Source organism: Penicillium citrinum (genome assembly GCF_028827155.1).
Source record: "Penicillium citrinum strain IBT 23319 chromosome Unknown utg000004l:1.0-2404223.0:1.0-2405248.0, whole genome shotgun sequence".
Lineage (NCBI taxonomy): Eukaryota > Fungi > Ascomycota > Eurotiomycetes > Eurotiales > Aspergillaceae > Penicillium > Penicillium citrinum.
In genome coordinates this window covers 2,043,757-2,312,436 of record NW_026622689.1, presented here as the reverse complement: position 1 = coordinate 2,312,436, position 268,680 = coordinate 2,043,757, and the positions used below count along the sequence as shown (strand labels likewise).

Below are 268,680 nucleotides of genomic sequence, written 5' to 3'. Positions count from 1 at the left end.
GGCGCTGGCGGCCAACTGGAGTGCTACTTTTGTGGTAGCACAATTTTTCCCAGTGTTGAATGAGGCACTTGGTGGACGAGGCAAAGTGTACTGGGTATTTGCCTTGATGGCAGGAGTGTTTAGTATATTTATTTATCGTCGAATTCCGGAGACCAAGGACAAGGCCAATGCGGATGAGGTTTGGGGTCGGATAGACCGACGACAGGATTAGGCGAAGGGTAGTGAGTGATACGATACTACTTAGCAATGACAACCAATATGTGCATTGAATTGAATCCTAAGATGGCCCATACTTGAGGGATTGTAGACTGGCACGATCGTCTGCGATTTGCCGATGTCATCAAGGGATACCTGTGATATAGTATTGTGAGGTATAAACAGCACGCGGGGATTGCGGGGTACCTCCGAGATGATTCAACCGCTTCCACAAACAAATAACACTTACATACTATGTATATAGTACATATATTGAAGTAGATTAATATAGACTAGTATAGAGAAGGACAGGTTGATTGAGTAGGAGAAATAAACGGAAATGCTACTAATTAGTTATTATAGCTCGGTAGCTAGCTAGCCCGGAATCACTTAAATAAAATAATTAAAAGAGAAACATGACCCAGTCAAGGCATCCGGATTTCCATCAAGTGGAGTCTGACGTGAATCTTGCTTGTAAACTATTGGAGTGAATTTACTGACGGTCCTCCATAGTGAAGTATTTAGTCAGTTGGCGTCTCGTCTCGTCTCTTTTTTCTCCATTTTCATCCAACTTGGTCTGGTTCGCTCTCGGACCTTTTGACCTTCTCTTCTCTTCCCTTCCCCCTCTAAGGCAACCATCTCAAAAACTTTCCAATATCAATTCCAATATTAAATTATTCCTTGAATATCCCCTCTCTTCTTCCCACTCTCCATCATTACTCATCCACTTCCCCCTCCCCGCGGGACTTCCTTTGGTACTGTGGGTGGCACCAAGTCTTGGCTTTTAAACCTGGGATCGACCCGAGCAGATCACCGGGGAATACGGACAGAAGACAAAAGGCAGAAAAAAAAATACCACTAAGACAAGCCACCTTCACCGAGGATACGGTTCATCGTGATCTCAGGGGTCTGGAGTGATCAAGAGTGATCCCCTCGCCCCCAATCTCGCTTTGTTTGACTTTTGTGTGTGTGTGATTGATTGTTGTGGTTGAACACCTCCGCGCACCTCCGTTCTTCAATTGCTGTCCTTCTCATCCGTCATGGTCCGCTTGCCAATCCCGCAGCGTCTTAGCTCGCATCTCTCTGCGAGAAGTGCTAGTTCTACTCCCGGACAGAGTAGAAGCACGAGTCCCATGAGATCAGCTGGACCTGCAGAGTCAAAGCCTTTGTTTTTGAAAGTGAATGTCATTAAGGTATGTTCGTCATAGTACCGCAAAGAGGGAGGCCACATTACCCCTCCTCCTCCCCATCCCTCCTACAATACGCACGAGACCAACTATTCTGACACCATATAATTTGCGATTAGGGTCGAAATTTAGCCCCAAAGGATCGAGGTGGCACAAGTGATCCAGTCAGTACAAGACAATCACAGGCATTCCCTTCCTCTCCTGCCTCTCGTCCCTCATCGATTGCCACTCGCCTTTACTGACGCACATATACGTATACAGTACTTGATTGTGTCTTTAGGAGATGCCAGACAATCTACCCCCACAATATCCAAGACCCTGAACCCAGAATGGAACGTCTCATTTTCAATGCCCGTGCTGGGTGTGCCGCTCTTAGAATGCATTTGTTGGGATCATGATCGCTTTGGGAAGGATTATATGGGAGAGTTCGATATCGCGTTGGAGGATATCTTCCAGGATGGTCAAATTAACCAAGAGGTGGGCATCGAATCAATTGTCTGCGAAGAGAGACTCGCTAACGCCAATGGGACAGCCCAAATGGTACAATCTCAAATCGAAACGACTTTCCAGTCGCTCCAACCGGAAAAAGAAGAAGGATAGCACCGTGTCGGGTGAAATACTTTTACAATTTTCTCTTTCCGATTCGGCCGATCCCAGAGCCTCGCCCACGGACATATATCGCAAATTTAAGAGCTTGGTTTGCATCGGCGAAGACGATTACCAGCTCGACCAGATACCAGTCGAGCTCGATGAATTGGAGCAGGATGACCAAGATGAGGAGACATCGGATGAGACTGACGACCAGACCAAGCCGGAGGTGGTAGAGAAGCGCCGGAGGCGTCTTCGAATGGCGCGGCTACGCCGTAAATCCTTGGCTGCTCGTGCATATCAATTTTCGGGCTCGGGCTCTGGTGTGCAGGGTATTGTTTTCATGGAGATCGTTAAAGTGACAGATCTCCCCCCCAGAGAAAAATGGTATGATTGACCTAGCTTCTTCACCCTCGGTATGTCGATCAAAGCGACTCATCTGCTATGTTTCTTTCAGTTACACGCACTTCGTTTGATATGGATCCCTTTGTTGTGACCTCTCTCGGCAGAAAAACACTTAGAACCCCAGTCGTTCGCCATAACTTGAACCCCGTTTACCATGAAAAGATGGTATTCCAAGTCATGAAACATGAGCAAAATTACCTCATGAGTTTTACGGTAATTGATCGAGACAAGTTCTCGGGCAATGATTTTGTCGCCTCGGCAAGCTTCCCTTTGCAAACACTCATTCAGTGTGCCCCTGAAGCCGACCCCGAAACCGGACTGTATCATTTTGTAGAATTGGATGAGCCTAGTCCGGCGGCTAAGTACAGTCCTCGATTTGCCGTCAGTCCTTCACCATCGTCGCAGAATCTTTCCAGGATGGGTAGACCTCCGTTCAAGACTCAAAACTCTGCATCTTCCCTCACGACTCAATCTGTTAGTGATATGGCCAACAAAGTGATGTCTACTTCCGCTCCGGAGGAGGCACTCGCGGTGGACAGCAGTAGTTCGACCCTGCAAGTTCCAACCATAACGGCCGAAACGATGTCAGATCCGGTTCCTCCGGCAGACGAAGAGATGTTGAGAGAATACAAGATTCCTCTGATTCTTAAGAATCGCGAACGCTGGGAAGACAAGCATTCGCCCGAATTACATGTCAAAGCGAAATATTTACCGTACAGTGCTTTACGTCAACAGTTCTGGCTTCTTATGCTCCGACAATATGATGCGGATGATAGTGGTCGCATTGATAAAGTTGAGATGACGACAATGCTTGATACTCTGGGCTCTACATTAAAAGAGTCAACGATAGATAGCTTCTTCGAACGCTTCAGCGCTGAAAACGAGCCCAGCGAGACTGCAGATCTCACATTCGACCAAGCAGTAATATGCCTCGAAGACACTCTGCGAGCACTGCAGAGAAAGAACTCGGTATCCGCCGTGCCCCCAAGAAGCCGCCCAACACCGTCATCAGTTGGAAGCCAAGAAAGTGAGGAGCTATCTAGCAGCGATGAGCTCGCTTTGGAACCAAACGCCGCCGTTACATCAAACGCTAACCCCGATAAAATAGCCGTGCCAACCTTGAATACAGAAGATCAACCCAGTTCGAACGATGAGGAGCTTCACCCGGACGACCTAGCTGATGAGAGAGGCGAAGAACATGTGGTGGAAATTCGCGAATGTCCACTTTGTCACCAACCACGACTTGCGAAACGATCGGACGCGGATATCATCACGCATATTGCGACATGCGCCAGTCGTGATTGGCGTCAAGTCGACAATCTAGTTATGGGTGGCTTTGTCACTTCGAGCCAGGCACAGCGCAAATGGTACTCCAAGGTTATCACCAAAATCTCCTATGGAGGCTATCGCCTTGGTGCCAACTCTGCCAACATTCTGGTTCAGGATCGTATTACTGGTCAAATTAACGAGGAGCGTATGAGTGTCTATGTTCGACTTGGAATTCGACTGCTTTACAAGGGTCTCAAGAGCAAGGATATGGAGAAGAAACGAAGTAAGTCAATACAGCCTTGAACACATGAGACAAGAAACATGAACCCTAACAAAACTCTTTTAATTCCACAGTCCGTCGGGTTCTCCGTTCCCTCAGTGTCAAACAGGGCCGAAAGTACGATGACCCAGCCTCGGCTAGTCAAATCCAGGATTTCATCAATTTCCATCGCCTGGATATGTCGGAGGTCTTGCAACCCATTGAAAAATTCCGGAACTTCAACGAATTCTTCTACCGCGCACTAAAGCCCGAGGCACGCCCTTGCTCTGCCCCGAATGAGCCTAAGATTGTCGTGTCCCCAGCTGATTGTCGATCTGTGGTCTTCGATCGGATGGACGATGCAACCAGTATTTGGGTCAAAGGTCGAGAATTCTCCGTTGAAAGATTACTTGGAAATGCCTATCCCGAGGATGCAGCTCGGTACCGTAATGGTGCTGTGGGGGTTTTCCGCCTTGCACCTCAGGATTACCATCGTTTCCATATTCCTGTTGACGGAGTGATGGGTGAGCCAAAGACCATCGAAGGTGAATACTATACAGTCAACCCGATGGCTATTCGTTCGGCGCTCGATGTATATGGGGAGAATGTTCGCATTCTGGTGCCTATTGATTCCGTTGCCCATGGTCGTGTGATGGTTGTCTGCGTTGGAGCCATGATGGTCGGTAGTACGATCATCACGCGCAAGGCAGGCGAGAAAGTTTCTCGGGCAGAGGAGCTGGGATACTTCAAATTTGGTGGTTCTACTCTTCTTGTTCTATTTGAAGAGGGAATGATCAACTTCGATAAAGACCTGGTTGACAACTCCAAGGGTCCATTAGAGACATTGGTAAGAGCCTACCTACCTTAGTATTTTCGAGGTCCAAAACTAACAACTTTTCTCCCCTTTCATCTAGATCCGTGTTGGTATGTCGGTTGGTCACAGTCCTGATATACCTCAATTCGAACCAGATATGCCCAAAAATGCAGAGAATATCACAGCAGAAGACATGGAAGAAGCCAAGCGACGCATCGAAGGTAGCCAGTCGGCTGCTGCTGAACATGCGCCCATTGGTGCTACTGTCCACTAATTTTTTTTCTCTCTTCATCTGACTTGTGTTTTGCTTTCTTCGCATCTTCGCAATTTTTTTTAGCATCAAGGGACTGGGCTCAACTCCTAGATACCTTTCTTCCTCCATTGGACATATTCGGATATCTGTTATTCTTTTCATTCCTTTTTCTTGTGCAATATTTGGGCGTTTGAGGGTTTTGCACATAGCGTTAACTTAAACATCATATGCGCATGGTCGCTGGACACATGAATGAACATTGAACTATCTTCGTTCTGTAGTGCTTATAATTAATTAACAAAATACCAAAGTAATATGGATTATAACCATACATATAGTATAATCATTTTTATAGTTGGTTGATGACTTGTGAGGGGCTGCCCCAAAACAGACTAGCGCCCCACGCGCGACCAAAACAACCGCGTGAATCTTCCCCCCCAAACTCTCCTGCGCTTCCCTTGCCGCCCGCAGCAACAACCAACAACCAACTCAAACTTTTAACAACATCCTCTTCGTTGAATGGTCGAATGCGAATTCTGTTCCCCAGCAAGTTCTTTGTCGCTTTCATCCGATACGGTCCAACATATCACTTTAAGGCTCTGGATTCACCGGAAGCCCCTTCAGGCGACCAAATATCACTTATCAACGCGAAAAGTGGCACGACCTCGTGCTACTCTCATTCCATCCGAAAACCGAGTATTCTCTTAGAACGATAAGACGCGCAATTGAATACGCAGGGTGGTGGTGGTGTGAGGTCTCACACCGTCAGTCTATTGGAACCTCACTATTCCACCCTTTAATTAACATTTCGCGTGACTATCTCCTGGCATGACCATCGCGGTTCTGGCAACCACGACGACGAAAACAAAGCGCCGTGAACCGCTGGGGACGATTGGAATGGCGGCTTCTCAAGCGCAATCGCGTACGACCGCGTCAACTTCGACAGGTAGACCTCGAGGGGCGCGACGGAGTACGCGCAACAGCGCAAATCAACAAGGACTGGAGGAAATCACAAACAATGACAGCAAGCGAAAAGCGAGTGAGTGATCCAAGCGCAAGCGACGAATGCTCTAGAATAGAAGCATTGCTAATCTGCAATTTTAATCGTGTCCAGATTATGAAGATGACGAGGGGTTTCAATTTGCTCGGGTGCCGTCAAAGAAATCAAAACCAAGTTCGAAAATGGAATCTGTACCAGAGATCCCTCATTCAGATGTGGAAAATGCCGCGCCAGCACAATCAACACCGAGGAGAGGGCGACCGCCAAAGAAACGAGTTGGAGAAACTGCAGCTGTGGCGCCCGCGAAGGGGAAAACATCTGAGCTTCCGTCAAAGCGACCAGCGAAAAGTGCCGCGCAATCGGGAACTCCCGAACCACCAACTCGACACGAACAAACGGCACGTTCATCTCGACCCCGCGATTTCGAAGAGGAACAATCTCCACATAAGAGAAGGAAACCCGGACGGCCATCCAAGTCGCGAACTTCAGATATGAATGGGTTCAAATCACCGGAGCAGCCGACCAAGGTTGCGTTGCCGGTGGCCGATACACCGGTTATACAGCGCAATAAGGAATTGCGGGGAAGAAATCGGGCAAGGGACGGCGTCGAATCAGCTCTGAGATGCGAGGACGAAGAGCTAGCTCTTTGATTGATTCAGGAGCCTCTAATGGTGCGTGATATTGGGCATCATATTTCTGCCAGGACAAATGGAAATACTAATGATTTCTCTCTGGATTTAGCACTGCCACATCGGGAGGTTCGTACTGCTGATTTTTATAAACACATTGCCGACGAAGGGCTACCTGAGCCGCGCAGAATGCGGCAACTTTTGATATGGTGTGCAACGCGTGCACTGGGTGAAAAACCTTCAAGTTTCCATCAGGAGGACCAAAGTGCGCACCTTGCTGGTAAGTTCATCAGAAAATTGCGAAGAATTGTTCAGTACGTGGACTAACTCTATCTAGCCCGCGTTATACAAGAAGATCTACAGAAAGAGTTCTCATCCAACTCAGAACTATCGAATTGGTTTAGTCGCGAGGATGTGAACCCGCCAGCCGTTGTGGTCAAGAAACCGAATCCGAGAAATGTGCAGAACATAGAAAAGATCAAGGAGCTGGAGGAACAAATACACAAGTGAGCATCTTCATGAGACTGCTGATGAGCATACCCGCTAATTATGGCACCAACAGACTCCAAAAGGAGAGACATGCTTTGAACGCTCTTCATAAACAACCGCCAATCCCTCGCATCGACTCTACCACTCCCTCCGCAAACAACCCCCCCCGGCTCCCACAAACAAGCTCCCGAAGCAGTCGACACTTCTCTCCTTGATCCCTCCCAACAAGCTCTCTATAAATCTCTCTCCCTATCTAATCCCGCCGCAGAAGGTGAAAGCTCGACTTCAGAAAAGGCTTTACGGTCTATATCTCCCGCAGATGTCTCGGCCCGTCTTTCAAGAATCACCACAGATCTTGCCCCAACACTCGATTCCTTGGCAGCGGGACTCCACGATATCGAACTATACCGATCCACGGCGGATTCGTTCTCCTCGCGGGTACTACGCATTTGTGCTGAGCGTCTGGAAGAACGCGATGCTCAAAATCTCCAGCAACAACTCTCAATCGAGGGAGAGGATCACAACGAGAAGTCTTCACGTTTGCCCACGTCACGGCCGCGTCAAGATATAGGACTGATACTTGGGGCACTCAGTCGAGTGGAACGGCGGTAATGGTAGCCTTTGTGATCACGATCTACCTCTTTCACATCTTGATCGCAGTGCGATGGAAACACTGGTATGTTTCCAGGAGGTTTGAAGCAAGCGGGGCTTTCTTTCACTGGTATCTTCGGTCTTTTTCAGCGACACACCGTTTTTGTTTTTGTTTTCTCTTTCTATCATTCTGTTTTCTCACGTTCATCTCAAGACCATGGACTGATTTGATGATCTTGACGAATCCTCCTCTCAGAGGAGAGCTGAGCAATGGCGCAAAAGGGATTGGGCTGGGTTGCATCGCAATTATTCTGCAAGCAATGGAGTTCTGGGTATTGGGTGATGTCTAATATACCACGCGATGGATTCAATATGGGACTTTTCTTCCATTTCTTGAGCCTTAGGCTCTGCATAGTAGTTAACTTACCTTAGGCATGAACAATCAATACTATTGATTATACTATTAAGAGATATCGTCTGAGTTTCCAAATTTATAATGAGCTAGGTACCTAGTAATGCATTTTACTCAAGCATTTCCTTTTCCGTAACAATTGCATTATTTTCGATGCCTGAAAAATGCATTATGCAAGTGTCATTCGCGCTAACCCAACGTGCGCTGGTGCAACTGCGGCTCAACTGTATATCAGCCTCATTCTTGATTAAACCATGTTGACGATACATCAGCCCATTAAACATAACACCTTTTCGGATTGAGAACAGGTGAGGCATTTGAAGTACTGAGATTACTACACTAAGTACACCTAGGTATACTGAGTACGATATATTCCAATAAATTAACCTTAGCCTTAATATATCCATGGATATCTCAACGCTCTATCTAATACGAAAGCACTGCCTCGTGCCACTGAGCCCGCTTGTCCGCATATTTCTATATGTACTAGTCGATTAGTTAATTTGGTACACCTGAGTAGAGCTTGGATGCTGCTCGGGTCAATCAGAGATTTCACCCAAAAGATCGACGTATACAGTAAAGTGAACAAGTAATAGTTTGAGCTCGAAAATCAATACAAAAACAAACACTAATATCCCAATTGTTACCCTAATGCAAAATTCAATTCGCTTAGATACAGATAAAAACCCCATAAAGAATAACAATCTCTAGACAGCCAGCGCACGTATTCCTGCTGGTGCTAGGGTGAAGCCAAAAAAAAAAAATCCCCAAGGATCAAGTGAGTGACCAGATGAGATATCAAAAGAGTGAACGCAAAAGGGGGCCTCGATGATTTTGGTCGTGACTCGTAAGAATCGTATCTTATACATAGTATGTATATCCGAATCCAAATTCGGAATTGGTGAGTCGATATAGACTTTGTCGATGAGGGACGAAGGAGTGAAAAGGAAAAAGCGAGAGACGGTAGGAAAAAAAAAGATATATGACAACAAGCGCTCTCCAACTCCTCGCCTCGATCTTTCACATGAACTGCACCAGGATTTTCCATAATAAACAACACCATATGGGAAGTGAAAAACAGCAAACAAGCCCCCGCCTCGGTTGCTGAAAGAATGTGACCAAACCGGAGAATCATTGTAGAAATGCGATCCTCATGTAGGTTCAGTTGCAACAGATAAGAGACTGAAGAGGGACAAATAAAGATGAAATGGCAGTATTCACGCGATGAATGCAATACACGGACGTATATGTCCATAGTAGATGCCCGAGTATTATCATGACCCTGGCTAGAAGCTAAATAGACCACTGCGCTTCTTACCCAGAGGGTATACCACAAGCGCAGCCAAGAAAAGCCCTACAGTAGTGCCGATGGCCACTTGAACCATACCGTACCCAATATCAAAAACGACACCATAGCTTTGACTTCTCTGCTCATCTGCGGAGAAATTCTTTGCAGCATCGACAAACCCCTGCGTGCCATTTGCAACAACTGCATATGGGGACTTGGTCATTTCCTCCGCAGAAGTGATCCCTGAGATGAGCGAACCACTCGCAGCAAGACCGGAGGGCACAAGTACAAAGATCGCAGGCAACATGGATGCTGCGGCGAGTCCGTGGCGTAATCGACTGTGGAGGTTTCCAATCACACCGATCACAAAAGCACCCAAGGCATTAGATACCTGGGTGTTGGACGAGAAACGCTTAGAGCTGAAATAGCTGACCACATAGCCTGCCAAGGAGATCACCATCATCATAGGAATTTGTTTCCACTTTGCGTGATTGACGAGAGCCAGGCAGATGGTAAAGATCAAAACAAAAGGGAAGCGTTGGAGATATTCGTTGGTTATAGGGCTGGCAGGGCATGTATAGGCCGTCGTAGCTTGGGGATCCAGAAGTCCATAGACAGCCGTGCCGATAGTAATTCCAAACCCAAGGAAGAGGGAGTAAATAATGGCGTACACCATACGAACAGATCCTGCAACGATACTGCGTGACTGCAACTCCAGGCTCGCACATAGCACGGTGTAGCCAGGGAGAATCAATGCGATAGCTGCTTGTGCCAAGGCAGAAAAGCAAAAGAGCGGTTCTCCCTGAAAGTGTATACTTCCAAAGGCCCGCGCAAGAAAAGAAGTCAGCACGGCAGCTGATATTTCAAACACATTCGAATATAGGCTTGATTTAGGCGAGAGAATCAGCTGTAATACACCGAGGAGACAGCCCAGTAAGAAGGCAATAGGTATATCGATAGGTCGAGCGTTGAACGCAAAGGGTCCTACAGACGCGCTCGCGCAGCCGTGGGCGAAGATGAGGAAGAGAATGTGGAATTTGCTTGGTCTTTTCATGGTTTCTTCCAAACGTCCAATAGCTTCTTCCACCCCAATCACATCATGAATCACTTCTTTGTAGGTCTCGTGGACATCTGCCAACTTCCCAAGGTCGATTCCTTGACTGGACCGAACAACTTTCACCTCCGTTGTATGTGTTGAAGCGTCATCAAATGAAATGATCATACAGCCTGGGATATACAGGAATTGGCCGTCGATCTCAAGAACGCGAGCAGTCATACGCATATATTCCTCTAAGCGATGTGTCGGGGCGCCATATTTCATCAGGGCTCGACAGAGTCTGATCAAGTATTTCTGGCGTGAAAGCAGCTCAGCGATATGAACAGTGATGCGTATCTCATCTTCTAGAGCAGGCTTCATCCAACGTCGAGCTGCTCCACTCATAGAACTCCCTGAGACGGCGCCACTACTTCGTGAACGCTTGAGGAGACTGAGAGGCGATGTATTCTTGGAGTGCGAGCTGTTGAGAGAGGGGGTTGATGCATTGCCAGGTTTCTCGTACCACTTTTGGGGCCGGTGAGGTTTCCAAAGAGGATCTGGGGATATTCCTCGACCACTCCATTCGGAGGTGCTCCCTTGACGGGAGTGACCATACCGGCCCCGTCCATGATGGTCGTAATTATGATGACCGGCGTTCTGATGGTCATATAGTTTCAGCAAGGAAGAGAGGATTCCTCGCCGGTATTTTGCTGGCCGCTCAATGGATGTCTCAGAATCACGATCTTCAGAAGAACGATCCTCGGATAGAGAGTCTTGGCCAGAGAGTGGACTAGGCGAGGGAGCACGAAGGCGAGTTAAAAAGGAAAAATCTGGACGTGACATTTGTCGCACGAGATTGTGGACGTTGAAAGTGCGTGTTGGTATAGACTGTCCATCTAAGATGGGCCTGTCATCATCGGTTAAGTCGTTGAAGAGTTGTTGTTTCTCAGAGAAGCTGATCATAGGAATTTCATCTCCATCTTCGACAAACGCCACCTCAGTCGGAGTCGACGCGAGCGATGTCACTAACCTTGGACCAGAACTTGATCTCGGAGATTTTTGGGGACAAGTCGGAAGGGATACAGGCTGCTGGATGCTCCCGAGGACATAAGATGTCGATTGCCCCTGGTCATTAGTACTAAAATTGGTCTCATTTTCCCCAGGAGCTGGAGGGGAGCTTGTACTGGATGTGATCTTCAAGCCAGTGCCATCTGCTGACGCGCCAGAGCTTCGTTCCTCCACTGGAAATCCCGGCTTGAGATCAATGGAACTTTGGCCCTGGATATGTGGAATGCTGGCGGTTGGGAGTGGCCTCTGAAGCAACATGAACCCCCTGTCGTCCTTTCGGGACTCACCCATAGATCCACTGGGCTGCTGGTGTTTAGTCCCGTCAAATGTGGACGGCCTGCAATTGGCGCCTCTCAGAATGCTTGCATTCCATTGCCTGCCCTGTGCTCTGGTGTTCCGCGATCCCCGGTCTTGATACGTCTTTGGGTCTTGTGGTCCCTTATCTAGCTGGTAAGATGACGGATTTGATGATGTATTCGAATTAGAAGATGTTTTGCTTATTGCTTGTGTAGTATCAGAAGTGCCTGAGGGGCGAGTGACCTGGAGGTTGAAGTAACCTCCAGCCATTTAGCGACGAGATCGACTGAAATTGCCTTCTGTATGCGCTGGGACGATATTTTCTATTGAGATTGCTATAAGTAAATGCACTAATTCTCAATACTATTGTCGAAAATAGTATTAATGAGCACTCTGGGTGGTAGGCTGTTTCTCCTAGCAACACATGTCAGCTATGTGAGATCACATCACCAAAGAGCTCTTCTTGAATGGTATCCACATGAGCTTTGGGATTGGGCTCACTGGCTTATCTCCTGAATTTTGCAATAAATTTTAGTGGCAAATCAAAAGTCATGGAGGAACTCGGGAGCACGGTTGAATGAAAGCTCTGGCAGCAAGGAGAAGGAGATCGGTAAACAACCTGTCTGGAATGATAGTTATGTCACCGGTGCATTATTTATGATTTCAGGATAAAATCAAGTACTGTAAGCAGCACTCGAGAGTATTCAAAGATATCTTCGATTTGAACCTTCAAAGGGACAGATATATTAGTGTAATATCAAAAGCCCTAAGCTCTAGATGCAGGTGCTTCTCTATTTACACGGGTGGAGACAGGCTACAACGCGTTTTTGCCAAGATGAGAAACACACAGACCACATGAAAGCCATTTGCATCGATAGACGAACTTATTTTCCTTTTCTTTTTTTTCCCCTTTTTTTTTTTCCTTTTCTTGGACTTTCAATCCCCTAGTATCAAATGGGAGTTATGGATCATAGACGTGGAGGGTTCGAGCCGGTGTCGGCCAGCCAGATAGTGTACGTCAAAAGTCTTGGTTCTGGATTTTGACTGGCCACAATGATAAATCACCGATGATTATGTGCTCATGAAGTCGAAACAAAAGGTCACGAAGCAGTCTTCAACCGTCGGATTGGCCTATTGAATTGATTATCCCCGGTCACCCCTTTCTGTGGGGTGGAGTGGGTATGCACCGAGATGGAGACCCATCTTACTGGGTTTGCCCTACACGGATCGACGGCCTGGCTTGTAGCTTATCGAAGCTTTCCGGATCGGCATGGTGCCAGGGGTGTCGAAATATTATTTATAAAAATCAAAAATAACATTCTGATTTGGGTTTCGACATTCAAGCGCACGTCAGGAGGAAGGGGGAAGCATCTAAATTGATTGTGAAAGAAACCAGCATTCGATCCCGGTTCCACGAGTAGCATGAGGTACCACAAATCACAAGTCTGTATCAAGTTTTGCTAGAATGTAAAGGAGTAGTACTCATGCAATGGCAAAGGATGGAATGGGAAATGGAGACAGGAGGGGTAAGGAGAAAAGGCGCCAAGTTCAAGCTGGTGCTCCGTCTACAAGTAGTATATCCTCCACCACGCCCATTGGTAACTCTTTCGGCAATTGTATTTGTATATCCAATTCGCTGATTTTCGATCCACGTTGTATTAGTACTTAGTTTGTATCATAGGTATGATCTATCTATCCATCTCTCTGCTTGTCGTTTCTTAGGACAAGTGACTTTACGCGAGATCTGTTGTTCCTGATTAACGGCTGGCATGCGTCAATCTCTATGAGTATCTGTCATCTCTGCCATGCAGATTGATGCAGCAAAATTGATATACTAGTCCAACTGCCCAGATGTCTGGGTATTTCCGTAGTGTATCAGGTGCAAAGCAGGACTCCGGTCTATCACACCATCGAAGAGACCTTCTACCTAAAAAGTATAACAAGTTGCAAGTACTCTTCCCGTCACCAAACGGGCGTGAAAACGGCTAATGGATTCTGGAAATTTTGACAAGGCTCCCGCAACCTCTGATGCCTCAGACTTTGAATGTCTAGGTTGCACCAGCCGGGGCAGAAGTTTGTTTGCCTTCTGTATCCGAGCTACTCAGATGAGAATCTATAGACCTTCATATACTAAAGTCGTGCCTACTTCTGAATTTTTGTTTCTTGAATTGTACCTTTCATGATGTCAGCCGATGGACGGGGGACCTCCCTGCGGCATTATTGTATCACCCATCTCGCAGAAGGATAACTCGGTACCGGATTGAAAGTCCCGTAGGCTAACCAACAACTATATTGGATCTTAAGCTTTTTGCAGCCCCGAGCCCCTTTTGGGTGTACATAGAAATTGAGGGACAAGGCCTTATTATGAAGAAATATCCACATCGATCCATATTTGGCTACCATTCATGCTCACTGGTATGGATTTTCCAGATATCGCCCGGTCAAACCTCGAATTCAGGAAATTGAACAACATATTGCTATAACTATTGCCATGATAGCCTCTGTGAAATTAACTCAACCTGAATTACTATTAGTACTCTGCCAGGATATCTAATGCAGTCTCCCACTCACCCTGTCCTGCTGATGTGCTACCACACCAAGGACTGTTGCACCTTTACCCTTTTCAGTCACACAACCTCTCTCCAGGCTCGGTCTGCCGAGGATGGCGACCTGAGATGAATATATACGGTGTCCCTTTTATACTAGCAACTTTTCCCTGCAAATGTCGACTTGGCGAGCTCGTCATCGTGACACTCATGTCTCACGACTGTCTACAAATTCGGTGGCATTCACATTGATTCCTGCTCTGAGATAATTCTATGTGCCTAGATTGCATCATGCCTCTTGAGGTAAATTGGTAGTTTCTGACAACCCAATTCTAAGTTAAGTTTGACCTTATGTAGGTTGGGTTACAGTTGATTATAGATCACGGTTCATGGTCTTCCGCCGTGAAAACCATGGATACCTCAGGGCTGGGTCATTGACCCACTGATCTGACTCTAATAGCCATTTTCGAGTTGAAAGGCTTTGAGTTTGACGTAGTTTGAGTTGTTTTTGACTGGTTTTAAAATAAAAGTCAGAGAGAGTACTAGTCAGCAAGGCTCATAATGGATATCAATATCGCCATCAAAAATTATACTATAGCTAGCCATGAGCCTAAAGCCGCTAGTATTGTTATGAGGCCTCCATAAAGTCAGAAGTAAAGAGTTGCGGCATGTAAAGCCAGCCGATGCGAATGCCTAAATAGAGCTCGACTACTGGATCCTATACTAAAAGGCCAAGCCTCGAAATAAGTCTGAAGAGTAGAGAATCCAGAATTTTGCCATTTTTATAGATGGTCATGTTGGTTTATTTGGCGCTACCAACACCTGTTATCTATTGATGAGAATTGAATGACGTTCTCCCATCTGGTATCAGTAGACTAGTGTACTAGGTCTCTATAGTGAGATTCTTTGACTCGAACAAGCCCCTCGTGAGACTCCCCTACATTGAGACAGGCTACCCTATCATAGTTCCAGATCTTGCCCGAGATCCTATGTCTAAATAAGAATTGTCAGATAAGCTCAATCAACATCTATCCCAAGAGATTGAAATCTCCGGTCTTGAGATCACTCCTAATTTTCAATCTAATACCGGGAAATCCAAACATCAAAGCCATGACTTGATCGATCTCATCGGGTGAATCAAAGGTCGCAATACAAGGTAGAGAGTCCTTCCTATTCAGGCCATCCATGCCGGGGTAAAGGGTTCTATCATCCAATGCCTCAACCACCCAGCCCGAGATGCCGGGAAACAACGCTGACGAACCAAGCAATCTTGCATGACGCATGCCTGTCGTCCGACCAATTGATCTGATCTCATATCGGAGACAACATTGTGGTGACAGATCCATGGTTCGGTCAAGAGATATACCCCATGGGAATGGGAATTCTCCTGCTTTGTCTTTCCTATCCACGTGGGACAATCGTGGATGTAATTTGATCCTTATTATCCCCCTATTTTCCGGATCTGGGAGCCTTTCGAAGTCCGAAGGGAGGTGCTTATTTGAAGACTATGATGATGTGAGAGATACATTTAGCAATAGTATGGAATAAGATATAGACCTCTGCCATACAGTAGTGTGCTTAGCTAGTGGCCTAGAGCCCGGCGATGGGTATCGCTTGGAGCTTGATATCGAGTCTAAGAAACATAAGGCAGTCATCCTGTCAAGAACGACTCAATGGTACACAAGGATACATGAGGTTGAAGTCCTTTCGGAACATGCAAAGCTCAATTTGGTATATGCAAGCTAAAATAAAGGTCATGGTCACTTGCGACCTGCCATGAACCGAATCGAGAATGTAACTACACAAAGAAGTATCTATGTTTACTAGTGATTGCGGCAGAAAAAAGCTTGTCAAAAGATATGCATTGCACTAGGCCCTAAAAGAGGACAAGGGAGACTGCATGTACATAACCAGATGTACGTCAAAAGTCTCGAAGAAAAGAGCGAAAGTGGGATGGCCACTTTCAATACTATCCCGAAGCTCGAGATGCTTGACAATTGGGAATGATGAAAGTAATTTAGGATCAATTTCACAAGGTGAATTGAAGCGACAGAAACATGCAAGATCGGTGGAGAAAGAAGAAGCACAGAAGCTATAGAAAGGATTGGGGATCAGAAGGGAAAGAAGTCGTTGCAGACTGATCCAAGTCTCTCGTCACTCAAGACATGAAGAACTGGTAAGTGGCACCAGAGCATAAGAATGGAGAAAAGAAAAGGAGCGAATAGGTCAATGGACCTAGGGTGAAGGCGTCAAAATAAACAAAAAGAAGAAAGAGCCCACCCAAAGAAGAAAAAGAAAATGGTCATACGTCGCTGTCACATGATTTGTCGGCATTACATGATGGGAGTCTTGCGCTTCTCTGCGCTGGACAGCACAAGCATTGGCGTCTTGCGACGCTCAGGTCCCTGAGTAGACGAGCCCTGGCCTGCAACCACAGCTGCTACGGAAGGAGAGGAGGCCGCGCTAGATAGAGAGACATTGTCCGCACGAATTTCCGCAAGCTTGGATCCAAAGTAGCCATCTTCACTAGTGGGAGTTTCACTTTGGAACGGGCTATCTGGGGATTTGCGCTCACGGCCAGACTTCTCCTTACGCTCGGATCCGATGGCACCATTAGCAGCAGCGCGCAGACTACCTAGGCTGGGCTTGCTGGAAAGACTTCCGCCACTGCGAACGGTCACGTCATCACCGTCAGAGAAAGTGAATTCTTTCTCGCTCGCAGGTGTGTTGGTACCTCCACTGCTGTTGTATCCGATGCTACGGGAGTCACCCCGACGCTCGATACCAGCACGAACGAGATTGTGCACAGCACGGCGACGCTGACGGGTTGCAAAGTTTTTGCTCCCTTCGTGCTTGGAGGTCGGCTTGGCCACTAGATCTTCGAGCGAGGGTGGTCCACGGGGCTGACGGATTGGGTGCTCGCCAGCTCGTGCTTGTCCGGGGCCAAATGTTCCAGTTGCAGGAGTGGGAGGCAACGCGGCCGAGCGTGGACCAGGTCCGACATTGGCCTTAGTCGTATCGATCGTTGTCTTCACAGTAGGGTTGAACGAAGGGCTCTTACGATGGTTGCGGCGGAAGGTAGTGGACTCGGTAGGCGGAGAGGGAGTGCCACTAGGTGGCGAGATAGGCTGCGGGAAGTACGTTTGCGAAGGTGCGGATTCCGCAGGTGGAGAGATTTCTGCACGGAACTGGGGAACCTGATAGCCAGCTGAATAGCTGTCCGAGTGTGGCGAGCTAATCTCCTCAGCACTGTTGTCCATGATGTAGCTTTGCTGGCCAGTCAATGGGTTGTAAACCAAAAACAAGCCCGGTTGCCCAGGGACTGGCTGCACCATGGGCTGGACGCCCTGTTGCAGCTGTTGCTGGTAGAAGCCAACGCCAGGCATGGCGAGCGAAGGTGCTTGCTGTTGTTGAAAAGGCACCCCTCCCAGATTGAGACCTTGAGCTGCGGCAGTCACACTAATCAACTGCTGCTGCAAGCGCTGCTGCTGGGCGACCAGAAACAGGTTGGTCGCGTACATGTTCTCGTCCATGAAATTCTCGCCAGCCATTTCAAGCGTGGGGGGTGCAAGAACTTGCTCCGGAAGGGTATACATTGGACGCTCTCGCTGTCTAGTATTTCCCTGTGGATGTCCACCATGGCCACTCACACGCTGACCATTGGAGTAAGCGTTGTGCGGGAAACCAGCTCCCGTGGCCGTTTGAGGGACTCGATCAGAGCCTCGATTGGTATAACCATTGAAACTAGACTCTTCCATACCGGCGCGCTGCTGGTGCTGGTAAGGAATGGTCGCAGAGCGAGGAGCAGTGCGCAGACCAGCAAGGAGGTGCGAGCGACTTGTGCGCGGAGTAGACACCGATGGTTGGGACTCGTCAATTGTAGCTACCTGGGGAGGAACACTCAAGCGCTTGATATGAGAGCCCTTGCCCCGAGAAGCAAAGCCTGAGCTCGGCACGCCAAGAGAAGGGCCATTACTGAAGTTGTTGTTGTAAGTCATTTGAGCAAGACCGCCAGCGTCCATACTCATGGTCGTCGAGGTGAAGGCGGAAAACTAAAATATGCAAAGTCCTAGAGATAAGACTTCAGATCGCTTGCGTTGCGTAGTCTGTTCCTGGAAGTACGAAGCGTTTGGGATCAACCACAAAGCTTCGAGCTGTGCGAGAGGTGATTAAGTGATTATGCTGTCTATGACGAACGGAAAATCCGGTAGGAGATCGAGTTGATAGAGAATCCGGAGAGAAGCGAGTTTATGAAGGAAAGTGAGGTGAGGTTGGGAGTATTGATGAAATTGAGTGATCGTATAGGTGAAAACAACGATATCTGGTTGTCAGGCACCAGTCAGTTCAGAGCTCGATAACCAGGCAGTGAGAAAAAAGCGCGTACCAAAAGTAGATGTATGCAAGAGTATCGAATGAGAGGCTGATTGATGTAGACAGGCAAAGTAATATGCCGATATTATCCAGCTGTACAAAAAGGGAGTACTCCTCTTTTTTTTTGTTCTTTTTCAAAACTTTTTCTTTCCTTCTTCGACGGCGATGACAAGCAACCTGGGCAACGTCGAGGCGACGAAAAGCACCGAAAGTAATTAGGTAAAATACCGAGCCGAGTGGTCTTCTGAGAGGCCAAGAAGTGAAAAAAAAAATGGAGGGAGATGCGCTGCAAATCCCAACTGATGGTAGAAAGAGAAGACGTCGACGCGGGTTGTGCAGGGGAGAGGCAACAACCACGATCAGCAGCCAGTCAAGACCGAATAATTCGGGGCACAGGAGTATGGCAAGCGAGGGTCTTGATGAAAGATCGAGGGTATGGGTCGACGACTGGTTTTGAGTGGGAAAGGAAGATCGAAATCGAAATGGTCGGGACTCGGCCGTACGCGAGGTAACTCTTTTTCAGGGGCGGAACGAATCGGAAGAAACTATTTGCAGGATTTTTTTGAAGGAGGTTTTTATGAAATTTCCCAAAAAAAAACAAGGAGCTGCGGAGAATGAAAGAATGCAGAGAAGAAAAGAAAGAAGTGAAGATTAGGAGGAGGGAGATGGAGATGGGAAGAGACGAGGAAGTGTTATGTGGGGAATGGGCGAGGGTTGAGGCGACAAGGCACCAAGGCCATAAGGCCATAAGGCAGAAACTACGGAGTGGGTGACTAGACCCAATGAGGACTAGCGCAAGTGTAGACAGGTGACTTGGTTGGTTCGGCTTGCTTTCAATTGTACTCCTTGATTCTTCAGTCTCTATTCTCCCTTCAGATGGCTTAATCGAACAATGAAAGTGAATGGCTGGTTTTTATTGGAGCATGGTATCTAGAAGACGTGAATGGTGCGAGCTGAAGTGCCCGTCGATTGGTCCAGAACGACCACCAATGACGAGGTACACAGAGTATCTTGAGTGACAAGGCGAGATCTCCCGTCACATCGGCGGTTCATCGATTGGCTGGGGCGCTCCTGTGGCTCTGGGGCTGTTCGCAAATGCTGGCCCTCCGCGTCTCAGAATACTCCTACTACCGCCGCCAAGGCATACACCACATACATCACATACGCTATGAGACTCCATGTTAGCCGAGATTTTCAGACATCATCAACTATATTTTATTTTTCGTGTGGTTTTCTTCTCCCGCACTTCGTTCTCGCTCTGCAAAGGACGAGATGTTGTGCACATACCTCTCCGCTCTCTCCCAGTTCGCGACAAGCGACGTGGGGCTGATCGTGGGAAATCCAACGAGTAATCTGAGGAATCATTGGATTAGCGTGATTATGATCTACATCCATGCTGATCTAACGTGTCAGCTCAACTGAACAATTGGCTGTTCCCATACGAGACATGAATGGCCTGGCCACAATTGTGGAGATGACAATAGGTCTAATTGCCCTAACACATACAACAATAATTCTCATACATAATGTATATACATACAAGAAACCCCGCTGAGGGGTCATGCGGTGGCGTTCAAAGCTCATATCCACTCAGTACCGAAAACACAGAGCCTCACATCGACTAGCTCATTCATATAGGAATGGAAAAGTCAGGGACAAAAGGGAAGGAAGACAAGATGATGAAAATGATCTCAATATCACAGATCAAATAAATAAGGATAATGGGGTATCTGCTGCTCAAATTCTTCCCCGCCGAAAGAAAAGGGCTCGCCAAGAGGGAAAAAGGGTGCGCAATGAAAGTCGTTACGAATGCAAGTCAGGAGGAGGCCGCCGATGAGTGGGATAGGTAATAGCTGGGGCTACTCACGCATCCACGGCAACACCAGGTCCCGAGGGAAGAGTACCTGACTCGTTCTGTGAGGGTAAACGACGGTGCTCAGGCTCAGGTGTAGCTCCCTTGCCGTTAATCCGATCGAATTCGAGGGTTTCGGCGAGCTCAGCTGCCATTGGATCCAGCTCTTCTTCCTTGAGCCCAGTGGCGAGCGCCACGAGCTTACGATGAACGTCAAATTTGGTACTCACACCCGCGTCTGCCGTTTGTTGAGCGAGGTCCTTGACAGTGCCGCGGCGTGTTTTTTGAGCGGCACACAACTCACGCGCAAGCTGATACCGAGCCAGCAGCTCCTCTGTGCCGAGCGTGGAAGGATCCGGTTTCGGTACTTCTACAGGAGCACCGTTGGCCAATTGCTGGACCAGGCTAGCACCCTGTGTCTGCTCGAGAAGGCTTTCGTAGCTAGCCTTTAATCTTTCATAACGCCCTAATTGGTGGTCGCTTGGCTCATACTCCGCCTCCCTTGTAGCCACCGCAGCCATCTGCTTCTGGATCTTCTGGCGATCAGATTCAAGTTGCTCATAGAGAGCTTCCGGGTTGGCTATGTCAGTTGAATCTTGTTGGTTGATTTTAGAATTGCCGTATGTCACGGCAAGCTTTTTGTTCGCCTCGGCCATAATGGTGCTGATCTTGGTGAGTAGCTCAGATGTGACCCCAGAATCAACAGGGGGAGCAATAGTTTGAGTGTCTGAATTCAGGAGATCGGCCCCGGCGCCATCCATTTGGTCATTCATCATCGTCACTGACGACGGAGCCGGTGGAATGTCGTGCTCATTATGATGGGAGCGTTGCGAAATGCTGTTGGCTGTTTCTCCCTTCTTATTCATTAAATCGCCAGCCCGAGGGCAGTGTGTAAGAAGCATATTCACAAGGCGGAATGCACCATTGCGTGAGGCTACAAGAGCCGCTGTATCACCATTATCATCTTGACATGATAGCAGCAGATCAATTTCATCCTGTGAGCATGTTTTGCACAATTTATCAAGCAAAACTTCACAATAGTACCTCGAGCTCTTCCACTTGCCTTTGCTCCGGGTTGTTTCAGATATGTGATGAAAAAGAGTTGCCCCAAACCAGTCCCGGAAGGAGACTGTGTCGAGCAAGAAGTCCAACAACGCCGGGAATGTGCGCTTTTCATAATTATTTGTGAACAAAACCGCACGGACAAGTGGCGTCTCCTCGTGAATTGATAATGCCTTGATATCAGCACCCCGACGAAGTAGATCCTGCACAATATCAAGATCACCCATTGAACAAGCCCAGTGTAGCGCCGTATTTCCGGAGTCGTCAATGGCACGATCAACTTGGAAATTATCAGGAGGTTTCGGAGGATGTATTCTTGTTGCTTGGGGAGCATCGCCCACAGTCATAAAATAATCTAGGAGCTGGTCACCATAGATGATATGCTCCTGCTCACCAATGGACAAGACTGTTGCCTCGTCCATCCCACGCTTGCGCTTTCGTCCGCCATGTTGCGACATTTGAAGCATGTCCTCGTCCGCAATCATAGATGAAGACTCCATAGTCGCCTGTTCAATAGACTCGTTGTCATCGAATTGGGTATTTATATCGTATTGTTGGTGGTCATGGGGCAATGTCGGCGGGCCCATACTGCGATTTGGTTGAACAACATTGAATATTTCCGTAGCCGCAGAGCGATTAGTGGATTTACGAGGTGCCCTGGGTTTTGCGGGAGCCGAAGAGTGTTTTGGAGCTGGGGGTGGACTGTGATCCCCAGGGACGAAGTCAAAAATCGGGGCTATCTTCGCGAAGATATTATTGCGTTCCGCAAGCTGACGGCCCTCGGCCAGAGGTATCCATGTTCCTACGATACAAGATCAGATGAGCAAACGCTAGTCCCTGTCTGATGCTGTTATATAGGATCGTACATACCTTGGTATTTGCCATAACCACCCTGTACTTTTTCATGTACTCCCTTTTGAACTTCTCGTTCCAAAATTCGAGTTCGAGCAGGCTTATCAAACCCAGCAGCTTTCAAAATATGCGTCGCATTTACCCAATCATCCGACCTCCTTCTCATGACACTATCACTGTCAATCTTGAGTTCGAATACCGGTACCTATCGGGACTGGATTAGCCAATTTGAACGGTAGGAGATCCCAGACAATCCTCCCTAATGTCCATCTTAAGCCTTTGCTTATTCTCGATCCAGTGAGAAACATACACTACTATAAGTGGCCGAGTAGATCGAGTCCATTGTAGCCATGGTGTACTTCGTTGTCAAATGAACAAAATCAGATAGACACCCGAGTAGTTATGGTGGCAAAATGGCACACCAGTCAGAGCCCGCAACCTCCGAAGTCAACAGGGAAGTTGTCTCAAGAATGCTTTATCGTCTGACACATTGCACGCCCTCAAATTAGGATTGATAGCGTAGAGACTGCGGTGTGGAGCAAGGGAAAATCGCGCCGGCGCGTCGTCGACGCGGTGCGCCAGCAATGTTTGCTCTGTTTGCAACCTCATTTGCTGTATAAAGTCACATGACAGTCCCAATCGGGCATAATTGGCATTGTCAAATATCATTGTGATATATTGGTCATGAATTGTGGCGAAGCTTAACTAGGATACTTTCATAAAAGCCATATTCTGCTCTAGGTCATCCCAAGTTGCCCTCCGCTAGCCCTTCGCCTCAAATATGCGATGACAACCTAGCAGTATTGGGCTGCGCTAAACCCCATACGTGCTACTCACGTGATCTTTGTATGGTCGAGTCACATGACCGTCGGGAGCACAGGAACATAGCGAAAGGTCCAAATCGACTGTACCTCGACGTCCAAGCCCGATCCCCTCCACTCCTCCCCCTCTACAACCCTTCATATTGCCAAAATGACTGTTGTCGATTCAGTCAAGAACGCCATTGGCCTCGGCGAAACTTCCGGTACGATTGCTAAAGCCAATTGAGGCGGTTTGAAACCCCGAAACCCAGTGCCATGAAGCTGACCAACTGTAGCGACCCGCCAGGAAATGTCGGAGGCTCGTCTTCCCATGCAGTACCGTGACTCATGCGCGCACCTTCTTATTCCCCTCAACCGCTGCCGGCAAGCCGAATACTATCTTCCTTGGAAGTGCGAGGTACGACAAACTTCCCAAAGCTGGCTGAACAAATTCGGCCGGCGCGCCTTATCGATTCAACCATTTGACTAACCCCTTTTCTTTTCATTCTTTTTCTACAGGATGAGCGACACTCATACGAAAAGTGCCAATATGAAGAGTTCAAAAAGCGGGTGGCCAAGATGGACGAGCTCCGGGCCTCCAAAGACTCTGCCCGCAGCAACTGAGTTTTGCTGCTAAAGAGCTTCTGAAATGCGTTGTGTTTTGGGCGGCCGGGACTGCTGGTCAAGCAGCAGGTTATGTACATAGATGATATACCGAGACTGCTCATGAACTGCCTTTTTGGCGTTGGGACTCTTCCATTCTTCACGACCCCGGAGTGATATACCCCATTTGTGGACCACTTGACGGTCAGTATTCGTATGCAAGTCAGATGATAATCAGCGTTGTTCTTAGTTGAGCTCGACCATGATCGACCAGGTATTTAGAAAGAACCAATAACTGGATATGATGTTACTGTAAGCATGTCTTATGATCAACCTGGGGAAATTTCGAGATTGGTAATCCGTATTTGTCAGTGCCCGCATTGGTCGGCAATACATCGCACCAGTCTTCTTATCCCAGCATTCAACATACATAGTATACCTTTTTTTCTGAAGTAACAAATGTTCACAAATGGCGAAGCAGACCTTCAAACGTAATGGAACTGACTTGAGACCCCGATAGTCGGGGCAATTGGAGGTGGTTGCTCATGTTTGGCGCGCTATGCGCTCCTCTGCATGTCTGTCGTGATTTAGACCCAACATGTCAATTGGTTCCTGCACCTCTTATTTGTAGACCAACCTGATGATACCAGGTACTGTGTACATAATGGAAAATAAAACTCCTGTTTACTTCCATTTTCGATAGGAATTGCATACCATCTTAAGATTTCCACGATTGAATTGGCGTACAACCATATCAGGTGATTTCCCAAAGGAGGTTTGCTTAGAAATCCGCCGTTATCGCCGAGATGCCCCGCCGGCCTGCGTTGCGCCTGAAAATTTCCCAGGCGGGAATTGAAAAGAACCAGGCGGAACGCGGGGGCTATGCGCATTGATTCCTCTCCTGAATCTTCTTAAAGAGCCTTTTGGTATAAGGTCCCTTTGACCCTCGCTTCGTGCGCGCCTTCATCGGACAGCCTCCCTCCATATCTTGTGCTGTGGGGTGCGGAGAACTCCAGAATTTGATATATCGACAATATGGGTCTTTTGTAAGTCTCTGACATTGTCGTCTTTGGTTTTGCCCATATTTTATCTAATGGCTGCTGTTTCTAGAGCCCTTGGGACTGCCTTGGAATGGCCAGAGGCGAAGAAAAAGGCCGGCCAAGTTCGCCAGTGGGGCATTGAGGTATGTACGATGAGGGGTTGATAGGTTATCCAACATATATCGGAATTTGAATTGACAAGCCATACAGCAATTATTGGCCAACTGGAGGCGTGCCAGAGGCAAAGAAAGAGATGCTCTACTGTGGGGTGACGAGGTATGCGCATTCGATACTCTTCCCAACTGCTCTCATGCGAGTCGGTACTAATAGTCTCTACTTTCAATAATCTAGGTCGAATACCTTGTGGTAGCTCTCGATGATGGGAATAAAAAAGCACGTCTGTCTTTGGCACAGGCTGAGATCTTGAAATCTCTCGCCCGTGATGAGGCCCTGTGGAAAGCTGGTGGCAATGAACGAAATGTTGGCGGAGACCAGTAAGTTGAAGGCCACCAACCCGCCTCCAATGGTTGAGAGCTGGCTCTGACAGGTTCAGGGATGGAGAAGAGCCTCCACATTTTCATCCTGAGTTTGGGCGATTCATGTTAGAGGCTACCCCTGGCCGCCCCTGGGGTATTGGGTTCAAGGATCTCTTGAAGGTGGAATCCAATATGAAATGGAGGTAAGTCGTCGTTTTTACTCTCCTTTCTCTTTTGTTCCTTTCATATACTTACTCTTCTTCCAAGGCGCGAAGTTGCAAAAGCACATATGGCGCCGAATGAATCACCTATCACTCTAACCACCTTCCCGCGGCTTGGAACAAAGGACGACTATATTCAACCATACTACCCGCCATCGGGACCTGCCCTACGATCACAGTTTGTCCCTGATGAGATTGCCAATCCACACATCCGCTTTCCGACACTTGCAGCAAATATTCGGTCCCGACGAGGGCGCAAGGTGGAATTGAATGTACCGGTCTTCAAAGATACCAATACTCCTTCACCATTCAAAGACCCCACTGTCAACTACGATCTTCACCAATGGCCGGAAGATGCCGACGTGCGTAACGGTGCTGCTAAGGATGATCACGTTTATATGGACGCCATGGCTTTTGGGATGGGTAGCTGCTGCTTGCAAATCACCTTCCAGGCTAAGAATATTCCGGAGGGCCGAAAGCTATATGATCAATTGAGTCCTCTTGGTCCAATCCTTCTTGCCCTAACTGCGGCGACTCCAATCTACAAAGGATTCCTGGTAGATACCGATGTCCGGTGGAACCAGATTGGTAATGCCGTGGATGACAGAACCCCCGAAGAACTTGGTGAAACTGTAAGTTGCCCTGAAAAATAAGCCAAACCAACTCATTAGCTCACGTCCTGTAGCCTCTGAAAAATGATCGTTGGAAGATCCCCAAGTCTCGGTATGCCTCAAACTCAACTTATATTTCTCAAGATACCCGACTGCGGAAAGAATATCTCGACCCAGATCTGGTCGTTGATGAGGATATTAAGAAGCGACTCATTGAGGGTGGTATGGATGATCTGTTGGCCACCCACTTTGCACATCTCTTTATTCGGGATCCGTTGGTGATTTTCTCGGAGGATTTGGAAGAATTAGATCTGAATAAGGGAGATCACTTTGAAAATCTTCAATCTACCAACTGGCAGCACATGCGGTTCAAGCCTCCACCTTCTGATAAAGATGACATTGGTTGGCGTGTGGAGTTCCGATCTATGGAGATTCAAATTACGGATTTCGAAAATGCGGCCTTTAGCATATTCATTGTCCTTGTTACCCGTGCCATTCTGAGTTTCAACCTCAATTTCTATTTGCCTATTCCGCGAACAACCGAGAATATGGAGACCGCACATGCTCGAAATGCTGTTCTTGATCGGAAATTCTATTTCCGCAAAGACCCTTTCGCCGAGAGGGCCGTTAGGAACCACCAGCAGTCATCAAATGCCAGTCCCTTCTCCTCGACTACTTCCTCGGCGGTTAACACGCCGCCTCCATCTCCACCTCTGGGTCCCGTCGAGGACGAATATGAACTCATGACCATCTCTGAGATCATTAATGGCTGCTCAGACGGGGGATTCCCTGGCCTCATTCCGCTCGTGGAGTCATATCTCAACAGTGTCAATGTGGATGTCGAGACACGATGCTTCTTAGCAACATACCTTGACCTCATCCGCAAACGCGCCGATGGAACTCTATGGACGGGAGCCCGATGGATTCGTGAGTTTGTAAACAAGCACCCCAGCTACAAACATGACAGTGTCGTCTCCGAAGAGATTACCTATGACCTCGTCAAGGCGGTCGAAGAAATGACTGTGAAGGAGGGCAAGCATGGCTCCGTTGGATGGGAGCTACTCCGGGGGAAAAAGAACTGAATAGAAACATTATCCTTCTACCTTAAACAGATAGATATCCTGGGTACGAAGACCTATCAATTAGAACATGAATACTACATTTGCACATATTAGCATCATGGTCTTGGCCTCAAACAGTCATTAATGACTTCACTCGCACATCTTATACTGAAATCATCAAACACATTTGGGATATGGATATCGGGGAAGAGTCTAGAATCACGTTTCCAGGGCACGCCATTGGTGACATCGACCAAGTTTCCTTCAAGTCGGCAGCCGAAGCCCCTCGTGCCACGCAAACTGAGATCGCGGCACCTGCTGAGACGAAGATAAAGGTCATACAGAGCACAAGAGGCCGGGGCCCGCTGCAACGGTAGCAACACTCTGAATCAGCCAGATTGAGCCTGTAATGGGGGCAGTAGTGCTTGAAAAGGAGAGCCAGCCATTTTAATTACAATTCTTCAAAGAGCAGATGAGATACAAAATGAAATGAAGGATCATTCCTGCGAGCGAAGAATCGATGCCGCAGCCATGTTTCCACCGTCTCCCACAGGTTTGACAATGAGGTGCACTTTACTAACCTCGACCTCTCTCGCTTCTGATCCAGAGACAAAAGCCATCATCGCCGTCACTGAAGGCTTCCTCGCCGCGTTGAGTGCCAAGTCACGCGCTGACTTTGAAAAGCATTGTGTCCGCGCCGGAGGTATGACACTCTCACCTCCATCACCTACGACTCTTCGATTTTGCACAATCGGATCCTTTATCGAGTATATGACAACTCTGGAAGACGACATTGATGAGCGTATCTGGGACCCTGAGGTCAAGATTCACGAAGCTGGGAATCTCGCTGCGGTGTGGGCGCCATTCCGGGCAAAGGTCAATGGGGTTGTGGACCATGTCGGCGTCGAACTTTTCATTCTGCATAAGCTTCATGGTGAGTGGAAGGTTACTGGACTGGCAGATTCTTGTCGACGGCCGACTTTGGAAGAGATGGATATGGAGTAAAGGTGATACTTGGGGTTGTAGATGACTGGAGTTAGGGCAGGGTATTTTACTATACAGATCGTGACAAATTGATTTGGATAAATGCATAAGTTGGCATAGTTTGGTCAATAATACAGTTTCTCTTTTCTACTCAATTCAAAAAGAGTCATAATTTCACATATCATATAGACTTCTGCTCGAGTCAAACAACGTCAAAGGGGAAAGGCTGCCCTCGCTATGCTGGAGGGTTACCAGATTGCGCCCTGGCTTCCATCTCAGTCCTTGTATTGCTGGCGCTCATTTCAGCAGGGTTATAGTCCCCTGGAAGCTCTACTACGCGAGAGGGAACATTTGATGATCCTTGGATGGACGAAGTCGCTGCTGTCTCTTCCTGCTTTTTGGAATATTCAGCGACAATATCTTGTTCAAGATGACAAGGGGATCTGTATTTGTCGGGAGAGCCGTGTGTTGAAGGAGTACTAGTATATCCCATACTGGAAATGCGTGTTGGATCCGTCGAACGTGCTTGACGCCGCCGTCTAGCAATCAAGAATAAAATGAGAACGATCATCGCAACACCTGCCACCACCCCGATTACAATTCCTGCAATCGCTCCACCTGACAGTCTCGTTCCAGACGATGACGCAGATGATGGCATGTCTGGTGTTGCTGAAGTGCTCGCGGGTCGTGTTTGGGTAGAGATCGTTGTTGTTGTCAAAGTTGAATCGACTTTAAAAGAGTTTATCGCACTGGACGCATTCTTGCTGAGCAATTTGGATGCCCACCCGCTTGCTGTGCCAGAGCAATCGCCATTATTATATAAAGAGATCTCAAACGGACCGTCTTCTGAGTCATACTCGAATAGTTTTCCCTTTGCATTATCAATCTTTGTACAGGGCATGGAAGTTTTCGAATGTTCGACGAATGAGTTGTCTGATGCATTTCGCCAGACGAGCGTCCATGACTTTGCGAATGGTAGAAGAAAAAGTAAATTAAGTCCCAGTAAAGATACCGTCAGCTTCATTGTGGCCTCCTCTGGTAGAACTAGTAGATAATGACAGCCTGAAGATGTCTCGGGCAGAAATTTGAATAAACTTCACAGATTTTCAGCGTGGGGAGTCCATCAAAGCCTTTTATTTTCCTGTAACAATGTGCAAGGGGGACTTTTGGACAGTGAGTGAGCATAACCTCGTATTTTGTGTGGTTCGTGTTGATCACAGCTGAGTATTCTAGCATATAAGTGGATGAGTGAAATCCTTGGGTTCTCTGATCCCTACTGGTTAAGGTAAGGGATCTGCAGGAATGTGCAGGGCTCGAAAGCATATTCGATAAAGATTGAATTGTGTCTGCTTGTGGGCTATGAGTAGTGTGTTTTCATAGTCTATTGAGTGGCAACCGCTGAAAGGGTAGTTCTTCAATCTGTGAAGTGTATCAGAATGACTGGTCCTTTTCCCGTATCAGAAGAACCCGAACCATTTCGCTTCCCAAGAATGTTTTCATCAAAGCTTGGCTAAGCCACCTCAATTAAGCTACTGATGTAATACTCTAGGCATCTCTTCTGAGATATTGGGCCGCTCGTATACTGAAACTCCAGATTGGCTCATCATCATCGCGAAGGTTAATTCTGTTGATCCGCTTCAACCAATCAAGGATTGGTTGTAAACGACACCTACCTTTGATCTACTACAAGGCCGATATTGGAAATTTTATAGTTTCAATGCGGCTATTCAGGTCAAAAGAATGGGCGGAAAGAAATAAATTTTCAATTAAGGTTGAATATTGGCTATTTCAAGTCCAGATCTACTGTGCGTTGACTGGAAATGCCAGTCACATTTGTGATTTTGCTGTAAATTAATGTATGGGAGAAATTAGGATAACATAAACTGATGCTCAGTGGTATTCAAGTTTAATAACCCTCAAGTTATTGCAACCCTGGAAGTAATCTTATCCACCTCCAGTCTATTGAAGACTAGAGCATACTCTAAGGCTTGACCAGGGCTCTCGGGTTTAGCCTATCTTGCTTAGTTTGTACTGTTGATCTGTATGTGTCTATCTGTTTGGAAATGAAGGCTTGATACCCCAAAGGACTAGAACCCTACCCTACATTCGAGATATATTAGTGTAGTACTTGGGATGTCGCTTGGCTGTACTCTAATCATCTACTACACACTTTGGCTATTCGCTTTACTCTCCCCTAGGCTCACTGCCCAGGAGCCTCTAGTGTGGTTTGATGGTACTAACATTCAAAGAACCTTTTTCATGCTTCTGTCTCTCAACCGACACTGCAAGCAGGTGAAAGCGTGGCATATCAAGTCGACTCGAGACCATGAACAATATTGATCCACATTATACTATACTTTCATTATCCTAGCAGACATCATCACATCTCTGTGGCTACTGTCAGTATATGAACGTTACAACTCAGAACGAATCTGCCAATTTAGACGCAATGACATGCCGGTCCCAAACAAGGCAGTCTTGGTGCGCCTGGACCAATTAGGTCCTGTCAACAGTAATACTGTCTTACCCAAGGTCAAGGCTGGAAAAGCGACGATTTCATATCCAAAGCCAAATCCCGTGGGGTCCCTTCTGCGGGTAAACCTCGGCCTTAGTGAATGTCACCATCACCAATCTGGAAATAAATCCGTGAAGCTTTCTAGGCTAAATGAACTCGGCTTCGAATATGGACTTATTCCGCTTTTACATCATTAAAGAAAGACAAGCCATCGGTCCCCACATGAAGCACAGCCCTCTCCTTTGCGGGACACTGACCTGATTATCCCGGAATCCCCGGCCTCCGAAGACTCAATACCCCCGATGGCAATTACTCCGGCATTTTCTGCAGAAAGAGGGGCATATTAGGTCTGTTTCTCCGATGTTAACATCATGTCGGTGTCGATCATCGACGCTTTAGGCGTGGGGTTAGCATCATTCCCCGCATATGCACTATATCCCCGGTTTTGCTTCCAAGATTTCTAGTATATGAAGACGGAGAAGTCCCGGAAAATTGTGGAAATGGAATCTTCCCTCATCAGTGCATTCCTTTATTACCAATATGCGTGAACTAGCACTTGGCATGGTCGCCTTGTTGGTGACTGTACATGCTGCCCCAAGCACCAAATTTCCCACTGCCACGATTCGCAACGGAACGTATTCTGGAGTTCGCAGTGATACATACGACCAAGATTTCTTCCTAGGAATTCCATATGCCCAGCAGCCTGTCGGGGACCTGCGTTTTACAGTGCCTCAGTCTTTAAATGAGACCTGGAACGGATCTCGTGATGCGAAAGAGTATTCTGATATTTGTGTCGGATACGGGGTCGGCTATTCTCCAACCCTGTCTACTACGAGTCATGTTGCTTACTAGATTTCAGACGGACTCTATCTGGTATCCACAGTCAGAGGCTTGTCTTACCCTCAATGTGATCCGAGGTTCTTCCACAACGTCGAATTCCAAGCTCCCTGTTGGGGTTTGGATCCATGGTGGTGGGTTTTACATGGGTTCTGGAGCAGACCAGCGATATAATATGTCTGAAATCGTCGATAACTCGTACAACATTGGTATTACTCCATAATACTGAGATAATCTCTGTGAATGATATCTCAGGCTGACCATCAAATTTTGCCAGGGAAACCGTTCATTGCTGTCACGCTCAACTATAGGCTCTCTGCCTGGGGTTTTATCAGTTCAAGCCAAGTATCTGATACTGGTAATACAAACCTTGGGCTAAGGGACCAAAGGCTTGCACTCCAATGGATCCAGGAGAATATTGCAGCATTTGGTGGAGACCCTGATAAGGTCACCATTTGGGGTGAGTCGGCTGGTGGTATGTCTGTCGGCTTTCATCTTACAGCATATGGTGGGCGAGACGACAAACTGTTTAGAGCTGGTATTATGGAGTCCGGAGGGTCGATATATGCCAGTCCTCTAAACTACACAGCCTATCAATCGTCATACGATGCATTGGTCTCCCAGGTCAATTGTACTCACGCCAAGGATACACTTCAATGTTTGCGTGAACTGCCATTCGAGACCCTCAACTCTGCGTTGAATGGTACATATGGGTATCCTCGATATAGTTTCACCCCAGTGGTAGATGGCGATTTGGTCAAAAAGCCAGGAAGTTCTCAACTAGACAAACATGAGTTCGTCAAAGTTCCCATAATCGCTGGGACCAATACAGACGAGGGCACTGCTTTCGGGCCAACCGGTGTAAACACGACTAATCAATTCTACGAATACCTGACCGGTGAGAAAACAAAATCAGTATTTACTTTTCATATGATCTTCGCTCACCTTATCCTAGGCGGCTCGCTCAATATCAAAACACCACCAGATGTCGCAAGGAAGATTCTGAAGCTGTACCCAGACGACCCCTCACAGGGCGTTCCTGAGTTTCTAGGTAACAAGAGAGTCCCATCAAAAGGCTACCAATGGAGACGCACAAGTGCCTTCGCCGGCGATTTTATGATGCACGCCAATCGACGAAGACAATGCGAAGCATGGGCGGAAAGCTCCACGCCAGCATACTGCTATCGCTTCAATGTACGCTCAGCTGATGTTCCACTGCTGAGTGGAGCAACCCATTTTGAAGAAGTTGCCTTTGTATTCCGTAACTTCGCTGGACTGGGTTATCATTATGGAAAGCCCTTTGCAGGGACACCCCAGTCGTATTTTGATTTGAGCTCCATGATGACTAGCATGTGGGCTTCTTTCATTCATGACTTGGATCCTAATCCGGGTGTTGTCAATAAAAGCATTCACTGGGGGAGCTATAATAAGGCTAAACCATTGGACCTGTTTCTTGACGCTAATACAACTAGCCACATGGAACCTGACACCTGGCGCAAGGAAGGGATCGACTATATCAACTCAGTCGCTCAGGTATTCCAACGGTAGATAGCCCGTTCCAGCATGGACATTAGAGAATGAGACTCCATATCGTGCAAGTGTGACCTCCTAGAAATCGATTTTGTATGGCAAGATCTTCTCAAAAGCCACCATGAAGCCTGGTCTATACTAGGGTTCTCTTGATCCTTTGTGCCTGACTCTGGACATACTACTAATCATCCAATCCCTTCACTGAACGCTGGCTAGACTAATACTCTTCTTTTTCTCGCGTTCATAACTTGTAAGTTGGGGGGTTTCAGAATGCGATAATGCATGATAAGTGACGAGTTTCGTATTCCTATGCCGACTTTATCGGATATAAATCTATAACTATAGACTTTATATATGATGCTATGTAGTAAATGCTAATAGATGGCAGTCGTCAGGCTATGCGCTCAAATCAAACTCCGTGTTCATAAATCATCCATAGAGGGCATCGCATCCAAAAGGTTGCTTTCCGTTTCCAGTTCCTCAGAGGCGCATTTTTCGCACTGACAAAGGAATTTAAATGACTTTCGAAGATGTTGACGACGAGAGTCCAAGTCCACAAGTCGCGTCAAATCGAAATATGAGATGCAACACTCTTCGCCAGGAAGGATGTCGCGAGATGCTGTGAAAACCATTCGGCCTGTTTCATCCGGTTTGTGAATAATCTGCGACGGAATGAGTACTTTTCATCTAAAAGTGGAGAGGGAGATGATTTGGGAGATGGGTTTACATTCGGCATGCAGGAATGGTTGGCTATTGCTGCCGTGGGGTAGACAGCTGCAGCGAACTGCTCGCCTCGGTCTACAGGAGGATCCTCCAATGGCAGAATTCCCGTTTCTCGAGGATATAATCCGAACGAATTTGCTTCTTCCTGGCAAATGAGATGAAGAATCCGATCGGCACTCAACCCATGAGGTAAGTTTTGGTTATTTTGCAGATATTTCTTAACAATGAGTGTCCACGATCGGACCTGATCATGAGGCCATGTTTGAGTCGATCCACATAGTAAATCAATTGCTGACCATCCATTGTCCCATTGTTGGTGATTTGACGTGACAGTCCGGTCGATCCCCGAGGCGGGAGGTTTTCGCAACTCGGCATGCCGGGTGGCAAGAAGGCGAACAATCAACCACAACATACCGAATTCATATTCACCTCGTTTAGATCTGATCGGACCCGAATATCTTTTCAACCAGGTACATTCAAACTCGTGTCGATATTGGTCAGTGCTCTGACAAGCATTACTACACCATGCCACGTCGGAAACGCAGGCTTTAGGGCAGAGTACCCGCCCCAATTGGCGGGCAGTGCGACGATTACAAGCGGGATTGCTGCAAATAAGATCATCGTTGGACTCTGGTTCGTCCACAACTGGAATGACTGCGTATGGGCGATCGACAAGAAGACAAGTACCTTTCGGAACAAGACCCGACACTCGAAATTGGCGACCCTTGACCGGGTCTGCACTCTCAATTAAATGCGGGTGGATCCAGTCGGATGTTGGTTTAATCGCTTGAAGGCGAATTGGCGTCGACGGATCGATTGTTGTATATAGGACCTTGGACATGGTGTTTGGGGCTGCCGAGGCCTAGTCTAGGGCGCAAATGGGCTTGGGGTGCTTACAGAACGAAATTTGAGATGAGGGCAAACTTTTCTGCCCTTGTTTTGTGCTTATAAAGGGACCGCACTGCTGAGGGATCCGTTTGGCTCTTGTGGACGAGTGGGCCGCATTTTCGCCATTCCGGTCTCGATCCAGCCAATACAATTGCCATCCATGATCCCGATGTGAGGCTATTCCGAACGGCTGCAAATGATTGGCGGTTCTCCCCCATGCATCATTTTATGCATATATGTAATAGCCAATGAGACTTAAGCGAATTTAAGATCATATGTACATCTAACAGGAAGTGAAGAAACGGTGGTGATCTTTTTTTGTCTACCCTGTATTTTGTTGAAGTCGCAGGGTTTCCACGCTCGCAATGTGTATAGTCTGATTAAAAATGCAAGAGACACATATCATGCAATCCTCTGGGACAAGATTTAGTCTCAAATAAAAGGCGAAGCTTTTTACCTTCCTATTCGAAGTCGTAAACTGGAAGCTTTCTACTTAGGGTGCATTGAGTGTAAAATATTTTGGGGACCCACACAAGCATGATCGAGCCGTGCAAAATTTATGAGCTGCAGAACCCCAGAAACAAGCGCCCTGGCATTCTTCTTTTATGCAAGATATGGATTGGCTTAATACCAAACTGTCATGGATCACAAGAAAAGGACTGGAATTTGTCAAGTCAGATCTTCAAAGGTCTCAGCTCTCAGTGATGGGTGATGGTAGATTGGAGTATTTCTTGATTGATCAGAGCTACTCTCGTGACTAGTTCCGTATTGAGGTAATGAATCTGATCAATAGGCTCAAAAAATGGACGAGTAAGCAAAAAAATAAGCACTTGAGCAGCGAGAGACCGCATACACAGAAAATGAATAGTATGATTCCAAGGAAGGCCAGAACTGGCTTCTTAGTATTTGACATCGTGTATGAAATTTGTAAGCGTAATCAATGTCTTGATTTACACAGCCTTATGATGTTTCACTTCACTGTCCACTCAATGGGGAGAAATGGTTGAACTCAACTTGAGATCAAAGCGGGTGGGAATTTCGGGGAATGTCAGGTAGTAAATTCCAAGACTCCTATGGACTTATAATCTATAGTCTCGGGTACTAGCTATCCTTTTAACTTTCCTTCCATTTAGATTGGAGTGTTTGCATCTGGGAGATTTGACTGTTTGCTAAGTGGCAATGAGCTAGTCTAGACAGAAAGCAACATAGATTAATACGTCAATGTGGTCAAGTAATAGGAGGTCGCACGACGCAATGCTCACAAGCTACAAGCTAGTAGTAGCTTGAAGTCAAGGAGAGCAAAGGTTGTGGCAAGAAGGGCCCGGCATACTGTGATCTGCATCGGATCAAAGGATAAAGGATGTGACTATTGCATTGATGTTAGTGTTTCTTTTGAGGCTTTTTTTTATAAAGCCTTTGTCTTCGTGTTTCTGAATCATATTGTTAAAGCGCCTCTGTTCACCAAAGAATAACAATAAAACAAAAGCATTAAACATAGTTCTTTGCTTTGGATCAGGATCATGGTATTTGTAACTGAGGAATAAGGCTTAGGGCACAATATAAATACTTGTATCTGGACAGCACCACATCGCTCCTCCAACCCAAATAGTCACACACATGGTACTAGGTACTATCATTTCTTACTTCACTCAAGCCCCAACCATGGCTCACTCGAGTACAGATATTACTGATTCTTGGCCAACACCAACGACGAACACCGCAGAGCTGAGTTCAAGCTGGGAGGAGAGAGCCAAGTATTTTGCTAGAAGAAGAGATGATCTTGTCATGGGATACAATGATCTACAAGCAGAGGTAGGGAAAACATTGAAGGGTCTTTCTACAACAACCGACAAGAATTATATTAACCATCAACTTGAAAGTTTGACGGAATCTATTGACGATCTCTTCATAGAAACACTCGTGTTCTTACGCTTGACTATCAACTCGTATCTTGACGAGACGAAGGTAGGACTTTGTTTTCAACTAAAAGTGCAGATAATCCGATTTATCATTGAGGGTATCGTTCAGTCCCATTCAGTGCAGTATACCGATTACCATGGAATTCTCGACATCCTCAAGACACATATTGGGAGATTAACTCTGGACGCCTCGGTAGAGTGGGATGACTTTGCAGATAGGGTAGACATTGCCGCAGACGATGTATTTAACCGTTATGCGGAACTCGCTGCAATTTCTGCAGCCCATAAACGAAATTTGTCTGAAGAAGTTCTTCTGCGGGATATGAGATGGTTTCGCGACTGCTGGCATCAAGTCAACTGGTATCATCCACAATGCAGTTGTGTCCAATGTATCGACAGGGCTGAATCGTATCCTTTCCAAGAAGTGAAATGGGATGATGATAGGGTTGGACCTAGACGACATGGATTTCTATCAGGGGCCGAGCCCCTTGATCCTCTTCAGGTTTGGGGGGGTGTGAGATGAATGATCACCTAGGCGAGACTTATTGAGTATACTAATATGCTAGAAGCTGAAGTGTTACTAGTATTGCAAACTAACTAACGTCTCCTACTTGCGCCAAGATTTGTGCCATCAACATCTATTATTAGTCGTTCATTTTAATGTCTCAAACCAGAATAGACAGTTTCTTCTTATCTTGAGTTTGACTAATTAGTTGTATTTCACAAGGACTTCTGCGATGTAACCAAACTAGGAGCAGTAGATTAAGTCGCCCCGCAATAAGCGCCTATGCATGCGTTAGTGGTAGTATATCGACAATATTAAGCGATGCCGTAATGTCTTACTCTCACATGCTTGAAGCCACATTCCATAGAACATGAATATGAACATGATTATTCTACAAGTATACTAGGCCATACGTCATGCCGAATTAATCCAAGTAACCGGAGCTCCCGGAAAGCCGGACAAGTGGAGTCTCAAGCCATGTGGCCATCTCGATTGCTATCCATGGGGACCTCTACTAATCTAGATTAATTTCTTAATCACATCGGTCATGACGCCACCGGCGGTTCATAATGAACTGAAAAGGCTCTCAAGGGTTCGTCCGATGGTTCGGACCCGACGGCGCCGAATATATCCCAGATTAGTCAGGAAGTTAATTAGATTGCAATTGGAACCCGCCGGAGCTAAAGTAGAAATCACATTCAATAATTCAATCTCGAACAGACTAGTGTGGACGAGTACTATTCAAAGAGGCCCTGGAGTCAATCGAAGTTTGTACTAGATTTAAGTCCTTCCTAGGCCCATTTCCTGTACTATGCAACCCGCGGGCAAGGGAGCATACTGTGTCATCGACATATTATTTACATCATAAGAATACTTCGGAAAATCGCCTAAATTTTCCCGAAGTATAGTACTAATCTATATGTAGAAATCGTTTAGAGACTATTTAACTTAGTTGTAATAGTGCAAAGTAGAGTAATCCTCCGTGCCGGCTCGGGACGTGGAGAATGCCGATCGAGATCTCGCGTGGAGATCGCGCACGACTTGCCTTTGCCAGTTCTGGTATTCTTAACGCCCAAATCATCGATCGAGATGTCTTTTTTTTTTACTATACGAAGTGCGAATTACGGTCCCATTATTTATTGAAATTTTCCGACCCATCTCCGAGCCGCAGATACAGACAATGAGTGGGCCAAACGACGTGGCTACAAGTTGGCTGTTCGCCGGATCTCACTTCCAGCATGTTAAATCATACTGGATCGTTAGGGAGTGGACACGCGATGGGGATGGAATCGGAGTGCCACGGGGCCATTCCCGAATAAAAGAACTAGCGTAGTTTTGTTTCTCAGCGCCACGAAGCATATGTACATATATTACAGTAGGATTCAATTATGGAGTATTCGGGATCTGATGTGGTCCCCGCTAGATCTTGTTGTGCTTTCAAGTCTCATAAGATCTCCTGATCAGATCGAATGAAACTAGTGAAGTGGCCCGAAGCCACATCCATAAATGGGTTCCAAAGAAATTCTACTAGTGCCCAAAGAAGACGATTGAATACAACAGGGGAATGGGGCTAAAGTGACAAAATACCACATTATACATCGTATGTAATCAGATGTAACAAACCAGTTGAGTACATACAATAGATTACCCGCAACAAAAGTAGGCAGACAAAAAGAGACACAGATTTTGCGAGAGAAACAGAGAAAGAAAGAAAAAAAAAAAAAGGGCAAACAAAAGCAAAAACCACGTAAAAGCCCACCACCAGGCGACACATGCTGACGCGCGTGTGGGCAACCGATCTCAGATTCCACGTAAGTTCAGGGAGTACCCTAAATGAAGCAATGATCGCTCCGCGTACATGCAGTATGAAGATCGGATCCCGGTCGCGATGCCAATCAGCCACGATTTACTGCAGTACCACATGCGATACGGTTGGGAAAAGATCGTTTGTACGTCGGATACGATCTCGTAAATATGCATCACGCATGTCACAAAGAAGAGCGATGATCTTAAGTCGTAGAAGAAAAATAGTATGTAGATGAGATGGCGTCGATGCAGACGCTACATAGTAGATCTTATAACCCTCGCATATTATAGTACTGTGAGGATAGATAGAGTTGACCAGTCATCTCAGATGTGTTGACGGTTCTTCCAACTTGCTATGATCTACTTTCACGGTGTACATAAGCGAGAGCGAGCAAACAAATGATATCGACTGTATTTTGTAACTCCTGTACTCCTGTACACCGTATTACACTACATAGTATCAACCACTTGATCTACAAGATACCTTCAACACATCAGGCAACAAAAAAAACCCCTACTAATTTGGAGTAACTTTACTCCGTATAGTTTAGCAGTATACGGGACGATCAATCTCCGATTAACGTACTATATACTCCGTACTCCATATGTACTGCCTACTGCGTATCACGTATTCACCTCCCCTATTTCAGACCCAAAAATTCTCAATCAATAGCGGACCCGAGGGGTCGGTAGCTCGATGCGTTGCCCCGCTCATCGTCGCCGATAGACTTTTATCCTGAAATCCCAATCCTGCATTCCCGTCTTTGGGGATGCACGACCCATGGTCCTCAGCCGCCGCTAGTGAATCGCGTGTAGATGGACGAGTGAGCTTACAGGGAAAGAGGAGAACAACGTAGATGGTGCGCCCCGCGGACTTGTTGATCACGATCGGCTTGGAATCTTGAGAATTAAATTTGAACCAGTGAACCAGTAGGTCGGGTTGGTTTTTGGTTTGGGTTGAGCTACGGGTTGTGTATGGAGTACTGAGTATTCAAGAGTATGGAGGTTACTAGTATTCATGTACTGGTATCCCCTTACTCCGTCCACATTACTTTCTACCTAATCTCCGTACGGAATACTCCATACTGAGTATGAGACATCGTTTAGGTTTGTTAAAGAAGAAATAAATTAATACACCAACTTTGATTACCAATTCGGATAGATCCGGGGTGTTGGATTGGCTTGATTCAGACATACATACCGTAGTGGTCCATATCGTGGGCAGCAAACCCCGAGATCTGATCTCACAGGGGCGAGAAAAAAAAGCAAAAAAGGAAAAGGAAAAAGCAAAGAAAAAAAGACACCAGGAGGATCGAAGGTGAAAAGAACATTACAGAACAAAAGACGGACTCCACCAGGTGCCATCGCGGGCCCAGGACGGTTTGGTGCGGAAGGCCCGGGCACCCGGTAAAATATGGATCTGCTGAAGGTTAGACCCTGCAATTTTATTAATCTTTGTTCAGTGTATCAAGAGGTACCATGATTGAAAATGAATTACAAGTACGGAATAGACTTGAATGGGACGTGTGAAGAGAATGGTGCTAGAGAAATCAACGAATTGGTGCCACCGACAGACCGACATTTCGGGCAATCTCGTCCTAAGCCACCAATACGACCACCACCACCAACATCATCATCATACCTCCGAGATCTATCTTGTAGTCTTGTCCTGTTCCCCGGGTCAAGGAGAGCTGAATATTCAATCAGTGTGTACATACATATATACAATATCGAGCATACGTGTTTGATTCACTCTCTCAGTGCAGAAGTGTATACTGCGTACAATAAGCTGGCATTGGCACGATCGAACGTCAGACCGATAGACCCCTCTCGTTCTATTCCGTTCTAAGATAGGGTTTGTATTGGGTACGATCGCGAGGCTTGTGTGCCGCACGGCACAGACCAGAGGCGATCGATTTTGCAGGGGTGGGCCTGAAGAAAACCTGTTCAACTTCTTTACAGTTGTACTCAGTAAACACAGAGACTTACAGATATCAGTAGCTCTAAATCACATCTTAACCTAATAATAAGTGGTGTTTTGTGGTTATTGAATACTACTACTTGTACTACCTAAACTTGGAAATATCTCTTCTTTGGTTTCAGAATCCCAGTTCTTTCTATACTCTCATTCTAACTGATGTGCTGTACTATGTACACCTCGAGGATCCTAACCCTTAGGTGGGGATATCACTTCACTAGCAGTTCAACATCAACACGAAAAAGATAAAGAAAAGCACTAGCCCCTGACGACTAAAATGTATTGGGAAAATACACCCGGTCGTTTGAAGTGTTGAGATAGTTCCTTGCCGCTGCGTGGGGCTATCCACTCGCGCGTGTACAGTAGACAGTGGACTATGACTATACTCCGTACAGTAAACGGAGTTCGCCGTTCTTTCATTTCTTTCATTTCAATAGAGCCATTGTATTGGAACTACTATTCAACGACCATCATCTTCCAATCGACGAATCCTCTGCTGGCAGAAGTAAAAAAAAACCTACTGGCCATTTTCCTTCGATCTCGGCCGGTACCGAATCCCGGAAGCGGCAAAGAAAGAGGCGCAGGATCGTTCAACTACTGGTAGACGTGGTTCGACTTTTTTCTTTTCATTTTTTTTTTCACAATTAATTCGGCTGTAGCGGCATGGCAACGGAGATCATGGAAATGCATGTCACTGGGAGAAGTGCAGTGCAGTAGTTTGGTTCATCTGGTGGATTTGCAGCAGATAGTCGCGGTGGAGAATACCTTAGGGATCTACCAGAGATACTTCATTGACTAGACTAGTATAGTACAGTGGTTCATTCACATTTACTTATTTAGGCGAAAGAACCAAAAGAGGAATTTGAGGTTGCCTTGTACTACTAATACAAATGAAATACTTCGTACAAAATAAACTGAAATCTGTACTGTACACAGTACAGATTCATGATCTCCACAGGGATGTGTCAACTTGAACTGAACACGATCACAACCCAATCGGCATTGTTTATCGATGAGAAGACCGATTCAAGTGGAGATCTTCAACAACGATTCCAAATACCTCAACTGTCATCCTTCACCCCTGCTAGTTTTAGTCTTGGCCCAGAGCGTTGGGAAATCCTTCACTTCCACTTCCATCCAATCTAAATCCCGATCTCTCTCAAGTTTTGTAACTATACCAAGATGAATTTTTTCTTGAGTTTAAGCCAGCAGGGTCATCCAATCTGTCGGGTCCTCTCGGACAATCAGCTTTTCAGCTCAATGACAAATTACCCCGTCTTTCATACTCCATAGCTGTATTCCGTAAATGCTTCCAAATCGTGACACTGACCGCAGTCAATCATCCTCGTTGAACACGATTACGAAAACTCCAAGTCCTAAACAGACTTCTGCGAGGATAAGACTGACCAACTACTAGTAATACAGGTATCAGTAGGAATAATACCAAGGATGATCACAGTCGATCCCTCCATCTATGTACTCCGTGTCGAGGAAACCATCTCCATTATGGTGAGACCAGACCCACGAACTCCTCAGACGAACAGGCCTGTCAATCGTCAATCCGAATCGGAGACCCCTTCATACATAACAGTACCAGGACATTGGTAAAATAAATCCTCCGGCCCCTTCTCCGAATGCATCGAGTACGGTGTACATCGTAGCTGAGGCTTATTCATGACAAATCTTGAGACGCGCGACTTCGCCCCATCGAGTCGGATCGATGATTCGTGGGAATTCAAGCGGTCTGACATTTTCCATTCAGCTGGGGCCTCCAGGTGTATTTGATTTGGAATTGAAATTTCTGTTGAAAAGACCGTGTACTCCGTACGGAGTACATCCGTGTTAAATCAGGAAATATCTGTCATCAAAATTAATCTGATCGTGGGGTAAGCAGAAAGAGATAACCTTTTAGAGAACCCTGCACGATGAGCCGATCCTGGCGGCTGTCGGCTGTCGGTGGTTCGCAATATGCCGAACATTTTAATTCTATAGTTCTAGTATATTGTATTTGTCAATCACTATGCATGATCTGATTTAATTCAATTTGAATCGAAGTGGATTAATGGAGAATAATTGAATATTCTCAATCGTCACGATTTACAAAGTTTACTTTGCCACGATTGTGGCGCTACACTTCTACATCACGTCTACTTGACGTTCAACTATTGACCATAATGTATAGTTCATGGCTCACTCGTTAAACATTACTACATTGATATTTTTTTAATTGATTATTTGCCTCCATGTCATCATCATAATCATCATCGTCTACTCGATTCTCCATGAACTGACTAGAACAATCATAACAAACCTCAACCATGGAACGAACTTCGGCTTCGGCCGTGAACTTCATCGGCCGGGAGAGTCTCTGGTTCACATTACTCAGCCCAGCCCTGTGACGACTTCACATCTATATTATTGAAAGAACTACGTAGTTTCTACTTGGCATCATGTCATTTGCAGATTTTTTTTTCCGAGCTCTGCTTTTATTTCTTGCAAAAGGGAGAAAGACACACGGTAATTTGCCATCGAGTCTCAAATTGCCACCCGCAAAAAACTTCCAGTGTAAATCAATCATAAAGAGAACTGCTGGAAAGAGCAAACTTTCATCCATATAGGCCGTAGAGATGCTAGAGAACCAAGATCGTACACACATCACAGATAGGAAAACATACTTAGACACGCGCGTAAGACGATGGAGAAAAGGAATCAAAGGCGTAGAGATGCAGGGTATAAACCAATGAAAAAGTGGGAAAAATCAGGGGGAAAACAGTCTTGAAGGGTGAACAGACAGGAGGATAAGAAAAGACAAGACCTTGAGATCGTTTTTGCCAAGGAAAATCCAGAACAATAGAAAAAAAGGATGGTAAATCTATGCTTTGAAGCCGAGCTCCCAACGCTGCGAGGGTATTATATAAGGGCACCGATTAGGGAGGTCCACACACGCAGTAACAAGGACCAAAAACAAGAAAGATAAATCAAAGATGGTGGGTGAAGATGCTCATGAATAATAGCAAAGAATCCAAGAGAGGCGTAAGCGTAGACCGAGGTGGGTAAAAGAGCAAACATAATTCGCAAATCCCTGAAACTGAGCAGAAAAGCGACAAAGCAAGATTGGGTGAAAAAAGCATGGAGGAGGCAAGTCTGTTGGAGAAGCTCCAAAAGACAAGAAAGAACACAAGAATAATAATCAGAGAGAATAATCAAAGAGTATCAACGGCAATCAATCCCACAGAAAAACTCCATTTTTGCCCCTCCGTTTCTATTTCCCGCCCTTTTCCAACGCCACATAAGAAAAAGGAAGCTCAATGACTAGTAGGGGATGCGGAGTCAAGCACACTTTTCGGCTTCAGATTCGAACCCAGGGTCGCCGCCTTGTTGGCGCCCATCTTGCGAGTCAGCTTGGCGTAGTGCAGACCACATGCGTTACACAGCGTTCGGGCACCATCTGGACCCCGACGCCATTCTGGTGTTTCGGCTCGGTTACAGCTGTGGCAACGACCAGGAGGGGCCGCCTTCTGTGAAAAGAAACAAGGTGGATTGGTTAGCCATTGACAGCTCGGAATGAGGGGAGTGTGGGGGGGTCCGACAGCGTGTCAACCACGGTGTCCCAGAGGATAAATGGGTAATCAGGCGAGAATCAAGTCCCGCCTGAGAACCTGGAATAGGTAAAGGTAAAAAAGGGGATTGCGGTTCAAGGTAACTTACTCCACGTCGTTTCTTTGCATCAGCCCCGGCAAACCCACCCGTACCCTTAAAGTCCTCTTGGTACAGAGCCATGTGCTCGTCCTCGGGTTTGTAGGCCTTTCGCTGGGCCATCTGCTCCGCCAACGCCTGTTCCTGGTTCACAACCGCCGTCCGTATCCGGATCAACGCATCTTGGTTCCGACGCTGCATATGGAGCATGTCCTCCACCTCGTTCAACGATGGGAGAGACCCCAAGACCGGCCCAGACCGTTGCGTTTGGTGTGCTCGGGCAGCGTAGTGCCGTGAAAAATCCAATGTTCGTGTGCTCATGTCGGCGATCTATTCGGATAAGGGAAAACGTCAGCCCACTTCTTTCCCCATCAAGCAACCCAAGCAAGCCCGTTTCTGTTGTAGATCGCCATTTGACAATCTCCCAACCCGTTGATCGCGGGCCCGTTCATCGGGATTCTCAAAAAATAGAAACCATGTGCAGAACCATAATTTCGGGGACCAAAAAAGGTCAAAGCACCCAATACTACTGGCTTAAAAACAAAAAAAAAGAAACGGGCAAAAAAAAAGGAAATTTGAAGAGTTCATACCTCATTGAGGGACGTCTCCACATCGTATACATCCAGATGTCGCTTGACCGAATCGCTATGAGGTTGGCCTGATATGGGACGAGTCACGAATCCACCCTTAACTTCGTCCCCGCGTGGCGCAGCCATATATCGATTATCGTAAGGAGCTTGGTGGTATGACGGGCCAGCCGGTTGTGAGGGAGGAAAATTATAGTTGGGCGGGAAATGATTATAGCCATTAGGAGAGGCGACACTCCCGGCAGATGGAGGCGCACTGTAGTCGTAATGTGAAGAATTTTGGGATCCCGAGACCGAAGTAAGGGCCGTTTTCGCACTTTGGGTCGGGGATTTGCCTGTGCTGAGTGAATTCAAAGACGCGTTGCGTGATTCTTGTGTGTTGATGGAGGTCAAACTATTGCGCGAAGCCTCAGTTTGAAGCTGACTTTGATGAGGGTAGCCCGGCTCCCGCATCAACGAAGCAGCTGGAGGTCCATTGGTGGAGAAAGGATTCGGGGGTCCCGCTGGACCTTCTGCGCCAGGGCGCCCGATGAGATGAGATGGAGGAGCAGAGTGACCCGGTTGTGGTTGAGGAGCAGAGGTAGGGGCGGGGTATGGAAGTGAAGTCGGATCATTGCCTAGGGCCTCATGAATCGATGGAAGGGACTGTCGCGGAGTCGCTTTGTCTTTCTCATCATCCAAGGTCCGGCGCGACTCTGATGGCGAGACGTAGCCTGATTGTGTAGGAGTATTGGTCGTGTGTGGCGCATAACCGTAAGGTAATGATTGACCGGAGTACATATTGTTTGGACTCAGCAACGGCGTTGGCGATGAGGTGTGCTTGGGCGTATACCCCGAACCGTCCTTACCAAAGAAACCGATGGCGGGCAAAGGGTCTCTGTTTGTATTAAGAAAGAAGATAAGTTAGCGATCTTTGAGCTTCCGAAAGCTGTTGGTTGCGCACGCGCGCGCTGGACAAGGCAAACCCACCTGTGCCTAGATGCGGCTTCCAAAGACCCCATCACGTTCTAAGGGAACAACCGGAAGTGAGATTTGTCACGCAGGAAATGTCCACTTCATGAACGTCAAATTTGGGATGAGGGGAAGATATGAAGGAGGAGAGGAAGAGGAAGAATGAATAAGAAAGAATGGGAGAGAGGGAAGAGAGGAAAAAAGATGTGGAAGGGAGGAGGGGGAAGAAGTGGATGTTTGTAAGCCGATGGTGATGGAATAAAAAAAAGAGATAAAGTTGATCGGATCACGATGAGACCGTCAAATAAAAAAGAGATCTTGGGAGGGAAAAAAAGGATCTCGATCTGAGGGCGAAAGGGGACCAAGATAAAATAAAGCCAGGATCCGGCCGAATGAATGAACGTCGAACCTCGGGAAAGACGAGACTCATGCGACCAGGGAAAACAGGTGTTCCACCAGTTCGTGCCGGGCGAGAGAGAAGTGGCGGATAAATCGGAGATACTCAAAGAATCTCCAAGATTTATTGACGATTGGAGAAACAAAAAAAAAAAGAGTTTGATGGTGGCGTTGAGAATGGCGGATGCGAATTAAAGCCGGGGGAAGAGGTGGGAAGATGGGAGTTGAAGAAATGATATACCCAGATAAAAGTGTAGAGTAGAGTAGTGTGTAGAGTGTAGAGTGTGTGTAGAAGAGTAAGAGTGATGAGTATTATTCGATCGATCGGATGCAAGGGGGGGGTTAAGGCGCGTGGAGGAAAATGGAGAATGTCACGTCGATGAAATATGCACGAGGTGGGAGGAGGAAGAAAATGAAGCCAGTGTGGGAGAGAGAGAAGAAGAAGTAGAGATGGAAGAGAAGACGAGATGAGAGAGATGAGAAGATGAGATAGATGGAAGCACAAAAGGGGATCGAGGCTACTTCATTTCGGGCCTTAGATTGAATGAACCGGGGGGAGGGAGAACTTAAATTGGCAAATAATCAGAATAAAATAAAATAAAATAAATATATATATATATACACGGAGTACAGAATGTAAAATAAAAATAAAATAAAATAAATGGTAAAAAGGTGAAATGAATAATACTAAACTAAAATAAATAAAAATAATATTTAGTCCATCGGTGGATCGAGATGGATCGTACTTTGATTTAGCAGGGATCGTTGTATTTTACACATTTGTACACTGTACACACTAAGTGTAAGACCTTGTATTGTCATTACACGTTTGGAGGCAAATTACCAGCGAACTGCGGATCGCTGGGATTCACTAGTTGCTGCCCGGTGGATACAATATACATACATACTATGTACATATGGAGTAGTAGTATTAGTAGTATTTTCATATTATATGGTATATTATTTTGTACATTCCAATGTAAGGTTGTATGATGGTCATAATGATGAGCATGAATCATAAGTATAGATATATAGATATATATATACAGGACATATCAGATCCCGTCACACAGCTTGAAATCGCAACTGATCGGTACCTAGATGATCGGACTTGACTGCAAGTACACACAATGCTAGGCATAGTAGTACTAGCTACATGTCAACCATAAACACTGTGCCCCTATTCTTGCTGAGTACGATCAGGTCAGCACTATAACTATATTGTAGTATATTGTAGTGCATTAGTTATTTTAGTATTAACTTAGGAGCAGCAGCTGATGCTACTACTGCTGCTACTACAATAGTAGTGTACTATAAGAATAAACTGTATTCAATTTATCGTACTACATCTAATCTGGTGTTCTCCTTAATATATACAGTACGGACTATATAATATGTCCACTGCCATTCCGGCACCAAAGGCTACTAGTTATACTATATTATAATATAGTTACTATACTATTCCTACTACATACTAGCTCTAGTAGAGCCGGGGATGCTTCCCTCTTGAGCATCTCCGAACGGCACTGCAGTAAGCTTGGATCGAAGATCGGACCACTTGGCTCTTCATGTCCATTGGTGAAATCGTTACCCGTCGAGTCTGCAGTCTTTTCGTACTTTCGTATCGTGTAGGGGTGCTGCCAGGAACCACGATCCCATGACGTAGCCATCGTGATAGAATCGAGGCAATTTGATGGCGATGTCATATCCTAAGCTTAGCTGTTTACATTTTTCACAATATACACGAAGTATGTCCCAAGTATTACTACTATGATTGACTAGTAAAATACTGCATATATACTACTGTATACTGCTACTGTACTGTATATATACTACTATCGTCAGTTCAACGTGACCCGCCTAGCCGTTGGCTGTCAACTCCGCCCTGCTCTCCGCCAACCTCCAACTTCCTCCACCATTCACATGTTTTTGTTTTCTTCTCTTGTATTCTTCCCCCAAAAAGTATCACTAGTTAGTAATACTAATGTTATCTCACATTTCTCCAATACATACCTGAATATTCCCCTCCGAGCACATGGGACCCAGCCTCGCCCCATTTCCTTCATCCCCATTTGCCTGCGCACAGACTTCACTCCATCGTGCATGGCGCAACGGTCGTCCTCCTCGAAACAGCGCCAAAGGTAATCGGCTCAAGATCTTCGGAATCGCTCCAACCTCATCCCCTCCCCGTGGATCTCGATCTGGATCTCCAAAGGGCACAAGCCCTTGGCGGTCTCCGCCTTCACTACCCTGCGTGCTCTCAGCTGTCTTTCCATTCATACCGTATGATTGATTGAGACTACTCGCCCTAGCCCAGGATGGCCAGGATGCGGCCGGCATGTAAACTTTTTTTTTCTCCAGGCAGAATTTGGTCCTGACAATGCAGGACCATCGCTGTGTTGCAGATGCAGCCCTCGATCGGGCCTGGGTTCCCCTCCCGTGCTTGTGTTCCCTTTCTTCTGGTCTTGTCCTCCCCTCTCTTCAGATCGAACTCGCCCTGTTGCACAACCTGTATGCACAATCACCCTCGGACAAAGCAATTGTTGACGGGTCCGAGATCTAGCGATGCGAGGCATTGATCTACACTCCAGTCGCTGCATCGCGAGCCTAGCCCACCATCCGGGTCACTCGATTTCAGCCACTCTAAGATGGGCTCCGTGCACACCTGAGATTTAGTGTATGCACGGTAGGTCACTTCGTCTGTGACCGAACTCTATGCACCAAAATCCTGCCGCTTGCAGCTGCACCTTTCTCCACTTTGATGCACGATTCGTCAAACAGGGGAGTTTCTATGGAGTAGAGGGGGAAGAGAGAGCAAAGCCCGTGGGACTATCCACGATGGAAATGCATGGGGATGCGCAAAGAGTGGGATAGATAGTGGAATTCGCTCACCAGCAGACATCAACCCGCAACTGGAAATCATCTCGAGCCATTGGGTCACCGAATTGATAGACGAGACGGACTCGGCTATCTCCCGGTACTGGGATTGCGATCTAAACCATCGGAAGTATTGACCGGCAGCCCGGTCGCAGCTTGCTGAAGCTGAATTTCGTACGAAATCAGATTAGGACCGGTACGATTGGACGCATTGGCAATTTTGCTTGAGACGCCAATACTAATGCAAGCAACAAAAAGCAGAAAGAAAAAGAAAAGAGCAGAATTGAGAGCCGCCCTTTCACAGAACGAGGAACTGCCAAAAAAAGATCTCCGGTTGCCTCTTTCTGGCAACTGTGCGTTCGCAGGACGCAAAACTGCGACGAGCGCGACTGTGGAGAGGGTTCCGCTCAAAATACAAACTCCACCGTGAAGCGGGAACTGCTGCAAGAAAGAGGGCCAACCATCGAAGAAGAAAGAATGGGAAAATGAAAGAAGGTCCCGTATCATGTGAGTGGAAGTTATTGCGGATCAAACAGAACAGGTAGTAATGGCCCGCCTGGAGAAATGGTCGATGGGGATGATCAAAATGTACGATGAGCCCTAATCTTGGCACGGGAAGTGCAGCTAAAGGGAAGAGAAAGGTACGAAGTACGGAGTATACGGGTTACGATGTAGGAGTGCAAAGAATGATGGACGAACCGACAGATGAAAGATGAGAATTTGGTCGCCATGCTGAAGCAAATCTCTGACGATGCGCCAATAATGTAGGGCACTGAAGAGTTTGTCCAGGTCCACAAATGAAGCTCTGCCTCCAAGACAACTGATCCTTCAGCCTTTTACTAACACCCGACAAACTGGAACCCCCTGACAAGGAAGACGTAATGGAATTGCACATCTCTGTGAAATTTACAAGAGCTTACAGAGTATCAAGAACGAAGCTAGTGGACTGTCTCCAGCCCCCTTGGGACTTCTCTACTGAGCCGGAAAGAGAATGGGCAAAACAAAAACAAAAAGGCCATGGGTTGTTCAGGCAGATGAATGATCGACAGTGCGCGATGGAGAGCACCGTTGGGACCGTTTGGGGCCCGCTTCCAGTGTCAAACCTCTCCGTCACTTGATGACTCGAGCCTGACCAAGCAGGGCCAAAACGGCGCGAGCAGGCGTGTCACGCCTCGCCTTCTGAGTGTTAGGTGGAACCCCCTCCGATCGCTAAGAGGACGATCAGATAATCCTAACCGTAATGGAGAGTGACCGACAGCACTTATGCTCAAGATGGCAAGAGACTAAGATCTGATCCCAATTCGAGGTATCTCGTTCGGCTTTTTGCGCACATCGACTCCACGCATCTCTTCTACTCCAAAGAGGACCACTTCTCATTCCCCATAAAACTCCCCCCTCTAACGGATAATGCAACCGGAAATACTCCGAAGATATCTTCTAATTCGAGAGGTCTGTACTATGTACTATGTATGTACGGAGTAAGTGTCTCAACGAAAAAAAAAAAAATTCCGACGCTCTTTGTGCCATGCTTATCAGCGATCGCCATTGGGGGCCGATCTCCGTGGAATCCAAATTTCACATTCCCATCCTGCCAGGGCAAGACAAAACAGGGCAGGACAAAATGCATTGCACGCTCCTCGCGGCGATGATCTATCCAGCATTTGGATCTGTTATGACAGAACTCAAAAAGGAGGGGAATGGATCCAGGAGGCGTTTGAACAATCAGAACCTTGGGAATATACTCCACCCTTAAGCTTAGGGGCAATCGTACCCAAACTCAAGATGCTCACTTCCCAAAAGAGCCGTCTAGCCCATGTCAATCGCAATAGACAAAAGAGAAGCGAGGCTTGCACCGCCAAGTTGCCCGCGTGGGCTTCAGCCGCGCATCACCACTGGCATTGAGATTACGGTGTACACTCACTCCTTTCTCGTTCTCGTCTAACTCAGACCGTCCACTTAGTCCACTAGTCACCTAGGTAGTGGACAGTAGTGTCCGGGAATTCCACTACTTCACCGAGCTTTGATGCACTCAACGCCAGAGCATCGATATGAATTCTCCACCATTCGCAACGGGCGCCACCGGGGGACATATACAAAGAAAACTCAATGCACGGTTCACGCCCATACTCAGACAAATCTCCGTCCTGGGAGCGGACCGAGAACGCCACCACAACGACTGACAGGGATGAGGATGGGGAAAACCTTCAATTCGTCTTATTTTTTTTTTCCTGTCCGGTTTCCTTTCCGTCCCAAATTTCCTAATCTATTCCCTTCTCTAGTGGAAGATCGCGCCCCAATTTTCGACCTTCACCTCGTGGACTCTCCATAGTAACGCGTCGGTTGAGCGAAGAAAAGGGGGGCGTTGTTGGAACTCTCCGAAAGTGGAGACAATCGGGGTAAACTATCCGATCTCCAGACCCAAGAAGATATTGACAGCTGGGCTGGGTACGTTTGTTTTTGTCCACTATAATTCTAATTCTGACAGTATAATCATTTTTATTTCTTGTTTTGAGATGGAGGCAAATACTGATCTCAATTCTTATTCATTTGCTCACCTTTACTAGAACTTATCTCACACGGACGGCACAGAACTAGTACCCGTATGATCAAAAAAATGAGAAACTCTGAACGCACCAATCCACACCATGCAATCTTGCAGGTGGTAGTTACCTGGCTACATAGTATATATTCTTGCTTAAGACCAGGATCAGTGAGGAGTAACCAATGCAAAGAGGCCTGCAACATTACAGAAATGGACGAGGGACATGAATCATGTCCGAACTACAACGGGATGGACCGCATTTCCGGTCCATGTAGCAACCTCTTTTCGAAACGTTAAAAACGCAGACCATCTCGATAGGATGGCCCAGAAGGGTTAGGGACCACACTCCGAACTCCTCATCGGGGCCGGCCATGTGTCAGATCTGGGTACAATCGTGACCAGGGGGATATTGTCCCGTTTTACATCTTACTAGCTCGGACGGATGGAACCATTGCTAACGGTTTGGCTCTAGAGTTATTACTAGATGCTCCATGATATGATATAATTGCCGGCAAAACTTGGTAGATTCACGTGAATAGAGTGTGCGCCATTGGAAGATGCCAACACCATTTGGGTCCACCGGGCCCTGCGCCCTGTGCCCTGTTAACCAGAAAGAGCAAGAAAGAAAAATAAATGACCCAGGAAAAGAAAGAAAGGTAGAGAACCTGCGCCATCACTATCTCGGAAAGAAAGAATAATTATATCGAACTACATGCTCTGTATAGAAAGCAGGTTATCTCGTCGTGGCTTCAGGTGGCAAGTATAAGTGATCATACATGATCATACAAAGTACAGATCACCGTTGACCCGTCTCCCAATAACCCTAGACTAAGTTTGACGGAGGCGAGAATAATACATACTCCATAATACTAGTACATACAGTACACGAAGGAGTCAATCGCGCTAGATGTGATTGAAACGGACAGCTTCTGCACGTTCCAATCTCAAGTCCAAGTGTACACGGGAAGTTGAAAATTATTTCTTTCTCGGGTCTACTATTTTCTAAACTATTGCTCATGTACCACATCACAGACATCTGGAACGAAAGAATCACATTCATCTTAGACCTAACAGAGAAGAACTCCCGAAACAATGGATGTATAGCTCGTTCAGGATGAATCCCGTGTGGCACCATACTTGTTCCAACAGACCGGTTCTTACAGAGTACAGCCATTTGAGATAATTCGGATCTCCACGGTTCAGGTAAATGGTGAAGATTAGTTTTAATCAATCGATAAATACAATAACAATAACAACAAATAGAAAGTTGGGGAAAAAAATAAATAAATACATAGATAGATAGATAGACAGAAATCGGGCCACGATATTCAAACCGGACCGTTCCCAGACCCACTAGATAGACCATCCTCGATCAGCGGGGAGAAGGTCAAAAAGAGGATATTCGAGACTAGTGTCTTCCGCTTCATAACTGAATAAGGAAATGTTTTTTCTTTTTCAGTAAAGAATATAACAAATGAGGATGGGATAGGATGGCGGGAGATTGGGGCTATGGAGCTATGGATATACAATCCTCCATGGATGGAATCCCTTACGGTAACTAGAGCACGATACAACACGACAGATATGCGCCTTCAGGGCGATCCTGGCAAGATTGGCGCGTAAAGACCGTTGGATCCTTTTTTTTCTTTTTTTTTTGGTATAAATTAATTATTATTATTACGATTTACTTCTTTGAGTAACCCTATCATGCATATTTCATTCCTCCATTCTCATATTCCGTCTCGATAATGTCTTGGCTCCATTGCTTTCATTCCTCTCTTCTCTTCCCTCTTTCTTCTAAACAATCAACCCGGCAATAAACCCGAGATTTCAACAAATGCCAGTCTAGTCTCCTCGACCCACTTTCACTTCAGAAGAAGTGGATGATTGACGGTGCAAATCCCGACCGGAGAATTCTCAAAAGTTACCCACTTTGTTCAAGTATTAATTAAAAACTGACCCGACACCTTCCGCCAACTAATATAAAAATCCATCTTCTCGGGACGAGCTATAGACCATCTCGAACAATCATGGCCCGAATTTCCGGCGCCAGTAATGCATCGCTCCGTTATGAGTTACAAACTAATGCACTGTAGCAGATCGAGGGTCTACTCCGTACACCGACGCGCCGGCCCCCCCCTGAATACATTCCAGACTAAAAATCGAGATGATGGACGTTCAAGAGAATGACAACGTGCAAGATCCACTTCGTCGATGGACTAAACCGATGCAACTTACCATCTCACTAGTACATACTATGTACATTGTATACTCCGTAGTTGTAAGAGCTACACTAGTGTACTACTAGAATAGTACTTAGTAGGTTACCAACTCCAAGCTCGACACTACTATGTACTATGCCAATCCAATCTACCATCCACCTGTGAGATCGATCAAGCTCTCCGGAGATACAATACCCGGTCACCGAGGAGAGGCTCTTCACAAAATCCACGCGATGTGCAAGAATCTCAAATTGAGATCCGCTTCAGTGGGGATAGGTGGATGACACTATTGCTCCAGATTTTCCCTGAGCCGTTGTTCGCCAGAGAATTACTTACATTTAACGGTCTGGAGTTCACCGAGACGATCATCTGTTTCTTCAAAACATCTCACAGAAACTTCATACAATACTCCGTATGGAGTACGGAGTCTCGATACTCCTTGCACCTTTACAAAACCTCTACAGTATGTATCTGGTCTGTGCCGAACAACTAGTGGATGAAAGGACTCGCCGGTCCCAATGGTAATCGCTCAAATCCTGACGCTAGCATGCCGTCTCCTTCTATCCAGCCACTTGCACTGCCAAGTCATGATGGAGTCAGAGTGGATGCGGTATAGCGGTGGCGAGGAATCATTGAAAGATGACTTCGTCCTCACCATGCACGTCCTCTTTGGCGTCGGGGTTTTTGCTAAACTTGATTTCGGTGCCCAGGGTGAGGTGTGTAATGCAATATTCTCGATCCGTCTTGAAATTTATACGAATATAATGTCATTGATGGGTTGTTTTGTAGCAGTGTAGCTAGATACAGGTATAGGTACAAGCACAGATGCAGATACAGCCACAACAAGACTAATCTAGAAAGAAACCCAGAAAAGAAAACAAGTTATCTAAAATAAAATTAAATGAAAAAGTATGTGGCTATATGCACAAGTCTTGAGCCTGTAATATTAGTATTTTTGACTCTTCCTTCGGTAAATATCAGATGGAAAGAATTTCCTTCAAAAGGTGGTGAGAGACAAACCATTTTCATAATGAAGTGAGCTCTCTACTCTATGCTCCGTATTCGCACCAAAAAAAATATATCGAGTTATCTTCAACAAAAGAGAGAGCTTGTTCTCCGTACCTGTCACATCATCCCTAGCCCAAAAGCTAGTTGTAGGCCAGCCTCAATGGCCAGACCCCGAATATGACAGACGGGAAGGATCGTCATATGTAGCTTTTTACCGTCTGCATCCCCAGCCGAAGCATCACCAAATACTAGTAGCAGGATTGATTCTCTAGGCGCAAGATGTTCCATTTCGGCGTCGATTCCCTCCATCGGAAGGGATTCCGGTGGTCCTCCTTTCCTATTCCGCGATAGGAATCCCACATAGCCTTAGGCGTGTGTTCATGCATCGAGACTTCGATTTGAGAGAGGAGGATTCCGTGTGATCGACACTTTAGGTCAGCTGTACTGCAGTAGCTTCCCACCGTGGACGTGTTGTTGGTACTTCCAGGGATAAGAAAGTACTGAATCAAATCTTTGAGGATTCCCATCAGTGTTGTTGATGCATGGCTCTTACACGATCATGCTATTGTCTCTGTACTCCGTAATTCAGATTCAGATTAGCATGTGGGGCGAAAGCAAGTTAATATTGAAGTGGTAATCTTCATCGATATTGCCGTGCAGTCATTATACTATGTACATAGTACTGTAATACTGCAGTAAGCATTCGAGCTAAATTCGTATATAGACCAGTCCAGACATTCTTCATCTGTTCTTGCTTTTTGCATTATATACCACTTGACCGGGATGCATTCCAAATCTGGAATATCTCTTAGGTGTAATGGCTTTTTCTTTCGAGAATTCAGTGTTGTCGGATGTAGCCGGTCAAAGGATACGAAACGATACATCCAGAACTTTACCTTTACGCTTGTCTCATATATCAGGGCTAAACTTGAAGGATTTGGCCTCCCGGTCTAAGTCCGTGATGTTAAGAATGCCTATATGCAAGCTGCAGGTGCAAGTTCACGGATTGCTTGTGTGACAGCCGCTTGTGCATCAACCTTTGCATTAGCAACCCGCCCAGACCGCTTCTATGCCTAACGTTTGTCCCTATGGATTAAATTAAGTTATTGTGACAGCAGAGTTCCCTGCACCTCGGAATTGCATATTCCAAATCAGCAGGGAAAAAGTATTTGTCAAATGACAACTGGTTGCTGTAAAGGCATTGACAGGGATAGTGGAAGAGCGGGGGGGAAGAATTCATCTGCAATAGCCAATCAACGGTATATTGCAGGATTGAATAACCTGATTGAATGACTAAAGATGGTAGCGTGAACAATTACAAACGCCCTTGGGTTAGAGAAACCATTCTCCACCCCGATACTCCGTAAGAAGTGCCTGAACGGAGGAGTCTCCTCAATTTCTATCCGGATCCATGCATGAGCGTTGACTCCACGAGGGAAGAACCTAACCTGCTGGCCAACCAGAAGAGAAGAAAAGATGGAAAAAATATATATTCTTAAACATAAATGCACTTCATACAGGAACAAAGGGGCAAAGACACTGGTCTACTCCTCCTCTTTCAGCCTGAGCGTCAAAATTGACAGAATCCCCCTGGAGAAAACTGATAGCTCTCCATCAATCTCCTTCAGGACAACGCCATGTATGTACAACTCGCCCCCAACAGGAAGGAGATCAAACCAGTGAACAGCTACAAAATGAAGATAGATCCGTGCGATCGACGGCAAAAGAACAGCCGAAGGATCGGCAATCTTCAATCAAATCAACCACCGCGACTATCGGAGCACATGGGTTGGGCCCCGCTGATCCACTACAGTCGAAACTGTCAGTTCCTTCATGACAGCTTAACGGTTGACCCAGACCGGGCCCGACTCCACTTAACGACCAAAAATGAGTGGGAAAGAAAAGAAAACCACAGGGGATCCAACCACCCCTACCGGCCCCCCCCCCAAAAGCCAAAGGAGAAACAAACTCGGGCTCCACGCAATGGCGGAAATCACAGCCATCTCTCCACCGCTATGATGGAAATGAACCCCGTAATGATATCCCCGAAGGACAGAAAGAGATGGAAAGATATGAAGGTAAATCCGTGTTGAATTTTGCCTGAATGACAACCGCAGAGAAGAGCAGAAGGATGGAGAAGGTGGAGTCCTTGGCTGATTGAAGGCCCCCCCTCTCTCTCCTTTTAGTCTGCCCCCTTCGAAGGGGATCGAAAGTACCGAAAAGAGGTAAGATCCGACCTGTGGATGTACCTTTACCCATTTCGACATCTGTTAGGGCTATCATAGGTAGTGAACAGATACATTATTTCAACTGTGTACCTTTACGAAATATACTCTAAGATACGAGTTACAGAGTACACGATTACCCCTAGACTCTGTACTCCGTACGTGTACGCATGAACATCATTACAAAAGTACACGCCATCGATTGACATGCACCAAAGCACGGAGCACAGAAATGTCTGTTCCAGCCAGTTTTGCACCACTTTCCCTTCCTCCCCGAGCCAGCGGAGAAAATTCGCTCCCGGCAGCAGCAGTAAGGATTGTACTTCCGTGCTTCCGTACGGGAAGACATAGGAAGGACAATAGGGAGTAAGTAGGCTGTACTTTTGATCCATTTCGATGAGTCCATCTCCACCGTCGATGATTACCCGTTCTGCACAGCTTGTCAAGAACGAGCTCAAAATCCTTTTTTCATGTGTCCTTTTTGAGGTGTTCTTGTTTGGCCCTTATCGCTGAAAGGAAGGTGATGATGAGTCGCGCTAATAGAACCGGGGATATGTCTGGATTCATGTGTCACCGAGGATCTTACACAAGTGTTGGCTAGAACTCTACCAGAAAGGACCCCTTGAAGCAAGCGTAGGCCCCATCTTTAGCCAGCTCAACCGGAAAAGACTGCACAGAAACAACTACTGTATCGATCGAGTAGTTACGGAGAAATAGTACGAAAGTAAAAGTACATACAGACAAACCTAGCATTTCATCTTGGATAGGGCTAACTGTACAATACTCACGTACCCTGTGTGTTAGAAGGAGGGGACGTGAGCCACCAAATCCCGGCGCTGACTGACGGGGATTGCTCAGCGGCACGGATCCTATGGATTGGTTTCTCGTACTTTTGATGTAAAAACTCATTGGTCAGCTCTGCTTGATCGAGCGGAGGCCATCAAGGAACTCTAACGAAGTGGTGTTTCCCTTCGGGTCGTCTGCAGAGTGCATATGCAATGCACGTTTCCGTATGGAGTGCCGTGCGATCGAGTCCATCCGCAATATGACATCTCAGTCCGGCCCGCTATGATCTTGCGGGGAGGCGAGGCGAGACCAAGCAAGCGGGAAGCCAAGAAGGAGTCCAGGAGCCAGGAGACTGGGGATGTCTCGGGCGTGGACCGTTGGACCGTCGGACCCTCTTCTGCACAAATGGTATGATTGGATCCTTTTTAAGCTTTGAAGCTTTTCTTTACAGACTGGATCTGTTGGAAGGAGGGGGTGGGCAATGTTTCGACTTGATTCATTTTCTTTGTGTATAGTGCCAAACTAGGCAATCTGACTGGTGTGTTGGTCAAGGTCGGAATACAGCACAGTAATGCCTTCGAGGCGAGGCGAGGCGAGTTGAATCCGACGTGTGATGCAGGTTCTAGATGCAACATTTGACAGAATCGTCCTCTAGTAAACTTAGAGGCATAGCCTTAAAAGTACGAAGTTCCGATTTGGAATTCCTGCTTTGCCCTGAATGCGATTGGGGGCCTTCTGATACATCAAATGATGCCATGACAGCCCACTAGCTCCAAACTGGTGGTCAATGGGGCTCGATGAGTATAGTTTGTAACATGTTCAGCACGATGGCCCCTGCAGCACGGCCTGGGTCTCCAACTCATTTTGCATAATGTTGTTCTATCTGATTCTGAGATTTCATGAAGTTAAGAATGTCTCCTGCATCGTTGCCTTCTTTCTGCCTCGTCGCCTTCCAGAGAGGGCACCAGAGTCACGTGGTGTATGATGTCATCGGTAATCCTGGCCTGAGGCAGGAATAAGGAAACGGGGAATCCTCGATTGAAGATGATCAAAAATCAAATATATCCATCTGAACTTCTGTTTTCTATCATATTCTCTACAATGGCTACTCGCTCCCTACTGGTGGATCTTGCGAGTATTCCGACAGTGACACAACTCTATCGTACCAAGAAGCTGCCTACTGCCGGGTCAAACAGCTCCACCTTCCCTCCATCTCAATATCTAAATGATAGGATCTCACTGATTCGCAATGACATCACAAAATTAGAAGTCGATTGTATTGTCAACGCAGCAAACCGCTCGCTTCTGGGCGGAGGAGGTGTCGATGGAGCAATTCACCGAGCTGCAGGCCCACGTCTTTTGGAAGAGTGTTCCGGCCTAGGTGGATGTGACACCGGCGATGCCAAAATCACCAAAGCATACGATCTACCTTGCAAGAATGTCATTCACACAGTCGGGCCAATATACGATAGGGCTGGCGATCAAGACCCTGAGTACTCGCTCCGATCTTGCTACCGGACTAGTTTGGAGCTTGCAATGCAAAACGGTCTGAAAACTATCGCGTTCCCGGCAATTAGTACTGGTGTGTATGGATATCCGCATCATCTTGCAGCCCGTGCCGTGGTTCAAGAGATTCGACAGTTCCTAGAGCAGAGTGTAGGAGACCCTAATGCGCCGCAACGAGTTGTCTTCTGTAATTTCGAGCCTCGGGATGTGGAAGTGTATGCGCAAATGATTCTGTGGGTTTCTCGTCTCCTATCCAATGCTTTATATTCCTTATGAGCTTTTTAACATGCTAATATCCCTAATACATTGCAGTCAATATCTACCTCCAACTGCTGAAGACTTGAGTGGTGGCACCGGCTAAATTGTTTGTGTTGATACGGAACACATAAGACTGGGCCTCTTGATTCGCATACACATACCTTCCTCTTATTTAAGCTCTTACTACAAGACTCCTCTCTCTCTATCCTCGAGTATATTACAGCAGTTCATGACCGTTTTCTATGTTTGTTTTCATGTTCTATACGATTATACATGCCACGGATGGAACTGTTAGTTATATCAACTGCCCTTTGATGCGCTTCTAGTGCGGTTTTAATTTCAGCCAAATACCCAATACCAGTTTTCCGGCAACTATTCAAGACTTTGTAATCATCTAGTCAGTTACTACTGAGATATTTACTTAGGATTCTCTCCAGCCAAACAAACTTTCCCCCATAATAGATGTTCTAGAACAATGGTCTAATACACCACTCCCCTCCTTCATATTGTCCTTTCGAAGCCAACACGTTTTTTTTATGTAGTTGAATACCATCATTCATATCGAATAACAAGTCAATTTCTATTCAAACCGTGCTCATCGACACTCATCCTTTTTTATATCGACTGCTATCGATGCAAACAGTGCAAACATCAGAGCTCTCCAATTCTGCTTCAACTTCACGAACTGCGAAATCTCGCAACACGCCAATCAAACACTCCCACACCCTCATAAGATCATAATTATAATCTCTTAACCTCATTCAACTGCATACAATTCCTTTATCTCCTACAAGATCTCCTCTTTAACCCGCGGGGCTACCGAAAATGGCTAAACCACCCAAACAGCCTAGTTTCCGCATCCTGTCCCCGAACGCCGCGAAAAACCTTGCCAACAAGAACAAACCAGTCCCCGATGCAGTACAATCACAAACAACAGGTGCACCATTAACACCGCAACCGAATATAGAGGGCCCAAAGCTTAGCCCGAAACGCCCCTTCAGCGCTTTCTTCTCCAATCTTCGTCAACGTTATGCCGCACTCCCACAACCTATCCGACGGACATGTCGCGGCCTTCGAATCCTCGCAACTCTCGTCCCTATAAGCCTCTTCTTCTCGGAACATGTCATGCAATTGATGTGGGTAAAAGGACCGTCAATGACACCCTATCTCAATGAAGATTATCCCGAAAATCACACGAAGAGTGACATGGTGCTGGTCAGCATGATGCCGTCCCGGGTATGGCCATGGGAAAGACAACGACGTTTGGAAAGAGGCATGGTGGTGACATTCAGGTATTAAGATTCGTGGTCTGCTTCTAGTACCTGTGAATAAGCTAATTATATGAGCACAGGTCCCCGGCCAATTCTTCACATATCGCCATTAAACGTGTGGTCGGTCTCCCTGGTGATCGTGTCATTACCCGCAAGCCATGTCTCAAAGAGTCGCAAATCGTTCCTTTCAATCACGTCTGGTTAGAAGGAGATGCTGAGGACCCAGATCGGACGCTGGACAGCAATACCTACGGGCCTGTCAGTATCAGTCTCCTCACAGGACGTGTATTCGCTATCTTGGGTCCGCGCATGAGGTGGTTGGATTGGACCGATTGGGAGAATGGGAAATTGGAGGGTACTAGTCCAGATGGATCAAACTATAGACAAGGTACGCGGGACCGAGTCGTGAAGGAGGCTGTCAAGATGGAGATGCCGAACCTGGATTAAACAGTATATAAGCACGTATGTGATGAGTATACGTTGTGGTGGTGCTGGGCGCCATGTACATATTCGGAGTTCATTTGTACTAGTAGGATATCTTTATCATCATTGCATTACTATGGTTCATAGCATGATAATATATGCAACTATTGAACAGTGACAGAATATCAAATCCAAAGAAAACACCCAGTGCTATGCGTATTCTGCTGGGGATGGCTGTATAGTGCAGATAAACGAGTGTGAAGTCAGAAAAAAAATCAAGGAAGAGAGGTAGATCACTGAGAAACTATTCGGATGTCCTCCTGTTTCTCCTCTTGTAGTCGATCTATCTCAGACGAGATACTCATAACCCACTGGTCTTTCTCGACGCGGCTGCGTGCTTTGAAAACAATCGTTCGACCATGTTTTCCAAGAGTTGTCACCTGTCGTAGAGAACGTTTGACTTTACCTTGGTCACCAGTCTCTTCGGCGCGGAAGAGGCTTTTCTTTATGGGCTGCCAGAGCACGAATGTGATTGCCGTATCCTCATCACGACTTGTGAAAAGATCTGATGAAAGATATGCCCGTGGCAGCGCATGTAGACCCGGATTATTACTGTCGAATGTTTGATTGGCATAGAGTAAATCGTTCTCTGTGACAAGCCCGGAATAGATATAGCAATCACGTAGATCAATTGTTGTCTCGTGTTGCTGGTGTATATGTGGAATCACAACCCCATTGCCCTTGCGGAGCGTGCTGCGGAAAATAAGAAGCTTGCCATCTGTAAGAAGTACATGACACTTGGTGAAGGTCGTGTGACGTCGAGGTTTGCGGTATAATTGACCAGAAAACTAATCTCGAGGTTAGTCGATAATTTGAGACTTGAAATCTTGTATCGGGACGAACCTTAATGGACCGACAGCCTGACAGAGAACATAAATTATGCAAGTGCGGTGATGCCTCAGCCTTCTTCACTTCCCATTTCTTTGCAAATTGGCCAACGACGGACTCCATCTCCTCGTCAATCTCTAGGATCTTGAGGTTTCGCTGCCGCACAGCCCGAAGCTCGGCTGCATCATCGGCGCGGCGCATCCTCCAATATTTGACCAAAATGTCAAGTCGCTTAACCCATTCGTCACGAGTTACAGCATCATAGGCTTGCAGCCGAATAACAAGTCCATTGTCCAGCAACAATTCGAATGTCCTATCGTCATCAAACTCCTGTGTATCACCATCATCACGTCGGGAATCTGTAGGCTCGGTTTGAAAATCCACGGCCGGCCCTTCACCAATATTCGGATCGGCAGGACTGCTACCCCGGTGGACAAGGCGCACGTTTGTCACATTACACAGATCAATATATCCATCTGCTTGGCTCATATTGTGGATATTCCGCTGATGTTGGGCGTATGCTTCCTCATCATGCCGTTGAACGAACTCGTCGTTGCCACTTTTCAACCAAGTAATCTCACCATCACTCATGGGGTAAGGGTCTACATCCCATGAAATAGGCATTTCATTCAGAAGTTGACGAGAAGTTGGAATGTCCGATTCTTCTCCCAGACAAGCTGGAGCGAGTTTGGGTGGCGTTGGAGGCAAGGCCTTGGCGGGCCTGCAGAATAGCAAATAATGGTCTTGAGTGAAGAAATAGAGTCGCTTAAAGAACATTTTATTCCTCCTCTGGTGCATGCCTTTCTGTGAAGTAAGTCGAATCAAAAACCCTTCAACTGGTGCGGGCTCTTGCTCCTTATCCCCCTGGTGTTTGATCGCCGTCGAGTAGTGATGTTGTGGGCGTAGCTCAAGTTCATGAGACGATAGCATTGCAATTGATCCATACATGTTCGCTTCGTTGATACCGATGATCCATTCTAAGCGATCATATCGCTTCCATGCAAGTCCCATCTTCTCGCTCTTTGACCAAGCTCGCAACACCTCGGCCCATTCTGCACGACCCTCCAGCATGCTCATACAGCCTTTGATGATAGCTGCTGCTGCATTTCTACCTTCGGCTGTAGATTGATTCAGGATAGTGGTGTGTTGACAGTCATCATTTTGAGCCCCTATTTGATTCTCCAGCTGATCAAAAGGGTGTTTGAATACCAGAGATACCCCTAAATCAGGCACGTGAATGGGAAGTTTTGATGGGCGCCGCCAACCAAGGACCTGCCGAATAAACGTATACCATTCGGCAGCATGAGCAGTAGATTTGGGACGAATGATATATATTTTGGTTCCAATCCTTCGAGGGTGCCAGATTACGATTGTCTTGTCCAGAGAGGAGTAAAGATTGACGCTAGTATTCTGGCGATTCAAGCGTATTTCATAGTAAGGAGTCGTCTTGCTATTCGGCTTTGACATATCGGGAATCACGCGCGTTCGATACATCTGCAGAGCAAATGGCGTATGTTCTGTTGAAGTCTTTCTGCAGACAACCAGAAACTCTCTCCACTTGTCTATAGTTCGTGTTTCCATCCGAAGGCTGTCGTTCTCTGTGTAATCACCGGGCAGTTTTTCTTTTGGCGTTTCTTCCACAAGCACCAGCATTCTCTCGGCTTTGATCACCTCCCCATCCTGTATCTTGCGCCAACGAGGACGGTTCGCAGCAATTGTCCCTCCAGTTTTGGAAATTCGAGATCTTAACCTGTCTTGCTTATTCTTGACATTATCATTGATGTTGTATTTAGCCATTTGCTTCTTAAATCGTCGTGGCATGTATCCATTGCGTGGAATATCTTCGTGCTGTTCATCATCCTCGTTCTGAGGCTCCTGATGCTCCAGGGTGAAACGAGATAAGCCCGAGGGATTACTCTTCAACGTCTTTGGTCTTTGCTTTTTAGGCTTGCTTTTAAGTAAGTGAGTAGTTGAGTCGGCTTCGCTAGCTACTGCTGAAGCAGTCGATATCATTGGACTTTGCTGACTCGGTCCAGCAACGCTCAAATTCCGCGAGTCTGAAGATACAGAACGATGATTAAAATGTACGCCATGCGCTTGGATAGTAGATGTAGAGGTATTTGAGTCCGTTATACTGGAGGCATCTTCTCTGGCGGTAACAAAGGATGTTGAGGCATCGCCACTATCGTAAACATTATGCGAAGCATTTGATATACCACTCACTGATCTCGGATTGGGTCGTGGTGTCTCATCCGAGTCCGTTACATCATCATCATCATCCGAGTCTTCAGGTGAATGATTATTGTCGGTGTCGGATATTGCTTCAGCCTCTGCCGTTGGATGAGTTAGTGTACGAAGTTCACCGAATGACTCTTCATCCTGCTCCGACAATTGCTCTTCGCCTTCTTCTCGTTCTTCTTCGTCTTCCGTGGGATCGTCGTTGGTATTGGTGAACGTGAGTCCAACTTCCTGGCCCGCAGGGATCACCGAAGACTCCGCTTGGCCCGGGAGATGATCAGACTGTTGATCAAATCTCTGAGTATAGTGAGATGCTATCGGGTCCACAGAGAAAGACAGAGACTTTGATGTATAGTTTTTGAACTGCAATCGTGATTTATACCAGGATTTGCGATGACCGTGAATCCAACCATCCGGTATAGGCCCAATGAAAAAGCGGCGGCTGGTGATATGTAAATGATGAGCGGAGGCATGGTGCTGTTGATATATGGAATACAATCATTAGTGGATACCGATGGTGTGGTTCACAAGCATAACCCACCAGCTTCTGATCCGTGTAGGACCCTATTGGCAGGCCTTTGTAGCTCTCAGCGGAAGCATTGTGGAGAGCTTCTGCCGGTGCCGAGCCGGTCGTTTCCTCGGAATTGCTCATAGTCCAGGAGGAGAACCCGCCCCGAGGTTGAGCCTTGTACAAGTCGGGTGCGGCACATCAAGAGAGAAAGAGAGGTTCATGCGGGGGAGGGAAGATCATTCAGGCACCGCTTTTCGTCGGGGAGGAAAAACGCAAAGCGCGATCGATCGAAAATCGCGATGCAACGTGCAGAAGATGACGTCAAAGTAGGTGAAACCAGCAGTGTAAACAGTGCAAACCTCCCGAGGCCGATAAAGTCACGTGGGATATGGGCTGATCGACACCGTGTTTGGTTTGTTTGTTTCATTTGACTGTGCCCCGCGGAGTGGCTTGCGTGGCAGGAGGGCAGCGGTGAAGACCGTTTTGACAGCGGGACAGCTGGTATCTTTCTCCAATTTCCATATTTCTTTTTTCTGTACGACTGATCCTTACTTCCAATTGTCAATTCCGTTGCACACCTATCCCATTATGGCTACTTCCTGGCTCGAGTCAATTCAAGGCAAGTCCTTCCAGGACGTCACTATCGATGACAACCAGAACATCAACACCGAGGAGTTCATCCGAGCAGCTAAGTCCCTGGTCACTCTCTTTGGTAAGTACTTCTCGTATTCATGCCAACGATCATGTTGGGTCTTCTCCTCTAATCTGCTTGTTTTGCCATTCAGAGCGTATCGGAGGTATTGCCTTGAACCAGGTCAAGGATGACATGAACAACAACATCACGGTTTGTCTTCCCATATAAGTCACCCCTGGTTGATATTATAGCTCATTGTTGACCTCTTGGATAGAAAGTGGAGAAGCGCTTCAACGAAGCCCCCGCTGAATGCCAGACCCTGCAAGACCTTGTGAAGAATGACAAGTCAAAGAAGGCCGCCCAGGGTCTGTTCTGGCTGAAGCTGTAAGACCTCCGCCACCTCCGTATCTACTGTCTACCCACACATATCGTGAAGCAACCAATGCTCTTCGTCTTGCTTAACATATACTATGAGCATTTTGCTTACACGATTGACATACAGTGCCCTTGATCTCACCGCCACCGCTATTCGCCGCAACATCGATAACCCCGCCGACGAACTTAACACCTCCTTCACCTCCGCCTACAACGATGTCCTCAAGCAGCACCACAACTTCATCGCCAAGAAAGCATTTGGCCTTGCTATGAGCTCTGTTCCCTACCGCAAGGACTTCTACAGCAAGATCGGCGTCGCTCCATACGAGCTCAATGCTGAGCAGGAGCAGCTCTCCGCCGAGCAGCTTCACGCCATTCGGGACCAGCTCAGCAGCCCCTTGAACCCTGAAATTACAGCTCTGCAGAAGGTTGTTACCATCCTCAACAACTTCGATGATCTGACCAAGTGCAAATGATCTGGCAATCATTGAAAGTATCAGCGATGCAACTTGGACATGTATATATTGATTCTTTCTTCCCGGCGTGGTTCCCGCCGTTATAGCGAAATATAAGAACCGAATTGTTTGCGAAGAGAAGACTGTTCCCCCTTATGATCTCCACAGTATTATGTACCACCCTGGGTCATCATTTCTAGCAATCCATGTTTTGCGCCTATGGCATCGGATTAGAAATATACCCCCCCTCACGAAAGAATAAAAAATTGACCGATACATCGTTCTACATATAGACAGTTTAGATTACAATTCATTGATTGCTATTGAAAATAAGCTTAAGCCTCATTGAAGCAAGTATGTGGATTCCACAAGTCAGCGTAAGCTGCATGGAAATGCGTCTATCGGGCCGAGATTCGTCCATTCGGGCCGTGGCTTATTTCGGGCCATTGCCCAAGGGATGGCCGTGGAACTCTGGACTTTGATGATCCTTCCGTGTACTCCGTACAAAACACAGCTATCATTCACATAGATACATCTGTTTAGTACTCTTCGAAGTGTAGCGACCTCATCCTCATTTGTTGGGTGAGAAATGCTTGATCAATGATGGTCATTTATCGAATTTTTCAACTATCCCTAGAGCAGCAGAAGCGCCAACAAGGTTACGCTATTGATGAAGATCAAATAGGCTGTCAAGGTAGTGAAAGCCATAAAGATACTAGTGATGATATTTGTATACCCTGACTAACGCCTGGGATTCAGGGGCAACCTTCCGACATACATACATCTGGTACATGTACATGTCTTCGTACTCGGTACTTCCCGTGTGTACTCCGTTTCAGGTTGTAGACCATGATGTTGGACAGGATTATGGTCTACTATGTACAACTCGAAACGGAGTACGCCCGGTAGGTACCGAGAGAGCACCAAATTTAGCCTGAGCTCATAGAATCGTAATGCCGATCGAACTTTTAATTTTAAGGAGCTCCACTAAGTTCTACAATACAGAGTGGATTATGCTACACCTCAGGATGATCAATGTTCTCCCCGGCCTGGGGAGGATAATGCTGGCGTAGAATAAGACAAGTCCTATCCTTTTCCCGAGCAATCATGCTATTCAATGGCAACTTATGATACTGGCCATTAAGCCTTTGTTTATTAGTTATATTCTTGCTGCAATTCTAACCCTTAGTGTACTACATCTCAATAGCAGTAATAATCTTCCTGTTGTTCGGCTTCAAAATGTTAGTTTCCTCGTAACGTGTCAGAGTCTTGCACCCTAATGATCCACTTGTTCTAATGAGTGGAGACGACAGAATTGTCAGGTAATCTCCGACTGCAGATCATTCCAACTCCAAAGCGATGGAAGAGTCTTCTGCTTAGGATCGGCTAAGCAGGGCAGCCCTTCCCAGTAACCGTTGGTCTTAAACTGGGTCTTCGAGGGACCTTTCATCCCATCAACGAGATCTCGATTCATTATCGAGATAAGTTCTCGATCGATTGATCCCGCACGTACACGGTAAATCCTTAAATAACAACAGACCAATATCTCTACACAATGCTATTGTATCGGTACACCAACCCTTTCAGGTTCTTCGTCATCACTCGCACCTTAAATCTTCAAAGCCTCGGGTCGCAAGAAATTGCCGTCATTCAGCATTCCACTAGCCCTTTCTCTATGGAGGATATACTCGTACCAGGGAGCCGTTAATAGCCATCTAACAGCCGAAGAGGGGCAGTCTCTTCAACTGCCAAGAGGGCACGGAGTCGTGAATCCACCAAAAATCTCATTTGAACGCCCTGTTCGTCTTAGGGTGGCAACGGCCCCTTTTTGACACGACTTGAAGCGGTCGAACAGACAAGCTAGGCTCTGCTTGTGGAGGCAATGGAAGTATGACCCACTGTACGGCTGGGCTGCACACACCTCGTTGGTAGAATCCATGGAAAACATTTTTGCAAGCGAACTTGTTCGAGTCATGTCGCCGATGTTCCCGCGATGAAACCCACGAGGCGTTGGACCAGGGCCTGAGCGTGTGGTCGTGACATTGTAGAAACCGGAGTACATACTATGTATGTAGAAGGCTGGATTTAGGGAATATTAGCCCTGAAGTACCGTAGCCTTGTAGCCACGCGACAGGGGAGATTGACCCGTAGCAAAATCCAACCACCAAAGTGTAAATGGTATTGAATCCACTGTCATTTGTGTCAGGCTAGACACGGTTTCGCTTGGTCTATTCATGCATTGTCCATCCAGTAAAGAATAGCTTAGTTCTTTTGACTTTTACCTCCACAATGTATCCATGGGACGACATTCTAAATGTTTCTTGTCCACGCGACAACACCCTTTTGGGTAACTGAAAGTCAAGGATTCTCATGACAGCTGCGCGAGAATAGTAATATTGTTTTCTTGTTTTTTTGGGCTTTTACCTATTAGGTACTTCTCCGGGTTTCATCAAACAGAATTTGGTCAATAATTCAGGGCCCAGCCGAGTTCGACTCCACACAACCTTTCCCATGGTTCGCTTTTAGACTGCCGATGCGGGTCGTAGTTGTTTTGGGTCTTGTTGATCACTTTGATCGAGCGTAGCAGTTTGGACGAACTTTCTTGTGTGTCTTAGCCAGAGACTAGGAGCGGAGATGCACGCCAACACCGTAATGACCCGCTTAACACGGCGGCCACCCCCTTCTCGCCACTACCGAGCCAGGATGGCAATGCTTGGCTGAATGATTTTTGCTCCATTGCCTCTTGTAGTTCTCTTTTCTCTCTCCCCTTTGATGCAATTCGATATCAATCTCGAAAGAGTCGATTTAATTTAACGCCTGTGAAAGATCACTCGGGCAGACGATGAATCGCGATTGATACTCTCTCTGATCGGCCGCTACAATGTTACCTTTGGAGGGTCGCAGCTTATCAATCTTCATTGTGACAACCATATTCTTAGGCTTCTCTTTCATTGCCGTTTGTCTAAGATGTTTTGTTCGACTCAAAATCGTCAATGCCTTCGGGTGGGATGATGCGCTGATGGTGTTTGCGATGGTAATTTCCACCCATGCTCATTGCCTCGATCTTTCCTATACTGACCATTATCTGGTACAATAAATAGCTTTTGAACATTCTCTTTGCGCTATGTGGTATCACAGGTGCTCTTTACGGAATCGGACAGCGGTCGAATGTACTTGCGGAGCGAGGAACTATGGAGACCGCCATGTTTGTATGTTCAGTCCCAGATCAGTGCCTGCATGTGGCATGCATGGAAATTATAATCCTTGGAGGCTAATAATTAAATCCAGTGGTGGTGGCTTGGACAAACTAGCTACGTCTGGGTATGCGGTGTTTGCAAATGCTCAATCGCAGTCGCTCTTCTTCGTCTTACCGTTTCCCGTCTACATCGCGCGATTCTTTGGTGTGTTGTCGGCGTTACGACGATCGTTGGTCTCGTTTTCTGGTTCATGTTGACTCTGCAATGTCACCCCGTTTCGTACTTCTGGCAACGAGTCCGACCTACTGCCGACGGCCACTGTATGGATCTTGACAAGATTATCAACATTGCCTATGTTTACAGTGTCACCGCTACATGCTGCGACTTCACCCTCGGTCTGCTACCTGTTTTCCTAGTATGGAATTTACAGATGAATGCACGCACAAAGGTTGCGCTGGCTAGTATTCTGGGCATGGGCTGCGTCGCAAGCGCTGCTGTCATCATTCGCATTCCTTATCTGCATGACTACAAGGACGAAGACTTCTTATGTGAGTATTACCTCAAGCGTTCACGGACCATTTACTCTCGGAATCATGAGTATAAGAAGAAAAAAGGGGGGGGGGGAAGTAAAAGAAAGGGAAACAAAGGCTAACATGCATTTCTCATGACAGACGCAACCTCCAACATCTCTATCTGGTCTAATGTCGAAGCCAGCCTCGGAATCGCAGCAGGTAGCCTTGTCACTCTCCGTCCTCTGTTCCGCTGGTTTCGCGACCCCAGTTCAGCTGGAACTCGGTCCAAGCGAACTGGCAACAGTATCCCTCTATCAAGCGCGAACGCCGTGCGCTCGGATCCCTCCGGGCCCCAGTATTGGCGCCCGGACCTTGATCCAGAAGATTCACATGCTGTGATCACCACGATCCACACTTCAAATCAAGGGAGTCGCACTAGTAGCCAGGAAGATCTCAATCCAAAGCCGGGGCATGGGACTTTTTTTAGTGGTGTAAATGTGCAAAAGACATTCTTTGTTTCGGAGGATGAGACCTAATATCGTGGGGGTTGGAGGCTACGACCACATACTTGAAATATAAAAAAAAAAAATATTATATGAATTTAATTGAGTTATTGAACACGAGGTATCGGAATGTAATTTGCGTCCGATCGAACCCTGCTTTTGAACGGGAGCCGAGCTTGGCATCTCTAGGAATATCAGTCGTCTTTCAATCACAGTATACGTAGTACGACTAAATAGTTAGTCAAGGGTACTATGTACAGTATGCAGCATTTCCAGTAGTTTGTGGGGTAATTTTCAATAGCATTTCCCACATCTGCTGTTGCATTGTGAGGCTCAATACCACATGCTATGTACAGTAGAACTACTAGCCCATGATGTCTGACGGTCGAGTTCTTGGCCTGGACCACACAGACAAATCTTTGCATGTGCAATTTTCTCTCGCAGTGGTAAATTTGCTTTGGTACGTGCCTTTGGCATGCGATTGACTATGATATGAATACTACCTGGTATTTGATTCTAGCACCCTACCTAGGGTGCTAGAATCAACGCAGTCTTGTATACTGCTGCTGGTACCTGTTGGGCTAAGGAAAGGGGGTTTGAGCTGACAACAAATTTTGAATTTTTTTTTTTTTACTTTGATGGCATCGACTAGTTCAACTAGCATATTGGCAGTAGTACTACGCGGACGATCCAGGGTGCCTGGATATTTGGGTATCTACCAACTTGGTAGTTGGTGCATTACTTTGTGTAGTGCCAGCTCCAACTCATGGCAAGGATCTGGAGGTGCAGCTTCCCGACTCCAGGGATCCAGTTGCGAGTAATGTCACACCCTCGTCCTGTGACCCTTGAATTCCAACCTCATGGGGTATGGCGTTCAGTTTGGAAGTTGTTGGGTATCGACAGTGTCAATATTGACGCTGGTGGTTTGACTGTGGTGCCGGAAAGCACCTGGGTGATATTTTATATATCGAGGACCAATTATGCCTCACCAACTTTAGAACTACGAATCAATTCGAAACCGGGAGACACGCCAAGAAAGAATTTAATAGATAGAACTGATACAGTGATGAGGAAGCACGCCGGAATCTTGGTAAATTAAGCTCTCCTACTAGTAATCCATTGTTGAGAGATTTGTGGAATGCCAAGCCAGCCATGAATCCTTTGCGATATGCATAGCCGTGAAGCTGGGACAAGCTAAAGTAACCAGCTTCTCAAATTTGGTTTATATAGCCAAAAGCTGGTCCGCTCTTCAACAGCCCTTGCCGGGCTAGCTCAATCGGTAGAGCGTGAGACTCTTAATCTCAAGGTTGCGGGTTCGACCCCCGCGTTCGGCTATTCCTAAACATAACCACGAGATTTCTTTTTTTGCTGAATCCATTTTTTTACTCCCCACACCTCATAAACACCTACCACTGTACAATCCCAATCAAAAACGAGAGCCATTTGAGCCAAGACTCTCAACAATGCCCATGAGAGACATATCTGTTCTCGTGAATCTGATACTTGATGTAGCAACATCCTGCCTCGGCTATCCGAGGTATCATACACCATTACTAGCGAACCTCAAAGGATCCCAGTACCTAGAGGACCAAATGAGCAGTATATTCATTCTGAATCGGGATATTTATCTTCTATGTACTAGTTCCAAGTAGTAGTCCTACAGGAGATTTTTCGTGATGATCGAGACTGAAGATGATGTATCATCAACTCACCCCGGCTAAGCCCCGGGGAAACCAAATGAAGACGAGATTACATATACACGGCTAGATAATCTAGCCTTGATATCTACATCAATCTGAAGCAAGCCAAGAGACACCCGGATTATTGGACCTGGGTAATATCAACATCCACTAAGCCTGTTTCGAATTACTAGACATGATCGAGTAACCATCTTTCCAATATAAGGACTAGCACACTCTTACACCAGCATTTAGATACCATTATACATATTACAAAGCGATATAGCACTCTAGAATACAAAGAAGTAATACCCTTTCAATTTCAATGCCCATGTAAACATGTAAACTTGTAAACAAGAGTAAACCAAGATGGAAGATATACTACATACTGCCAAGACCAGACTAGTGCCTAAGGCCACAAGGATGCAAGGCTCCACCGCATCATCACCGCAGCATCCCCAGTCAACAACTCCAACTGTCCCGCGGACGTTCCAACTCTCTCTCAACAAGGAAGTTGGGCTGATAAGCTACCACTTCACCATATTCTCATGTCCTCGTAATTATGGCCCGGAGGACGCTGGGTGGAGGTCGTGTTTTAGGCACTCCGAGTGCGCTCTCAGCCCCGTCCCCGTCCCCGCAGCCGAAGAGGGTACTCTCACCTACTGCTAGCAGCGTCTCTCTAAGCTCGCAGACGTCCGCATCGCAGTTTTCTTCCGGCACACAAGACCTCACCTCACGTATATCATTAGAAAATGGCGATACCTCAATATCCGCGGCGCCCGTCGCCCCCGGAGCGCAGCTCTCATGTCCGATATGCAGTGAGGAGATGGTATGTATTTCCCCTAGCATTTCGATGTTAAAAGCCCCAGGAATTGCACACCGGTATACTGACTGCTACCAGTTGACTCTCCTCCAGCTCAATAGGTACCATACAACCCCATTCTACATTATAACCTCGACCGAGTCTCCCGATTAACACACCTGCAGACATCTAGACGATATCCACCACAACTTAGAGGATGGCACCCAGGACGAGGTCAAAGATTGGTTCAAGATTCAAATGGAAAAAGCAAAGAGATTCCAGCCGCTCGCTGTTTTGAATCAGAAACTGAAAGGCCTGGATGTGTTCGAATCCAACGAGAACCAAGCTGCCTCGGTCCCTAACCGCCCATTGGCATCTCATACGCTACCAACTACCGAAACCCCGAAACTACTCGACCCGGAGGATCTAATTACAAAGGAACATTGGCAAGCTGGTTGTATGTACGATGTGTGTTTGGAACCGTCGTGCGGACAACGTCTGAATGCCACCAATGGATGCGTCAATTGTCGGAAATGTGGTAAGCTCTTTTGCGAAGAGCATACAATGTATCAGATGAAGCTTTCGCGATCGGCCCACCATGAACCTGTCAGAGGTATCTGGGCTCGTGTTTGCGAGACCTGTTACAAGTCCAGGGAAGGTTACAATGATCATAATGGTGTGTTTCCCTGTTGTCTCCACGTCCGACTAAACCCATGTATATTAATATCTTCTCAGGTGCATCTCGGGATCAAACACTTGCATTTAAAAACATTCGCAAGCGAACGGTCGATAAGGACCTTCTCGAAGTTTCACGTCTTGAAAAGCGATTGACTCGATTAACGCAACTATTGGCCACTCTACCGCCAGATCAAATCCAGCCTAGTGCAACGAAACTTTTTCTCTATCGGATGGCAAAGTGATCAGCGGAAAGCGTTAGAGCAGACAATTGTCAGTTGGCAGGACGATGCCACTGTATCGCGATGTCCATTTTGTCAGCAGGACTTCTCAGGCTATTCCTTTCGAAGACATCACTGCAGAACGTGTGGTCGAGTTGTCTGTGGTGACCCCGGCACAGGTTGTTCCAGTGAAGTGGGGTTGAGCATCGCACCTCGTAAGTACCAAGTGAGCTATATTGTCAACTATTCCTAACAGCTATTAGTATCGAAATCCTCAGAAAAGGGCACAAACGGGAACCTGCTCAATGTTGACGTGCGACTTTGCAAAGAATGCAAAGCTACGCTATTCGATCGGCGCGACTTTGAAGCTGATATCACAAGCAAACCGCCAGAGGTCAGGTCATACGATAATCTGATCCAGTTCGAACGAGGAATTCGTTTACACATGCCTAAATTCCAAAAGCTCCTTTCCGCATTACAGTATGTTCATAATATGACGATGAGTCTTTCACCTGCTAAAAAATCGACAGAGATTCAAAGCGTCCGCCCTCATCAGCTCAAATATCAGAAGCATCCAAAGTTCGCAAGCGACTCATGGACTCTTTCGCAAAATACGATGTGGCTGCACGACGAATACGCGACTTGCCCACCAACTCCCCCACGCAATTGCGATTACAGAAAGCTATATATCAACAAGCCAGCAATTTCCTCCATCTTCATATGTTACCTCTGAAATCCCTCCCTAAGGTTTTGAAACACGCATCACCGGGAGGGGACCGCATACCCACTACTCGTACATCTTCTCCAGGCACTCCAGTAAACGGCCAGTCGACCCCTGGAGTTCGACCCCAAGATTCTGCGCTTGCATCAATCAAATATAATAACCACGCTAGCCGCGGAAGCACTAGCAGTCTAGTGAGCGATACTAGCAGTGCTGTTTCCGCACTAGAAGCGGAAGAAAAATCGCTGCGGGATCGACTTATCGTTTTGGAAGAACAGAAATTCTTCGTTTCTGAAATGATTGCAGACGCTAATCGTCGCCGCAAATTCGACGAAGTGAGCAGTCTTGCTGTCAATGTCGAAGACTTGAGTCGTGAAATCGATCGAGTCAATGGGATGCTTGCCGAGCTGGACTTTGAAGGCGTCTATACCGGAAACTTCCCAACCAGTGCTTAAATCAAAGGGCGCTGTTGGCCTTCATCTACTATCCTTTGCACAGGTGCTTGGCGCCATGTCATTTAGCCATATATATTTCCTTTTGTTTTTGCCCAGTCGCTGGTTTCTGATGGGCACCCACAACCCTTTTCGATGATATTTGCATAGCATCGGGCGTTCAAGCGATCGTTGAAATAGGTATATAATGAAACTACATTCTCATTAAAAATTAGACCATCGTATCTATCTACTAGTTTCTTTCGTTCGACTACCTCGTCTACGTAGTATACTCGTAGACAGACGGGAGGACTCGGGAGGCGATTAGTACGAAAGATCCTTCAAGCTCAACTTCAAAATGAACATGATATTGGACGCTATAGAAACTTGAACAAACCTAGATTGAACACATCGAAAACAATGTTTTTTAATCGATTTACCAGATTTCAACTTTTTTTGAGGGGGCCAATAGTATCCTTTCAGCCCCTGTAAAGCTTCAGTTTTTCCTTCGGCAATTAATCCATATAAAAGCCCATTTAATTATACCCCTCTATACATATACCCAGTAGATACCCGGGACAATCTGTATCCATGAATCCAAGATAAGAACCATCTTTCAACAGACACTGGCACCAGATTACAATCTACCGCTCGTAATCACGGTGGTAGCTGGTGCCAGTATTAGGGTTATCATACTCCCGATGAACATGAGTTGTACCATCGTCACGACGATCAACATCCCGATGTCTATAGATACCGCTGGGATTGAGACGCTCACGATGGTGTCGTCGAGAGTTATCGGTACGATAGTCAAGATGTTGATCGTAGGCACCGCTGCTTGGGTCGTAGGCTGTTGTGCCATAACCAGTGTCGTAAGTTGTACCGTACGAATCACCTATAGCATCGGTATTGTATGCGCTCGTTCCATAATTTCCGAAGCCGGTGCTATCGAAGGTTGTTCCATTTGTATCGTATGCTCTTCCAATCGTGTCGTATGTTGCTCCGGTAGTATCATAATCGAAGTCCTCCGAGTAGGTAGGATTGCCGTATCGGTCGGTCATGTTGGATATTATTTGGTTTAAGATCTCCAATGCTATGTGAGGATTGATAAGTTTGACAAGGAAGTTCTGGTCTTAGTTAAGCTAGGATTCAGGTCGAGTTTGACTCCTTATAAAGTCCGTCGTGGCGTTGAGCATTGCCGCATGACTTTGTCGTTACATCATTTAGCAAGATGCAGAACATTCGTTAAAATCGAGGCGATATCTATGACCGAAATTGACGGAACAGAAAGATATCACATCCCCAAGAAACAAGAATTGATTGGTTATAATTCCCAGGGTTTTATTTTCCAGAACGTTGCCTCAGAAGGCGCACGTTGAGGGTTGTGGATAACAACCCTAATGCGTTCTTTGCTGTTAGCTCATGCCCAGCTCTCATAGTTTGCTCTTAAAGGCACAACCAATTAAAATTCCTCAATGAATACCCACGATCCATGAGCTCATTTCACTACAGGTGGGAAGAAGTTGTGGCAACATAATGCCCCAAGTCATTACTGTAGCTTCTGTGTCTTTGCCACCACCACGCACTTGAGCATTATACCATTGACCGCTGGTACTTCGTGATAGTATCTCATTTTGTTCGGTGGAAATTGAGCTGATTTACACCCATGGATTAATTGATTTCGGAAATTACAAGGGGTGGTGCTAGGAACTTCTTCCCCTACAGTCCCGAGATCTCGCTATACTACGTTTTTAGGGCCACACATGGTGGAAAACTTGGAACGAAGTCGATGATAGTCGTACCTTGGGGTCATTTCTAAAGTTTCATTTGAATTGAGAATGCTTGGGACCAACCGTCAATTCATAGATGTAATAAGGTGCAAGGAAGGGGAGAATAGCATGAGCCGAAGAGGAATGAATGGGGTCAAGATTGGACAACAAGAGCCAATTGTAGATGGGATAGTCAAGTATCAGATGCTCAAATTATAGCTATATTTTACATCAATGATCTTCAGTGGCCCCCAGTCAATATCCGGGTCGGGAGTAAGTAGGGTATCCAATTTAGCATTCCCTGCCCAAAGGCACCAATGAATCAGACAAGAATTCGCTTGCATTCATCAAGTCAGTACTTCCGTAGACAACGCGGCGGCGAGAACCACCACCAGCAGTACCACCGCCACGATTGGCTGCTGTAGCACCGTCTGCTCCCTGTGGCCCGCTTGTTCGAGCCACCCAATCTTGCAAATTACCATATTCATCCATGCTTCCACCGCCCACTGTAAATACAATGGCCTCGTTAAAAGCCTGACGACGCTGGCCAAAGGTGGCACCAGTGCCCGGTCCTTGGTTCCCGATTCCACCAGGCATTTGCTGGTTACGGGATGCAGAAGCCGGGGGCATTGCTCCACGTGCGTTAGCACTCCGAGGATCAAAGTAGAGGTAGTTCTCAGTCTTGGCGATGGCTGAACTTGAAGCGGAGGTGGGGTCCATGATAGATTCTGTGATCTTCGTCACAGTGAGATCCTTGTTTGCAGGCAAGAAGTTCTTAACGCCAGAAAGAAGGGTGTCAAAGTTAGCGCCAAGGCCACTGGAAGTGATCCGGTCTGTGAGGCGATTAGAGAGCGATGAGAACCCGCGGAATAGGTCATTGGATTGCTGTTCTGGGGCAGCAGTGGTCATCATGGTCATGCGAGTGATCTCGCGGACCTGTCGGACATAGGCAATTGGTGTCACATCCGACACACCGGCCTTGGTTAAAGCCTCCTCAAACTCGGCCATATCGGCTCGGTTCAGCTCAGTCTCAGTGCTGAGGAACCAAATAATGAAGAGGCGCAACTTGTCCAAGGGGTTGGTCCCCTTAGCAGGATCATTGATCAGTTCGAGAAGTTGAGACTTGGATTGTTTCGTTATGTTTTCTTCCAACTCGAAGAATCCATCCAGTTGCCGGTCCTTAATCCCCTTCAACAGGGCAGTGGCAATATTCATGTGCATATCAAGAATAGCTTTGCGCTCTCGCAATTCGGGAAGCAGCGTAATAGCAGCCTTAAGGTGCTGTGCAGATGCGCTTGTATCATTTTGAAGATCTTCAAGCGAAGAAGCACCGGTCTTCTTCGTAATGTCGGTTGCATCCTCTTTGTACCGTGTTAATTCAGCGTCAATATTCTCGGCTACCTGAGGGAAAGGCGCGCCAGAGTTTCGTTGCCAGAAGAAGTCATTGCTATTGATATCATAGGATTTCTTTGTGACTTTGCCCGCTTCTTCATCGTCCAGTGTGATTCGGTTCAAACGCATTTGAAGAACATCCTGTACGAGAGATTGATACGTCCAAGAGTGTGATAGCATAGGAACCAGGTCAACATTTCGATCCATAATGATTAACACGGGCCGACTTGAGGGAACACCCGGCAGAGTTCGCTGGTTGCCGGAAAAGAGGTTATCCTTCGAATTGAGGATGTGATCTCGGAGTTTCCGATCAAGCTTAGTGGCAATCATCTCGGCCGCGCCGCCTTTGGGACACCGGATAATAGGAATAGAACCTGTGTTTTTATATGAGTTTCATTCGCAGAGGAAATGCCCCCATCGATATATGTATATGACTCACCCATTGTGACGCTCACGCTAAACAGGCCGCTCACTACCTTATCGATGACGGTATCCAGTTCCTCGTCACTGGTCTTGCCGCTGTTGATTTTATAATAGGCATCGTTTCCAAGTCCAAGGCTGAAGAGGTCCGGCTCCGCGACAATGAAGTTGAGATATTGGTCGAAGACCTGAGCGATGTTCTCTGATGCACCAGAGGAAGCTATTTGGGAAGCAAAGTCCTCGAGAAGTGGTCGCGGGACTGAGGAAAGGAAGTTGACATAGGCCGGGGAATAGAGACCAGCCGAAAGATCGCGAGTGATGGCCTGGGTGTTGGCCTCGTTTGGCTCGACTAAGTAAACCACTGGGACGTCGGGGATTGGATATCGTTGAGAGTTGATATTTCTATAGATCACATTTAGCATTAGCATGACAACGCAGAACAGAAGACATGGAATAAAATCAGATAGTGAGGCATACAAGTGAATGGTAATACCCCAAGTTCGAAGATCGTTGACTCGAAGAACGCTGCTGATAACATCTCGGCCCATGCTGTCGAAAACAAGGACCTTCCAGATTGGATCACCATCCTCGTTCAGAATGGGAGTGGATTGAGACACGAGACCAGCATGTCCTGATTGGTCATGAGAGTTATCATCGACCGGGCGTGTATCGTGATTGAGGTTAAGGAGTTTTTGAATTGAAGCTACATTGGTTTAGTTAGTCCAGGTACCGCAAGGCCACTATTGTAACATGTATGGTTCGCAAGACTGAATCGCATTACTTACCGACCTGTCGGTCTCGAAGGGACATTGGGTGTGCCATAACAAGGCAGCTGGTCGGACTTGGTAGAAACAAAATTGACCAGCTCACGACATGAAATCAACAACAGGGGAGAGCTGAGAGTGGGATGTTGCCCACTGTTGATTGACTTGCCGGCCGAAGGTGGCCTCCGGGGATGCTGACGTAAGTAATACAAACATGGCAAACTGCGGGATCACATGTTTCAGTGACGATCGACTCAGGGAGTTGAAATTACGGTACTTTACAACGGTATTGTCTTTTATATTGAATATAACCAATGAAATAGTGATGACTGCAGGAGAATGGAGCGTATTTTCGTAATTTCAGTGACAGTCACCACTAGACGACGACACTCATACAGCTTCGAACCCTGTTGCTAAACCTCACCTCTCTATCATCTACCACTCCCCTTCCCCTTACCCCTTACCCTCTTCCCCCTCCCTCCTTTCTTCGTAAAGTGAATGGCTATATTGCTAGAGAGGCTCTTTGTATAAGAGTATAGCTCCTCTCATTTCTAAGGATTGCCAAGGCAAAAACTTAAAAAGGCCGCAGAAAAAAAAAGGAGAGTGCCGGGCTCTACTGGGGAAAGGCACTTGAAACAGAATTCAGGCATCAGATACAGAGTGCAGGAGAGACCCTCTGCACAAAAAAACATAACAGACTACAAGGATCAAGTACAAGCATCAAGATATCACTGCAGCGATAATCTTAATAAGGGTCCACGAAGATCCTCCAGTGTATTCGCTTCCAAAGTTGCAAAAAAAGGGCATGGTTACCCATTTTCATATAAGGCGAATTTATCGTGGCAGTTTAAGGCAAACAACCTACCTCCACTTATCTTAAACCATCATACATCAGACCAGGTACGGGCGAACTCAAACGCTGCCCCCTTTTCTTTTCCCGTACATCGACTTTCGCACTTGTCACCCTCAATTTTCCTCTTCTCATACGTTCTCGTTTTCAGCCTTTTGATCGATTGGTCTACACGAACTGTGTACTGTGTCACATCGCCCAATCACAAATACTGTTTTCCCTCACCGCCGGTCAATTCCATTCCGTATTCCGAACCTAATTAGGAAAGCGGTAATCAATACACACCACTGGCAAGACACGTGATATCGTGATCGACAGTAGCAATAAACGGCGCGACGCAGAAGACCAAACTCGGCGTTGTGAACTGCGGAGCGGTTGTGCCCATAATGGAGCAGTCATCGGCCCCAAACCCCTTGACGGGGGGGGCCTCATGCTGCTCAGGATCAAGGATTGCCACATGCGTATTGGAATCAGTTAGATGCAATGTATTCCGACCCGCAGCTTCAAGCTCAGCAACAAGATGCTCCCTCACAGCAACCACCAACAGGCATTACTTGGGACCACCCTATTTTTGCTCAGTCGCAACCTCAGTCTCAGCCGCAACCGCAACCTCAACCACATCAGCGAAATCATCTTCCTCCCCAAACCGATGCGAGCCATGGAATGTACTCCTCTCTTCCTCAATCCTGGCAACCAAATCCCCTCCAGCAGCCATCCGGAGGCTATACGTTTTCGTCGCAACTCCCACCGCAGCAGCAAGTTCCACAATACCAACAAAGCCAAATATCGTTCGATTCGCGATCCTTGACACCCTCAGAGAGCTCTGCATTCCCATCCTATTCCTACCAGCAGAGCTTCTTCAACCCCCAGCAACTTTCGGTTCAAGACCCTTTCCCTGAGCGGACAGCGCAGCATCAGCAACAATCAGAGTTTCAGAATATTGCTCCTCGAGCCTCGATTCCACAGTTCCCTCTCAACCCTTCTTACCAGCCTGAAATCCCTACGATTGATCTTACAAACGATTTCCCCTCCGCCGAAACCATAAATCCTCAATTTCTAAACCCCAATCCTCAAACTCCCGGCCAGAATCAATCACATCAACAAATACCCAACAACTATCTTTATGGAGTGCAAGCGGAGTACCCCCAGTCAGATGGAAGGATGTTCGACTACTACCAGAACAATTTCTCAGTCCAACCCCCAGCGGTCCAGCAGGCTACGCGTATGCAGACACTAGGTAAGTCTCTGTTTTTGTTAATTGCATGACAGTTTCTGTGCTAACGTTTTTGATTATCCAGCACCGCGAGGGGCTAACGGACTGGCCGTTATAGTGCCACCTCCATCAGAAACCTCCAACAAAAAACCTCCAGCCAAGAAGAGGGGAAGACCCAAGAAAACAGCTTCAAAACCGAAACAGTCTCAGTCAGGATCGGACAGTGACAGCTCGGACTACGAGTCGGATTTGGAGATTGAACCACCAGATGAGCCATCTCCTATCCCGCCAGTACGGCCGAGTGATACTGTCGATGCGGCAAAGTACGATACGATGCAGGCTGTTTGGTCCCCACGAAACAAACGTGTACCAGCAGATAAAGTAAAGAGCGCACTCGTGACTTTCCCTAAGATTATCAAAACCCTGCGTGATGCCTGGAAGGACCAGGTTCAAGCAATGAAGCTGGCTGAAAATCAAGGAGATAATGACAAAGCTATGAAAATCAAGAAGGATGTCGCGTTACAGCGTCAAGTTATGGATGTTATCGTGAGGACTGCCCTGGATGTGGGTCATCCCATGATCGTCGAGAAGTATGACCTCCCCCAAAATTCCTTTTCGCCCCCATACCTTGCACGTGATCTATATACACCTAGAATTTCCAAAAAAGATGAGCTTATCGCCCACGTAAATTCTTTACTGTGGAGATTGATCAATTTAAAGTCTCAAATCAAATGGCTGCATTTAGTTGATATCCTCATGGTGGATTCTATGTCAATACGTGTCGATCGATCCGTGATATCAGCCAAGAACACGAGAAGCCTATTAATGGATGATAAACTGGATGCACTATGCGAATTTGATTCTGGAAGAATTCAACCTAAGCTTCTTTAATTTACCTCCACTGTCAGGTTCTGTCATGGGCGAATTGTCTGCGTGTTGTGCATCCTACACTTTGTCCCGTCATCATGTCCCGTCATCTTGTCCAATGTTCTTTCGAACTCGCAGATGCTAATGATGGATTTCTACTCTAGACTCGGAGAACATCCTATAGCGCTGGCCGCTATTTACTCTTTTCTGGCAGATCGTTTCCAGGCTACCGATTTTGAAGGATCGTTGACTGTTAATTTGCTCAAGGTAAACTTCTCTCATGCCTTTATCTATTGAATCATGGTTCTGACTTTTCATAGCTGCTCGAACGCTTCGTTACTGTAGACGAAGAGCTGTTACAAAAAACCAACCTTAGTAAAATTCTCCCAAGATTTCTCAAGAAAGGTGGTTCTTCTAGCAAGGAATTGGCCCAGAGAATCATGGATAATGCCTCCGCATCATCAAAGAGGAAGCAGAGCAATGCAAAGACAGGAAAGGAAGAATCGGCGGCTAAAGGCGACTCGTCGTCTGAGATTGCAGGCTCTAAAAGAGCCCGGGAAGGCGAGAATAATACGCACCCTGCCCCAAAGAAGATGGTTGTAACCTCGAACCCCAAGGATGCCAGCAAGTCTGCGCAACCGCCCAATATGACCCCTAAAGCCGGACTCAATGGCAAAGCTGCAGCGAACTCAGCAGCTCCTCGCCCGCGGCCAGCTGCAGCAGCACCCAAGCTCAGCAGTCTCTTTGGAAGCTTAAGCTCCGCATCAAAAAGGCCAGGTACTACGAACGCCGAACGTGCTGCGGCCGCGGCTGCGGCCGCAAAGACTGGGTATGTGTTTCACTGCGATATATTAGATCATGCCTATTATTTTATTAGCACGAGTGCCTTGCAAATATTCTACCCGTGCAACCAATCATTGTATTCGAAGATACTAACCAATTTAATAGGCAAACTGCAGACAAGAAAGAGAAGCAAGCACCCCCGCCTTCTAAACCTGCATTTTCTTTGAATGATATCATGGCGGATCTCAGCAAACCCAAGGAAGCACCTGTTGCTAAGCCTGCAGAAGAAAGACCGCCTGAAACTGAGGAGGAGCGTCAGAAGCGCATAAGGAAAGAATCACGGCGCAAGCTGCGCGTTACATGGAAGCCGGATGATTCACTCACCGAGGTTCGCTTATTTACTCATGACCCCGAGGAGGAACTTCGTCCGGGTGATAGCTCTCTGCGTGGCGTTGGGGATGTCAAAGGCGAGGGAAGTGTTCTCAAACTCCACAAAGATTTGGAGGATCTCGAGGAAGATGATCTGGGCGGTATCCGAGAGATAAGCCTCCAGGATTATACAGCTCTAACTGGTGAGTTTGCCACTTTCCCCTCTTCTAGTAGAGTTTCTGCTAACTCGATCAGCTATCGATCTTGATCTGGGTGATCTCAAGACTGCCAATTTCATTAAACGAGGCGGTGAACAGATACCAGAGAGTCCAGAAACTGAGGCGCAAGAGCACCGAGAAGCAACTACTCTTATGGCATTCTACACCTCACCCGCCGATGTTCCTCCATCCCCCAAGGAGCCCCCTGCTTCGGAGACCGATATAAATGATGAATCAGCCCCCGAGTTGGTTTCTTTTGGAGATGTTCCTGAGCACGTCAAAGTGAGTTACAAGAATTACGTGCAATTTTATAAGCACAAATATTAACATTATCTATAGGCTCGACAGGAGCGTTATTTTGCTCACGTCAATCCTCCAGTCACTGCACCTGCTGCCCAACCAGAGCCCGCCGCACCGGCAGCCGGTGGGTTCGATATATCCCACCTTCTCAAACTTATTGGTACCGGAAACCAACAACAGTCGACTCCTCCGCCTCAATCTCAACCCCCACCACCGCAGGCTCCTGTGGGAGATTCTGACTACTGGACGAACTTCTTACGACAGCAGCAAGGCCAACCGCTCGCACCACCAGCGCCGCCTATACCACCTGTCAGCCAGCCACAAGCAACGCAGGAAATTGATTTCCAGAAGATTTTCAATGTCATGCAGCAAATGAAACAGGGATCTGCATTTTCGCAGCCTCAATCACAGCCCGGAATGGTACCCAATATGGGCGCTATGATGGGCTCTCAATTTGGCGAGCAAAATAATTACTCTGATAATAGCTCTTACAGCCACGGCTACGAAGACCCCGAACGCAAACGCATGCGCGAAGTCGGTCAACATGACGAGTGGAGTCGACAGAAGCGTACGAAGGCTAGTGACCCCAAACCGTATAAAGTCGGACTGGTTCCTTGCAAATTCTGGGCCGAAGGAAAGTGCAGAAAGGGCGAAAATTGTACATTCCGCCACGACTCATAAGTCTGACGATACATCTCTTTTCGACTCAAGTTGCATTCGTCCTTCTGATTAATACCCTTCTCGCCCATCTGTTCTTCTATGTACATCTGCACATTCTGGCACCTCGCCCTTCTAACTCTTGTTTTCTGCTTTCTTCTAATACCTGTTCTGTGCTCATTCTATACTTCTCGACCCAAGCCAAGTTTCGAAACTTAGAGAAAAAAGAAGGAAAAATCTCTTGTGAACATTTCATAGGCGTTTCCGCGTGCTAGCGCACAGCTTGTGAGAATTGATGGTTTTGGTATTCCAGCGGCTTTGTTACTCTTGCGGCGTTCGATTTTTTTTTTAACACACATATCTGCATTTGGTCTCCCCTTACCACTGGGAGTCTCTTGGGCGTTCTTTGATATTTTCGATGCGATGATTCTTCATCGTTTGTTTGCCAATTTTCCAACTTCCAGACGCATTTCAACTGGGCTGGGCATACCTAAAGATCATTGTTATGACGCATGCATTTTGGGGGACTGGGGAAATGTACACTAAATTCTCTTACCTATTTTCTAGAATGGAGAATTGGTACTCAATAAAACACACATCTTTACCACAATTCATTTCTTTACAGCCATAGCGCAAGGGTATTATTGTGACAACCGTCATTATATCCATATAATTCCATGACCACTCCTATCATCCGTGGTTTCCACCCACGCTGCTTGCTTCATAAATGCATTATGTATACGCCATACCAGCACCAGTATATTAAATCGATCACATATCCGATCTCACCCCGGCCAACAAACAGGTACCTTGATACATCCTTTCCAACGTAATTCTCATTATATCCAGATCCCCTTGCTCCCCAGACCAAGCCTTCAAAGTGCGAATGGACATCCGTATTAAAGCAGGCCAATTATGTGGAGGAACGAGACACCATCCAGCACCACCATTCTGTAAGCGGCTCAACACAGCAGCGATGATCTGTATGGCAGCACCAAACGTGGACCGCATAATGTTCCAAATCCATTGATGGCGAAAGTGGTGCCAGAGGTTAGGTATGAGAATGGCATAGGTGTCGAGGGCTTTTTGAGCGTGGTCGAAGACTTGCTGAGAGACCGGATGGTTGTTTTGGACATGATATGGAAGGGTGTGGTAATGAACTGCTACATAGATAATAGGACGGTACATCTTTTCAAGACAAACAAGGTGTCGACCATAAACAAGGAATTCTAAGTCTTGATTCTCGGGGGTTGGTGGAGGGAGACTGTCTCGTGATATTTGATACCTAGACTCAATCAGCGAACAGGCCATTGCAAAGTGCTCTTCAATGAAGCACCAATAGAATAAAGTAGGTATGCTATACCATGAATTAGTGACATTGACGGCTTCGGTGGTCTTGTCAACGACATTTTTGACGTTACTGAGCCAGTGTTGCTCGCCACTGCGCCATAAGTCTATAAGCATGTCATTTGAAGTGCGGCGACTGACTATTGTCGATATATAAAATCTCCAGCCCTTTTGTTCTGCTGTACTAGTCGATCCAGACTGGGAGCGTGATCCATTGCTGTTGTCCTCATCCATTATATCCGCTGGAGATGTATCGGTGGACCGTGGAATCAACGGGAGTTGCGTGGTATACCCAAGGTTTTCGAGCCCACTACCCCACAAGGGAAGCTCGCTCTGCGACTCGCTTATTTTCATGAATTAGACCGAGAAAATAATAATGCAAGTGAAAAACATACCGTTCTGCTTGGATACATGACCAGTATAAGCGCGACTCCAAATTGTTATAGTCGACGTCCGCAATCCATTGCTCTCTGCACATAGACCGCAAGCGTACTTCTAACCTGCAGGAAGCTTGCTGGAAACAGAACCAACCCTGCAATGGTCGCATAAGATATCTGTGATAGGACCCCGCGAGAAGAAAGCACTGTATATCAGTTGGTGATGCCTGTAAAGATCCCAGTCTTTGTTTCGCTGCATGGAAATAAGCTTCAGCCAGTTCGATACTGGCATCTGTTGGGGGTGGCCCGGGCATACGATCCAAATCAGCAGGGATTTCACTCAAGGGTATAAAGATCGACGTGCAGCAAGCCAAGGCACAAGCTAGAAGCTGTAAAAATTTAGTCCAAACAAAGGGAACTAATTAGCTCTCGTGGACTGCGTGGCTTAAGGCTCCTCGAAACAACTCACCACTTGGCAAGATGGTGCATCCCAGCCTAAACCTTGAATCGTCACGTCTCGGGCATAGCGTTCAAGCTTGTCTGCATCAAGGATTGGATTTCGAGGGTGCACTAGCTGATTATACTTCCGGCAAAGGAATGGAATGTCATCAAGAGAAGAGCCGATGCCCAATTGTCGGGGTGGTGGAGTAGACTGCGATTGACTGTCTAGCGAATCGAGCAAGAAGGAACGCACATTCTTCTCTGCATCAGTCACAACCTTATTGTAAATTGGCCAGCGAAGCACGTACTCCGCAGAGTTAGCCGCATACAAGGTCAGGGGATCGTGGTCCCCGACTCGATCCTCAATACCGGTAGTGCTTCCCCGGTTATTTTGACTATGACTAGGGGATGGATCTGCTAACGGACTCGAGTTTTGAGTGTTGAATTCAAAAAAGGAGCCCCTTACTGAGCGGTTAGGGGAGGCGTTTGAACTGCCATCTTGTTTGGTATCCTCCAACAACGATGTAATATGGCCCAGTCGCTGAAGGATCTCATGATTAGAAGACTCGAAGCTCGTTCTAGACAAACATGGATATCAAATTAGTAAAAAATGACAAATTAATTAAGCAACACAATCTGAAACCCTAAAATCCAATCCGATCACCGACTTACTGGGTTGGATGTGGTGAAGTCTCAGGATAGATGCACTCGACCGCCTGACTCGCGCAATAACTACAGATGGGCCTGGCATTGTCACACCGAGTCTTCCGCAAACGACATGTCTGGCAGGCTGTCGGGGCACGTGTCCGATTCTCTCTTCTCTTGGATAGCTTCAAATCAAGATCCATGGCTTTGTCACAACGTTATCCCTTTGAGAATACGAGACGACAGATGCAACTCGGGGAGCATCGGGGACAGACCAGAAGAAGAGGACGGACACAAGTGCGGGTCGTGTGGATAGCCAAGGGGGGGGGGTTTAAGGGGAGAGCATCAAGGCTATACGCAGGGGCCGCTAGTGAGTAAGAGATGAGTTGAACAAAGAAAATGTGCTAATAACTTTTAGTCAACCAGTTCGTGGATGGATTGCCGGTTGTGGCGTGGCCAGGACAGGGTGGACTATTTCTAGACAAAGAAAAGATAGAGACGAGAAAGGAAAAAAAGGAGATGTGTAGGGCAGAGACTACTCCTCTCTTGCAAATCTATTTCTTGAGGAAGACCTCTCGAATCCTCTGATTGGGGAGGAATTCGCCGCTTGAGTTGGTCTCTTGATGATGATGATGATGATGATGATGATGATGATGCTTATGGTGCTCTTCCTCCTCCCCTCTCTCCCCACCAACAGTTTGCGGGGAGGTTCAAGCTGCATGGCTGCGCCTTGTCGTCCAGGGCCGACATTACTGGAGCCAATTGAGGCGCGAGGGTTATCTTTGCGTCACCTACACCACGCATTTGGCATCCTTGGACGAATGGGGATGAGTAGGTTTACTAGAGTAGGTACTCTAGCTGTAATACCTACTACACTGGAAAAAAAATCGACTCGGATGACAGCTTGAAGCTTCAAGAAAATGGTCTTAATATCGAGAATTGGGTCATATCAGCTATGGAAATCGAGTGTCACCTTGACAGATTCGTCCATTCAGATCGTAACTATCGCTAACGTTCGTTCAACGAAGAGCACCAAAAGGTGTCCTTGAAAAAGTACATATACAAAATTGGGTGCTTGACCTCTTGCACGCCCAGAAAAGAACTCATAATACCAACGCCAAGGGAAATGCTGAAGAAGCGAGCCGAAGCGTAGGGCACTTTTTATTGCCACTAGCGGACTCTCCTGAGGGGTTTCTTCGGGGCCATTTCGCCCAGTTCAGCCCAGGCATCTTCGAAAACTGTCTTCCTTGGGCCAATTTGTCCTTCATAGAAATTGAGCTTCCGCACGACTTCCATTGCACCTGTACCCAGTCCCATAGTCTTGCCCATAATGATACACTCGGAAACACCCTCGATAAGATCGGTACGACCGGCACCACCTGCATCGAACAGATGATCTGCGGTCTTCTCGAAAGAGGCCAGTTGAAGCACAGAGTCACGCATCTTGGCCAGACCGAAACGAGTGATACCCAGAACCTCGCCCTTATAAGTCATCACGTCAGCCAGAAGTTGCATATGACGAGGATCAATGTCCATGTCCTTCATGACCTCACTGATCTCAGTGATGATTGTACTTCTGGCAGCCTCAATACCGAGTACTTCACGTGCCTCCATGACGTTGTTGGTTGTGGTCCGAAGACCATCAACACCGACTGTTGTCATACACTCTCGTAGACCGTAGCCTTCAACCAACAAAGTATTGGTAGTAGATGTCTCATCCGTTCGGATAATGGCACGGTACGCACGTGGGTGGCCAAGAATTTGGATAGTGGGCAGGAGGCGCTTGAGATGCTTCAAGCGCAAGAAGGGATCGGCACTGGTAGCTGCAATCTCGGTCTTCGACAAGTTTGCCTTGCTTGCCGGATCCAAGTCAATGGTGACCTTGATAGAACGTCCAGTGTGGCTAAACTTGAGATCGTCGCCCTTGAATCGTTTGTGATTTTTGATCGCAGCAAGAATCTGCGGCATGCGAAGCTCAAGTTGCAGGTCATCAATTGTTTTGAAGTTGATCTTGGCCTTGATATAGGCCTCATTGCCATTCCAATTTTCGGTGATGGAATGGATGATATCACGGAGGTACGTCTTCTCAATTCGGCCCTTAACAATGCGGGCTGCCGCAATGCTGTCCTTAGTGACTAGCTCGCAAGCCACAACTGGAGTACTGATCTCCTTGGAAGCGTTGATAATTTCCTTAATACGCGGTACACCTTGTGTGATACTCATACCAGCGACACCAGCGAAATGGAAAGTCTTCAGAGTCATCTGCGTACCAGGTTCACCAATAGATTGGGCACCCACAGCACCAACGGCATGACCAGGCTCGACTTGCGCCTTCTTGTATTTAAGCAAGCAGGAAGTGATGAAAGCCCTGAGAGTGGTTTCCGTCAGCTTGCCAGTGTGATCTAAGCCCTTCCGACTTCTCGCATCTGATGGGTCAAAGTCACCACCACGGGAGATGAGCTTGTCAGCCTTGGTCTGGACATATTGTTCAATAGAATCAAGGAAGTCACGAGCACTCTCGAATTGATCGATTCCATTATCGCTGCGATCCATGTAACCCAATTGGTTGCCCATCAAATCCTTGCGAATGAGCTTAGCGCGTTCCTTTTCGAGCATCTCTGAGCAAACTTCCATGATTTCACGCGGCAGCAGACTTCGCTCGTCGTTATTATACGTAGTTGTCTCGGAGTGAATGAAAGTGCGGTCAAAGTGGACAGGCTTAGCTTTACCCTCCATATCCACAGGGTCCAGCTTATCATCACCATACTGGAATTGTACAATGGCGGAGGATGAGTTTCGAACTGTGTCATCGTACTGTGAAGAAAGATCTTCGAGAGACTTCATCAAACGACGAGACATGTAACCAGTCTCAGCAGTCTTGACAGCGGTATCGACCAGACCTTCACGGCCAGACATAGCGTGGAAAATGAACTCAGTGGGCTCAAGGCCAGAGAAGAAACTGTTGCGAACGAAACCCTTAGAGGGGGGGCTGACGAGCATTCTTTGGGAAGTGAGGCAGTGTTCGATCCTGAAAGCCATCAAGTACACGTTGTCCACCAATAATTTGTTGCCCAACAAGTGCAACCATTTGCGAGACGTTGATACTAGAACCTTTCGATCCAGAAGTGGCCATGATCAGGGGAGAATTGTATTTGCTGAGCTGCGCAATACACTCGTCACCGGCTTGCTGACGGACCTTACTCAGAATACCCGACAGTTGGTTTTCCATAGTCTGCAATTCGTCACAACCGGGGTACTTCTCCAAAGTGCCGGCCTTGTATTTGGCGATGACCTCGTCACAAGCAGCGTACGCAGTCTCAACTAGGTCATTCTTCGACTGCACCAGTCTCTCGCTGGGGTATACATCAGTGATGCCAATGGAGAACCCCATGTTGGTGAACCACCGAGCGGACAGTTTGGACAAGCGATTCATGCCTTCGGCAGCTGCAGGTGGACCATAATCACGAAGCATAATATAGAAGACGTTATCCTTCTTTCCTTCACCAATGGTGGACTTATCCATAACACCGCACATAACTTCCGAATTGCGAATCACCAACCACGCATCGTTGGGATCAAGATCCTTTGGTTGACCGTCTTTTGGTTGCTTAAACTGACGGCACGCGGCGTCGAGATTGACGAGCACAGGATCATCCTTGTTGGGACGCATCAAGATATTGAACACCTGCTTACCCGTCCAAAGCATCTGTGGCTTCAAAACTGATGGGGGAGGCAAGTCGAACCGGATTTGTGGGCCCAGCATGTAGAGACAGATTTGCGTAAACGATGCACGGTCAAAGAACCTGTCCTTGCTGCTCATGAGGAAAGCAGCACTGATGAAATCTTGAATGGCAGCAATGATAGGTTCGCCGTTCTTTGGAGTAGCCAAATTGTTTTTCACACCCATTAATTCCATAGCCTCTGCTCTGGCCTCCTCTGTTTGTGGCACATGCAAGTTCATCTCATCACCATCGAAATCGGCATTGTAAGGATTGCAAACACACTCGTTTAGCCGGAAAGTTCGATGCGGTCGAACTCGAGCAAAGTGGGAAAGGATACTCAATTTGTGCAAGGATGGCTGTCGGTTAAAGAGTACGATATCACCGTCCTCAATATGACGCTCGACCTTGTCACCTTCTTGGAGCTCACTGGCCATATGCTTGAGGCTACCGTACTTCAACATAGTTCTGAATGTGGAGCCTTTCTTGTAGAGATAGTTGGCACCGGGCCACTTGGTAGACCCATTACGGACTCTTTCTCGTAGTTTTTCAATATTGTAGCGTGTAACAACCTCAGGATATGTCATGTTCTTCGCGACCAATTCTGGGACGGCGACCTCATCGACTCGAAGATTAGGGTCAGGTGAAATGACCGTTCGACCAGAGAAATCGACACGCTTTCCAGACAGGTTACCACGGAATCGACCTTGCTTACCCTTGAGACGTTGAACGAAACCGCGAATAGGCTTTCCGAGATCAGCCTTGTTCAGACCAGGGACATCACTGTTGATATAGACCGCGATTTGAAGCTGCATATAGTCCCAGCATTCCATAATGGTCTGAACCGGCGCACCCTTGAGAAGAGAGTTTTTGAGGTTAATGTTGCTCTGAACAATGTCGCCAAGCTTGGCAGTCAAGTCATCCTCAGTGGACGCAGCATCTTGACCAACAGACGGTCGAATACAGACAGGGGGAGCAGGAATAAACTGCCAAAGGAACATCTCTGGTCGTGCTTCTTTCGGGTCAAGGCCAATGAGCTCACAGTCACTATCTGAGATCTTCTTGAAGAGCTTGAGCACGCGGAGGGCATTCAAGTCATCTTGCGCCTTCTTGAAGTGCTTCTCCACCTCGGCATTCGAGTGTCGCGCCTCAGAGAAAGAGTCATCAAAAACTTGCTTACTCAGAGGGGGCTGTTTTTTGACGGAAGTCGATGCGTTGAACGCGCGGAACTTATCGTGAGTGATCTTCAACGCACTTGATCCAACCTTCTTGACGACACCGTTGATCGCGCCACAATGTCCACACTCTCGAGTCTTCCTGCATCGTTCATTGATTCGTTTCGCGATCTGTGTTCGTCGCAAGTTGTCCAGCCCAGGTCGGCGCATTTCGCGCAAGAAGGAACGTCTTTCAGCCTCGGGAAGCAGAATGCGAGAGCATTCCTTACAAATTTCCTGAAGCACTCCAATGACACGCTTAAAATAGCCAACGTGAAATGCTGGTAGCACCAGCCTGACATGGCCAAAGTGACCATTACATTCCTTGAGGTGATAACCACATGTCTGGCAAATTGCAGTCTTATTGGAGATACCCATGCGCGCATCGAGAGGGCCATGAGCGACGACTGCACGGTCACGGTCGAGGTCGAAAAATTTTCTGTCGGAGACTTCGACGACAGCTTGTCCAACAATATCATCGTTTGTCCTGCAAAGAAGAGTGACCCTCAGTTAGTGACGGTTTAAGCACAAGCCAAAGCAGTTCAAGCTTGGCTTTCGGTTAGAAATTGGGATCTCCGTACAGTACGCCGAACTTCAACTCCTTGATCACTTTCGGGACACGGTCAATGACCTGGGCCTTGCCCAGGTCGATCTGTGCACCTTCTGAAGGCTGCATCGCGCCGTTGTCAACTGTAGGACATGGCAGGGTGACTCAAAGACAATGCGATCAGCACGCGGCTCTTGGCCACAATCAACAGCTTCGCGTGGCGACGGTTCCTGTAAAGTCTCAGTGTCCGGTCACACCCAAGAATATCATTCCAAAAGGAGCACAATACCCGACTGACGATGAGGAGCGAGGATTGTAACTGAGAGGAGAATTGGAGAGAAAGCAGCGAATGGCGGGGCCGTCCCACGAACTTTTTTTCTGCCGAGTCTGACCGCCCTTCCCATTCAGGAAACTAACTGTTGCTGTGTAACTATACAAAGCCAGACGGCATCATTTCGAGTTTTTGATGGTCTTTTTAAGATGTAATATGCTGAAAATTGGTCCTTATTTCATAATTCTAGCATTTGTTACTAGTTACCTACATAAGGAATAAGGAAAGATGAATGCAATCGCTTGATATAGGTATCCGTATTGTACAGGTGATGTTTTGGTAGTACATAGTCATGTATACAATTATTTTGAAAGGAAAGCTTGGAAGGCCTTGTGCTCAATGACCACATTTCCCACTGCTCGAAGCCTTTTACGGCCCTCTTTCTGCTTTTCTAATAATTTTCGGCGTCGGCTAACATCACTAGCATGAAGTTTGGCCAGAACGTCCTTGCGGTAAGGCTTGATAGTCTCACGCGCAATGATCTTCTTTCCAACGGCTGCCTGAATGACAATTTCGAACAACTGTCGGTCAACATGCTGTTTGAACTTGGTCACCCAGAGCCTGCCTTGCCGTGCGACTTGGCTCATATGCATGAGCCGCGATACGGCATCAACGGGAACCTTGTTGACTAGAAGTTGGAGCTTGACAATGTTGCCGGCTCTCCAAGCAGATTCTTCGTAGTCGAGGCTAGCATACCCTTTGGTAGATCCCTTAAGTTTTCCAAAGAAGTCATCGACTAGGTGCGCCAACGGCAGTTCATATTTGAGAATGACCTGGCTGGCGGTGAAATATTCGATACTCTGTTGCTCGCCACGGTTTGCTTCGCAAAGCTCGATGACCTTGCCCAAATATTCATCGGGGAATGTAATAGTGGCCAGTACATAGGGTTCCTGGACCTCGGCAACCTTCAAACGCACGCTATCATCGTCAGGGAACTTGGCTGGGTTGGTGATGATCTCTTCGGTGCCGTCCTTCCAAACAACCTTGACAGGTACGGATGGAGGTGTGATAATTATGCTTGCACCGTGCTCTTGTCGCAACCGATCTTCAAACACTGAGCAGTGCAGGGTGCCCAGGAATCCCATGCGGAACCCTGCACCCAACGCTTCAGAAGACTCTTTCTGGACCGTGATACTACGGTCGTTCAGGATGAGCTGGTTCACGCTATCTTCAAGGTGCTCGAAGAGATCCGCGTTCATGGGATAGACTGCAACAAATACCATTGACTTCGGCTCCTCAAAGCCGGGTAAAGGCTCGACGGCCTTTTCAGACCCAACTCTCGTGAAGGTGTCACCGATCTTAGCCTCTTGGCTTCGTTTCATGCCAGGATTAAAGTAGATGTATCCGACCTGGCCAGCCCGGAGAACAGTCTGAGCAGTCTCAGTGGGGTACATAATTCCAACCTCGCCGACGTAATACTTGAGACCGGTCACGAAGGAGACGAGCTGCTGACCGGCACGTACCTCTCCATCGAAAACACGGACTAGAAGAATCACGCCTTTGTAAGAATCATACCAGGAGTCAACAAGTAGCATTCGGAGAGGCTTTTTGGAATCGCCAACAGGTCTAACTGGAATGTTAGTAAAGATTAAAGTTAACATATTTCAAAGCGAGCAGACATACGCAGGTATTTTCTCAACGACAGTCGGAAGAATGGCCTCGACATTCAACCCAGTCTTGGCTGATACCATCACTGCATTGTCCGTATCCAACTCAAATGAGCTCTTCATTTGATCCAAAGCCCGCTCCGGATCTGCTGACGGAAGATCGACCTTGTTGATGACAGGTATTAATTCCAGTCCCTGTGCGAATGCCAGGTAAAAGTTGGCGACTGTTTGCGCTTGAACACCTTGACTAGCATCTACAAGAAGCAATGCGCCTCCGCAGCTGGCATAACTGCGCGAGACCTCAGCTCGGAAATCCACATGCCCAGGTGTATCCACCAGATGCAACAGATAGTCTTCACCATTATGATTGTAGATCATCGTACATGTCTGTGCCTTGACAGTGATACCACGCTCTCGTTCAACATCCAATTTATCAAGCACTTGTTTGTTCGTCCCAGGCTGGATCGTTCCCGTAAGTTCGAGCAATCGATCGGAAAGTGTGCTTTTGCCATGGTCGACGTGTGCAACGATACAAAAGTTGCGGTATCTATCAATGGGGATCTCGGCGATACGACGTTCGAGGTCGGTGTCTGGGGCGCTCGGAGCTGCCTTAGATCTCGCGTACCACGCCGCAGACGTTGCGAAGGACCGTAAGGGATTAGACCGGAGTGGAAAGCAAGCCGACGACCTGAGGCTCGCCGCTGGACATCTCGGCGCTGCGCTCAGCCATCGGGCTAACTGCAGACATCCTCGCATCTGGATTTTTGCAGTGGCATGGAAAGCGAAAGTTCGTCTTGGTTGAATTGACAAGGAGCGAACTTTCACGAGAGCGCGGTGATGTTCGTTCACCGATTATCAGTTCCAATCGGTTGCGGAGCGAAAAAAAGAGTCCCGCGGGCGGTCTGCAAGTCGGGATCGATCGCTGCGGCGACAATCGGACATAAACAAACCACCTCCAATATCTTTCCCTTCTTCATTGCTGCATTGCATAGTTTGCACACTGTCACCATGCCTGAGACAAAGGACAAGTCCAAGGTTCATAAGCTGTCTATCCGAGGTTTGTTCAATGATTTGTCTCTATGGCCCTGGAATCTCTTAAACTCACGAAACCGCAGGATCGGCGAAGCTTGTCTCCGAATTTGTGAGTTGCAGCTCTACCTTTCGATGATAGACGACGAGTACTGATGGGGGTTTAGTTTGAATATTCCATCAACTCCATACTGTGAGTTATATTGAAGTTGTCAGTGAATAAATGGAGCTTACAACCTCGATAGCTTCCAGCGAGGAGTATATCCCCCAGAAGATTTTACGACGTAAGTCGTGCCCCTCCTCTGCGTGGGCAGTCAAACAAAAGCTAAATATGTTATAGCGTCAAGAAATATGGCCTAAATATGCTCGGTTCGTATCTTCAGTGCCCCGTACCTTCGAATATCTTTTCGACTGGCCAAGGCTGATATGTAGCTTGCCAGTGTCCGCCGATGATCAGGTGAAGGCCTATATCAAGAAGATCATGTCGCAATTGAATAAGTGGATGTCGGGTGGAAAGATCTCTAAACTGGTTGTTGTCATCACCGACAAGGAAACCGGCGAACATGTCGAGCGATGGCAGTTTGACGTAGGTCTAAAAGAAGGTTTCATACTGTTGCGGCTTTGGTCTGATCAATTTCTCCACAGGTTGAGATTTTTGGCAGACACTCGAAGAGCTCAAGCTCACGGAAAACGGCCGATAAGGAAAATTCCGCTCCCGGGTAAGACCCTTACTCTCTCAATGTTCGTCTGATAATTGAACTAACACCATTTGCTTCCCAGGGACAAGGAAGCCTCACCCGCCGAGCCCGTTGAGAAGACCGAGAAGGAGATCCAAGAGGAAATTCAAGCTATTTTCCGACAAATTACAGCATCTGTTACATTCCTTCCCGTTTTAGACGGAGACTGCACCTTCAATGTGCTGGTTTACGCTGACGCGGACTCTGAAGTGCCCGTGGAGTGGGGAGATAGTGATGCTAAAGAGATCAAGAATGCCGAAAAGGTGCAACTGCGTAGCTTCAGCACCAACAACCATCGTGTTGGCACTCTCGTTAGCTACCGATTGGCGGATTAAGCCTTGGATGCTATTTTCATGACTCGATATGAGGATACTCTGTATTGGCGTTTGAAGGGGATCGGTCGATTTTGTATGTCTACTCAAGGATGGACGAGTCTTTAATGGATATTTCATTGATATAACATGGATCCCAAATTTTCATTGCTCCTTGTTACCATAAAACCAGGGAAGCTCATGGATGTGTGGGAATGCATACTTGCCTTCTCCGTTCCAACAAACGAGCTGCTCTACGGCATGCTCGAGTCCCTTATTCAGAAAGATATTCTCCTCCATACCCGGAATCCAGCCCCGCTTATTGCGCTTTCCTGCTAGTTCTTCGCCAACGCCGTAGGGGTCTTGTTTCCAAAGTCCAATGCCCATTGACATTTCTCCTTGTATTATGCTTTCGAGAGGGGTAACTTCTTCCGGCGGGTTGATACCAATCAAATTGACATTGGGGGAGCCTGTCTCACTATTGGTCGAAGGAGGAAGCAGGCCCAGTGCTGGAAAGTGATAATTCATAAATCTCCTTCTCTTGAATTCGTGGGTTACAACCGTGATTCGGCGTGGCCAGACGCCCACATGAAGGCGAAACTCGATGAGGGAGAACAGAATATTCTGATAGGAGTCTGTTGCGTGGATTTCTGTAATAACTTTGGACGTATCAATTGGATATCCGAAGAAGTCATTATCCTTGCAGAGATTCTGTGGTGGAGGTCAGCTTTATTTCTCTAGTTGTCTTGCAGCAGGATGAAGCATTAGTTACATGATAGGAACCCCCTTCGCTAACTTTCGTTCTAGGCTTCTTCGTTGGTCCTCTACAATGATTAGTACCTTGCCTATTATACAGATCATGGATGATCTTAGGTCGAAAGTGCACATACCCCGAAAAGATCAGTAAGCCCTTAGGGTCTTTCACCAATGCCTGAATACCCGCCTTTGCATGACTGATGAATGTGGGAGTTTCGCCTTTCTGGAATGGTTCTATGATCCTGTTCACAGATGAATATCAGTGAATAGTCTTTACTCGGGCTAGTAGGCACCAAAGACATCCATGTTCTTACTAGGAGCGATATGGATATCGCTCCTAGAATCCTCATGAACTGACCACTCATTTTCTGAAAACCCAGACTGCGAGCCCCCAGTATATATAGCATGACAGCAAACAACAATTAAGTGATCAGGTTGCATATTTATCCCTTGAGCTTGGCCCAATGTCGAGGAAGAAATATGACTATGTCCCTGGCACTAAGGTTGACGAGGAACGGCCACTGGCAGCTTAAGGTGGGCCGGCGGCACCGCCAAGACACCCTGGAAATGATCCGATGTATAGTTACCTTCATTTCTGTAGAAGCCTTCAAGTTCAGGTTCATTAAATTGCGAATCACATGTTCTGGCAATACATTATAGCATATTATAAATAGAAAACGGCCTCATCCTCATAATAGGCGATGAGAGAAAACAATATATCTAAGGTATAGCAATATGCTATTTACTGGTACTATAAACTAAGCAGCAGAACTTCTAACCATAGACTATATGGCTAGTACCACGTGGAAAATCACCCCATGTAGTATTGATGTGAACTTCGATTATTGAGATAACCTCGAAAATCCCCCCCTCAGACGGCTGGAGCCAATTCCTCTTGTCATATTCCCACCCATCAGCACCCTCAATAACATGAAAAGTATACGCATACCGACTCCGGGGACTCGTATTCTTCTCACTCTTATGCAGAACATTCCCATGAATCAAAACCAAAGATCCAGCCTTGATATCCAAAACCTCCAGCTCATCCTCCCTCGGTTCCTCAACCTTCTCCTCTTCCATACCCCTTGGCAATGAAGGTCCAGTATTCTCCACAAACTCCGTCCCCTTCCCATCAGCCTTTCTCACGAATCGTCGCGTAATATGCCCACCCTTCCTACCCTTATGAGATCCCTTCCACATCCCTAACGTAGCATTACCAGGCCGCGCATCCTGAAGCGCATACCACCACCCCACAGCAGAGGGCGGGTTCGTATACAGAAACTCCGAATCACGATGCGACGGAACCGCACCTCCAATCGAGGGTTGTTTGAGAATGACCATACTCTGCAATACGCGAGGGTCCTTGAAACCGAGAGCCTTGGCAACGGCTGCATTTCGCTCATTCAAAGAGACGGCCTTGAAAGGTGGAGAGAGGGTATGCAGTGAGTGACCGATTTTATTCACGGCGAGGTTCTTTGGTTTGAGGAGGGCGGGCCGACCAGTCAATGGATCCGGCTCGCTGCTAATTGCGTCTGGTTCGAAGAAAAAGCGGATCTTGTCGCCGGAATCGAGGAAATAATCATCGCCTACATGGTCCGACTTATCGTCGTCACCGGTCGTAAACTGCGTGAGTGGGTGGCTTTCTAGCGAGAAGTTGTCGAGTAGAGTATTTGTTTCGGCGAGTAGGGACTCGATCTCCGTAGGCTTGAGATAGTCTGGAATCACGAGGTAGCCGTTATCCTGGAATGAGACGACCTGGTCTGCTGTGAGGCCCGTCATAGTATCGGATTCACTAGCTAGAGTAGCTTGAGAGGTGAGAGTATTTCCTTGAAGGTTCCAGTTCAAGTCGGAGTGGGACAGCTTTTTGAAAGGCGGGGAAGCCGATAAGCGATAGGCCATGCCGTTCATGGACGTTGGATTACTTTGCAATGTTGGGGTTAGATAGTATAGACAGAGCAATGGAATAAGCACTGTTGAATAATATGAATAAATCACGCCTGAGGTAAAGTTATTACTACGGATGAGTCAATTTTTAGAGTTATCATTCATTCGTATTCCACAGAACCTATCAAGGTCATCATTTGAGTGTATACAGTCGAGAGACAAAAATGCAAAGAATTCCCAACGCCGCCAATGCAAGATATCCAAAAAAAAGGTAAAGACAATCGAATACACAATCTGAATCATGGTCACCTAGACCAGGGATATAAAACAGTCAATCGTGAAAAGTGAATAAGAAACGACTCAAAACATAGCAATACATCAGTCATAACATGCAATGAATTGAAGGGATGTAACATCTTTTTTCTTTGGCTTTTATGTTTTCAACTGGCATAGCCTATTGATGCCGACGCACGAGGGGGTGCATATTTTCGAACAGCCCGGCTTGGACTGCAGCCAACAGAGCCGATATCAATGGTCTTCAGTTCCCGACTAAGAGCATCCATTCCGGGGTTCCCGCTGCTAGGGTTACTAGACGTCACAGGGTAAGACGGTGCACCTGGAGAGATTGGTACCTTGGACGGAATAGGAGGGCCAGAGCTGTAATCGTACAGCGGAGAGCGAGAGCCCGGGGAAGGAGATACAGAGCCCCGTGAAGAGCGTGGCCGCTCTGCTGAGGTCGGGGTACTGTAACCCCGGCCGTGGCTATGACCGCTGTAGCTGTCTTGGCCACGCTCCATTCGCGGAGGGGGAGTTCGGTCCATCGAGCTGGAGCTGTGTACGTGGGTAGGAGTGTATCTCTTGGACGGACGATCAGCACCATAAGTAGTGACTTCCGGTCGGAATCCAACACGAGGTTGGCTTCCGCTGCGGGATGTGGTGTCGTTTCCTCGAGATGTTGGCCGGTCTCGAGGACTGTGTTTGAACCGAATGATAACTTCGGGCTTGCGGTTCTTCCGCTCTGGCTCAGGAGCCCAGGTATCAGTCGGTAAATGGTCAGTCGGATCTATTTCACGGCCATCATCACCGATTATGGGTTGGCTCAGGTCTCGCACAGGCTCAATCTCTGCTCGGACCGCGGCATCCCGAGCTTGGGAGGGTGAATCATATACTGGCACTGGATCACGGGCAGTGGCTGAGCGCGAGGCATTGGGATTGAAGTTGTTGTAAGAGTCAGGGGAAAATGGGATTGATGAACCCCCACGTGAGTCTGATGACGAAGGTCGGGGGCTGACTGACTTGCGAGTCACCATACGGGTCTCCGGATTGGCAAAATCCCGACTCGAGACACTAGCTCGATCGTCCAGTGGCTTAGGAGATGTTCTAAGAGGATAAATAGGGGCATCGTAGGGGGGAAGGTTCTCGCGTGCTGGATCGGAGCGATGCCGGCGATGGCTGCTGAGTGATCATCATCTCATCATCGACATGGTTACTCGGTCTCCGAACACGGTCTCCAATAAATTGTCGCTCGATAGTGTCCTCGCTTTCGTACCCGGCGACCAAGCTTGCCGGCATAGGCGAAGCATTAGGAGAGTGACTGGGGGTATAAGGCTTGTAAGGTGTCATAGGCTGGCTGACTGGTTGCTGAGGAGGAGGTATAGGCTGAGCCATGCGAGAACGATGAGCGGGCGGCGGCGGGGGAGGACCATCCTCATCCTCATCCTCCACACGAGGCTGCATTGTTGCATATTCCGGATGGTAATCATCACGACGACGCACGGGTTGCAAAGCCCTGGTGTTGTGAGTCATGTATCTAGGGTCATCTCCTGGACCCGAAGAAGAGCTAGGGCGAGAGTAATCAGAAGGCATGGGGTCATCCACATGAGCTTGATGGCGCGGATTGAACGTTGAAACTGGGCCAAATGTCATGGGGTTCGCTGCATACTGAGGTGATACCAGACTATACGCATCGTGCGGGTGTGCTGGCTCATCATATACTGGTCGTCCAGGAAGATCGGCCTCATATGGCGGCTCACTCGTGGATCGATAGTCTCGGGAGGGAGGTTGATCGTAATCAGATTGGCTGCGTGGTTGCAATGGTCGTGTATCATACGGTAAGTCTTGGTATGGAATTTCATGCGTGTTTCGTCTCATCATCCCGGCCGGAGGAAGGGCAGGAGCTGCAGGGGCCGGGGCTTCCCGTTCTCGTTGATATTTATCGTGAGTATCGTAGCCTCGACTATGCATGACAGGGGGCTGTGGATCGTAAGGTGCGGTGTCATAAACCGGTTCAGGTTGTCGTGGAGGAGCGTGTGAAAGTAGGCTGTCGACCTGGGCCATGGAATTGGCTTGTTCACGCACCGCTGGCCGAGACGGTACTGGTTGTTGCAGTGGAGGAGCCGGGGGAGCCGACTGAGGCTTCTCCACTGGCAAAGGCCGAGGTGTAGCACCTGAGGGATCAGTGGGCAATGGGCGCCGCTTGACTTGGTTCAGTTGCCGAGGGCCAGAAAGGCTGGAGCTCGAGGGCGTTGGAGCTTTGCCTTGAGCTCTCTCTGCGGCTTCTTTGCGCTTTCCAATCACAGCCTCATCTTGTTGCCGAGTATCATAATAGGTCATTTCGATACGAATATCCCCGGAGTACTTCCCACGGCATTGTAAGGAATGCCAATGATCATTCTGGCTACCTCCTGGAATAATCAAGTTCTGTAAGTCCACCCACGTCTCTCCGATCAAGTCTGTTTTCTTATCGTCGTTGAAGACAGAAACCTTCAGTTTGTAGTAGTCGGGAGATTCGTGTACTGTAAAACGCAATTCATGATCCCTATCCCATAAATGTTAGCCATATCCGAGTCTGCCATAGAGGGTGAAAGTGGTGATGATATATAACGTACCATCGAGGTGTTTGTCCGCCTCGTAGATCTGTTGGAGTCTTCTTCGCTTCTTTGCCGAGTCGTGCAGCACAATAAGGGTTTTGCTTTCCCATAGTCTTTCGGTTGGGAAGGTTCTTCGCTCGATCGATAATGGCAATCAGGGTGCCAATGGGGGGTCCATCGACAGACATGTCCGCGAAGATGCCCGCAGCATGGTTGACCTTGCTCATCTTAGACATGTTAGCTCACGTTTAATGCTTGTAACAGGACAAGCAGGAGCTCGAATAGTAGAAGGATAGCAACATCGAATGGTGTCTCAGGAGAAAGAAAATCGGGGGAGGAGGGGAAAGAAAAAAGAAAGATAAAGGCGCCCGCCTTATGGAATGTCAGATGCGGTAATGCAGTATTGGTGGTGGCTGGGGATGAGGTGAAGATCTGGAAGATGATTGGCTGCTTCCCCTGAATCTCCCTGAATCTGGAACCTCGGGTGGGGCATATTTACAAGACGTGACAGTACAGAGATCGGCGTCATCGATAAACACGCCTATCAAGCAAGTCTACTTTCTCGAATATCCCCTCCAATCTACGAAATTACTTCATTTTCTTAACCCCATTGCTACGAAGGGCCTCGTCAGATTCCTACAAATTATATCGCACTGGCTCCATTTCCTCTTGATATCAGCCAGCCGGGACAAGGCATTCAGAATGAGGTGGATCGGCAGCGTCAGCTCACATCAGGTCCCCAGCCACCTCGATCCACCGATCGATACATATCTGGCGCAGACAGGGGAGAGTCTGCCGAGAGGAAGGGCAATCATTGGCGACTGATTCAGACCACACGGAGTATACCGTACGGAATAACGCGATGAATCCGGTTTCTTAGTTTCAGAAGCGCCAGGCTTCACGTACAGGGCTGTCATCTCCACTCCATAATGCAAAGTTGGAACTATCCCGAACACGCTCTGCTGCCCCGCCAACATTGCCATAGCGACCATAAACTTACTGCTTTACTGTGCGTCAGTTATTGAACCCTCTGGTCGCCCTAACATCAACAATACTAAAAGAATTCAATAATTCCTTTTCCTCGGGTGAGACAGATTTCAAGATATTGACATCCCCTACGGAGACCTGTTCCCCTGCTTCGTACGTCAGACAATTGGCAGTTGCCTGCGTCACAGCCTCCGACACACCCGAGAATCTATCTGCACTCCAGATTGGGGGCGGGATCTATTAAAAGCGGTGCCCCACAGACAAGAATATGGAAGCCTGTATCTGATATTGCTGGTCTGATTTTGAAGAGACTTAGCTGATGACATTGTCGGGCAATACTCAACCGACTATTCGCTATTGATGAGAGCAATACTAGGCACATTATCTATATGGTCAGTAGAGTTGCACTTAACAGAGAGATAGCGTAAAAAAGACAAGACTCATATTTGAAGATAATTCCAACAATAGTATGGAAGGCTGAGAATACTGCGGATTAATACAGTTCGCAGTAATGGACTATTATTATCAAAATACGTGGGAGATTATCAGATAAAGTCAGTCTTGGGTTGTCAAGAACTAGGAAACATGTCTTGGTAAGTCAGGCTGTTGTTGAAGTGTAGATAATAAAATCGATCGACTCTGGAAAATGATCTTTTAGTATAGCTTCGGCGGGATACATTGATGCAAGCTGCAAATCATACATGTTGCTTTACCTGGTTGGATTTTTTGATCTGTACAGATTGGCTGCCTTAATTCCCTTGACACCTTACTATTTAGGTGTCTTTGTGCCATTATTCAGGCATCAATAACTTTGGGCGCTATTCCTCATTAGGAAGCCCGAACTTTTTTGATCGGCAGAAAAAAGATCCTCCAACTTTGTCAAGACGTCTCTGTGAGCTACAGGGTTTCAGCTTCTTACCCTTCAATCAATAGCCCCTAGGCCTAATTCGACCAGGCGCTTCACCTCAGATCACCCTCCATGGCGGCGACCGTCCTGCCCTTGCAGCAGGTGAAGCTCGCCTCGCTGCCCTCTACCCGCCTCACGCCTGAGCAGCAATACTGGCGCACCTTCAAGAATCCGCTTCTGATTCCCTCGCCGGCCAATGGACCGGTCAACTTGATCACACAGCCGTCGGCTCCTGCGTCTGCCGCCGCATTCCCCTCCTTGACACAACCTCCCGACATCTTCACCGTCACGACAGGCGCACGAGTCCAAATCTACTCCATTCGTACTCGAAAGCTCCTGCGCACTATCACTCGCTTCGATGATACAGTCCGTGGCACAGACGTTCGTCCGGACGGTCGTGTCCTAGTGACAGGTGACGATACTGGCTCGGTACAAGTGTTCGACGTTAATTCCCGCGCAATTCTGAAGACATGGAAAGATCACAAACAGCCCGTGTGGGTGAGCAAGTTTTCGCCCAGCGACCCGACCTCGGTTTTCACTGCCAGTGATGATAGAACAGTTCGACTGTGGGATTTGCCTGCAGAGAATAGCGTTCGCACCTTTGTCGGTCACACCGATTACGCCCGCGCTGGTGCTTTCATGCCTGGCTCCATGGCTTCCTCAGGTTTACTGGTGTCTGGTTCATACGATCGTACCGTCCGGATTTGGGATCCCCGTGTTGAGGGTCGCGCTGCCATGACATTCAAGATGGGTGCCCCGATTGAAGAGGTCCTGCCTATGCCGTCTGGAACACAAGTCCTGGCCGCTGCTGACAACAAAATTGCCGTACTGGATATCGTTGCCGGAAGACCCCTTCACATGATCCAAAATCACCAAAAGACTGTCACATCGCTCGCTTTAGCTTCTAATGGTGAGCGTCTGCTCAGTGGTTCGCTGGATGGTCACATGAAGGTTTTTGAAACTACAGGATGGAATGCGGTTTCGGGCTCTAAATACCCATCACCTATCCTTTCTCTCAATGTTATTACTTCCGGAGTGGCATATGAAGACAAGCATATTGCCGTAGGTATGCAATCTGGTCTTCTTTCAGTCAAGACCCGGCTGTCTGGCCAGCAAAAGGTCAAGGAGCGAGAGCGCCAGAAGGAGATGCAAGCCCTGCTTGAAGGCAAGCTGGAAGAGCACGACCGCCAAGTTGCGAAGAAAAACAAGCAACGTGGATCTGGCTGGGAGAAGCGACTACGCGGACGGGATTTCATTGGCGAAGGAGTGGATATTGTAATCGAAGGCCAGGAACGCAAGCGACGGAAGAAGGAGCAGCCATGGGAAAACGATCTCCGCAAGGGACGGTACGCTGTCGCGCTGGATCAAGTCCTTTCGTCAACCGACAAGACTGCACAATTGACACTTCTCACCAACCTCCGTCATCGCTCGGCCCTGCGTGCTTCTCTCCGAAACCGTGATGAAGTGACTCTCAAGCCAGTTTTGCAATGGGTTCATAAGCATATCCGTGAACCACGCCTGGTTGATCTCAGCGTGGAGATTGCCATGAACTTATTGGATATCTACTCTGGCAATCTTGGACAATCTGCGCAGATTGATAAGCTCATCGAGCGATTGCATTTACGGGTACGCGATGAAGTGGAGATGGCCCAGCATGCATACCAGACTAAGGGTATGCTGGATATGCTCAAGGCCTGATTTCATTGTGTTCTTCATTATGATCTCATCTCAAAAGGGCTAGGAGTTTGGATAGGTGTCTGGGATTTGCTTCGTCGGTGTACATGGCGGGCCATTGATCATTGTACAAAGTTGCATAGTAGAAATAAAAGTCCACATTTATAATGACTAGAGCGACCATTAGATGATTTTTGCAGTAAAATATCCTGTCAATTTTTAACTTCTCGATGTAGTATTTGACTACTAATTATATCGACTCTCGTTTAGCCGAGGTGGATCTAGTATAGACCGGGGGGGGCTTATCTCGGCAAGCCGTCCTTTTCATCTAATTTAGTATGCGTCTAGAGTAATACATAGCGTCGCGATGAGCAATAATAATAATAATAATAATAATATTGAGATATATATTTTTTTTGATATACATATGATTTTAATTGCCAAGGTGGGCTATACAAACTATGTGTGTTCATAGTGCTCGAGCGACCGGTATTCATTTTAGGGCAGATTTGGGGGGGGGGATCTTCTAGAGACATCGTGATCTCTCTTCCCTTCTTCCCTTCTTCCCCTCTCCTTCTTTTGCCCACTTTTCCTTATTCTCTTTTTATTCGACTGCCTCATCCTACAACTTCACCTCTTGTCCTCCTTCTACAGTTCTATTCCATTCATTTAACCCTCCGGACACCCTGTACAAGTTCCAAGTTCAATCCTTCTTCCCAACTAGTTTACCCCGCCCAAACATACCATCTGCACAAACAGCTGTTCAGCTTTTCTCATCTCCACCTTAGGCTCTACTGTGGAGAGCCCTGAGAGGTTCGAGACCGACTGATTGGCGATGCGTTGAGGACAAGTGAACAGGAAAAAAAATAAGTACAGCAGAGAAAAAAAAATAACCCACGGCACAAGTTCAGCTGCCCGCCCCAGACCGCTGGAACCAGAAAATCAATCACGTCACGTTGTCCTTCCATTATGGCCGCCGCTTTCGATGAGGAGGATCTTTCCATTCCTCTCCCCCCTTCTGCTGACCCCGATCGTCCTCGTGAACGTGCCACTACCAGTAAAACTACTGGTCCCAATCCTTCCGCCATGGCTATGCCACCGTCTCGTCCGACCGGCCGGAGTGATGCGGCTGCCACTCAATCACCCGCTACCACGAGGGACATGCAGCGCCTCGATCAGTACCAGACGGTTAAGATTCTCGGTGAAGGGTCATTTGGTAAGGTGAAGCTGGCTATTCACCAACCAAGTGGCCGTCAAGTTGCCCTCAAGATAATTTCTCGCCGCAAGCTACTTTCTCGCGATATGGTGGGACGGGTAGAACGAGAGATTCAATACCTTCAATTGCTCCGGCATCCTCACATCATCAAACTGTATGAATTACCTATCAAATGCTCAGCAAACACTGCCCCTCCTTCCCGTGAGACCCGCAAAATGACTAACATACCACGCCTCGCGTTTCTAGATATACTGTGATTGCGACCAAGACGGACATTGTGATGGTTCTTGAATATGCCGAGCGAGAATTGTTCGACTACCTTGTACGAAAGGGAAAATGTAACGATGATGAAGCACGGAAATTCTTCCAGCAGATCATCTGCGCCGTTGAATACTGCCACCGACACAAAATCGTTCATCGTGACCTGAAGCCCGAAAACCTCTTGATCGATAGCCAGAAGAACGTGAAGATTGCGGATTTCGGATTGAGTAACATTATGACAGACGGAAATTTTTTGAAGACGAGTTGTGGTAGTCCCAACTATGCTGCCCCGGAGGTCATTTCTGGCAAGCTATACGCTGGCCCTGAGGTGGATGTTTGGAGCTGTGGTGTGATCCTCTACGTACTTTTAGTGGGCCGATTGCCATTCGACGATGACTACATTCCTGCTCTGTTCAAGAAGATTGCAGCGGGCAATTTCCATGTCCCAAGCTACATCTCGCCTGGAGCAGCTCGCCTGATCCGGTCGATGCTTCAAGTCCATCCCGTCCATCGTATCACTATTGAAGAAATTCGCAGAGACTCTTGGTTCACCAAGAATCTTCCAAAATACCTTGAGCCTCCACCAGAGGAGTTCATTGCTACAGGCGTGGATCCCAACAAGGCAATTGATTCTCGCAAGTTGGCTCCAGGCAAACCTCTTCCGGTTCAACACAAGATTCACAGAATCGCTGTCACAAAGCTGGAGAGAAGCATGGGATATGGCCGGGAAGATATAGAGGACGCGTTACGTCACCCAGAGCCCAGTGCGATCAAAGATGCATTTTCTATAGTGGTGGAGAACGAGATGATGCAGACTAATTGTGAGTATCGGCGTCAAAAATCCTTGGGTCTGAAGTTTATACCACTAACTTTCAATAGCTCCAACTGAAGATAATCTGATGGCTCAAAATGTGCCGGCGCAAAATTCACCGGCTCCCTCACCAGCGGATCGCGCCCCTCCTCCTCGACCTCAAGCCCAACCGCAAGTGCAACCGGCTGTTGCTCGCACCCCAAGTGTTGCGCGTCGAGAGGCACAGGCAGCCGAAGCCGAAGACTTCGATCAGCCACGACTGAGCCACGTTCGAATTTTGCCGACCAGCTTGCCCTACGTTCATGACCAACTCATGGAGCAACGTGACCGGGAACAGAAAGAACGGGTGAGGGTACTTCAAGAACGTCGACAGGTGGCCGCCCTTCATGAACAAGGCCTTGGTGAACACAGAGAATTGTCTGCCGAGGAGCAAGCTGCGACTGCCCGGGCCTTGAAGCCTCATTCACGCAGTATTATTGATTTAGAGAAGTTGAGACTCGAGCCTCCAAGCGGTCAACCGATTACACAGCAGCCTAAGAGGTCTCGCAAGTGGCAATTCGGCATCCGATCACGAAACCAGCCTTACGAGGCTATGTTGTATCTATACCGGGCTATTGCTGCTCAGGGTGGAGTGTGGGATATTCAACCCGCTGAATCAGGTATGTCCTGCACCAGTTTGCCCGGGATTTTCTTGAACAACTTTTCTCTAACTCCTCATAGGCACGAACATTGGACCTGATGCGACGCCCTCCCCCGATAAACCAAAACCCCTACAAAGCAAATACCCTGATCTTCCTTCAGATTACTATATTCCCAAAGATCCTTGGTTCATTCGCGCTCGACTGTTGAAAGAAGGTGTCAAGGCACCTGGCGCATCTACCAGCGTTTATAATAGCCGCAGCGATCTTGAGGAACTCCGCCGCCGCTTCGGTATCTCTGGAATTTCCGTACCCACCGAAGATAAGGAGTATAAATCTCTTACACCCGAGAACAGTGTGCCGTCTGCACCATCATCGGCTACTCAAAATAAGGGACTCCCAAGCATCTCTCATGGTGTCTGGGTCTTTGTCGATATTCAATTGTATCAGCTGGAGGAAAACAACTACATGGTCGACTTCAAGTGTGATGGTTATCAGAATGTCATCCGTGCCCAAGGTGAAACCGAGTGGCACCCTATCAGCAAGCGTATCAAGAACAAGGAGAAAGAGGTGACTAGTCCCTATCCTTTCCTTGATGTGGCCTCAGATCTCGTGGCTCAGCTTGCGGTTGCCGCGTAGTCTTTGATATGTCTGTCTTCTGGTCAATAAGGATTGACGATCAGACAAAACTCCAATATATTCATATTTTAATCTTGTTAATGCTGCTTCACTTTTTATTTTGCAATGTGGCGGCGTGTCTATATATTGGATCTCATTGCATTTGGTGTCCTTCTCCAGCAAGCGTGGGTTTTGGTTGATTTTGCACATGAAATGGAGTTTTCGTCTTTGTCGGAAATAAGTATTATATTGGCACTTGAATAAAATCAAACTTCAATATTATTCTACTGCTGCTAGCACTTGTTCATCTATCTTCGTCTACATTGAGTATTGTAAGTCCGAGGCTACTTTAAAGCAAAGAATTTTTATTTCTCATAGACTAGACTAGCAAAGTAAATGGCACATACTCGTTACAAAAGATTCAGCTGATCAATCTTTCTCACTCCTCCGACACGACCACTCCAAACATACAATCTCGGTTTACTTCGAGGATCTCTTGAGAGGTTTCTTGACTGCACCTCGAGAATTGATCCGACCCACGGACTGACGAGCTTTTTGGCTCCTTCCGATATCCGCCACGCTCGGAGATCTCGAGATGTCGCGCATCACCCGGCGTGAAGAACGGGCACGGGTAGTGAATCCTGTGTTGGATCTACCACCCGAGACATTGGGAGAGGGTTTCTTTTTCTCAATCTCCTTCCCCTTGCCTTTCTTATCCTCCTGTTTCCTCAGCTTGTACCGTCTCTCATAGTCCTCCAGAGCCCATTTCCTAAAAGTCGGAATGATCTCAATATCAGGGAACCGGATCGAACTGATTGGTGTGCGTGTAGGGGGACGTTTGCTGGAAGCTCGATGGCCTTTCTTCGCCTTGGAGGGCAAATCCACCTTACCAGGCTCTTTTGTCTCAACTCCTCGACGTTCTTTCAGATATTGACGGATCTCACGTATGATATCCCCGATATCCTCGAAGTTTAATCCACTACCAGTTCGTTCACGGAGCCAGTCTGGAACAGGAGCAATCACAGCACGCGGGTTACGACGACCAGCTTGACGAGATTTTCCAGAGGACGTCGACTTGGATGAAGATCGGGCTGAAGCATGTGATGCCTGGCCGGGGTTAGCATCGTTGTTGTCCTGATCGTCTGTATGATGGATGCGTTCCTGCTCTCGTCGACGAAGTATAAGCTGGAAACTTTCAACACCACCCCACTTCTCCATGCGAACCAGAGACTCCTCCAGAAGATTACACTGGGTGAATGGCCACTCACCGGCTCGGTAGCGGGCACGCTGGTAGTGTTTGCGACAGTAGTGTACCCAAACTTCTTCCGGGAAGACCTTTGTTGCAGATTTGTTTCGGCCAAAGATATGTGAGATAATCTTTCTGTAGTGAGTCTTTTCACCATCAGCGCCCATCTGACAGATCTCGGCAAACTCGCACTTGATGTTTTGATCTGCATCAGATTGATCTGTGAATGCGGGAGACGAGCCTACGAGTTCTGTCTCTTCTAGATCATCTTCGTAATCGGAGAAATCGTCAGTGGTGTATTCCGTCAAAGAACCAGAACTATCAGGTGAAGAGGCCGGTTGATAATCCGACGAGACGCTATCACTTTGTCGTCCAGCCTTTGTGCCTAGGCGCGATTGCTCGTGAACATAGAAGGGTGTGTAATCTACCTGCGGACTGCCAGGTATATCCCATAGACAACCTGGCCGTAAATAAAGAGGATCATCAGTACCGCACAGCTGTGGGTGGAAGCTATGGCTTCTCTTCGAATGACCATGCCGATGGGCTGTGCGACGGGGATCTGGCAGCTCTCTCTGGCCTGGCGATCTCGTAAAACTCTCAGGATATTGAATCAGTCCAGTCCAAGAAGGGTAGGCAGGAGAATGGGACTCCCGTTCATGTGGGGATTGCGAAGGCTCCGTAGGATGTTGCAAATAAGGAGGAGGAGGACCAGAAACTGAGATAAGCAGATCATCTGGCTTGGGCTCATCTGACCCTGTGAGATAAGGCATGGTTTTTCAAATGCTTCAAATAATAATTTGTGCAAGAGAACAAGTCAAAGCGAAAGGTGGAGAGTGGTTGTGGTGGAAAGGAAGGGTTTGGATGATGTCTGAGATAGTTTTATATAGCCAAACGAGGAAGTCTCCGGTTGTTTTCAAGTTTTGGTTGCCTCGAGGAAAATTCCACGAAACAATTCACTCTTTGAAATTTCTACTTTAGGCAGAACTTCTGCCTGTTTCTAAAGAAATTGCTTTTTTTTTTCGTTTGCATAACAAACAATATACACAAATATTCATTTGCCACCTTTTCACTGCATGTCTATAACGAAGGGAGTTGAAATTGAGTCTTGTTGCTTGAGTGAATGCCCAGTACTATGATATCATTTTGGAACTTTCAAAGATATAGTACAAATATTCTTAGAAAGTTCTACATCTTTTATACAGGGATTTTGAGCTTGTTTGGGATTGATTGATCTTAGGTTAAGGTTAAAGCTATGTTTATCATTTGGCCACACATATTATACCTATAGGATAGGTAACATCAGCCCCCTCTAGAGCCTGAACAAAATATCCCATGGCCAAGTTTGGCTATTTCTTGCATTAAAAATGTTCTTATCGAGTTCGAACTGTGAAATGCTATGCTCAACGTGGTACGATGGCGAATATCACTGAAACACCATTCACTACCAATGATATTTCAGCCACAACCATTACACAAACCGTGATACATTATAGATATACCCTAACAACTGACCTCAAGAAGGAGAATAAATCTTCGTAAAGAAATGACGTGTGAACCAGTTTTGTTTGTGACGACAGAAGAGCGAGTTATCACTTCCAAACATAAGTTTTGTGAGAGCTCAAGACATATATTCTTAGAAAGAGACAGCCTCAGAGTTCTCGATATCTTACTCGGACTATTTCTAGCGGTAACTGATAGCTAGTAAGATACACATTATAAGCATTTCGAATCAGTCGTAATGTACTCCGACTAGTAGCAGCCCCCGCGTCTTACTATAGACCCAAGTATTATACAGATTTCCTCATGCCTTTCAATACCTATTGAAAGGCAACGCCGATCACTTACAGGTACTAAAGCTGGCGCTGACTATCTCATGGACTAATAACATCCTTTTCAAGCTGTTGAATGCATTATCTCTCTTTGGAAAGACTGTGAGAAGATAGCAGGCAGTGAAATAACTGACTGGGGCACCATACCAAGCTAGCAGTAGACAGAATAATCTTCTGGCAAATTGGCGTTTTGTCTTTCACCATTGACTGGTAGTATATATATATATATATATATATAATCCAACAGCGGTGTCTTTTTTTTTTTTACTTTTCTTCCCTTGTTTTCTTTCTTCTGCGCACGAAGAGCAATGGGACAATGCGCAACCTTGAAAACGAATGCCGCCGTTGCAATGTAGATGGATACCAAAGCTTGTAAAACAGCTTGGTAAGCTGCAGCCTGTCAGCTATATCAAGTATTCGTCATCAGTGGTACGAAAAATCTTCTATATAATCACGAAACCCTTTGCAAGAGGGGCCGCGTATCTGGTATAAGATCGACAAGATGTTTCTGCCTAAGAATTGTAGCGTTTCTACTAGTCAGCAGCATTTTCGGAGCTTGAGATTATTATTTAAGCTTCTGATGTCCTTTGATATATCCTTCTCTAAGATCGAAATTCAATTGTTCTGCAGGATCGAAAAAACCAAACGCCATGGCAGCGTCAAACTACTCGATTTTACCAGTCATGGAGGCTGATCTCCCTTTCCTTGCCGAATTCATCCACGCTGCAAAGCTGCGCCTCACTATCAACCGCCTTCTATTCGAAGACTGGCCAAATGATCCTGTTCAAACAAAAATGTACACGAATGCCGTTAGATCTGGATTCAAAGATCCTGATACTGAAGGCTTCAAAGCGGTTGATAAAAATTCAAAGGAAATTGTCGGGTATTTTGTCTTAGCTCGCAAACGACCCTCACAAAAGCCACCTCAATATGAGATTAGAGAAATATCAAGCCAAGGTACACCAGAGGGACTCAATCCTTTGCTATTTGCGGAAGTGATGGCTGCATCTGCAAAAATCGAGAAAGAGGTCGAAGGCACAGACCACTTCGGTGAGTAGAAGCCAACAGGTTCAATGCGACGGATACCATAAAATGCTAACAGAGAAGATAGACCTGGTCTATATCTGTGTAAAGCCCTCACTCCAGGGACATGGCATCGGGGCCAAACTTGTTCAAATTGGGTTCGACAAGGCAAAGGATGACAATATTCCTTTTGCGTTGTGCGCAGAGGCGCCGGCTCATGATTTTTACGTCAAGCTAGGGTTTAAGGAGACCAAGCATACGGACATTGATTTGGCAAAGTACGCCCCAGCAAATAGTGGATTTGGAGTCTTCAGATTGACTGGGATGATTTGGTATCCGTAGACCGGTACATGGAGACTCTTCCAACCAGAGCCATCTCAGAGGATATCTTCATCGCCATTTCAAAGTTGCATAGCAGACCCTTACTGCTTGGCCAAGATACTGACTAGTAGTGGTGCACTGATAGTTCCTACTTGTGATAACCAGTTGATATGGGAGCCTGTTGAAACTAACTCCTAATCTGCGGTAGTTAAAAACCCTTATAAGAAGTTCTCCAATCTGACTTATCTACAATTATGTCACATGAACAATCACCAGTGGCTAATCATATCCGATTCGAATTCCGGTGACAATGTCTGACTTGCGCAAAAGCTTGTCTCCGGAATATGCCGCAGCCTGTACGAAAGGAGCACGCTGTGTTAGATTGAAAGAATGCAAACCTTGCAGTTACGGTCTGCCTGAAAGTAAGGCAGATCATCGCCGATCAACGGGATCACGTCACACGAGCATACTGCTTATTTGAGCAATAGCTTCGGTGTCGTTATAGTGTTTGTCATGGGTGATACTGATTACCTTCTATTCTAAAATAAGAAAGAAGTACACCTATCCTATAAGAAGAAGCTTCAGAAATATTTATTTATGCCATTCTCTCCGAATGCTTTCCGAGACAGAGTAACTAGTCACCTCAAGTACACGGAGTGATCCCCTTTAGGGTTGGCAGCGCACGTGATCGGCTCCTTGATCGGAGGACGCGGAAAGTTGGATAGGAAAATGACAGCCACGAGACGAAGTGTGTTTTTGAAGCAGGGATTTCCGAGAACTACATTGTCTTATAAGTTTGAAAGGAGAAAGAGAGTGATTGAGAATAAATGCATCATGTTATGCTATTTAGGTCTATCATGCAAAGGTCATTATCGTTCCAACCCCACTAGAGACTCCGAAGACGGAGCTCAACTCCCTAAAACAAAAGGAGATAAAACAATAAATGGGAGGTTGGTATGTTAATGTGCAGTGGATATTCACTGTACTTTTTGAGGGAAAATGTGATTCCCGAAACATCAAACAAATGATCATCATAAATACAAGGCTGGGCCGCTGAAAGAACAAAAGGTATCATCCAAGATTAAACGCCGAGGGTATGCAATGGGAAAGGCAAAGGAAAAGGAACGAGAGATCACTGGGCAGCAGGTGTAAGCTGTGTCTGCAAAGCCTGAGTGAGAGCCTCTTCCTGACGCTTGCGTTCCATCTCCATCAGATACTGGGCGTACTTGGAGCGAGGGTTGTGGATGCCGCACTCGGACTTTTGCTGGCCCTTCCAGCGACCGGAACGCTCGTCCTCGTTGTCGGCAACGGGCTGGGTGGAGTGCCAGTCTCCAACACTCTTGTAGCCACGGTCAAGCAGCTCATTGTAGGGAACATTATGTTCCTTGACATACTGCTTGACCTGGTCGAAGGACCAGTTGGCCAAGGGGTTGATCTTGATGAGACCAGCCTCGTCGACTTCGATGACATCAAGGTCACCACGCTTGCCACCCTGGCTACGACGACGGCCAGTAAGGACGGCGTGTACGTTCATCTCACGGTAAGCCCGCTGGGCAGGCTCGACCTTGGCAACCCAGTCGTAAAGTTGGTCATCAGTTTCCCAAAGACGGGAACCATACTTGGCCTCGAATTCGGCAGTAGTCTCAGAGCCAGCGGGCTTGTAGACATGCACGTTGTTGTTGGGGTAACGCTTGCGGATGCGTTCAACCAGATCCAAAGTCTCCTTGAAGTGGTAAAGAGTGTCGAGGAAGATCAGATCAACCATCTGAGGGCGAGGCACCTCCAGCTTGGACAACATGTCCAAGGTGACCAGACCCGTGAGACCAAAGGCAGTGGTCTGGAAGAGGTGAGGGAGTGATGTAATGCACCATTTCAAGATATCTATAAGGTATTGAGTCAGATCGATGTATGATAAAGAGGGGGGGAGGGGTAAGGTGGGCTTCACAGGTCTCAAAAAGGACGTGAGAAGAAGAAATGATACATACCTTGAGGTTCTAAGAACTGTAGTTGACGGTTCAAGAATTGAAGATGAGGCTTGGTAAAGACAATCTCTGGAATATATTCCTCAGAGGAACTACCACTGACGTATCCAGACTCGGTAGAGTTGTCTCTGGCATCAATGCCTTCGAGATCAGAGGGGTAACCAAGAGGTGTTTTGGCAGGCATTGTGGCGGGAAGTATGAATGTGTAGTAGGATAGCTGAACGAAGTATAGAAGTGTATACAGGCAAGAATAAGAATAAAACGAGGAAAGATGGGGTAAAGTAGTTGCTATACCCTTGGATGAGAGAAGCTGGAGAGAAACAAGATGACAATGGGGGCAAGAATATAAGGGCACAGGCACACCTGAGCAATCACGACATCACTTCGGATGTTCGTGCCTGGCATCCCATCCGATCCCGCCATTGCCGTGCATTCTGCCCACAATTTGCAATCACGACATTGCAAGTTACCGCCTTCCGAAAAGGGGTGACTTGCTGAAAAATTCGTTTCTGTCATCTTCCGGGGGAATCACGCAATTCTTGCACGGTTGGTTCTTGTGGATCTCCGTATAGTACATTTTCCACTGTAAAAGGAAACAAGCAGTGGGACAGTGGACATTCCAAGTCTCCATCGCAGTCACATCCTGAGACACACTATTGACGATTATCTTGCATGGCCTTCCAAGCTAGCCTGATCGTGGTTTAGGGCTGATAAATCCATCGGTCTTTATGCGGATATCGTCTCATCTCGGGGTTCGTATTTCTAAAACCCCACTGCTGACCAATTCATCCGGGGGAATTGATCAAGAATGCCAACCCTTGACGTGCCTAATCGATGATGTTAGCGGGTCATCATCTGCTAGAAGATTCAAGTTCAAAACTTGAGGGTTACCCGATCAAGAAAGCTCTCTTCCAGGGATCGCATTGTGTGATCAATCAAGTATGTCATGGTGGAGTGGCGGAGAGCTCTGCCGGCATTGATGTGAGTTTAAAGCCTGAGGCAGATAGAAATCTCACCGCTTGGCAGAATCCCACTTGTACACAGTACATATTCAAAGCATGTCGAGATGATTGAGTCAATTTTTGTGGGTTAGATAAAGATACGCAGATTGCTATAGTAGTTATTGTAGTATATGTAATCTTTACTATTGATTTTACTTAGCGTGAAGAATCAGCCGGCTGATACAATCTTCAGGTCCATGTATATACTGTAGTATCAATTATGTGCAGCAATCAGTATTCCTTGAGAAACAATCACAAATGATTCCCTTACGTTTCAGCAATAGCAACTTTGGAATAAGTCTCGGAAAGATTTCTGAGCCGCTGATGGAGCTAAATTAGGGTATATATCAGCGTTCCCTATTTCCTGGAGGCTCAAAAGATCTAGAGGCGCTATAGAATCGCCGGCCAATTCAACATCAAAAGCACTTATTAAACGATATGCTCATGCTCCACAGATAATTAAATTTGTGATTACAACAGGACCACTCTTTGACCATTCACTCCAAACACCCATTGACTTCACTACTTTGTAGATTCTATCTTTTGAGGCTAATTAGTCATGATCTTCGATACCCCACGTGACCCCTCCCACGTGCTGATCGGCGTTTTTTTTTTTATGGCGGGGCTTTCGTGAAGTTGTTTTGTTTGTGATTGTTCTGGATATCATCGCTTTTGTCTACAACTCATGGCCGATTCTAACAGCTCACCCCAGCGCCCTTCGCTGGGCCAAATGCGCAGCAGTTCGTTCCTTCAGGACCACCAGCAATATAAGCCTCCAGCCCCGATCAGCGCCAACATCGGCGAGGTGCTAGGCGCTCAGCTTGACGAGAGCTTGTCAACTCTGTCCAACCCAATCAAGCCCGACCCCGAGCGTGTACACGATAGCGGCGTCATTCACAGCATCTTTAACCACCAGGCGGCTCAGATGCCCCATGGTACCCCGCGCATCGTAGCAACCATCTTCTATAAATCTGGCAACCCAGTTCACCCTCATATCCACCCTGATGCCTCGTCTCATCTCGTCGGCGACCAGAAGCTCCCTTCACCTCGTGTCCCGGAAGGGTCAGCTCCCACGGACGACCTAGAGAAGATTCCTCGCGAGCCACCTGCGCCAGAGCCCGAACCTTTGGACCACCTTTATGGACCTTATGTATCACAGCTGTGCTTGACCAATTTCCTTCAAATTCTCGACTCTCTTCCGACTCCTTACCAGCGCACAAATACCTCACACCGATGCTTAGATCGTGAGGAGCAACCCCGTGTCGTAGAGGTCACATTTTCCCCGCCGCCTGACCCCGAATATCTCTCGTTTGAGGATCTGCGCAAACACGAGAGCATTTGGCGCTTTGAGCGAGAGTGGAATGTCGAGGTCGTTCTTCAAGAAGAGAGTGTCTTCCGTAGACATAAGCGTCTGGCAGTCTTTGACATGGACAGCACTCTGATCGAGAATGAGGTGATCGATGAAATTGCCAAATTCATCGGGGTGGAGAAAGAGGTTTCGGTGGGCTGCCGCGTACTTTCAACATCTTGGATAACAACGCTAATTAATACCAGGAAATTACCGAACGCGCGATGAACGGCGAGCTGGACTTCGCGGCTTCATTGAAGGAGCGTGTTAGCTTACTGAAGGGTGTTCCGGCTGATGTCTTCGAGAAGCTCAAGTCGGTCTTAACCATCTCCAAGGGCGCTCGTGAGCTATGTCGCTCCTTGAAGGCTTTGGGCTATAAGATGGCGGTTCTCAGTGGAGGATTCCAACCTCTTGCTGAGTGGCTTGCGGGCGAGCTTGGTCTCGACTATGCCGTTGCTAACCACGTAAGTCCTCAATTTAGCCTACACAGTGCGGCAAAATTACTAAATGACACTCAGCTTGAAATCGATACTGCTACCCAGACACTCACCGGAAAATTGGTCGAGTCCAAGCCCATCATCGATGCAGCCCAGAAGCGCACTCTCCTCAAGTCTATCGCAGCTGAGAATAACATTCCTATCTCTCAGACAATGACTGTCGGTGATGGCGCAAACGATCTCCTCATGCTTCATGCTGCTGGCCTTGGAGTCGCCTGGCGCGCCAAGTCCAAGGTACAACTTGAGGCACCCACCCGACTTAACGGAGAGAGCCTTGTCGATATCCTCTATCTGCTCGGTCTGGATAGCGAAGACGCCATGGAGCTTTCAGGCCAGCGCTAAAGACCATGTACAAGGGACCTTCAACATTCTTGTTACGGTCCCACGAAATTGCAAATGCACATTCATTAACCGTTAGGCCCACCACAGGGCAAAGATATCCATTTGATCGATGCATCTATGCCATTTATGCCGGTACAACAATTCATGGCGAGGCAGGCCGACATGCATTTCTTTATTCGACACGCGGAGTTATATGTGATTTTCAACAGCACGAGACCCCAGGGTAAGAGTAGGAGTTCGTGGCGGATTCGGGTATATAGTCCAACCTGACAACTGATTCTTCAAAGATGGGTGATGGTCTACTTGTGGGATCTGAGGCGTAGTTGTACGGACATTCTATACTGCATAGAGCCCAAAGCTGAAACGTAGGCAATATGATGAAGTTTACCCAGCACGAGTGTTAGATGAAAAGATGCTGTTATATTATAGATTCTTTCCTGAGAACGAAAAGGAAGTGGATTCCTCGAATATACAGCAGAAACCGTTGATGGTACACAGACACTGTCGTGTTGAAATGTTGAAGATGAACAAGAAACACCAACCCAACCCAACCAAAAATGCAATCGGCGCCAAACCGAATGAACAACGAAAGAAGAAAAAAGAACAAGCAGACCGTCTCGATATATGGTCTATTTATTCCCCATGCTTATTATAATTTGTTTATTTGGATTTCAGCAGGAGATTTTAATGCGTCGCTTGATCAGCCGCGACAACGGTTTGATCGACTGTGCCCTCTGTAGCTGTAGCTCCGGCACGGCGCTTCTTGAGCACATTTTCAATGAAGGCCTCTCCGGCCTTATAACTGCTGCGGACCAGGGGACCCGATGCACAGTATAGGAAACCCATGTCAAGGGCCCGCTGGCGCCAAGCCTCAAAACGGTCTGGGGTAACATACTCCTCCACAGCCATGTGTCGCTTGGTAGGACGCATGTACTGACCAAATGTGACAACGTCAACGTTCACAGCTCGGAGCTGACGAAGGGCATCCCAAAGCTGCTCGTCAGTCTCACCAAGACCAAGCATAAGAGAAGTCTTAGTAATAAGGTCCGGACGAGCCTCCTTAGCAGCCTTGAGAACGCGAATTGACTGCTGGAAAGTCGCACGGCGATCACGAACGTACGGGGTAAGGGCTTCGACGGTCTCGACATTGTGCGCATAGACATCCAATCCAGATCGAGCTACCAGCTTAGCCATTTCAAGATCACCTCGGTAATCACCAGTCAGACACTCGACCAAGATATTCGGAGCCTTCTGCTTGATTTTGATGACTGTCTCGGCAAAGTGGCGAGCACCCCCATCCACCAGATCATCTCGATCAACACTCGTCAAAACGACATATCCCAGACCCCAGCGCGAGATAGCCTCAGAGGTATTCTCCGGCTCATGCGGATCCAAGGGAGGTGGCGCCCGATTGGTCTTAACACTGCAGAAACGACATCCACGCGTACATGTGTCTCCCATCAACATGATAGTTGCAGTCGCAGCCGACTTATCATTACCACCCCAGCAATCCGAGATATTGGGGCACCGAGCCTCCTCACAGACAGTGTGTAAGTTCAATCCGCGCAGATCTTTCTTCAATCGCTGGTAATTCTTGGAATCCGGAATCGGTGTCTTCAACCACTCGGGCAATCGGGTCATTTCCTTCTTGCGGCCGGCCGGTCCGACCATAGCTTTCTTCAGGGCATAAGCTTCAGAGGGATCGAGGGGTTCTTCCTTATCCCCAGAAACGAAATCAGCAAACGAGGGTCCGGCATTCAGCTTATCCCGGAAGGTAGTTGCTGGTCGCCGGGTGGTTCCCGCTGGTGTGTTGGTGGCGGATGAGGAATCCGTAGTGGCGTAGGAGCGGTGGCCGATCGTGGTGAATGTGTACGATGGAGAGACAGCAGCTCTCACAGCGGTCATATGCCGCAAACTCCGTGTTGAGACTGCCATTGTGTATGAAAGGAGGGGGGAAGTTTGTTGAGCTTGAAGAGATCCAAACGTAATGGCGCAGAGAAAGATAGTCGATCGAATCCCGCGGGAAAGCGTCATGACTAAGCATGCGTGATCCGGGACGACGTTGTTCCGCGGATTTTCGGAGTGGCAAGCCGATTAGGGTTTACCGACTATCAAATACAAGTACTTGTATAAGGGGTAGAAAGATAAAACGGAGAGAGCTGGAAAGTTGGGTTGGAGAAGAAATTGGATTAAATAGAATATAGAACGTTGAAAGACTTTTGGAAATTGGATAGCGGATTGCTATTATGATTATGCACTAATATGCTAGTAAATCTAGTTGTACAGGTAGTATGGCATGTATGAAAAGAGCAAAGACATGAAAAAAAGAAAACCATTTCAAAAGAGAGAATCGCAATGCCCGGGTATGAATATAACACCAAATGAGACCAGAAAACACCGACAAATGAGTGAGATGTGAGAAGGTTGAATCAATCGAAGGGGAATCATAACTGAAAAGAAAGAATGAGGCCAAATAAAATCTCAATGCCAGTGACTAGAACAAGGAAGGAAATATAGAGGAGAATAATGATGGTGAGTGTGAGTAAGGAAATGTAGAAGGGAAGGGATTAGGAAGCCTTTGTTTCGAGAACCTGCGCCAGGACTTCGACAGCAGATTTCAGTGTGTTATCGCACCGGCCGCAAATGTCGAACAACAAATTATCAATGAAGTTTTCAACATGTTGACGGAGATCACTGCTGCGAGAACCGATGAGGCGTTCTTTTACGCGACGGGGTGACCCAGGTAATTGGATACCCAAGGTGCTACAGGCTTTTGCTGGGATAGAGTCCATTGCGTAGAGGTCGCTTCGGACAGATAACGAAGGTTTGCGACGGTGAAGTGTGGCGAGAGAGAGGAGATAGTTGCGAGTAATGAGTGCAGCACAGAGACAATCCAAAAGATGCTCTGAAATGTCTGGAAAAATGGTTCGAAATGGCCGCAAGAGGGCTTTTTCATCGCTCTTCCGTAGGAATACGATGACGGGTGATGTGAGACGTAACATATGCCGAGGAGAGTCCTTTATGGAGTGCTCGAGTTCCTCGAGGGTCCATTCGTGGTCATCTATAGTCCACTCGTGATGCCAAGAGCCTTGCTTGTCCAAGTCTTCCTTCTCCGACTTGTTAGAAGTCCTCCCTGGCGAGGCGACAGCTGGTGGAGTTGGCGATGCCTGTGGACTAACGCTACCTGATCTGATCTCAGGCTGAGGTGAAGGATCGCGCTCTCCCTGCGCGGAATCCGGCCTTTCACAAACAACGGTGGATGTGACACTGTCTGATGTTAATGATCCTGGATCGGTATATGTATCGTCGTCCTTGCTATCCGGAAAACTGTCGAGAGAATAACCAGATTCTCGAGTGCCATAACCGGAATCTGATGAATCAAGAGGATTGTCCAGAGGTGTATCTGGACTGAATGCCGAAACTTCCTCTTGGATCTGATCTGGAGTCATTGGCACAGTATGTGGTGGTACTGGAGGCGGCGCTGGAGATGGGGCCAACGATGGAGAAGGCGCCACAGACGGCGATGATTGTCGAATCTCGACTAATTTCGGTCTGCTTGCAACGGCGAGTTGCTATAGGAATGGTTAGCAGAGTAACTTGCGGTTGGACGAGTCAAAACTTACAACAGGTCCTTGGAGAGCTTTTGCTCCGGGGATAGCATCTAGAGAAGGCATTGGTGGGTCTTTCTCAACGATCTGAAATTTTCTCCTGTTCGAAACCTGGGGAACTTTATCTTGAATACCATTCGGAGATTCAAGCGGCACGCCTTGGAGCCATGTCTTGCAATACGAAAAGTTGTTTGGTATCCAACCTGTTTCGCTTGAGACAGTTCCGGTTCGTGAACGTTGTTTCGGGGACCTGTCCGGAACAGATGCAGGGTCATCAAAATCGGATGCAGGTGATGTAAAAGGAACAGGCGGTTGCTGAGACTCAGTGGTCGTCGACTCTAAATCATCATTCTCGCACTGCCGCATGAAAGTTGAATGTGCTTCTTGAACACCCGTTACATCGCCCATTCGCGGATCAATTGGACTCTTTTGCCGAGAGCGATGAGAGTGATATACCGGTTTCCGCGCCTCTGCTGGTTCAGGTTGCTGTTCCACCACTGCTGGTTGCACTGGCTTTTGTGAAGCAGATGCTTCCTGTGCTTCTAACTCGTAGGGGCCATTACTAGCGTTTTCATGGGAATTTTCGTCTTTGCGGAAGTACGACTCGGGACCAGTGCTTGCGGGCCTGGATTCTGTCATCGAGGGACTTGGTAGAAGACCAAAAGCGGACATACTAGATGACCCCAGATTTTGATCAGATCTCCATGTTCGTAACGAGTGACCCCCGACAGGCGGCCTCGAATAACTAGTCATTTTGGGTGCAAATGGCGGTGCTCCATCGCATGCTGCAGATACTGGAGATGAAATTGATACAGGAGATGACTGTTGTAGCTTAAGCTGGAACGGTTCTTTCATTCTGCGAACTGAACGAAAGGGAGAAACAGAGACTTGTCCGCGATCCATGGAGAAACGTGGCAGTGATGGTGAAACTTCATGCTCTGATCGTGGGATGGCGGGAGCAGGCACAAATGATAGTGAGTTCGGAAATTGCTTGCTCCTCCTTCGCGGTTGATACGTGGGCGACCATCGGCGTGGCGACGGGATCGGCTCACCAAGTGGGATAGCTTCGTGGCTGAATGCAGACGAATGAGAATCCTGGTTCCTGATATGAGTTTGAATGGGAGCCGGGAAACATGGATTCGCAGCCATCCTGGCAGCAGCACAGTCGATACCGGCCATGGCGCGGCCTTGATATGAAGCAGTCCTATTCCCAACCCGCTGGAAATTAAAGAGCAAATGGACTGGTCACACAAGAGCTACCTGGATGAGACTGCGATGCGGCAAGTTAGAGAAAGAGAGATTACCAGTCAAAACAAAAGCAACCGCCCATGCAGGGGCTCGATATGTCCTTATACAAAGTGAATCGCACTAGCAAGGTAATTCCAGGCGGGCAGGGTCACCAGGGACTACAGTATCCCTTGACAGGTACCACAACCCTGCCGTAAAGAAACCCGGGCATGCTGAGAGTGGCACCCCTTCAAGGCCTTTCCACTTTAACACTCTAATGATCTCAGCTCAGAAAAGGCACGGGCCAGGGACAATAATAGTGAGAATGAGCTTGCCCCGTCCTTGCATTCCCGCTGAGAGTGAGATCAGAGCAAAATCACAAAAGTTGATTGGTTCTAGATGCTAGATCTGGGTCCTGCAGGTGTCCGTCAACGTGGATGGACCCTCCCCCGTCGCTATATCTCGTCATGGACCAGCAGGAAAGTGGAGCTTAGGAATGAGACAATTGGGATGGACAGAGGGGGAGAGGGTTGCCGTGGCGAATCAGACCCTGTAACAGGGCAACAGGATCGCCAACAGGGTGTATGCTAGCGGGGCATCATTGGATGTTGTGTCTCGCCGTCACCCCTGGTGAAGAACAGAGGGCTCACCCCTTGCATTGTCCGGCTCATGCCTGGTAGTGGTCTGAAACTGGAGTATAAAATGCTTCGCCATGGCGTTGGATTCCTGCCCGACCGACCGTTGGTATTGTGTAGAAACAATTTGGAATCAAATCCACGTATAATAGAACAGAGTTCATCTAGAAGAAGTGACGTGTTCCTGGCAGAGGCTGATCATCCGTTTCATTCATTTGGAATGCTTGCTGTCATTCGTAGATTCTCTCCATGGTCGATGAATTCATGGGTTGACAGATCCAATTAATGACTCGCGTAGATTGATACATGCGAGTTTTTATCATCGCAAAGACCCGCAATTAGAGTAAAATTAAGGTCGCAGGACCGACATCGTGTAAGACTTTTCGGAGAGAAAAAGAAAGCAGAGTTTCATACCCATCACATTTTCCTTCTGAAGATAGTCCGATACCATCGGAGCGACCAAGTGCAAACAGTGCAAACATGCTTATCGCCGTGCCAAATCGAACTTATCGCATCGAAAGGAAAAAAAAAAGTCGACGGCTGGGAAGCATTCGGAAACTTAGCCCTCCCCCATATTTCATGCACGAACCCTCCATTCTCCATGCTTTCCGAATCATTTGTAGCGTCGACGCTACTCTCCGCTAAATCTCCGACCGCCACGCTGAGGGATGTCGGGATTTGCGTGCAGGAATTCCAGCCTTCGCCCCAGCTCCGATCCACTTTCAAGAAGAGCTCTACTGCGGCCAATGGGTTGGCTGTAAGCCCGACACATATCTTCTCCGCACAAGCTGAGAAGGCGGTTGTTCATGTTTACAGTCGGGAGAAAGGAAACCAAGAAGCCCTCGTTCCTTTCCCAGAACGGATTCGCAGCATTGCTGTCGCCGGGGCCAAATATGGCGATGTCCTGGTGCTCGGCACGGAAGGTGGCCGATTGATCTTATGGGAGGTATGAGACTGGTTCTATCTGATGGTCGGAATGATATGTCACAGCGGCTAAAAATCTAACTCGTGTATGATGCTAGACTTGTACCGGACGCCAAGTTGCTACCACAGCCTCTCACCTTCAGCCTGTTACCTCGCTAGTTGTCGATCCCACTTCCAACTTCATTCTGTCTGGCTCACCCGATGCTACTGTGCATGTATGGTCCTTGCCAGGCATTATATCATTTTCAAAACCTGCATTGGGCCAGAATCGCCAACCGTCCAATGCTCCCATCCGCACATTCTCCAACCACCGTGCCGCGATAACGGCTCTCGCTATTGGTCATAGCAATGGCCGGCACAATATCGCTGTCTCGACGGCGAAGGACAACACAGCAATTGCATGGGAATATCAGACAGGCCGTGTTCTGCGGACATTTCTCCTTCCATCTTCCGCGACATGTGTAGCTTTAGATCCCGTTGATCGGGCTGGCTACGTTGGATACGAAGACGGAAGTGTGCAGTCGATAGATTTCTACCGTGGTAATACTGTGCAGCATGCCCTTCATGATGCTTCAACTCAATCAACGCCGGTACAGGTATCTTTGGAGGATCGTTGGCTTCCTCCGGCTGCCGACTCTGGTTCGACCCGTGCCGTTTCTCTGTCCTACGATGGTACCATCCTACTATCGGCCCATGATAGCGGAAAGGTTCTGTCATGGAATATTGCGCGCCGGAAATTCGCGACAACGGTCGCCGACTATACACACCCCGTAACCAATTTGGTCGCATTGCCACCAAGTGGCCTACAACAGACTACGAAAGAACCGAAGAGAACGATACACACTATCGTCAAGCCCCGTCATGATAATGCTTTTGCCGATCCTTCGCATGCGCCCGGCGCTGTCCCTGCCGATTATGTCTTCAACACACACATCATCACTCCCTCACAATCCCGTAATGCCAAACCTAGCCTCTTCACCGAAGCCCTCACACATGCTTCCTTTCCCGATTCAATGATTGACGACGGCCTGGCAGAATTGGCTGCTCTTCGGACATCGGGCGGGACCGACATCGCTCGTGTCGTCCCTGTAACACCCTCTACTTCGGATAGTGCTGAGGATGCGTCTGCCCGAGACAACCACGTCACAGAACTTGAAGCCGAGGTGAGCATGCTAAAGAAGAAGGCAGCGGTGAATGATACTGCTCGACACGCTACTGCCAACGAAGTTGTGCAATTGCGCTCGGACCTTGCAGCCCTGCAGGATTACATCAATGAACTGCATGAAAAGCAAGAGATAGCGCAACGTGACAAGGTCCTGCGACAAGCAAGGAAAGAAGAACGTGAGACCAAGAAACGGGAAGCGTGGCTCGCTGCTGAGAAGAAAGGACGCAATGGTGATGCTGTTATGAAGAAGATCGATGTCGATGATGGTGCTCTCACCAGCGATTCGGATGACCTCAGTGACGAGTAAGGGGGGGTTTCCCAAAGAAAAAGCAATTTTGGAGATTTATTCTCTAGACTGGGACTGGAGTTAAGGTCTTATTCCTTTTTATTCATATACTCATATACTCATGCGAATTGTTTCGCTTTCGTCAATACCAAGCCTTCTTTCGGGGCGTCATTACACAGACAACTTATTAAATATACACAGCTTGTGTTGATTCTCGGTAAAATTACTTCTTTGTGCAACACAAGCATCTCATGTAGTATCCAAGCCGTTTTAGCCCGAAATCCTAGTAGAAGTGTTCATTTAATGCATTCCCACGATGTCATCGTGATATCTACTAGTCAGTTGTACAACAGACTACCGGGCATGGCTTTCAATAATGCCTATTATGATGCTTATATTGCAGTCGTACGTCATGCTAGACTAGATATCATATCTAAAAGGATTTCATACATGAAATTATCGTTTCTATATTATCGTACTCTTAAAAGAAGTATAGAGACAAGACGAATTCAATGAATAATAAGCAACGACTTGGAAGCAAAATAGACCTCTACATTATTCACTGACAACTACGCCCAACCCTTTGGTGCTAGAGCCCGGTGTCTTCCTTCAGGAATATAGTTACTGCTCTTCGAGAGTTCGATGCGATTTCGAACTTCTTCCTCCACCTTGGCTTTCCATCGCTGAGACATAGCCCGATCATACTTATGCCATAATCTAGGCAAGAATTGAACATCTTGTGCACAATACTGTATAATCTCGTCTGATAGTGGGCGAATATTGAACACATCATATGAACCTCCCTGCTCTGGGCAAAACAACTTTCGTCCGGTGTCTTTCGTTGATTTCCAATGTTTTCTTTCATCCGGTGTCAGGGAGGCATCGTATTCAATGCATTTTCCCAGATTATTGACACATCTCCTATTAAATGAGCGTTGGGCGAGCTCCATTGACTGAATATCTTGGACGCCAGCCAGTGTGATCTGATAGTGACTGAAGAGAGCATCGGAATCATTGCGAACATCGAAAAAGACTTTGGGAATAGAAGGGGATTCGAGGATTGAGTGCAATGTTGATCCATTCGATGCGGGAGCAGAAAACGCCGAGCCTTTAAGGGTATGGATATCAACCAAGAAGGTTCGCTTTATTGGATAGACAAAGATTTGAATAATGGAGATTGTGCCATGTCGAGAAAGGTTGACGCCCTCGAGGTCAATGTATAAAGATGGGGGCTCAGTAGGCAGGCCAGTGAGTTCCTCCAACAGCTCAGCAACGCCTTCCACTGTTTGAACAAATATAATAGAATATTCTTCCTCTAAGCTTGTCTTTTTGAGAGGTTGTGTCAGCGTAGACAGGTCATCTTGTAAAGGTTTTGCAGAGAGTAGAGACATCATTTCAGACACCGTGATTGTTCTGCCCTGTCCCCCTTCATTCTTCGTAGAGGTATCCATCACTATATAGGAGTACTCGAATCAGTATGGTTATAGTTCATCCAGTGCAATATAGATTACTCACTCAATATATACTACTAGTAAACTGTCTCCCTATGACCTGAAATTGTGATGAATAATAAAACCGTTCAGTAATAGGCAGATCTGAGACCTGAAAAGCGAAGGTTTCTGAAGATAATACTTGGCTACTAATAGTCCTGCCCAAAAAGATAAATCGTTTTTTTAATGATGTACAGGGAGGAGAATGATGACGATACTGAGCATACGCCCCGATCCACATTTGCAAGCGGAGACAGAATAGTCCAAGTCTCCGGAGCTTTAAAACCCATGGAACCAAGAAATTAGAAAGCCACGAGTATAACTAGAAATACATTGGACCCGACGAACTGAATGTACTTTGATGGAATATCTTCTCAGCCTTCATCTCAATCTTTGGAATCTCCTTTCCTCCATGCCCAGCTAAATGTGACCGGGCTTGCGATACACTCTCATTTTGCTGGGGAACAGGTGGGAGCATGCTCAGTAGATCTCTGGCATATGCCGCTGCTACCGCAGCAGCATAGGGTTGCCATTCTTTGTTTTTGTGGGAATCAGCATAATCTGAGATGCCTCTTATTGTCAAGAATTGTAAATCCGCCACGCCTGCTGCTTCCATATCGACACATCGGAGACGAAGCTGCCGCTTCAATTCCTCGCGCAACATGCCGTCTTTAATAACCATATTGGAGGACCCTATAATGCCATAATGAATACGAGGGTGGTGGTCTGGCCTCGAGTCTCTCTTCACGATATAGCTTTCATCGCATCTCGCACATGTTGGTCCAGGCTCATGGGCATAATCTGGGCGAAACAGGACATCTCTGGCGCGCCCAGGGTACGTATATCCATTGTCCATCATCAGTGGGAACTTCTTTATCATTTGCTCCAAAATCATCGATATCGCACTTGATCCATGACCATGGCGTACCCGAAGCTGGTGTACTGCCCGCAATATTACTCTTGGGGGGTTATTCAAGAATCCTGTTCGCTCAAACTGGTCGCCAGGGTAGCTTTTTCCTCTGTCAAATTGCACAACCGCACAATCATCATTTTCGGGTAGACCTATGACAATATCTCCAAGTCTAATATCGTCATCCTCACTTGGTAAGCCACCTCCGATACCTATGAGAAGGCCGAACTCGATCGATTTAAAATCGTTCATCAAATTTGCCGCTACGGATGCAACTTTATAATTGCCCGTCTCGGGCATTGTCGCAACCACAACATTATGCGGACCAATTTCACCCAGGGTATAACTATTATACCCAGTCCAGAATGTTTGCAGATGAGTTCGATCCAATAAGGCCTCAAGAGGCGCAGATTCTATCGCGAGGGGACATATGCAAGCAATGGTGTATTCTTCTGGCCGCAGGGCGGTTTTCCCAGACGACTTCATGATATTGGAAGACATGGCAAAAGAGCCAACCTGAATTTTCACAACTTCGATAGCAATTGAGCAAAAGACAGTGAGAACCTGGCAAGTGGGGGAATTGATTCTGTCACTATCGCTGCAGCCCCAATCACCTGTACATAGATCTAACAGCAACCCAAGCGCTAACAGCAACCCAAGCGCTAACAGCAACCCAAGCGCTAACTGAAACACTGGTGAGCTCCTCCATCTCGCATTTATTTATATCTTCACCTCTCAAAAATTCTTACACTTTCATACTATTACATCTTTGAGTTGAACTCATAAACTCGAAATGATGGAAAAATTGGACCAAGTGACGAGCATTCAAAGTGATTCCGGTTCCATATTTTACGGTTGTAGCTTTGATACTCGCGGTGGTGATATCAACATCAGTGGTAAATAGGTCCTCATTCTGTCTTCCATCCGAGTCCCACGTTATAGTATGTTAGAAAGCTAAAACGCATCCTGCAAGATACCTCTGACCGATCACAACTTGAAATCAATGGCATAAACCCGAAGCAAGAACACACTCGCAGAGAGATCCTGCGATGGTTATCTGGTGCTCAGTATAAAGCACGTCATAAACGTGTAGTGAGCGAATTCTTGGAAGGCACAGGGGAATGGGTATTTGAGAGACTGGAATTCTGTGAGTGGCTCAGTGCTAAGGGATCTTCTGCGTTATGGCTTCATGGTATCCGTAAGAAAGCCCTCCTCCTCGTGCATGAACAGCACTGCCCCTAGGCTCTATCCATGATAACTGACAATAAATAGCTGGCTGTGGAAAAACATTCCTCATGTGAGTATATTGTCTCCGATAGCCAGGAAAATTATTTCTTGCTGACATTAAAAGATCTACCATTATCGAAAGATTAAGATCGGATCGCGCGGTTAATTTCGATGCTCTCCCAGTCGCCTATTTCTATTGTTCTCGAAACTCCTCCGAGACGCAATCTTCAGATCCAGCTGAGGTACTTTCGAGCCTGATCAAACAGATTTTATGCATTATGCCCAAAAATCAACAAGTTCATTCTTCTGTTGCACAAGAATACAACGAGCGTAAAAACGAGGATGACATGGATGCTTGCGGAATTGCACAGCTGAACGAAGAAGAGGCTACACGATTGATAATCAAGTTATCAAAAGAGACTGCCGCCATAATCATCATCGACGCTCTAGATGAGTGCGATCCTGATAGACTGGATCCTTTCATATCGTTACTTAATTGCATAACGCGCGAGACGGAAGGCATCAAACTCATTATCACGAGCCGAGAGGACAGTGGCATAACTTCAAAGCTCAATAGATCGTATCAAATTTCCATCACATCTAAGGAGAGCTTACCAGATATAAGAAAATTTGTCTCGTTCGAAATACAGAACGCTATCGATCAAGGTCGACTGCTTAACGGGCAAGTGAGCTCTCCTCTGCAAAACTATATCACGACAAATCTCATTGCGAAAGCAAATGGAATGTGGGTGACTTTCATAATGACTGCGACGAGCTTGCATTCTTCGTTAAGACTGACTCGTGTAGGCTCCTATGGGCAAGTCTGCAAATAAGAAGCTTGTGCAATAATCGCGCTCTCAAGTTACCCGATGATCTCATGCGACAGCTGCAATCATTCCCGGAACCTTTGAGTGAAGTGTATTCTCATATCATCAGCTGCATAGACAGAATACAAGGAAAAGGACATGATTTAGCCACGTCTGTTATTCGTTGGCTTCTTTGCACCAAAGACCCAACTTTAAGAGCGACGACGGCCTTCTTAGAAGCTGCCGGGCTTCTACAGATTGATTCAGGGTTCGCCAAAACAATACTTGATGTGTGCTGCAATCTTGTTGTTTATGATATCACATCGACATTCTTCAGCTTTGTTCATTTTTCCGCTCGCGAGTTCCTGGAAACTCGAAAAGAATTCTCTCGGTCCACATCTGAGTCCTTTGTTTTGGGGGTTCTTTTTGACTCGGGGTTTGGACCCATGATATCAACTGCCAGGCCTCTTGATCGTTATCGCATCTGCTATTGGCCATTTCACTATGATGGGTCTGGCGAGCATAGGAGGGAATTGTTTGAGCACCATGTGAAAAGCTTCATGTTCGACGGTCCTCAGACGAGCAAACGCTATATCAAATGGGCAAATTACTTTCGTGAACACTACTTGGATAAGAGAAAGTCGACAACGGCAGCTAATGATCATTCTGATGGAATTGTTGAGACTGGATTCCCACAAGGCGATATCACGGATCCCATTGACCTTGCATCATGTAATGGATGGCTGGAGATTCTGAGATATTACCAGAAGAATGAAGCGGCTGATGCCTTTTCCAAGAATTCGCGCAATATCTATGCGTCAGCAACCAAATACGATCAACTTTCTGTCATTGAATGGCTTCTTGAATGTAGCATTCACCCATCCGATGATAACATCACGCAAATGATTTTCCAACAACGAGAAAGAATAATCAGAACTCTGATAGGCTATGAAATTCTGAAACCCAATGCTGAAATCGATGGTCAGCCGCTCTTAGTGCTTGCCGTCCAAGCGAGGAGTAGCTCCATTGTGGAGCTTTTGCTACGGACTGGAGCGACAGTCGACTGCTTGGATAGAGAACATCGGACTCCGCTCTATCATGCCATATGGTGCAATATTGAGAGTCTGATTGATCTTTTTTTATTCTGGGGAGCGGATCCAGGAATTCCTGACAATGAGGGAATCACCCCATTGAAGCTGGCAGTTCAGCGGAAAATTCAAGTTGCGTCCAAATTAACATTTGAAATGAATGGGAAAGCCGAGTCAAGCGACAGAAATGGTATTCTTTGACGGAATCCGAGTAAAGAAAGCCAGCAAGTTGCATGAAATTCTCCCAATGCGAATTAACTCCTTTGGATATTCTCCATGAGCGCCTTGAAAGGTCTCGGGAACAATATGATACACGGCCAGCGGAGGATTTTACTTTGAGAAAATGGATATGATATTTTCAAACTGATCCCGTCCAGATCCAGAATTACTAGGAGGCCATTCTGTAATTTGGCACAGATCAAGAACTTGTATTTCCATTTCATCACCCGGTTCGTTCTTGAGCTACGAGGAATTTGGATGAATTTATAAGATGATGGAGAAGAGAATTCCAACTTGTAACGTCAAAATACTCATTTCATTTCTTGATAAGAACAGTACTGGTTAGTGTAGTATGAACAACACCACAACTCCCTAATAGACACCCCTTCTATTAGCACGCTCTTTCGCTCAACTCACAACCATGGAATTCAAAACACCATGCAAAGTCTTCCTCTGAGATCCTTCTTTTGATAGCGATCAAACATCTCATTGATTTCCTCCACGCCATATGTCTTCTCAATATGAGTCTTACAGCCATTCTTGGCATGCAAGTTGATCATATCTTGACTCTGCTCTGGTGTGCAGATCAATCGACCTCTAACAGTTTGCTCCTTGAAGCTGAGAGCAAATGGATCAACCTCCAAAGAGGTCTCCGACGGCAAACCCACATCTACCAAAACACCTCCTTTCCTCAAGAATTGCTGTGAGAACTTAATCAATTCTCTCGCCTCGGCATTGATAACAACGCGGTCGACGCCAGGGTTCGAATCATAGAATGATGATTGAAGTTCCTCAATCACTCGTTTCTGAGCATCTTCCGAATCCATCACATAAGATTTATCAGGCTTGAGATGAGATGGAACCGAATTGGCAGTCTCAATGCCCTCTTTTCGATTATCGATAGCGATGACTTTGCATCCCATAGCTTTCGCATATTGCACACCCAAGTGGCCCAGACCACCAATACCGACCATTGCCAACCACTGACCAGGCTTTACACCAGCCGCGAGAATAGCACCATAAACAGTTGCACCTGCACAGAAGAGAGGGGCAGCTTCTGCCCAGGGAATCGACTCGGGAATTTTCGACACAACCCGGGCATCCGCTTTCATGTATTGCGCAAATCCACCATTAATGGTAAGACCAAGCATCCCAGTCAAGTTTTCGCAAAGTTGCTGTCCTTGATGTTTACAGGCGTTGCAAGTTCCGCAGAAATTATAGGTATTGATTGAACCCACTCGATCGCCGACATGGATATTGGATTTTCCTGCATTGGATCCTACTTTGACAACTTTCCCGGCTGGCTCATGCGATCCGATCAGACCGGGTTTCGCACCATCGGAGGCATAGACACCCTGCATGACCTGAAGATCGGTATGACAGTAGCCGGCTGCAGCAATTTGAACCAGAATATCATTCGGGCCTAAGTCAACTGGAACATCCACATCGCGGACCTCATAGCCTTTGTTGAAGTCCTTCACAACGGCCGCTCGCATTGATTTGGGGATGTTGTCTGCCATTTTTGCGTGTATTGTGAGTAATTACTGGATAAATTTATTACTTTTACTCGGAGGGAGAATATCCTCTTATACCTTTGTTCCTTTCTACAATTAGGCCTTCATGAGTAAATCAGAACGTCATTCTACAGGTCTATGTAGCATATTCCAAATCCCACGACGAAAACGAACAGATAAAATAAGTTTGGCAAAACTTGAACGAATATTTTAATATGAATGTGCATGACCAGATAGCTTTGGCCCTTGGAAAACCTGCTATGCTTTGCTTCAGTCAAGGCTTACTCATCCATGACGCAAAGATTTGATAAGGTATCTGAGCTTCATCGCAATACGCTGAAAACGTATCAAAAGAGTGGGAATTCCCCGAGAAATCCATTCGTAGAATATTCTCCCGCTAATCTGAGTGGGATGAGCCTCGTGGCTTTCTGTTGGTGGCAATTTTGAGAAGATAATGCCTCTTGAATATCTGTCTACAGTATAGTGTCCATCTCCACATTACCCCCACTCCCCACTCAGGTTGGTCTCGACGAAATTGATAACTGGGGGTTCTAGAATTCACTCGCGACGTACTCTTGGTTAAACAGTTCTCAAAAGAGTCAATCATTGGTGCCCGCATGTCCCTTCAAGGGTCCCGCCAAGGATTACAATTTGCCTCATTTGATCGAGACGATTTCTGGCAAACTTCATGATGTCAAGTTGAATCATATCTTGCCACGGCGTCAAATTATATATGAAGTGTAGAATAACAACTGCAAATTGTTGTTATTTATGTGAAAATACGAATCTATTGCTGAAAATTGCATTCCTTGATATATAAACAGCAAACAAGATCAACTGACCAACCACCCATTTTAGCCCTCGCAGAATTGACTTGACCGATCATGTCTCAATCGTACACAAGTTCTTCTTATTACTACAGTACCTCCACAAGCAACAGTGGCGACACCAGCTCTAGTGGCCATCGGTACTCAACATCTTCACATACCGAGCCCGACGGCACAACGATTGTTCGTACAGCGCGTCAAGACCTCGGTCAACCCGCTGTCGTCGAAGAAAGGCGCTATGATCGAACAGGACAGGAAGAACTCACACTTCCCGGTCCTGGAAATACATCCGCGGGCGGAATCAGACGAATCACAGACTTAGATGAAGACGGTGCTGTTGATACAGGTAATGCTTATGGTGCTGGAATGGCCGGCAAATCTATAGATGATGATGTGGATCGAGGCTCATTTGCAACAAAGGTGTTTGATCCCAGCTCGGTGGCTTATGATGAACATTCCGATTATGATGTTGATGGGGGATCGAGGCATCATCGTGAAATGAGGGATACCGGTGGGCGTATCTTCCACCGGGATTTCGATGTGGAAACAACAGGACCATCCTCATTCACCCGGGAAAGAAAGGTATTTGAAGATCCTCAAGCAGGGTCTCGAGTGGAGCGGCAGGAAGATGTGGATGTTTCCGATATAATCTAGATGATTGCGGCCTCGGGCCTCTCAGATGAATAAAATGAACACAATACAATTTATTAGCTTATTCAGTTCACTGTTTGTAATCTTGTAAAATGGACACTTGAAAAGGACCGTTAATCGTCAGGACTGATATTGCTGAGCAACGGTCATTGATCTCAAGAACCATTCAAGTAATGCTCTCGCACTTCAGGTGCCACAGCCCATCTTATACGCTATCCTTGATCCCCGAGAAAACCCTTGACGAGATCCTTCCAAGTCCAATCTCCCAGAGGGAGTGCCATTGCGTTATACGCGCGGAAATAGCAAACAGCCTTGGCCGTTTCTTGGCTGGCTTCCTCTAGCAGAAGAAGACCCGCGAATACTCGACATAACTACAGAAAATTAGCTGAAGAACACATATCAAAATGAAACTTATATCATACTATATAAGATTCTGTCGTCAACCAGAAGCCTTGTACTTTCCATTATATCCGAGAATAGTCTGACGAAAGTCAACGGGTCGATCGTCAGAGCGGATCACCCATGTAGGACGACAATTAATGCCAGGTCATTCTTTTTCACTGATTCGAGTAAAGGTAGAAAGTATGCGTGATCGGAGATATGTGGGCTGGGGGAACGTCTTTCAAGCGGAAGGTCAGGGCGTCGATCAGCAAAGATGTGATACATGGAACGGGTTCCTGTTTCGCCTAATATTGAATGATATAGCCTTTTGTGTCCATGGAGACGAGATATGGCCTCCTCATGGGTCTGGTCACGATGGAGACGGGCGACGAAAACAATAACCCCCCCCCCCCGGTGTGTTCGACGTGGAGGAGGCATGGGCATTGACTCTTCAGGCCTAAAATTGGGATCCAAGGACGTCCTGTAAACAATTAGCGGTATGAAATGAATAGAAATGGAATCAAACAGAGAAGTTCTTTCCCTTGTTGATATTCCATAATGGCGGTTGTCTATTGAACGTGATAATAAAAGGCTCTCCAGTAATATCAAACGATGAAGAAATTCAAAATGGAAACAAACGAGAAGAATAAATTGAAAAGAAAAGAAAAAAGCTTCGACGTCGAAGACGAAAGAGAGACAGAAACAGAAAAGAAGGGAAAGTACAGTTGCAACACAAAGCACGTTCCACTCTAAGTGAGTCTATTTCAATTTTATACCAACGCAAGTTTCATATCAATATGGCCTTTGATCCTGATCATGCCTTAGATATGGCTTACGTCTGAGTCCATTCAATCTCAACCCTTGGCCATGCTCTGAAATACCACAATACCCGACCTGTCGATGTATCTAGGGGCCTTTCCTCTACTTCGCCAATGAGGACACGACACGTCTTGCCCAAGTTAGTTCGACTGAGGGCTTTTGTGAAAAAAGGTGTCAGATTCATTTTACAAGATTTCTCACCTGATAGACGTCGACCACATAGAACCTTGCATTGCGATTATCCTCGCTTGGAGGATCACTGCCGTATACACATAGAGTCACATGGGAGGCCCTGGTCGCAAAAAGCGCGAAGAAAGATAAAGTGTCTGTTGTCAGCCCTTCCCACCCATTAATCGCAGTGATAATGTCCCGATTCTTGTCTTTCACATCTTTGAGGATATGCTCAAAATACAAATATGCGTCAGGCGTGAGAAATAAGGGAAGATGTGAGAGTGGATGCTCGATTATGAAGGACGAGACGTCGGACCGATCTGGTATAGGTCCTTATTGTTCCAGGAAGGCTTTCTCGATTCGATATAATGCTGATCTTGCTCGACTTTGTGGTTGGATGTGTAGATCATCGTCATCCAGGATCTGTCGAGTTCTGCCCACAAAAAGAATCCGAGGGGTAATGTCGGGGTGATTTCGTTTGTATATTTCTGTATCGTTCATGAAAGAATAGATTATCGCAATGAGAAAGAAAAAAAAAACCGAGAATGACCGACAAGAGGGAATCCAACAAGACGAAGAAGAAGAAGTGAAGAAAAGAAGGGAAAAGTCACTTGACTTGGTCACGCTTGCCTCTTGTCTCTGAGTAGGTCCTCATATCTACTGCCACACGCAAAGGAAAATTCATCATTCTCAAGTCATCACGGTTGATCGTGTCAGGTCATATTTGCAAGAATCTCAGGATATACACACTAAGATGAGTATCTACCGAATGGTGAAACCACCATCAACCCGAATATCCGCACCGTTAATCATACCGCTGGAGTCCTATTCATAGAGTGAGTATTGCGTCTAGTAATATTATCAGCGTGACTTTCTTACCTGGCACAGGAATAGTACCGCATCCGCGACCTCCTCCGGGAGTGCAAACTTGCCCGTAGGGATACCCTTCAAGAAAGCTTCACGAACAGCGTCCTCGCCCCAAGCCTTCTGTCCCAAAGCAGTCCATGCGACAGTTGGAGAAACATTATTCGCAGTGATACCCCGACCGGCCCATTCAGATGCCATGCTGCGAGTCAACCCACCCAAAGCAGCCTTAGAGGCACAATAGGCACCATGACGATGCAGAGCAGCATGCGCAGCTTGTGAAGAGATACTCACAATTCTCCCGGGCGGAGGAGGACTGGTCGATGACTCGGCAACCTTGGAAGCAGCGAAATACAAATTCGCAAAGGCCTGTGAGCAGAGCATGGGCCCTAAAACATTGACTGTGAGATGCTTCATGGTCTCCTCGGGCGGGGTGATCTCCATGTCGCTGAGCGACACATATCCAGCGGTATTGATCAGAATACTTGGGAAAGCTCGTTCGGCGAGCGATGAGGATGCTGGTGCTACAAGCTCTTTCTCCAGCGATCCAAATGCTGATTTAACTGAGTCTGGGGAGGTGATGTCGCACTCATAGGTGCGAATGTCGTCGATATCGGTGCCACCATAGCCAGCCTCGAGTAGCTCATCCCGGCGCTTGGCTTCGAAGGGCGCGTACAGAATAGCGACCCGAGCACCTTGCTCCCTCAGCTTCTTGCCGATACTCGATCCTAAGCCACCTGTCGTGAAGTCAAAGTTAATTTCTTCAGTTCAAATGGCTGCGGTGATCCATGGTCCATGCATACCTAGTCCTCCGGGAAGGATCGCTAATCTGCGGGCGAATGCCATGGTCTGCTTGATCTGCGAGGGCCGAGAAGGTTGACCGCGCGACAATTGAGATCCAAGTAAAGCTGCACTAGTGAAGTGAAAATGTCCAGCTGATAATTGAGAGAGTGTGTGTCAGAATCAGAGGTCTCGTCAAAGCGAGCACTTGACGGTTCAAGTAATGATCGGTGATCTCGCCGACTTGCTATTCCGGGGTGATACTATGGGGAATCTGACGTCAAACACGTCCCACCACACACTTCTTCATCCCCGCCTCAATTTATACTGTATGTACTATGAGCAACGGGCATTTCCCGGCTCTAATGATTCTAATTGGCCAACTGTAATCTACAGTAGATCAATTGACTTTGGCAATTTAACCCAGATTCTCAGGCTAAGTGCCTCCTCCCTAACTATCTTAGCTGAGTGTCGGAAGATGGCCCGATTTCACACCGTTCGAATCCTACGAGAGTACGGCATTTACTAAGCGTTGAAAATCAAGACGAGAGTGCCGAGGATAGCGAAGTCCATTTGGTGCTAAGTAATAATAGATATCGGATCACCAGACCCATTAACGAATGTATGGGTATATCGCGCTACTCAGTGCGCCAGCCAATAAAGCCCCAACCAATCTCGACCTGCGAGATGTCGAAGGATGCCAGTATCAATGCCCGCCAATTATCGCCAAAGAGACTGGGTATTTGCAAATACAGTGTAGGATACAGAGAGCGATAGTATAAGTACAGCAGCTTGGGTATTGATATAAAATACTCAAGTAATTTGATCCGTCTCTTACAGAAGCAGACCAAGACCAGCAAGCATAACGCCTGCGACTGGCCCAGCGCGAAGAGTATCAGCGGCGTTGGGGGTGGCAGACGGGGTAGAGCTCGAGCTTGTAGTGGCGATGCCAGGGGCAGAGGTTACCTTGGCCGTAGCAATGCTGGTGCTAGCAGCCTTGGAAACCATAGATGCCGGTGCGGTCAAGATACCAGTGGGAATATTCGACTCGTCGATATTTGTCGGCGCGACAACAATACCACCGGTCACAGTGGGAGCAGTGGTGGTGGAAGAAGCTCGAGCCGAGCCAGAGTTGGAATTGGAATTGGAATTGGAATTGGAATCAGAGTCGGAGTCAGAGTCAGAGCTGGAGTACTCGCCGGTGCTGAGCACACTGAAAACATCGTCACCGCCGCCTTATAAAACGAGAATATTAGCTGCTGTTATCGGAATTGCCCGCCACAAAGGCTACGTTTGATTCAACAATAGCGAATGTACTCACATTTATCTTCGGGAAACCCAGTACAGTCAAGATTGCACTTGTCATTGTCCAGCTTGTCGGATTTGGATGGTGGCTCATTACTACAAGCGCACTTTGTACCATGGCTCAAAGCGGCGATGCGGTATCCGCCCGAGGAGCACTTATCCTCGCACCATCCAAGACTCACAAAGGCGAAGTCCTTCTGGGGCGTGAGGGAGGGAACACTGGAGTAGCAGCCGAGAGTCTCGTAAGAGCCCGCGAATGCCGGCAGCGCGAGCGCGAGAATAGCGAGAAATTGCTGGGAATGCATAGCGAGAGATTTGCTCAATCAAGAGGCAACAGATAGTAAGGAAAAAGAACAAGTGAATGAATGAAGAGATTTGTAGAGAGTGTAGTATAAGAACAAGGTGTTGAATCTGCGGAATGCACTGATGAAACGAAGGATAGCGTCGCAAACGCAAATCACAAACGAAATACTATGTAAAAGAAATGTACCAGCAGGAAGGGCTTTTAAAGAATCAGTCGTACCTGTCTCACTTTAAAGGATTCTCTTTTACGCTGTATAGCCCCCAAAAATCCAATCGAAAAACTGTTCGCCCCAATGAACAAACACCCGAAAGACCCGTAATTATTTTTATGGACCCTCGAAACGGAGACGATGACATCGTAGTGTACCCCGATCATCTTCTGAAACACTAACCGAATGCTCTATTGAACCTTCCATTCGGTCATGATTGGCAGATATCTCCAGATCGTCCGGATCAGCATCCCCAGAGTGGACGCCTTGCTGGGAAATTTTCCTTTGAGGGCGTAAAGGTGACAGATCCGTTCCAAAGCAAAGGGTGAAACCGACGAGCTTAGTTTGCCACTTGGTTTCTTCGGGAATAGTTACATCCCCGCTACATTTTTGAGCTATTCCCCCCTGTATCCTCCCTTGAGGATCGGCAATAGCCTTGGCAATATCCATTTCGAGAGAAGGCGATGGAAGATGCCTCATCACAGTATCTGCAGAAATAACAATCGATTGCTATTCATAGCATGCTCCGGAACAAATACTCGCCCTCTTAAGGCTATCTTCTTATAGAAGCATTGTGCGATTCACAGAGCACCGGCGTGTTCCTGGCGCGGTTTGGGCTCCACGTTGTTTTGCTTAGCTTCGTCCCTGGGTCCACCGCGGAACCGGGAAACACAATTCTTGGCTGATTCCGCTTTGCTGACTTCTTCAGGGTCTGAATCATTTAATTGTGTGTGTTTGTGTCAAAACTGCCAGTGTATATATCTCATCTATGATGGTTACCTCAAGCTCTCAGATATACCACTTCATAAACATCGTGCATTGCCGAAGCCGTCGGCAAAGAATTAGCCAAAACCTACCCGAACGAGTAAAAAAGCGGCAGCGGCCGCCAGCCGAAAGTAACTGAGGGGAAGATAAGATAGTCTTAGGATTGGATGTCGCCATTCTTCTGATTCATAATATAAAGAACTTCAGTACGGAGTAGACTGGTCGAACTTCATCAAACTCCTTGTACAAAATTGATCCCAAATTGACCCGTAAATCATGAAAGGTCTCGCCCTTCTTGGATTGGCAGTGCCATCCGCCATTGCACTGAACATCCCCGCACAACAGGTCCTTTTCCCTGAAAAAAGCAGCTTCGGGGATAAACTCGTTGAGCCTTCTGGCCGAGAAACCTGCCCACAGGCACCGAAGGTTGCTTCTCCAAATGATGGATTGCATTCATCGCTAGTGTTCTTGGAAGATGAGGCATTCCGTGCTCGTCAGGCACAGCGTCTATCACGGGCAGTGCAGGTACCCACCACGGTTGGTGATTATGCGACGGATCCATATGACGAGGCATTTGAACCTGTTGTGGAATTCCAGAAGCTGTTGAAAGAGCTATTTCCTCTAGTGTAGGTTTTGCGTACTGTCAAGGACATCCCCTCAGAATGCGGCCAATTGCTAAATCAAGGTCGTATCTTATAGACATGAACATGCTGAAATTGAACATATTAACCGACTCGGTCTCGTGTTCACCTTCAAAGGCGTCGATACAACTCGCAAGCCTGTTCTTTTCATGGCCCATCAGGATGTAGTGCCAATTGCCGATCCCTCTGACTGGACATATCCACCCTTCGATGGCCATTTCGATGGAGAATGGATCTGGGGCCGTGGCTCAAGCGACTGCAAGAATGTCTTGATTGGCCTACTATCCTCCGTAGAAGATCTTCTATCTCAGAACTGGCATCCCCAGCGTACTGTTGTCTTCGCCTTCGGCTTCGACGAAGAGTCACATGGGTTCCTCGGCGCTGGCTCGATCGCCCCGGTACTCGAAAAGAAGTATGGAAAGGATAGCTTTGAGTTTATCTTGGATGAAGGTGGCATGGGACTGCAGAGCTTGGGAGATACCTCTGACTCTGACAGCGAGATCGTGTATGCTCTGCCTGGAGTGGGCGAGAAGGGCAGTCTTGATCTGATCCTCGACCTGGCTGTCCCCGGTGGACACAGTTCTATTCCTCCAGCCCACACGGGCGTGGGTATCATCTCCGAAATTATCTATCAGCTCGAACGACAGGAGCTTTTCTCTCCCCGTTTAGATCCCTCGCACCCTTCCTATGGCATGCTTGAATGCCAGGCACGCTACTCACCGGACCAAGTAGAGTCCTGGCTCTCCGACAAGTTGGCAGCGAATGACCCCGAAGCACTGGGAGAAGCAGTCGCTGAGTCCCGTGGCCCTGCGGTCCGCTACACTCTTCAAACCTCCCAGGCAGCTGATCTGTTCCACGGTGGTGTGAAGACGAACGCTTTACCGGAGAAGGTTTCGGCCGTCGTTAACTACCGCGTTGCTTTGCACATGACACCAGACCAGCTCCGCGAGCGTGCAATTCGCATTATCAAGCCCATTGCCGACAGCCATAATGTGACTCTCCACGTTGCGTTCTCTGGCGAAGAGAATGTTCGCAGCGAGAACCCGGAGGATCGTAGTCTGACTCTGTCGCCACTCAGTGTACCTCTCAAGCCAGCTCCGATCTCTCCAACTGATCCCCTTACATCGAAGGTCTGGGCTCGTTTCGCTGGTGTCGCACGCAGCGTCTTCGAATCGCATCCTAACCCCCCTCGCTAAGGCTGAGAAGAAGTCTGAATCATCTCCCACTGTCGTGGTAACTGGCGATATCATGACAGGAAACACTGACACGCGCTTCTACTGGTCTCTTTCAGAGAACATTTACCGTTGGAGTCCTTCTCGTGTGGGTGGCACTTTCAATATTCACACTGTTGATGAGCGCATTCACTTGGATGTGCACCTGGAGGCAATGATGCTGTATTATGGTATGTAATGTGGAAGGACCCTCTGGCTGTCCACGGAAACCAAGCTGACCTCTGAATAGACCTGATCCGTTCCTTCGATGGTTGGGACGAGAGTGCTGAGTAAACCTTCTTTGCATGGTATAGACTGGAACATAGAAATTGATGATCTTAGTATCACAATGTATGCATTGGCATCTGATCCAGATCTATTAAGGCTGGTATCGCTGGCACTGGCAATGAGCTCCTTCAGTAAAAAATATTGATTCCTGTTCCTGAAGGAATCACTACTACCGATCTCCATGGAGCACCGCAAGAGGGTGAGGTGAATTATCACTAGTCTTCCAGGGTTACTTTGCGAAAAGAGTGTCGGTGATCAGTTGCTTGGATTGATACGAATAGTATCGATTGGCCAAAGCGAGCGAGGCCCTTCAACTTCAGCTAATTTTAACATCAAATACATCTTTAATTCGTGGATGAATGTTTTCAAAAGCCACGGTGTAAAGGCAAGGGGGTGGGAATAATTTCATCAAGCAATCGACGAGGAAAACGGGAATGAGAATCATAGCTCAATAGCAGCCCTGCTATTGACTGGAGTCAACAACTTAGACAAGTCCATAATTTCGACTGGGTCCGTTTTTTCACTTCCGGGTGGTGATAGACCTCTATCTGTGGCTCGGGAGCGACAGCCTCCATAAAGACGGAGGTCAAGAGTACAAAATATAGATCGAAGACACCATCGTAACATTTGACTAAATGTGTCGTATACTAAAGTCAAGTCAGATCCATATGGGTATGGCAAGCGAAGGGTTGGTCAGGTGATCAACCTTTCGCTGATACTTGTATGCATACTACACCGTCACTGTTTGTTTATATCTATAGGTAGTAAATATATATACCTTTATAGGTATCTGGATAAATCCGTTACATCAGTCCTACTACCACTTAGATACACTGTCTCCTCTAAGATGTTCCTCTTTCTGCGGGCCAAAAAACCGAGATGACTAATTTTTGCAAAGTGGCGGCTAATGACTGCCGTACTGACCCCACGGGGTAAAATGGACCCTCCGGCGATCACCCTCCATTCTCCCAGCGTGCCCCTGATATGAAGGATTGCCTTGGACAGCATGAAACATGAGCTTCACTAGGAAAAGGGTACCCGTTGCATGTAGCTTCTGTCGAAGTCGGTAAGTTTCTGAACAGATCGGTGCCTTTCTTCCCAAACTGACCAAGATTAGCAAACGGCGATGTGATGCTCAGAAGCCGTCCTGCTCGCATTGTAGAGAAATGGAGGTTGACTGTAAATATACTGACGCACCTTTACAAAGGTATATATAGCACTGATACCAAAGTGATCGCTATCTCATTCCAAATATACAGGATTGATACCAGTGGTGGCACGAGGGAAATTCTGGGAAAGTTGAATAATATTGAGAGGATATTGCAAGACCACTCAAGCTTGATCTCGGATATTAGAAAAGAAGATAATCGAGCTTCTTCGAATGATTATATACGGTCATCATCAGACAACACCATCAGCCATGCAGCTGGGATACCATCCAACACTCGCGCCTCTTCCTGGACACTTGCTGAAATCCAGCATGATTCCGATATAAATGTTCCACCATTGACAATTCCTCCCGAACATAAGACATCATCCAGCTATCTTCTTGGCCTACCAGAGGTCAAATCACTTGTTGGCGAATATCCAGCGGATCTTTTCTTTCGCCTGGAGTCCAAAGACCCGCTATCATTCGAAACACAGCAACCAATTCATATTGATCAAAGTCATGCGACAGACCTAGTGAATTCGTTTTTCTTGTCCGCGCATCAACATCACCCAATACTAGACCAAAGTGAATTCTGGGATACCTTCAGTCGTTTTATCGAGAGTGGACCAGACTCGAGTATCGAATCCGCATTATGCATGGTCGTTCTGGCGATTGGCGAGGTCACTCTGACACCAGTAGAGAGTCTTTCGCTCGGGTCGTCACCCCCCGGTATGCAGTATATACAACATGCCATGCCGACTCTTCTCTTTCAATCCTCCTGGTCCTTCTCGCTCAATTTGGCATTGCCCCAGGCACTAGTTTTATCTAGTATATACTTTGCATATATCGTTCGACCTCTTCAAAGCTGGAGAATGATCTATTCTGCCGCAACAATACTCCAAATTCAACTTTCCAGGTAGGAATCCATCTCTAGCTCTACAGGCCGTTGAAAATAGGATCCCTGAACGAAGACTGACCCTCAAATTTCATTAGGCATGCATCATACCAAAGGACACCTCAACAAAGAGAGTCTATTATCAGGCTTTTTTGGTCCTGCTTCTTGGTTGAATGCGATCGCCTTGCTGAGCTTGAGCTACCCAGGAGCGGGCTACAGCAATTGGCCGACACAATTAGTCTTCCGGAATGCACCAATCTGGATATAGTGCACTCAACCAGCTTTTTAGCTGAGATATCAGTTCGCAAACTACTGAATCGCATACATAATCTACTCTATCAAAGTGGTGAAAAAGATTCAACATTTTCTTCAACGAGTCTGACGGTTCGGAATGATTTCGGCCCTGTTGATCTTTCGGCATTACAGTCATTCTGTGATGAACTACATACCCAGCTTGAACTCTGGCATTCATCTATTCCCGACAATGTTCGCCCGAGACTTGACACTGAGCCTCTTACAACAAACTCCAACGATCGACAGTCGATATTACGTATTAGGTACTTCGCAGCTCGCCATATCCTATATCGACCATTTCTTCTGCAAGTTATTAATAACTATGGGACTTCGCCTTCTGAACTAATTGACAGAGCCTGTATTTGCATTGAAAGCTGCAGAAAATACATCCATAGCACGACATCAATACTCGCCAAACAAAGCCAGTATACTTGGACATTTTCAGTATCGTATGTGGAAAAGACCAAGATGCTAGTTGGTGGTGCTGGCTAACATAATGTAGATCCCTCGGTGCTATGGTCGTTCTAACATTAGCCTCAATGAACCCGACCCTCCAAAGCTTTGTCCCTGATATTGAGGAACTACAAGAACAGGCCATCAATAATGTCCAACCATGGGCATTTTCTAGCCTTGAAGTGGTACTGAATATACTCGGCGAACTACAAAGGAAAAGTCGGTTGCTATTGCGTATGAATAGTCAAGCGCTATAGCTAGTATATAGAGATTTCGGACATGAATTGAAATCAGTAAATATGAATTACTAGGCTGGAAATTATAAGGGATACTTGAGTACAAGACCTTTTCCTTACTTGAACATGGAATACCCTCCTCCAAGGCTTTTCGGTTTCCTGTCATCATGATCTCTCATGTTATATCAAACTCGCTCATGATGTTTAGCCACTGCTACTTGGAATGTACCTTTCCGAAACCCCGTATCCTCTGCAATTCTCTCCCTTTCTACCGCAGCAAAAGCATCTGGTCTTTCTCTCTGTGTGAGCTGGTGATTTCCACATACAATTAACGAAGGATTCCGAATGAAAATCTCATCCATGTCTTCCAGGGTACGTCTTGACGTTTCAGGATAAAACATAAACACAATAGGGAAGAATGCCCATGAAATTACCGCGAAAACTGTTTCTCATGATCAGCATCTCTGTCTTCAAAGCGATGAAGCGATAGACCTACTCAAGTAGAAACGCCAATGTAAGTTATTCACACCCACACTCGTGAACTGAGTTACAATGAAACCACAAATCCAATTGGTGCCGGTAGCTGCCGCTGCACCCCGTGTACGCCAGCCAAGCGAGTTGATTTCTGAATTGTATACCCATGGAACTTTCGCGAAGCTAGTCCCGTATATAAAGTAATATAGGAAAAACATCGCGGTGGTGACTTGACCCATCTATTTTCTCGGTTAGAATAATATTTATTAGTGCAGGTAGTATGGCCATACCGATTGCTTTTGGCCAGGGCTTTTTTCTCCGGCTTTGAGACACATTGCTGCGATAAAGTAGCATGCACCCATGCCCACCGAGCCGTAAAGCATTAACCTGCGAAAGATTGAGTAAGATATCGAGGAACTATTTATATGAAAAAAACTCACTTGCGACGACCGAAAAGGTCAATGACGACCAAGCAGCAAAATGCCGCAAAAAGATAGGTGGTCCCATTGATGGCTGTCAGGAGGCGACTTTCTTGCTCCTCGAGGCCCACACTTTGTACCAATAATGTCGGAAGATAATACCCAAGAGCATTTACTCCACTAAATTGCTGCATGAATTGCGTACCGCATGATAGTAGAAGTCGTCTGAGATTCTTCATCTTATCACGGCCAGTGATAACATCAAGGAAAGGTGCTCTGTCTCTCCTTTCCATATCCAGTGCAGATTGAATAGATAGAAAGTGCGCTTTCACATCCTGATCGTCGACAGATCTCCCTTTTCCTTCGAGTCTTGCAAGCGTTTGAAGAGCCTCTTCGTGTTTATCTGTTAGGAGAAGCCATCTCGGAGACTCCGGTACAAACAATAAGAATAAAGAAACAATCAGCGGAAATATCAGCTGGAAGCCCAAAGGGAATCGCCACTGTAGAGCTTTGCCCTGGAAATAAAGACCAAAGTTCATCCAATTGGCAAGACAAAAAGCAGCAGTATTTGATAAAGAGCCGACGACAACCAGTTTCCCGCGTACTCGAGGCTTTGAGCACTCGGCCTGGTAGACAGGGCAGGTTGATGATGTGATGCCCATTCCAAAGCCATTGATGATTCGCCCAACAATCATTTGACTTAGACTGAAGGAGACTATTTGCAGTATGGCACCAATTGTGTTGCATACTAAGCCAATAGCGATAGCATTTTTGCGACCCAGTCGATCTCCAAGAGCAAAAGCGAATATAGCGCCAAAAAAAGCGCCAAGCTATAGAGATTTCCATATCAGAATGTTTCTAATACTGCGAGAGGAAGGGTTATACCGAGAAGCAGCTTGACGTTATTCCGGATATATTCGAATCGTTCGTCTCGGGAAAGTGTTCCTTGAAGTCTACCACGGGATCAGAATCGTCCCAGTAATTGTTCAGGCCTAGGTCATGCTCCTTACCGGCTGAAATGAGGACCCCCGAGAAAACTCCTTGGTCATAGCCGAACCAGGCCATAGAGCTTCTGCTATCAATAATTTGAACAGTAAGTATGAATGGGTGAGTGACTGACCAAGCATTGACAACTGTGATGGCAGTAATAAGCCATCTTCCACGCAGAACCTCCGACAATCCAAACATGTTCATCATCTTTGCCATCTCGCAGTTCAGATTTGTTCGGGTATGATATCAGGTCTAGGACGCAAAGGAAAAAAAAACCTGAGAATATATGCCCTGTGGGAGATTGAGTGCATCCTTCGATCACCCGAGGAATGCTGACGCTTGAAAGACAATTCAGGCTCCACAAGGTATTTTATATGATCTACCCGGTGGGATTTCAGTCGGATCGAACTACAAGCTATACAAGTCCAGACTTGATTCCCCATTTCCCCGCTCATGTGGAGATAAAAAGGAAAAGAGAAATCCGGGGTTGTCACCCCACGCATGCATCTTCTCCACAGTTTGCTGGCGGGAATTGTTGCCGCTTATCCCCGACAGTCTCGACGGGGAAAGGCGGCAAGGCAAAGGAATACATTGCAGTCTTCTTATTTGTATAACCTACACTTGCCCTTCGACAATGTCTTCCCAGTCGAAGAAATCAAAATGTCGAGGTTTGTTCTGGTCACCGGTGCAACAGGTTTCATTGGCGCTCACATCGTCGATGCTTTACTCACTCGAGGGATTCGGGTGCGAGGAGCAACACGGTCCTTGGAAAAAGCCAACATCATGATACAAGCCCGGCCTCAATTTTCGCATTTACTTGAGTTTGTTCAGGTTGGGGATTTTGAGACTCGGACGCCTGAGGGCTTGGAGGCTGCAGTTCAAGGGGTGGATGGAATCATTCATACCGCTAGTGTGAGTTCACCATCCCTGTGGGTCATTTGGTTATTTTTTAACACATGTATAGCCTTTCACCTACAATACGACGAACAACGAGAAAGAACTTGTCATCCCTGCGATAAATGGTGTTGCTGCGATTTTAGATGCTGCGCGGAAAACATCTTCGGTCAGACGCGTCGTTATTACTTCTTCTTTTGCCTCGGTCCTTGATGTCAATAGAAAGGGACCACCATATTTCACTTACACTGGCGCCGATTGGAATCCTCTTACCTACGAAGAGTCTATCGATCCAGACACAACTGCCGTCGTTGCCTATAGGGGTTCCAAGAAATATGCAGAGCTAACAGCGTGGAACTATATCAAAGAACACAAGCCTAGCTTTGATCTAGTTGCTCTTTGTCCACCAATGACCTTTGGTCCGGTGGTACACCCCGTTGATAATGTGGGAAAGTTGAATGAGTCCAATGCTATGTTATGGAGGATAGCCAGTGGTGCCAATCCACTCCCCGTTTCTCGTGTGCCGTTCTGGATTGACGTGCGCGACCTTGCTGTCGCCCATGTGAACGCGCTTCTTTCTGAAGATGTCAGTGGTAGACGATGTACCCCAGCAGCCCCGCAAAGATTTTCTTACGGCATTGCTGCGCAGATAATAGCGAACAGCTTTCCAAGTTTGTGTGGCAAAGTAACTCAAGAGGATCAGGTTCTCGACCAAAGCTATGGATTGGACGGTGAAACGGCTGCCAGAGAACTGTCCTTCGATTACCACCCTTTTGAAGAAACTGTAAAGGACTTGATATCTCAAGCAATTTCTCTCAGCGAATCTTAGCTTTAGTAGACGCCAGGAAGAAAACAGACTACAATTTGTGAAGGTGCTTTATTCATTGGATGTAGACGTGTTCACTCTAATGGCCATTTCTATTTAGACTTGAAGGAATATGGATGCACGTATACAAGTAGCTGATCAACGTAACATCTCGCATAGGTTACAGTTCTCCACCAGTAGGTTGACCAATGATTTTCAGTCCAATATCACTCATCCAGAAACTTCCTGTTGGATACGTATACCTCTTCAAAGCCTCCTCAGTGTACCCCATAGAGTAACCCGGCTCAAGGGGCGTAACATAGTGCGCATTCTCTACCCGAGAAGGATGGCGTAGATTTTCCCGGTGACTATCAGCGAATTCGAGCATAGATTTGCGTCCACTAACTGCGACATAGTCAATAGTACTCAAATGGGAGGTCAACTCCGTTAGTCCCATTGCACCATTATGAGGAACACATGGGACATTAAATTTCAGCGCCATGAGCATCACAGCCTATTTTTGCGTTAGAGAAAAGATTAGATGACCAGATACAATGGTATGTATGACTTACAAGACACTCATTGACACTTCCAAGTCTTACTGCGTCAATCTGGCAAACATCCGTGGCCTCTGCTTGCAGAAGTTGTTTGAAAGTAACGCGATTTTGCGCCGCTTCACCAGTCGCGACACCAACTCCATACGGCTTTAGGGCTTTCCGTATAGTGGCATGACCAAGAACATCGTCTGGGTTTGTAGGCTCTTCGATGAAGACGGGTTTGAACTCAACCAGCTGCTTCATATACTCAATGGCTTCGGGTACGCTCCAAACTTGATTTGCATCAATCATGATTTGATAGCCTTGGTCGTATCCGAGGATATCTCTGACGGCTGATAATCTTTCCCTGTCGGCTTGCACATTTGACCCAACCTTGAACTTGAATGTATCATATCCGGCAGTAATGGTTTCTTGCAGGACTTCTCTCATTTTGTCCCCTGAGAAGGCTAGCCAGCCGGCAGATGTAGTATATGCAGGAACAGCTGTATTGTTCAATGCTTCCTGTAAGCGGGACCCCTTGTCTTTCTGAGTATGTCTCAAGAGCTCAAGGCTTTCCTCGGGCGTGATCGCATCGGTGATATAGCGAAAGTCAATACAATTGACAATCTCTTCAGGTTCCATGTCACAGATAATCTTCCAAACCGGTTTGGAGAGAATTTTACCCCAAAGATCCCAAACGGCATTCAGCACCCCGGCTACGGCCAGGTGAGTGACACTTTTCTCGGGACCAACCCAACGATATTGAGAATCGGATACCATGTATCTCCAAGTCTTGCCCATATTGCGGGTCAACTCGTGCATGGTTTTTCCAACGACTCGTTTTGCGAAAATCTCGAGTGCCATACAGATTAACTCGCTACCTCGGCCATTACTGAATGCCTAGATAAGAAGAGGTGTCAGAATAGGTAAACCACGGTGGAAGTGTATAGCACTTACAATCCCTTCTCCGACTAGTCCATTCTGATTAGTCTCCAAACGAATATACGGGTGCGATCCATTTGTTCCAACGTGCATAGCATCTGAGCCCACGCCGTCTAAACTAGTAGGAAATCTCAGATCAATAACTTCGAAATTAGTTATGGTAACCTCATTCTCGGGAAAAGTTGAAGTCGAGCCCATGATGATAGAAAAATGAAGGCAGTGGCAGATTAGGCTTAAATGTTAAGTGTAAGTGATAGCAGTTGGTTCCATCCCCTCTTTATGAGGCAAGTCATAAATGAGCTGCCCCCACGACCAGTAAATTTATTTCTCCGTCTTTTGAAGAATCCCCGCAAGTCCATATAAAAGTGTATTCTGTACAGTAAAATAATATCTGATATATATTGACCCCGCCTCGGGATGAGGCGTGGAGCTGCCGCTTACCCCCGCCAATGTTCATTGGACACAGTGAAGTCCAACGTTGAACCCTTAGCCACTACCAGCGGTCATTGACAAGTCAGTCACGACTGTTCTTGATTGTACAACTGAGCTTTCTACAAATCTGCTAGACATCACCTCTGGGAATTGATTACTATGTTATTAGTACAGGGTGAGAGGCGTAATTAAGAGCTTCGAGGGTTAGTCACTGATAGGGCTATCAATTTCTCTCTGTTTGTGGCTGTTCAAGCTGGGAAGAGTTCAATCACGAGATGCTACATACGTAGTATGCTATTGTACTACTTTGATTGGATCCATCAATCTCGAAGCCTATAATGAGTGCTACTAGACTTTCTGATCGAGAGAAGGATTGGACCTTGAAGCTTGATCTGAATATCAATTTGAAGTGACTAAGTCGTGTCCTATATCGACCCCTTCCATAAAAGACATACGGAATTGACCCATTGAAAAGAAAAGATGCTCAATTGCCATCAATTCTGCACCATTCGCCCAATTAGCCTCGCTCACCACATTCGTTCCCGACCTTGCCCCACTAGATCCACTGCTGGAACGTGCGTGCGTTCTGACGGGTGATTGTGAGGCATGATTCGGAATGTTTGGACGGAGATAGAGTAGATTGATACCGTCAACTCTCAGGCGATTCAGCCACACTAGTTTACTAGTGTTATCAGTATAGAAAAGTTGAGGAGATGTTCATGAAAATGGAGGAGTTTCCAAGTGGATTGAGGCGCGTCCCAAATTTGACGGTTCCGTGGATGTGCTGCCCCACGTTGAGATGGAATACCCTAGAAAAGAAAACAAACAGCAGTAGTAGTAGTAGTTAAGAATATGATAAGCATGAGTTAGAGGTAACTGGTAGTGACTAGCAGTAGTGTGTATATAGCTAACCTTACTAATAGATAGTATATGCATGCTACTGATAGATGAAGATCATGCGAGGTTATCGGGTATATACTCCGTGGCAGAGAGGTTTGTACCAAGTATCGAGCTAGTTCGAAGTTGAACTAGTTGGAATAGACTATAAGAGAAAGAAGTTTAGTGCAATTTTATACGATTGGCCCCATCGGATGAGCTCCGTTGGACTCTGTTTTTCGTATTGCATGCAAGGCCGAGTAATGGGATATACTGTAGGTACTGAGTACGGAGTACAGGACATTCTGGGATATACTCATTATTGGTCTACGACTACATATACATAGTGGTAACTATAGCGTAGGCACTGATTACTCAGACTTTTGAACTGTGCTGTATCAATTGATGTTGCGGATCACTGCCGCCACATGGCCTTGAGGAGATACTCCACGGCATAAGAAAGAAACAGAGAAAAAAGATAAAAAATAAAAAAAAAGGAAGAAAAGTGCCGATCGCAGCATGGTGGAGTCAACGGCCCCTGGCGTCCGTTATGCACGAGCCAGGTGAGGCAGTATCGTGTTGGTAGAGAGAGTGAAAATATCAAAATGCAGTTTGAATGAGGGAATACAGAGTATCTAGCTAAGTCACATTTTTTTTTCCAAAATTTCACGATATATTCCATGGACTGTATGTATTTGATAATCGGGAAGAATGGTACAAAAGAGTGACCCTCATTCACTCTCGAACCCGCGTGGTTCGACCCGAAGTGGGTCACTTTTTGGTCTCGACGCGCTCGACTGTTTTTTACCCCTGAATTCTCAGCTCGTGCTGTACCACGAGGAATTCAATTATTATCAGATAGTATAGTATTTGTATATAGATCATACACTCTGTAGAGTAGATTGTATATTGCAGAGTATAAAGGGTATACTATTAAGGTCACTAATTAGAAAAGTCCTATCTACTCAAATACATTAAGCAGCACCTAACTAACAAAAGTAGAAAGTACCTCGTAAGGTGGTTGACTCCGCATCGACGATCGACTTTGCACTTCTCCTCCTCCTCTTCTTTCTTCTCCACGCCACTCCTTTCCCTTCTCTTTTTTCTCTCTCCATGCGCCGCCAGAGTCGGACGCTGTGAGCAGGCCTTTTTACAATCCTGAAATCTCAACCATTCGCTCTATTTTCTTCTTCTTTCTTTCTATATAAAGAAGGGTGCCAAAAAAAGAAGAGAGGAACCGGTTGTCCGAATTTCAATTCTGCCTTATCCCCTATTCCACTCGTCCTCCAGTAGCGACGAATTCTGCGACAACCTCACACTGGCTGGGAGCTTGTGTCGCCATTCTCCCCACTCTCGTTTTATCTCTCATTTCTTTTGAGTTGAGTTGATCTGATTTGATCTGCTTCAACTATATCAATATCGACGGATTGAATCTGTCCTCTTCCAAGTGACCTTGTGCAACTCCAATCGCGAATTGTCCCATCGATCTATCCTCTATATTTGGACAAAACAACAGTAGGGTGAGTGGTCTACATATATCTCCTCCATGTCACGAACCCTGCATTCAATGCGAGGGGAAATCCAGGTGACAATGGAATCATCCAAAATCGCTCAGGAACAAACCAACCAAATTTCTGGAGATTAAACTTGAATATCTGACTGACTAATATAAATCTACTGTTTAGTTTAAACCAAAAGTACTTCTAGTAAAATCAAAAACAAAAAAAAAAAGGAATTCAAAAATGGCCACGCCGACTTCCTCCCGCGCGCCTTCCGATGCGGTTCCTTCGGAAAACAGTCAATCACTTAATGCTCGCCGAACTTCCCTCGGCTTTCTTCGTCGTTCCAAATCAACTGAACCTCTCGGAGAACGTAAAGCCTCCGGTAGTCGCAAAAAGAAGTCTCAAATGGAAGAAGAAATGCGTCGTCAACGTGATTCTTATGCTCCCAAAATTGCCCCGCGCTTGCCGGATCTTTCTCCTACGCCTCAACTGGAAACCTTTGGGGGTGAAGAACGTGACACCTTGAGTGAAGTTCCACCTGTGCCTCGTCCTCAGTCAGGGTTTGCTGCTCCTCAAGTATCCTCGTTGACTGAGTCTGTCGATCCATATGCTCGTACCGAGAGTATGACCCACCGTGGCCGTTACAGCTATGCGAGTAGCACCGTGAGCAATATCAACAGTCCTCGTCGTGTTCGTCGTCGCAAGGACCCTACCTCATACAAGTGAGTTCTCAACTATGGAACTAATGGCCATGGCAGATCTTATCTAACCATATTCTAGTGTCCTGGTCATTGGAGCTCGCAATTCCGGGAAGACCTCTTTTCTGAACTTTCTCCGCAAGTCATTGACTATGCCACCGCATAAACACCCGTCACGCACCCCAGAAGAGCTGGTGGAGCTGGAGAACCAAACCTCTGCCTACGAAGGATTTACTTCCCAGTATCTGGAAACCGAGATTGATGGGGAACGAATTGGATTGACCCTGTGGGATTCCAACGGAATTGAGCGCAATATCGCTGATCTGCAGATGCGCGCTGTCACTGGATTCTTGGAAAGCAAGTTTGAAGAGACTCTCGCGGAAGAGATGAAGGTGGTTCGTTCCCCGGGTGCGCGGGACACTCATATCCATTGCACTTTCTTGCTGCTGGATCCCGTTCGTCTGGATGAGAACATCGCTGCTGCTGAGCGTGCTGCCAATGGTACCGCCAAGGCAACCGATAGCCCTGTCTTGGGTGTTTTGGACCAGAACTTGGATCTCCAGGTTCTGCGGACTATTCTAGGCAAGACTACCGTCGTGCCTGTGATCAGCAAGGCGGATACCATCACCGCGGTCCATATGGATTATCTTCGGAAGGCGGTCTGGCACAGCCTGAAGAAAGCCAACATTGATCCTCTGGAGATTCTTACCTTGGAGGGCGAAGAAGAGGATGAATACACCTCGTCGGAGAGTGCGGATGAGGAATCGATTGCCGACGAAGAAGAGAAAGAGACTGAGCCCGCCCAGCTTTCTAGTGAAGGTGAATTGACTGAGAAAGATGCTGAAGCTCAGGAACAGGCATCCTCGGTGCCTGTACCCAAGTCACCATCGCAGCGCAGTGTGAGCAGTCGTGCTTCTCAACAGGGTATCAACCCGCATGTCCCTTTTTCCGTCTTGTCGCCGGATCCCCACTCTCTCGCCTCGAATGACGAACCACTCGGTCGGCGCTTCGCTTGGGGATTTGCAGACCCTTACAACCCCGAACACTGCGACTTCGTTCGTCTTAAGGATTCGGTTTTCAGTGAATGGCGATCTGAGTTACGCGAGGCCAGTCGTGTGGTATGGTATGAACGCTGGAGAACCAACCGACTCAATCGCAACGGCCAGCCGGCATCGCGACAATCGCAGCCGACCAAGTCGTATGGAGGTCGCACGGGACCAGGCAACCCTTACGATGGTCGCCGGACTCGATAGACAGACTGCAGACTGTTTTCTTCCGATCCGATTGCTCTCTTCTGACCCTTTTTTTTTTTCTCTACTGGTGTGATTCTTCTTGATCGCCTCTGTTCGCATAGCTTGCTCTTTCGCACATACCCCTTTTTTTCTCCCTCAGCTTCATGCCTCATTCGAGGACTCCCTTTATTTTGTCTTTACTTCTGTATTTCCTCTTCAAAAAGGCATGACCTGTGTTTATCTACCTCCTCCGTGCTCCAAAAATGTAAGCCGTAAATAGAATAGTAAGCTGAATACTAGCCTTATGAGGCTGCAGAAACTCGAGCTCGCCAAGGGCCAATCAAACTGGACTTTGCGGTGGTTCTTTGGGGGCGGCGCGCTTGAAGAAATACGAGAAAGCGGCTCAATTCGACTCTTTTCTTCTGCTTCTTCCTCTTTTTTTTCTCTTTCTTTTTTCACTTTCTCTTTTGCTATTTGACTACTTGGTTTCCTACTGTCTTTTCTTCTCTGTTCTCGCTGGGTCTGTGAATAGCCTGCAAGTATAAGATCAGTCCAAGTCTATATTGTACAGTCCACTCTTATACTGCACTGTTCACACCAGCAGTTCCCCGCAGTCACAGCGACGGCCGAATAGTCTGCAGTCTGGACTTTCTCCTCTTTCTCTTCCTCTTCTCTTTCTCTCTCTCTCTCACGCACTCTCTCCCTCTTTGGCTGAAAAGAAATATCAGTCGTAAATAACTATACTCAACCGAAGTATACTTGTATCAACATATCTCCTGATTCGGCCAAACCCCACCATTTAACCCTGGATCGCAATGTCGCTTCAAGTGCACGACCCACGGTCGCGCACTCGATCCAAATCCCCTGGTCGTTCGCGCTCACGTTCGCGGTCGCGCGATAGTCGAGCCCCATCACCCACGCCTTCGCGCGCAGACCGTCCTCACTCGCGATCCCCCTCGATCGAGGTTCGCGGTCCTAAGTCATCTACCTCTAATTACGCTTCCGACGAGGATGCGGAAATAGAGCGCCAATATAAATTGCTCAAGGAGGGTCGTTTGCGCGACGATGAGCCGCGGCATGTGGTCTCGCGTGCTCCCCGCAGTCCTGCTCGGTATGACGTGCGCCGTTCGGACGACGAGGATAGTGACCGTCGCCGTGGTCGAGAGGGTGTATCGTCATCGTCGCGTCGTCGTCGCGATGCCTATGAAGACGGCTATGAGCATTCGGAACGGGAAGACAATGATACCAGGTTGATCCAGCCGCGCGAGTATCCTTCTCGTTCGCAGCAATCGCAGCAGCGCTCGTCGCCGCCGCGCAGTCGACATGAAGACTCGGACTCGGATGATGGACTTGCTTATGGCGATGTCCCGGGTGCGCATCCCAGTTATGCTCGTCCTGGTCGGTTCCAGTACGCCCAACCTGCAGACCATCCTCCCGCTCAACCAAAGCCTCAACCATCGGACTGGGCTCCTGTTCCCGAGTGTGAGCGTCCGGGCTTTGTGCCGCCCTCATCTCAACCTGGCGCATCGTCCGGAATGCCCGGTGCGTTCCCACCAACATCAAGCTATGTTGAGAGTCCCGCGACCACCGCGCCGACCTTTCCGGTGCCCCAGTATGCCGGGATCCCGGCGACCCAGCCATTGCCGTATGCATCGGGCGCAGGTTACTCACAGTCGCATTATCGTACTGCCTCAGCCAGCGATGTCTCTGCGCAGCCGCACCCGAATTATGCCCAGCCTGGTCAATTTCAATACGCCCAGGTTGACCCGAACGTGCGCTATACTTCCAAGACGACGCCGACAGTCCCTTATACTGCATCGGCCCAGGAACAATTTAGCAGACACCCCGATCCTTATAATAGATTGCCGGAGCAGCATCGTAGACTGCCAGACCAATATAGCAAGGTGCCAGAGCAACCTGCTTATCCATACCGCTATAGCAATGAACCTCAATTTGGTGATAGACAGTCACAGTCGCATGCGCACTCACTTTCGCACTCGCGCTCTCATTCTCAATCCCAGTTACAGCCGCAGCCACAGCCACAGACTCAATCGTACTCCCAATTGCCGGCTCCGCATGAGCAACAAGTTGTGGAGATTACGCCTGGAGGAGGACGCGGCCGTCCCCACAGTCTGTCAGTTTCGTCAGCCAACAATCTAGCAGTCGCATCGCCTGGCGGTACTTTCGGTCATCCTCCTGCTAGTCCATTACTGGAACCGTATCATGGCACCTACCAATCGATGTCCCCCATGCCATCGCCAATCATGATGCCATCACGGGACGATGATATTTCTGATCTGGAGCCTCTGGACGGCGGTAGCTCCCTCTCGGAATCTGGAAGACGTAAGAAGAAATCTTCATCTTCTCGTGAGAAGGAGAAAGACAGTCGACACCGCAACAGTAAGGAGAAGATCAGGGAGAAAGAAAGAGAAAAGGAACGTGACCATGATCGCGACGATAGACGTCGTATCAGATCTTCAGGCCATGATCGCCATGATTCATATTCCTCTAAGAATGATGAACTAGTGCTCATATCACCAACAAGTGACCGCAAGCGTGTCTCCTTCTACGATGCCTCATCCGATGCATCGACCATGCAATCTGCCCTCAATCATACCCGCAACATCGACAACAAGGCCATCATCTCAGTTTTGCCCCGTTTAACCTCGGATGAAATCCTCACCTTACGCGGAGAATATAAGAACATCGTCAAAATGCACGGAAAAGGCATTAATCTAGCCAAACACCTCCGTCTCAAACTCGGCAACTCCTCCTTCGGAAAAGTCGCCTACGCCACTGCCCTTGGTCGCTGGGAATCAGAGGCGTACTGGGCAAACTGCTACTATCAAGCTGGTACATCACGGCGAGAACTTCTCATCGAATCACTAATCGGTCGATCGAACGCGGCGATCCGTGAAATTAAGAATTGTTTCCGCGATACTCGGTACGAGAATAGTCTGGAGCGATGCATGCGGTCTGAGTTACGCGCGGATAAATTTCGTGTTGCGGTTCTCCTTGCTTTAGAAGGGAGACGACAGGAGGAACGTGATCCTATTGATACCCGTCTTGTTCGTGAAGATATTACTGATCTTCATCGGGCATTGGTTAGTCGGGATGGAGGTGAGACTGCTATGATCCACATAATTGTGAGAAGGAGTGATGCCCATTTAAGAGAGGTTTTGCGCGCCTATGAGAGTGTTTATGGGCATAATTTTGCTCGGGCTATGATTGCTAAATCGAAGAATTTAGTGGTATGTTCCCTTCTTCCTCCTTGTGTCCCGTTATTTTGTCCCCCTTGTCTCTGTCTTTTGTCTCTGTCTCGCGTCTCCTGTTCGGTTTCAGATTTTACTAATACCTAACTTCATCAGGGTGAAACACTAGCTCATATTCTGAATGGGGCTATTAATCGACCAATGCGAGATGCATTACTTCTTCATCAAGCTCTACGTGAATCAAGATCTGGACGGGAACGTTCTGAACTTCTTATTTCCAGACTTGTTCGGTTGCATTGGGAACCGAGACATCTTGAACAGGTGAAGATTGAGTATCGGAGGAGATATAATGAGCGCCTGGAGGAAGCTATTGCTGAGGAAATCATGTCTTCGAGTACGGGGGCTGAATGGGGGGGAGTTTTGCATTGAGTTGGTAAGGAATTCGAGTTAGTGGGACGTGTTTCGAATGAACTAGTATGGGGTAATGTGTAAAGTATACGATGCGCTTAATGAATTTTTAAATATTTGATGCTTATTGAAGTTGAAGTGAAGCGTAGTAATTGTGATGAGTTGATATTCAAAGGTAACCTAACCTTGGCCCTTGAAGCTTGGAATGCCCTGCATCCTTCAATCCTCGGCTCTCTGCTCTACATATTACCACTCGTCGTATTCCGCAAGGTATATGAAAGGGATATCGAATGCGCCAAAGAATTAACATAAAGAAAAGTCAATATTGAATTCAACTCAGGATGTCCGAGCCCTGTCTTGAACTTTGAATCCATATCTTCTACATCGAATCATAAGCGGTATCCCTGCAAGTCAACTCGAGCGCAACAAAGAGCAATAGCTCGTGCTTATTATCCCGATTAGCATGTATCGAGGATCAGGGTGGATTTGACTGGCGCCAACCACGTTCATGACATTTTTGAGCGTGGTTGGGTTGGGTTTGACAAGCTGTTACATAGTGCAAGGGGTTCTTTCATTCTACATACTCGAGACATGGTATCGAGATTTCATTGATGGGATAGGCTGGGTGAGCTACCTTGTACAAATGGAGTACAGTATGCATACCTAGCGTAGCTGATATGACCTATGTCTGACTCTGTGTGCTCGTTCTCGCTCTTCATTAAGGCTCAGTTTTGTTTTGCGTGAACATTGAGATATCTTGTCAAGTGCATTTATGAGCTTGCAATACTGTAGTTCTGCAAGCGTAACACATGCAGGGCATGGCGCAGTCGGGATAAACCGCTAAACATGAGATAGAACGAGTTATTTGTACATATGTCATGCAGTCAAAGCAGTGAGCTAATATTCTAAAACATTAGATGAATGAGATCGTGAAGTAAACTAGTATGTATATGCTGATAGTAGTGATCCGACACACTCGCTAAATGTTAACTTCATCTTCAACCCCGACTTTCCCTTCTTCAACTCCCCACCAGCACTTGTGAAACCGCCCGAACTGAATTGCCCCGATGGGAAGCAATAACAGCCGGTACTATAATACTACCACTGGTGATAATGTTATTACAAAGACAAAAGATGCGAGCCTGCAATTCCCCTCATGAGCTGCGCACTGACGTATTCCACGAGGTCACCAGCAAGGAGGTACCAATAAGAAGTGGATCGACACTGGCCAAGTCTCTAGTACCTTCAGAACAACCTGCAGTCCAATCAACTGGATTAGATCGATATCATCCACGCGACTTTCACCACGCAGTTGATGTGGTACCTCGGTGCATCGCGATGTATCCAGTACATCTATCGTACCCCGACTTCCACTTTCACCACTTGGCTATTCATCCGCGTCCTGAAGGCAGATAGCACGTAAGGATGAATAGCCCTGCAAGGGGATCGAAGATGATTTGAACACTCCTGAAGCCATGAAGATCCAGACTGGATTTTCACTCCACTTCATTCCTGCAGGTCCCCGCTCATCCGGTTAACTTGATCCGAAATGAGTCGGCCTTCATGGAGTTGAGTTAAACCACGATGACTCTGGCGGATCATCGCGTTGTCTGCTCTTCCCCCCCGCATTGGCTTGTCAGGCACTTCCACTTCCACTTACTGTAAATGCTTGCAAGGAATAAGCATTGCCGCTTGACTTTGATAAAGTGGATGTCGCCTGATGGCATCACGCCTGGCGCCTTCCCCTCCAGTCGAGGAATGAAATGGCTGCCCACACCTCCGCGTCGCCCAGCTGTATCTTCCTCCCAGCACTACTATACATCACACTCGTTTCTTTTTCGGACTCTCCACATCTTTATTTGCGCCATTCTCGGTGCTCAGTCATCTGCAGGCGATCAAAAAGACTAAGTGTCTCCGGTTCTTTCGTTCGCCGAAGCCACCCTTATGGTCGATCCCGCATAGACCGCTGCTTGTTCTATGTGACTTGTTGTCTTGTGTTGACCGCGATTTGGAAATTTCTCCAGGTATGAGAGTCCTGTTCTCTACAAGCTGGCCCTAGTCTGTACTGTACTTCTTAGTCCTTGACTGCACACTGCACACTGCACACCCCCCCCCCCTGCATCTACTATCCCTACCTTACCATATGGCCCAAACAACTGCATGAGATCTCTTTCCCACGGTCTCTTCGGACACTGACGTTGATCAGCCGACTTTCACGCTCGGAAGTTTCTACCCCATGCACGTCTGCTGCACTTGGGTATCATACTTCTCTCCATCGCACTAAACCTCTTTCCATCGTGGCCGTGGAGTGAACATTCTGGCATGCGGGCCCAAGTCATCTTGGCTAATGTCTCCCCTTTCTCCCGCTGAATTGAGGCTTGACTATAAAAATGTCCCTGGCATTCCGGTAAACACAACGTCGATCCTTGCCTGCATCTGCTCCGTCATAGCCTGGACGTCTGTAGCTCTGAGCTCTCGATAGCTTTCTTTCTTCCTTCCTCAACCTACTGTCGACACTTAATTTTATGCTAATAAAGGACATGCTCCTTGGTTGATCGTTTTGATCCCGTCCAATCCTTTGTCACCAATCCCACTGTCATCATGCAGCTGTTTAGCTTCGCTCTCCTAGTTGCTTGTTTTGCTGTCTCCATCGGGGCACAGTCTACGTTTTCGCCTGCTCGACCCCCATCCCTTCCACTCGCTGTCAGATCACCATATCTGAGTACTTGGTTGAATGCAGGTAGTGATGGTGGAAATGGCGGATATCTCGCTGGCCAATGGCCTGTCTTTTGGCAGTATGTTTGTCTCATGAGTTGGTATTATAAGCTGTCGTCGCCTTTCTAATCAGTTGATAAACAGAGATCAAACCACTGGTTGGACTGGTTTAGTTCGAGTGGATGGTAAAACATACACTTGGATGGGCCTGCCCGGCACGGAGACTGTCAATCAGACTGCTTTCGAGTATACATCTACAAAGAGCATTTTTACTATGAACGTCGCGGACAAGCTGGAGATGAACATTACATTCCTTTCTCCTATTACTCCAACTGACTACAAGCGTCAATCTCTTGTCTTTTCTTACTTGAATGTTGAGGTCTCTTCCTTGGATGGAGATGACCATGATGTGCAGGTCTACACGGATATCTCTGCAGGTGAGTGGAACGCGTCTATACCTGCTCAGTAGTATGCGTAGGATACCTGCTAATTCGAAAAAGAATGGGTATCGGGTAACCGTAATTCCATCGCGCAATGGGACTACGGTACTACAGATGGTGTTGCTTACCATAAGGTGTACCGTCAGACGCAGCTTGGCTTTTCCCAGTGGAACGAGCAGGCTGAATGGGGATACTGGTATTGGGCAACCGAAGATGGTAAAGACGTGACCCACCGGTCTGGAAGAGATGTCGATGTTCGCGGAGAATTCACGAGTAAGGGCTCTCTTTCCAACGAGCATGATGATAAGTACCGCGCCATCTCCGACAATTGGCCTGTATTTGCCTTTTCATATGACCTCGGCCGTGTCAGCTCCGCCCCTGTGAACACGCTTTTCTCCATTGGTTTGGCTCAGGACGAGGCTATCCAGTTTGAGGGTGCTTCCTCATATGATGCTCTTCCGTCGCTCTGGAAGAGCTATTTCAACTCCGAATTGGAAGCTCTGTCTTTCTTCCACTATGATTATGAAAGAGCTAGCTTCCTCTCCAGCTCATTCGACAGTCAGGTAGCTAAGGACTCTCTTGCTGTCGCCGGTCAAGACTATCTCACACTTACTTCGCTCTCGGCCCGCCAGGCGTTTGGTGCGACCCAGCTGTGTGGCACAGAGGACAAGATGTACTTGTTCCTGAAGGAAATATCATCTGACGGAAACATGAACACGGTTGATGTCATTTTCCCTGCTTATCCTATCTTCCTGTACTCCAACCCGGAATTGTTGAAGTTGGTTCTTGAGCCATTGTACGAGAACCAAGAGGCTGGTAAATACCCCAGAGCCTATGCAATGCACGATATGGGATCGAGCTACCCCAACGCAACTGGTCATAATGATGGCACCGACGAGCCTATGCCTCTGGAAGAATGTGGAAATATGCTCATCATGACTTTGGCTTACGCTAAGGCGGCCAAGGACATCGACTACTTGAACGAACATTACGATCTTCTCAAGAAATGGACTGGCTACCTTGTCGAAGATGCACTTTATCCAGCAAACCAAATTTCCACGGATGACTTTGCGGGATCCTTGGCGTGAGTTTAAGATTAACTCTGTACCTGAATATCAAGCTGACCAGTTCTATTAGCAATCAAACCAATCTGGCCCTGAAGGGTATGATCGGAATCCAGGCCATGTCTGTGATCGCCGAACAGACTAGCCATTATTCTGATGCACACAATTACTCCAAGATCGCTCGGGATTATATCGAGCAATGGCAAATTCTTGGTATCAACAAAGATGCTAGCCCACCACACACTACTCTTTCATATGGTGATGCTAATAGCCACGGTGAGTGTCATTTTATGTGGATCTCCAATGTTGTATCTGCAATAGTTACTAACTTACTCCGCCAGGCCTTTTGTACAACCTCTTTGTTGATGCCCAGCTCGGCCTCAACTTGGTCCCCAACTCTATCTACCAAATGCAAAGCGACTTTTACCCGACTGTTGCCAATGAATATGGCGTTCCACTTGACACGCGCCACAGCTATACAAAAGGTAAGCCAATATCAGCGTCTTTCTATATGGACATACTGACTTTGAGATAGGTGACTGGGAATGTTTCGCTGCAGCCGTCGCTTCAACCGACACAAGGGACATGTTCATCAAGGACTTGGCCACCTGGCTCAATGAGACTCCCACCAACCGTCCTCTGACCGATCTTTACGACACGGTCAACGGAAAGTAAGTTTTCCATGCGCTAAGCAACACGTGATAGCCGCTGACATTGCTGCAGTTACCCATCTTCCCCGACATTCGTTGCCCGCCCTGTAATTGGTGGATCTTTCGCACCTCTCTTGGTCACTTCCTAAGGGTTATGTTGAAGAGAGACTCTTCTTCTTGTGATTTATTATTAAATATTATCTTTCCTTTCCCTTGAATGTCAAATGTAAGCATCTCTCATGTGAAATTGTCTCGTCTCCCTTGAGCAATCGATGAGCAGCTCTGCATGACGCGAAAAAGCGTTGTCCACTCACTTGAAGTATTTCGGGGCGTCTTTGTTTTACTTGATAGGATCAGATACTTGGATACCTATTCATAGAACTGTCTTTTTAGGACAGTTATGTGCATTGGTTTTGGTGTTGGTGGAGGGCTTTCATTGTTTAAGTTTTGTACCCTTAGGCTGCACCTTCAATCAATTGTCTTGCAAGGATAAGATTGGTACTGTGTTGATTGGGTTTTATTAAGTTTGATCGTTGATTAAGTATAGGATGTCCGGAGCCTTAAGGAGTATCATCCTATTTGATGGTATCTGTACCTACAAATTATGCTCTACCCAGGGCATATAGGTAGAGCGTACCCGCCACAAGCAGGTGAAGCAAGATAATTACTAATTATCAGATAGTATCTGACAGTCCTGCTCAGGACTGCTTCTCTGTCCCCAGGTGGCATTGTTCCGGTTATTTTCGCTCTGATTAAGAGAAGATACAACTGCATCTACCAGTACGTACTGTGTGTAAGTATAGTATTGTATATTCAATAAGGAAATGGGCTCACTCTAGTAGTACTAGGAACGCCCCGCCATCAAACATCGTCAGATAAAAATAAATGTCGCCAGCGTTGTATCAGGAACATCATTCTGTATCTATAGACTTGTCAAGAGTCCTTTTGCCCCGACCAAATTCTGAATGGAAGGATTATGCAAGGTGTAGACGGACAGACATGCTTGCGATCCAAACTCTTGAACTTCGGTCCATTGGGACCAGCGACATACTTCGCCTCACCAAAAATTGACGGCTCATTCGGTGGCTGATCATCTCCCCATTTCCCATTGAAGTTCACCAATCCTAAGGGGGCGCCCGGGCTTGCGGCTTCAAAAGTGCGATCGGCTACTTTATAAATGTATGAATAGGCATTCAGAACAGGATCCCATAAATGACCCCGGTCTGTGTAATCTACCAAAAACCCTGTAGGGAGATTGACGCCGGGGATAGTGTGATCATGTTTGCTGAAATTTTTAGTTTCTAGCAGAACAAATTTTGCAAGAATAGAGTCACCTACCCAGCAATCACATAATTGGCATGTGTGCCATTTCCAGAATAAGCGTATGGTCGAATACCCTTCTTCTCCACTGCATCATAAGTGAACGCTTGGCCGCTGGCGTGTTGGCTGTACCATATGGCGTTGGGGGTACCATTAGCGAAGCGAATCATATTGTGCTCCCTATTATAGACTCGAATCAGATATGCCGTTTGCCATGTGTGGTGGCTGTAGCACCTACCAATCCCCAATATGGTCGCCAAATTCCAGGCCCAGTACCTTGTTTCCTTTGTTGTACCTAAATGATTGTGAGTGTTCACGATTCAATTGACCCTTTCCCCCCCCCCCCAAATATGACTTACGCATAGAAATAGAAATAAAAGGCATCAACATCTCCGCTGCCGTGGTCGACCAGGACAATAACACTGCCAGTCTTACTCGCCAGACTTCCCTGCTGATCCGGGGTGATACCCCTAAACCAGGCTGGTTCTGGGTTGGCATCTATACCTTCCTTCGAGGTGAGATAGACACTGGTATTTCCGAGATTATTCAGCTGATCCAAGTTGTTGAGCGTCAATGGTGACGGTGTGCCAGTGATAGTCGTCCAGTTGACTTTTGGCGTCGTATGATCTAGCTGTTGCTGTAGATCGCTAGGACGGTAGGCATCCTGAGAGTGCAACCAAACCAGGGGAGCTTTATGCTTTTAGAATTCATCTTAAAATGTCAAGACTGTCTGCTTTACCCACCATAGTCGTATACATACTGAGGGATACTTGCGGCACCAGCGGATGAGCTGGAAGATAGTATCGCGAACGACGCCACAACCGCTAATCGCGATATCAGATGCATTTTCTGGAAATAAACAACTGAGCTTTTGGGGTCTCGCTTCTATTGAGGCTGGGTCGGCAGAGTCTTCGCTGCTTTATTAACGAAAGCATGTATTAGTCTGAGGCCAGTCACATTTCTCTGGCACGCGCTCAACAATCTTCTTCGCTTACCAACTTGTCACCGAATAATGAGTTAGAAAGACCGCATGTGAAACCCCAGGAAATTTAATTCGTCTACTCTCAAGAGTTCAAGACTAGATTGAAGTATCAGATGTGGTAAGAATGTGCGGGTAGGAGAGAATCTTGGTGTCGCCAGCTGCAACAGATAGTCTGGGGTTTTTTTTGCAGCTCAGAGTGAACACGAGTTCGCACACCTTTTCCCTCAAGTGATTGAGAGGTGTGAGGCTACCAGTTTGGATTTCACAGTATGTTGAAGTGGCGAGAAGGGAAGAGTCCAAGGCATCGCGCGTGGTTGCCCATAGGAAGGGATACCCCGGAATGCCAGTCATCACGCTGCACTAATCCGTGATCACTCACAGGTAGCGGAAGGAGCATTCAACCAAGAAGAACCTTGATGCTTCGATTGGATAATACAAGCCATGGGTGGTATGCATTAGTTCTGCGTCGGATCTGCATCGGATCTGGTGAGAGCGTGGAGATGCATCATGTGTAGCCCTAACAGAGGTCATCTGCCGCCATCATCACATCACATCACCTCACATCACAATCACGATCGAGCTGAAATAAAAGGTGGGGGCTTGTGAGTATATCTATACTGTTAAATCTATATCCGTGGCCATGCCCATGATGCCTTGTGCGCCTGCACAAGGCATTTTTTAATATACTGTTGTACATACCATGTAGTGCTCAACTTTAGATGGGCCGATCTACTTCGGCCCAGGCACCATGTTTATCAACGCCAATATGTAGTTCAATGACAGGAAATAATCCAGTTCGTCACATATTTGGATTTCTATTCGCCATAACTGTTCATCAATCTCATTTAATCATATTTTACAGCTTTCCGTGTTTCTCTTCTTCCTCCTTTTCTTTCGCCCTCATAAGCTTGAATACTCTCAAATCCAATGGAATCTTATCCCCCAGCCACGTTGCCCGCTGCGTATGATTCCGCTCATCTTCTAGAGCAGTTTCCACAAGCGTGTTAGGATGCAACAGGGCACTCAGTGGGCCCCGATTAATCACCAACCAAGGGATGAAGGCACCAAACTGCGCCGGTGTGAAAACGTTGACTTCAAACATTGCAACGGGGTGCGGACCAATCGGTCTATCCCAGAAGGTATAAATTCGAAGCTCAGGAACTGTTCCAATTGTATTAGTAAGCTGGTCGCACTTGTTATCAGGCATTTCTGTTCCCCAGAAAGTACTCATTAGTAGTTCGGTGTTAGGACTGGAACACTTACATTCACGACGAATCCGTTCATGAAGGGCTTTCGCATAGGCCGTTTGATCTGGATTATTCTACCGAGTCATGTTAGTATCATTCCAACCTGGTTTATCTTTATGATTCCCGTCTCCTCCGGTCATCCAACATGCCGGGGTACTCACTTGGAAATAATAGATGTGAATATCGAACCCGCCGCGACGATCTTTGCTGAGTGGATCAGGAAATTCCTCGTAGGCTTCGCTCAATTTTCCATGTTGCGGATTTTTGAGGGACTTTCCATCTTCATTGCGTTCGCTGTAATGTTTTCCATGTTAATAATCGACTCTTAAGATCAACTTGGGCCAGTGGATATACTAGCCGTTGTTCACTGCTAGTTAGTAGAGAACTCACTCGGACAGTGGCTCTAGGTTTTCGTAGCCCTCTAGTGGGAATGGATAGTCATAATCGAATGCGCTTGACATTGTGAAATCGTAATGAATTGGGACGATTTTCAAGCTGTGATGTCTTTCGGGGTTCTAAGGTGTCAGTTGACGCGATGACAGCTTTTTATGTATCGGCCCGCTGGTACTCGAATGAAAGATCAAGCTGTTTAAATAGTGGCGGGTAGGAAACTGAAAATGTCTGAAGGAAAAAAACGAAGTTGGAATAATATTTTCTGACCGTCAAATTGCTCCATAAGCATGAGAAATCGCCTTCTTTAATGGCGTCAAGCACGAACTTCGGGCATTTCCGCACTTTCTGACAAATGCGGAACGATGCACTTCACGTGATGAACAAGTATGGCTTGACGATTGGAAATATACAAGAAGCAACTGTTGTACACTGATAGTAGAATACTATATTATAATTCATGTATTGAGATGTAAGAGTAACCTTGCTACTTGACTTGGAAATTAAATAGGATATTGTTTGTTTGTTTGTTTGTTTGTCATATGCTACACTATATCTTGCTCGTAATTGCACCTTATACCCTGGTATCAATGTCCCCACAATAATCTTGAGCCTGTCTAAACGCCATAAAAAGAATAGAATAGCAGTATGTTGCCGCATTTCGCTGCATCTATGGATAGCACATCCATAGTCTTCAGATTACCATGAGGCGTGCACATCTGTATGTCCCTGATCATCTATGACCTTGCCTCGATCCCATTCACGGCCCTCGCCTTTCTTCGACCACCGAACCTCTTCCAGGCTTCTCTCGCCATCTGGTTTCATGGACGTCGTGTTATCCTTCCAGCGGTCGATAATTGATTCATTCAAGCCTGCTGCCCGTAATCTTTCCTCGCCTTTCTGTTTCCACCGGGCACGATCACGCAGAGCCTCAAGTGCCATGTCCCAGTCATCCTCTTCCGTCATGAGGCCGGGAACAGCACGTCTTGTAGGCCGTTTTTCCACTTGTTCATCTTCATCAGGTTGAATGTCGACAGTTGGATCGTAGTCGGCGGCAAAGTGGGAGTCAATGTTGCTGGCACTTGGTTTATAAGCGCCTCGGCCTCGCGAACGGATTGGTGGTTCGGAGTGGCTGCCAGGATGAGGCGGAGGAGGACCGATAAGGTCTTCAAGAGGGTCTGAGTCAACTTCATCATCCTCCTGGGGCACTGTCAGCACGGTATTATGGCCTTTTGTCTGCTCGCTCAGGTCATGAGAATCCACGCGACTCGACTCTCGGGGTGGTCGGCTATCTTTGTCATGCCGTGAATATTCTGCCTCGAGTCTGTGCGATTTTGATGGCCGTCCAGCAGTGTTATGATTATGGCGGCTACGATGCGATTCGGCGCTTCGATCTCGGCGTGGGGAACGGCTTCGAGATTTTGAGTAGGTCCGCCTTCGGTGATATCTTGATCTGTGGCTGCTCCCGTGCTCTCGATCTCTTCGTCTATCACGATCATCTTCTCTCCTCCGATAACTGCGCTCTCTGTCTCTATCTGTATCTCTCGACCGGCTGCGATCCTTGTCTCTGCGTCGATGTCTGCGAGAGTGGGACCGCTCTGAGGATGTAGATCGACTGCGGTGGCGATGATTTCTTCGGTGTGAGTGGTCGTCATCATCTCGTCGACCATCACGTCTATCGTCAGATCTGCCATGTTTGTAGTCATCACGATTTCGCCGCTCGGAATCCTTTGCGCTGGAATGGCGTTCTCGTTCATGTCTTCCAGTAGGTGGTGATAGCCGCCGAGAACTCGATTCATTTATGCGGTGTGATTTAGACTGACGCATGCGTTCGCGTGCTTCTCTCTCCTCCTTCCTTTTCAAAGCCGTGTTATGGTTATCGGTCTCTTTGATCAGATGTCGGAGGAATCTGGTGTTGGCCCGTGGCGCATTGGCATCTCGTCTGTATGATCTCAATTAGGATGAAGTCCGACGCAGATACAATAAAACTTACTTTTTCGATTTGAATGCGGCGAGGCCTTCCACTGAGTACTTCTGCGAAGTCTCTTTAGCCTCCTTGGCCATAAGCCGCGCGACTTCGTCGTCGTCCATGGTGTCGAGGTGAGTATACCGGTGACACCAGGCCACCGTAGGGAGTAGATTTCGATGTTACAAGGCGCAGTACCTCTCTCACAAATTATCATATCATCATCAGGGTAGCAACAACAGCAATCGAGAAGATTGCCTGGTCTCGCAATGGAAGGCAGCTTCGGGCAAACAATGTTGGTTGCAGCAATTCTGCCGCCTTCCGCCGCTTTTCTTATCAGCGCCTACAAAGTACATTGGATTACACGGAGTTTCCAGAGCACAAAATATTGAGAAAATAAAGTTTTCAATTCTTCATATGTTAAGGCTTAAAATGGAAATTACGATCATTTCCACTTGCGAAATAAAAATCAAGGTCTTCCGCCTCTTTAGTTCTATGTATCCCTCTATGTGAATATATCACGTGCCACACGTGACGTGATGGCCCCGCGTCCATTCTGTTGATTGTCGATTGCTCGCACGCGGTCAACATTGAAACAATCAATTTGCGCCCAGCCTCGCCTTTCTTCGCGCATATGGCTTGAAATTATCATTGATTATGTCGAATGGATCTGGCTCCCCCGCGGAGCTACAAAAGCTTCAGCAAGACCAGGATGATTTGAAGAAACGACTCGCGATCATTCGAATTAGCGAGCCTATCTCCGATGTTGGCGACACCAACCCTTCACCCTCAAAACGAGGGTCCGATGTCTCCTTGTCCAATCTGAACGATCCTACTCCGGCTGTACTCGAAGCTGATCTGACACATTATAAAGTACGCGTTACGCCATGGTAATATACTCCCCGCAGAAGCACAGCAGTCGCTAACAATGTCGCGCTGCACAACAGGAACTGTTTTCCAAGCTTCGATTTTCCTACCTCGAGCAAGTCACCAAAGAAAAGTTTCTCCGTGCGATTGTAGGGGATCCACCACTTGTCGTCGGACACAATGAGAATGTGGAGTTGGAAACGCAGTTGGCGGATGTGAAGGCAGAATTGAAGTCCAAAAAGGAAGAAGCGCGTCTAATGATTGAAGAGATGGAGAAGATTGGCCGTAACTTGGCTAGCCGTAAGACATCCCCAAGCAAAAACCACATTCACAAACCCCATTTCGCTAATCACGCGGACTCAACAGGCTACAAGAATGTCGAAATCCAAATGAAGCAACTCTCAACTCTCCCCGAGTCCATCGAGAACCTAGAATCCACGATTGCGGGTCTCAAAGCGAAGCAAGTTGCAAGTATGGACACGTCCGACCCTCGATCTTCGCAAAATCTTCCACTCCCAGCGACCATGTCGCTGTTAGCCGAGCGCGAGTCAGAGTTGGCAGCGCTGAATCGCCAAATCGCTGCAGTTCAAAATACACTGCCGCGCAAGACTCGCGAGGCAGAAGCAATCGAAAGAGAATGTAGTGTACTCGAGCGGCGTAAGGCAGAGGCCATTGCACAAGCACAGGAAGCGCAGCGGAAGAAGCAACAAGGGGAGAGCGACGGCCTGGAAGAGATGGGACGGTGGTATAGAGGCGCAGAAGAGACACTCAAGCAAATGGTGGGAACCGAGGGATGAGGCTCTGCGGAAGGGCAATGACTACGTGACGAATGACGAATGGGAGACTGGAAATGGCGTTCGAGGGGTATACTACTTTACTGTACATAAAAGAAAGAACTAATTTGTGAGGAACGACACACACGAGGGAAAACTTCATGTGGAAACTTTTTGGTCATAAGAATTCGGGTTTCGAATTGAAGCCGTCTGGCTGTTTTTGATTCATTCAATTTGCATGAGCATACATAAGAGGCTATGCGGCAGTCATCATTAACATCCCAGAGTATAGATCTGCCCAAAGCGAAACCCGTCCGTACTCCTGTATCTTCTTTTTTAGAGAGTAATTTACTCCTCATCCTCCTCCTCGGCCTCACCGTCACCACCGGCAGCGGCGGCGGCCTTCTTGCGGCGAACACGGCCGGGACGGCCACCACCGAAGGGAGAGGTGAGAGCGAAGTCGATGTGCTTCTGGGAGTCCAGGCGGACCATGTAGGAGGGCACATTGACGATCTGCTTGCCAACACGGATGTGACGCTGCTTGATCAGGACACGGGCGTGGTGGATGGACTTGGCAAGGCCAAGCTTGTAGACGCAGGTCTGGAGACGGCGCTCAAGGAAATCCTCGACCTTCAGGGCCAGGACGTAATCGAGCTTCATGCGGGACTCATCGAGCACACCGATACGCACAAGACGACGGATCAGGGCGTTACCCTCGAACAGACGCTTGGGGTCCTTCTCATCGAGAGTGAGCAGCTCACTAAGAGAAAGGCAGCTGTTAGCTAGAATGTTCCAATTCGGCCTGGCACTCTGGCCCTTTGTCCTCGAATTTCCACCCGGTGAATATCCACATACCGAGCAGCACGACGAATCTTAGAGAGGGTGAGCTGGACACGCCACACCTCACGCTTGTTGCGGAGGCCGTACTCGCCGACAACCTTCAGTTCCGAGTCACTAGATAAGGGTTAGATATTGGAACACACGACATAAACAGAAGCACGCTTCTGATCATTGGCCGGAGAGTACTAACAGACGGGCCGACTCGAAAGCTGTAATAAAGGTTAGTCTTGCGGTCTTCAATGGATTTTTTTTTTCTTTTTGGCGAAAGTTCACTTACGGCGACGGGGGACCTTGTAGGTCTTGGAGTAGACACGACTGTACAAAAATTATCGATTAGAATGATGCGACAAAATCCGTCAACTTCGATTGAACTCACGGAGCGGGAGCCATGGCTGCTGGGTGTCTGGGTTGGCGGCGGGATAACGAACAGAATCAAAGTGGTGAGGCCGAAGTGCTTCATCCACATTGCCAGAGCCTAAGCGAGGCTAATCCACTTTGGGAAGATATTTGTCACGGGATCATGCCCTACCCTACATCACATGACCGTGATCACACACTCCCGGCTAGGGTACTCCGCCGCTCCATCTTTTGAGAAGGTTGTCCGTGTCGATTTTCCTCAACAAGCACCAACGACAACACCGCCGTCATGCCTCACTCGTACGGTCTGCGCGCCGGCACTCGGGTACGTTTGCGATTCACCCTCTCGAAATCCTCGAACTTTTGAACCCTCGGTCAAGTCACCAAACTCGACTTTTGAAGGCCGATATTGAAGGGCAAATTGGAAGATGATCGCTAACCAATTTTCGGACGACAGTATGCCTTCAGCCGTAACTTCAAGGAGCACGGTATGATCCGTCTCTCCACCTACCTGAAGACCTTCCGGTACGAGCGTCAATATCCGATTCGAAACGAATGAATAAGAAGAACAAGCAATTCTGACGAATTTTCTAGTGTTGGTGACATTGTCGACCTGAAGGTTAACGGTGCCGTCCAGAAGGGGTCAGTACCACCGAATTTTTCTCTCCCACCCATCACACAACTATTCCACGATACAATCCACACATTCGCTCGCCATCGCGACATGATAAAAGGAACATGCAAATTGACAGATTGAATATAGTATGCCCCACAAGGTCTACCACGGCAAGACCGGTGTCGTCTACAACGTGACCAAGTCCTCCGTCGGTGTCCTCCTGTACAAGCGTGTCGACAACCGCTACATCGAGAAGCGCATCAACGTCCGCATCGAGCACGTCCAGCACTCCCGCTCCCGTGAGGAGTTCATCAACCGTGTCAAGGAGAACGCCCTCAAGAAGCGTGAGGCCAAGGAGAAGGGTATCCACGTTCACCTGAAGCGTCAGGCCGTTGGTCCCCGTGAGGCTCACACCATCAGCTTCACCGACAACATCCCCGAGACCGTTGTTCCCATCGCCTACGACACCCACATCTAAACGAAGTTCTGGGTCCTGGGTTCGGTGTGTGCGTGGTTGCTTGGTGTTTTTCCAGTTAAGGGTTTTCAGCCGCTTTTTTTATCCCTCTTTCCGGGGGTTGGAATGGACTTGGGCTGCATGAGACGACACGTGAAGGGTCTCCGATGCCCTGGCACATCTCTCGCCTGTGCATAGATTCCCCAAATGAAACAAAATCAAAAATTTCCAGTTCATCTAATGCTCTTTCTTCTTGTGCTTCGATTATTGTATTCTGGTCATGCATTCATCTATGTGGATTGTTCTAGACCTTGTGTAGGATCCATTCAGGCCAGCTGGTTCACCATGAAGGATTTTCTCCGCGTTATCCGCGACCAACAGCTCCAACCTTGTACCTCACGGATCGATCTCGACCGTTCTATACTAATCAAATCGTACACATACAGTTGGGGAGCTCTCTACATTAGGTAGATATGTCTAATGGTCTAGACCGTCTGATCAGGCGCGAGTAAACTCATGCACTTGGGTGCTCGATTCATTTAATTTTCAAGAGGATCTAGAGCATCAAGATTAATGCTGAGGCCGGGCATTTACACTCAAGCGAGGCTTAGCGTCTAAGTAGTCGATTCAACGAGTCGGTCTACTGAGCGAAGAAGCTAGGAATGAAGTCATGCAAATGCCTCAATAAAGTAATAGTAAATGTGCACCAGTGTGGCAGGGCAGAGAAACGGCCCCATCTCCGCGGGCTGGCAACTAAGATCTGGAACTTTTTCGAGTATGCTAGGTGATCTAAGGCACTCCAGTCAAGAGCTGAATGCTCTTGACCTCATCGTACAGGCAAACAATCCCCTGCGAACACTAGGTGCAGCACTGCCACACATCGCATCTACACCGACTTCGCGTAGCCCTATGAGCTGCGACGGGGTCATACAGTTAACTATGTGTATTGCAAAAATCCTATTCTGTCTATTCTAATGATGAAAGAAGTAGGAGTTACTACTAGCATGAAGGGTAAGGGGCCCAACGCCCACTGTAGATCAGGGCGCGGTGTGCCCTGGAGGCTCGAGCACTAGGGCATCTGTCGTACTGTAAGGGAACCAAAGACGAGTGTTTTGGTGCAATCGGCACTTTGTGTATCATTCTGTTTCTTGTAAGTGTTTTTCAATGTAATTCTGTAATCCAGATTTGATACCAGGAAAACCCACAAATTACAACAAACGTTCTAACACAAGAGAGCGACTTTGTATACTTAAGACCGTTTACTCTCGACATCGTCCATGATTCGAAGATATCCCGATATCTCTGTACTATGTCCTTAATACCTACATGCGCTGGATCTTGGGATATACTCTCCCCGCATCTAAACTTAAGTTCCAGCTGACCACTTCTGTGATATACGGGGTTCGAAGCGGAGCTATACACCCTCGTAAAACCATTCGAATACGTTTACTCCGTATAATCTAGGTCATTGGATTTTCAATGTTCAAGCAGCAAGCTGGCCAGAAGCTATCATGTCATCGGGGCTAATCCAAAACGACCGCTAGGTTGTCCTATTGTAGGTAGGATGAATAGAGAAAAGTACTGTGTTGGGTAAAAGCCTCAAACGCACATCCCCCACTCGATCGATAATCTCGAGGCGGGGAGATTTGCCACCCGGAGAACACGACCGCTTAACAAGTTACTGCACCTTGAACCGCCTGTGGACTCGGTGCCTGCATCCTGGCCTGCATGATGGGTCATGCACCGAGCCGAGGAATGAGTTAACGCCCGAAGCCAGCATTAGTTCGTAGAACTGTGAGTCCAGACTATAGTCTGTGTGATGAGCTCCGGTCCTTTTGCTTGACCACGGTAGTGTAGCAGAGCCGATCTATTCACTGTCTGGGTCAAAGGTAATTACTCAAGTCCGATCGTACTTCGAGTACTCATTTGGGGCTCCGTATGTATTGTAACGCAAGTGAGAGATTACATAGTGGTCACTTTCGAGTTGGAATTTGGATGCGCTGTTTTTCTTAGTGGCTGCCCCACATGATACTAGTAGTACTAGTAGCATTAGAGGTAACATAATTAACAAAGAAACCGGAAATGGGATATTAGAATTGATTATTCCTCACCATTATTGAATTTGCAAGATTGGCAGCGAGTGCGAGGAACACTTTCGTGCGCCACACCGTTGGGCGAGTGTGGCGGTGCTGCCAAGGTTGACTGAGATCAGCAGACAGCAGTGTAGCACAATTGTAACAATGAGGCAGAGCAATAGTAATGCGGACCGAGATTTATCAAGCAGTACACTATCCCACTCAAAGAATTAGTCTTCAAATTGGAGTCCAACCATGGGTTGTGGCTGGTGCATCTATCGATGCCCACGGGTCGCACCGCCTCCCATCAGAATATATACATCTCTAGCAGCTTCAAGCTGCTCCAAGTCCCGAGGTCGACTATTCCGACACTAGGTAGTGTGTTTTTTTTTTTTTCAAAAGCTATTGGTTTTATTCTTACTTTCAAGTTTCTAGCCTAGAGTTCATTGCAAGTTTCTAAGAGACCTAGTTAACTCACCTTGGTTTCGCTGCATTCGCACTTGTCAGGGACGCGCCACACTGTTGATCGGGCACGAGCGTTAGGCGTCGATCCTCCACTATCATGGTCTCTATTCGGACTCGACTCTGATCCTTTTTTTTCTTTCAAATTCTATGTTTTTTCTCTCGCCTTTTTTTTTTTTTGCTTTTTTTATACGCTTTTTTTTATTCTTTTTTCCCTGAAAAATTCTTATGATTCTCGTTTTCGACCATTTCAAGTTAACTTAAACCTTCGTACCATCTCACACCACTTTGGACATGTCCTGTCCACTAAGGCAGCATTCCTTCTGTGCAGCTTTGAAACTTTCTAATCACCATTTTCCCCTAGAATCAGCGAGAATTGTCTCCACTTGAAGATCATCTTATTCCTTACAAGAAAGACTCGGAAGAGTCTGGACCATCTTTTTTGACATTCCCAGTAGGCTGGTCATGTATGTTGTACCTTGTCCCCTCTTGTGGGGTCCATCTTGACGTACATGGTACCGAAGTACTGTAGATATTTCTAACTGGTGACCAGCCACAACCTTGTCAACTGCGATTCAGGAGGTCTGACATGATCCATAATAATACTAGTAGTAGAATTGCGGTGCTTTAAAATTTTCATCTAAAGCGCATGTCTTGTCTCAAGCTAAGGGTATCACACCTAGTGTTCCGCCTTAAGCCCGAGGGGTTCGTGCAACAGATGGGTTTGCTCCACTCACCCCCATCTGACCAAATTGGGGCTTAGATACTCCGTACTAGCAGGGTGGAAGACCTGGGTTGGGATTGATCTGGGATTTTGTCAATTTTCTTGTGGTGATCCACGATTGAGTCGTATCAACTCACTCTATTTCATCATTCACCGCCACATCCACATTGGTTCTTTTATGTTTGAGAGACCGGGGCAACATCCTTTGAGATCTGCCACTCCCGATGGGTTAGCGTCTACAAAAGCAATTTCCAATTAGTCACTCTAGATAGTCCAACCGGTTGCCATTCCCCCCCTCCTCTTGACGCACACCGTATATTTACATCGTCGAATTTTCACCGACTTTCTTCTCTGTATGCCATTGTTCCTGCAGTCTCGTCCCGTCTCGTCAATCGGCCTTGTGGGACTCCCGTATACACTAGTCACTCCGTAATTGGCTTAGTTTGATAGGAGTTGGGTGGCGAGAACATGCCATCAGACTGTCAGTTTGTTTCATACGTACGTAGCTTGCTACACAACAACCCCGTGGGTTGATCTGACCCTGATGGGCTTTTGGAGGTGGTCCAAGGCTCCCATCGCATACCTTCAATCTCTGGCCCTGGTGGATTCCGCCACCATGTAAAGTAGCCAGGAGGCTTATCATTGCGAAGAAAAATAATAAAAAAAAAATGCGAGAAAATAATCATTTATCATGTATACATTGACTATTTCGATTATTTAGTTTTTCCCAAAATGGAATCCAGGAAATAAAATGAATTTAATTGAAAACAAAATCAAATCTCTTCTCACCCATTCCTATTGGACCCTGTGCGAATTCGGCCTTGACACGCAGCCAACTGTGACTTTGGACATCGAAGAATGGATTTTCTCGAAGTCTTCGCTGTCGAGCGATCCAATGATCGACCCGAACCCACTTACTCGGGTTATACCCTTCAACCCCGTCCCTGAGGTGAATTATGAAATTCACCCTGGGTATGATGGGTGTGAAAAACACCCGGGTTCAAGTTGAGACTCTGGTAGTAGGCGGCGATGCCACGAGCAATAGATGATGGAAGCATAAAGTCGTCTCATCTGCCTCCAATCTACAATTTCATCTTCAATCTCTATCACAGGCTCTTCTCTTCTGGTATACTGCGTTATACTAGCCTTCAACTATTGTCCTACTCCATTAGCTCTTTATAAATCACGACGAACCCTCAATCTACTACATATTATAACAATGACTTCTATGTAAGTTCTTCACAAACGCCACACCAGTTACATCCCAGCAGTTATTGCAAAACTGCAACTATAAATCCTCCCAGCCTTGGTCAAAATCCCACATCCTCTCTCTCCCCAATTCTATCCCATCCACACCAAAGAAAGACCCGAACTTAAGTAACAAAGAACAAAGCTCCGCCGATATTCGCTACACTGGCTCTTGGGCCCCTAAGAGTCCCGCCTATGGTGGTTCCGGAACTCCAACCAGCTCGGCCAGTACATCTCTCTCCATCGCCGACCGACTCCCCAAAGAAAAATCCACCAAAGGAGCAATGATGGAAGTCTACCTCAACACACCAAGATCCGCAGACTCCTATACTCCCGGCAGTCGCCGTTGATGGGAACTCCCTTTTGAATCGAAACTGGTACAGAGGATCTGTACATACTTGTGATAACTACAGGCGTACGATATACGGACAACACTTACGGAATCTGGGATAGACAGGCGTTATTTGCGACTGGGATGAGAGATACGATTGGATTGAAGTTGTTGATTGGAACTCTTCTTTTTGTGGAGTTATCGCCAATTCGGAGCTACATAAGTCCCCCGCCTAGTCGGGCAATTGGTTTTGCCCGACGAAGTGGAGAGTTGGGGGATGGTTGAGAATCTGTCACTTTTTCTTTTTCTTTGCTTTGCTTTGTTTTGCCCTGATTTGGTTCTTTTGTGTTTCTTGTATGCAGATTTCTCCACCGTTTGATTTTCTTTTCTTTTTCTTTTTCTTTTCTTTTCTTTATCATTCCCCCCCTTTTGTTTTTTGTTTCTCTACTGATATACCCTGCGAAAATGTTGTAAAATATAGAGATACACACCTCATAGGCGCGATTCGTCATTTTCATCTGCAATCTACTACTATCCTTCTTATTTTCGCAATGAGTCCTCCATCTATCTCATGGAGGGGTGTTCTGTAAGGTACCAAGTACACTCACTGTATCATTTATTAGTTAGTAGAGTATACAAATCGCCGATCGCAATACTCCGGGATTTGGACTTGGTCCTTTGAGTATCCCTCAAGCCCCCATGACCAACAGAAGTACCTATACGATAGTACATAGTACCAAATGCCATTGATTATGATGGCAGTCATTCACATCCTTCTCCAAAAACCCTACTTCTCGTATAGAGTTCATTTGTATCTTGGTTCCCCGGGCCAAGTGGGTCACGATCGAGTCGGTCCATGATGGTTTGGATCTACGAGGATTGGAAATTGCTTGCATGCTCGCTCACGCGTACACCTCGTAAGGCTGACGATTGCAATTCCCTCGGTATCCAGGATGTGTTTCCCATTTCGCCAATCGTGCCCTGTTCACCGCATACAATTCAAGAGTGCACCGCCAAAAAAAAAAAAATACTCCGTACAGTGGTGTAGTAATGCATGGGAATACTTTGAATAATTATCCTCGTAATAAGATCGTCAGTATTCGTGGCCGCCTACGACGACGAGTCTTGGCCATAGAGAACCCCACATCATCTGGGGCTGATCAGGATGATCAAGGCGATCAGGGCAATGAGGGAAATTAGGGTCTTCTGTGTCAGGATTCTAGGATCATGGGACTAAAAATTTAGTGAAAAAAAAACCCAGAGAAAAGAGGTCGGCAGCATTGTCAATTGACAACTCCTTATTGGTGATGCAGCAGCAAGCCACTTTGGCCCCCGTTGAGCGAAGTCGGTGGCGAAGAGTTAATTTGATGAACAGCACCACTCACGATGAGAATGGGGGATTTATCCAGTGTCAATTGCTGTTAGAATTTACCTAAAACCAATGCTTATCCCGGTATTACCGATAACCTCATCAGGAGGACAGAGTAAAAGTTCTACTCGACACTCCCCGATAAACCTCGGTCTTGTCAAATGTGCCCAAGATACCAGATACTCCAGGTAACTCTCATCGATCGTTCATGCGGTGTGGAAATGTGGAAATAACGAAACAACGCCTTCTTTTCCCCTTCCCTCCCACCCAATTCCTCATCATCCGCCTGTATCCTATACATACTGTCGTGGTTCTTCCTCCACAAGTCTATTTTGCGCCCGCTTCACGCCTCACCATCCATCAATCTCGAAAGATCCGATTTTGTCCCGCTCAGGACGCCCGACCGAGATATTGAATGGTTGGATGTGTCGGGCGAGTTGAGATGGTTCCCCCGAGGCAGGTCTCGCATTCGCATTCCCCGGCTGTAAGATGTGAGTCTGTCCGGATCCACGAATCCGAGAAAAGAATGTTACGCGGCCGTGGTACTGGTCAATACGAGGTAACCCCCCCCCCCCAAAAAACGAAATTAATATCCACGATCGTCTTAGCTACGAATGCCGCTATTTCTGATTGTAAATGGCTAGTTTAAATAAGGTGATGTCACAGACCCTGGATCCTGGTCACTGGGAAGTGACTGCAAGATGCTCCATTACTCTATTACACTAGGCTGTACATACTACATGATACATGCATCTGTAAATAAATACGTTTGAAGTTGGTTCAATATCAATATTTATTACATCCGGTATTTTTAAACTGGGTGACTTGGCACCCGAAGAGATCAAATGACTTCTTCCAATGAACAACCCAAAGTACGAAGAGATCGAGAGACAATGAAGTCAAATGAATCGACTATACTGTGTAAGGCCTCCGGTGAGTAGCTCTGCGTCCTCTTTTGTTTCATGTGTTAAAATTAAAAGAACACTTCCTTGGGGTAATACTTCGGATTTGCTGCCTCATTCCGAAATGATGGTTGGAACCGGAGGTACCAGCGTGGACGGCGTTCGTCCTTTGGAACTGCCGGGACCTGCGATTCCGGCGGAAAATTATGGCGCTTGGGGATGTATCTTAATAAGATGGGGTAATCTAGGTATGTAAAATGTGTACATACTAAGATTATTCATTGCTCCTGTTCGGACCCGTTATCGCGGAGTCTGTTAGGATATCGACGGTATTTGGCTTCGCCCGGGAGCCGTGAATTGCCGAGATTGTCCATGATACTCTTATTTTATTACGAGCTGTTATGATCTCGAGATTTCTCATTAAAGATGAAGCGGAGGGATATTCCCCCATTGTGGTAGTTGACTATTCTATACGGAGTAATTATGGATGTGGGGATAGTTAAGGTTGCGATGGAACCACGGATTAAAAGTGCGGGAGAGCTCCACTACTTTATTGATATTTTGATATTGATAGAAAGAACATCCGAGAATATTATATAGTGCCACAAAGAGGAGACAAATAAGGAACCATCAATGTCTTTGAAATGGGAATGGCCCTTATGTAGGGGAGAGACCTCAAACTCCAATAATACATACAGTACAAATACAGTGCTGTGTTCCTAGTGGGTCCATTTTGTCTGTGTAGTGGCGGAGTTCGTTGTGTTCCTCACCACCCTGCTTCATTGCAACTAAAGGGGCTGTGTTAAAGCAAGCTGTCCGAATTTTGATATAGTACATCACTATGGCGCAGATAAAGGTATTGATGCTCTGAATATTTTGTCGCATTTATTGCTTTATAAGGAATTAGTATCAGAATGCAAAGTAGCGTGTATCGTAAAGATCCGCGTATTACGATATACAGTATTCTAGTATTACTCCTACATACTGTACTGGTAGAATGTAGTTATACATTTATACAACACATCACATACAATAAAATACCGCGGAGCCGCATCCTCCTGATAGAAATCCCTGATACTGTATCCCTGCCGTAGATGACTGCTTCTGTTTAACGCAGGCTGTGAAAGGGGCTACGTTCCTCGGGGATTGTCCCTCTTTTATTTCATACATTCTTACAATCTTTATTTTCTATTTCCAACCCGCTGGAATCTAAGATCCGGAGGCTAGGGCGCCCGCCATCAGATCCGTTAGCCTTCTGACTGTACTCCATTTACACCCCACTCTACTTCTTCCTCAATCTCCACTTTACCCGGGTTTACTAACATATGCAGTCCAACGCAAGCTAATGGGCCTTGACACAAAAAACCTATAAGAATACCGTCATCTCTCGGTTCCTCAGGTTTTTCCTTTTTCCCCTCCCCCTTTTCCTCCTGCTTGGCCTCTCTTCTGGATAGGCCTGGGGACTTTCGTCACTATGTCTTATTCAAGGTTGAATGACCTTTTCAACATGCATCTCACTGGAGATGAGCTTGATGGGGTCGAGAACGAGTTCTCGCAGGACCTAGTTCAATCAATAGACTCACTGGCAACAGTGAGGCAAGAGTATAACCCTTATCTTGTCAGTGATAATATGAACCTGTCGGTGGCACCTTCGGTTGCCTTAGTGAGTGTCGTCGACTAGCTTCTCTCCTCCGCTACCAGAATTGATCTCAAAAAGAGCCGGTAGCTAATTCAGCTCATTCCAGGAATCCGTCCCTTCCTCCTCGCAGCCAAGCAATACATACGGGACGTTGACGACGACGAGCGATACAAGCTTCGGACAGAGAGACCAAGAGTTTGGATCATCTCCAAATGTTCCTACCATCTCTACGGGCCGCCCAGAAGATTTCTTGAGCTTTTTAGGAGACTGGCCAGATGGTGCCCCGCGGGTGGATCCTCAGTCTACCGGTGACATTCTATCTGAACCATCCAAAGAAGCATCGACTATTCAGTCATCGACCGAAACCTCTCATTTGAGAAGAAACGGGTTCGTTGGCTTGATGTCCAGCAATACTCATCGCCGGGACTCTGGTCCCCAAGGTCTGGCCCAGGCAAAGGAGAGTATCAACAATATGTTTGATATACTTCTCAGTGACCGGGAATACTCCTCGCAGCAAGCTATTCAGGCAAGGCAGGCGATATGCCTGCTTGAAGACCGTTTGAATAGATCCTCGACCCAACAACCAGAAAGCTCTGTCAACTCCGGCGGCTGCTTGATATGTGGCTCCTCATTTAAGAACAGGGGAGTTTTCACAAGACATATGAAGAACCAGCATTATCCTCAAGTTATCTTCCACTGCCCTGAACCTGGATGTGAAGTGGAACAGAGTCGCAAAGACAGAATAGTCGTCCACATGCGAATCCACGGAAATGAATTGGGCCCTCCCAGAGAGACAGAGATCCCTTGTCCACAAAACTGTCCCTTCTGCAGGATAACCACCAACGACTGGGACGAGTTTTACGCATGCATTTTCTCGCACCATGAGGCTGGCGGACCACGTTCTGAAAATGCTAGTTCTCGACGCAGAAGTTCTGACTATAGTCAGGGATCTCAGAATGGCCAAGCCATACCAGCCAGAAGTGCACAGCCTGACCAATCTCAATGGCTTACTGTCCCCGGTACTATTCCGGGAACAAGTTCTTCCTTCCCAAGCGGAAACAGCAACCAATCACATCAACCACCAGTGAGAGAAAGATCCAACTCGGAGAGTCGAATTGCGAGTCAACCCAGACTGAACCCAAACACCTCTTCCCGCACTACACCCAGCACAAACGGCCGATCCAACAGGAACACCCGTCGCGGCGTGCAACGACCAGGTCCACCGCCAAGGGACAGAAGGCCTCGACCAAGAGGGCCGTCCAATAGAATCAATCGAGAACTAAGGTGCACCAAGTGTGGACACGTCTTTCACGAATGCAGTCGAAGAGCTTGTCTTTTCATGACGGAGTCAAAATTTGGCTGCCACAGGTGTGCTGATAGGCAATCGGTCCGATCTCCAGCGATACCCCTGGTAACCGAGGACTATCAGCAACCCGAGTCATACTTGGATATGAACTATATGTGGCATGAGACGCTCAATCCCCAGTACTTAGAGACGCCACGGACTATCCCACAACAAAGTTTCTTACCTGGCCAGTTTCTGGCAGGGCAACATGATATTGCGAACTTCAATCAAGAAGACCCCAACACTACGACCTTTCGAGGAAATCTTACCCAGAGAGACAATCTAAATGATACAAATGTGTATATGCTGCAAGGTATACACTCACCCACACTCAGTGAAAAGGAGCTTCTTTCCCCTACGTCGCTAGGAGACAAGTCACCGTCGAGTGACCTTTTCACAAGTACTTTTCCTTGGGAGCTTTTGTCCACACGCCCCAAAGACATGATTCCCACCATTCCTAGTCTGTGGCTATATGGTAAGTTACGAAATGCTGCCCATTTGGCACCCTCGAATGTCGCTAATTCCGTTTCTATAGACCTTGAGCCATCGGCAAGAAAGGAAGCACATTTGCTGCCGCGACCCTCGCAATGCCAATGTGCTTGTAACAAGATGGCAAACCTCTCTCGCGGGCGTCGCGTGGAAATGAGCTTCTCCATTGCCAATAATCCTGGGACGACTCTTCGTAATAGGATCCAGGTAGTTGTCAGACTCCTGAGTCTGCGAGGCGAAAGCAAGAAAAAGGCCGAAGCTGAAGCGGAGAGCAAGCCTGCACTCGAACAAGCCGTCAAGCCAATCCTCGGTCAAGCGAAAACCATCAACAGAGCGGATGAGTGGGCGACGGAAGAGGAGGATGATGACGACGATGAAGAAGATGAGGGATATCAATCTAATACCAACTCTACACCTTCTCGCTCTTCTACCCCCTCTCCCAATCACATGCTTCTCTATGAAGATCAACCTATCTCTCCATCCTACCAACCAGAAAGGGAATTCAGCTTCGACTTTGAACTTCAGCCTGCGCTTCGTAGGATCTCGCAGTGGACCGGTGCATTGGCGCCAGACTTTGGCTTTTTAGAATCATCTGATTCAGAACTTGAGTGTGCTGATTCAGAACAGTTATTTGGATATTTCTTTCGATATATCGTTTTTATGATCACCGTTCTTGGTCGTGCTGCTGCTGACCATAATTTGGGACCACGTTTGAGGGACTAATCTGGTTCTCCCTAGTTCTTCTTCGCTTTCCTTCGGATTCTTTTGGCATTCGTCTTATATTCGACTTCTTTTTTCTAATTGCTTCCCAGTGAAACTCACTGTGATGGCCCTTTTTTCTTTTCTTCTTGATTCCTTTTATCAGCCTTCCAGGGCTGCGTTGCTCCTTCGATTTTGCGATACCCCTACCCTAAGCCCAATGGGCTTCTATGATTGAGTTCACTTCACAGGTTTTGGTTTGATTTTTTACTTTCTTTGCACTTGGGCCTATTTTCTCTTTGAACTTAACCCATTTTGTCTCCTTATATTTCTTTCCCCCTCAAGGATTCCTTTCTCATAGCTCATTCAGCCTATCTAATCTTCATCTACTGGGCTGGCAGCGTAAAAGTGTACTTACTGGCGCGTGTACACTACGTTAGACGGGGCAATTTTCCTATTCTTTCTTTTCTTCTTATATGTGATATTCGTCCTTTTCTCGCTTTTTTACCCGGTGCTTTCTTCAATTGTTATACTGCAGCGTGTAGACAGCTACAATCATCGTGATGTTACTGACACCAGTGTTCTTCATGATCTATAAGAGATGGGATACAAACCACGCGCATGGCGATCTATTACATGTTTATGAACAGCGAAGTCTTTATCCTTTTCAATATCTTCCATAACTATCTTTTCAAATAATTCTTTGACAATTTGGTATTTGATTACTTGATATATCAAAGTCCCCCCCGTAACCCTGAATTAAATGCTTACACCCGAACGTAAAAACTCAAAACGCCGCCTTGAAGTGCCTTGGAGGACGCCTTGTCTGCCTTTGCAACACCCTCCACCACAAACGAAACCTACAGCGCGAGTGTAATGTGACTCATAAAATTGTGGTGCGGTGGGCTGTGCCATTGTGGCCTGCAGATGGAGCGAGGCTGACTGGGCCGAACTGTATGAGTCGGGATGAACGACCTGCCTATGGACTGGATACTACTACTTATTTAGTAAATAATGCCTCCCATTCTCAGACTGACTTGTCCAAGTACTACGATGATTATTATGCAATACCAAATGTCAGATCAATGAGATCACTTTTTCCTTGTGCTTTTATACCCAGCTAAAAACAGACCAAGGTTTCGCCATATAATAATATACATATATCTCAGAAATAACAACACCGTTGAATTGCATCTAATACACCCGAAGAAAAATTGAATATCCACTGACGAAAGGGGAGCGAGTCATGGGGAAAAATTCGAAAGACATGTGGATTTCAGAAGTAACACCGTAAATAAGAATTGTGAACCGAAGAGAAGCTGATGATGGAAGAGCGAGATAGAAGAGCGGATGGAAAGAGGTAATCGTATGTTGTGAAAAGCTGGTGGGGAAGTTTTTTGTAGCCAGTTTTCGTAAGTTGGTGTGAATTAAGGTAGAAATGCATCATTCAAGTCGACCCCAGGATCTCTACTCCTGTCGACTACGCTTTGCGCCGTGCGGGTTCCACGAAGAGTCATTACCGCCAGCATTGCCACCTTGGTTATTGAAGAAGCCTTGGTTAAAGGCAGGGTTAGGTCCCTGGAAGCCTTGGCCTAGATGGCCAAGTTAGTTCTTATCAAACTCACCAACCTGCATCAAATCTGCTAACTCACCTTGCATGCCCATATTCATCATAGGGTTCATTCCTCCAGCCATTGGGTTCATCCCCATGCCTCCAGCCATGGGATTCATACCTGACATAGCCATCATATTGTTACCGCCCATGTTTCCACCTCCTCGGCCACGCATATTACCTGGGCCACCACGCATGCCCCCCCATCATGCCACCGCGGTTATTGAAGCCGTAGTTTTGCATGCCGCCCATGGGGCCGTTTTGGAAGCCTCCCATCATACCAGGTCCACCGCCGCCTTGGAATCCGCCCATATTGTTGAAGTTCCCACGGCCGCCGAAGTTGTTACCGCCCATCCCGCGGTTATTGAAGCCTCCTCGACCACCGCGGTATCCACCGCCGCCACCCCCCATATTCATTCCGAAATTGTTACCCTGGTTACCACCAGCGTTGTTGAAGTTGCCGCCCATTGTCCGATTAGCGTCCTTACGCATCGGCGCATCCTTGGGGAGCGTGCGGAATGGGTTCTGATGAGGATTGGTATAGTTGACTAGGTGTTTCCGGCCCGATTGGCCCAAACCCACGCCAGTTTCGATCTTGTGTTTGCTAGCTGTAGCAGCCTGAGGAGTGGTAAATTCCACAAAAGCTTGTCTATGAGCGTAGAATAGGCTGTGGTTAACGGAATCCGACAGATTAAAATATGAAGAATTTAGCACATACCCTTTACTCTTGCCATTGACCTTATGTTCACTGAATGTTACATCCTTGAGCTCGTCCTCGCTGCCAGCCGCGGCGATCCAGCCCCGAATATCGTCGTCTGTTTCCCACCAGAAGAGATCGGAGATCAGCAATGCACTTGTCGCATCTGGATCTGAAGGGCGGTCATCGTAGTCCTTTCTCTTAACTCCTTGCGGTGGAGCGGGGCCGTCTTGAGTTGGTGTCGGAGAGTTTGTCATTGCGTGATCACCATTAGAGGTGGGTGCCGACTGAATGGGGCGGTTCGACTCGGCGGAAGTACTGTTGTTCGTATCGTTCGCATTGCTGGCCTGATTCGTATTCGCGGGAGGAGCCGAAGGAGCTGAAGGGGCCGAAGGAGCTGTTTCGGAAGCATCTAGTACCAGCTCTGTATCATCTTGGTTCTGGTCACCTTGTTCATTGGTATTGTAGCCACTGCCATCCCCGTAAATGTCAATATCAAAATTATCGTCTTCCGTGGCCATTGTGCACTAGGAGATTCTGATCCTCAGGGACTGTAGACTGAGAGCAAGCTTTCAATTTTGAATTGAGTGAGGTTGGATAATACAGGCCCCTGTCTTGGTGATTCTTCTTTCTTCTTTCTTCTTTCTCGCTTTTCTTTGCTTTGGCTTCTTGATTCAAGGACAGTACATGTCTGTAAGTGCCAACTTTCAATTAGCATTGGGTATAAACAGCGAAACTCGGCCAATCGACCACATGGGCAATAACAGTCGCGAAGAAACGCGAAGGTGGAGACGATGGCCCGAGCCAGACGAGCTCATATAGAGCAAATAGCACAAGAAAACAGAAAAAGACACAGCTATACGTACAATCCGAAGCGGACAATTGCCTCCAACAATGAACAAGACCTGCGCTGGATGAAAGCGCGTACACAGAGAGAGAAAGATGCCCTTGTGAGCTTCCGATACAGGGAAAGAGAGTAAGAAAGAAAAGAGCTGCGACAAATCAGTAGCAGCTTCAAGATCTGAGTGAGACACCACAAAGGAGATATCAATCCCTTTCTCTTTTTGTTTCTTCTTTCCTCAAACCAGCCAGCGATTCGTTTGAAGTTGAATGAGAGCGAAGCGCCCGACGGTTTGGAGAAGGAAGGGCGGATCACCGGATGAACCATTTCTCCGGTTCCCCAGAAATGGAAGTGGCCAGGATGGCTCCTTCCCTTCGGAAACTCCCTCCACTTCTTGCTCTTTCCTTCTTTCCTTTTTCTCTTCTTCTTATCTTCTTGTCTTCCACTCTTTTTCAATATTTCACCTTTTCAACCTCAATTCTTTCACAATGTCCGAGACCTTCCAAGAGCTCGCCGATATTCCCAAGGACTTCGTCCGTGAGGGATCTCTCTTCATCAAGCGCTGCACCAAGCCCGACAAGCGCGAGTTCATCAAGATCAGCCAAGCTGTCGGCATGGGATTCTTGGTTATGGTACGTGACTCTATCCTATATTCAATTGCAAATTTACCTTCTAATTTACTAATTCGATTCATTAGGGTGCTATTGGTTACTTCGTCAAGCTGAGTACGTGATACCGCTGATCGCACATACGTTCCCCGAACACGTCGCCTTAGACCGATCCAAAGCCTTCCCCAAAATCACAACACTAACCATATTGCTTCATCAAATAGTTCACATTCCTGTTAACCAGGTCCTGGTCGGTGGCGCATAAATGCTTCTCATTCTTATATTGATGAGCTGGAAGCTGGAATAGGGGCGATCGGAGATACCAGCATGAAGAAGGTCCACATTCTCGCGCAATTCGAGCTACGCCTACTCGATTACACATCAGTGCGCGCCTGAACCTCTGAAAATCTGTGGACGGCCGCCTTCGTGGGCATACTTTTGTTTTACATGTCGCTAGCATGTCATCCTGGCGCTTTTTTTGGGGTTGTGCTGGAGGGATTGTGCTTTCATCCGCCACCCTTGCGATACCATATACCACTATTCTTTATTGTACCAATAGGTCTTACTCATTTCTGTTTAATTGACGACCTTTCAAACCCAATCTTGTTCTTGGTGTCATACAACTGTTCTTATCTCACCGTACCATGACGGACGGGTACTAATGTCTTGTTCGGGTGATTTCCAGCATATCATGATCGTATTTGCATTTTCGTCAACTCGTTATACCTACAATTGCAAGACAAAAACCTCTATGCCGACCTAAAAATGCACAAATCCAACCGAATCCACCCCAGGCGAACTCTTTTGCTTTTTGGAAGAACCCAAAGAAACATCGTCGGAAAAGACAGCTTCACCACGTTTCATCTTCATCATCGTTCAGCCAACGCCGCACTGGGCGGCTACGCAGCGGGCGTCTTCGAGCTCGAGGCGGGGGCGCATGTTCACGGTAGTGATTGAACTCAGGTATATATCGCAGTTTGTCGTCGTAGCTCTTCCCAATTGGTGGGTCACCCTCATCGTCCTTAGCACCGTTATTCCAACTGTGTACTGTACAAGTACCACTGGATAGTCCCCATCCGTTCCATGATGTCGCTGTCTTGTATTAGTAAAGTAACCACTATAGATGGTTGGGCGACTTACCAGCCATTACAGGAGCATTCGGATGCCAACTAGCATCTCGAACACAAGTCCGCCATAACATCTCTCCGCTCATTTCATATGCAGAGGCGAATACATCAGGCTCACGAGGTCGGGAATTCATGGTAGCTGTGCCAACGTCGATAGTTCCGGCGAGAGTAGCGTCCATGTTATATACATATACCTTGCCATCTTCACTACCAGTATACACGTAGCGCGAGTTCGTACTTCCAGGCGGCGAGAAATGGCAGCGAATGAGTGTCTTGAGGACGCGGTGCCCACGGAAGGTAACTACCGAGCAATCATGTTCATGTGGCTCATAGTAATCATCGGGATAGGGCTCGAAGCGATAGTCAAATCCAGTGGTATACCGAGTCGGATCAATTCGATCAAAGTCAGCGGTAGTCATCATCTTCCGTAGATCCCAGAGTTTCATTGTCTGGTCTTTGCCGTTGGAAATGACATATCGGCCATCTCCTTTGCTATCGACGTAGGTCAGGCCTTCAGTATGGCCCATGAAGGCACCGGCCTCGCGACCATCGGCCATTGATCGCCGATCCCAGACGCGAAGCGTCGTATCATCGGACCCAGAATAGAGTAAGTGAGGCGAAGATGTATCGCCATAACAAACTGCATTAACATGATGTTGGTGTCTATCTCGTAGACTGAGTACTGGCTGCTTCGTTTCGATATCATACACGACAACAGAGTCTTCTGATGTACCTGCGACGACTTCTCGCCCATCTCCAGAGAATCGTAGTGACCATATCTAGAAAGAGAAGAATGTTAGTCCAACCCAGAAATGACTGAATATGATATTTATGTGGAATTACCCCGAAATGCGAGCTACCCCAGCTCCGCCGTCGTCGTTGGCCTGGTGGAAGAGAAAAGTCCAGAACTGTTGGATTGGAATCATCCTCGGGGTCTGTCGTAGCTAGGTACGCCTGGCTTCGTATTGAGCTATACACCAAGAACCTATTATCAGGACTCAGTGTTGCATCGGTGATTGTCCATTGGCCAAAGGGATAGTCGACAGTCTTATAATACTTCCACTCGTACGGATTAGATGTGTCGTACATCCGCACTTTGAAATCCTGCGCGCACGAGAAGAAGAAATTTCCATCATCGGAAAATTGACCAGAATAGCTGCGTGAGTCATAATGGATGATCTTATCAGCCGTTGAACTCGGTATTAATTGCTAGATGAACGTCATACTGTTAGTCTATGCCCGTGTCGGATCTACTTGATCCATTCGCTAAGTTCCAGTCATGATTTACCTGGCTTATGGATTGGTCCGCCCGTCTGCGCACCCCAGGCGATTCAGTTCCTAGTTCACGCCACATGAGGTTTTGAGCAAATACCCTCTTGCGCTTTTTAAGTCGGTCCACATAGTATTGGTTCGTTCCGAATTGACCCCCACCCATCAATTCCGTCCCCTCATCACTTGGGACTTTCGGGAACTGGTCTGCACCGCCTGTTCTCCTCGGTCTCATCCTACGTATGAAAGGGGCGTCGAAATCTTCGTCGGATTCGTCATCTTCGTCATCGCTGGCGAGATTGTTGGACCAACCGTTAGATCGGAGAATATGCTGTAGACCACTTGTTGCAAGTAACTCGAATAGTTGTGCTGCGGGAACTGGATGCGATGTCAGAAAGAAAGCTTCACGGATATACAGATTTTGGGGGAAGAGGAACGTACCGCGATCTTGCCCATCTCCTACAGGAATGGTCTGCTGAAGATCGTCCTGGGTCAGTTCGATTTGGATGTTGCCAATACTGATCCGAGGATTCTCTGACAATGCTTCAATTAGCCACAATTTTCTCTAGAGTAGACATACCCAGCCATTGCAGTGCTACCTTCGGAAACGTTAAGACCCAGGCCCGAGGTATCAAGCTGACCCATGTCTACCTCTTCCTCTTCCCAGTCGTCCTCGGATTCCATCATCGTTGACGGGACAGTATAATCAAGGTCCTCTTCGTCATCCTCGTCTTGTTCGAGCCATTCTCGTGCCGGATGCCAAATTTGACCATTCCCCTGATCATGTCTCTCTTCGTCAGACCCCGGTGAACTCATAATGGTCTGTTGGTTCGAAATGATCCGATGTGATCTGGTTGGAGTGAGGAGAAGCTTATCGATAGATAAACTCGCCTTACCGCTTTGTAACCCGTGGGAAGGTGTTGTCCATTATGTCATCCCCTGTCCCGTTAACTCCTAAATCCGCTTTTTGTGGGGAATATTTACTCGGTGCTGTCATCTAGAGTATCTACATACTATGTAGATCATTTAGGTTAAAGTCACGATCCTCAATCAGATAAAGAGATCCATATGCCGAACTATATTGAACTTAATTTGGTTGTTTGTTGACGAAAGGCATTGACGTTGACTTCATTGCATAACACGTGTCTGTGGAGTACTTCGCTTACTAGTACTGAGTACTGTCTCACTGCCATAGAGAATAGGATATTTCGATCAACCGTTCAGACATTAGCTTCTTTGGATTGGTATAGCTACACCTAGAGACTTCTTATTAATATCAAATATACATACTTATTGTGCAACGCTCTCAGAGGTGAAGCAGCTTCATGGCCGTACGATCCTGATTGAACCAATCAACATTTGGCCTTGGGCAGCCATAACTGGAGACAATAGATTGAAAAGAACAGATATTCATTGTTTACCACTTCCATGATATACATCATATAGGCAGCCCTTGATCAATGTTTCGGGGATAGTATTAAATCAATTTTTCAGAGTATATACGGCGAGCCCGTGCTGGCTTGCGAGCCTCGACAAATTGAGGAGATGCAAATCGAAGATTGAACCCATCTTTTTCTTCAACAGCATGAACTGGCTAGTGATATACCTATATTACTAGGTATATCTCTGTTGCCCACGGCTCTCACTATACGTCATTTCTCGGGGCGTCCAGCCCGAGGGATATCCGAATATCACAAACCAAAGAACTTCCAATCGGTGCCGATGGGGTTGAGGCTTCAACTGTGTAATACTTAGTACCAATCAATCCATTTCATACTGTCTCATCAACAGGCTCTCTTTCTAGCTCTACTCTCTATGTCTCGGGCTATCTTTCGGTCGCTTGGCGGCTACTTTTCTTTGCTTGTTGCGACAATATGAGCGGGCACCAGATCCGCAGCGAAGGCACCAGAGTCTCTAAGTTCAAAAAGGAGCATTATGAAAGTCTTCAATCAGAGAGAAAGAGGCTGTGACAAGTTCTTTGAAGCAAATAACGGCTATAACAAGGCTATGCAGGCCATTGGGGCAAAATTGGGGGCCAAACCCATATGTAACCTGGCAAAATAGCATCAAGTACGGAGTACTCCGTACGGAATATCAAAACACCAATCATATTCGATCACTTGGCTTTCCAGGAATCTGTATACTGTACTCCGTACATCGTACGTACCGAGTCGTATGTGGGGCGTTTGAAACATTGTCCAACACTTTCCTGAGCAGTTTCGGACTTGTACCCACGGCTAACTCGGACCCTGAAATCAGCCTTATAGCAAGATTTTCAGATGACTGAGACAGCCTCATCGGCAATGCCGTATCGCCGAAGCTCAGCGTAGATCTTAGATCACCTATCTAACACAGATAGAGGTGGATGGTCGTTTATAACTTATGTATTCATTTTGCCAAGGCTATCCAATACCATGGACGCAATAGAAATAGCAACAATGCTTGATCCTTCGCGCACAAATTGTAACCCTGGGCCACGGGCGCTTATACTCAGCCCCGACTCCACAGCCACGATCCTGCAGTTGATCTGTGTGTGGAATTTTCGGGTTGTTTACTCGAACTTCGGGGTCTTTTTCCTATGTAGGCAATAGCAGATCCCAGGGTCTAAATTTTGACCAATATTTACTTTGTCTATTACCGCTGCTCGATCTGATAGTACTTTTTCTTTTGTCCATCTTCTCCGGTCAACGAGCACCATGAAACTCCCGAGTTTGATCATCTTATTTTCACTAATCATATTAAGCTCTGCATTATCTATAATCACAGAAGGATTAGGTGACTTTGTAAACAACCGTTATGGGAGTTGTGTGGTAAGTGCTCTATTTACCCACTCAGGTGAGTGGTCTTCTCATCTTGGCTCTGGACTAATGAGCCCAACCTGACAGGCCAAATATGTTAGTGATGACCCTGGCATCACTGATGTAAACTTTAAATTGAATCTCATTTTCGAAGAATGGCTTGAAGATACACGTTGCACAAATGAACAAAATTGCTTGTGCTTCCTCAATGATGCAGCCTTCTTCCAGAAGTTTGTCTGCTCTATCTCCCAAAATGATTGCCCAGTCGGGATAGACAGTGAGTTGTTCCGCTAGAATATACGTATACCCCAACTAATGATATTCTCGTTAATCTAGCTGTGAACCAAGATTTCAGAAAATGGTGCTCCTCGATCAGAGAATATGCAAATAAAAATGCTTTTCTACCGCTTCCATCGACATGCGCGCCAAGTGGTCCAGATACAAATGTGCGCCGCAGCTGGTCCGACGACGAGACCGATAATCAATATTCCTCGAGGTCCGGCGATGGGGGATTGAATATTTCTGTGGGGGCACTGGTGGGAATCATCGTCGCTGCATTGGTGGTGTTCTTGACGGTAGCCTTGTGTATTTCTGGCAGCAAAAGGGGGCGAAGAAACAGGCGAGCCACAACTACATATCGGCTATATCCTGCTTCACGCCTGAATGCAGTTCAAACGAGGAATACCTTTCCACGAAGGCCACCTGCTGCCGTTGTTCGAGCATCATCACCACGGCCACCACCACCGTATACGGCCAAGGAGGAGGCCGCCCCACAATATGAAATGACAACCGGAGGCCCTAATAATAATGCAGTAACGATACAACCAAATACATAATGATAAAAATCAATTTCTATAGAACTCTTGAGGTATCGTGTCCCAAAAATAGTCCATTGTACAAGTCGAAGAAGATCAAAGTTGCCCTAATTACTCCGAGCGACCCGATAAGCCGGCGGGTCTAGGATTAACTATTTTCCCGTCTGATAGCGATGTCCCCCCGCCGGAAGCTTAGAAGCTCCTCCACTTTGCATTTGCAGTGCGGAGACTCGCTTTGACTTTGATTTCTATAGGGCTGCATCTTGCTATCTTATAAGCACCTTGTTTGTGCTCTTAGCATCCGGGAACTACTTCTAATAGACAGCCTCGGCCAATACTTCACCCATCATGCAGTCCGTCCCTGAGTCCCGCACACAGACCTTTGAGGAGATCTACGGTCCCCCAGAGAACTTTCTGGAGATCGAGGTGAGTTACATTCAATGCTGTTTTAGCATAATCCCCAGAGAAGCCGGCTTTCTTTGGGTGGTCTTATGCACACTTGCCTGCATAGCAAAAACCTACCCCTCACCCTCTATAGCCCCCGCATCATATGAAAGATACACTGCAGGTGACTTCTCTGACTCGAGAGACATCTAACTAGGTCCGCAACCCTCAAACACATGGTACATCACGGAATATGTATACCTCCTACGAGATCGTCTGTCGAACCAATATTCCCGCCTTTAAACTGAAACACTCTATCGTACGCCGACGCTACTCCGATTTTGAATACTTCCGTGATATCCTCGAGCGAGAGAGCACACGAGTGACTATTCCCCCACTACCGGGCAAGGTTTTCACCAACCGATTCAGCGACGACGTCATTGAGCATCGCCGGGAAGGTCTTCAGCGGTTCCTGCAGATTGTGGCGGGTCACCCCTTGCTGCAGACAGGAAGTAAAGTGCTGGCTAGTTTCATACAAGGTATGGTTCAATTTTTATTTTGACTACATGGATAATAGACTCGCTCGTGATGTTGTAAATCATTCGTGGCAACCATTTGCTAACATTGGTCGTGCAGACCCGAATTGGGACCGGAATGCGTGGTAAATTTCCATCGAAATGAGATCCTCCGTATAACTTCCATGGCTTCTCGTTTTGTTCCGTCTCTCAATTACTCTACCCTGTTTCTCCCGTCTTCTCTTTGTTTTTCAATTCATTTAGCACCTTGAGCGCAACGTCTTTCGGTCTTGTTTTCCCCTGTGGTCATTGTCTCTCTACTTGGATTCCCTTGCGTACGGTCTATTTGACAAGCAAAATAGACATTTGTACGTTACTTCATGAATGCCGTCTTTGAAAACGTTTTATATCCGAAATTTTACTTCCTCTTCCTTGGTGCTCTCTTCGTACATGATTATTTCTCGATATTCTGCGCTCTCGGCACTTTGGTTTTGAGGAAAGTAATTGACAGTATGCCCTTCATCAACTCGGTATTGATTTAGGCAAATTAAATCCCTCGGGCTTTTTACTCTTTGGCTAATCTTCTCATAAAGCTTTAGGCTCGTGCTGGATTCTTGCACGTATCAACTTCAGGAAATTGGAATTTGAATTCATTCTTGGGGACTTTTGATAAACAGAGCCATCGTGTACTGCGGGATATAGTAGTGAGTTAGAAACAAGCGGGTGGGCAAAACTAAAAAAGAAAAGAAAAAGGTGAACGATCTAAATGCAAGCCTCCTATCAATAGAAGACGAGAAGAGAAAGTTAATAAAGTCAAGAAAGCCATAAAGATCAGAAAGAACGCAGTGAGAGAAAATAAGAATAAAATCCGAAAGAAAATCGTCGAGAAAATAACTTTTGAGGTAAGTGAAACATCGCGATGTATGTTCAATTCAGGTCATCCCATACCATAGGGGCAAGGGTATTGTCTTCCCATGGCGAGGAACCTCCTGCAGGCGTTTCATCAAGTGGAAATGAAAGAATGCCAGATGTTGGGAGATTACTAGCCGATGGCTCAACGAATCCGGGAGGAGGTGGTAGAAAAGCTGGATCAAGAGGACCAACATTGGAATGTGACGCTGAAGAAGGATGTCGACTATGAGCACCTGATCGAGAAGGCCCTGCAGTCTTCGTCGGTGTAAATTCCGCGCTAGGAAGACGATCACGAGACATTGGTACAGGGGTACTAATGGGCTCTTGCTTAGGATGACTGATGGAGCTGTTACTCACGGAGCCTCCATGCCGATATGCGTTGGGGAATTTGGTGCGGAAACGGTCTCGAAGATCTGTTGCTCGGCGGTGACCAAGTTTGAGCCGAGAATCTTGTTGAATGAGGGTCCATTGGAAGCCGTGAGCAGCATATCCTTGCAACAGGGCTTCGTCCTCGGCGCTGGTAAATGGGTTGCGAGAACGACGTTTAGATTTCTTGGCGACATGAGGCTCGGGGATTCCAAGTGATTCAAGTGTTGATTGAGATTCATCTGAGAGCGTTCGTGCAAACTTGGCCGGAGGGCTTTTCTGCGTGCCGATAGACCCAGTCTCCGTGTCGGGTGTGGAAGAGGACATACTAGAAGCTGAAGGCTTGTGGGAGGCTGTAGTCGGAGTTTCGGCTCTAGAGCTTGATTCTGAGCTGACAGGCACAGGGTTTGGTAAATGTAACTTTGTCTTTCCAGGGTTATCCTTATCATCGGAGGCTTCGGTTTGTGCCTTTCGAAGAGCATCGGCAAGATGGTCACGCAACTGTTTTATAGCCTCATTTGGGTCAGATGCACGATAGGCCCAGGGACAACACACTCGAAATCGGTCTTTAAGATTCGACGCCGTTCTTTTGTTGAATTTGAGTTCTGGTTGCGCGAGAATGGTTGTCCAATTGCCAATTCCACATTTGACTACCCCATGAAGCAAGGCTATAGTTTCTTCTTCAGTCCATTTGCGTACGTTTTTGCGAGATCGGCCTCTTGATTTGGGTGACAATGGTTCATTGCCTCCGGGCGGGCCAGTTGAAACGCCGCTGGCCCTAGCGTCTTCCTTCTTTATCCCCACAGATTTAGCTGCATCTCCATGCTCAAAATGATGAAGTGGGTCAGCCCCGTCTCCCTGTACAGACTCAGCGACACCATCGCCAAGGGTAGATCCAAGAAGTTCCTCGATTTTTGCCTCTCGTCTTTCTACAGGCTGGCCCTCGGCCGGCGTTCCGTGATCGGATACCAAACCGCTGGGGTCAACTGCAGCAGCAGATGCTGCTGCCGCTGCTGCCGCTTCCCCACGGGTAGGTTTTGTGAGAAGTTGATTAATTGAGCCAGGCTCAATTGGTGGGAGAAGGGCAGCATTTGGGGGAGGTTCATTCAATCCATTCAAAATCGCAAAAGGGCCGAATGGAGGCGGACGTTGTTCCTTGTGGGAAGTTTGTGGAATTGGCAATTGTAGATGTTCACTAAATGATTCTGCCTGGAGTTCTAAACGTCTCCTCTTGCGTTGGTCATGAAGTGCATCATCATCAAAGGAGGAGGAGAAAGGTACGCGCTCCAAAGCGCGGAGATTTACGAAGGCGGGGAGAATTGGTTTAGGAAGTCTTTCGGTGCTTGACTGGGAGCTTGATGTCGGATCATTCTTTTTTGTGCGCGCAGCATTGAGAAACTCGGTCACTGTCGGTAGACCCTCTTTTGTAGTAGAAGGTGTATTACTCCCAGTAGTTGCGTTGGCTTTTGGTATCGACTGTGACTCTCGTGTTCCACTTGCATTAGGTTCTAATGGAGATGGTGCACTGAGTGTCCGTGAGGAGACTGGCTCTCGCAAGGGCGCGATGCGCAAGGAGAGTTGAGGGAGCTCGCGGTGGTGGGATTCTTCGACGGGCCGCCGAGCCCCGTTGGAATCCATGCTCTAGCAACACAAGCCGAGGGTATGGACTGAGTACAACGGAGTCATCGGGCAGCCCATGGTGGAAGGTACGAAGGGAGTAGGCACTATGCCAGACTGTTGGAAAAAAAATGAGCAATCCCTGAGATATTCCAAGAATTCTCTCGATGGGGTTTGGACTGGATCGAGATTAAACCTGGAGCTCATCGGGCGATAACGATAAAGTCGAGGCTGACTAACCTGTTTTGGGTTTGTGCCTGCCTCAGGCTTGGGGGGTTATCATACGTCAGCGCCTTCCCGATCGGCGCGAGCTTCAGGAGGATTTTCCTTTTTTATTTTCGACTGTTGACTTCTTTTCTTACTTATTTTCTACTTCACTCTGAATCCTCCTCTTGCGTCTCATACTTGACCAAGCGAGACACTTACGACAGCTTCGAGTCAGCATTCAGGATAGCTGGATTATAGCCAAAAGACCACCCCGCACATCTTCACAATGCCCACAATTCTTCCTCCATGGCCGCACCTTCTGTTCGGCATCCTTGAACCAATCTCTCTGTATGATGTCTATCTCTTAGCTTCACAGCTACTCAAAGCATGAGCTTCCTACTCACGATTGTCCAATTCCAGAGTCGCTGGCAGCCTTGCGCCCCTACAAGATCTGAATTACTTTATTGCCGGCCAAACACCACACGCCAGCCCTCCTCCCGTCTTACACCCAAGTTCAATAGCCTTAGCCTACCAAGTTGCCAATCTATATTCTTCTCTCTTTTTGGTCGGGGTCGGCGTGTTACACACAACTACTGAACCCAAAGTCATCCGCAACTACATGATTGGTCTGGCCATTGCCGATGTTGGTCACGTCTATGCCACGTATCTGGGAATGGGCTGGGAATCCTTTGCGGACATCGGTGCCTGGAACGCCTTGACGTGGGGAAATATTGGCGTCACATCGTTTATTTTCATTAACCGTATTGCATATCTGGCCGGTTTGTTCGGGCCAGCAAAAGCGCCAAAAGTCACCTCGAAGAACGAGTAATGTTCCAAAAGTCATAACTACCAGTATTCTCCATGTGCTTGCTGTATGGGGATTCCAGAAACAATCTTGTATTGGGTTACTAGACTGGTGCCCATGTCCAGCATAGGGCTAGACCTTGCACGCTAGGAAGATCTTCGGCCAAAAACAGAACCCCCGGAAGCTTTCTGGTTGAACTAGGTACTTCGGCTCGATCCATCATTTGAGACTTGAAACCGGGAATATTCGCTCTTACTAGTATTGAATCTATTTGACGTACATACTACATAAAACACATAACACTTCATGCCAATCCGTATGTACAGTCCGAATTAGATTAATTAATTATGTGGATCGACATCACAACAGCCACGAATCAAAAGGTCTCAAAAATCAGATTCTGTTTGAATAATGACAATGTTGCGCCAGACGCCCGGCGCTGCAGATGCTAGACTGGGTATAGCTTTGTAAAACAAGTTGTCAATACATAACCCTCAAACCAAAGCAATCTAATGGCAACGCAGAACAAGACAGCAATGTATGCAAATCATGGAAGAAGACGCTAGGAAACAAGAAAAGAAAAAATAGGAATATCAAAGGCAAATAACCTAGAAAAGACAAACAAAAGCAGAACTGAAATGAGTCAACGATTTTTTTCTCTTGTCGGATCTGAAACAAGCCAAATCCGCGATAGTATGATCACCTGCAGCAGTGCAAGCCACATTATGAGGGCAAGCAGATCCGATTCACCTAAATTAGTGCGATGCAGCGACGATGAATCAAGAAAATAAATTCGATTCCCGACTTGCTGCAGCGCAGGGGGGGGGTGTAGTTTGCTTCACTTCTGCAGAAAGCGTAGGACCGGCTGCAGAGCCATTTCACCGTTTTGCTGGCCATCTCGAAGATGCGGTAGGAGAAACGGAATTCCGGGGTGATCTCGGTAATATTGGCGGTATGCGGCGTAATTTTGCGATGCATTGAAGAGGTTTAATGTCTCTGGGGGGGAGGATTGGGTCTAAGACAACCATTCCACCGACTGTACTATTGAGGCCACGGGAGCGTGCGGTCGATATGCCATATTGATGGAGCCCATGGAGCATTGCTGTTAGAGAGTGGTAATTTTGACGTTTTAGTAGGCTCTAAATATTTGAATCCCTTTGTTAGATATGCATTTCATGCGAAGAGCTATACTTTGTCTTACCTGTGCACATTCACGAAGATATTCGGTAATTTCTGGGATTGCAGAGCAGCACTCCCAAACAGACACAGTAAGAGCGTCCCAATTGGCTAGAAGGCCCTTTGCTACCTCATCAGGTGCAATGAGACTCGATCGAGACAAATTGGCAAAATCTCCCTTGTCCAGAGTTGTGAGGGTACGGGCTAAGTCGGACGGGGAGGAGGAACTGAAGCAATCTTCCAAAAAAGGGTAAGAGGCGTCGAATGGTTTGCTCCAAGGCACCTTTGTGGTGTTGACATATTGTCGCCGAAACCGAACAGCAAATACGTTACAGATTTTAAGCATGTCTGTCAAGCTTTCCGGTCGGTCTTGGAAGAGGCGTTGGATTGGAGCAGCGACAAATTCAAATCCTCGTGATGGTTTTTGAGATGCCGATGGAATGTCTGATATAGCTTCTGGATAAATTGTGATCAAAGCTTGTACTATGGCCCAGTGAGCGAAGGGACTTTTTGTTCGCATTTGCTAAAGGAAAAAAGAACTTGTGTTAAAGAATGAGTGTCAATTGGGAGATTGATCCAAGCATCATACCTTTTCCACTTCCAAATAAACAGGAATATCATCAGGGAATGCCCGAAGATAATCTTGTAAATGTATATACAAGGCCGTATGCTGCATGAGAAACCATTCAACCGAAGTAGCCGTGTAACCTAGTGATGCGCGCACGATATCTTCAAAAGCAACCCTACTGAGCTGGAAATGACTTTCTGCTTCGATCGAATGCGCGAGAGCCCGCGGATCGAGAGGCTGTGTCGACATTTGAGGCAACCAGCTCCAAGGAACCGGTTGAAATCGGGGTAAGCTAGATCGACGCAAGATTTCCTCCACTCGTTGTATATGAGATAGGTGGCCGAGTAATTGATGCTCACGCGGCTCGGTCAAGGCCATGAAGAATGAATCAATTGCATCTGGATTACGACTTAATAGAGAGCTACGCGGTAAACTCTCATCGCGAAACAGTCCGTAGCGAATCACTAGACGGATCTCGAGATTCTTAAAAGCCCATAGAACTGTGGTGGCTTCGTCTTCCCACCAGGGATAGTAAGGTACCACGAAGCGTGGAACTTCGGTGCCAATCTGGAAAAGGGATTGATACGACTGGGGGTAATTGGGAGAGACAGATCCTCCTCCCGGTAGAGATTGTGACATCATGGGTGTAGTTAATCGAAATGATGGATGGAATGAAGAGTATAGAATCTTTTCGGGGAGTGATTCAAAGAGTTGTTCTTCGGCGATGATTGATTGCATTTATGCACCACACCACCCTGGGATTTCAGCGGCCAACGCATCGGAATAGACAAGAGGCCAGTCCCATGTGACGAAGAAGAGTGGAGGGAAATTAACACCGTGGAGTATAGGGGGGGGAATAAGAAGAAGGAGAAAGAGAAAGAGTGGAGAAATACTTCCAATGACTGCAGGAATGGGCGTTTTGGAGGGAGGAATGAATTCAAGACCCAATGTACATTTGGGGGGGGGGGGTGGGAGGAGAGAAGAGGAGGGTCAGGTACTCGAGCACCAGGAATTAGGATAAAATCAGAAAAATGAAAAATAAAAATAAAGAAAATAATGGAATGCGCAGAGAATAAAAGGAAAGTAATAAGAATCAAGGGTAGATCGCCCAGTACCCGGTCTATCGGAAGGGGCAGCAATGATTGGCTTTAAGGGAGGATTGTCCACCACCGTCCGCCACGTTCGACACATCACGAGGAGGGGAGAGGGGGCAATGGAATCATGATGGGGACACCGGCAGAAGAAGTGGACACATTCAAAACGGGCAGGGAGATCCTAGTCCCAGCCTGTTGGAAGACCCGACAGCCAGGAAGAGTGATCGGAAAAAGGGGGGAAGTTGATGATTATCATTTGCACCCCCAAGTACGGATGGTACATACATACATACATACTCCGTACTCCGTACTCCGTACATAACTAATGCGGATGGACTGCATCTGTAGTGCCTAACCAAGCAGCAAGATCGGGGAGCAAATGCCTGACTCCACCAGAATTTGATCAGACAGTGCCTGAATCGAAAACCCGTTGGGCTAGTCGAGTTGTGAATATGACAACCTTTGGGCTTGCAGTGACGGCTTGACGGGAGTAGCCGTCGAGAGGCGGTCAAAGTATGAGATTTTTACATTTCAAGCATTCCATTTATCATGTACAGCATCTATTAGCGGTAACTGTGCATTGGTGGCTATGGCTACTAGCATGTCGTGAAGAATAGATGAGTTCTGGAAGATTCGTGATGTCGTGTACCCGGCTGGTCAGGCCGACAATTGGTTACTACAATATTATACTGGGATATTATCTAGTTGTACATAATGCTCACGTCCATTATTGTATAATCTTCTTGTATCCCGTACGGGTACAGACTGTGTCCTCCGTACAGTCATGATTTCATTGTATGCACACCAAGTGGGTGTATCGATTGGCACTAAGCCATAGCGAGGAGGATAAATGGACGATCATGATGGAATCCAAATTGGGCAAGCCTCAGTGACCATCTATTTGTAAAGTGAGGCGGTCAATAATCTTTCCTGCTTGTCAATTGCTGTACATACACACCAAAAATATAAACACTATGATTTCATGTGGAATGACCCATTTATCCAATCAAGGCCTCAAAGCTCAGATGGAGAAGGTCTGACGGAGAGGGTCTCCTCGCTCATGTAGCCCGGCGGTTTTCCGTCAGAAATTAACACTGTACAATATGTACTGTATGAACTTTCTCTTCCCCCCCCTGTTCATCTCTTGCGGTCTGCTAGCCAAAGAATGAGTGGATGTCTCACCGCTGGGATGCTTCTTAGGGTCCGGCAACTCCGACAGAACAGAAAGTTTCAAGTGGAGGCTTAAGAAGTACCATGCTGTATGTATGTATCGTAAAAATGAAGCCAAATATGTATAGCTTTAATAATTCTATGTTATTTAATTCTAACTTAATCGACAAATAATTGAGCAATCAGTTTGCCTTGAACTTAACAGTCCCTATTAAATATTAGTGTGGATGGATTTAATACGAATTGTCTGCAAACTCTGTCATCAGGCGAAAAGATTGATTTGAAGTCCGGGCGCAAATCACAACCCTCAGACCTACGCAAATCGATCACCCCCTGGAATGGTTGTGCGAGCAGAGCCTTACTGTACACCGCCAGAATCTCCCCAAGGAGCTGTGGCGAACATTGAAGTAATTTCAACTATTTTCTGTCTACAAGGGTAGATATAGGAATTGTTCTTCAGCCTCGTGCAATTGAGTTCTTCGCATCATTTAACTTGGTTGTGCACCAGTATAAACGATGTGTATCTTCACTAGTACTAAATACTCAGGGACTATCTTTGTACATAGTATTCTGTAGTTGAATGCCACGTGAACATCCAAGTTCAGGAATTTACACTACAAGAACCCAGGGCCAGGGAACTGGGAATCGGATCTCGGTAGATCCACATGTCCCAGAGCTTGCAGTGGACCTCACATGGCAGTAGTTTGACATTCACTTCAATAGAATCAATAAATGTTGTTATCAAAGCAAGGAAATATTTAACTAGTTCAGTCCAGAAATTCATCGAGGGGAAGTAAAAGGAACACTTGAGAAATACATTCTCACCGAGGGAGTCAGCAAAGATACGATCAACGTCATCGCTCGCATGTTCTAGACCCGCCGCCATCACCGCGACGATACTTTTAGTGCTTGCCTTGTTTTGCTGCCCGAATGAAACCAACAATCTTGAACTTGGAATCAATCATTGCTTATTTTTTTTTTTTTTGGCTCTCTTTCTCTCTCTCTCTCACACACACTCTCTCTTTTCCCCTTCATCTTCCTTCTTCCTGCAGGGCATCTTGACTTTACCAGTGGCCGATCGGATTTCTGGGTTGCATCATGATTCCGGGCCAACACGGGCCCAGAACTAGAGATCATCCTCCCAAGGGTAGGGATGACGTTGGATGATCGATTGCCGCCCTGCATCTTTCAATAACTTAATTTCGTGTTGAGAAAGCTACCCCTTGTGTAGCATACACAAATTCTTGCAGGTTCAAGTTCCAAGAAGGAGACATGCTTTTGCAGAACCTACCAGCCACTTAGAATGTACAAAATGACTAGTGCACAATATGAGTCGACCAACTAGCAGAAGTTGCAAAATCTCGAACCATTTAATGTACGATTCCATGTACATGACAGATTGAGCAACCATGATGCAGTCATGATGCAGTGCTCAAGTTGCGTCACATCAATTCCTGTCGGTAGAACGCTGGGGAACCCTTCTGCGCTCTAATTGTCGTGCATATCCCGGGCACACTAATGAACAGGTTCCGGAAAAGATTTTCCCCTTTCTGGGGCCGCCCTGGAGATGAAAAATGATATATCACATTCCTCATATTCCAACATGCGATCATTGATGATGATAGGCTAGCGGAGAGCTATATTTTCATCAACAATGGGAATTGTTGGAAGATTCAAGTGGTAATAGTGAGGCGGCCGGGGTTACCCCTGTGTGTACACATCCATGCCATACTCTCGATTCCAATCGAACGATTCATCTGTCCTCTATTGATTTCAGTTACATTACGATGTGACGAAGAGAAAGTTTTCTTTGGGAAGTTAAAGGTCGTTCGTGCGAACACGGGCTTTCAACTCGTCGATCGGAGTCGATCGATGGGGCCCTACTGCACCTACGAGGCACCGGCGCCAGGAGGAAGCCACCCCCCTTTTGATATAAGCGATACGACCATTCCTCCCAGCTGAATGTACTGGATCAGCTAGCTTTCTGTCCTTCATATTGTTTTGATGAGTTAGTCCTACATATACCGTAGTATAGTTCATTCTTATTTGACGGGGTAATATTTCCTGGAGGCGCATTAGCTTGCGGAGTACTCCGTCAGGAAATTAACTGCGAATGCGACTCATTAGCAAAAAAACCCACTCTTATTCTCCTATGCCGGAGCTGCCAAGACTTTACGGAGCTTTGAAGTTTGTATGGAGTAAATTCATAACCTAGCTTTTTGGATACGGCATAACTAACCATTGATCATCCCGACGCAATGACACCCTTCGACGGGGGCCGGGACGATCCTTCTTTTTGTCTTGCATGATCGTCTCCAGTTAAATTCAGCATCGGGATACACTGTAATCTTTTCCATATCGGTCGCTCAAGGCCCCGGGTAATGTATTGGCTCTTACTTTGGTGGCTACGATTGGTACAAGGATCGAAGCATCGGATAAGTACGGAGTATATCATGATGCTAGAATTGACAGCTCCATAGAAAGTGCTATGTCAGCCAGCCGATTCGAATTTCCACAATTTGAAGCCAGTGTCTCTGCCGTTCAGCTAGTACCTACACGAGATATTACGAACAGATACAACTCTCTGTACTAACTAACTTACTAGTACTCTGCACCCTGTAGACAGGATGGAAAGAAGCGGTCAAACACGCACCACGTGTTATCAAGAGAGAAAATGCGTAGTGACAAAAATGTAGAGAGAATAGATTGGAGCCTACACTATTTTTGTCTTGAGGGTCACTACGCTAAGTGCACCTCGATAAACCTGTTCGGCTATGGCGAATGTCCCACAAAGTCGTCCCATACTTTCTCGATGATGACCGCGGACATAGAGGAAGAAAACAAGGGACTTCCAATCTGATATCCGGATATAGATTCATGACAGCTGCTGGAACCCGCCAATTTTACATAAAGTTCACATTCCCATAGCTGGTTCCGTTCCCTTGGGTCGCTCTTGAGATATCACCCGGTGATATCTCACCTTCTCCGGGGCCGGAGAAGGTGTCCGCGGGTAAGAACCAATGGAAATGAGCCTGCAACGTCCAGTCAGGCGGGAAAGGCTCAGGTTGATACTGTATAAAGGAAAATAAAAGATTGGTCCGTGCGGTTTCAGTCGCGATCTAAACCGAAGCAGATTACTGAGGTGTAGAGCTGCAGGAACTTCGAATATATCTTCATCAGGGGTAGGATCGGATTGAGATAGTCGCCGTATAACCTCGCTCAAGGCTTGCAGTTATGGTCAGTTGGAGAGATCCCTTAAGGAGGGCTAAAACCAAAGACGAACTTCGACTATCCAACAATATCTAATGTAGATATTGTTGGATAGTCGAAGTTGATTGTTCATATACCTACCTATACATACATAGGTAAGTACCTACGGTCGTTCCCTGCTAGTACTAAATAGTATTTGCACACAGGCAATTCAAACTGAAGTTCATATCCAAAGTTCCAATCCGAAAGATTGAAAAGATTGCCAATGGCCTCATGTGAGTTTATCCATTTTCAAGATAGGCCTCCGTGGACAGGTGGGCGAACTTCAGTTTTTGACCCTCTAGGTTGTGTGAAACTTTCAGAAAATTCAAGCCCAACGAGGTAGACTACGAATATATCCTTAAGTGATGCAAGAGCAATTGTTCTGTAGGAGATTTAAGGTGTATAGAACAGTTGGACCAGGCTACTTGTCTATGGTGGAGCCCCGGGTCTTGGGCCGGTAAAAGAGTTACTAAAAAGAGTTACTACGCGCCCAAGAGGCAAACAAGTCAATAGACACATTTCAAGGGCAAACAACAGGATATAGGGAAAAAAAAAGACCCGGGGTTTGAAGTACGCTCATTAAATCATTCGAGAAGGTAACGTTAAATAGGTATCATATCACTCGGAAACGAGACGGTTAGCCCGACTCCGGTTTTGTTTGCTATGGTTCGAATCTACGGAAAGAAGCACCATCCAAGTCCATAAACAAGACAAGACGCCGTTTCCCAGCTACTGTTTTAGGTTATTGATTTTTATTTTTCATCTCCAGATGGAGATGGCCGGCAGGCAGCTCTTCACCAATGTCCTAAGACATTTAGTTGGCGAGAGCGTGGGCACGGCGGCGGTCACGCTCCTCAGAGATGGAGAGCTATCAAGAATGTTAGTATCAGAGGCGCTGTGAGATATGAGAAAGTGGAGATTTGTTACGTACCTTGACACCCTTGCCCTTGGGGAGGAGACCCAGGGCTTGTCCTGGCCGATGACGAAGACGTTGGACTCGCGGGTAGCGAAGGTGTTGTCAATGGCGTCCTTGATGTGGACGACGTTGAAACCACCATCGTGACGCTCACGGTGAGTGACAACACCAACACGACCCATGTTACGACCACCAGTGGCCATGGCGACAACACCGGAGTCGAACTTGACGAAGTCGGCGATCTTGCCAGTGGCAATGTCAACCTTGACAGTGTCGTTGACCTTGATGGCAGGGTCGGGGTAACGGATGCTATTGGCCAGAAGAAACCCAGGTTAGCAAACTTTTGTTCTGTTTTCAATAGATTCTTACATGTTCCCGGGGATGCGTCCTCCGCCGATCAACCAAAGCTTGGTCCAACGACTGAATGACACGGAACTTGTGGAGTATGAACTCACGTTCGCGCATCGTGCGTAACCAAGAATGGGATACCGCCCTTGCCAAGCTGAACGCGCTTGACCTTGCAGAGCTTGAACTCAGCCTCCTCGGCCTGGATGCGGTGGACGGTGAAGCGACCCTTGGTGTCGTAGATGAGACGGAAGTGCTCGCCAGTCTTCTCGAGGGAGATGACGTCCATGAAGCCAGCGGGGAAGGTGGTGTCGGTGCGGACCTTGCCGTCAACCTTGACCAGACGCTGCATCATGATGGCCTTGACCTCACGACCGTTCAGGGCGTACTTGAGACTGTGAAAGGATTCCAATTAGCTTCCTGGATTGTTTTGGCGTTGAAAATCATGAAGGATTCGAGTCGTACCGGTTGCGGATGAAGACAATCAGGGGCAGGCAGTCCCGGAGCTTGTGAGGACCGGGGGAGGCCTTGGGGGCATAGGTGCCGGACATCTTGTCCAGCAGCCAGTGCGAGGGGGCGCTAAGGCGCTTCTGGTGCTTCTTGCTGTAAGACCGTCATGGTTAGTCGTGACATTCTGCGATATTGAATTTTTTTTTTTCGAGCCTCGCTGCGACGATCTCGAACCGTGAACAAATCGAAATTGAAATTCGAGTGGTTCGTCGAAAGGTTGCAGCGAGCGCATTGAGCGAGATAAACTTACATCCCGCGAGCCATTTTGGATGTTGTCGACCGGTGGTGGTTATCGGAAGTGTCGCGATGAGGAGAGGAACGACGAGCGTTAATAGTCAAGGGCTTTCGCTTAGCGGACAGTAGTGGGTGTGCCCTAGCCTCGTGACTGTTGCACTAAACCCAAAATGGGTGACTAGGGCTATGCTTATGTCATACACAGACCTTACCTCATTCGGAAGTATAATGTGGGTCCAATCAACTCTATGCATCAAACTACTCAGAGCTTCGCCATGCAATCCATAATCGTGGTCAAAGTCTATGAATGAGATGGTGTATTGAAGGTATTATAGACATCGCTGAAGATCACTTTTCATATTTACATTTAAATATATCCCTTGATGACCGCGACTTCAGCGTTGAGGATGGAAGAGCCAGCAGCACCAATGACAGTGTTGTGAGAGAGAGCCGCAAATCGGATGTCGAAGTAGCCACCCTCCTGTCCTTCACGGACACGTCCAACACTGACAGTGTATCCCTTGGAAATATCGCGGTCCAGGCGGGGCTGGGGGCGATCGGGCTCATCAAAGACCTTGATGGCCATCTCGGGAGCAGAGGGAGCGCCGAGCTTCTGAGCCTCGGACTGATAATCCCGCATGGCCTGTGCGACCTGCTCAGCACTGGGGGCAGGACGGTTCTTGAAGCGGAGCGAAACGAAAGCCATGTGACCATCAGTGACGCCGACACGAGTGCACGTAGCCCCGATACGCAGACCGGTCTGCTCGTTGAAGGCGGTCGCGTCAGAGTTGAGAGCACCAAGAATCTTTTGGGCCTCATTCTCTAACTTGTCCTCCTCACCACTGATATAGGGAATGACGTTGTCGACGACATCCATGCTGGGGACACCAGGGTAGCCACCGCCGGAGATGGCCTGCTCAGTGAAGACCTCGACCTCTTCAACAGGACCAAACTTGGCCTGGAGAGCGGCGAAGGGAATGACAATACCAATGACAGCACAGTTAGAGTTGCAGACCAGGAAGCCCTTCTTCAAACCAAAATGCTTGCGCTGGTGGGGGATCAAGTCCAGGTGCGAAGGGTTCACGGTTGGAACCACTAAAGGAACAATGGGATCCTTGCGGTAGTTCTTGGCATTGGAAAAAACAGGAATCTCAGCCTTGATAAATTCCATCTCTATCATTTGTAGTCAGCATGAGAGCACTAAGGGCTAGGTTGGTGAGGACATAGTCCATGGTTCTTACCAGTCTCGCCAGCGATATCACTGTTTAAACCGGAGAAGACGAGATCGCAATCGCTGAACTGAGCAGCACGGCACTCTCGAAGCACTAGATTGCTGAGGTTCTCAGACATGGAGGAGGCCTGCTTCCAGCGCACAGCATCCTTGTACTTTTTGCCAGCGTTGCGCTCAGAGGCACCAACGGCGTGCAGCTCCAGGAAGGGGTGATCAGCCAGAAGCAGGATGAAGCGCTGACCAACAGAGCCAGTGGCACCGAGGACACCTGGGAAAGTCAGATGTAAGCACCACTTTACATCATTGTCTATAAGCTGGATAACTTACCGCACTTCTTCTTGGGGTATGAGGCCGCCATTTTGAATTTTATGAAATATCAAAAGGGTAAGCGAGCTTGATAGAAGGTTAGCAGTCAAGCTCAAAAGGACGTTGAGCGCATCAAAGTAATTGAACAAGTATTGTTTCCATATATCAGATCCAAAGCAAGGCCATTGAACATGAAGATCCTATGAGTCAAGGCGCCTCCCAGTGCCCCGCATGGTGGATAAGGGACCTTTTGACCCCAATGGACCGTTCGACCGCATGGCTGACATAGAACACACCCAATTGATACCCAGTAGAACAAAGAAACATCCGAACTTACCACTTCCGTAGTTGTCGAGGATGAGTGGCAATCTAACGGACTCCTGCGAACTGCGATATCGCGATGCCCCGCGATGACTCAGCAACTCCGGTGGGGAAAAACTTTTATGAGACGCCGGTTGGCTGCGATTCGCTCGCCGGAGAATGTCGCCCTTCTCCGGAAGTATGTATTCCTTGTTACTCATCGATGGCTACGGCACATCTCTATGTATACTGATGATCTGAAATGCTTGGCTGCAATTCAGATACAATTGAATTGGCGAAGGCACCAGAATAATCCACCAGCTAGTCACCAAAATACTTATATTTAGAGATAGGTATCTCTAAACAGTGCGTCAGTCACATCGATGGCGATGCCCAAAATGCCATTTAACTTTTTGCATCAGTCGCAAGGCCCAGGCGCATGTTGGAATAAGAAACAAGCGCTGGCGAAAGAGTGGAAGTAACCACTTCAGCTCATAAGTGCGAAACTTCTGTTACTCTCACCAGCCTGCTTATGTGCCATGGCGCTGGACACTTCCAAAAAAGCCTTGGACTTGTTTGGCGGTATAGTCCAGGTTTGAAGTATAGAAGCGTGGAACAACTTCCCAAGAAACCGTCAATTTCGAAATATAGAAGTGACAAACTTCCGAAACACTCTCTTTCCGCTCGGTGCTTCATCATTCTTTAATACTCCAATACAAAGGTCGTCTTCATACTTGGCCATTGTTGATGGCCGATGGTATTTATGGTATTTCTTAGTCGCATTCGAACCGCCCATTGAAAGAAGCACTAGTTTTATAATACATCTGTTAGCCAGGAGAATGATTCGATTCTGGAATAGACAAATAGGGTCTTGATATGCGTCTGAGTAATAGATGGTTAAAGAACCTTTCTTCCCTCCCGGGTGCTCCTTCATATAATTTGTCAAATTAAAGACCTTGTCATCAACGATGATCCATAAGTCATCACTTTTGTCATGCAAAGAAACCTCATGCGATGAATATGATGGACGAGAATTCATGATGGTATTCTCCAGTTCTTGGGTATGGTTGGCGTAGAGAAATACTGTTTTCTGCCCGTTGCGTACAATATAGGAGTCGCCTAGATATACTGAATGAGGCTTGCGGCCCTCATATCTGTGTATACATTGATCTTAGCTATACTTCTCACCAACGCAAACATATAATCACAGTCCCTTTTGGAGCTCATGAGACTTTTTACTTCTTCGGACCGAGGCACGCGGCCCGTGAGGCTGCCCCGGCTTGGTCGTCATCTCTTTTGCGGAGAAGTGCCACTAAGTTGCTCATTTCCAACCCCGCAAAATGATATGCCGGCCATGCAATGTGGGTGCTTTAATTCCGTCGAATGAATATCTATGATTGATAATTGGTGACTGCGATGGTGGCTACTACGCTTTGATGATGTTCTCGCATTGAAATGGACTTTTGTGACTTCAGAGCTATTTGCGGGTTCATCCTCTCACACGCGACATGTCTAATATGACCAAAATGCGGGGTCAGAAGACTGTCACTTTATCTAGATACAGGAGTTTGATCGCAGAGAATCTCGCACAACAAGCGGATCTCTCCTTTGGTATCATTTTTCACTGGCACCAAGACACGCCCCTCGACCATCATCGATGAAGGGATACCGACAAAGAAGGTCTCGCCACGCCTGTAAATGGTGCCACCAACAACGTGTGCGCTGCGATGTGTCGCGTACAGGAGTTCCGTGTACACGATGTGCTCAGGATGGAGAGAGTTGTGAAATCTGGACGAAAGAATCCTCGTCAGTGTTGTCCCAAAGACCCAGCTTTAGAGTTAAGCTGATGATATTCCAGTATTGGAAATGATTGCGGAAAACATCATATTCAGAAGTCATGGAATGGAAGTCCAAGACATAGAATTGGCAGCGATGGGAGGAAAAAAGTTGAAGGAAGAACCTCGCCGTCAGTCGCGGGTCTCTTTGGCCACGTCGAGTTCTCAGAATACTCCTTTCTTCGGCTTTCTCCATCATGCAGCTTAGGAAAAGAAGAGATGCTATACTTCGCGCAAAAGGGATGTCTCCATATCCCTGCCCGACCAGCATTAGATACTCTGGTTCGAGCGTATTTCATGCATGTACATCCCTACTCTCCGATATTGGATGAAGCAAGCTTCTGGAACGCATACCGTCAACGCTCCTTAGCCCCTAGCGAGCCGATCTCACTATTTGTATTTCAAGCAATGCTTTTTGTGTGTTGTACAGTGAGTTCTGCGAAGTAGTAGCTACTCAGGAACCTACTAATCGACCAAGTACGTTGGATTGGAGGTTGTGCAACAGTGTGGATTTTCAAACAAATTGACTGCAAGAAAGGAGTTCTTTACCAGAGCCAAGGTATGAACACACAAGATATTGATCTTTCCAAAAAAGCTATCATAGTCACTGATTTACTTTAGCTGTTACTCGACTTAGGTGGTGAGAATCAAGATTTAGATAAGGCAAGGGGTGCTTTGCTGCTTTCCCACCAGGCCTTATCCGACAATCCTCAGATCGGAAGTATCATGCTAGGAAATGCCATACAGTGCTACATGATCTCAGAGACATCAGTCAAAGAACCAAGCACAGGGCTGAAAAGCTTACAATCCAGACGTGTCTGGTGGTCAATCGTGTTGAGAGACGCATTCATCTCCCTCGCTTTCCGTCGCCATACCCAGATCAACTGGTCCGACCCAAACTTGAGAGCAGAATTTCTCAATGAAAGAGACCTCGAAGATGAGATAAAATCCTCTGAAGTCTACGATGAGAGTACGAAACATTTTCTCGTCGAGGTTTTCAAGAAGCAGTGCAAGTTAGCTGTTCTGGTCATTGAAATGATGTCTGCCGTATTTCCACAACAGCATTGCTACATTTGCGGATCTACGGATGATCTCACAAGACACATGCAAGAGATACAGGACATAAAAAATGCATTCACCCTATGGGAGGAAGAGAGTGGTGCGATCATCCACCCAGAGCCCTGCAAATGGCCAGATTCTGTCATAAGCCTCATCAATATGACGCGAGCATATTATTTGTTAGTGCTTTCCATGTGATTTACACTTTACCTATTTAACCAACTAATAATTTATCTAAAGTACTGCTAGGATCCATTTGATTCACTGTGAAATGGCCATCTATGAAACAAACAGACCAATTTTCGGGGAGATTCACATCATTCAAATACATGATTCTGCTCCCGAGCTCAAGCATGCAGTGTCTGAAGTACATCAAGTGATGATTTACATGGGTGATAACCAAAAGAAGGAAATGATCCCATTGAGCATGTAAGACGATAGCAGTCTGGGCTTTAATTGAATCATAATAAGTACTTACATCTTCCTCTCTATAGGCTGGCCCTCATGGCATGGCCTCTAGCTGTCGCTGCCATTGATGTGAATCTGGCACGAACAACCGAAGAAAGCATGAATCGAACTCAGAGGATGAGTTGTCTAGGTGAAATATACCGATACCTAACCGAGGTTGCAGATGTCACCAGCTTTGTGACTTCAGGCGCGAAGCAAATCCTACTGCTCGCAAACACAGCAGTGCAACAAATCATACCCAAATACCAAACGCCGAGTCCTTCATCAATGTCTGATAGACAATTTTACGAGATTGGATCGGTCAGTTATGAGAGCTACTCAAGGGGTTACGCGGCAGATAATTTACACGATTGGGCCGATGTTTTTGTTCACTATCCCTCGGTATACTTGTTGATATCGAAAGCCACCGACTATGCTCTGTCCTGTGGTCGATTGCCGGACCAAGACAAGTTACCGGCATGTCTTCGATCATTGAATATTCTCAGCGCCATAGGTACTGATCTCCCATGGTTCCGCAGTCATTCTAGTAATGATTTCAAGGGAGCTCCTTTGGACCACGATCTTGAACTCTGGAAACCCGTCGTCGCTGAAGATTACGGAGTGAAAGGTTTTCAGATGCCAGAGATACCACAAAGCGTGTATCTAGAGTCTTTCAACCCGACAAACTACTTGAGCTGGCCATTAGAAGTCATACCCATATCAAGAGAAGGAAACGATCAGAATATCTTCCAAGAACCAGGTTTGAATACAATAGAATGGGATCAGTGTGACGGCCTAAATGTTCATGATGCATTCTGCGAGCTGGATCCTTGGCTGTGGAACAATACTGGGCACAATACTGGGCTACAGAGTGAATTCTTGTGCTAAATCATGTAGCAGGAAATCTTTTTCAATTAATATGATCCGAAGTTTTCCAAACAATTCTGTCACGCGATAAGACTTCCTTATTCTACGACCAACCGCAGACAAGCCCCCGTGGCCACTCCAGCTGTTCATATTAGAGTGGCCCTTCAACTCAAGGATAAATATGTAGGCCTCATCAAAATTCCAATAGTCGCTTGACAGGCATATATTGCAAGCCAAAATACGAGTTGAGCCTGTTTCGACGATTCAGTTGCCGATGGAACAGGTATAGGCTCGCTTGATAACTTATTCCTCCTTTTGGCGGGTTTCAAGGCGTTCCAGCTTCCGGAACGCTTCCACAGTCTTTGTGACAGCTTGCCATATGTAGTCTGAGATTGGTTAGTCCTATTCCGAGATAGGGTTGACAGGGAATACATACAGCACCCGACCACCATCCAAATGAAATTGAAAAAGAAGTAGTAGAACCAGAAGTAATATCTTTCAGGTCGACAGTATTCAATGTCAAGCAAGCTGGTAGCATAATAAAGGACATCCCCGTATACCTGGCCCAGTGATATAATCAGTTGCAAGGGGTATCTTGCGGGATGATTCACAATAATACAATATGCAATGAAAAACGCCAATGGGCCCCAACAGAACTAAAATCCAAAGTTAGTCATAGAGTACATATTGATAAAAGGCAACCAGGTCATACGGCAGTCACAGCCTCCATAGATACCAAGAACGCATCAGAAGTTAGGTAACGAGAATCGGAAAGAGAGTATTCTTTCCATAGCTGATCGAAAAGACTTTGACCACCAGCTAACCTTGCATGGTTCAGGACAAAGTGGGCTTCAAAATGAAAGTGAACCCATCCAGCTGCTTTTCATTAGTCGAATTATTTTTTTAAGGTGAAATTGCCCAGGAATAGGTCGACGTACTTAAACACATCCAAACAAACGCAATTCGATCCGACACGCCTGATGTTGGACGTAGGCGAGTAATCAACAAAGCAGCTACACCTGATACCGCCACCCAAAAGACACCAAATCGAGCAATCAATGAAATGACTGAGTCCTCATTTATGGCATAATGAGGCAATTGGATTGAAGGCGGATAGTAATTGTGAGGAATCATAGTTGTGTTTGCCATTTTGTGAAGTATAAGGGGGGGGGGGGCGGTGTTACACTTGAAGGTGTAGAAGAGAGAAATAAAAAATCAGGACGAATCCAAAAGCCTTTCAATTCCAGCAACCCCTTTTTCCATGCTTATGTACTTGTGGATTCAAACCATTTGATATTTCTATTGTGTACCCTCGACTATTGTAAACTGCAACGAATGCCAAGACTGAAGTCGGGACCCGCGGAATCCGCTCTTTACGGAAGGAGATCAACCGAATCGGATCACCCACAGAAGAGCAATTACTAATGTGCCCTACTTTATGCCTCGAATTTGGAATTTATATTTATAGTAGAGCGGATATCAAGATAGACTCAAGGCCACCTCGATGATGATTTGTCTACAAAAATTGATGGGTTGATGTTTGTATGCCATGTGGTATGTATAGACAAAGATGCACCTTAAGTGATTGGAATCACTTCTCAATATCAAAGATCTTACCAGGATTCAGTAACCAATTTGGATCCAGAGATCTCTTCAAACTGCGCATGATATCAATTGTCTCCTCTCCAAGCTCTTTCCTCAGCGAGTCCTTTTTGCCTAGGCCGATCCCATGCTCTCCCTAGTAAGGATATTGGTTAGATCGTCTTTTAAAGTAATGAGCAAGCATGTATTCATACCGTGCAAGAACCCTCCATCTCAAGTGCGCGATCAACCATATCATACACAACCTTTTCAACACGCGTCTTCTCTTCTGGATCATTCCGGTCATACATGATGCTAGAGTGGAAGTTTCCGTCACCAATGTGACCTAAAATGCTAGCGAAGATACCTAGATCATCTAGCTCTTTCTTCGAGATTTCTGCACTCCGTCAGCTAGGAAACAAGTAAGCCAGAACGATGAATTTGATGCGCCTACCAATAATATCAGGCAAACGAGAGATTGGCACAGCCACATCTGTTGACCACACCTCAGAGCCCTCTTTACGGAGAGCCATCATACTCCAAAGCGACTGCTTACGCGCAGACCAAAGATCATGAGCTTCTCTTTCATCCTTCGCAAATTGGAACGCTTGAGCATGATTCGTTTTCGCCAACTCCCTGGTTAAATTGATACTGTCTTCAACACCGGCAGATGTTCCAGAGAACTTGAAGAAAAGAGTCGGAGATACACTCCACGTGCGACCAGTTCCACCCGCACGATTAATCACATCCATTTGAACGTCGTCGAGGATCTCCATACACTGAACTTGAATACCACGACGAATCAACTGCTGTGCAGTTGATGCGCAGTCACGAATCGTTGGAAAGGACACCACCCCAACACGTGTCTCCTCTGGAATAGGCGCAAGCTTAAGAGTTGCTTCCGTCACAATTCCCAGAGTGCCTTCTGAACCAACGAGTAAACCCGTAAGGTTATAACCAGCCGAAGTCTTACGAGGACGACGACGAGTCTTGATGACCCGACCATCAGCCAAAACAACCGTGAGATTGATAACCCAATCCTTCATAGTCCCGTAGCGCACAGCATTTGTACCACTACAATTGGTACCTACCATACCACCAATCATCGCCGAAGGACCCGGGTCAACGGGGAAGAACAGCCCAGTTCCCTTAATTTGCTCATTAAGATCCATCCACCCAATTGACGGTTGGACCACAACGTCCATATCATTCTCGTGTATTTCAAGGACTTTGTTCATCATTGCGAAATCAATAGTCATGCCGCCGTACGGAGCGGAAAAGTTGGCCTCGAGGCTCGATCCGCCTGAGAAAGGGATCATGGGCATACGATACTTATGACAGACCTTGGCGATCTCAACGACATCCTCGGTAGTTTGTGGGTAGGAAATAGCGACAGGGAGACGTTCAGCGTTGAGGCTAGACCACTCGGAATAACCGTGTCTGTAGAGATCATCTTCGTCGGTGGAGATGGAGTCTTCACCTAGTTTAGCTCGCAATTCAGCCACGGCCTAAAGCTAAGGTTTTAGCAAATAAAAATCACCCAAGAGTAGTTCCTTTCCTCTCAAGCTCACATTTTCAAAGTCTTTCACAGAACCATATTGAGGTTTTGTAACAGTTTGAGAGGCCTGTCTATTCGAAGCGTAGCCGTATCCCAATCCAGCAGCAAGTGTAGAGACCAAAAGCGCTCGGGTAGGCGTCCAGAATAGTGAATTGGGTATAGAGTCTCTCTGTTGCTCTTCCTTGCCTGCGTTCCCATTGGAATTATTGCGGATCCTGGTGGTGCTGGGAGTCCACCGAGTGAGTTGGGGAACGCGGGGACGGCCGCGCTGGAGAATGCGGGGAGTGGAGAAGCCCCGAGGTAAAAGAGGCGCTCGCATGACGAAAAGAATTGATGCGTGAAAGACGAGGAATTGATGATGAGAAGAGTGAGAAGATAGAAAAAGTCAGGATAATATTTTCATGAATATTTTCAAAGTAAAGATCCTCCGTCAGTCCGGGGGGAATGCAGCGCGAGTCTACTTCCCCCTCCTCGGACTTCGGCCGAGAGGGAAATATTCCGCCTGGCGTGGGGGTTGCCAGGGACATCCCATGCTCATTTTGGTGCAACTTGCCCTTGATGAAGATCAAACGTATGAAGTTACCGAGGTGGGCACACGGTGTGGCTTCTTATAGGGTCGATAATAACCGTACTAGTACCCCTACACTAATGTATTAGCCGTGATAATGTCGACATTTTGATCGAAATGAATTTCTATTAACATTAACACCGTGACTGGCATCTTGCCTGGTCACTGGCACAAATAAACTGTAAGTACATGAAAGTATGCCAATCGAATATTTACATAGCCGCTCCTGGTGATGTTTCTTTAGTTCCAGCGCCGCGGATACTTATCGTGGCGCTGGGTCGGACAGGGTTGAATTGGTATAAAGGAAGTCTCGCGAGAACTCTAGATCCATATCCAAATCTAGATCCTGGAGACAGTTCTCCTCAAATTTGTCTGTTGCCTTGATCGTCGACTGGCGTTTCAATGTGCTAGTCGGAGGAGTCTTGTTTGGACTGTTGGCGCCAGCATTGGCCAAAGGTTGACGGGATGAACGTCGCGTAGACTCGAGGGGCTGAGGACTGGATTTTGACGTAGAAACACCTCGGGTTCGGCTTGGCACCAGCTCTGGTTGAGAAGTACGATTTCCTCGGGGCCGTTTGGGTGTGGGCCCATCAAGATTGGAGGACATAGACTCAAACGATTCTACCAACTGCAGATCATCATCATCATCATATACATCAGGCTGGTGTGTCGTCTCCGGTGAGTTCTTTGCGCTCCTTGTTTGCTGGGATTTGGGTTCTGTTGGCTGTGCTGAGAAGCCCATAACTCCCATCAATCGGCCAATATGCTGTTGAGCTTCAGAGAATTCTCTGGCTTTAGCTTCACGTTCATCTCGCATAGATTGAACCTAGGCAGGGAATTCAATGTTAGTAGACCTGAAATTGGATTCCGGTCATTTTGTGGCATTGTAATTGCCTTCGTTTCACTTACTTTTCTCTCGAGCTGCTGCATTCGCTTGTCCTTCGCCTGAAGCTTCTTGGTTGTTTCAGTCGCGGCCTCTTGCAATTCTCTATTCAGATGAGCGATTTCTTCCTGGAGATTTTTGATCTACAAATCCGTATTAGCAGATGTTTAATAGCCAAATAATGTGGAACAACCAACCTCTGTTGCTTGACTGAAAAGGTGACTGTCATATTCTTGTCTCATCGCCTCGGAGTCTGACCTTGATGTCTTCTCCGCTTGCTGTAGTGAGTCATGCAATCTCTCAATTCTTCGGTTCTGCTCATCCATCTTGAGGCAATCTATTAGCTTTTGATATAACAAAAAACGAATTTAGCTCTACCTTGGTTTTCATGTGCTCTGTCTCCATCTGAAATTCGGCATTCGACCCTAGCAGATGTTCGACCTCATCCTCTTTTTGAGTGAATAGAGACTTTTGCTGCTCTAAGAGATTTTTGTGCTCCTGAAGTTCACCTTGTAATAATGCAACTGTTTTCATAGATGATTCCCTTGTTTGAACTTCAATTTTGAGTGAGAGCCGGAGGTCTTCTCCTTCAGCCTGTAGACAGCGCAACTCGCCTTGCAACTCCTCTAGTCGGTCATCCTTCTCAGTACAAGAAGCTATGAGGTCAAGCTCTCGTGTTCGAAATTTGTCTTTTTCCATTCTGAGGTTCCCATCAGACAGAGATAATTGTTCTTGGAGGCAACTTTGTGCAGAGCTCAGTGAGGCCGCCAACTCCTCTGCGCGACGGGCAGTGCTTTCTGCTTGTTCCTCCAGACGAGCCACCTCCTGACGAAGATCACATATCGTCTGGGCCGACTGTCTATTATCTTGCCGTAGCTTCTCATTCTGGTGCTGAAGTTGCTGCATCTCAAAGCTTTGCTTTTTCAGGTCCTCCTCGACCAAACGCAAGGGGCCTTCGACATCATAGCAGCGACGCTCCATATCCACGCAAATATCCTCGAACTTTTTCATCATGCGGTCATGCACCATCTCAGAACTTTGCCTAAGTGTATCGGTCACCTGCGATCGCCAATTCCGGCTAGGATGCTGGGAGGATAGAAAGTCCCGCCGGTCACGCAAAGAGAGACGGCTTCGGAAGCTGCTCGGCTCGGAAGTAGCAAACGCACACGTTTCCAGAGACAATGGAACGCGCCCGACGAAGGATTTGATGATATCCACCTCTCTTCTGTTTCCACTCTGAGATAGTGTGGCCGCAAACAACATCTCGAATAAGTTGCGTAACATCTTATTTTGTAATGTTGCATAGGCATAGTAGCATATCTCTGACTCTTCACAATGCGTTGGGCTAGGCTTGGAAGGGAACTTGTCAAAAAGACTTGCTATGGTATCTTTCGTAGATGCAGAGCTTAGCAAGGAAGATATGACCTGTTGGAACTCGGTTTGTTGGAAGCTGGAAAGTAATAGATCTGCAACGTGCAAATTGGATAAGGAGTCGCAATTAGGATTGTTATCTTTCACGGCATCGACAGTAAATCGAAGCAACTCATAGACGATAGACTCATCATACGCCTAAAATTGTTAGTCAATTTACCTGTTAGAAGGCGAGTCTTACTCACGGCGAGAGAATGTGTCAGTCGAGTTACTAAGTGAGGTTCCATGGTGGTCAACGCTGCTCGGCTGTCTCGGGAAACAAGAAGTCGAAGCCCCAAGTTGCGGATGTCAGAGGGCAGATTCGCTATGGGGCAAAGAGATAGGAGGAAGGTGATTCCCTAAGATAGTAGCGATAGAGGTCAGATAGATACGAAGATCCAATGAACTTTGGTATACGTACCATCAGCTGAATCTCACGATCGAAACCATCCCGGAGTACCTTATCGCATAACTTGGCGATCTTAGAGGATCCACTTGCCACCCAGGCATCTTTTTGGCTAACATCGATAGTATCAATAATGCTGACAGCCAATCTTATGCTCTCTGCGGCTTGCGAGGGACTGAGGGAGCCACTGCTCGAGGAGCAGGCTAGAATGACTCTCAACGCAACTAAGTCCAAGGTTTTCTGTCCCCGTTTGGGGCCAAAGAAATGTTGAATGTTAGATAGCCACACCGGTGTCTCTGATCCACATTGATTGCGCACAATTCCAGAGTTTTGCTGAGCCGATACGATACGAGCAAAGGTAGCGAGGCTTAGAAGTATTCCCATATGATCCTCCATATTGCGTAAGGTCTTGGTGAACTCAAGCTGCAAGTTGAACATGACCTCCTCGGATATGTCATTGAGAAAGGCAGAAGATCCATCGTTCCAAAGGTTCATTAGACTGTGCAAAGGGGTCACGGTCTCTGCGCTTGGATTGGCCGCCATATTCGTAACGAGCTTTGTGATAAAGCTGGCAAGACGACCGGGAAGAACAATATCCGAGGGCAGAGGCAATGACAGCATAGAGACACATGCCGCATTATACTGATGTAGTCAGATTGACAGACCAACTCAGACCATAGGGACCTCACTCACCTCCGATTCATCGGCATCCGTCGCCTTTTGAAGGAAAGTATCCAAAGTGGCCGGATGGCGATATAGCAACGCATCTCGGAAGGAACTTGCAGTAGCTACTATTAATCAGTTTCAAGTTTCCAAAGATGCGTTCAGCCCACGAGACTCACCAAATGCTGAGAGCAATGGCAATGCTACGCGCGAACGTGATAAGCTGTCTACCAGAACGTCCGCAAGCAGACCCACTTGGCAGGGCTTCTGGAGGGCCCATAACTTGATTTTTGATGGTTTTACATTGTTTGTGAGGGTATATAAATCCTAGATATGGTGTCAGCGCCGAATCTGAAGAAGCTCGACGCGGTTACCGTCTACCTGGAGGGAGGGCACATAGGGTGCAGTGATGACGCGCTCGATCTCGCGAGCGAGCCGTGTAGTTGCCTCAGCCATTAACTATGACTAGCACTCCTCTTCGAGAGTGGACAATCTTAGTTATGAGCTCGTGGCGTTCTCATGGATCGTACGTGTGGGATTGACAAAGGAAGAAGTTGACTTGTGAATGTTGCGGGCGGTTGCCCCCGCAACGCGGTTCGGGCCAGTCACAGACCGCCGGGCTGATCTATAAAAGTAAATGCCGGCTCGGAAGGTGGAATATCCCATAATCTGTATTATGCTATTCACTATGATCAACTATTGTGAGGATGTGAAGTGTATATAAAAGATTATTCACGTCTATCAAGCATCTAGTCTCCAAAAAGAGGTACCCTCGCTTTCATGACCTCCGTTACATTATGCACTGCTGCGTTTGTCGGGCTTTTTTTAAGACAAGCCTAACGCAACCGTTGTTCACATCGCCGTTTGTTCGTAAGCAATACGCTTCATTTAATAGAGCCAAAATGAGAGGACCTCATTTCAGTATCTTTAGCTTGACTGCCTTCTGTTTACATTCATCGCGTAAACAGCAGGCAGCTTCCTCAGGAGGAAAGTGCTCTTCTTCCTTCTTGCCTTCTTCCATCACCGCCGCGTCAGCATCAATCACGTCAACAAGACCAACAACGCGATATTTTCTTGTTTCTCACGGTCCTATCGATTTATCAGGTCTTGGAGTCCTACTCTATCAACTTTCATTAGGCTCGAGTTCTCGGATTCAACTTCAGCCGTCAAGTTCATATCCTCCGGACAGTCCATCAATCAACCACAATACCGCGCGCCAACAAGCCCAATGACTACCAACTACCTGTCTGGCAAGATACCTTGAAGACTCGCCAAGCTAGAAATAAAACTAGCCTTTTCCCTTCTGCCCGTTGCCGAGCCAGTTTCGAAAATGACCGAGTCCGTGGACTTACTTGAAGACAAGGCTGATCCCATTCCCTCGCCAGTGCTCTTAACATGGCGGAGCTGGGAATCAGTGGCTGTCAATGTGTATAACATTCTTCCGGGTATAACGCCTTTTACTCTATGGGATTCATTCAAACATGAAGGTGAAATCTCTACGATCGACATCTTCGATGCTAGAGGAGATGACAAGATCTCCAAAGGACGAATCCGCTTCAAGTATGGCCCTTTACATGATTTATATCAGACAACATATCACTGACCCAAAAAAAATACAGACCTCCTCCATATACTGAAATCTGGTCCAAGGGTCCCTACATCATCAAGGCCCGGAATGGCTCAGAGATAAAGCTCCGCCTCGAGCTGGATCCGAGAAACTACGGAACATTTGTAGACAGCCCTGTTCGCTCCGGGGTATCATACCCCGCGTATCTGGTAGGTCCAATGGATTTTGATGGTATAGCGACTCATTATCCTAACCAATGACCACCAGCAATTACCCGCCTTAAGGCTCGATGTTTGCGTTCTGACAAGCGAAAATACGTTTCACGTTATGCGCACTTTCAGAGATTCCGTAGAGGTTGAACTCAATGTTCGTCGTCGAGAACTTAATGTGAGGTTCACCACTGCAATTCTCGACCAACGGAATCTTCGGAGCCTCAACCCAGACTTACAGGAATGCCAAAACCTGTTCCGTCTCAGGATTAGGTTTATTCAGCTCGATCGTTTTTGGGAGTCCCGAGATCCCCTATCCAGAGATATCTCATTCCTCGCTGTTTTGGATACCCCAGCGATTTACTTTCGGAAACTGAAAGACCTTGTGCCCACATTTTCTCATTCCACGACTACTTGGAGGGAATTTGATGCCTGGTCTCGCCAGACTGCTTTAGTACATGATCCTCGGGGTCAAGAAAAGTCTACCACCAATCTACACCGATCCGGTCAAATTGTTGATATCGGTAAGTTCAACTGTTCTAATCTCTTCGATGCTCATTATTTATTCAATCTCTAGGCCGATGGAATGTTTTCAAGATCACCTTTTCCGCTGAATCGGTTGCCAAAGGCGCCTCAACCCTCTTCCACGAGATCCTCACTGATCATAACATTAAGGTACATGAAAAATGTTTCTTCCATGAGTCTTTTCAGAAGCCGATGCCAGTATGGAATTGGATCAATATTTCTCCTATAAAACATTCCGAGTCACTCTCTTCCCTGCTCAGTGATCTTGCAAATCAGGAATACGTTTACCTGGCCTTCCCAGTGAGGTACCAGCTGGAAGTCTGTATTTCGACTGGGCGACTTTCAGAATTCACAATGACGCGGGACTTTATCCTCAAGTTGCAAGAACTCGGTGAATCAAACGCTAAAAGACTCCTAGAACATATTGCTACCGAGAAAACCTCCTACATCAACCCTATGAAGCTCTTCGATATTAGAGTCTCCAAAGGTGCCAGTGATGCGAAAATCCCTTCTTATTGCTGCTTGATGAGAACGGCTCGAATCACGCCATCTACCATCTACTACAGCACTCCTTCCGTCGACACATCGAACCGGATTACTAGGCGTTACAGCGAGTATTCAGACCATTTTCTTCGCGTTCGTTTCACAGATGAAAAATCCCTGGGCCGCATCAACTCCACCATAGGTGATTCCCAGGACGAGATTTACACCCGGATCAAGAGAACCCTGACCAATGGTATTACAATTGGTGACCGGCACTACGAATTCCTCGCATTCGGTAACTCTCAGTTTCGAGAGCATGGTGCATACTTTTTTGCTTCTACTCCTCATCTAAATGCTGCCCAGATACGAGCTTGGATGGGTCAGCTCAGTCACATCAGGAATGTTGCTAAATATTCTGCGAGGCTCGGACAGAGTTTTTCTACCACCCGTGCTTTCGGGGGCTGCAAAGCTGAGATTAAACAAATCGAGGATATCTCACGGAACGGACATGTCTTCTCTGATGGAGTTGGCAAAATATCAAAATTCCTGGTATCAATGATATCTGGTGAGTTTGGCCTGAGGACTCCAGATGGACATTCGCCATCGGCCTTTCAGTTCCGACTTGGTGGATGCAAAGGCATGCTTGTCGTTTCGGAGGACCCTGGACCATCAGAAATTCATATTCGGCCAAGTCAGTTCAAATTTGAGAGTCCACATGAAGGACTAGAGATTATTCGATCATCCCAACTCTCGGTCGCATCTCTGAATCGGCAGTTGATCCTTGTACTTTCTTCGCGTGGGATCACAGATAGGATATTTCACAAGAAACTTAATAGACTCCTCGAGAACTTTGACGAAGCCATGAGGGATGATATTAAGGCCACAGGCATGCTTCGAACATACATTGACCCGAATCAAATGAGTCTGTCTTTGGCTCAGATGATTGATTTTGGCTTCCGACGAACAAAAGAACCATTCGTCTACTCAATGTTGGCTTTATGGAAGGCCTGGCACGTAAAGCTTCTGAAAGAAAAGGCAAAAATTGTGATCGAAAAAGGCGCAAATCTTCTAGGCTGTCTTGATGAGACAGGTATCCTCAAAGGTCATTCCTATGCTACTATATCGAAAAATGAAAATACGCTGCCTCAGATATTTGTTCAAATCTCTCAACCAGAAAAAAATTGGGCTCCGCGGGTCATAACAGGGATTTGCATTGTTGCACGCAATCCCTCGCTTCATCCAGGAGATATCCGAGTAGTTCGCGCGGTCGACGCGCCACAGTTGAGACACCTGCGAGACGTGGTCGTATTTCCGCGGACTGGTGATCAGGATATACCCAGTATGTGTTCTGGCGGAGATCTGGATGGAGATGATTACTTCGTTTTCTGGGACCAGGATTTGGTTCCACAGAGTTGGTCTGCTCCGCCGATGAAGTTCACCTCGAGAAAAGCCCCGGACCTGAACCACGAAGTGACTGTAGCTGAGGTCACCTCATTCTTTGTCACTTACATAAAGAATGATATCTTGCCTAAAGTTGCTACAGCACATATGGCCTGGGCTGACTTTCTTCCACTGGGAATTCGAGATGACAAGTGTCTTCGACTGGCTCGCCTTCACTCCGACGCAGTTGACTACAATAAAACTGGAGGCGCTGCTGTGATGACTCGTGATCTCGAGCCTAGGCGCTGGCCACACTTTATGGAGAAAAATCACCTACATCCAAGCAAAACATATCATTCGAACAGGATTCTGGGTCAGCTCTACGACGCTGTCGAGAAAATCAACTTCGTGCCTCACCTGAGCATGCCATTTGATTCTCGGATCTTAAATTGTAAGACCCAGCTAATCGATCTCAGCAATCCATTTTCAGTATACGCTCGGGAACTAAAGGCAGACTATGATTCGGAAATGCGCCGCGTCATGGCTCGGTATGAGATTAAAACAGAATTCGAAGTTTGGTCCTCATGGGTACTGGATCACAACGGGTTGTCTCGTGACTACAACTTACATGAGGACCTTGGCCGAATCTCAGGTCAGCTTCGAGGTGCTTTCCGCAAGCAATGCTGCGAAAGAGTCGGTGGTCGTGGTCTCGAGGCGCTTGCACCATTGGTGGTGGCAATGTACCGAGTCACCCATGAAGATCTCACCAAGGCTCAACAAGCCGAAGAAGTTGCTCAGTATGATGATGACTCCGAGTACGAGGTCTGCCCCGATAGTTTGGAAGGAAATATGGCAAAGCTGCCTCTCATCAGCTTCCCCTGGATATTCTCAGAGTACCTGGGCAGAATTGCTCATGGAAACTTCGATCTCAATGCAATCATTGCCTTTGCCGCGACCACGGGAGGAAACTCCAACAGCAAAGTGTACACACAAGAGGAGGTCATGGAATGCATCTCTGATTTGACTATCGATGAATGGTCGAGCGAATCTAACTTCGATGCTCCAACTAGTCAGCCCAATAACACTTCAGCATATGCAGATGAGACACATTCTAGTCAGGATATCTCTTCTGTTGTCGAAGTCCCAGAAGATGATTTGGATTTACATGATTCAGGTATCGAGATAGACTCCCAGAGCTCTATTTGTCATTCAGTGAAGGAGGAAGATACCATTTTGGTCCCTCGGCCTGGAGGACCATATGTCGATGAAAACAATATCATTGAGGGGCCACAGGAGGAAAGCATCCGCTTGAGCTCCTTGGGTCTCGGTAAACTGATCAGCATGGTTGAGGATATTTGAGGGAATACTCGGTTTGTTTCTATTATCTTATTTAGCTGAGTTTTCCAGACCATTCTCTTGAGGATTATTCTAGCCGTGCTTGCTGTGCAGGCCAGAGCAAGGCAGCACCTTCTTGTGAGTTTTGGGGTTCGTCTAAACTCCGACTATCTCTGTTGTACCTTGATGACATTATCCAGGCTGCCGGCTTCTAATTAATGGTGGCTGGCGGCTCAAGTTGACAAAAGCGATTCAATGGCGATTCTGTGATGCATTTAGAATTCATGTACCGCATTTTTCTTGGAGTACTGTTCTTTATTCCTGAAATATATTTAAGGGCTGGAGATTTACCAGTCATCTTAAGATTCCAAGGCAAGTAGGGTATTTCCAACGCCAACTCAAACAACCAGTATAGGAAGAGCATATCTAAATCTTCAATGCCAGGCATTCCCAAGATGAAAAGACGTTGACAAGTCAACCAAAGAAGCCCAAAATCACCAATCCAGTTCCTTGTCCCCTTCCTTTTCTAGTACATCAACGACTGGGCCCAACACGCCCTTCAAATGACCCAAGCGAGATGTATCTCGCGTCCGGGAATAGAAAACCGGACAGTCTGTACTATTACAAGCTATGGCATCACAATTAGTGACACCCATGCAAGACCGACAAACAGCTTCAAGATCAGCAAGTCGTTTCTCGGCATGTTGGAGTCGTGACATGACTTCCATGAGTGAGATATGCGGACGTGACAAACAATCTTTGCACAGCGGCACAGCAGCATCTGACAACTTCTCTCGACAAATAAGACACGATGAAGACCGCATATACGACTCCAGAGTCTTTCTCAATGTTCCGGCTTGCATGCCCGGTCTCGTGACAGCGGAAGAAGGGGCATCAACGCGTCGAATGCGCCGGACTTTGGGCACTTCATCGTACCACTGCCTAACATTTGCACCGACAAGGTTGAAGATACGTTCTAAGGGCGGAATGAGGTTTTTCGTAATGTAGTATTCTGTGTCAAGCTCGAGTTGCGCATCATGGAGAAGGGTCTCTGGTGCAACGCACCGGTCAATGAGCCTTGATCCCGGCGCGCCAGTGACAACAACATACGGAACACGTTCACCATATTGTGGCTCCAGGCGCGGATCCTCGAGCATTCGTTTCGCGCTGATCATTGCACCGGCCGGCATTGTTCCGCGTTCACTGTATGTGCCTAATTTCACTTCCCGAGCAAAGCAGAAATCCTGGATCGAAACGCGACCTTGCATGATTTTGCTGCACTGTCGCTGGAAGTAAGATTTGACTTGACTGAGGTCTGAGGTTCGAAATAGTAACTTCAGGGCTTTTTCTTCGATCTTTTGTTCAGCGGGGGTGCCATCTCGGCGAACGGTTTCGATGCCCTTTGCGTCAAATACGGGCTCGGTTTGTGAGCGATTTTCGTATTTGAAACCGACATAACGCTTCTTGGCTAGAAGGACACATGGGTGGTAAACTTTCTCGAACTTGAGTCTCACAGGGCGAGGGTTCATCTCAGTGACTGCTTGGGCAATCTCTTCACCAATATCAAAAGCTTGATCACGAGTTCGGCCTTTGAGATAAACGAACAAACTATCCGTGTCGCCATATACGACTTCTGCACCCCACCGTTCGATAGAATGAATGAAAGCAATGGCCTTCTCAAGTGTTTCGCGTCCGGATTGAACAATACTGTCGGCAATCTCAGAGCAAGGCATTCGGCCGGAAAATGACGCAGAGGTGTATCCGTACGTAACATTGGCGATCAACTTGAGTGCCAATTGTCGATTGTTAAGAAGACGCTGCAGGATTTCGTCATCTTTGTCAGTCTTCATACCGGTCTTCACCATCACACGAGTTTCAAGAATCTCTGTGAGCATTTTAGCTAGGAGTGACTTCCGCACTTCCTGCTTTGCGTACATCATCCCATTGGGCGAGATATTGATTTTGTTCTCTAACAACTCGAGAAGACGGGGTTGTCGCTTGTAATCCAGGATTCCCATCTTGTCCCGACCACGCCAAGGCGCTGCTCTTCCCAGAAATGTCGAATAACAGTAGTTGTAGGCAATCATGATGCTAGGGTAGAGAGACTGGAAATCAAGAACCAAGAGAGGGCTAGTATAGAAGTCGCTCTGCGGTTCCATGACTAACGGTAGGCATTCAAGAGCATTTTGCTGACCAACCTGCTGTTTGCTAGGAGATACAAGCAGGAAGTTCTCGGGCTTAGCAATTCGAAACATCAAAGACTCAACTTTAAACTGCGACCCGCGAGAAAACACCGAGTAAAAGTCAATACCCAGTAGTCTGGCTTGCTCGCTTAGTCGAGGTATCAGCTCATTGGCCTCGAGTATCTCCAAATTCATTTGTACCCGAGAAATGAAGTATTCCACGAGCCTGAAGATATTACGGGGTTGCCCACTGTGGTACCATTGGGTGAGATCGCGATGGGAGTAGTGAGGAATCCGACGGTTAAGCAGATGAAAAACAACGTTCTCCATGGTATACTGGAGCAGGTTTAGCTCGCCTTTCATGGCACGCCAGATATTGATCATGTGTCGACCGGTCATTTGGACGGAAGAAGCATGTTCAAATCCCCATCGGTCATCTTCTCTTCCGAATTTTCCATTGGCCTGGGATTTGACTCTGGAAAGCTCCTCGCAGAGATCGAAGTCGTATTTCTTCCGAGCTCGCTCGATAACATAGCCCCAAGAGCCGTTATGAACTTCATAGCCTGTAATGATGTCTGGGTCGAGAAATCGGACGATGTCAACCAGTTTGTTGATCATATCTAATTCTGTTTCTTCGTGTTCGATTTCGGCTCGCAGCGTTTTGGAAATTTTGGCTACAGGAGTTTGCCCTTCACCCTGATGGATCATGCCAACGTGCACACCGGGGATATGGCTGTTCGCCTCAAGCTCATCATCTTCAGATTGTATGCACCAGAAGATACAGGAGATCTCGTCCTCTTCGGGGTTGGCCGAGAGAGCCCCACGAGTGTTCACATGAACCTCCAAGCTCATAATACTCATATACTGAGACTGGTGTTCCACGCTTGTCTTCGCTTTCCGCGAATTTTTAGGTTCGGTCTGTTTCTGGGTCGGCCCTTCAATCTGCGAAAAAACGTCCACTTTTTTCTCGATCTTTGGTGGGGGTAGCTTTAGGGACGTAGGATCTGGCTGGGACTCAGATTGTAAAGCTTCGAACCATTCAATCACCTCAGAGCGGCTAGGAGGCACTGGGCCGAATTCCCAGACTCGAGAGCTGCAAGACTCTCGTAGTTGTTGGTCGATTTTTTCTTGATTTTCACGGTCGAACGAAATCGTGCATTGCTCGCCAAACATGGCAGGTAAGTTGGATAACGGATCAAACTCGGGGAGGAAATGTATGGTGTTGCTTTCCAGCCGAAACTCCCGGCCAGCATATTCTCGTGGTCTTTCGGGCACGTCTGCTTCTTCAGAATAGTATGCTTTCTGATAGACAACAGATGGCCTCCCATAATCATTCAGAGTTTGGATCACGTCGCTGGAGCTTGGGCCTGCTGCCTTGAAAATGGCCACGCCAGCACCACTTGCAAAGTTGAAAGACTGATGAAGTTTGACTTTGAGATCTGCAATATGCGGATCAGGTACTACTGCCTCGACAACCGTCGATGAAGACGGTAAGATCGAAGAGTCTCCAATCTCGCTGCTTTGGTTTGGTATACTTGATGTAGATCCGGAAAGGAGAGAATTTGCCATTGGCTGAGACAGCCCAGGTCCTTTCTTCGAACGTTGTGAATCATCTTGGCTGAATCTTAGGACGGTCAAGGGATCATTGGGATCTTTTACCACAGGGAAATTCAGTTTGCTATTCGACAGATGTTGTTTGGCGCGAATAGTCTTCTGGGATGAAGATGATTTAGGATCAGATGCAGGAGCTTCATCCTGTGGACATGAGTCCATATTATGTCGAGTCGACTTGCTAGCTTTCTCTTCGCCTGTGACCTGGTCGTCAACTGTAACAGTGTCATGAGCGACGAAGAACCTCGGCTTTTTCAAAATTGGTTTATTATAAGAAGGACTTCCATCGGAGGATCTTTTGAGGGGATTACCCTCTCGGATGAATTCATTTGGATCATCTGTAGGTTGGAGCTCCGGTCTGTCCAAAAGGGTAGGTTCACCATGTAGCCCTTCATCCGGAGCATCTGTCTCTCCAGATTCTCGAGGCGGGGATTTGGATGGAAATTTGTCAAAGACCCCATCATAGAAGCTCTCCTCAGCTGCATTGCGTTCGATTCCAGCGGGTTCACTAAGGACGTCATCCGGCAGAGACTCATCTGAATGATTGAATTCAGATAGAAAGCTTTCGTCCAGCTGAGAAGACAATGCAAGACTTTCATCGACAGAGACTTTGACTGTATCATCGGGTACCTGTGGGCGGTTTTTCGATGTGAAGGTGTCGATTTGGTCCGGGTAAAAATCCTCGACGCTGTTCAAGCTGGTCTTGACATTACTCTCGTATGGATTTGTGTCCAGAAAGTTCTCGAACGATACTGATTTGTCCTCGCCTTGTTGCTTTTCGACTAATGCAATTTCTCGTGCCAGCTCATGGAATTCGTCTTCATGGACCCAACCGCCTTTAGACGAATCCCTCGAATTAGCTGACATTGAGATAAGCTCGTCTGGGGCAAATGGTGTGCTTCCGGGGTCAGTAATTCCCATCCTTTTCTTGCGCCTCCGGGTTTCATCTTGCCACAGTCCCACCATACTAGGAACTAATCGCTCATTGAAAACTGCCGGTCGAAGCATTTCTGTAAAGTCGTGATGTAAAGGACGTTCCGTGACCTGAGACCGATTCAATATGTCTTGTACGCAGATATCGACCTCTAGCGCGCAGTGACTTTGTTTCTGCTGGGCCGGTCCATCAAGTATGCTGTCAGGGTCGATAGTCCGATCATGCCACCGGTGATCCAAATTGTTCATTTCCAGATACTCTGGCACGGGTGCACGGAACTTGACTTTCTGGCAGTCCATGTATGCGCAACCAGACAGACTGTAGTCGCACATCCATTGAGGTATGTACTGTAAATGGCTCTCGTAGGGCTGTAGTGGCCGCTTCATGACAGCTCCTTGATGCAGAAGATCGGCAAGGCGAGTTTTGTATCCAGGATTTAGAAGGTATATCTTGAAGAAAAACCTGTATCCGACATGGTAACCGTAGAAGGGTGTTCCTTTGACCAAAGTGATATGTGCAACAAAAGCCGTCTTTCTATCGTACGCATTCCGGCGGAGGCTGACAGCGAGAGCGTGGTCGATCGAGAGATGCAACGTCCTAATAGCCGATCTCACTGTGGTCTCAGATTAGCCAAGGACTGTAGAGGTTTTCGATGCTCACGTATACTAACCGGCTTCAGGCGCTAACGATCCATTATATTCAATGTATAGGTAAGGAAATGCGCCATGTACATGAGCACAAACACGCTGACCAGTTTCAGTGGCTCCAAAAACTCGAATAACAGGCACCCTAGGCCTGAAATTCTTTTCAGAGACACCATCTTGGATCGGCAGTGGAGGATCTAGCTCCGACGCAATCGCCTGATAATGGTCGATACAGTTGAGGCGCACGCGAAAGGGCTCCATCAGGCTTATTTGGCTCATCCATGAGCCTCGATATCATTGCGCTGCGTTTCTGATCGAGCATTGCATTGATGAAGGTTCGAAATTCCGCCAGGGTTAGACGCGCCATTTGCGGGTCGAGGCATGCGGCTTCGCATCAACGCGGCGCGAGTGGAACGCCTGATCACGTGAGCTATGATCTTTAACGGCCCAGCCGCTTTTCCGGCCTCGCCTCGCCTTCCCCAGATTCCTTCGCTCTTCTTGGAATCCATCGAGCAATTTCTACATCTCTTGTGATTTACAGATCTGCAGCCTTCGAGTGGTGGCCAACCTCGCCATGTCCCGAAAGCCAGCCGACGTGGCGTCGAAGGAGCGCAACGAGTACATTCCGTCCTTCATCTCGAAGAAGCCCTTCTATATCGACGACGACGAAAATACCGATTACTTAGAGCATCAGCGTCTACACAAAACAACACAGGATCAGTCAAAATGGTATGATCGAGGAAAGCGCTCCGGTCCGGCCGCGACCAAATATCGAAAAGGCGCATGCGAAAATTGCGGTGCCATGTCACATAAAACAAAGGAATGTCTAAGTCGACCTCGAAAGCAAGGTGCCAGGTGGACAGGCAAGGATATTCAAGCGGATGAGGTGATTCAAAAAGTGGACATGGGGTGGGATGCCAAGCGAGACCGATGGAACGGCTACGATGCTAGTGAATATCGCCAAGTCGTCGACGAGTACGAAGAACTGGAGTCCATGAAACGTGCGGCTAAGGAAGGAGCCGACCTCCAGAAACTTTTGAATGCCGAGGATGGGGAGGATGCTCAAGAAGAAGATATCCGTTACGCAGAAGAATCCGATATGGGTCGTCAGCAGAGTACGGCTACGCGCAACCTTCGCATCCGTGAAGATACCGCCAAATACCTTCTGAACCTCGATCTGGATTCCGCGAAGTATGATCCCAAGACACGGCGTATGGTTGATATGGGTGCACAGGAAGATCAGGCTTCTGCGCTGGTCGCTGAAGAAAACTTTGTCCGTGCCTCCGGAGATGCGGCTGAATTTGAGAAGGCCCAGCAATATGCCTGGGAATCTCAAGAGAAAGGATTGCCTCAGATACATTTGCAGGCCAATCCTACCTCGGGTGAAGTTTTACGGAAGAAGGAACAGGAGAATAGTGCGGCTAAACGTGAAGCTCAACGCAAGGCTCTCTTGGCGAAATATGGAGGCGACGAGCATCTACAGCCCAATACCCTTCGTGACACAGCGGTGGTCGAAAGTGAACGTTTCGTGGAATACGACGAAAGCGGTGCAATCAAGGGTGCCCCCAAGAACGCCACCAAGTCTAAATATCCCGAGGATATCAAGATCAACAACCACACTTCAGTATGGGGCAGCTGGTGGCATGCCTTCCAGTGGGGATATGCTTGCTGTTTCTCTACTGTTAAGAACAGTTATTGCACTGGTGAAGATGGGAAGAAAGCGTTTGAAGAAGAAGGCAATATGATGATGATTGAAGAGGCCGAGGAGAAGAACGACGAGCCATCTCCAGATACTGAAAACGCTCAACCCAAACATTCAAGCCGTCGAGAACATCATGACGATTCGAGCGCGAATGGAAAGAAGCGCACGCTAGAGGAGCTGCGATCTGGTATAACCGAGGAAGAAATGGAGACATATAAGCGTAGCCGATTGGCGGCTGATGATCCCATGGCCAACTTTATTGGGAAGGACTAGTTAACAGGAGGATCTTTATCTATTGTTTGTCTGGGCGTTTCTCTGTACCAAAATACCCCTTTATAAGCTGCATGGCACAATGAAAACACTTCATGTAAATTGCAAATTCTGAAATTCTGAAATATTGTCCCCAGCTTCACCTTCAAATAGTTGACAGTTGGAATACTGCGTTTCTCTTTCGTTTGACTCCATGCATGCTATATACACCGTTCGTTTCCATGCGATCTAGATGTCACGTGGTTATTCGTGCACGGTTCATGTTGCTGTCATGTGACCTCAGATCACGAGATCCAGGGCTTGTGCCCTGAGTCCCGTGACACGTCCACACCCTCGCTTAGCCCGACACATCACCACCCAACGGGAAGTTTCAATACGCCCTAGCGACGACGACCACGACAACAGCCCTTCAGCGGAATCGCCAGGTACGTTCGCATGCTGACCCTATATGCGTTGAACTCCCGGTCACCTTATTAACATCTTTCTTTTTTCGCAGTTCCCTAATTCAAAATGAGTACGTCCGATGCCGAATCCTCGCACCGCGAATCTCCGCAATATCGAAACGATCCAGACTGACAACCTCAACAGCTAAGGGTACCTCGAGCTTCGGAAAGCGCCACAACAAGACGCACACTCTGTGCCGTCGTTGTGGTTAGTATTACACCTCCCCCCGATTGTCAATTTCCACCTTCGCCGAGCCGGAAGTTCGCAAATCAAATATTTCATATCTCTCTCGTGTTTCGATTGACGGAATTGGGCGATACCAACGGACTCGGCGGGATGGAAATGGACTATTATATCTCAGGACGAATACTGACTGGCTGTCTTTTGCGACTTATAGGCAAGCGGTCCTTCCACATCCAGAAGTCGACCTGCGCCAACTGCGGTTACCCCTCCGCTAAGACCCGCAAGTGTACGCATATACCCCCTCCTTGAAAGCATTGTGATTTGGATATTGAATTGCTGGGCATTTCTGAAATGGGATATTTGGGAGTATATTGGCTTACCATTTTCTTCGCCTTTTACAGTCAACTGGGGCGAGAAGGCCAAGCGCCGCAAGACCACCGGCTCCGGCCGCTGCCGCTCCCTGCGCTCCGTCCACCAGCGCTTCAAGAACGGCTTCCAGACCGGCACCCCCAAGGGCGCTCGTGGCCCCACCACCGCCAACTAAATTACCCGTTTATCTCATTCGGCGTCGCGTTTTCGTTCTAGGAGAGGCTGGAAAGGAATGAGGGGTGGGCATCAACTGGCATGACATGGCCTAGCATTGCGAGATAGAATAAAAAAACTCGAAATGCAACTGGCAATTCCGGAATATTAACGCTTTCCCGTGGAGTTGGTGTGGTGTGAATCGTCGATTCCCGTTTCCTTTTTTTATCCTCTTTCTTTTACTTGCCGCTGGTATTGATCACGGTCAAGAAGAGAAGTATCGTGAAGGCGGGAAAAAGTTTCGGTCTTTCTCTTTTCTTGAGGGAAAGAGAAATGGCATAAAAAAATCGAAGGAAAGCGTGCATGAATTTCCTTTTTCTTACTCGTTTATGGCTGGCGAATATCCCCATGTCGTGACAGATACAAATGTGAAGATCTCTCTTCCTAACACCTCTAATTTTCTTCTCCCGGTCTCATTCTTGGATCATTCTACGCCCGTCCTTGGTGTAAACAGTGATTCGTTGGAGTTGATATGCGTGGATTCCCATATTGGTTCTCTAGTAGTTGAGGGCAAACTAACTACGCCTAGACATATTCAGGATTCGCCACGCCCAAACACTCGAACTCCGCCATCTCGTTGGATATAGAACAGAAGCTCTCTTTCCTCAAGACTATCCTCCGCTTCAGTACTCCAGCCTCCACCGCGGCTGATCCGCAGCACTCCACTCACATCCCTTGCGGCTCCCGTTTCCAAAGTGCGGAGCTGCATAACCGATTGAGCCCGATGCGCTAGACCAATAGAAAACCCGGCATGTTCAGACTCTATCGGAGTAGCCATCTGGTGACCGACAGCCGATGCATTGTGTAGAAGCGGCGAGTCCGCGGCCAATGTCAACACTGTAGAGTGCACGTTCTATCGAGGAATAAGTCGTCTGTGTAGGGTCTGCTTGATCTGAGGAGACATACCTGCTGTAATCCCGTCACCCAGTCCATCATCTCCGTAGCTCCTATCGCCTGGCTTGGGCCTGTGGAGGCAAGTAGGAAATCTGGCTGGTCGATGATCAGAAGAATATCATCATCTGATGTCTTCTGCTTTTCAATGACCGCTAAGATGTCCCGTTCCAGGTTGTCTAAAGCAGTGATTCCACTCCCTGAAAAATGCAGCTTCTTGAAGATTCCAGGCTCTACACTGCTGGGTGTGCTGGCATTACCCTTTCCTAATGTGGGATTTACCGGTGCTGGTGTTCTCCCAGGCAAAATACCTGGCTGCTGTCGGAGTGGAAGTGTGGTACGTGCCGGACCCCCAGCAGGGAAAGCAGGAACACTGTTAGCAGAGGATTTTGATGTGTTGAACAACTCTGAGAGGCCATCCACATATGCAAATTGTTGCTTGTTTTCCAAACGGGCAAGGTCAAGGCCCTGCAATCTTGTCAGTATCGAGTGATGAAACAGATTGATGAATTATCAGATAATCTTCATTCACATCATTCTACAGTAAAATGCTTTTTGAGGATCACAGATGCAAAGCCTAAACTCACCAGTCGCTTTGCCTCCGATTTCCAGAATTCCCAGCCCCGCAGGAAGCTCACAAGAACGACCTTCTTCTTCTTCTTGCCATTAGGAGATTCCTCAAGGCCAATTGAGGAATTAGGGTTTGATGAGATACTGAGAGATGCGTGCAAGAATCTGAGGACTAGCCAATTAGATGTTGCGCCCAAAATGGATGAGACCAGCGTCAATGAGGACTCTTGCTGGGTTGATAGATATGGTGCAAGGAGGGGCGGAAGTGGGGGTTGAGAAGGCATGATGGGCCCTCGTCGGTAGTGTTGTGTCTAGATAAAGAGATTCAGAGGCTCTTTTTTATTCTGCAACAGAGAGATTCTTGTTTGGAAATGCCTATTGCATTCTTCTCGAGGTGTGAAGGTGGTGATGCACAAAGAGGAAAAAATGTATGGTGGATGTGATTGGCTGTCCCCCAACTCCGCCAAGAGATGAGCGTTGGAGTTTACTTCAAGTCGTCAATGGGGACTACCATCTCTCAGGGCAGAATGACTCATTTCATGAAATTTGTGTTGAAGTGCTGTATTGATGAGGCACCGTTGCTCCTATTATACTACTGGTGTCTAGAAGACTGTGAATGATGTATTGAAGAAAACATTGTTGGTCCATTGTTCCAAGATATATACTTCCCCCGCCTGATATTATTCGAGTAGCAGGGATAGATGATACATTAGCATCAGGTGACGTGGACAAGGCTGATTTTTGCCTATACCTAATGGGTCGACGGATAGCTAGTCAGCAATAACAATCATGGATCATTCGTACTTCCTATGATCCTGATACTGAATATAAAATTCCCATAGAATCCAAATTGAATGCGAATCCAATCCGAAACCGGATACCGCAGCTAGTATGCCTGAGGCAACAATGTGATTTTTTTCCGCGCATCACCTGACCATTTCCCCACCATCGAGGGGAGCGTTGGATGCTGCATCAATCTTGCACATCATATCATATCTTGAGCCGATTGAACCAGAGTGGATCTGTTCTTGTTCTAGCGCCGATCGTGAGTGTCTCTTTTGCCTGTGCAATTCACATACACCGACTTTCATTCAACTTTCATGTATACATACCCCACTCCCGCGCATGGCCGTGCTATAGTTATATCACTTTCCCCCACGTTGCTCACTGGTCTTAGCTACCAGGGCAAACAGTTCAACGGCAAATATCTAAAAACCCCAGATGACTGATAATTGAAAAAGATGACTCCTGTTTTGTGTCATGATCAGAGCGCATTGGAAACACGTTACAAGGAATCCGCCCTGCCTCGATAAATATGACGAGTACTCGCGATTCCCATTCGTTCGCTGTATGTGTTCCCCAATGGTCTCTTGACATATATCGATATTACAAGAGATATGTCAGACATATCACTCATGAGCCTTTCATGCTGATCTGAACATAGTGCGATGAGTGCCGTCTTCGAAAGTCAAGAGTAAGTAATTGAGAAGTCATGAAACAACAATTCGGTCACCAATGAGCCTATAACTCACATGTGACTTAAAGTGCTCGAAAGAGAAGCCAGTCTGCCTCCAATGTCGGCAATTAAATAAGGAGTGCAAATATAGTCCAAAGGTGTCTCGAAGCCCTCTAACACGGCAGTATGCATATCCTTGTCCGACATGAACAGAAACATCGAAGGAATAGAAAAAAAAAAGAATATAACTAACACGCTACAGGCACTTGACATATGTTGAAGATCGCTTGCATTCATTTGAAACTGCCTTGAGTAGATTGTTTCCAGGTGGTGACCTAGATGCAACGCTTCGATCTCTTTTACAAAACCCGGAAGCACCGAGGGCGCCTTCGTCAAAGTCTTCCTCACGACACTCGACACCGGCCAGGCCGGATGCTGACAGATCTGAACCCGCCCCAGAAGCCTTACCACAACAGGCTGATGGATTTGATTGGGCAGAGAAGGAGCTTACGCTCGGAGACCTCACTGATGGAATGGCTGCATTGTCTATTAAGCCTGAGGGTGCCGGCTATTTTGGTTCGTATATGTAAAACGTGATGATTTACATTACTCTCATCTGACTCTGGACTTCTAGGTGCTTCGTCAAGTGTAGTTCCACTACGAGCTCTTTTTGATCATGGCTTCGATTTGAACATTCCTGTTCGTTCCGCGAGATCCGGAGGTGTGCCGCTAAAGGCACAATTATTGGAAAGTGCCCCGTCTGGCCTCATTGAACAAGCCTTCATCGACGCCTATTTCCTCAACTACCATACCAGTTACCCATTTGTGCATGAACCGACTTTCCGTGCTCAGTTCAACGAGCCATCTCTGCGGCCTCATGGTACCGCATGGCAGATCTTGCTCAATACCATACTAGCGCTCGGCGCATGGAGCATTGGAGACGACAGCTCCGATCTAGATGTTACCTTCTATCAGGAGGCCAGGGCTTGCCTACAACAAGCCTCTGTATTTGAAACCGGAAATTTGACCCTAGTACAGGCGTTATTGTTACTAAGTAACTATGCGCAAAAGCGCAACAAGCCTAACACAGGCTGGAATTACTTGGGACTGGCTGTACGAATGGCCATGAGCTTGGGACTTCACAAAGAATTTCCCGGATGGAAGATTAGTCTCTTACAGCGGGAAATTCGCCGAAGGCTGTGGTGGGGTGTCTTCATCTTTGACAGCGGTGCTGCGAAGACATTCGGCAGACCTATTCTCCTACCCGAAGAATGTGTGATGGACGCTAAACAAGTCCTCAATATCCACGACGACGTGAGTATATCAACATTGTGACGGGCCGTTACTATCGTTTGAAATAGCCTAGTTTGCTAAGATTATTCCAGGCCTTAACCCCAGCAACCACCACTTTACCACTTGAGTCGCCTGGCCCAACTCTTTACTCTGGCTTGATTGCTCAAGCTCAATTCCACCTTCTAACCAATAGCGTCTATCAACGCCTTATATCCAGTCCCAGTGTCACACCCGAAGAGACATTGAACCTCCAAAAGCCGATGGATGAATGGTACAATAATCTCCCACCTTACATGCACTACCCACTTCAGCCTTTATCTGTGAGCCAGACACAGCCAGACTCGGACACGATTGCCCTTGTCCGCAATCGCCTTCTCTGGCGAAACTGGAACCTGATCATCCTGATCTACCGTCCTATCCTGCTACGCTGGGCAGCTCGACGATGGGCACCCCAAGGTGGCAGCTCTGACGGATCATCTGTCAGCTCCGAAACAGGCTCTGAAGACGCATCCGAAACAGAGTGCCGGGTACGCTGTCTTCAAAATGCCCGGCTGACGATCTCCTCTATCTCGGAATATATGGATAACTATGTTTGCACAAGAATCGGGGCATGGTATATGCTGTAAGTCATTTCTTGCAGGAACAATATCATCTTATTATTGACTAACATACCGAAAGTTACTTTTTGTTCCAAGCTGGATTGATTCCTATCGTATTCCTCATGACCGACCCTTCAAATCCGGACGCACCAAGTTGGGTCCAGGATATAGAAACAACCAAAGCACTTCTGACGCACCCATCATTTTGCAACAACCGCTTTGCTGCCCGATGCTCTGAAGTGATCAACCGACTTTTGGGCCCGCCAGCCTCCCTCTCTGGAAGCTATACGAACTCCCAACAACCAAATCCTCAACAATACGGCCAACAACAGCAACAGGCTTATATGCCCTTCCCAGAACAACTATTCAACGATCCTGGATTTGGTGGAATGTTTCCCGTGGAACAACAGATGCCTAGTCCCGCGGGCATGGATTTCTCAGAATGGGTGAACTACCCAACACAGTAGTGATTTCTTTATCATTTTTCTTGTATAGGGAATGAAGTTGAGAGGATTGGGAAAGTTTGATATCCCAGGCATCATGAAAATCACATTGAACGGAGTTTGTAACTATTTGCGAGTTGCAATTTATATATCATACCCAATGCAATTTTGTTTGAACCTCATTTTTGGGTCATCCTCATATAGACGTGAACATCGAAGGGACTTTTGTAGCTCAAAATTTAGAAGCCAAAGCAGCGAAATATTGACCCTAACCATCCACGACGTCCACGGAAAGACCTCATAGAATCCTGTTTCTCATTCATATACTGATCCAAGTTTTCATCATTGGGATCATCCAGGTAACGCTCCGTGCGTACAGCCGCGATAGAGATGATATCAAGCTCGAAAGGGCCTTCCTGTTCACCGAAGAAACTAAATCACCAAAGAGTAAGCCAATGGTCTGTAATAAATCAAAAAAAACCATTTGAAATAGCATACCTTCGAACCATGATACCGAATCTTTTAATATTCTTCAGATCAAGTGGCTCAGTATCCTTCTTGTCCTTCCCACGATAAGTTGGCCTGAAATCCTCCCACTTCACAAAGATTGTCGTGCGGCGTTCAGCCCGGAAATCAAATTCCCAACTAACAGTGCTCTGCTCTCGACCATCGGGTCTTTTGGGCAAAATCTCATCTTTTAAAGTCAAGGTATATACTTTGCCATCCGCCCGATCAACGACAATCTCTAAACCGTCGTGACGAGACAGATCCCATGTTCGGCCTTCGCCTCTTGTGCGTTGTGATGCAAACCCCGCACCGCCAAGCGTTGTGATATCGAGGTTACCGTGGAAGCGAGCAGTCAATGAAGAAGGAGAGCAGGATAGTGTCGAATGGGAAGACCCGCCGCGGACTCGATCGTCTGATGAGGTCCAGTCATCTTGGTTCCAGGCGCTATGGATATAGTCAGTATAACTCGGGACATGTGAGATAAGTTTATCGGTGCTGTCACTTACCGAACTCCGCCGAATAAAGGCAGATGTGATGTTGGGGCCATGATGACTTTAGGTTGTTTCTGCTTGGACGGACGCCGGATGATATACTGCAATATGTACATGAGCGGGGAGGGCGGTGTGAATGCGGAGATGGCGTCATAGCTTGAAGCATAGCGATTTCACTACTGCCGGACATCAACCACGATTTTACATCAATGGGTGTAAATGGATAATAGTGTGTAGTATAGAGCATTGATCGTATGATATCATGAGTGCTAATTGCTCTTGATTATATGCAGTCCAATTCAAATAGGCAAAGCTTGTCTTTATTCAAGGGTATCTGTATGGTGTTCTATATACAACATCTAGTAACGCCGTGCCATCCAATGCCATGCTCAACATGCAGTGTATATTCAATCATTCCAGTTGTTTGTTCAGTTCTGTTTCCACCTCTCCATGAAGCTCTTCCAGGCCATGAAAACCTTCTTCGATCACCCACTTTTGTCCCTCGCGGGGGCTGTGCAGAACGTGACAGCTTGCTCCAACCACCAACAATCCAGGTGGCCGAGAACCTGCCTCTTCAAAGGCCAGGCAAATGTTCTCCAAAGTAGAGCGAATGACCCTCTGGTCAGGGCAAGACGCACGTTCGACAATAGCGCAAGGAGTGTCTTTTGGCCACAGGGTTCGAGATTGCTCGGTATCTTCAGCCGGGTAGGCAGTGAGTGATTCAATGAGAGCAGAAAGTCGATGGAGAGCCATCAGAAAGACAACAGTCTGAGTGGGAACATAAGTAGGTGGGTTGGGGGCGGCACCTTTCCTGCCCGTCCCTGTGCAGACCAGCACCTGATCAGAGACACCCCGATGGGTAGCAGGAATATCGGCGAAAAGAGAAGCGCTCATAGCGCTGGTGATACCGGGCAACACCGTTGGAATAAATCCTTCGTCTCGGAAAAAGTCGAATTCCTCAGCTCCACGTCCGTAGAGGTAAGGGTCGCCTTGCTTGAGTCGCAGCACTTGCTGGCCTTTTTGAAGAGCAGCAAGACCCATCTGCAGGAATTCCTCCTGCGCCTGGTCAGCATTGCCAGGGAACTTGCGAGCAATGTGAACTTCTGTACGGCGAGGAATTAAATCCAAAACTGGAGCTGGTACTAGCTTATCGGCCAGAATGATATCGGCATTTTGGATTGCGTTGTATGTTGCCCGAGTCAACAGGTCTGGATGACCGGGCCCGGAACCAGCGAGAACAATCTTCCCCTTTTTAGATAGTGCATGGAAGCCATTGGTAATATCAATGTTATCGATATCGCTTCTGCTACTGGTATACGCTTGAAGAATGGCGTCAATATCGGAATCGGTGATAGTGACGAGTTTGCGCAGTGGCCAGTATTCGCAAATTTGCGAGAGCCAGCGTGTCCGCCTCGTCTTAGCAGCAGCAACATCACCTTCAGTAACCAAAGCATTGAAGTGGTGAGTTTGACCGGCAGCGTCATCATCGTCTCCCTCCAGAGTTGCTTCGCCCAACCCTGCTCCATTATCTTCTTCCCACAATCGCCGACGCACGGCACCTAGTCGGTCAATGGCAGAACCAAGATTTGCAGGCAGGAAAGCTCCAATTTCCCGGCGAAGCCTTGATGCAAGTTTGCATCCACGACCTGACGTTGTAATTCCAATATGAAGCGGTCCATCAGAATAGGTAGAAAGGAGGGTAAATGAGCAGAGTTCCGGGGCGTCAGAAACGTTCACGGGGATTCTGAGGCGACGACACATTTTCGAGATCTGCGGGCCTTATTTATATATCGTTAGATTTGTGTTATTTCTTAAGTACGCAGCAGAAAACTCACTCAAAGGATTCTTGCCACCCAAAGTGACAAAGACCATGTCCACCACCCGGTCTACTTCTTCTCTTCCCAACGTAGTCAAATCACTATCCTGAAACTCGCGCCGAACCCATTGTACAGATCCTTTCGTTATATAGTCTGATAAGGTGAAATGCAGGTCTGTTGTCTCCGGCGCAATAAGAATGGGAGTGGCGCCGGCGTCGAGACTCTTTGTACATCTTGCAGCTGCAAGGGGATTAGCCCCGACAATCAAGTGAACTTGCGACTCAGTATTCCATGCGGTCATTAAAGGGACTGGCTGTCCAGAGCCATTTAGAGCATCCTTCATTCTGTCGTTTGGCCGCCAATTGCGGACTGCCCCTCCAAGCAATCTGCTTTCAATATCAAGTTCAATGCGGAGTTGATTGATCAAACCAACACTGTCCAAATATAAGTCCTGGATCACACGGGAATATATAAGAGATATAAACCCCAGCGAAATGATTGACTCAACACGCGGTACGACGATAATTCCGCGGAGAAAGAGAAATTACTCCGGACTGAGTAAAAGACCCCTCGCGATTGGAGATAAGGTAGCTGATAAGAAGCCGGGGTTCAATCAGGAATGCTGCAATTTCAATTGGATTGAGTATCTCAGACCAACTGAATTGTTAGATTTCGATGCAGGATATTGCAGGGATATCAAAAGATACAGAATTTCCGCAAATTCAGAATATTTTCAAATTGATGACTCTCGACCGAGTGGGTTTGTGCTTGCGGCGGAAATTTTTCTATACAACTATATGGCCTAAAGGGGACTAGGGCAGAATTGCGTGATTTTGCAGCAATGACAGATGAGTAAGCATTGACCAGTTGGTAGTTTAACACCTATTTTTCTTGGTTGATGGTCGTTTCTACTGTACAAGCTGATAGTCATCTATCGAGTTACTATTTTGTACATACATCAAACAGAGCGATGTTAAATGCATCCCGTTCTGGGAATATTTCCAAATAGACATTGCGAGGAGACCTCCGAGACTAAGCAAACCATTTTGGGTGTTCGCCAATGGTTCTAAAATATCACTTTGGAGCGTTATTTGCATGTCGATATGATTATATTTCTCTTGCAAAGTAGCAGGAATTTATAGTATGTATACTTTAATCTGTAGACATCTTAGACTGGAGACAGAAGAGTGTTGCCGGACTGGCCTGTTGACCGCATCACGTGAGGCGGAGCTTCCAGCTCGCGGCCACAGGGCGCTCCAGAGCTCCGTCATCACCACCATCTTTCTGTCTCGTTCACACGCATTGCCCCGTCATTGCATCATTAATTTAATTGTGGATCCTATTCGACTTCATAGGCAGTGTCAAATTCAATCGAAGAACCTTACCTACAACCGCCATCATGTCCGACGCTTTGTTGAAGCCCGAGAAGGACTTCACCAAGGACGCCGACAAGCTCATCCCAGAAGCTGAGGCCCTTGCGAAGGTGCGGAAACAACCCATCTGCGTCATCCTGGCTGATAAAATTACTGACTCAAATGCTTTACCATCAGACTGATGTTCAGGGTGCGATCGATAAGCTGCTTGTATTGGAAAAGCAATCACGACAGGTGTGATCTCCGTCTTCATCTTTCCCCCAAATCCCGTACTAATCATCACATCTCCCTATTTAGGCCTCCGATCTCGCTACCACATCCCGCCTCCTAATTGCCATCGTCACCATCAGCAAGAATGCTGGCGACTGGGCTCTCCTCAACGACCAAGTGCTCCTTCTATCTAAGAAACATGCCCAGCTCAAGCAGGCCACAACGAGGATGGTGCAGCAGGTGATGAAGTTTCTCGACGAGACTCCGAATCTGGATGTCAAGCTCTCTGTTATCGAGACTTTGCGAACAGTGACCGAAGGAAAGGTAAATTCAGATGTCTCCACCGGCTACGTATGGCACTCCAGGACTAACATATACGATCTAGATCTTCGTCGAAGTTGAGCGAGCCCGTGTAACCCGTATCCTCTCGCATATCAAGAAGTCGCAAGGTGATCTCACCGCAGCTGCAGACATTCTTTGTGAGCTGCAGGTGGAGACGTTCGGATCGATGACCCGACGTGAGAAGACTGAATTCATCCTGGAGCAGGTATCTTTGTGCATCGAGCGCGGAGACTGGACCCAGGCCTCGATTCTCATCCGCAAGATTAACAAGCGCTATTTCAACCGCAAACCGAAGAAGTCCGCTGAGGAGATCGAGAAGCTGAAGCAGCAGGCGGAGGAGCAAGAGAAGACTCGAGGACCGGACGAAGCCCCCATGGAAGTAGATGATGATGTGACCGACCTTAAGCTCCGCTACTACGACCAACAGATCACTCTTGCCAATCACGACTACAAGTATCTGGATGTTTGCAAGCACTACCGAGAAGTTCTGGATACTGAGGCTGTTGAGAACAACCCCGAGCATCTTCGCGCAGTAAGTCAATTAATCAGGCTCTCGAAAGCTATGTATCGAAATCAATGACTAATTTTATTCAAAGTCTCTTGCGCGCATCGTTTACTATATTGTCCTGTCTCCCTATGACAACGAGCAGTCAGATTTGCTTCACCGCATTCAACAAGACACCCGGTTGTCACAAGTCCCCGAGGAGGCTCGATTGATCAAGCTTTTCACTATCCCCGAGTTGATGCGCTGGCCCATGGTTGCAGAGCAATTCGGACCTCACCTGTGTAGCACCGACGTTTTCGATGCCCAGACACAACAGTCATCCGAGAACCAGGCTAACCGCAGATGGCAAGACCTGCGGAAGCGAGTCATCGAGCATAATGTGCGGGTGGTCGCTAAGTACTATACTCGGATTCAGATGGGCCGTTTGACCCAGCTACTAGACCTGACTGAGGAGGAGACAGAGAAATACATTAGCGAGTTGGTCACATTGAAGACCATTTATGCGAAGATTGACCGACCTGCCCGTCTGGTCAACTTTGCCAAGCCTCGTGATGCTGATGATGTTCTCAACGAGTGGAGCAGTGATATGAAGAGCCTGTTGGGCCTTCTCGAGCGGATCGATCACTTGATTACCAAGGAAGAGATGATGGCTCGCATCCTGCCGACTCGCGGCAAGGAGACCAAGGCCCGTTAAGTGAATTTGGAATGGATGAGATGTGGAACGTTTGCCTCCGTGTGTAAAATAATTCGCCGGTAGACCTCTATGAAGATGTGCACTATTGTGTTTATTGTGTCTGTGTCGGATGATCTGAAATGATTGTAATCGCTATTTAGTCTATGTATAACGCGATAGGTAACTAACTATACTATCTAGTCTTCTAGTAGGTAATATCAGACGACAGATCCCTCTTTATATACAAGATTCTAGCCCCAACGTTTTATCTAAAATGGAACGTCCATGTCGTTGACATCTTCCTCTTCCTCTTTTACCCCAGCCGCATCCTTCTCCAATTGCTCCCGAATGAATCGCACAGCAGCATCCAAGTAGGGCCGTTGACTAGGTAAAAAGTGGCCACCAGGATGCCAAATAACTAGACCATCCTTTTCAGGCTTACCAGCACAAGCATCAATCAAAGCCCGACTCCGACTCTCCTCCACAACGGCATCCAATGAGCCCAAAACATGCAATACCGGAGTCTGAATAGGCGGGTTGTCATAAAAGCCACGATACCTTGGCCCAGGAGCCCGGAACCCACTATAACAGAGCGCGAATTTTAACGGCGGATGCTGAAAGCCCGATGATGATTCAAAGGCACTGGGGAATGGTATTCCTGCCGCACCTTCAACTTCATCCTCTGCGAATTGAGCAAAGACCTCTTTCCGTCCCGGCTCAAGTAACCCCGCCACCATAGCCGCCAGCGCAGCACCCTGCGAAAACCCAATCACGCCATCAAATGGCCCCTCTTCGCGGAGAACCTTCGCGACTGCCGCAAGTCCCTCGTCAATGCCTGTATAGAGTGGTGGGTTTGCGCTATTCGAACGGCGCCACCAGCCATATGCCTCGATGTCTTCGTCCGGTACTCCGGCGTCGGAGGGCTCGTACCCCGGGATATCGCTCGGTTTCAGACGGAGTGGAGCGGTAGGATAGCTTGTCATGACATCGTGTAGGGGTAGGGCCTTTTGAATATGCTTGGTAAGGGCGCGACTTTTGGCGTGAAAGAGAGAGCCGGATTGTGTGTAGCCGTGCAGCATGAGCAATTTGAGTGGCTGCCGCGTAGTCGTGGATGGATTGAGCGCCATGTTTGCTAGAGGAACGCTTTGATCTGATTGAATTGGAAAAAGAAAGAGAGAAGAGACAAGAAATAAGAAAGAAGAGAAGGAAAGAGGCGGCAAAAGAGCAGGAAGAAGGGAAAAGAGCGACCAGCAAATCTTCAAAGAAGGGAAAGAACGGAGTCCCGAACGGGAAACTGCGACTCGATAAGCCAGCTTATCGGTGGAAAGCGGGTCGGGCAGGTACCTTCCTAAACAAAAAAGGTTCTTTTCTATAAAACCAACTCGCATTTTATGACATCAACAACTCTTCTTCAATTCCACCTCCAAACACATTAACGTACCAACACCAACACCATGGCCGAAAAGTTCGATCTCGAAGATCTCGACGCCAGAATGCAGGCTTTGATCGAGTATGTGGTTACTTTCTTCTCTTCCAAACCCAAAACCCCTCACCACAATCCTGAAACTACCTAAAAACACATACCATTATATCTTAGAAATCATGCTCATTCTCGGAACAGCGCATTCGATGCTCACCCTGAGTGCCAGCCCCCAACACCAAACCCCAATCTGTTCTTTACCTACGACTTCATCCGCAACACCCACAATCAGCTCAAGGCCATTGACCGCTCCAAATACGCCTCTGGAGACAAGACGGCCCATGAGGCTTTAGTTGAAGTCGTTGGACGTAACACCTTCACCCAGCTCCTCATCACAAAACCAGACCCAACCGTGTCCGCCATGATGAGCGGCGGTGCTCCCCCGGCTGACTTCGGACCTGACATCAAACAGAAGGTACAGGAACTGGTCGATATTAAACCTATCAGTTCCTAAGGTCTATCATATCGACGACGAATGGGGGCATTTTGTTTTCTTTCTTTTTGCAGGATGAATCGGGTGAGCGTGTTCGCGCTTGAAGAGTTTGGATGAGATGGATTTATGAACTATTTTTTGTCGGATTTCTTTTTTATTTTGCTCATATCCTCTCGTTTTCCTCAGTGTTTACTGTTACGATCATTCACTTCCATGACCCTTTCAGCTTTTACTTGATGATCACAAACAACATTTACATATCCAACTTCCAATGTTGAGGCCAAAATTCATGGTAAACTATACATCTTACATAAATATCTAAACATGTAAACCTTAATTCGAGAAGCAATAATACTCAAATCTCTAATATATACTACGATTCGAATACTCGTTCCCTATCACTTGAAGTGCATAGCGAAACTACTAACATGGATACTAATACCCGACAATACAAATCCACTGGAAATCTTTCAATTGCACTCTGAACACAAGGGAAACATAGTAGACCCTACTTTTCCATCGCGCATGACATCATCATGTTTTGATCTGTTCCTGGGTAAGATCGTAGGGAGCCGCTGCGCTGTTACGTAGCCGTCTTGCCGGGGTGGGGACGGAAACGCACGTCCAGTGGGGAGAGGGGGCAATGATGAAGTCTATTATGAGGACATCCCATCTATGCGAACGTTATCTTAGCCCTGGAAGCAGTGAGGAGGGATGCGGCAACGTACAGCTTTGACAGTTGTGGTACATAGTGGGCTGTGTGGACGAAGCTTGATGTTCTACGTCATGGACCCGAATTTCACTAGGGCCTGAAACGATTCATGTAGAATAGATTGACTACAGTTCTATTTTGTCAATAGTCCGATGTGAGAACGATGATGACTTGTACAACTACGCGGAATACAGATCTACGCGGTCTAGAGGAGGTCGGATATCAACAACTCAAATTGAGCAGAGAACCCATTATACATAAATGCAAAGTACAGGAAAAATCAAAAACATAAACAAGAACAAATAGGCACAATAATGTACCTTGCGTCAGATATCCGGAACTCCCTGAGCTGGATGCTGCGAGCTGCTTTTTTTGTCGAATGCTTTTGGTGGCCATGGCCAGAGAAGGACAGGGCGAGTCATTCCATCTTCTATCTGTCATCAATCGCGGTGGAAGCAATAAAAGAATAAACGATGAAAATAGATCTCAAATAAGCAGAAAGATTGGAAGAAGACGCTGTGACTATCAAATCATCACAGAGAAAATAGATGTAAGGAGCAAATTGGACGAAAGAGACGGGTTTCAGAACGTCACATTTCAATTATTTTTTTGTTTTCAGGGAAGATAAAAAAAGTGGTATGGTTCGTATCATATCATTTTGCACATTTTCCATTCCACAACTTCAACCTCAACCAACATCCTCAAAACTTTCGAACCAAAGACATTGTCTGGAAGAAGAAGTTGAACGGAAAAGGCGTATCATCCCGTGAAAAAAGCGAGTAGGAAGATATAGGAGGGAAGAGAGGAAGAGAGAGAAAAAAGGGTAATTGTTGTATGTGACATTTTGAAAAGCCGGCGGTCCCCATTTAATAACCGAACCCAAAGAGGAGTGGTATTTTCATCCCAGATTGCTCCATGCTATTTCCTCTGCGTTTCAACAAGACAATAAAAAAGAAATTTCATTTGCGCGTCTCGTTTACTTCCGGCGGAAGGAGCAGCCCTCAGTCAGACGGGCCTTGCCACCAGTGGGCTGGCACAGGACGGTGGAGCAGCCGGCACAGATGACGACGGTCTGAGCGTGAGAGAAGACGGTGGTGATGGTGAAGCAGCCGGGGCACTTGACGTCCATGAAGAAGGAGCGGGGCTGGGGCACAAGGGTCTAAATGGTGAAGAACCCAGTCAGCATTTCCTTTCATCGAAGTCGATTCATGTATAATATATCCCATGATTCCAATTTATCGCCTGTCTTCAAGTTGTAGTGGTTGCGAAGTGTTGCTCGAGGGATGCTTGCGGAGGTCTCGTGTCCACCTTCCAACCTTCTCTCTCGGTCCACATCCACATCCATCACAACTTTCGAGGCTTTTCATCCCCCTTTCTTCATTTCCTTTCATGTTCGGAGGTTGTGCATACCTTAAGCTTGTGCTTGCGGGCCTCAGCCTGAGGCGTGGGGTTGAGGAGATCGACAGCGAGAACCTAGAGGATGACTCGTCAGCAACAGAGTTTTTTTGGTCGATGAGGTTGTGCATTTCGACGCAGGCCACAAAACAGAAGGGCCACGGTGCGGTTTGAATCGAATCGGATAGGGATGTAGGGTGGTTCGGCAGCAGGGCGAGGGCTTACCATCTTGACGATGTATGATCAGCGAGAAGGTTGATGAATGGCGCTGATGGCGATGGCCTTGTGTTAGTCGAATGTAGCGGGAATGAGTTTGAAGGGATTTGTCTCGGGGGGGGGCGGCGCGGTTCTCTTAGGGTTTGTGCCCTCGCTTGACTACCTAAATGGGGCAGGCGCGAGGGGGTGTTTCCGCCAATCACACCGCCAAGCTGGATAGCTGACTCACCGCCCGAATTGATTCCGCAGTTCTGCTGGACATTCGAGGTAAGCAGTCACTCGACGTCTTACTCGAGTTACTTCATTCTCTACTCCGTACTTTGGATAACAACTACCATGACTGCACACATAACACATTACTCTCATATTCTATCACGCGGAACTACCGGTGTCGAAAACAAATAAAAACTTATGTACTGGCTGAAATCAAATCATTAGGTCCGCCCACATTATTCTTTTTTGCCCTCCACATTTCCCCAAAATAAAACGAGCAACTCATCGAACATTCTCGATCCGTCCCCACCTTTTGCGAATCGTCGGAACTGAAGCTTGGTCTTCGATTCGTGATGATCGAGGTTGAACTGTCTATCACCAACGAACCGGAACTCACCCACCAATCAGTTTTGTTGGCCATTGTTTTCGCCGCACGCTCTATTGCGCCTTCTTCGATGTACCCTCTACCTGGGCCTTCACCGCAGCGCCGTCCTTGTGTTCGGTTTCTTCCACGTACGGATACTTGATAGTCAAGCACCAGATATCGATATAGTCGCAGATGGTGGTGATAACGTCAAACTGGAATGGGTCAATAAAAATGCTCTTTGTCAAGCAGTGTGCAGAGGGACGAGAACATACCACGAAGCTACCATAAACACCAACGGCCAGACCAAGACACACAAAAACAAACGCCACTTGACCGACACTAGAGCCAAGAACCGGGTGCCAAAGGCCGAGAACAGAACCAGCGCTATCGATCACACCTAGGGCCAAAGGGTATAGCAGAATATTGTGGTATGGGAAACCAGACTGCACCAAGTGTCCGACAATCATGCGCCCGACGGAATAGGCATTGATCAAGCCAACGAACAACCCAAAGGGGATGGTGTAGTTCTCCAAAACGGCAGGGTTCAGGTACAAGTACGCCGGGACGAGCGTCCAGATCGCTACCAAAGGCAGCAGGCCATACAAGGGTGCAACAGGGTCTTGACCACGCTGACGGCGGACCTGCATAACGTGCAGAATACTGGATCCTGTCGCAAAGAAGAGCATCAACGCACCGTACACCAGGTACCACTGCGTAAAGGGCATCTCATAAACCTGTTGTGAGATGAAGCTCGGCTTTGAAACGCCCAAAGTCTCGAGCATAGGTCGGTGCCAGAAGCTACCACCGCCCATATAGGCTGTGAAAGCGTAGACAGTGCAGAGGGTGAGAATGCCTTCTACTGGACCGGAAACAACGCCAAGCGTGAGGACCTGAGTGTAATATTCATCCCAGGTTTGGACGTAGAAGGTCATGGTTGCTGTTTATATTAGACTAATTGCGTCAGACAGGGCCCAGCTGGACAAGACTTACAGCCAAAGAGACTCAAAAATGTCATCCATGATTGACCGAGATTCATAGCGGCCGCAAAGATCAGAACACCCAGACCAGTGTTGCAAGCATCGACACCTAGAATTAATTAGATCAATCAATTCTTCTTTCATCATTCTGTTCGCCGTAGGAAAAGAACATACTGTGATCAAAAAGCTCTCCCAGCGGACCACTTTGTCTCGTTCTTCGTCTATACGAATGTTAGCATTCACCCTCAACACAGCAGCAAGATTAAATACATACGCCTGCATTCCATCCACGGCATCAAACGTCTGGTAAAGAAATAGACCAAGAGCACAGCTGGCATATACCCATGGCGGACAATCCTGGTCCAGGTTGGGATTGTACCACATAACAGTGATAAAATTAATGACCACGAACATGAAACCAGTCAGAGTAATCTAGCAGTATCATCAAGTCAATGAAATTCATTTAAATCAATGGACGCAACGCTTCGAGCATCGCAGAGAAAGCTCATGAGAACTTTCTGAAACGTGAGAAAAGTCGAATACGGGGACAGTACTTACGGCATTGGGACTATCGCATGCGCCGAAAAGAAAAGCAGACAAAGTCGTCAGTAACAATTCAACGACCAGCTTCTATTTCATTCCATTCTTCTCGCCAAAGCAAGGAAGAAAGAAAGAAGGAAAGAAAGAAGAAAGGGAAAAACAGCAGAATAGGAAATGAAGGGGAGAGCTCCAGCTCTGACGAAGGTAGCCAAGCTCCGAAGAAGAAAAAAAAAAGCTTCCAATGCAAGCTTTCCAGAACTTCTGCTAACCTCGCCAGAGCTCAAAGCAAGGGTAGGTATTACTCACGCCATGCCCATAGGGAAGCAGCCAATAACACATTTGTTATAGAAAGGTTTCAGGATGTACCGACTAACGAGCGAATGATCGATACCCGCATAGCGATAATTGCGCAAATTGGGGAGATGATGTTGACGAATGTACACCATACTGCGCGACTCTCGTCTGGAACTTTATCCAAAGACACTCGGGGGGGGGGGAACGATTCGAAGGTATTCTCGGGCTTTATTGTTCTTTGTTTTGGTTTAACCTTTTATTTTTATTTTTATTTTTTTTTTCACCGCATATATGGTTGGGGTTGACGTGGATACTTTAGGCTCGGCGGTGTCGACGCGCGGGAAGGGGAGGTTGGCTGAAGAATTCAAGAATTCAAGATGAGGTCGAAGGAAGTGAATGGGAGGATAAGATGGGAGAGGGGGTTATGAAAAAAGAAGAGAGAAAAAAGGAAGAGACAAAAGAAAGTAGAAAGCAGAATGGTCGTAAACTCGTGGATGGGTCAAAGTCCAGAGGGTAAAAGGGAAAAAAGAGAAAGGGTCAAACAAATTAAACAGGCCCCGCTTGGGGGACGGCGCGAAGACCGGGAAAAGCAAAGCAGAGCAGAGCCAAAAGAAAAGAAATGGGTCCGACGTCGAGATCGGCACGATGCAAGTGGCGCATTTATTGTTGTTCTTTATGGAGTCGATGATGAGTTGGTCTTTTGGTTGCCTAGTCGTACACTGCTACACTGTACATACTATTCAGGTATAGCAGCCTTCTATAGTATTGTCTATGATGATTGTTTATACCTCATCGCATACTTATGGAAAGGAGATATTGAGTTTACTTCAACCAGTCTATCAGTCTATCGCCAACCCTATACGAGCCTTTGGCCAGCTGGTATCCCCACGTGCAACATACAACATTGTCGTCGTGTCAAGATGACCTCGGAGGGACACCAATAAGAAACATCACAGGATAGAGATCGACCCTGCAAGAGACGAGGGGTTACCCGAGGCCCCTCAAATCGGTTAGTTTCAGGGACGGTGAATACCGAAAGACTGGTCATCATGCAAAAATGATTTGCAAATTGGGGGGGGAGAACTAAGTTGGATAGGATACGCCATGCCTAGATACATCATACAAGAATAATCGGCGAACTAGGATCCACCTGGCGAAAGAGAACAAGGAAAAAAAAGGACAAGCGACATACATACTTCCTCTCCATACCAGAAAGAGAGAGTGATAGTATAGGGCTGAAGGGTAAAGCATCCATCAATGGGATTCACGAATCTGCAGCTTGGCCACCTGCGGCCAGACCTTTCTGGAATAGCGGGGAAATGCGCTGGAGACGCCTGTCTTTTTTCGCGCCCCTCTTCATTTTTAACCGACAGGGCTCCACGGCATCGGGACGAGAATCCGGCTTTGCATGGTCTGAATGAGGGGAACGGTCTTGTGAACGGTCTCTGCCCATCCTTCAACTCCCCACGACTGCTCACGGCGAATCTTACGCTCCTCCAAGTTGGCATACTGCCACAGATGATGTACCGTGTTGAGGTCACCAATTTGAACGAACCATGCTCCCACGCCTTCCATCACCTCTCGACGCGCTGTGAGACCCCGGCGCCAGTGGGTCTCCCATTCCAAAAGGTTACCCGGGTGCAGTGTATACGATCGGAGCTCAAACAGTCCTCCCAGTCGACGAGGAGGAGTGGTGGGCCAGAATGAGAACTCCTGCATCAGTGATGTCTTCTTACTCTTGATCAAACTCTTGAGCTTGCGGTCAAACTCGGGGAATTTGGGGTGCTGCGAGATGTTGTGCAGAGAGGTGTGATAACCTTCGTAGCGCTGGTATTCCCAGATGTGGACTGTTCAACGGATTCAAGGGTCAGTACACACAAACACATACACACGTTGTATGACTAGCTCAAAGGGAGGTGAAATTTACTGAAGGTGTCATTATCGCCAACTTGTGTCCGCCAGCTGCCCACCAAGTTGACCTTATTCTCCTCGGTGCCAGCCATGCGGGGGTACCACTGGCCCACTAGATCCACATACTCGTCGACCTTGTCGGGCTTCACGTCGTGGAAGACAATCGAATGAACGTACTTGCCACGGGCAAGTACCTGCGAGAAGGAACGCTCAATATCTTTATCGAAGTGCTGGCCCTCCTTGGTACCGTAGATGAGCGAGGATAAGGGACCACGCTTGCTATTGGGGTCCGCTTGATATTCATCTCCTAAATAACGATGGGTTGACAGTGAGCCCAGTGCCTTATTATCAAGAGCTTCAGCTGCGTCAAAAGCAGGACGAATTTGATCATAGCTGCTCGCATTGCTCACACGCGGAGCAGTGGGAACAGACTCACGGGGAGGGGAAGTAATAGAAGCATCGACAGACTGACTCTCTTGCTGCTCCTTTCTCTTGCGAGCCTGTTCGAGGTTCTCGCGGAACTCCTTCTGCCGGCTATTGAATTCCTCGGCCGAGTTGGCCGTCACGTCACGAATGGACGGGGCACGAAATGCCACAGCCGATGAGCTGAAAGGCCGCACCAGCGAGGTTGCCGAGCGGATCAAACGGGGGGCCAGCATCTTGTGGCTTGGATAGGGTGAGGGAGGATATGAGGTGTAAACTTAGGAAAACACAATTTCTTCCAATAAACAGATGGACACGGTTGCGTTGTCCCGAGATAATTAAGGAAGGGATGGAAATGGCGATCACGGAGCGAAGGGGTGTAGAGGAAAGGACCGTGTCGAATAGGGTAGTAGGGTATAAAGAGAAAAGAGAAGAGAAATGAAGAAGAAGCGGAGATCGGACGGAATGAGGAAGGAAAGGAGAAAAGGCGGATTGGACAAGAAGAGGGGAAAAAGGACAGGGATGAGCGGAGGTTGAGGAAATGCAAGAGTGGAAAGGTCGTCCTTTTTCGCAGGTATTCGTCAACTAGGGGGGGAAACACTACCCCGGAGTGCGTGTGCAAAGGGGAATCCGGAGGAAATGTCGATTTGGAAAGTGGAGGAAAGTAGTTAGAGCACAATTTTGAGTACAGGAAGTGCGTCGCTGAAGAAGCTCCACGTTGCTGACGATGAGCAGCGAATTGATTTGGAGTGAGAAGTGCGGGGAAAGGTAAGCTTGAGGAGTTACTGCATCAAGCCAGTCAGCGTTCTTCTATTCCTCCACTATGTACTCTTGACTTGTATTATTTTAGTTTAGTTACCACTAGTATACTAGTAATTAGTTAAATCAATAGTATAGTGTATGTATTGCATTCAGTTTTATTCTTATGAGTATACAGTATTCCATTTACTACAACACATAGTACGCGAACATCGGCGATTTCTCTTTCTCCGTACTGCCGTACTCGGATGATCGTCAGCTGTCTCGCCATCATGACGATACCAACTCCAGTTTGCTCCACATTTACGAAACGAGCCAGACTGGAGTCTGCTCAATTGCTGTACTACAGTATGTAGGTAGCTGAAGCATGCAGATATCAAGCTGTATATATTTTTTAAAGATATGTCTATACTGGACTTAGACATAGAGTAGTAGTTTAAGAATTCGAATCTACATATATAACAATTAAATACCCAAATCGACCTTGTTCGGCCGGCAAACCCAAATGACGTCGATACCCGAGATGAACCAACCCTCACCGCCTGGCAGATCGATTATCCCACTTGCTGCTCAGCTGCAACTGTCCAACTGCGCGTGTTCCAGTCGATCTGCTCGTCCTTCGCCATGACTGACTCTCTGAACCCTCCTCTATCCTACGAGGCCTCGGCCACCACTACTCACCCCCATGAGGCCGATTCCCTCCCTTCCGAGGTAGTCGCATGCCTGAAGAATTCCCGTTTCGTAAGACTGCCCCGACCTCAAATTGCCCCAAACCTCTGTACTTTTGATCTCAAGTCAATCCATCACTAATTCGAATCAGCTTCATCTGGCAACATGTGATAACCTCACCCCTCATATTTCTCTGATGTCCTATACCTATCTTCCTTCTACTCCCTATGATCCGTATCCAACCATCATCATGACCACCAACCCCGCATCGCGGAAGACAAACCATCTTCTTTCCAACCCGCGTATCTCCCTTCTAGTCCACGATTGGGTCTCGCATCGTCCACCTACTCGGGCACCCAATCCCGATGGTCGTGAGGGCTCACCTCCACCTGCAGCAAGCCGTTCGTCCCTCGCCAGTCTGCTTCTCAACCTGAACACAAGCGCACTGTCCAGTATCTCTACCACTATTACCGGCGAAGCCCGTTTCTTAGAGCCTGGTTCTCCCGAAGAGCAGTGGTGTAAGGAGAGACATCTGGAGAACAACACTTTTGAGGAGGAGGAGATCAGTCTGTTCGGTCAGCAGCAACGTGAGAATCCAAGTCAAAGACGGCCCAGCATGTCAATCGACAGTGACGTCCGTGTGGTCACAGTGCAGGTACGAGAGGGTCGCATTGCGGATTGGAAGGGTGGTGTTCGAGACTGGGTCTTGCTTCCTCGGGAACAGGGACAGGCTGGGCTGGTCAATGGCGTATAATCAGTATGCGCAAGCTACTTTTACGGTATTTAGTAGAATCTTTTCGAAAATGATTGGTGATTGCGATGAAACACGAATTTAACAGTGATATCTGCTGCTCTGTTCAAGTTCTAACTTGAATTGTTTTTCACCAGGACTCTATAAAATCATCCAGCTTATTGCATCTTGATAGCTAAGAACCTTGTAGTATTGGTCTGGATAACACTTACTGCGCGGGTGTACGAATAGTAAATATCGAAAGTCACTCTGGAATCCACAGGCTACGAAAAATGAAACAATTAGGTCTCTGAATAAACACTCAGTCTATCTGGCTTCAGTATATTAAAGTATATAACAGTTTGCAGATTTCCGGCATAAAAGTTGAATTGTGGCAGCGGGTGTCCACTGTGAAAGGTCGGAGCGCCGGAGCTTCCAGCTTCTCCGCAAATGATTGACCTCCCAATTCCTCGGAAAAGACTTAACCATCAGCCATCACCGGCAATGAACTACAAAACAGATCAATTTGCATAAAAGAAACCTCTTCATATACTCCAAATCAATCTACCACCAAAATGAGGCTCGCCCACCTCCACCTCCCAAACACAACACCCTTTTCTCGAGTTTCCGCCCTCCAACAAGCCCTCACGACCCGCTTCCTCACGCATAAAAAACTCGCCTCACCAGGCTCAATTTCCTCCCAAGAGACGGCGCAAACAAACAATCTCACCGCAAAAGCAAATCCACCTCCGCCAGACCCAACAATCATCACCTTCTCCCCAAACCCCGTCTACACAACAGGTCGTCGCGACCTCCCACCTTCAAATACCGCTCAGCAAACCCCAGACTTACGAAACCTCTCCCTCCCACCAGCCCTCGAACCAATTCGTTCAATCCTGACCCCGGGTCCAAATGGCGAGCCACCAAAAGCAGAGTATCACCCCACTCTCCGTGGCGGACAAACGACGTACCACGGACCGGGTCAGATGGTCGCCTACACGATTCTGGACTTGAAACGACTAGGTCTCACACCAAGATGTCATATCCGTGTTCTAGAGAACAGTGTCATCGACCTCTTGAAAGAGTACGGAGTAAATGGATTCGTTACGGAGGACCCCGGAGTGTGGGTGAACGGTAACAACTCAAGAGATTCTGCGCCGAGAAAGATAACAGCCGTCGGTGTCCATTTACGGAGGAATATTAGTAGTTTTGGCGTTGGGTTGAATGTTACGCAAGATCCTATGTGGTATTTCAAGCAGATTGTTGCGTGTGGGCTAGAAGGGAAAGAGGCAACTAGTTTAGAAGGGTTGGGGGTGTCGGGTGTCGGTATTGATGAGGTTGCGAGTGGGTTTGTGGATGGATTTATTAAGAGGATTAATCAGGATTTTGCTTGTGGGGAGGGTGCGTCAGGGGAAAAGATTGAGGAGGTTTATTCTGTTAATGAGGAGGATCTTTTGAGAGAGTAGACTTGATTTTGTTCTTCTAGTTTGCCAAACTAGTGGTTCATCTGGAATCTTGGAAGGAGTCAGGATCGGGCATTTCTGACATTTTTGGAATGATCAATGAACATGTCTGCAGTTATGAGATTGCAGCACTAAATACACATTTCAAGTATCCTACTTCAAGTAGATTCATGTGGAGTGTAGGATATACGATGATAACTTTTACGAAATGCCGATTACCGATTGCCAATGGCTAATACCAAGCGAAGAATCAGCTGGAATATAATTAAGTAGTGTATAGAAGAAAAGTAAATAGCCAACCTCGCTGAAATGCTCCGACAACAGACGGGGCCATGCAAAAGACTAGAATGGTGGTTGTCCAAACCGTTCGCAGTCAGGTATAAGAAGAATAAGTGTCACAAATCAGGGAATTGTCAACGTCAATGCAAAGGGGAATCAAGAAAAAGAGGAGAAGAGGAGAAAAGGAAAAAAGATGAGGATGAGGATATGAAAGAGACAGGGGACAAGTGGAAGGGGAAAGGGTCAGGAGAAATCAACCACCGGGAATCGATGAAAGCGCATGGCTCGTTCACACGTCAAAAGTAAGGTTGGGAAATGAGGTTAAAGTATCACGCAGGATGAATTAGATCCCTTAGATCCAGCAGGCTTCACTTCCAGCGCAACCTTAGCAGCCTCATAGAAGCTTTCCCTGATACCACGGTTTTGGACCGCAGAGCATTCTTTCGAGATTGTTAGTGACACAATCCATGGCTACTAGCTGCGCGAAGAACATACCCAAGTACTTGACTGCGCCAATCTCTTTAGCTTTTGCGAGTCCCTGCTCGAATGAGATCGCATCTGGGTTATCATTCTCTTCGTCATCCTTCCGCAGATCACACTTGAGAGCAGTTAAAACGACCCGCACACCGGGGCAATTCTCATTGATCTCCGCAATCCATTTCGATCCAACATTCTCGAACGAATCAGGGCTATCAACCTGTACCAAGATGATCAGTTCTATCCCCACCAGCCAAGCCCTAGTAGGCGTCGGCATGCTTTCGAGACAATCAGCTGGCACTTACGCTGAAGCAGAGCATTAAAACATGCGTGTCTTCATAGGATAACGCGCGCAGACGGTCAAATTCCTCCTGACCAGCGGTATCCCATAGCGAAAGTTCCATATGTACATTGTCGACGAAGATATCTGGTCGCGCATTAGTCTCGAGGTGTGCAGTAGAAGCGCCGGTGAATCGAATCGAATATCATACCGTGAACGTAGTTTTCTAAAAACGAGGATGTTAGCGACAAATTGCTTTCTTTCAATGATCGGGTAAGCGCGTACCAAAAACGGTGGGTTCACTGTGTAGTACAGGTGATGGTGTCAGTATTGACTCGTGACTATAGAAAGCAATTGATGGAATTATTCATACTAGACTGTTGGGAAGAACCTGATTGAGTCAAAACAATTAGCTGAGTTTAATCAGGATTGGCCCCCTTTTCATCTGCACCTCCCACATGTTCTCTTTGGAGGGGAAGCTCGGGGGGGGGGGAGATGAGGGGGCTGGGAGATGGGAGATTGGAGATTGGAGATTGCGCACCCTCTTGTAAACACGTTCAGGGCCGAAGTCTTGCCGCAGGCACCGTCACCGCTGTCAGGAATATAAATTAGAAGAGATGATTTCCTAAGGCGACGAGATAGATTCAGTGTGATCGACTAACAGCAGCACCATCTTGCGCTGAACCACCTTCTGACGACCGCATAGCTCCATTGCGAATTATAGATGGTGAGGATTGCGCGAATAGACGGAGTTCAAGTGGAATGAGGTTAAATCAAATAAAGTATCTCATACGCGAGCCTTCTTTCCAAGTAATAGAAGTCGTGTGAGGAATGCGGTTGGCAGAGGAGGAGTTGGGGAGAGGAGGAATCCAGCACTGCCCGAAGTCGATGACATCGCGCCCTGAAAGGGATCGGCGAATAAGGTACTTTCCCCCTTCTGGTCCACTCTTGCTCGGCTGCAGACTCCTCCCTGTTCACCATTGCCTGGATACTGTAAGCTTGATGTTGCTCAGAGGGGTCGGTGCTGTTTTTCAAGCTTGATGTGGTTGTGAGTGGGAGTTGTACTCCTTGCGCAGATCGATTAGGGGCGACTTTTTGTTGAATTTACAATTTACTGCTGGGCTCAGGAGACTAGTACGTAAGAAAGAGCAGTTTGAATGAGCGCAGTGCAGTGCAGAGGACTAGAAAGTGGCAGACGGTACATTTGCAACAAATGGTCAAGTGTATACTCCGTAGACACTCCGCAGTAGATCGTAGGACAGGAATAGACAGGAGCCGTTCAATGTCTCAGACTCGTAGATGCGGGTACACATGGGCTAACAAAGTGGGTGAAGATTAGAACTGTTGAATCCGTTGTCAGGTTATGTTAGAGATGTGCAATAATTCGAATATATAGTATATGAAATGTTGATTATTATAGAATATATATTCATAATGTAGGACTATTCGAGTTAAAACTTGAAGTGCCTTGAAGGGCAATTCGGTTGGCGGGGAAGTCGCGGAGCCTCGCTCCTTCCACTTCAAAGCTTCTCCAACTTCCAACTCCCCCACGACACACAAACAATCCACCCCTTCCACTCTCCAAACACCCAACACTCAGACTTATACATAATCAATATTTCTACTTGACACCTCTCCACTTGTCTTACTATCTTATACGCCAAACATGTCTGACGACGATGATTTCATGCAAGATTCCGGGGACGAGGAGTGAGTCCCCTTCCATCGCCCTCGAGGCTTTCCAGGGCGGGGAACTGATGCGTTCGCAGCTATGACTTTGAATACGAAGACGATGACGATGATGAGGAGGGCGATATCGGTATCGAAAATAAATACTACAATGCGAAGCAAATGAAGGTGGATAATCCTGAAGAGGCGGTGGATGAGTTCTTGGGTGTACCAGCTTTAGAACAGGACAAAAGTGATTGGTACGTGAGATATGTGTCGTGACATAGCTTTGACTCTCTTGGATGAAATTGTTGACTTGTGGCTTTCACAGGGGATTCAAAGGATTGAAACAGGCTATCAAAATTGAGTTCAAACTGGGTCGATATAGTGATGCCGTTGAGCACTACCGAGAACTCCTTACATACGTCAAATCCGCCGTCACTCGCAATTACTCCGAAAAATCCATCAATAATATGCTCGACTATATCGAGAAGGGCTCGGACGATACCCAGGCATATCAGTGCATGGAGGAATTCTACTCTTTGACACTCGACTCTTTCCAGAATACCAATAACGAACGCTTATGGCTGAAGACAAACATCAAACTGGCTCGCTTATGGCTCGAGCGGAAGGAATTTTCGCAATTGAGCAAGAAGGTGCGCGAACTGCACCGAGCATGCCAGCGTGAAGATGGTTCAGATGATACAAGTAAAGGCACTTACCTACTTGAACTATTCGCGCTTGAGATCCAAATGTACGCCGAGATGAAAAATAATAAGCGCCTCAAGGCTCTATATCAGCGGGCTCTGCGAGTGCGATCAGCAGTTCCCCATCCAAAGATCATGGGTATCATTCGGGAATGTGGAGGTAAAATGCATATGAGTGAAGAGAATTGGGAAGAAGCGCAGAGTGATTTCTTCGAATCATTCCGAAATTACGATGAGGCAGGATCTATGCAACGAATTCAGGTCCTGAAGTACTTGGTGCTCACAACGATGCTGATGAAGTCTGACATCAACCCCTTCGATTCGCAAGAGACCAAACCTTATAAAAATGATCCTCGTATATCGGCTATGACTGATCTGGTGGACGCTTTTCAGCGCGATGATATCCATGCATACGAAGATGTTCTTACTCAGCATCCCGATGTGCTAGCCGATCCCTTTATTGCCGAGAATATCGACGAGGTCAGCCGCAACATGCGAACCAAGGCAGTGCTCAAGCTGATTGCTCCTTACACCCGATTCTCCCTGCAATTCATATCCAAGCACATCAAGATCGCCGTACCGGAGGTGATGGAGATTTTGAGTTTCCTCATTCTCGACAAGAAGCTCGACGCGAAGATTGACCAAGAGAATGGGACTGTGACTGTGGCAAGTTCTAGCGATACTGAGCGCCTTCGCGCACTCGAAGAATGGAACTCTTCGATCCGAACACTGTGGCAGACGACCCTTAATGGCGAGGGACTCCGACCCGATGACACTTCTCATGGCGGTGGCCCGGGCTCAATGTTCCAAGGTTTTGGTGACGAGGCCTCCTTCCGCGCATTGAGCGCGCGCACACGGAAAGAGCGCAAAGCATTAGGTGGCAAATCAGCTATGGCCTAGTCATCAGGACAATTGTGGACCTGTCAGAAATGAGACAGCTTTGGGAGAATGGATTTCAGTGGCATCAACATTCCAACGATTACAATTGTTGCAAGGGTTCGATGAAGGTGCTTTTGGGAAAGGAGATCAATTCTAGACCATGGTGGCTAGTATCTTTCCCCCCTTTCAATATCCGAATGGACCGCGCATTGATACATACCCTGGTACCTGCGGATACAATCGTTGAGCCGCTTTTCGAGGGGATATCCACGTGGGATGAGCATCTCACCGAGTTTTCGGCTGGGGGGGCACAGCAACGGGCCCTGGCAGTGGAGCGGTCTAAACAACGAAAAGGACAGAAAAGCGTGGGAATTCGACGAGGCCCCGCAATTTAGAGTTGCTGTGACATAAGACGCTAAATTTCACGATAAGATGATGAATTACAAGTTATTAGTAGTACTAGTTAGTAGCCATGTGTATTCGTGTAGGAGAGTAGAGGAGTAGGAGCGCAGTAGATAGTTACGCTACAATACTTGAACTGTCTAAATATACAGGAATACTAGTAGTTGGTATGATTCTATCCTCAGTATGTATACTGCTCACATGTAGGATGATTACTGTTTAGTATAAATTCGGACATCCCCCGGATACACAGATACACTAGGTAGCCCCATTTTCTAGATTTTTTCTTGCACCATGTGGCACCGTTTCGAACCTCGGAGTAACATCATCGAATCCAGGACCTGATTGTCGGGTCCTGACCAGGCCAATCATTTAATGGTGAGCAAGCCGGTCAGCTCTCCGAAACGGAAGCGACTCCGCTGTATGCATCGTGTATGGTGTATGGTGTATGGTGTAACTTTGATAAGTACGAGAGGAACTAACTGGGCGGATTATATCTTATGGAGTATTGGCGAAGTAGATTCTCAATATACATGTACTTCTCGATTCCAAGATTGAAATTGAAATTATGAAAAGGGGACCACTGGAGAATTGGCATGTGGAGAGCAGCTCGCCAGGTCACAGCTCGTTCGTAACAACACTTGTGAGCATGGTGTGATCGGGATCTGCTTCAAAGAACAAACATGACAAGGCCCGGGCTAGCCCACGCACTGATCCCAGGATGCCCGCAACCCATGATCTTAATGGTGGCGGGTATTACAGCAGTTAACCTTCTCGAGCCAGTAGCTGAGGCCCAACACTGGCAATATCAACCAACAATCGACGATATCTGTATCTGCTGTCCTTTCCTGGGCTACAACAGACACTGCTATGCATACATGATTCATGTTTCTGCCGTGCTGTCTGGACTCAAAGCCCGCACGTCCCCCAGTCGGGATTCTGACCCTCATCCGACCTTCTCCACCTATGATTGCTCATTGATCCAGGAAGTCGGGTGACAGGAAACTTTGTGAGAGTTTGATCACAGTACATCTGTACATGTACATATGTATGTACTAAGTGATGGGAACCAGTTATGAATATGAATCAAGGTGATCGAGTCAGCCGTTCAGCCTCGATCTCATCGTTTGTCGATTGCGCTTGATGGAAGATGATGAGTGGTTGGGTTTCAGCTTGGGAGACAAAAAAAAAGCAAAGAAATGGGAGAAACAGTGAAAAAAGCAAACAGGTTGAGTACAGGAGAGTGCGTCGTGACGCGAGTCCACAGCCGTTTCTGTATTTACTACTAGTAGTAGTAGCAGTAACTAGTATGTACATAACTACATATACTAAGCTATACTAACCTACCATACTATATTGTACCATGATTATAGTGTTCAATATTATATTATATCTGATCCTTACTATTGGTCTCACTATCTACTCACTAAATACTTACTAGTTGATGGTTGATCACTAAACTATACTCTGTTAGTATTGTGTATACTAGGGTATACTGAGTGTATGGTATTGTATTGTTTGCTCTGCGTTGGCACTCGATCCGCATCTTCACACATCGGCGGGGCGTGTGTTTTCCTGCATTTTCCCCTCTCAAAGGAGCTTATCGTCTTCCTCTTATTCCACTTTCTATTTTCTTTTTACGATTCGCCCTTCTCTTTTGATTATTATTGTTTTCATTCTTGCATCGTGTACTTCGTATAGTTTTGCCTTCTTTCTCTCTCCTTCTCTTCTCGGGCTTTTCTTTTCTCTCCCCACTCCCCTTCCGCTTTAACATTCAAACCCTTCTTCTCTTCCTCACTCCCTCTTCAAAGCTTCTCTCCCCTCCCTCTCTTTTATTTTTCTCCACACTCTCCCACACTACTCTTCTTCTCTATCATCCCTGTCTCCTCCCTTCTCTCTCCCCTCCATGATTATCTCATCCACGTGTGGATGATCGTTGTCGGCGCCATCGGCTTCTCCAAACGTGCACAATCTCCGGGTAGGTCTGAGCTCCCCTTTCCCCTCTCCTTGTCCTCCACCTCCACCTCCATCCACCACGAATCTATCTCTTCCTTACCCCCCCCTTCACACGTTTGATGGTCATCTTCGTGCATCCCTCCTTGCGGCTGGACAAGACTATCAATCCGAAAGTGTCTGGATACCCGCCTGTTATTCTGCCGGAATTTTTATCCGCTTCGGTAATCCCTTCTCGGCTTCAATCAGGAATCCTTGTACTCCCGGAGAGTGGGCCCTCCTTCCAAAGAACCTCTTTGCCTTGTATGGTTCGTTGTGTTACCCCCAAAAAAGAAGTGTGGTTGACTGCGGACGGTTGATCTCCCCGCGTCCACTCGCCAACGTTACCCACCCTCCTCTTCCCTCCTTCTAGACTCGACCCGGGAGCAAGTTGAATTGAAGCAAGGCCTCCCTGTCATCATTTAGACACTATTTGAGTGGTATATCAATGCTGTATCTGTTAGAGCCCCCCTCGGCGCTGACATCATACGCTCACCCGCGGGCCAAACGTGATGCTTTCCTCCCTCTTCACCTGTGGCGTCTGGGTTTCTCAGCACAAACGCTCTTTTTGATGGTCCTGGTCCAATCGGGATGTTCCTGCCCAGTTTTAAACATCCCTCCCATACGTGCACGCACCCATTTGCCGTGTGAAATGGTCGCCGTATTTGGGCACCCCGTCGCATTCCGTCTAGAGCCGTTCGAGCCATACTACCTGTGTTCATACACCGGTGGAAATCTCTATGCGATATGACATTGCCTTTTTATTGTGCACTAAAGTTTGTGTGTCTGATCTTTCATGCTGAGACAATGATCATTTAGTTCTACCAGACTGTCGGGTCCTCTGCA

At 47.1% G+C, this 268,680-nt stretch overlaps 103 protein-coding genes across 103 annotated transcripts in view; 48 read left to right on the top strand and 55 right to left on the bottom strand.

Annotated features, from left to right (window-relative positions):
- N7469_005818 (putative MFS glucose transporter) overlaps nt 1-211 on the top strand; it is a gene marked incomplete at both ends in the record, with an annotated part of 1,541 nt that extends 1,330 nt beyond the window's left edge. Inside the window, one exon of the mRNA XM_056644738.1 lies at nt 1-211. This exon is cut by the window's left edge and continues 1,157 nt beyond it. Coding sequence (XP_056501552.1) covers nt 1-211 — 211 coding nt within the window.
- A 1,024-nt stretch (nt 212-1,235) lies between these two features.
- Nucleotides 1,236-4,991, top strand: N7469_005817 (putative phosphatidylserine decarboxylase Psd2; the record flags this gene model as incomplete). Its single annotated transcript, XM_056644737.1, has 7 exons — nt 1,236-1,388; nt 1,502-1,546; nt 1,644-1,859; nt 1,915-2,357; nt 2,402-3,927; nt 3,999-4,750; nt 4,818-4,991. The coding sequence occupies 7 exons, from the start codon at nt 1,236-1,238 to the stop codon at nt 4,989-4,991; spliced, it is 3,309 nt and encodes a 1,102-aa protein (XP_056501551.1).
- Nucleotides 4,992-5,798: 807 nt separating this feature from the next.
- Nucleotides 5,799-7,700, top strand: N7469_005816 (Mis12-Mtw1 family protein; the record flags this gene model as incomplete). The annotated part of the gene is made up of 7 exons (XM_056644736.1): nt 5,799-6,009; nt 6,085-6,497; nt 6,557-6,641; nt 6,712-6,879; nt 6,937-7,105; nt 7,162-7,283; nt 7,357-7,700. 7 exons carry the CDS (start codon nt 5,799-5,801, stop codon nt 7,698-7,700), a joined length of 1,512 nt encoding a protein of 503 aa, XP_056501550.1.
- A 1,677-nt stretch (nt 7,701-9,377) lies between these two features.
- Nucleotides 9,378-12,050, bottom strand: N7469_005815 (threonine/serine exporter family protein; the record flags this gene model as incomplete). The annotated part of the gene is made up of 1 exon (XM_056644735.1): nt 9,378-12,050. One exon carries the CDS (start codon nt 12,048-12,050, stop codon nt 9,378-9,380), a length of 2,673 nt encoding a protein of 890 aa, XP_056501549.1.
- A 4,609-nt stretch (nt 12,051-16,659) lies between these two features.
- N7469_005814 (uncharacterized protein) lies at nt 16,660-18,354 on the bottom strand (the record flags this gene model as incomplete). Its single annotated transcript, XM_056644734.1, has 1 exon — nt 16,660-18,354. The coding sequence occupies one exon, from the start codon at nt 18,352-18,354 to the stop codon at nt 16,660-16,662; it is 1,695 nt and encodes a 564-aa protein (XP_056501548.1).
- A 2,206-nt stretch (nt 18,355-20,560) lies between these two features.
- N7469_005813 (putative APSES transcription factor) lies at nt 20,561-22,815 on the bottom strand (the record flags this gene model as incomplete). The annotated part of the gene is made up of 3 exons (XM_056644733.1): nt 20,561-22,413; nt 22,482-22,668; nt 22,774-22,815. The coding sequence occupies 3 exons, from the start codon at nt 22,813-22,815 to the stop codon at nt 20,561-20,563; spliced, it is 2,082 nt and encodes a 693-aa protein (XP_056501547.1).
- Nucleotides 22,816-23,435: 620 nt separating this feature from the next.
- N7469_005812 (NADH dehydrogenase [ubiquinone] 1 beta subcomplex subunit 7) lies at nt 23,436-23,887 on the top strand (the record flags this gene model as incomplete). The annotated part of the gene is made up of 3 exons (XM_056644732.1): nt 23,436-23,487; nt 23,560-23,681; nt 23,783-23,887. 3 exons carry the CDS (start codon nt 23,436-23,438, stop codon nt 23,885-23,887), a joined length of 279 nt encoding a protein of 92 aa, XP_056501546.1.
- A 1,014-nt stretch (nt 23,888-24,901) lies between these two features.
- On the top strand, nt 24,902-27,296 carry N7469_005811 (glutamate--cysteine ligase; the record flags this gene model as incomplete). Its single annotated transcript, XM_056644731.1, has 7 exons — nt 24,902-24,912; nt 24,977-25,049; nt 25,117-25,182; nt 25,258-25,400; nt 25,460-25,585; nt 25,650-26,235; nt 26,289-27,296. 7 exons carry the CDS (start codon nt 24,902-24,904, stop codon nt 27,294-27,296), a joined length of 2,013 nt encoding a protein of 670 aa, XP_056501545.1.
- Nucleotides 27,297-27,836: 540 nt separating this feature from the next.
- N7469_005810 (uncharacterized protein) lies at nt 27,837-28,280 on the top strand (the record flags this gene model as incomplete). The annotated part of the gene is made up of 1 exon (XM_056644730.1): nt 27,837-28,280. The coding sequence occupies one exon, from the start codon at nt 27,837-27,839 to the stop codon at nt 28,278-28,280; it is 444 nt and encodes a 147-aa protein (XP_056501544.1).
- A 214-nt stretch (nt 28,281-28,494) lies between these two features.
- N7469_005809 (EGFR-like transmembrane domain-containing protein) lies at nt 28,495-29,283 on the bottom strand (the record flags this gene model as incomplete). Its single annotated transcript, XM_056644729.1, has 1 exon — nt 28,495-29,283. One exon carries the CDS (start codon nt 29,281-29,283, stop codon nt 28,495-28,497), a length of 789 nt encoding a protein of 262 aa, XP_056501543.1.
- A 2,031-nt stretch (nt 29,284-31,314) lies between these two features.
- N7469_005808 (uncharacterized protein) lies at nt 31,315-33,159 on the top strand (the record flags this gene model as incomplete). The annotated part of the gene is made up of 3 exons (XM_056644728.1): nt 31,315-31,578; nt 31,634-31,820; nt 31,889-33,159. The coding sequence occupies 3 exons, from the start codon at nt 31,315-31,317 to the stop codon at nt 33,157-33,159; spliced, it is 1,722 nt and encodes a 573-aa protein (XP_056501542.1).
- A 404-nt stretch (nt 33,160-33,563) lies between these two features.
- Nucleotides 33,564-34,705, bottom strand: N7469_005807 (SET domain-containing protein; the record flags this gene model as incomplete). The annotated part of the gene is made up of 2 exons (XM_056644727.1): nt 33,564-33,803; nt 33,869-34,705. The coding sequence occupies 2 exons, from the start codon at nt 34,703-34,705 to the stop codon at nt 33,564-33,566; spliced, it is 1,077 nt and encodes a 358-aa protein (XP_056501541.1).
- Nucleotides 34,706-36,414: 1,709 nt separating this feature from the next.
- N7469_005806 (uncharacterized protein) lies at nt 36,415-37,194 on the top strand (the record flags this gene model as incomplete). The annotated part of the gene is made up of 1 exon (XM_056644726.1): nt 36,415-37,194. One exon carries the CDS (start codon nt 36,415-36,417, stop codon nt 37,192-37,194), a length of 780 nt encoding a protein of 259 aa, XP_056501540.1.
- Nucleotides 37,195-44,265: 7,071 nt separating this feature from the next.
- On the bottom strand, nt 44,266-46,244 carry nsdD (GATA-type sexual development transcription factor NsdD; the record flags this gene model as incomplete). The annotated part of the gene is made up of 4 exons (XM_056644725.1): nt 44,266-44,478; nt 44,669-44,986; nt 45,247-46,120; nt 46,213-46,244. The coding sequence occupies 4 exons, from the start codon at nt 46,242-46,244 to the stop codon at nt 44,266-44,268; spliced, it is 1,437 nt and encodes a 478-aa protein (XP_056501539.1).
- Nucleotides 46,245-48,015: 1,771 nt separating this feature from the next.
- On the bottom strand, nt 48,016-48,260 carry N7469_005804 (uncharacterized protein; the record flags this gene model as incomplete). Its single annotated transcript, XM_056644724.1, has 2 exons — nt 48,016-48,024; nt 48,066-48,260. The coding sequence occupies 2 exons, from the start codon at nt 48,258-48,260 to the stop codon at nt 48,016-48,018; spliced, it is 204 nt and encodes a 67-aa protein (XP_056501538.1).
- A 302-nt stretch (nt 48,261-48,562) lies between these two features.
- N7469_005803 (uncharacterized protein) lies at nt 48,563-48,930 on the bottom strand (the record flags this gene model as incomplete). Its single annotated transcript, XM_056644723.1, has 2 exons — nt 48,563-48,571; nt 48,604-48,930. The coding sequence occupies 2 exons, from the start codon at nt 48,928-48,930 to the stop codon at nt 48,563-48,565; spliced, it is 336 nt and encodes a 111-aa protein (XP_056501537.1).
- A 9,602-nt stretch (nt 48,931-58,532) lies between these two features.
- Nucleotides 58,533-58,822, top strand: N7469_005802 (uncharacterized protein; the record flags this gene model as incomplete). The annotated part of the gene is made up of 2 exons (XM_056644722.1): nt 58,533-58,658; nt 58,766-58,822. The coding sequence occupies 2 exons, from the start codon at nt 58,533-58,535 to the stop codon at nt 58,820-58,822; spliced, it is 183 nt and encodes a 60-aa protein (XP_056501536.1).
- Nucleotides 58,823-59,351: 529 nt separating this feature from the next.
- N7469_005801 (macro domain-containing protein) lies at nt 59,352-60,117 on the top strand (the record flags this gene model as incomplete). The annotated part of the gene is made up of 2 exons (XM_056644721.1): nt 59,352-59,971; nt 60,069-60,117. 2 exons carry the CDS (start codon nt 59,352-59,354, stop codon nt 60,115-60,117), a joined length of 669 nt encoding a protein of 222 aa, XP_056501535.1.
- A 722-nt stretch (nt 60,118-60,839) lies between these two features.
- On the top strand, nt 60,840-61,732 carry N7469_005800 (putative mitochondrial inner membrane protease subunit Imp2; the record flags this gene model as incomplete). Its single annotated transcript, XM_056644720.1, has 2 exons — nt 60,840-61,306; nt 61,366-61,732. 2 exons carry the CDS (start codon nt 60,840-60,842, stop codon nt 61,730-61,732), a joined length of 834 nt encoding a protein of 277 aa, XP_056501534.1.
- A 269-nt stretch (nt 61,733-62,001) lies between these two features.
- Nucleotides 62,002-65,486, bottom strand: N7469_005799 (sporulation-specific 71 family protein; the record flags this gene model as incomplete). Its single annotated transcript, XM_056644719.1, has 3 exons — nt 62,002-62,556; nt 62,612-65,311; nt 65,376-65,486. 3 exons carry the CDS (start codon nt 65,484-65,486, stop codon nt 62,002-62,004), a joined length of 3,366 nt encoding a protein of 1,121 aa, XP_056501533.1.
- Nucleotides 65,487-65,933: 447 nt separating this feature from the next.
- On the top strand, nt 65,934-66,830 carry N7469_005798 (GLTP domain-containing protein; the record flags this gene model as incomplete). Its single annotated transcript, XM_056644718.1, has 4 exons — nt 65,934-66,057; nt 66,131-66,189; nt 66,254-66,363; nt 66,482-66,830. The coding sequence occupies 4 exons, from the start codon at nt 65,934-65,936 to the stop codon at nt 66,828-66,830; spliced, it is 642 nt and encodes a 213-aa protein (XP_056501532.1).
- Nucleotides 66,831-69,690: 2,860 nt separating this feature from the next.
- Nucleotides 69,691-71,054, top strand: N7469_005797 (uncharacterized protein; the record flags this gene model as incomplete). Its single annotated transcript, XM_056644717.1, has 4 exons — nt 69,691-69,843; nt 69,911-70,018; nt 70,098-70,554; nt 70,678-71,054. The coding sequence occupies 4 exons, from the start codon at nt 69,691-69,693 to the stop codon at nt 71,052-71,054; spliced, it is 1,095 nt and encodes a 364-aa protein (XP_056501531.1).
- A 2,208-nt stretch (nt 71,055-73,262) lies between these two features.
- On the top strand, nt 73,263-75,574 carry N7469_005796 (uncharacterized protein; the record flags this gene model as incomplete). The annotated part of the gene is made up of 7 exons (XM_056644716.1): nt 73,263-73,529; nt 73,602-73,624; nt 73,688-74,178; nt 74,238-74,315; nt 74,386-74,624; nt 74,655-74,878; nt 74,929-75,574. The coding sequence occupies 7 exons, from the start codon at nt 73,263-73,265 to the stop codon at nt 75,572-75,574; spliced, it is 1,968 nt and encodes a 655-aa protein (XP_056501530.1).
- Nucleotides 75,575-76,194: 620 nt separating this feature from the next.
- N7469_005795 (uncharacterized protein) lies at nt 76,195-76,611 on the bottom strand (the record flags this gene model as incomplete). Its single annotated transcript, XM_056644715.1, has 1 exon — nt 76,195-76,611. One exon carries the CDS (start codon nt 76,609-76,611, stop codon nt 76,195-76,197), a length of 417 nt encoding a protein of 138 aa, XP_056501529.1.
- Nucleotides 76,612-77,610: 999 nt separating this feature from the next.
- Nucleotides 77,611-79,953, bottom strand: sly1 (syntaxin-binding protein; the record flags this gene model as incomplete). Its single annotated transcript, XM_056644714.1, has 4 exons — nt 77,611-79,085; nt 79,151-79,533; nt 79,609-79,834; nt 79,917-79,953. 4 exons carry the CDS (start codon nt 79,951-79,953, stop codon nt 77,611-77,613), a joined length of 2,121 nt encoding a protein of 706 aa, XP_056501528.1.
- A 1,275-nt stretch (nt 79,954-81,228) lies between these two features.
- Nucleotides 81,229-85,176, top strand: N7469_005793 (uncharacterized protein; the record flags this gene model as incomplete). Its single annotated transcript, XM_056644713.1, has 7 exons — nt 81,229-81,982; nt 82,044-82,548; nt 82,990-83,092; nt 83,146-83,654; nt 83,774-84,180; nt 84,233-84,477; nt 84,535-85,176. The coding sequence occupies 7 exons, from the start codon at nt 81,229-81,231 to the stop codon at nt 85,174-85,176; spliced, it is 3,165 nt and encodes a 1,054-aa protein (XP_056501527.1).
- A 747-nt stretch (nt 85,177-85,923) lies between these two features.
- N7469_005792 (Zn(II)2Cys6 transcription factor) lies at nt 85,924-88,165 on the bottom strand (the record flags this gene model as incomplete). Its single annotated transcript, XM_056644712.1, has 4 exons — nt 85,924-86,842; nt 86,895-87,265; nt 87,346-87,895; nt 87,990-88,165. 4 exons carry the CDS (start codon nt 88,163-88,165, stop codon nt 85,924-85,926), a joined length of 2,016 nt encoding a protein of 671 aa, XP_056501526.1.
- Nucleotides 88,166-89,132: 967 nt separating this feature from the next.
- Nucleotides 89,133-90,878, bottom strand: N7469_005791 (DNA-directed RNA polymerase III subunit RPC1; the record flags this gene model as incomplete). Its single annotated transcript, XM_056644711.1, has 1 exon — nt 89,133-90,878. One exon carries the CDS (start codon nt 90,876-90,878, stop codon nt 89,133-89,135), a length of 1,746 nt encoding a protein of 581 aa, XP_056501525.1.
- Nucleotides 90,879-90,939: 61 nt separating this feature from the next.
- On the bottom strand, nt 90,940-93,571 carry N7469_005790 (DNA-directed RNA polymerase III core subunit RPO31; the record flags this gene model as incomplete). Its single annotated transcript, XM_056644710.1, has 2 exons — nt 90,940-93,382; nt 93,477-93,571. The coding sequence occupies 2 exons, from the start codon at nt 93,569-93,571 to the stop codon at nt 90,940-90,942; spliced, it is 2,538 nt and encodes an 845-aa protein (XP_056501524.1).
- Nucleotides 93,572-94,075: 504 nt separating this feature from the next.
- Nucleotides 94,076-96,136, bottom strand: N7469_005789 (GTPase GUF1; the record flags this gene model as incomplete). Its single annotated transcript, XM_056644709.1, has 2 exons — nt 94,076-95,339; nt 95,397-96,136. The coding sequence occupies 2 exons, from the start codon at nt 96,134-96,136 to the stop codon at nt 94,076-94,078; spliced, it is 2,004 nt and encodes a 667-aa protein (XP_056501523.1).
- Nucleotides 96,137-96,388: 252 nt separating this feature from the next.
- Nucleotides 96,389-97,481, top strand: N7469_005788 (spindle checkpoint protein MAD2; the record flags this gene model as incomplete). The annotated part of the gene is made up of 8 exons (XM_056644708.1): nt 96,389-96,437; nt 96,496-96,521; nt 96,577-96,602; nt 96,655-96,693; nt 96,750-96,778; nt 96,850-96,995; nt 97,055-97,128; nt 97,190-97,481. The coding sequence occupies 8 exons, from the start codon at nt 96,389-96,391 to the stop codon at nt 97,479-97,481; spliced, it is 681 nt and encodes a 226-aa protein (XP_056501522.1).
- A 141-nt stretch (nt 97,482-97,622) lies between these two features.
- On the bottom strand, nt 97,623-98,654 carry N7469_005787 (DUF218 domain protein; the record flags this gene model as incomplete). Its single annotated transcript, XM_056644707.1, has 4 exons — nt 97,623-98,168; nt 98,230-98,281; nt 98,348-98,455; nt 98,572-98,654. 4 exons carry the CDS (start codon nt 98,652-98,654, stop codon nt 97,623-97,625), a joined length of 789 nt encoding a protein of 262 aa, XP_056501521.1.
- A 333-nt stretch (nt 98,655-98,987) lies between these two features.
- On the bottom strand, nt 98,988-100,112 carry N7469_005786 (phytanoyl-CoA dioxygenase family protein; the record flags this gene model as incomplete). The annotated part of the gene is made up of 1 exon (XM_056644706.1): nt 98,988-100,112. One exon carries the CDS (start codon nt 100,110-100,112, stop codon nt 98,988-98,990), a length of 1,125 nt encoding a protein of 374 aa, XP_056501520.1.
- Nucleotides 100,113-100,537: 425 nt separating this feature from the next.
- Nucleotides 100,538-103,203, bottom strand: N7469_005785 (uncharacterized protein; the record flags this gene model as incomplete). The annotated part of the gene is made up of 3 exons (XM_056644705.1): nt 100,538-101,477; nt 101,521-102,915; nt 102,986-103,203. The coding sequence occupies 3 exons, from the start codon at nt 103,201-103,203 to the stop codon at nt 100,538-100,540; spliced, it is 2,553 nt and encodes an 850-aa protein (XP_056501519.1).
- A 1,730-nt stretch (nt 103,204-104,933) lies between these two features.
- On the top strand, nt 104,934-106,559 carry N7469_005784 (snoRNA-binding rRNA-processing protein UTP15; the record flags this gene model as incomplete). The annotated part of the gene is made up of 1 exon (XM_056644704.1): nt 104,934-106,559. The coding sequence occupies one exon, from the start codon at nt 104,934-104,936 to the stop codon at nt 106,557-106,559; it is 1,626 nt and encodes a 541-aa protein (XP_056501518.1).
- Nucleotides 106,560-107,504: 945 nt separating this feature from the next.
- Nucleotides 107,505-110,100, top strand: N7469_005783 (SNF1 family serine/threonine-protein kinase; the record flags this gene model as incomplete). Its single annotated transcript, XM_056644703.1, has 4 exons — nt 107,505-107,905; nt 107,998-108,833; nt 108,892-109,482; nt 109,544-110,100. The coding sequence occupies 4 exons, from the start codon at nt 107,505-107,507 to the stop codon at nt 110,098-110,100; spliced, it is 2,385 nt and encodes a 794-aa protein (XP_056501517.1).
- Nucleotides 110,101-110,559: 459 nt separating this feature from the next.
- Nucleotides 110,560-112,095, bottom strand: N7469_005782 (putative pathogenicity factor; the record flags this gene model as incomplete). Its single annotated transcript, XM_056644702.1, has 1 exon — nt 110,560-112,095. The coding sequence occupies one exon, from the start codon at nt 112,093-112,095 to the stop codon at nt 110,560-110,562; it is 1,536 nt and encodes a 511-aa protein (XP_056501516.1).
- Nucleotides 112,096-113,804: 1,709 nt separating this feature from the next.
- N7469_005781 (GNAT family N-acetyltransferase) lies at nt 113,805-114,519 on the top strand (the record flags this gene model as incomplete). Its single annotated transcript, XM_056644701.1, has 2 exons — nt 113,805-114,204; nt 114,266-114,519. The coding sequence occupies 2 exons, from the start codon at nt 113,805-113,807 to the stop codon at nt 114,517-114,519; spliced, it is 654 nt and encodes a 217-aa protein (XP_056501515.1).
- A 1,111-nt stretch (nt 114,520-115,630) lies between these two features.
- met16 (phosphoadenylyl-sulfate reductase (thioredoxin)) lies at nt 115,631-116,664 on the bottom strand (the record flags this gene model as incomplete). Its single annotated transcript, XM_056644700.1, has 2 exons — nt 115,631-116,379; nt 116,484-116,664. 2 exons carry the CDS (start codon nt 116,662-116,664, stop codon nt 115,631-115,633), a joined length of 930 nt encoding a protein of 309 aa, XP_056501514.1.
- Nucleotides 116,665-118,166: 1,502 nt separating this feature from the next.
- On the top strand, nt 118,167-119,668 carry N7469_005779 (phosphoserine phosphatase SerB; the record flags this gene model as incomplete). The annotated part of the gene is made up of 3 exons (XM_056644699.1): nt 118,167-118,982; nt 119,036-119,293; nt 119,348-119,668. The coding sequence occupies 3 exons, from the start codon at nt 118,167-118,169 to the stop codon at nt 119,666-119,668; spliced, it is 1,395 nt and encodes a 464-aa protein (XP_056501513.1).
- Nucleotides 119,669-120,352: 684 nt separating this feature from the next.
- Nucleotides 120,353-121,603, bottom strand: N7469_005778 (lipoate synthase; the record flags this gene model as incomplete). The annotated part of the gene is made up of 1 exon (XM_056644698.1): nt 120,353-121,603. The coding sequence occupies one exon, from the start codon at nt 121,601-121,603 to the stop codon at nt 120,353-120,355; it is 1,251 nt and encodes a 416-aa protein (XP_056501512.1).
- A 632-nt stretch (nt 121,604-122,235) lies between these two features.
- On the bottom strand, nt 122,236-124,455 carry N7469_005777 (uncharacterized protein; the record flags this gene model as incomplete). The annotated part of the gene is made up of 2 exons (XM_056644697.1): nt 122,236-123,240; nt 123,292-124,455. The coding sequence occupies 2 exons, from the start codon at nt 124,453-124,455 to the stop codon at nt 122,236-122,238; spliced, it is 2,169 nt and encodes a 722-aa protein (XP_056501511.1).
- A 1,284-nt stretch (nt 124,456-125,739) lies between these two features.
- N7469_005776 (putative ribosomal assembly complex component Ipi3) lies at nt 125,740-127,534 on the top strand (the record flags this gene model as incomplete). The annotated part of the gene is made up of 2 exons (XM_056644696.1): nt 125,740-126,084; nt 126,161-127,534. 2 exons carry the CDS (start codon nt 125,740-125,742, stop codon nt 127,532-127,534), a joined length of 1,719 nt encoding a protein of 572 aa, XP_056501510.1.
- A 548-nt stretch (nt 127,535-128,082) lies between these two features.
- N7469_005775 (uncharacterized protein) lies at nt 128,083-128,904 on the bottom strand (the record flags this gene model as incomplete). Its single annotated transcript, XM_056644695.1, has 1 exon — nt 128,083-128,904. One exon carries the CDS (start codon nt 128,902-128,904, stop codon nt 128,083-128,085), a length of 822 nt encoding a protein of 273 aa, XP_056501509.1.
- A 421-nt stretch (nt 128,905-129,325) lies between these two features.
- On the bottom strand, nt 129,326-130,414 carry N7469_005774 (uncharacterized protein; the record flags this gene model as incomplete). The annotated part of the gene is made up of 1 exon (XM_056644694.1): nt 129,326-130,414. The coding sequence occupies one exon, from the start codon at nt 130,412-130,414 to the stop codon at nt 129,326-129,328; it is 1,089 nt and encodes a 362-aa protein (XP_056501508.1).
- A 292-nt stretch (nt 130,415-130,706) lies between these two features.
- Nucleotides 130,707-131,155, top strand: N7469_005773 (uncharacterized protein; the record flags this gene model as incomplete). Its single annotated transcript, XM_056644693.1, has 2 exons — nt 130,707-130,809; nt 130,887-131,155. The coding sequence occupies 2 exons, from the start codon at nt 130,707-130,709 to the stop codon at nt 131,153-131,155; spliced, it is 372 nt and encodes a 123-aa protein (XP_056501507.1).
- A 263-nt stretch (nt 131,156-131,418) lies between these two features.
- N7469_005772 (ankyrin repeat domain-containing protein) lies at nt 131,419-133,235 on the top strand (the record flags this gene model as incomplete). The annotated part of the gene is made up of 2 exons (XM_056644692.1): nt 131,419-131,885; nt 131,948-133,235. 2 exons carry the CDS (start codon nt 131,419-131,421, stop codon nt 133,233-133,235), a joined length of 1,755 nt encoding a protein of 584 aa, XP_056501506.1.
- Nucleotides 133,236-133,681: 446 nt separating this feature from the next.
- N7469_005771 (zinc-dependent alcohol dehydrogenase) lies at nt 133,682-134,773 on the bottom strand (the record flags this gene model as incomplete). The annotated part of the gene is made up of 1 exon (XM_056644691.1): nt 133,682-134,773. One exon carries the CDS (start codon nt 134,771-134,773, stop codon nt 133,682-133,684), a length of 1,092 nt encoding a protein of 363 aa, XP_056501505.1.
- Nucleotides 134,774-135,651: 878 nt separating this feature from the next.
- Nucleotides 135,652-136,248, top strand: N7469_005770 (uncharacterized protein; the record flags this gene model as incomplete). The annotated part of the gene is made up of 1 exon (XM_056644690.1): nt 135,652-136,248. One exon carries the CDS (start codon nt 135,652-135,654, stop codon nt 136,246-136,248), a length of 597 nt encoding a protein of 198 aa, XP_056501504.1.
- Nucleotides 136,249-138,378: 2,130 nt separating this feature from the next.
- On the bottom strand, nt 138,379-139,326 carry N7469_005769 (putative short-chain dehydrogenase/reductase; the record flags this gene model as incomplete). Its single annotated transcript, XM_056644689.1, has 3 exons — nt 138,379-138,441; nt 138,496-139,217; nt 139,284-139,326. The coding sequence occupies 3 exons, from the start codon at nt 139,324-139,326 to the stop codon at nt 138,379-138,381; spliced, it is 828 nt and encodes a 275-aa protein (XP_056501503.1).
- Nucleotides 139,327-140,094: 768 nt separating this feature from the next.
- N7469_005768 (WSC domain-containing protein) lies at nt 140,095-140,870 on the bottom strand (the record flags this gene model as incomplete). Its single annotated transcript, XM_056644688.1, has 2 exons — nt 140,095-140,495; nt 140,582-140,870. The coding sequence occupies 2 exons, from the start codon at nt 140,868-140,870 to the stop codon at nt 140,095-140,097; spliced, it is 690 nt and encodes a 229-aa protein (XP_056501502.1).
- Nucleotides 140,871-141,194: 324 nt separating this feature from the next.
- N7469_005767 (uncharacterized protein) lies at nt 141,195-141,527 on the bottom strand (the record flags this gene model as incomplete). The annotated part of the gene is made up of 1 exon (XM_056644687.1): nt 141,195-141,527. The coding sequence occupies one exon, from the start codon at nt 141,525-141,527 to the stop codon at nt 141,195-141,197; it is 333 nt and encodes a 110-aa protein (XP_056501501.1).
- Nucleotides 141,528-141,658: 131 nt separating this feature from the next.
- On the bottom strand, nt 141,659-142,019 carry N7469_005766 (uncharacterized protein; the record flags this gene model as incomplete). The annotated part of the gene is made up of 2 exons (XM_056644686.1): nt 141,659-141,789; nt 141,935-142,019. The coding sequence occupies 2 exons, from the start codon at nt 142,017-142,019 to the stop codon at nt 141,659-141,661; spliced, it is 216 nt and encodes a 71-aa protein (XP_056501500.1).
- A 99-nt stretch (nt 142,020-142,118) lies between these two features.
- Nucleotides 142,119-143,988, top strand: cps1 (Gly-Xaa carboxypeptidase; the record flags this gene model as incomplete). The annotated part of the gene is made up of 4 exons (XM_056644685.1): nt 142,119-142,468; nt 142,542-143,613; nt 143,681-143,885; nt 143,945-143,988. 4 exons carry the CDS (start codon nt 142,119-142,121, stop codon nt 143,986-143,988), a joined length of 1,671 nt encoding a protein of 556 aa, XP_056501499.1.
- A 1,007-nt stretch (nt 143,989-144,995) lies between these two features.
- On the top strand, nt 144,996-146,813 carry N7469_005764 (fungal specific transcription factor domain-containing protein; the record flags this gene model as incomplete). The annotated part of the gene is made up of 3 exons (XM_056644684.1): nt 144,996-145,048; nt 145,242-146,048; nt 146,126-146,813. The coding sequence occupies 3 exons, from the start codon at nt 144,996-144,998 to the stop codon at nt 146,811-146,813; spliced, it is 1,548 nt and encodes a 515-aa protein (XP_056501498.1).
- Nucleotides 146,814-147,195: 382 nt separating this feature from the next.
- On the bottom strand, nt 147,196-149,109 carry N7469_005763 (sugar porter family MFS transporter; the record flags this gene model as incomplete). Its single annotated transcript, XM_056644683.1, has 5 exons — nt 147,196-147,452; nt 147,507-147,723; nt 147,775-147,871; nt 147,925-148,733; nt 148,789-149,109. The coding sequence occupies 5 exons, from the start codon at nt 149,107-149,109 to the stop codon at nt 147,196-147,198; spliced, it is 1,701 nt and encodes a 566-aa protein (XP_056501497.1).
- A 444-nt stretch (nt 149,110-149,553) lies between these two features.
- On the top strand, nt 149,554-150,616 carry N7469_005762 (uncharacterized protein; the record flags this gene model as incomplete). Its single annotated transcript, XM_056644682.1, has 2 exons — nt 149,554-149,805; nt 149,858-150,616. 2 exons carry the CDS (start codon nt 149,554-149,556, stop codon nt 150,614-150,616), a joined length of 1,011 nt encoding a protein of 336 aa, XP_056501496.1.
- A 157-nt stretch (nt 150,617-150,773) lies between these two features.
- N7469_005761 (uncharacterized protein) lies at nt 150,774-152,268 on the bottom strand (the record flags this gene model as incomplete). Its single annotated transcript, XM_056644681.1, has 3 exons — nt 150,774-151,106; nt 151,165-152,028; nt 152,086-152,268. 3 exons carry the CDS (start codon nt 152,266-152,268, stop codon nt 150,774-150,776), a joined length of 1,380 nt encoding a protein of 459 aa, XP_056501495.1.
- A 2,852-nt stretch (nt 152,269-155,120) lies between these two features.
- Nucleotides 155,121-156,831, top strand: aspE (septin; the record flags this gene model as incomplete). Its single annotated transcript, XM_056644680.1, has 2 exons — nt 155,121-155,602; nt 155,661-156,831. 2 exons carry the CDS (start codon nt 155,121-155,123, stop codon nt 156,829-156,831), a joined length of 1,653 nt encoding a protein of 550 aa, XP_056501494.1.
- A 794-nt stretch (nt 156,832-157,625) lies between these two features.
- Nucleotides 157,626-160,451, top strand: anxc4 (annexin ANXC4; the record flags this gene model as incomplete). Its single annotated transcript, XM_056644679.1, has 2 exons — nt 157,626-160,061; nt 160,179-160,451. 2 exons carry the CDS (start codon nt 157,626-157,628, stop codon nt 160,449-160,451), a joined length of 2,709 nt encoding a protein of 902 aa, XP_056501493.1.
- A 2,580-nt stretch (nt 160,452-163,031) lies between these two features.
- gta1 (glutaminase GtaA) lies at nt 163,032-165,448 on the top strand (the record flags this gene model as incomplete). Its single annotated transcript, XM_056644678.1, has 7 exons — nt 163,032-163,225; nt 163,290-163,582; nt 163,646-164,669; nt 164,714-164,925; nt 164,991-165,134; nt 165,185-165,320; nt 165,373-165,448. 7 exons carry the CDS (start codon nt 163,032-163,034, stop codon nt 165,446-165,448), a joined length of 2,079 nt encoding a protein of 692 aa, XP_056501492.1.
- Nucleotides 165,449-166,232: 784 nt separating this feature from the next.
- On the bottom strand, nt 166,233-167,465 carry N7469_005757 (uncharacterized protein; the record flags this gene model as incomplete). The annotated part of the gene is made up of 5 exons (XM_056644677.1): nt 166,233-166,584; nt 166,638-166,799; nt 166,858-166,914; nt 166,979-167,309; nt 167,363-167,465. The coding sequence occupies 5 exons, from the start codon at nt 167,463-167,465 to the stop codon at nt 166,233-166,235; spliced, it is 1,005 nt and encodes a 334-aa protein (XP_056501491.1).
- A 992-nt stretch (nt 167,466-168,457) lies between these two features.
- N7469_005756 (DOPA 4,5-dioxygenase family protein) lies at nt 168,458-169,309 on the bottom strand (the record flags this gene model as incomplete). Its single annotated transcript, XM_056644676.1, has 4 exons — nt 168,458-168,762; nt 168,865-168,922; nt 169,010-169,142; nt 169,239-169,309. The coding sequence occupies 4 exons, from the start codon at nt 169,307-169,309 to the stop codon at nt 168,458-168,460; spliced, it is 567 nt and encodes a 188-aa protein (XP_056501490.1).
- A 628-nt stretch (nt 169,310-169,937) lies between these two features.
- On the bottom strand, nt 169,938-171,329 carry N7469_005755 (uncharacterized protein; the record flags this gene model as incomplete). Its single annotated transcript, XM_056644675.1, has 2 exons — nt 169,938-171,180; nt 171,232-171,329. The coding sequence occupies 2 exons, from the start codon at nt 171,327-171,329 to the stop codon at nt 169,938-169,940; spliced, it is 1,341 nt and encodes a 446-aa protein (XP_056501489.1).
- Nucleotides 171,330-171,861: 532 nt separating this feature from the next.
- On the top strand, nt 171,862-172,868 carry N7469_005754 (uncharacterized protein; the record flags this gene model as incomplete). Its single annotated transcript, XM_056644674.1, has 2 exons — nt 171,862-172,077; nt 172,152-172,868. 2 exons carry the CDS (start codon nt 171,862-171,864, stop codon nt 172,866-172,868), a joined length of 933 nt encoding a protein of 310 aa, XP_056501488.1.
- Nucleotides 172,869-173,192: 324 nt separating this feature from the next.
- N7469_005753 (40S ribosomal protein uS4) lies at nt 173,193-174,074 on the bottom strand (the record flags this gene model as incomplete). Its single annotated transcript, XM_056644673.1, has 5 exons — nt 173,193-173,604; nt 173,700-173,798; nt 173,875-173,893; nt 173,962-173,999; nt 174,061-174,074. 5 exons carry the CDS (start codon nt 174,072-174,074, stop codon nt 173,193-173,195), a joined length of 582 nt encoding a protein of 193 aa, XP_056501487.1.
- A 256-nt stretch (nt 174,075-174,330) lies between these two features.
- Nucleotides 174,331-175,135, top strand: N7469_005752 (60S ribosomal protein eL21; the record flags this gene model as incomplete). The annotated part of the gene is made up of 4 exons (XM_056644672.1): nt 174,331-174,366; nt 174,499-174,566; nt 174,636-174,683; nt 174,805-175,135. The coding sequence occupies 4 exons, from the start codon at nt 174,331-174,333 to the stop codon at nt 175,133-175,135; spliced, it is 483 nt and encodes a 160-aa protein (XP_056501486.1).
- A 4,456-nt stretch (nt 175,136-179,591) lies between these two features.
- N7469_005751 (uncharacterized protein) lies at nt 179,592-179,970 on the top strand (the record flags this gene model as incomplete). The annotated part of the gene is made up of 2 exons (XM_056644671.1): nt 179,592-179,602; nt 179,751-179,970. The coding sequence occupies 2 exons, from the start codon at nt 179,592-179,594 to the stop codon at nt 179,968-179,970; spliced, it is 231 nt and encodes a 76-aa protein (XP_056501485.1).
- Nucleotides 179,971-182,346: 2,376 nt separating this feature from the next.
- Nucleotides 182,347-182,578, top strand: N7469_005750 (uncharacterized protein; the record flags this gene model as incomplete). The annotated part of the gene is made up of 2 exons (XM_056644670.1): nt 182,347-182,470; nt 182,496-182,578. 2 exons carry the CDS (start codon nt 182,347-182,349, stop codon nt 182,576-182,578), a joined length of 207 nt encoding a protein of 68 aa, XP_056501484.1.
- Nucleotides 182,579-183,729: 1,151 nt separating this feature from the next.
- Nucleotides 183,730-186,418, top strand: N7469_005749 (uncharacterized protein; the record flags this gene model as incomplete). Its single annotated transcript, XM_056644669.1, has 3 exons — nt 183,730-183,885; nt 183,968-185,681; nt 185,742-186,418. The coding sequence occupies 3 exons, from the start codon at nt 183,730-183,732 to the stop codon at nt 186,416-186,418; spliced, it is 2,547 nt and encodes an 848-aa protein (XP_056501483.1).
- A 1,443-nt stretch (nt 186,419-187,861) lies between these two features.
- N7469_005748 (uncharacterized protein) lies at nt 187,862-188,143 on the bottom strand (the record flags this gene model as incomplete). Its single annotated transcript, XM_056644668.1, has 2 exons — nt 187,862-187,986; nt 188,047-188,143. The coding sequence occupies 2 exons, from the start codon at nt 188,141-188,143 to the stop codon at nt 187,862-187,864; spliced, it is 222 nt and encodes a 73-aa protein (XP_056501482.1).
- A 40-nt stretch (nt 188,144-188,183) lies between these two features.
- On the bottom strand, nt 188,184-189,224 carry N7469_005747 (uncharacterized protein; the record flags this gene model as incomplete). The annotated part of the gene is made up of 1 exon (XM_056644667.1): nt 188,184-189,224. The coding sequence occupies one exon, from the start codon at nt 189,222-189,224 to the stop codon at nt 188,184-188,186; it is 1,041 nt and encodes a 346-aa protein (XP_056501481.1).
- Nucleotides 189,225-190,032: 808 nt separating this feature from the next.
- Nucleotides 190,033-190,417, top strand: N7469_005746 (translocon subunit SSS1; the record flags this gene model as incomplete). The annotated part of the gene is made up of 3 exons (XM_056644666.1): nt 190,033-190,176; nt 190,242-190,269; nt 190,377-190,417. 3 exons carry the CDS (start codon nt 190,033-190,035, stop codon nt 190,415-190,417), a joined length of 213 nt encoding a protein of 70 aa, XP_056501480.1.
- A 585-nt stretch (nt 190,418-191,002) lies between these two features.
- N7469_005745 (WD40 repeat domain-containing protein) lies at nt 191,003-193,364 on the bottom strand (the record flags this gene model as incomplete). The annotated part of the gene is made up of 6 exons (XM_056644665.1): nt 191,003-191,244; nt 191,293-192,058; nt 192,123-192,488; nt 192,568-192,926; nt 192,990-193,066; nt 193,129-193,364. 6 exons carry the CDS (start codon nt 193,362-193,364, stop codon nt 191,003-191,005), a joined length of 2,046 nt encoding a protein of 681 aa, XP_056501479.1.
- Nucleotides 193,365-196,509: 3,145 nt separating this feature from the next.
- On the top strand, nt 196,510-197,210 carry N7469_005744 (sorting nexin-3; the record flags this gene model as incomplete). The annotated part of the gene is made up of 3 exons (XM_056644664.1): nt 196,510-196,587; nt 196,763-197,084; nt 197,182-197,210. The coding sequence occupies 3 exons, from the start codon at nt 196,510-196,512 to the stop codon at nt 197,208-197,210; spliced, it is 429 nt and encodes a 142-aa protein (XP_056501478.1).
- Nucleotides 197,211-197,987: 777 nt separating this feature from the next.
- On the bottom strand, nt 197,988-199,976 carry N7469_005743 (telomere repeat binding factor family protein; the record flags this gene model as incomplete). The annotated part of the gene is made up of 1 exon (XM_056644663.1): nt 197,988-199,976. The coding sequence occupies one exon, from the start codon at nt 199,974-199,976 to the stop codon at nt 197,988-197,990; it is 1,989 nt and encodes a 662-aa protein (XP_056501477.1).
- A 472-nt stretch (nt 199,977-200,448) lies between these two features.
- Nucleotides 200,449-200,991, top strand: N7469_005742 (uncharacterized protein; the record flags this gene model as incomplete). Its single annotated transcript, XM_056644662.1, has 2 exons — nt 200,449-200,510; nt 200,583-200,991. The coding sequence occupies 2 exons, from the start codon at nt 200,449-200,451 to the stop codon at nt 200,989-200,991; spliced, it is 471 nt and encodes a 156-aa protein (XP_056501476.1).
- Nucleotides 200,992-201,805: 814 nt separating this feature from the next.
- Nucleotides 201,806-203,350, bottom strand: N7469_005741 (uncharacterized protein; the record flags this gene model as incomplete). The annotated part of the gene is made up of 3 exons (XM_056644661.1): nt 201,806-201,982; nt 202,169-202,666; nt 202,733-203,350. The coding sequence occupies 3 exons, from the start codon at nt 203,348-203,350 to the stop codon at nt 201,806-201,808; spliced, it is 1,293 nt and encodes a 430-aa protein (XP_056501475.1).
- Nucleotides 203,351-208,986: 5,636 nt separating this feature from the next.
- N7469_005740 (40S ribosomal eS4 domain-containing protein) lies at nt 208,987-210,262 on the bottom strand (the record flags this gene model as incomplete). The annotated part of the gene is made up of 5 exons (XM_056644660.1): nt 208,987-209,095; nt 209,159-209,452; nt 209,599-209,883; nt 209,954-210,091; nt 210,249-210,262. The coding sequence occupies 5 exons, from the start codon at nt 210,260-210,262 to the stop codon at nt 208,987-208,989; spliced, it is 840 nt and encodes a 279-aa protein (XP_056501474.1).
- Nucleotides 210,263-210,599: 337 nt separating this feature from the next.
- N7469_005739 (aspartate-semialdehyde dehydrogenase family protein) lies at nt 210,600-211,821 on the bottom strand (the record flags this gene model as incomplete). Its single annotated transcript, XM_056644659.1, has 3 exons — nt 210,600-211,405; nt 211,474-211,731; nt 211,791-211,821. 3 exons carry the CDS (start codon nt 211,819-211,821, stop codon nt 210,600-210,602), a joined length of 1,095 nt encoding a protein of 364 aa, XP_056501473.1.
- A 2,491-nt stretch (nt 211,822-214,312) lies between these two features.
- N7469_005738 (fungal specific transcription factor domain-containing protein) lies at nt 214,313-216,298 on the top strand (the record flags this gene model as incomplete). The annotated part of the gene is made up of 5 exons (XM_056644658.1): nt 214,313-214,321; nt 214,383-214,463; nt 214,526-215,142; nt 215,204-215,392; nt 215,458-216,298. The coding sequence occupies 5 exons, from the start codon at nt 214,313-214,315 to the stop codon at nt 216,296-216,298; spliced, it is 1,737 nt and encodes a 578-aa protein (XP_056501472.1).
- A 143-nt stretch (nt 216,299-216,441) lies between these two features.
- On the bottom strand, nt 216,442-217,426 carry N7469_005737 (EXPERA domain-containing protein; the record flags this gene model as incomplete). The annotated part of the gene is made up of 3 exons (XM_056644657.1): nt 216,442-216,933; nt 216,990-217,156; nt 217,216-217,426. 3 exons carry the CDS (start codon nt 217,424-217,426, stop codon nt 216,442-216,444), a joined length of 870 nt encoding a protein of 289 aa, XP_056501471.1.
- A 442-nt stretch (nt 217,427-217,868) lies between these two features.
- On the bottom strand, nt 217,869-219,735 carry N7469_005736 (FAD-binding oxidoreductase; the record flags this gene model as incomplete). Its single annotated transcript, XM_056644656.1, has 4 exons — nt 217,869-218,015; nt 218,074-218,255; nt 218,313-219,366; nt 219,430-219,735. 4 exons carry the CDS (start codon nt 219,733-219,735, stop codon nt 217,869-217,871), a joined length of 1,689 nt encoding a protein of 562 aa, XP_056501470.1.
- A 511-nt stretch (nt 219,736-220,246) lies between these two features.
- Nucleotides 220,247-223,802, bottom strand: N7469_005735 (uncharacterized protein; the record flags this gene model as incomplete). Its single annotated transcript, XM_056644655.1, has 9 exons — nt 220,247-220,810; nt 220,894-221,010; nt 221,065-221,193; nt 221,246-222,436; nt 222,484-222,636; nt 222,699-223,325; nt 223,377-223,471; nt 223,526-223,673; nt 223,728-223,802. 9 exons carry the CDS (start codon nt 223,800-223,802, stop codon nt 220,247-220,249), a joined length of 3,099 nt encoding a protein of 1,032 aa, XP_056501469.1.
- An 874-nt stretch (nt 223,803-224,676) lies between these two features.
- N7469_005734 (RNA dependent RNA polymerase) lies at nt 224,677-228,869 on the top strand (the record flags this gene model as incomplete). Its single annotated transcript, XM_056644654.1, has 4 exons — nt 224,677-224,906; nt 224,966-225,122; nt 225,181-225,646; nt 225,700-228,869. The coding sequence occupies 4 exons, from the start codon at nt 224,677-224,679 to the stop codon at nt 228,867-228,869; spliced, it is 4,023 nt and encodes a 1,340-aa protein (XP_056501468.1).
- Nucleotides 228,870-229,339: 470 nt separating this feature from the next.
- Nucleotides 229,340-234,478, bottom strand: N7469_005733 (DNA-directed DNA polymerase zeta catalytic subunit REV3; the record flags this gene model as incomplete). Its single annotated transcript, XM_056644653.1, has 2 exons — nt 229,340-234,186; nt 234,244-234,478. The coding sequence occupies 2 exons, from the start codon at nt 234,476-234,478 to the stop codon at nt 229,340-229,342; spliced, it is 5,082 nt and encodes a 1,693-aa protein (XP_056501467.1).
- Nucleotides 234,479-234,492: 14 nt separating this feature from the next.
- On the bottom strand, nt 234,493-234,726 carry N7469_005732 (uncharacterized protein; the record flags this gene model as incomplete). Its single annotated transcript, XM_056644652.1, has 1 exon — nt 234,493-234,726. The coding sequence occupies one exon, from the start codon at nt 234,724-234,726 to the stop codon at nt 234,493-234,495; it is 234 nt and encodes a 77-aa protein (XP_056501466.1).
- Nucleotides 234,727-234,791: 65 nt separating this feature from the next.
- On the top strand, nt 234,792-236,192 carry slu7 (mRNA splicing protein SLU7; the record flags this gene model as incomplete). The annotated part of the gene is made up of 1 exon (XM_056644651.1): nt 234,792-236,192. The coding sequence occupies one exon, from the start codon at nt 234,792-234,794 to the stop codon at nt 236,190-236,192; it is 1,401 nt and encodes a 466-aa protein (XP_056501465.1).
- A 507-nt stretch (nt 236,193-236,699) lies between these two features.
- N7469_005730 (60S ribosomal protein eL37) lies at nt 236,700-237,360 on the top strand (the record flags this gene model as incomplete). The annotated part of the gene is made up of 4 exons (XM_056644650.1): nt 236,700-236,703; nt 236,778-236,840; nt 237,031-237,102; nt 237,218-237,360. 4 exons carry the CDS (start codon nt 236,700-236,702, stop codon nt 237,358-237,360), a joined length of 282 nt encoding a protein of 93 aa, XP_056501464.1.
- A 573-nt stretch (nt 237,361-237,933) lies between these two features.
- On the bottom strand, nt 237,934-239,143 carry N7469_005729 (uncharacterized protein; the record flags this gene model as incomplete). Its single annotated transcript, XM_056644649.1, has 3 exons — nt 237,934-238,251; nt 238,305-238,757; nt 238,877-239,143. The coding sequence occupies 3 exons, from the start codon at nt 239,141-239,143 to the stop codon at nt 237,934-237,936; spliced, it is 1,038 nt and encodes a 345-aa protein (XP_056501463.1).
- A 1,031-nt stretch (nt 239,144-240,174) lies between these two features.
- N7469_005728 (putative C6 transcription factor (Gal4)) lies at nt 240,175-242,674 on the top strand (the record flags this gene model as incomplete). The annotated part of the gene is made up of 7 exons (XM_056644648.1): nt 240,175-240,207; nt 240,304-240,333; nt 240,405-240,499; nt 240,578-240,891; nt 240,950-241,629; nt 241,701-242,230; nt 242,287-242,674. 7 exons carry the CDS (start codon nt 240,175-240,177, stop codon nt 242,672-242,674), a joined length of 2,070 nt encoding a protein of 689 aa, XP_056501462.1.
- A 215-nt stretch (nt 242,675-242,889) lies between these two features.
- N7469_005727 (CIA30 family protein) lies at nt 242,890-243,704 on the bottom strand (the record flags this gene model as incomplete). Its single annotated transcript, XM_056644647.1, has 3 exons — nt 242,890-243,082; nt 243,149-243,601; nt 243,664-243,704. 3 exons carry the CDS (start codon nt 243,702-243,704, stop codon nt 242,890-242,892), a joined length of 687 nt encoding a protein of 228 aa, XP_056501461.1.
- Nucleotides 243,705-244,059: 355 nt separating this feature from the next.
- Nucleotides 244,060-245,808, bottom strand: N7469_005726 (putative siroheme synthase; the record flags this gene model as incomplete). The annotated part of the gene is made up of 2 exons (XM_056644646.1): nt 244,060-245,426; nt 245,484-245,808. 2 exons carry the CDS (start codon nt 245,806-245,808, stop codon nt 244,060-244,062), a joined length of 1,692 nt encoding a protein of 563 aa, XP_056501460.1.
- Nucleotides 245,809-246,864: 1,056 nt separating this feature from the next.
- On the top strand, nt 246,865-248,589 carry N7469_005725 (proteasome regulatory particle lid subunit RPN5; the record flags this gene model as incomplete). The annotated part of the gene is made up of 5 exons (XM_056644645.1): nt 246,865-246,948; nt 247,016-247,072; nt 247,136-247,372; nt 247,434-247,922; nt 247,987-248,589. The coding sequence occupies 5 exons, from the start codon at nt 246,865-246,867 to the stop codon at nt 248,587-248,589; spliced, it is 1,470 nt and encodes a 489-aa protein (XP_056501459.1).
- Nucleotides 248,590-248,837: 248 nt separating this feature from the next.
- Nucleotides 248,838-249,695, bottom strand: N7469_005724 (alpha/beta hydrolase; the record flags this gene model as incomplete). The annotated part of the gene is made up of 1 exon (XM_056644644.1): nt 248,838-249,695. One exon carries the CDS (start codon nt 249,693-249,695, stop codon nt 248,838-248,840), a length of 858 nt encoding a protein of 285 aa, XP_056501458.1.
- A 327-nt stretch (nt 249,696-250,022) lies between these two features.
- N7469_005723 (uncharacterized protein) lies at nt 250,023-250,502 on the top strand (the record flags this gene model as incomplete). The annotated part of the gene is made up of 2 exons (XM_056644643.1): nt 250,023-250,078; nt 250,166-250,502. The coding sequence occupies 2 exons, from the start codon at nt 250,023-250,025 to the stop codon at nt 250,500-250,502; spliced, it is 393 nt and encodes a 130-aa protein (XP_056501457.1).
- A 1,428-nt stretch (nt 250,503-251,930) lies between these two features.
- N7469_005722 (40S ribosomal protein eS27) lies at nt 251,931-252,891 on the bottom strand. The gene is made up of 3 exons (XM_056644642.1): nt 252,814-252,891; nt 252,604-252,666; nt 251,931-252,352 (listed from the first exon to the last, which is right to left on the bottom strand). The coding sequence occupies exons 1-3, from the start codon at nt 252,814-252,816 to the stop codon at nt 252,170-252,172; spliced, it is 249 nt and encodes an 82-aa protein (XP_056501456.1). The 5' UTR covers nt 252,817-252,891; the 3' UTR covers nt 251,931-252,169.
- A 551-nt stretch (nt 252,892-253,442) lies between these two features.
- N7469_005721 (aminoalcoholphosphotransferase) lies at nt 253,443-255,347 on the bottom strand (the record flags this gene model as incomplete). Its single annotated transcript, XM_056644641.1, has 7 exons — nt 253,443-253,596; nt 253,657-254,321; nt 254,375-254,470; nt 254,536-254,582; nt 254,636-254,793; nt 254,920-254,929; nt 255,208-255,347. The coding sequence occupies 7 exons, from the start codon at nt 255,345-255,347 to the stop codon at nt 253,456-253,458; spliced, it is 1,257 nt and encodes a 418-aa protein (XP_056501455.1). The 3' UTR covers nt 253,443-253,455.
- Nucleotides 255,348-256,557: 1,210 nt separating this feature from the next.
- N7469_005720 (NIPSNAP family protein) lies at nt 256,558-257,765 on the bottom strand (the record flags this gene model as incomplete). Its single annotated transcript, XM_056644640.1, has 2 exons — nt 256,558-257,042; nt 257,123-257,765. The coding sequence occupies 2 exons, from the start codon at nt 257,763-257,765 to the stop codon at nt 256,558-256,560; spliced, it is 1,128 nt and encodes a 375-aa protein (XP_056501454.1).
- A 1,147-nt stretch (nt 257,766-258,912) lies between these two features.
- On the top strand, nt 258,913-259,711 carry N7469_005719 (pyridoxamine 5'-phosphate oxidase family protein; the record flags this gene model as incomplete). The annotated part of the gene is made up of 2 exons (XM_056644639.1): nt 258,913-259,029; nt 259,109-259,711. 2 exons carry the CDS (start codon nt 258,913-258,915, stop codon nt 259,709-259,711), a joined length of 720 nt encoding a protein of 239 aa, XP_056501453.1.
- Nucleotides 259,712-260,262: 551 nt separating this feature from the next.
- Nucleotides 260,263-261,153, top strand: N7469_005718 (lipoyl(octanoyl) transferase LIP2; the record flags this gene model as incomplete). Its single annotated transcript, XM_056644638.1, has 1 exon — nt 260,263-261,153. The coding sequence occupies one exon, from the start codon at nt 260,263-260,265 to the stop codon at nt 261,151-261,153; it is 891 nt and encodes a 296-aa protein (XP_056501452.1).
- A 597-nt stretch (nt 261,154-261,750) lies between these two features.
- On the bottom strand, nt 261,751-262,898 carry rho3 (Rho family GTPase RHO3; the record flags this gene model as incomplete). Its single annotated transcript, XM_056644637.1, has 7 exons — nt 261,751-261,869; nt 261,925-262,126; nt 262,212-262,333; nt 262,398-262,412; nt 262,472-262,488; nt 262,728-262,778; nt 262,849-262,898. 7 exons carry the CDS (start codon nt 262,896-262,898, stop codon nt 261,751-261,753), a joined length of 576 nt encoding a protein of 191 aa, XP_056501451.1.
- A 954-nt stretch (nt 262,899-263,852) lies between these two features.
- N7469_005716 (uncharacterized protein) lies at nt 263,853-265,461 on the top strand (the record flags this gene model as incomplete). Its single annotated transcript, XM_056644636.1, has 3 exons — nt 263,853-263,896; nt 263,956-264,114; nt 264,186-265,461. The coding sequence occupies 3 exons, from the start codon at nt 263,853-263,855 to the stop codon at nt 265,459-265,461; spliced, it is 1,479 nt and encodes a 492-aa protein (XP_056501450.1).
- Between the last annotated feature and the right edge of the window lie 3,219 nt (nt 265,462-268,680).

Bases quoted from the DNA above. Each gene is read 5' to 3' on its own strand.
- N7469_005722 (XM_056644642.1), bottom strand. The intron at 252,353-252,603 runs GTATGCACAACC...TTCACCATTTAG, and splicing joins CCCGCAAGCACAAGCTTAAG to ACCCTTGTGCCCCAGCCCCG.